At 38.6% G+C, this 288,358-nt stretch overlaps 2 protein-coding genes, 1 long non-coding RNA gene and 1 other non-coding gene across 5 annotated transcripts; 3 read left to right on the top strand and 1 right to left on the bottom strand.

Annotated features, from left to right (window-relative positions):
* Nucleotides 1-50,054: 50,054 nt before the first annotated feature.
* Nucleotides 50,055-52,373, bottom strand: LOC139075763 (uncharacterized). Its single transcript, XR_011526534.1, has 2 exons — nt 52,045-52,373; nt 50,055-51,455 (listed from the first exon to the last, which is right to left on the bottom strand). It is a non-coding gene; the product is annotated as an uncharacterized lncRNA (long non-coding RNA).
* ACYP2 (acylphosphatase 2) lies at nt 52,350-204,674 on the top strand. 2 transcript variants are annotated; one of them, XR_011526533.1, is made up of 5 exons: nt 52,358-52,663; nt 64,636-64,652; nt 67,257-67,366; nt 201,673-201,768; nt 204,302-204,674. XR_011526533.1 is itself a non-coding variant. In XM_070573888.1 (4 exons), the coding sequence occupies exons 1-4, from the start codon at nt 52,522-52,524 to the stop codon at nt 204,414-204,416; spliced, it is 384 nt and encodes a 127-aa protein (XP_070429989.1). In that variant the 5' UTR covers nt 52,350-52,521; the 3' UTR covers nt 204,417-204,674. The 2 variants fall into 2 exon arrangements, 1 of the variants encoding a protein (XP_070429989.1); XM_070573888.1 differs by lacking the exon at nt 201,673-201,768 and having other exon boundaries at nt 52,350-52,663.
* An 18,317-nt stretch (nt 204,675-222,991) lies between these two features.
* On the top strand, nt 222,992-254,506 carry CIMIP6 (ciliary microtubule inner protein 6). Its single transcript, XM_008541504.2, has 5 exons — nt 222,992-223,475; nt 227,244-227,454; nt 234,718-234,871; nt 253,038-253,153; nt 253,976-254,506. Exons 1-5 carry the CDS (start codon nt 223,450-223,452, stop codon nt 254,342-254,344), a joined length of 876 nt encoding a protein of 291 aa, XP_008539726.1. The 5' UTR covers nt 222,992-223,449; the 3' UTR covers nt 254,345-254,506.
* Nucleotides 254,507-257,320: 2,814 nt separating this feature from the next.
* Nucleotides 257,321-257,427, top strand: LOC139075863 (U6 spliceosomal RNA). The gene has a single exon (XR_011526775.1). It is a non-coding gene; the product is annotated as a U6 spliceosomal RNA (small nuclear RNA).
* The last annotated feature ends 30,931 nt before the right edge of the window (nt 257,428-288,358 follow it).

Genomic DNA, 288,358 nt, shown 5'->3' with positions numbered 1-288,358 from the left:
CAAGTCAGGAAAGAGTGGACACAAACTGACATTAAATATGTATTCTATAATGTGTATTCTGATAAACACACCGGCTTATAATGTAGACATAGCACCCTCGGATATAGTACCTCCATATATCTAGCATAGATATTATTACTTCCTTCACTTCATAGACATAGAAACTGAAGTTCAGGGAAGTTGAGTAAATTATCTAAATCTAAATCCCTCTGATCCCAAAGTATGTGCTCTTTCTGGATTAATGTAATTGACTTCAAGAGAGATTCCACTTGGGAAGTTTCTTCAGGAAACAGGGAAAAAGAGCTGGCCCTCTTCTACCAGCTTGACCGTAGATTGGAGGCCCTGCTTTGAAAAGGATTAGAGTGCTATTAGAGAGGGGAACCAGGCAAGGCACTGGTGGAACTAGTCATTTGTTGATCTGATAGGCAGCAAAGAAGACATCACCACTCATGGCCTGGTGACATGAGCAATGTTCTGACTACTTTGCCCATGGTCAAGGATACAATTCAAATAAAATCATATATTCTTTCCACAAATTTGTCAACATCAATAGACTAATTTAAGTTTGATCATATCCATTAGCAAGGGCACTTGTTCATTGGGTTTAACAGAAGCATAATTGCCTACTCTACTTCCATTTCTATTTCTCTCTCTTTTTTTTTTTTTTGAGGAAGATTAGCCCTTAGCTAACTACTGCCAGTCCTCTTCTTTTTGCTGAGGGAGCCTGGCCCTGAGCTAACATCCGTGCCCATCTTCCTCTACTTTATATGTGGGACGCCTACCATAGCATGGCGTGCCAAGTGGTGCCATGTCCACACCCGGGATCCGATCCGGCAAACCCCAGGCCGCGGAGAAGCGAAATGTGCGAACTTAACTGCTTCGCCACCAGGCCGGCCCCTATTTCTCTTAAAAAATGTTTTTTGCTGAGAATATGTAGTTGAATGCTAGCTGGTTAAATAAGCATAAAATGGAACCTCATCTTATTCCTTGACTGAGTACTGTTTCTCCCTGTGTTTATAATGATGTATATTTTCGATGAAGCAGTCTGAATTTTCTGGGACAGGACTGATTTCAAGTTAGTGATTATTTTCCCCAAAAAGCATTTCTGCTTATCTGGGTCTAAATTTTTTTTTTTTGAGGAAGATTAGCCCTGAGCTAACATCTGTGCCCATCTTCCTCTGCTTTCTATGTGGGACGCCTGTCACAACACGGCTTGACAAGCCGTGGGTAGGTCCGCACCCAGGATCCAAACTGGTGAACTCCGGGCCATGGAAGTGGAACATTCGAACTTAACCACTGTGCCACCCGGCTGGCCCCTGGGTCTAAATTTTTTATTCAGAAAATAGTAAGTGTATTTCACGTTGTGTCTAAAGGCGTGTTAGTTACCATCTGTCACCTATACTTTAACAATTTTCTACTATATTACCTGTTGAGTCCTACATTAAGAATACAAGGGAACAGTGTAGGACAAATAATTTAACAAAATCTTCCTTATACTGAAAAATTAATCCCATTTGCAAAATTGAATGGAAATTATAGCTATTATCCAAATTATTCATGTAAAATAGTTTTCTAGTGTGTTTTTCACCCCCAAGTATATGGGTTGGCAGGGGAGGCATATGAATTTTGACTTGAACCATAAACTACACTGTCTCCATTAACTGATTTCATGAGATAACTGTGTAACCTGCCTCTTGCAGTTTCCCAGTGATTTTTTCTTACTGTTGTCACATTTTGTTTTCCAGCCATAAATCTATACAAGTACTGGTTTGTTTTTGACCAAGTCATAATCTTGAGTGAAGAACCATGGATGGGGAACATTTTATTTGCTCTTCAACTGCTTCCTTAAAATGAGCAATTTGTGAAAGTGGGTCTTCAACATAAATACCGAATTGTGATGAATATGTCCCCTTTACAGTTCCTCAGAAGGCTTTGGTATATAAAATTATCCTCAGTATGGCAGAATTTATCAGTTAGAGACATTTTGAAGAGAAAATGCCCATGGAAAGAAATGAACATTAAAAAAAAGAAATGAATATTGAGTCAGTTTGATTAATTCAGTTCTAAGACAGTTGTTTACTGTCACATAGTCACTGACAGACTTTGTTCCGTCTATCAGAAAAGTACATTTTATTATGCTAAAAGTGTATTTACTCTAGATTCTTAATAAATTCTAAATTTATAAACTTCTTCACTATAAAATATATATGTGTTGTTAGCAAAAATATATACAATACTGTTGTTTATAGAATACTGAATATTTGGCAATTTATAAGGTGAAACATGGGGATTACTCACATAAAGAGGAGTTAGAGCAGAGAAGGCCCCGAATGATGTAATGAGTCGTGACCTTATAAGGGACCTTATAAGGGACTGAGGGAGAACCACACCACAGAGCAGAGCAAGGCGAGCTTCTTGTTTGGTTATCAAATGCCAAACAGAGGTGGTGTAGTAAATGTGGAGTGTAAATGAATATTCAGAAAACAAATATTTTAAAATGGTATTTCAAGCTTTGGGATATTCACTAATCACACACAGAAAATAGGAGACAATGTTTTTCCCATTGTGAGCAATTCTTTGAAAATTCAAATATTGGTCGCTGAGGTAGACAGGGTATATGAAGAGGTGAGGATCAAGGCTGCCCCAGGGAGAAAAGCCCCAGGCGTCCTGGCCTACATACTGATCTATATCATCCTCCTCCAAGCACAGGACGTCCTGACCTGATCCGATCTGATTCTAATCTAAAGTTACGGGACCACCCAATAACCAGACCCCACCTACACTGAGACCATTTTAACGACTTTTTTACATAATCTTTCCTTTGTCTTGTAAAGAGATAACTCGCATACCTATGCCTTATAAATTTAGCCCTACACTCAACCCATGTTTGCAGCTCTTCTCTGCCCATGGGTCCTGTCCCCATGCTATTCTCTGAATAAAGGCGCACTCCTACCAGACCTTGAAAGTCCAAGAAATCTTTCTTTCGAGTCCTTGGCTCGCCAAGCCCGCATCATGGAGCAATGAGGTTTTCCTAACTTCAGCAAATGTTGGATCTCTGAAGAGAATTTGAACTAAATAGAGTGTTGGCATTAATACATGATACAAGCTAAAACGTGAGTAATCTCTGGATTTATTCTCATTGGTTTTTTTCTTGGGAGGAACGGTATAAATTTTTTAAATCAAAGTTACACAGGGGTCAGCCCCGTGGCCAAGTGGTTAAGTTTGCGCACTCTGCTTCTGCGGCCCGGGGTTTCACTGGCTCCGATCCAGGGCGCGGACGTGGCACTGCTCATCAGGCCATGCTGAGGCAGCGTCCCACATGCCACAACTGGAAGTATCCACAACTAAAAATATACAGCTATGTACCGGGGGCTTTGGGGAGAAGAAGAAAAATTAAAAAACTTAAAAAAAAAACCATACAAAATATTAAATAATACTACAAAGTGTATATTAAAAAAAAAAAAAGCAGTGTTTTCTCCCTCCCCTCAGCTGAGACTTTTAAATCTTTGGTAGTTTTTCCTGATATATTATGCCTGTAGCTATATGCTATTTCTTGATTTATAAATTTTAGACTTTGTCTATTAACTCCACACACATATACTTCCCTTCCCCATCCTTGTAATATAATTGTAACCAATTTCTAGTTAATTCAATATTTAGCATTTACATTATTATGTAAGTGTTGGTCATTGGTAAGCCAAGTAAGTTTCGTTTGACTACTTTTTCTTCTTTGTACAACTTTTTGTTTTCTTTGGAGTTAAGAATTGCCTAGCTTTTCATCTTATCAGTTTTCTGTCCATCTAACCGAATGTTTCATTAGATTTTCAGATGCTTATCAATACCACATTTAACATTTCAGATAGTCCATTGATTATCTCTGTCCTCCTGCTCCTGTCTGGACTGGTTGCTGCCTGGATTGTCATCCTGAGACTGACTGTCTCTTTATTAGGTCTATGCATGACAGTCCCTGTTTTCCAGCTCCCACGTTTTCTTCTTTTTGGTTAGATCCCTCATTTTGGTGGGACCCGTCCTTCAGTAGCTTCCTGAGAAAGAGCGCCTGCACATCTTTGTATATTTACCCTCATAGTTGATTGTTGCTTAAGGATAGGAATAGAATTCTAGGATGAAAATAGCTTCCCCTCAGAACTGGAAAGGCATTGCTTCCTTGTTTTCTGAATTCCATTGCTGTCGAGAAGTTTGATACCTATTCTGATTCCTGATCATTTTTATGTGATTACCCCCTCCCCTAGTCCCCTAGACATTTTAAGTTTATTCTCAGCATCCTGACATTTCATTCTGCGACTTGGTGTAAGTGTTTTTATCCATCAGGCTGGGCATTTAGTGGGCCGTTTTGATCTGAAATTGCATGTTTAAATTGCATGTTTTTCAGCTCTGGGATATTTTCCTGTTTGATTTATTTCATGATTTCTTCCTATCAGTTTTTTTTTTTTCTTCTTGTTTTCTCCTTCTGGAAATCCTTTCAGTCAGATATTAGACATTCTGGAATGATCCTTTGAGTATCTTATTTTTCCCCTCATTGTCCATCTGTTTTTATCTTTTCATTTTACTTTCTGGAAGATTTCCCTGCTTTTATCTTCTAACCCTTTTATTGAATGTTTTTGTTTGTTTCAAGACCATATTTTTAATTTCCATGAACTTTTTCTTGTTCTGATTATTCCTTTTTTATTTTATTTTATTCTTAAAGATTGGCACCTGAGCTAACAGCTGTTGCCAATCTTTTTTTTTTCCTGCTTTTTCTCCCCGAGTCCCCCCAGTACATAGTTGTATATTTTAGTTGTGGGTCCTTCTAGTTGTGGCATGTGGGACGCTGCCTCAGCATGGCCTGAGAAGCAGTGCCATGTCCGCACCCAGGATCTGAACCAGCAAAATCCTGGGCCACTGAAGTGGAGCACGCGAATTTTACCACTTGGCCATAGGGCCAGCCCCTGATTATTTGTTTTTTTAAAACAACCATCCTCCTCTTGTTTCGTCACTATAATACTTTTATCTCTCTGATATCAATTACAGTTTTTAATAAAGTTTTGTTCTGTTTCTTTCATGATCTTTGTTTCCTCTGGGATTCATTGCTGATGTTGGAGATTTTCCTCAAATATCTTGTAGTCATTGGTTATCTACTTATATTTTTAATAATCTAACAATTTTCTCCAGAGGTAAGTAGGGTATAGTAATTTATTTGTTTAAATATATTTTATATTTACAAGACAGAATTTTATCAAATTCTTTATCCACTCACATTTAATAATGAGACACTAAATGCTTCTTTTTCTCTGCAGGAAGTACTCATGCTTCTAAGTCCTCAAGCTTTCTGAAATGTCTGCAGGGTAGGTCGGCTGCCTGCTTCTTGGTATCCACCTCTTTGGATTACTTAGGTTTCAGCTTCTTTTGCTCAGCATTATCTGTTACCATTCTTCCATCTGTTTCTGAGCTTTCAAAAATGTGTTGTTTTTTGTCTGATGATGTTTGCTTCCTATCTGCCCTTAAGGTTTTTACTAAAAAAGAGGAGACAAACACATCTAGTTTATCTGCCATCTTTAACTGGAAGTCCCTTATTGGTTTTTGATTTTGGCAATCTGGCTCACGGGTATAAAGATGTCTTTTATGTCTCTAAAATATTAAATTAATAAAAATATGTTGGTTTTGGCTGGCCAGCCTTATTTTCCTCCTTCCTCTTGTAAAAGTGCTTGCCTCATTACTTTGAATGAACTGCCCCTTCCTCAATCCATGTGGGGCTGCTGATCACAAGACCTCAGTGTCCTGACCACAGGGGTGGGCAGGTGATCTAATCTGGAAAATTAGTCTTGCTCTCATCGGAATATGACTCCTGAGCAGAGACAAATGGAGACCAAGGGTGCTGATAGTGCTGAGTTTTCTTTCTTTTTTTTTTTTTGAGGAGGATTAGCCCTGAGCTAACTGCTTCCAATCCTCCTCTTTTTGCTGAGGAAGACTGGCCCTCAGCTAACATCCATGCCCATCTTCCTCTACTTTATATGTGGGACACCTACCAGAGCATGGCATGCCAATCAGTGCCATGTCCACACCCGGGATCCAAACTGGCGAATCCCAGGCTGCCGAAGGGAAATGTGCGAACTTAAACACTGTGCCACTGGGCAGGCCCCTGAGTTTTCTTATGGGTAACTTCTAGAGGGATGGTCTATGCTTGTACTAGCCTGGGTCCTTTGTTGGACACAACAGAAACCAGCTCTGGTTAGCTTCAGCAGGAAAGGGATTTCATGGGATCATATTGGGTAGTTCATGAAATTTAGGAGAAGGTTTTAAGGTTTTAGAATCAGGCTCAGAAAATAATCAGTTACCAAGTCCATTAGTTTCCTACTGATGCTGTAACAAATTACCACAAATGTAGTGGTCCAAAACAACACGTTTCTTTTCTCATAGTTCTGGATGTCAGCAGTGTAAAATCAAGGTCTGTTCCTTGGGAAGGCTTCAGGGAAGAATCTGTTTCTTTGACTTTTTTCAGCTTCCAGAGGCTGACCCTTCCTCACATCCCTCCAACGTCCTGCTTTCATCGACGCATCTCTTTTTCTGATCTCGCACCTCTCTTTTGTGGGGGCTCTTGTGATTACATTAGGCCCATCTGGATAATCCTGGGTAATCTTCCCATCTCAAAGGCCTTAATTTGATCTGTCTTCAAATTTCCTTTTACCATGTAAGGTGACATATTCACAGGTTCCAGGGACTAGGACATAGACATCTTTGGGGAGCCATTCTTCAGCCCACCACACCAAGAAACACAGCTGGATTATAGCACAGTGTAGTCATAAACCCCCACTGCTACCAACATTGAATATGCACAAACAATGCGGTCAGTTGACACCCCAGAGCTGCCTTGATTCCTCCTCTCCCCAAGTGGGGCACTCATTATTTGTTTGTCATCCAATTCGTTCTCTTTAGTAATAGAATTTTTGTCTGTCACATGACCACCCAAAATAAACACCTTCCCAGCCTTCCTGCAGCTACGCATGGCCATCTGACTAAGTTTTGGACAATGAGATTTAATTGGAATTGTCTGGTGACAGCTTCTGAGAACCTTCCTTAGAAGATAGCTGGGATTTGCCTGGTTCTTCATCCTTTCTTGAATTCTGCTGCCATCTTAGACTATGAGGACCAGGGCCACACCTTAAGGACGGTGGAGAGTGAGTAGAATGAACCTGGGCCCCAGGGAACTTCAAGGAGCAGAGCTGCTATGCCAACTCTGGACTTTTTGCCTTCTGGCTCAGTTTATGTGAGAGAGAATTAAAATTCTGTCTTGTTTAACCCACTGTTATTTTGGATTTCCTATCATGTTTAGTGGAACTTAATCCTAAATGATACAGTAAGGCTTTCTTTCTTTCTTTCTTTCATTCTTTCTTTCTTTTTTTTTTGTGGAAGATTAGCCCAGAGCTAACATCTGCTGCCAATCCTCCTCTTTTTGCTCGGGAAGATTGGCCCTGAGCTGACGTCTGTGCCCATCTTCCTCTGCTTTATATGCGGAACGCCTGCCGCAGCATGGCTTGCCAAGTGGTGCCGTGTCTGCACCCGGGATCTGAACTGGTGAACTCCGGGCCGCCGAAGCAGAACGTGCGAACTTAACTGCTGTGCCACTGGGCCAGCCCTTCAGTAAGGCTTTCTTGTTCAGCTCTTCCTTCAATTGGATGAGCTGCTCCAGTATCCTCCTCTTAAACTTTTCTCCCCCCTAAGTTAGAAGGATTTTGTTTCTGGGCCTGTTGAAAAGAATTGTACCAGCTAAAGAAAAGTTTAGAATATCACATACTAATAGCATCACAGCAGTTCTCAGCAGAGGAGATACTACATACACTTGGGACATTTTGGAAACCTGTAGACCCATTTTGCCTTGTTAAAATGATTGGAAGATGCACTACCATTCAGTGGGCTGTGGCCACTCATGTTCTGCAATGTACAAGACAAACCCATACATCAAAAAATTGTTCTGCAAGTTGAATGAGACTTTTGAACATGCTATAGGACTTTCATGTAGGTATAAAACTTATTTGCAATGATCTGTGCCTAGAACCCAACTCCATTTTATATCAAGTTCTAAGCAGTTTTTATGTATTTTTAAGATCACTCAACTTTTCAGGGATATAACTACTCTGTAAGCCAAGAGAAGATTATACATTGTTTGCTGGGGAAATTTAGGAAGAGGCATTCACTATTTTGAAAACGCATGTCCCTGACAACAATGCTAGCAGTGGTGTTTGAGTCTCCAGTGAAACATGATATGCCTTGGTGGTGGTTGCATTCACAATGATTCTGCCTGTAGGTGTAAGCTGTGAGTGCCTAAGAGTTTACCTTCTGAGATATATATTACCTTATTATAAGTGTATTTTACTTATCCTTTATTATTTATGTATTTTTGCTGAGGAAGATTCACCGTGAGCTAACATCCCTCGTCAATCTTCCTCTTTTTTTCTTTTTTATGTGAGCCGCTGCCACAGCATGGCTGCTAGCAGACCAGTGGTATAGATCAGTACCTGGGATCCAAACCCAGGCCACTGGAGCAGAGCATGTGAAACTCAGACACTAGGCCACCAGAGATGGCCCTATCCTTTATTTTATAGTTAGATCATTACACTGGTTTAAAAAATGTTTTGTGTAAATTATATTGTCTATGAATTCCATTTTAGGATAGCAGAAGGAGGCATTATAAAATGTTTGTTACAAAAAGTGGGCACTGGGTCTGATAGAGCTCTAGCCAATAAAAATAAGTACAATCCACTAGTGGAAGTGTGTGGGGGATGCTGGGCCTGTTTCCTGCAAGAAGCTATGAGTTCTTTGGGCCTGGGGGAGAGCCGAGCCTTGAAGGACTCTCCTGATAATGCTCAGGGGCTTCTTTAAACATCTCTTATTAGCCCTCAACATTACCTTGACCTTGACCAGCCAGATCATAGATTCTCCTGTCTTTCTCCAGTGGATTATTTTGTAACCGACCTTGCACACCAGCCATCTCTGTTCAGCCTCCGGATCGTTCCCTCCATGACATTGGAAATCAGTATTTTTAGATACTGAATCCAGATAAACCTATATAGAAAAAATAAATCTGGTTCCACTTTTACTTCCTGTACAGGATCTCATTAGCATATTTTCCATATGAATAGGGGCTGTCATGTACCATATGTTATCACCATATGGCATTATGCCCGTTTCAAAGCATATTTTAATATAGCACAAAGGCAAAAAAGTTTAAACCAGAGTGTTTGCTCTGTATTGTGGTTTAAACTTTCTGGTTATCATGAAGTCTGAGTAAGTTAGCTGTCTACACATATGCCGTAGAATGAGCTCTTAATAAATTACCCAGGAAAAATAACTGAGCAGGAGAAACTTTGGGCAAAATAAAAATTAGAATTTTAGCTCAGTCTAGGCAGTACCTCAGAGATTTTGAGATTACATGCCATTTTGCTATGTGGACAAAGAAGAAACTGGGAGAGAGTCTGGCTGACAGGAAGTAGGAAAGCATGATTTCCCTACTCTAGTTATTAAAGGCTCAAGAATTAGACTATTTAAAGTACAATATCCCATATTGAAGATACTTTCATTAACTCAAGAAAGACTCATTGAGGCCCTTCTGTGTGTCGGGTACTATGCTAGTTCCTGGGGCAACAATGGTGAGCAAAGACCAGCACAATCTCTGACCTCAGGAATTTAAAATTATTATTAATGTTTATTCATAATAATTTTTTAAAACTTATGATTATATAGCTACAAATAGAGATAAGTACTGTTAAGGAAAGGAACCTAAAACAAAGGACACTGACTACTCTGGATTTTTTCCATTAGCCCTTCCAGATCCATCCTCCATCTTTCTGACCCTGCTTTGTGCTCCAGGAGGTGACTACTTGGTCGCCTCCATCAACAGGCAACTTGTCCCTCTGGCCTCAGGTTAGGTTTGGTCAATAAGAGGCATCAGCAGGAGGTTAGAGGGTGGAAGCAGGGTGAAATCAGGCTATTTGCTCTCCTTCCCTGCTAGTATAGATTGACTTATTTTCTTTGCTGAAGACCAGAGCTATTTTCCCTGAGTTCCAACCCCCCATCCCTTACCCCTTTAGGTGAGGGGTGATAAGGGCTTCCTGCTGTTGCTAGCTCAGGATGCTTCAGTACAGCTGGTTGGCTTCCTTTAATGGGGCCCATATCTTTATAAATGGCCTCCTCATTGAACTCACCTATGAGCGTGCCATTCTTTTTATAACAGTACCTGGACTTAGACACTAGCATAAACCAGAGCCGAGTGGGGCTGCTGGTGGAGAAGGGAGCATTCTAGGCAGAAGGAAGAGCCCTACAGCAGAAATGTTTGAAGGAAGGACAGTATAGCTGGAACATAAACATAAAAAGATGATGCTGGAGGGGGAGACAAGGGCCAAATTATGGATCATAGATGTAGTGGATGTTTTTCTTTATTTTGGCCACTCAGCATTTGAAACTCCTTCTTGTGCTTGGAGAATTCCCCACTTTAGGAGTGTTGGTGGAAGGTCACCAGCCTCCCATTATAGAAGCTCAGCTCCAAGTGGCTAGGTGTGGTCACGTGAACCAGCCTCAGCCAGTCAAGTCCACCCCCCCAGTATTTGGATCTGGAGCCAAAAGCCGAACAGTGGAGAATTTTCTTCTTGTCTCGGCAGGTGAGGCAGTGGCTCCAGCAGTGGTTTCCAAGGTGTTGGCAGTGCAAGCTGTGGCATCCATTTCCTCAGCTTGGCTTCCAGTCTTCTGGGTGGCTCACATCTTTTAGAAATTTCTTTCTTGTCTGAATGGGCCAGAGTCAATTTCTTCGTAGTGGCAATATCCGTTTAATAAGTTTCTTAGCTATTTAAATCAGCCAGAGTCAGTTTCTGTTGTTGGTAACTAAGAACTCTGATAACTAAATACACTGTGGTAACCAAGAACACTGTGCCTTAATGACCATACCAAGTATTTTGACCTTTATCATAGGAACAAAAGGAAGCCATTTAAGGCTCTTAAGCAGGAGGAGTAGAGGGGTGGCAGTGACAGGATCAAGTTTGCATTTGGAGAAATCTCTCAGACTGCATCAAAAAGGGTCAAGATTAAATGTAGGGAGACCAAGAAATAGGTGATGCTGGCTTAGACTAAGGAGGTTCAGTGGAGACAGAGAGAGGGCATGGGTGTAAGGGTTGTTTAGCAGGTGAACTTGCTATGATTGGATGTGGAGGGTGTTAAAGAAAAGAGAGGCATCAAGGTTAGTGCTCAGTTTTCTGCTTCCTGAGCTGGTGTTGACTACATGAATTTAACTACTTTGTTTAAAGCCTTGATTGCTACTGAGGACTTAATGGCTGATCAAAATGATTTTTCCATCCTTCTATACTTTATATACATGCATAAAATTGTTGGAGTTGGATGACAAATTGCACACAAATTGTCTTCAGATCCAGACTCTGAATTCAGATCATGTTTTAATGCTTGGCTATCACAGATGAGGAGAAACGCAGTTGGTCTGAGTCACTCTGCGAAGTAGTATTCAGTGCTGAGGAATCATCTGCAATTCTTGCATCAACACATCCTTGGGCTCTTTAGAGTGTGAGGAAAACCATTTTAGAAAAACCAGAATTGGGCCACCATCTGTGGTGCATGGCTCAGCTTCTTACACATAACTGGTGAATAAAACATTTAACAGGCGGTGGCTGGAAAGTGATATGCAGCATCTCCATTCAGGAGAAAACTCTCAATGTTGTTTTCTGTTTGAGGACTTTGTTTCAATGTCCTTCTGGGCTTGTTTATGCATCCTCAGTTGAATGAGTTCTTGCCCAAAGTCCACTGTCACCAGCACTTACAGCATGACCTAACATATGGAAATCGTGAAACTAATTGTGAATCAAGCCATGTTTAATACCACTTCCAAACTTGGATTTATTTACAACTTTCTCAACCAAAGACATAAATTTCTATGTATTGGGCACTTATTTTGCACCGATTATTCTGCCAACCACTAATAAATATATATTTATACACCTTCATGCACACCATATGTTTATTTAATTCACACTCTGACCATGTGAAATAGATATTGTTGACCCTACTTTACACATAAGAGAATTGAGCCCCACATTTAGAAATCCTAATCTGAAGCCAGATATGTGTTACTGGGCCCATACCAAACCACCATGCCACAAAATCATCTGACTTATCATTTGTTCCTCTCCTTTATTCTGCGTTCCCTCAACTGGGATCAATCCGGAATATATTATATTGTTTTGAAATTGAAGACATCATGTTGTACATTCTTACAGAGATAAAAGCATAGACAAATTAATGAATAAGTAAGGTAGGAGTTAAAGAAGTAGGTAAAGGAATTGAAAATTTAAGAGGTTAAAAGAGATCATTAGGATCTCTGATCAATCCAGGAAGGGTGGTTGAATGCTTTTCAATGGATTCCTCCACATGACTCCTATAAGTTAGGATGAGAAATAGGATCAGACGCTTTTTTAAACATTAGACAAGTTTTACTACAATAAATGGAAAACACTGGCCCTGGAGTCAAAAGACACAGTTCAAACCCCAGCTTTGAGTCCTAGATTTACTACCAGTTGTGTGAACTTGGGCAAACTGCTCAACATGTCGAAGCCTCTGTCTCATTGGGTGGTAACACCTTTGTTATGCAACATTTGTGAGGCTAAAGTGAGTAACATTTACAGAAATTATTTATAAACTATAGAGCATTATACAAATGCAGACCTTAATGCTAACGTCCTTGAGGACCTAACTGTTGAATATCTGGAAGTCAAGTCTAGAGCAAATGATATCTGTGTTCCTGTAAGCAGGGAAAACTTACTAATAGCAATACCAACCAATCAGTCAATTTTTTTTTTAAAGATTTTATTTTTTCCTTTTTCTTCCCCAAACCCCCCAGTACATAATTGTATATTCTTCGTTGTGGGTCCTTCTAGTTGTGGCATGTGGGATGCTGCCTCAGTGCGTCAGGCAATTTTTATATTTACTCAATTTTCACATTTTATTTTCTTCTTACAACGACACTGTGAGGCACTGCTGTTGTATAAAATTTACAGAAGAAGAAGCTGAAATAAGATGTTCTCCAGGGCTGCAGAGAGCATCAGAAAAAAAATCAGGATTTAATTCTACCTTGTACTGTGCTCCTCCTCTCTTTACAATACCTTTGTTTAATACCATTTATGGGAAAAAAATGTAACAAGCATCTCTGGTTAAATTTAGCAGATAATGTTGAAAGATGAGACTAGGAGAATATATTTAGAGAGAGTGCCTACTTAACGTGAATTGTTATCTGCTAGGAAAAAAATTGGGTTTCAGGTATTCCTAGAGCTCAGGCTAGCAAATCTTTCATCCCTAAGGGGGAAAGTCTGCGATAACTGTACCTAAAATTCGTTTTTAAACATCTCAACTTTGGATTTATATCTGAAAGTGATTTTTTTCCTATGCACTATGTCCCATACTTACTGATATGTCCATACAGTGGGCTAGCAAACCCTCATGGGAAAGTAAAATTTAACAAAACAGTAGATTATTATCAGTTCAGTAACTCTTTAACATTTAAATTGTTGGCCTTTTCCAAATAGAGGCTGTAAGCACAGAGTGTTTTATTATTAGCCTAAATGCTTTGGTTATCTTAAGCATGAAATATTTTTAGCTCTGTTTATATAACTCATAAGATTTAAGTAAAACATTGCGGAGAGTGAACATACATTGTTTAGTGCGACATTTCATTTTACAGGTGTATTTTGGCACGGAGGTTGTCTAGTTGAACGTGTCACTGATAAGCTGGCTTAGTTTGTTCTTACACTGTAGCTGATGTTTCTGTGTGGAGGGACATTAATTTCTTTAACACTCTTGGGCTTTTCTCTGGCCCTTTAGTCAGTTCATTCCAGGAGAGGCAGAATGACTTATTGTTTTGTTGAATTGGAGAGAGGAGCTGGGGTTGCATAGGCCTATCCATTTGCAGTAGACACTATTTGGTATGTCTTCCTAGCTTACAAAGAACCCCTTGAATACTTCCTTGCTCCCAAGGATGAGTTGCAGGCAGCAGGAAGTGACATCCAGTCGCAGGTGGAGATGGGCCATTTTGGGCCAATGAGATTTTCTCTCTAGTGATTTGAGTAGAGTCGGTCTGGCCATGATACATATGTAAACTTGGGAGTTTGGGCATGGCCATTGCTTCCCTCCTACGTGAATCAAGAAGAGAAAGCTATCCTGCAGAAAGAGAAAGCGAAACAAGGTCCAAAGAAGAGAAGTCCCTGGGTTCTGATTGCCTTTTAGTTCTTACTTCCAGTTCTTTTCTGAGATCTGGTTGAATTCCTGACATTGGGTTCTATGGGATACCTATGTCCTTATAGTAAATACTCTTTTTGCCTTTGCTAGAGATATCACTAGTTGTTTTCTGTTACATGTGTCCAGAGTATCTTAACTAACACATTATTTAGTTACGGTTAATAAAATAAATAATCTTACACAGGCTGTTTGAGAAGAAGATTGCTGGTACATGTGTTTATTGGTATTGCCATTTTAAATGGTGTAATGAAATTTTGTTTTAAATATCTTTGTTTGCTTTAATTTACAAAAAATTAAAATATGTAAAGAGAACATAAAATATGGCCATGTGGATGGGGCATCTTTAAGCAACCTTGGCCAGTTTTAGTAAGTAGGAATATATTTCTAACGAGAGAGGTTTTTGTTATTGATTTGTGGAAGGAAATAATTGAATTAGTGAAAACAGTTCACCAACTATTGATAGATGGTACTCTGATCAGGAGTAATCTATTCAACTGTGTCAGAAACATCTATGAGATTCTTAAAATAAGGAAATAAATGTGGTATTTAATAGTCGTTTTTCTTATTAGCTATGGAATTATGCAAAGTGGCAATTCTTATTGAGTCAATAACTTATTTTGCTCTATAAACAAATAGGTGCCCATTGTCTCTTCATTCGTTAACATGAGTTATATTTGTCCAGAGAGTATAGGGATCTCTAGGATGTGGTCTCTGCCTCAGAGTCACGTGGAACTCATGAAATTGGAAATCAGCTAAATTCTGATTTGGGATTCATTCAGCTGTATTTGCCATTGCCAGCCTACAGAATCCATGATGCTAAACGGTCAGCATGAAAATATGCCTGATGACGGAAATCAGAGGGATGAGGTATTTATATAATGAAACCAAGAGATAATGTGAGTCAGTTTTGTTACATACGGGGATAATTTGCCTGACATTCTCTACGTCCTCTTCTTTTCCCAAGAACTTGCATAAACATCTCGCACTGCCCAAACCAAGCAGAATATGGGATGAATGGAAAGACATATGTTTCCATCGTATTTAGAGGCACCATAAGGGTGCCCAGGTGATGAATATGCTAGTGGGCCAGAAAGTTTTTGAATCTAACTATGTGACTGACATAATTGTAGTTAGTAAGTTTTTTGTGTTTAAAAACATCAGTCTCTAAAATATGCAGATTTTAAAAGAGAAGGAGCAGATTGTGCTGGGAATAATTAATTTAGAATACTTCTACAGGGTAAGTTAAAGCTCAAGATATTTTACTTCTTAGGACAAAAACACATTCGGAATCTGCTCTGCAAGTGTTCAGTCTTAATTGACAAAATGTCTTGTAACGAGGATTCTGAAATCCTAATTAGAGTTAAATCATTGCAGTGATTTAAATTGGAGTTGAACATGAGTTGAGTGGTTTCATGAGAATGAATCTTAGACTGAATCAGAGCACTAGCTGCCTCTCCTCTGCATTACATATTGTGCTTCTAGAAGTCAGGATCTTTCTCCACTTACTTAGCTCTTTTATGTAAGATCTCAGCATGGCGGCCTGCCGGTGGCACAGTGGTTAAGTGCACACGTTCCGCTTCAGCGGCCAGGGGATTTGCTGGTTCGGATCCCGGGTTTGGACATGGCACCCCTTGGCAAACCATGCTGTGGCAGGCCCCCCACATAGAAAGTGGAGCAAGATGGACATGGATGTTAACACAGGGTCAATCTTCCTCAAAAAAAAAAAAAAGATCTCAGCATGATTTAGCATATACTGTTCCAGCATTGGTGAAGATTACACTGGTTAAGCCCTCTGAGTCCCAGAGAAACCCTTCTTTATAACTCTAGTTTACTTTACAAACTATACCTTAATTTTAAGCGATATCTAAGTGAAAATAAAATATAATTCAAGTTACCTTCAAAAATTATCCTTTACTTGACAATCCAACACCCTTTCATGATAAAAACACTCAACAAACTAGAACTGGAAGAGAATTTCCTCAACCTAATAAAAGACATCTACAAAAAACCCACAGCTAATGTCATACTTAATGGTGAAAGCGTGAAAGCTTTACCTTAAGATTCGGAACAAAACAAGGATGTCTGCTCTCAATACTTTTATTCAATGTTGTATGGGAGGTTCTAACCAGGATGATTAGGCAAGAGAAAGAAACAAGAGACATCCAGACTGGAAAGAAAAAAGTAAAACTACCTCCGATTACAGATGACATAATCTTGTATGTAGAAAATTCAAAAGAATCTACATGGGGCTGGCCCCTTGGCCAAGTGGTTAAGTTCGTGTGCCCTGCTGCAGGCGGCCCAGTGTTTCGTTGGTTCAAATCCTGGGCGCGGACATGGCACTGCTCATCAAACCACGCTGAGACAGCGTCCCACATGCCACAACTAGAAGGACCCACAGCAAAGAGTATACAACTATGTACCAGGGGGCTTTGGGAAGAAAAAGGAAAAAAAAAAAGAATCTACAAAAAAACTCTTAGAGCTAATAAACAAGTTCAGCAAGTTTGTAGGATACAAGATCAATATGTGAAAATCACTTGTATTTCTATACACTAGCAATAAACAATCGAAAAATGTTATTAAGAAAATAATTCCATTTACAATAGAATTAAAAAGAATAAAATACTTAGGAATAAATTTAACAAAAAAATTGCAAAATGTACACTTTGAAAACTACAAAACATTGTTGAAAGAAATTAAAGAAGATTTAAATAGAGGGAAAGACATCCCATGTTCATGGATCAGAAGACTTAATATTGTTAAGATGGCAATAATTTCCTAATTGATTTACAGATTCAATGCAATCTGTAAATTAAAATATCAAAATCTCAGCTGTCTTGTTTTAAAATGAAAATTGAAGGGCCGACCTGGTTGCTGAATGGTTAAGTTTGCACGTTCCACTTCGGCAGCCCAGGGTTTCACCAGTTCGGATCCTGGGTGTGGACACGGCACCACTCATCAGGCCACGCTGAGGTGGCATCCCACATACAACAACTAGAAGGACCCACAAGTAAAAATACACAAACCATGTACCGGGGGGCTTTGGGGAGAAAAAGGAAAAATTAAAAAATCTTTAAATAAAAAAAGAAAATTGAAGCTGATCCTAAAATTCATAATGAAATAAAAGATACCCAAACAATCTTGAAAAAGAATATAGTTGAAGGATTCACAGTTCTTGATTTCAAGGCTTACTACAAAGCTACCGTAATCAAGACAGTGTGGTACTGGCAAAAGCCTAGATATATAGATCAATGAAGTAGAATTGAGATTTCATAAATAAACTCTTACATATATAGTCAATTGATTACTGACAAGGGTCCCAAGACAATTCAATGTGGAAAGAATAGTCCTTTCAACAAACGGTGCTGGGACAACTGAATATTCTCATGCAAAAGGATGAGGTTGGATGCTTATCTCACACCATATACAAAAATTAATTCAGGGGCCAGCTCCGTGGCTGAGTGATTAAGTTTGCATGCTCTGCTGCGGCAGCCCAGGGTTCGGATCCTGGGCGCGGACATGGCACCACTCGTCAGGCCACGTTGAGGTGGCGTCCCACATCCCACAACTAGAAGGACCTGCAACTAAGATATACAACTATGTACTGGGGGGTTTGGGAAATAAAGCAGAAAAAAAAATTAATTCAAAATGAATCAAAGACATAACTATCACAGCTAAAAATATAAAACTCTTAGACAAAAACATAGGTGTAACTCTTCATGACCTTGGAATAAGCAGTGGTTTCTTAGATATGAGACCAGAAGCACAAGCAAAAAAAGAAAAAAATAAATACATTGGATTTCATGAAAATTAAAAATGTTTGGGGCTGGTGTGGTGACACAGCAGTTAAGTTCGCACATTCCACTTCAGTGGCCCGGGGTTGACCAGTTTGGATCCCTGGTGTGGACCTAAGCACTGCTCATCAAGCCATGCTGTGGTAGGCATCCCACACTTAAAGTAGAGGAAGATGGGCACGGATGTTAGCTCAGGGCCAGTCTCAGCAAGAGAGAGGAGGATTGGTGGCAGATGTTAGCTCAGGGCTAAGCTTCCTCAAAAAGATAAAAATAAAAAAATTTAAAATAAAAATAAAAATATTTGTGCTTCAAAGGACACCACCAAAAAAGTGAAAAGAATTTATGGAATGGGAGAAAAGTTTTGCAAATCTTATATCTAGTAAGGAATTTGTATCTAGAATATGTAAAGAACTACAACTCAATAGTAAAAAGACAACCCCATTAAAAAGTGGGCAAAAGATCTGAATAGACATTTCTTCAAAGAAGATATACAGATAGCCAATAAACGCATGGAAATATGCTCCATGTCATTAGTCATCAGGAAAATGAAAATCAAAACTATAGGGATACCACTTCACACTCGCTAGGAGGGCTATAATCAAAGTGATGGACAATAACAAGTGTTGGTGTGGATGTGGAGAAATCAGAACCGTCATATATTGTTGGTGCTGATGTAAATGGTTTATATATCTGTATTAGTCAAGGTTCTCCAAAGAAGTGGCTCATGTGATTATGGAGGCTGGCAAGTCCAAAGTCTGCAGGGTGGGCCAGCAGGCTGGAGACCCAGGGATGAGGAGACATTGCAGTTAAAGTCCGAAGGCATTCTACTGCATAATTCCCTCTTTCTTACTCAGAGAGGTCGGTCTTTTGTTCTATGCAGGCCTTCAACTGATTGGATGAGGCCCACCACATTATGGAGGGTAATCTACTTTATTCAAAGTCTACCAATTTAAATCTTAATCTCATCCAAAAACACCCTCACAGAAATATCCAGAATAAAGTTTGACTGCATATCTGGGCACTATGACCCAGTTAAGTTGATGCATAAAGGCCTCGCAAAGGCTTATTCTTCCCAATTTCTCATTGGTCTCAGAGATTGCATAATGCTAGGAAACGGCATTGTTAATTTGCCTAAAAAGCAATTCTAGATATAGCATGCTGTGCACAATAAAAGTTCAATGGACAGTGTGTGCCTGACAGACTAATTAGGCTATTAATAGAGTTAATAATGGGAGCGATAAAAATAATTCCTAAGAATAAAATGACATAGTATCCACCTCCAGAAGTTTCCTTTTGCGTAAACTTTTTCCACAACTAAAGGTTTTAAAATATGTCATTCATGTTGACATTTCTCCTTTTTATTAACAGCTATATTCTGTGAGTTTCTTGTAGCAGATATTGTGGGCTTTGCATTTTAACAAGTGTTTTCGTTTTAGATTTAACATTGCTGCTTAAACATTCACTATGAAAATGTTCCCATCTGGAAAATCATACATTTGAACACAAGTTAAACTCTTATTTCTTTGCACAAAGGCTGCTTACTCTTTTATATGCAAAATATTAAATCTGGTAGGGAGCTTATGTAAATGCAAGGAAAGAGTTCTGAAGGAAGATACACCAAAGTGATAATAATGGGGAGCTGAAAAGCCAACTGGGATTGAGAGGATGGTAGGAGAAGTCTGAAGTGGACTTCAAACTTAGCCATATTATATTAAAAATTGATATGGAGAATAAATGCATAATATCACTTGTATAATTAACAATGAAAAAAATAACATATCTGCTATGATTCTCTTATTTTGCAAATTGCAGAATTGTGGTTTAGAGAGGTTGAGAGGCTCAAGGAAGGTCACACTGCTAGTTAGTAGTAGAGACAGGACTAGAAGCCAAGTCTCCTGTTACCCTGTCTGATGCTCGATCAAAATAATGTACCCAGCCAGTAATGTACCAAAAAGATTAAAAAATGGCTTTTTTGCATATATCGAATAAGAAGATATTAACTAGTCTAGAAGTTTAGTAGGTTTTTTTTTTTTGAGGAAGATTAGCCCTGAGCTAACATCTGCTGGCGATCCTCCTCTTTTTGCTGAGGAAGGTTGTCTGTGAGCTAACATCCATGCCCATCTTCCTCTACTTTATATGTGGGATGCCGACCACAGCAGAGCGTGCCAAGCGGTGCCATGTCCGCACCCGGGATCCCAACTGGGGAACCCCAGGCCGCCAAAGCAGAACGTGTGAACTTAACTGCTGCGCCACCGGGCCAGCCCCCGAGTTACTTTTCAATACACTTACATTCTGTATCTTCGTTTTCTTTCCTGTCAAAATTTAAGGTACGTTTTCACAAAGTAGAACAGTCAAAGCAGAATTAGAGATTTTTAGAGTTAGAGGAGGCCCTAGATTTACTTAAGCTAACTTAGCTCACCTAAAGAATTTAAAGCACAAAAGACCTGAGTTTATGACTCCTCTCTACCTCTATAAGCTCCTTGATATATCCATCCACTGTTTGCTCCATGAGGGCAAACATCTTTTTTGTTCAACATCTTATTCCCTACTCCATGCCTGGCACATAACAGGTGCTCAATAAATATTTGGGCAGTGAATAAATCTGAACGCTAAAGGCAAAGCTTCTAATGCAGGGGCTGGCCCCGTGGCTGAGTGGTTAAGTTCACGCGCTCTGCTGCGGCGGGGGCAGCCCAGGGTTTCGCCGGTTTGAATCCTGGGCACAGACATGGCACCGCTCATCAGACCATGCTGAAGTGGCGTCCCATATACCACAACTAGAAGGACCCAGAACTACGAATATACAACTGTGTACCGGGGGGCTTTGGGGAGAAAAAGGAAAAAAATAAAATCTTAAAAAAAATGCTAATAATGGAGGTTAAAACATTCTCAGTGCATGAGATGTTGCAGCATGGCTACTGGAGGTGGGCAAATAGCTCTGGACAAGGGCACAACCAGCCGGTACAAGGAAGAGAGGCTCTGAGCAGAGGAAGTGGTAACGACACAGAGAAATGGCTTGTGAAGCTAGAAGGACTGTCAGAGTGTCCGGCAAAATGGCCCTGCAACGTAAGCAACACTTCAAGGAGCCTAGCAGGTATAGAACAGGGGAGTGATCTGAATAGAGGATTGGTCTATGCCCTGAGAAAATTAAGGCTCGGAAAGGTTGTGACTTTCCCAAAGTGCCAGGTAAATTAGCAGGGTTGGGAGTAGAAACCAAGTCTTCTGGCCCCCAGACAAACATTCTTTCCATGTACCCCTTTGCCTTCTTTAGAGACTAAGAGACAAAGTCATGAGATGCTAAAAGTAGGACAGTTCTACTCAAACCCCCTCAGCTTACTGAGGTAGTAACTACTGTGCTTTCTGTCTCATCTCTGACGCAGGGAAGTCTGTCATTCAACAGAACTGAGTACTGAGAGTAATACTGCAGGTCAAAGTGCGTACTGGTATCTGCTTCCTATTCATCACCCAGATTGGAAGTAATCAGTGATAACAAACCCTGGTTGAAAGTGAAAGTTCACTTATATACTTTAGGCCAATGCCAGTCATCTACTTTCTCAGTAAGAAGTAATACATGTATATATGATTTTTTATAAAATTCTTATAGCTTTACTATCTGTACAACTCATCAGAAGCTATTCTTGTACTATCTGGACTCATCTCTTCTCTTGCCATATTGAACAGATGTTTATTTATTTTAGCTATTTACACATTTTGGCATTTTAAAATTTTCACTTGTTTAATTCATTTCAACAAGCTTTTTAACTCAAAATGTCATAAACTGCATTTTGCATCCCACTCTGTGATGAGCATGCAGTAGGCATGTGTTACTTGTTTGTTTATTGAATAAATGGAGACTTACAAGTGGAATTTATTGTAATTTCTAAATTCATTTTGTAGTAGTATTAGAATCAAATATCCCAGACCCCAAATGGTCTTTTAAAATGAAGAGCCTGCCCCAACTAGGAAGAGGTGGGAAGCATCTAGATCTGATTCATCTCAGAATAAGAACTCCCTGACACGACATAGAATTGAGTCCACGGGGGTTGTAGGGAGATAGTTATTGAACACGACATTGTGGTCGTCTCCCATCATCCTTTTCACCTTCACCAAGTACCAGCCGGAGGTTTGGGGAGGAGATTGACTCCCCTCCAGTAATTCCATCCACTTTGATCCAATGAGTTGTTCAGGTAATCCAGAAATCCAATTCAGGCTAATAAGTAGGGTCTTCTGTTTAAGAAGTTTTCTCATTCTTCTGAGAGAACAATGCAAAGCCAGCTGTCACTCTCCTTCTGGGTGGAGTAGAATACCAGATAAAAGGTTGGAACTACTGCAGTCATTTTGTCACCATGAAGGAAGCCAGCATTAGGATGATGCTGACACCGTAGATGTCAAAGCAGAGAGATGAAAAGAAAAGAAATCTTTGATGACATTTCTGAGTCTATGTCAAGTGATTCCCATTGAACTGACCTTGAAATCTGACCAGCGGCAGATCCAAGTCTGGAGTGGTTTGAAGCTTATACATTTTTGAGAGTTCTCTTTAAGAAAAAGACTACAAGATTACATATGCAAAATTAAGTATAAATGTTAATATTTAATTAGAATGAGAAAAGAAATCGCACTAAACCATGAATCTTGAAAAGCTGGCAAATGTCATGAATACCTCCAAATCAACATTATTTTTGTTTTATTACCTGCCTGACACATTTTTATGGTACTTTTCCTCCTACTTTCCGGGATGCATTTTCTTTGATGTTCTTTACATAAGATAATGTGCTCTTTATAAGACAATAGCATTAGAGAAATTTTGTAATCTTGGAGAAAATTTGATGCTGCTTCTTCCATTTGATCAAAATTTATGTTTTGTTTCAATAACTTAAAAAAATTTATTTCAGTTTTACAGCATTTTCGTATTGCTGTGCAACTTGTCTAGGTTTGTCAAATTTGCAAAACTCTCTATCACATTTTATCAGTGATTTATAAGATTTTGGGACATTTCAAATTTTCTTGAGCAATGATACTATGAAATCTTAAATCTCAAAGTGTAAAACTTAACACAGTTTGAGTTGATAACATGTACAGTCATGTGTTGCCTAACAATGTTCCCGTTGATGACGGCCCACACATGCAACAGTGGTCCCAAAAGATTATAACGGGGCTGAAAAATTCCTGTCGCCAAGTGCATCTGGAATAAGACACTCAAGAGGTTCATCCATGACTGCAAAGCGTTGTCCAAGGATGAGGAGGTTGCAAAATCAACAAGGCTGTGGCTGAGACGTCAAACACCCTTAACCTGAGTGTGGATGGTGGTGACGTCGAGGAACGCCTAGCGGTGGTTCCTGAGGAATTGACTGGGAAGGAGCTGTTGGCACTGGAACAGGACTGCATAGCTGAAGAACAGAAAAGAGAAAAGGAAACTGCAGAAGAAGAAAAAGAAGAACCTCCAAGAAAATTCACAGTGAAGGGGTTAGCAGAAGCTTTTGCAGACCTCAACAAGCTCCTTAAAAAGTTTGGAAACATAGACCCCAACGCTGAAAGCTTTCATTAATAGACAGAAATGTTCATGGTGCATTATCTGTTTACGAGCAAATCTATGATGAAAAAAAGAATCAAACTAAGCAAACTACCATGAAAATATTTCTGAAAAGAGTAACACCTCTTTAAGAGCCTCAGGCAGGTCCTGCAGGAGGTGTTCCAGAAGAATGCATTGTTGTCATAGGAGATGGTGGGTCCATGCGTGTTACTGTCCCCAAAGACCTTCCAGTGGGACAAGACGTGGAGGTGCAAGACAGTGATATTGATGATCCTGACCCTGATATTGATGATCCTGACCCTGTGTAGGCCTAGGCTAATGTATGTGTGTGTCTTGGTTTTTAACAAAAAACTTGAAAAAAATTAAAAATTTTAAAAACAGAGAAACGCTTATGGAATAAGGATATAAAGAAAAAATATTTTGTACAGCTGTACAATGTGCTTGTGTTTTAAGCTAAGTTATTACAAAAGGGTCAAAACGTTTAAAAAAATTAAAAAGTTTATAAAGTAAAAAAGTTACAGTAAGCTCAGGTTAATTCATTACTGAAGAAAGGAAAACATGTTTTATAAATTTAGTGTAGCCTAAGTGTACGGTGCCCATAAAGTCTACAGTAGCATACAGGGATGTCCTAGGCCTGCGCGTTCACTCACCACTCACTCACTGACTCACCCAGAGCAACCCAGTCGTGCAAGCTCCATTTACGGTAAGTGCTCCATAGAGGTGTGCCATTTTTAATCTATTATATTATATTTTTACTGCAGGTATTTTACTGTATGTATTTTTCTATGTTTATATTTGTTTAGAAACACAAATACCATTGTGTTACCACTGCCTATGGTATTCAGTGCAGTAATATGCTGCACAGGTTTGTAGCTTCAGAGCGATAGGCTATGCCATATAGCCTCAGTGTGTGGTAGGCTATTCCGTCTAGGTTTGGGTAAGTACGCTCTATGGTGTTTGCACAACAATGAAATCACCTATTGATACGTTTCTCAGAACGTATCCTCATCATTAAGTGATGCATGACTGTAGTTATAAATGTCCACTTTGTAGTGGCAGATTATGAATTTTATGTTATCCTCATTGATATCAGTATCTTGGGGGGACTGCATACATGTGGCTTCCCTCACTTCCATTCCTTGTACTGCTATAGTTTGTGCCTGTAAGCACAGGAATTCTGATAAATTTTATCTCAAATGATTTCTATCAAAAAAGAAAAAAAAGCCTGGTGCATTTTGAGTTCTATATGCTGCATCACTGAGTATATACCTGACAGGAGAGAATTTCTGTTTTGACCAGGTATCTGCTTACACTTTCACACATCTGGTGATCTGATGAGGGACGTGGTTCCTCTGTCGTGAGTCAGCTCAGCTGATTTCGCTCACTCATGTGCAGTCAACTGGCAGGTTGACCGGACACTGGATGATCTGGGATGGCCTTATTGGGACGACTGGTGCTTGCCTGGCCATCAGCTGAGGCAATAGGGAAGATTAGGCCACATGTCCCTCGTCTTCCAGGAAGCTCGCTTGGGCTTCTTCATGGGGAATCACAGTTCCAACAACCGTAAGAGAGAGCAAGCCCTAATGCACAAACACCTTTCAAGTTTCTGCTCACTTCACAGATGGGACCACGAGAGCCTCACTAACCCTTCACAGCACTCAAACCCGGCCCTGCCCCGGCCCGAAGCTGTTCTCCCTGAGTCCTGACCTGATCCAATGGGTGCATCACAGTAGCGAGGTGCAGGCATCTCACCTTAAAAGATCTCTGACGATGAAGTTGAATTTAAAAACATAGATCAGTTTTCATTATTCTTGTTTTACATCAGAATACATAATTTGTACACATTTACAATTCTTTTATAGTGGAAGTACTTTCTTACTAAAATAGGATGCTTTTCCCCCAATAATGAAGTTTTAAACCTAACGTTCTACATGATCATTGCCTTTCATATCTTTAAGCTTGTTTTATACTGTTTGCAACCTGAATCTAGACAAGATTTTCTGGTACTGACAAACTTTCAGTAATTGAGTTATGGGTTAAAATTCTCATATTGTAGACAAAACCCAAGTTCTTAGGTAGGACTGATAAGTAATCACCATCTTTTCAGGGAAACGACGAGGGAACTAGAGACTTGCATGCTGTGTTGTCAAGGCAACAGCTGCCCGTGTCTTCCCAGCAACAGGATCTGTTAATACGTTTATTGAAGCTACCACAAACGTTAGTCTACCACCACAAGCCAGGGGTCAGTTTGTGAAGATGTCTCGCTTTAGGATGAATCAATAAGTACATTAGCTTCCCAGACAGAGACCACAGCAATGGCAAGGCGTGTGAAGCTGATGCAGTGTCATAATTTCCCATTATATTTGAATCTCTGATGGCAGCACATGTGCTTTTTTTTGTTCAGTTACATTTATTTGTCAGCCATAAAGATTTTAAATCCCACAGCTGATCCAGAACGTTCAACTGGGACAAGTTTCAGTGGGTTCAAGAGAAATCAAAGTGCTAAGTTTACAGAGAACAGCCATTGGTGGAGTGGTCAGCAGTAAACACAGTGGTAGGAAAGAATCATGAATCTGGGAGGATGAAAAGAACCAAAGACCATCCTGGAGAATGACTTTCTACACAAGCATGGTAGGAAAGTCTGGCCTGCTGTGAAGAAGCTGACACAAAGCTCCAGGGTTCTGCTGATAATTGTAGGCTCCCGCACTCCCAGCCACACACACACCCACAACAGGGCACAATCTGGATAGAACATGCTCGCACACCCTCCTAGATCCTGGGAGAAAACATCTTTAAAAAAACAAAAACAAAAGCCAAATTCTACATTCTAGGTCAAAGGTGGACCTGATGAATAAGGCTCCTCTACTGCAGAAATATAAGAATGATTTCTGTGCCAGCATCCTTAAGAGCCTGGAGAGCATATCCATTTAAGGACGGACTGTCCAAGGATTAGATCCAAATCTTAATATTTGGTTTATATCTTAATTTATAAATAATGCAGATTTGATTTTCTTTGCATGGGTTTGCTGAAAGTACAAGTAGCACTCAAACTCATTTGAGCAAGAAGGTTGATTACTCTTAACCATTTCACAGTCTTACTTATTAGGGAAAGAATAGTGTAAGAGTCAACAAAGATGGGCTCCAGCTTCCAGGGGCTTCATCACAGTCAGTTGCTTGCCTGGCACTGCCCTCTTCCTGCCATCCGTGTCCAGCCTGAACAAGAAAGAACACTGGAGGCTAGCGCTCAGAGAATCTCTCATTGGGAAAATTGAAATATGGACTGTATATTAGATGACACTATTAAATTTATTAAATTTATGTCAGCTTTCTTAGATGTGATAATGGTATTGTGACTATGTAGGTGAATGTTCTTTTTTTTTTTTTTTTTAAGGACGATTAGCCCTGAGCTAACTGCTGCCAATCCTCCTCTTTTTTGCTGAGGAAGACTGGCCCTGAGCTAACATCCATGCCCATCTTCCTCTACTTTATATGCGGGACACCTACCACAGCACGGTGTGCCAAGCGGTGCCATGTCCGCATCCGGGACCCGAATCTGTGAACTTGGGGCCACCGAAGTGGAGCGTGCGCACTTAACAGCTGTGCCACCGGTCCGGCCCGAGGTGAATGTTCTTATTCTTAGGTGAGATATGTGGAATATTTAGGGGTGGAATTTTCTGAAATCTGCAACTTACTTTAAAAAAAACGTATATGGAGGAAAAAAAGAGAGAGGTGGGTGGTGGTGGGAGACAAGCAACTGTAGCAAAAGTTAATTATTTGATCTCAGTGAAGAAAGTATGGGCGTTAACTGTACCATTCTTTCCCCTTTTGAGGAGGTTTGAAAATTTTCAAAAGAAAATGTTGGTAAAAAGTATGCAAGAGAGATATGTAGTATCTGACGTCTAGCGACTCTAGTAGTTTCTTTGAATCACTTTTATATTTTCTGCAGAACTGGAAGGCTGACTATCATCAAGCCCTCCACACCAGGCATCTGATGGTCCAGGCACTCATTAGTTAGACATAGTTCCTCTAAAAACTAGACAGTAAGGAGGCAGGAGAGTCAGCTATGGGCAGGACTTCAGGCAGCAGAGGGAGAGCCTGGGGTGGCTGTCTCACTGGCTCACTGGTCTCGCAAGTGGATGTGGGAGCAGGGTGGTTAGGCACAAAGTGCTATCCAAAGAGCATAAGGTGTTTAGGAGATTGACATAGTTCTCTTTTCCAGATTTTTATTTTTTATTTTATTTTTTTTAAAGTTCGGCACCTGAGCTAACAACTGTTGCCAATCTTTTTTTTTTTTTCTCCTTTTTTTCTCCCCCTAATCCCCCCAGTACATAGTCGTATATTTTAGTTGTGGGTCCTTCTAGTTGTGGCATGTGGGACGCCGCCTCACCGTGGCTTGATGAGTGGTGCCATGTCCGCACCCTGGATCTGAACCAGCAAAACCCTGGGCCGCCGAAGCAGAGCGCGAGAACTTAACCACTGGGCCATGGGGCCTGCCCCTCTTTTCTGTATCTTGCTACAACATTTGTTATCACTTTAATCTATGAACCAGATCTGTTTCCTTGGTTTCAATGAGGAACCTGTTACCTCAAAGAACAGGAAGTGCCATCACAGGAGTTTCTGATGGGAGAGACAAGTTGTACGTGTGTGTGTATGTGTGTGTGCACACAGGCACGTTTGCATAGACATCTGAAGCAAGTGCAGACTACCACAGGGGAATGGATAAAATCAGTGTTTCCTAAACTGTGTTCCCATTTTTTAAAAAAAACTATTTTGCAGTCATGTAAGTTTGGAAACACTGCATATTATATTATCTTCTTCACATTCAAAGCACATTAGTTTATTAAAACTTCTGAGAAGTCCCTCAAAAAAGAAGCACATCTAAACAATTTAGCACAGGATTTTCCAAACTTACTAGGATACCTATAGAAATTATGCCATAGGACACCAGGTCCAAATGCAACCAAAAGCGCTATTTAAAACAATCAGACAGTAATGTTTTCTACCAAATTCTATTGCTATTAAATGACAATCTAGAAATAATTATTTTCTCAAAAGCAGGCTCTGTACACACTATGATATGTAAGGTACAAGCAGGAATGGCCAATTAGAGTTCTGGGAGGCAACGTGGCATGAATATAAATCTTCAATGAAAAGGAGGCATTTAAAAATTATAGTATTAATTCATGGGAAAGTCCAACTGAAGAAAACACATTGGTACTTGTTTTAAGATACACATATTTTAGAAATCAAAGTATACTTCTGTTATTTTCTGATGTGAAATATTCCTAATTTTATTGGTGTTCACATGCTAATTTCATTCTTTAATACTTTCTTTCTACTATTTTCTCCCACTTCCTTATTGCCCCCAACTCTTCCTTAAAAGTGTTGCCTAACACAAATGGATGAGTGAATAGGTGGATAAATGGGTGGACAGATGGATGGAGAGGTAGCAGGACACTGAAACTGAAGTTTCAACTAGGACACCAGGATAAAAGATGTGAAATGCCAGAGAGGTTCCCATATGTCGAATTTACAAAGGAAATTTTTTCAAGACTCCTAGACAAATCAAGGATAAAACAAGTGGTGGGAAAAAAAGTGGTCAGAATGTGGAAATATAGGGGCCAGCCCGGTGGTGCCGTGGTTAACTGAACACGTTCAGCTTTGGTGGCCCGGGATTCGCCGGTTCAGATCCTGGGTGCCGACATGGCACTGCTTGGCAAGCCATGCTGTGGCAGGCATCCCACATATAAAGTAAAGGAAGATGGGCATGGATGTTAGCTCAGGGCCAGTCTTCCTCAGCAAAAAGAGGAGGATTGGCAGTAGTTAGCTCAGGGCTAATCTTCCTCAAAAAAAAAAAAAACCAAAAAAGAATGTGGAAATGTGGGAGAACTTTTTGGAGCAGGCGGTCTTTGGAGAAGGCTGTATTGTGGGACAGATCCACAGTAAGGAGTGCTTCCACTAAATTCCTTGGAGAGCTTAATATGTGGCTCCTACAGTTGGGAGTCATTGTGGACTGGGGTCTAACTTCTCTCTGGGAATGCAAGAAGAGACTAGCCAACTGTTTTGGTGGAACCAGAAGAGTACTGCTAGCTTAGAACCAGACTCTACTTCAGAAATTGTCAGGGCAGAGGGTGCATGTATTTCACCATGGATCAGAGGAGCTCAAAAAGGAGAAAAAGCCAACATGGGGTCATCTTGGGTCATGTCCAATAGGATTATATAGAGGAGTGGAGGGCCCTCACCTTCAAGAAGCAGGAGGCAAAGTGGATTACTGTGGAATGAGTCAGAAGCCACTGTCTGCCCCTGCCATGATGGGAGGGAACCTTCAGGGGCTCTCTGAGGAGCCCAAGAAAGTGGCCCACTAGGGAGTCAACTTAGATGTCTGCCAGGGCCTGAGAGCACGTGGCCTCCCCTCTTCCTCTACCTTCCCTACTCCTTTGGAGAGGTCAGAGACTGGCCAGCAAACTGAGGTTGGGGTGAAGGGGGAGGGAGAGAGGTCAACCACAGCCCCTTTTCTCACCGCCGGCTTCCAGTCTGTAACAGGGCCAAGCTGGGCAGAGAGAAGTGTCAGCCTACAAAAACAGAAACTTGATTAACAGGTGAAGTGTCTATCTGGGATCAAAGAATTGCAATTTGGGGAGTACAGACTCAGGTAGAAACCTAAAGAGTGTCCTGATTACAGGAGAGGAGCTCAGGGTTTTTACAGGATAAAGGGAGGGAAATGAGGAAAGTTGTGTTAAAGAAGAGTTCATTGGTGCTACATGAGGTAAGGCTAGGTTTGTACTTCATAGGTTGGCTTGAGATTCAGTCATCAGGCAAAAGGCTAGACTTGTACTTCACTGATTGGTTAGCCATTCGGTCATCAGCAAAGTCCAATTTCATCAGTCCTTATGAACAGGATATTCATGTCCTTACTGACTTCTTGGAAAGTTGGCAGTTTGGTTCAGTTTGGAAGATAAAGAAAGCAAGACGTGCAAGGCAATTCCTTTGAAATAGCTGTTCTGGCTCTATTTTACTATGGCTCCACTCATGTCGTCTTTCACAGAAGAATTGCCTTTAAATCAAGGCCAGAATTCTGTTTAACATCTTCAACTGGACATTCTAATTATTGAGTTGAGACTGTGACCTAAAGTGAGCAAGAATGGTCTGTTAATTAAGATTGAGCTGAAAAATTATGGAGTCTGCCAGTGTTTTCATTTCGGATCAGGGGAAAGGTTGTCCCCACTTAATACATCATAAATAGTACATGGAGGGCAAAAATATAGTTATGTTTGATCACACACATCCCTATTGCTCAGCTTCAATGGTCTCAATTCAACATTCCATTCTGCCTGGAGTGGCTTTATTCTGAGGCCCTGCATCCCACAAGTTGTACATGCAAGTAACTTAGAGTGTTAGATAAGATTGATAGATAAGAAAGTAAGAAAGATAAGATGGTAAGAAAGATTGATCGATAAAGGGAATTAGAACTTCTACTCTATCTTAGATATCTATTCTAACTTCTACTCAGTTTAGATATTTCTTGAAAAAACTAGAGATACCCTGGAATGATGCAAAATGGAGTTGAAAATGTTTGTAATATCATTAGACTATGAACTCCTTGCAGCAAAGGACTAGTTCTTATTCATCTGTACTTCCCAGTATTTAGTTCAGTGGCCAAAATACAGAAAGGCTAATAAACTACTCTAAATCATTAATGTACCTTGAATAACAGTTACTAGTCAAATCAGTATTGTTGGTTTATTAATTATATATTTAGGTTGTTGATGCAAATAATCCATAATGACCCTATAAATCAAAATTGGGGTGAGTTTATTATGAGCCAGAGTGAGGATTATAACCTGGAAAGGACTTAGAAGGCGTTCTGGAGAGGCATGGTTTTCAGTACAGCTTTATATCTTTTTAGAACAAAGAACATACATTAAACACACCCAGGATACATTTTCATCAAAATTTCAAAGAAGTATTCAGATGCAAATTAGCAGCTCAACATGACCCTGACATCAGGAAAGGGACTAATCCTGGCATTATCAATAGGGTGCTACCAATAGGGTGTTACCAATAGTGTAGGAGGTGAAGTATGCATTTTTATCTTGAGAGTGCATCCTGGGGCTGGCTTGGTGGTGTGGCGCAGCGGTTAAGTGCGCACATTCAGCTTCAACGGCCCAGGGTTCGCAGGTTCAGATCCTGGGTGAGGACACGGCACCGCTTAGCAAGCCATGCTGTGGTAGGCGTCCTGCATATAAAATAGAGGAAGATGGGCACGGACGTTAGCGCAGGGCCAGTCTTCCTCAGCAAAAAGAGGAGGATTGGCAGCAGATGTTAGCTCAGGGCCAAATCTTCCTCAAAAAAAAAAAAAAAAAAAGGGAGCACATTCTTTACTTTGATGGTTAAGCAGATGTACAAGGTATGTTTGATAGGCCATAAGTCAGGCTTTTTAGTTCAAGCCAGAGAATCAGTTTTGAACTTGAATAGTTACCTTATATACCTCAATATGTAAAAATGTCTTGTCAAGGTAATACTAACACTATTGAGTTTATTACTGTTTTTCAAAGTAAGAATTTAATTTTACTCATAGTATCACTTTAATATGTTCATCAAATCACCTAATAATTCAGGGTTTTTTCCCCACTGAATTGTAACTATAAAAAGTTTGTACATTCCTGCATCATTGCTTGATAACCTTGAATAGAACCACATGATGGGAAAATGTCAGGAATTCTCTTCTTGGCATTCAAGTCTGTTTATACTCTGCTCTCACCCTGCCTTGCCCCTGATCTCCTGCTGTTCTTCTCAAGGAACCTCTTTTGCAGTCAACCTGGGTTACTCGGCATTCCTACAAACAGTGCTTCCTCCTTTCATGCCTTTGCTAATGCGATTTCCTCCTGCCTGGAGCAGCCTTCCTCTTCTTTGCCTTTTGCCCCACCTACCATTGCATCTTAATGGATCCCTCACAACCCTGTCTCACCTCCTCTACAATGATGTCCTGGGCCAGCCCTATATACAGGTACTTTTTCCTCTGACTCTTGTGGAATCTACCAGGCTACACCACTCAGGAGGCATTATGTTGTTAACTCTTTGTGTGTATTTGCATGATTTCATCGTCGAGATTTTGGTGTTTTGAGGGTAAACATTCTGTTCTAGACACCTTGATTTTCCTTACCTTGCCTTGGATGTAATGAGCACTGACATAATTTGTTGATTGATTTAAAATTGACATTTGGATTTTAAAATAAACAGAGAAATTGCGCTAATGTTTCTCAAAAGATGATACTCAGAAGAGGCAGCCTGGAATGATTGAAAGTATGTGTTATTATATACCCTGACTGAAATATTCAAAGAAATTCAAAGGAGTATTTATTGGGTGAATAAACGAATAAAGCAAACACTGAATATTGATTTAGTACATTTTTAATAAAACTATATTGGAGAATGGGGGAAAGAATGTGTATATTATCATGGGGGTGATGAGGATTTTTAGGCTGCTTAATTTTAAAATGGTTTATGATGAGGATTTTTAGGCTGGTTAGTTTTAAAACTACAGATGAGATTCAGGCTCCAAGGAGTGGAATTTGTTTGCCCCTTTGCTGGGAAACATTTACATTTCTAAGGGAAACCTCTATCTGTAAAGATGCCTCCCTCTCTGTGCCAGGAAGAAGGGGGAATGGTCTTATCTCTAGAAGCTCTTAATGGGGAAGGCAAGAACTTAAGTTGGTTGCTGTCTGGCAATCTCATGTAACTGGTTTAGGGTGGTGGCGTCTAACCTTTCTAACCTTTACTTAATCCGATTTGATTCTTGTCTAAAAGTCATGGGATCACCCAATGACCAGACCCCACCTGCACTGATACCACTTTAACTTTTTTTCATGTTCTTTCCTTTGTCTTGTAAAGAGATGAATCATATACCTATGCCTTAAATTTAGCTCTAACCCTCAACTGGGGGCAGCAGAAGCTCTGACTGCCCATGGGTCCTGTCCCCATGCTATTCCACACTATTCTCTAAATAAAAGAGCACTACTGCCAGATCTTGAGAGTCTAAGAAATCTTTCTTTCGACTCCTCGGCTCACCGACCCCGCATCAGGGGGAACAGAAAGAAAGCTAAATCTTCATCTTCCATAGTAGAAGGAAGTGAATATACAATTTCTTTTTTTTTTCAAAGATTTTATTTTTCCTTTTTCTTCCCAAAGCCCGCTGGTACATAGCTGCATTTTTTTTTTTTTAGTTGTAAGTCCTTCTAGTTGTGGCATGTGGGATGCTGCCTCAGCATGGCCTGATGAGCGGCGCTATGTCCTGCCCAGGATTCCAATTGGAGAAACCCTGGGATGCAGAAGTGGAGCATGCGAACTTAACCACTTGGCCATGGGGCCGGTCCCTGAATATATAATTTCTAAAATTGAAAGAAGTCAACAGTGTTACTGCACAAAATTGGGGTTCTCTGCTTGATGTGCAATTAATTATGGCATTAGCCTTTGGGGGCAGAAATCAGCTTTTATTCTGTGAGATCCATCTGCAGGAAGACAGGAGGTGTGTGCCCTCAGTGCCCCCCACGTTACATCTAATGACTGGTTGATTGTGGGGGGTCAAAGGCCCAGCCCCCTTGTCTCAATTCAGGACAGGTGTGAAGCACTATCTCAGCCCAGAGCTCCCGGGATGGGCTGTGGCTTCTGTCGCAACTGCACTGCAGGTCAACTCCTCCCGCTGCTCAGTCCTGCTGCCTTCACTCCTCCAGGGTTGTTCCCAAAGCCTCCTGCAGGCAAATCTCTGCCTCAGAGGCAGTGTCCTGGGAGACCTGACCTAAGACAGTAGGGCAATTCAAGTGAGCTAAATCCTCCCCTTTTATGGGAGGAAGTCCGCAGATAATATCTAAAAGTGAATAAGATCGATATATAAAGGTGTAAGCATGTCATCTGGAGTTACACAGACAGCCATGCGAAGAACTAAAAATAGAAATGGTGAAAAAACGTCGTCTTTGTTGAGTGACTGGGGATTGGTTAGGTGAGACTTGCGTTTCCTCTCAAGATTTTCTCAACCACCTGATATACGCAAATAGTACTTTAATTCAAATCCAATTTGAACATAAAAAAAGACCCTTCAAAACAATTAATTATGCAGAAGTAGTGGAGGGAGGTAGCGAAATAATAATGTTCGTGTTCAGAGGATATGATCTAGCATTCAGACTCGGTCTCTGTGTCTGGTTAATCCAACGTGGGTCAGGCCCTTAGTTTTCTCATCTGACAGGAGGGAATAATAATGATGTTAAAATAAAAACCACTCAAAATTATTGTGAGATATAAATAAAATAATGATAGTGAAAACGCTGATTGAAGCTATAAAGAGCCGCATTATGTGGGGGAATGAAGTACCTGTTAGAGATACCAGCGGTGTACAAGAGAACACAAAAGAGCAGTTAGTTCTGGCTGTGGATGAAAAGACCTCGTGAAAGCTGATCTCTTGAAGTTTGCCTGAACAAAGGAAGATTTCGGTGAGCAGAGAAAGAGGAGTGAGGAGGAGGGAGACTTCATTTTATTTTTTAAAGTAATCTTTTTCAGTTCTTTTTATTCAAAGTAAATGGTGGACATAGTTTGTTTTTTGAGGAAGATTAGCCCTGTGCTAACATCTGCTGCCAATCGTCCTCTTTTTGCTGAGGAAGACTGGCCCTGAGCTGTCATCTGTGCCCATCTGCCTCTGCTTTATACGTGGTACGCCTGCCACAGCATGGCTTTTTGCCAAGCGGTGCCATGTCCGCACCCGGGATCGGAACCAGCGAACCCCGGGCCCCCGGAACGGAAGGTGCGCACTTAACTGCTGCGCCACGGGCCAGCCCCAGTGGACACAGTTAAAAAGCAACAATTCATCTCCTTCAAGTCTTTGTTCAAATGTCAAATTTTTCAATGAGCCCTTCCCTGACCGCGTTATTTAGAACTGCAACCTTGGCCCCGCTCCTGATCCCTGCTTTGTTCTTTCCTCATACCACTTATCCACTTCTAACGTATTAAAACTTATTTATTAATATCTGTGGATTATTGTCTCTTTCCCCTGACTGGAATACGAATTCCACTAGAACAGGATTTTAGATCTGTTCTGTTCCTATCCCAAATGTGCCTAAACAGTGCCTCACACATTGTAGGGACTCAATAAATATTCACCAAGTAAATGAAAAATATAAAGCAGTCTTGCCAGCACTATTGCTCCCCAAACCCCATCCCACTCATCAGAGGCGCCTGCTTTTTAAAAAATAAATAAAACCAAAACAAAACAGTACATTATTCTGGAAATTTCCAAACATACATAAAAGCAGAGAGAATGATACAGTGAACCCCATGAACCCAGCTTCCACAATGATCGACATCTGGCCAGTCTTGTTTCTCTCTCCCCCTATATTTTTGGTGTAGGAAGGGTTGGCACTGGAGTATTTTAAAAGTAAATCCCAAACATCATATTATTCTACCTAGAAATATTTCAATATGCCTCTACAAAAAATATTTAAAAATCTAACTTCCACGCCATTATTATACCTAACAAAATTAACAATTTCTTATATCGTCACCTTATAGCCAGTTCAGAATCAAATTTTCCTGATTGTTTCAAAATTGTTCTAATAAGGATCCCAAATGAGCTCTCCATATTGCATTTGATTGTTTTGTCTCCTAAGTGTCGTTTATTCTGTAACTCAATTTTTCCCCCATGCCATTGATTTGTTGGAGAAACTAGGTCAGTTGTCTGGTGGATTGCCCCATATTCTGGGTTTGACTGATTGCTTCCTCATGGTGTCCTTTTAACGTGTTCTCCAGAGGTAACTACTTTCACCAGTTTCTGTCTTTAGTTCTTTTTGTGATTACCTTGATATCTCTAAATGCATTTTCTTGATTGGATATCATGATGGGTAAGAGTTTAGCTCACTATCCCTGCCTCCCTCCTCCCATCACAATTTTGTCACTAATCTCTGCTTCCTCCTTCAGTCACCTCTGATTTCAGACAATATGCTTGAACCTCTGTCTGCCGTGCCATCAACCAAGAGAGCGTGTCTTGTCGAGGACACGATTGCTCCGATGGCCCCCTTCACCTGCTCTTCTTCCCTTTGACTCCCCAACCTCTGTCAGCTGAAAACTTAGTTCTAAGTTTTCCACACGGATAATGTATTCTTTTCTGTAAGCAGAATTTAGTCTTCCGTGGTTTATCTAGGAGTTTATTCTAAAATTGTAAGAAATAAAAATGAACATTTATATTATTATGGCTTTTCAGATTTAGTTCACTAGAGAGCCAAAAAATACCCTTTGGTCTCCTCTTTATGGGGTCAATGTTAGAACCCCTGTGCTAGTCAGAGAAGAATGTCTCTAGTGTTACCTTAAAATGGATTCTCTCAGGGCTGGCCCAGTGGCGCAGCGGTTAAGTTCACATGTTCTGCTTCTGCGGCCTGGGACTTGCTGCTTTGGATCCCGGGTGTGGACGTGGCACCACTTGGCACACTGTGCTGTGGTAGGAGTCCTACATATGAAATAGAGGAAGATGGGCATGGATGTTAGCTTGGGGCCAGTCTTCCTCAAAAAAGAAAGTAGATTCTCATTTTTTATACTCCACCAATTGTACAAAATCATGCCACATTTTAACCTGATTTGTATTTGGTCTATGCCAGGAACAATATTTGAAACTATGGTTTAAATTGACCATTCTATCATCAGCCTATTCATAAGGGACTATTTTTTGAACAACAATAGAGGAAAGTACCTAGTATTTAAAAATAATAAAAAATAGCCCCCTATGAATGGGAAATAAGGCTGAAACAGTCAGCTCAAAGCACATAATGGAAAACCTTGAATACCAGGCCAAAAAGTCTGGAATCTGGGTCCTAGGAGGCTCTTTAGGGTTTTTAAAAAGCGCAAGGTACTTGGGTTAAGCCTTCTTGGAGTAAATCTTCCAAAGAGGGTGACATACCTGGGCAAGAAACTCCACAATTTAGTGCTTGTGGGGAGTACCACTGGTTGCCCCAACACTGCTTACCACGTCAGAGAGCTATGCAGTCAGACGGCCCCACAGGGGCCCGAAGGAACCCACAAATGGCTCCAAGAGAGAGCCAGCATTTGAACCCCTGGAGCTCATCCCTGGACCTTGGTAAGAAGCCCTGATCAACATCACCGTTCTCTAAGAATGCGCACGAATCATCATTTATTTAACTTTATTTATTTATTTATTTATTTTTGAGGAAGATTAGCCCTGAGCTAACATCTGCCAATCCTCCTATTTTTGCTGAGGAAGCCTGACCCTGAGCTAACATCTGTGCTCATCTTCCTCTATTTTATATGTGGGACGCCTACCACAGCATGGCTTGCCAAGCGGTGCCATGTCTGCACCTGGGATTGGAACCATAGAACCTTGGGCCACAGAAGCGGAATGTGTGCACTTAACCGGTGTGCCACCAGGCCGGCCCCTATTTAACTTTTTTTAAACTGATGGATGTGTGAGTAGATTCCAATTCCAATTTTTACTATGACAAACAACTTCACAGTGACTATTGTTTTATTTTTATCTCTGTATCCTTGTCCAATTTTTTTTGTTTGGGAGAAATTTATAACAGCAGAACTCCTATGTAAAGCATGCGTAAACTTTTTTCTTTCTTTCTTTTTGTATTAATAGACTTTCTTCTCTTCTTTCTTAAAGATTGGCACCTGAACTAACAACTGTTGCCAAATTTCTTATTTTATTTTTTCTGCTTTTTCTCCCCAAATCCGCCCAGTACATAGTTGTATATTTCAGTTATGGGTCCTTCTAGTCGTGGCATGTGGGATGCCGCTTCAGTATGGCCTGCTGAGTGGTGCCAGGTCCGTGCCCAGGATCTGAACCAGCAAAACCCTGGGCCACTGAAGCGGAGTGCACGAACTTAACCACTTGGCCACGGGGCCAGCCCCAATACACTTTCTTTCTTTCTTTTTTTTTTTTTTTTAAAGATTTTACTTTTTTCCTTTTTCTCCAAAGCCCCCGGGTACACAGTTGTATATTCTTCGTTGTGGGTCCTTCTAGTTGTGGCATGTGAGACGCTGCCTCAGCTGGTTTGATGAGCAGTGCCATGTCCGCGCCCAGGATTCGAACCAACGAAACACTGGGCCGCCTGCAGCGGAGCGCGCGAACTTAACCACTCGGCCACGGGGCCAGCCCCCACTTTATTTCTTAGAGCAGTTTTAGGTCAACAAAAAAACTGAGCAAAAAGTATAAAGAGCTCCCATATAAACCCCCACTCCCACACAGTTGCCCCTATTATTAACATCTTACATTAGTGTGGTACATTTGTGCTTAGAATAGATGAATGAATATTGATACATTACTATTAACTAAAGTCCATAGTTTACATCAGGTTTCACTCTTTGTATTGTACAGATCTATGGGTTTTGACAAACTTACGTCATGTATTCACCGTACAGTATCATACAGAATAGTTCCACTGACCTGAAAATCCCTTGTGTTCTATCTATTCATCCCTTTCTCCCTCCTTCAAGTATGTGTAATTTTTAAGGCTTTTGTGGTCTATAGTCAAATCACTCTAAAAATGTTTGTGCCCATTGAGCAGTATGTGAGTCCCTATTTTGGCACATCATCAATAATACTGGGTATCATTATTTTTGATTTTAGAGAAATTAATATCTCATTTATATTAGAACAAATACAAATAAGATATCACTGTGTTAGGACTCTTTGTTACAATGACAGAGATTTACACAAGCCAACTTAAGCAAAATATGGGATTTATTGCCTCGTTCATCTGGATCCTGGCCTCAGGGTTTACTTGATTCAGGAACCCAACTGATGTTAGAGAGTGTGCTGTCCTCATTCCTCTTCTATTGCAGACAGGCTTTTGCAAAGGAGGGAGATATAGTTACAGGTGGCTGTAAGCTTATATCATTTCAGCCCAGGAGGTCTAGGGGAAAGAGAAATCTTTGCTCTCTTTGATTTAATCCTACATTACTCAGGGCTCATTTGCTTGCCTTGAAGGAAACCCAATTTAAGTTGATTTAAGCAAAACATTCGAATATATTGGCTCATATAATTGAAAAGTCTAGGAAAGAGTGGTGCTTTTAGGAACAGCTAGATCCAGGAGCTCAAACATTGTCATCAGGACTTCTTATCCTCTTTGTTTCTCTTTTTCTTTCTTTTTTTTTTTTTGAGGAAGATTAGCCCTGAGCTAACTACTGCCAATCTTCCTCTTTTTGCTGAGGAAGATTGGCCCTGAGCTAACATCCATGCCCATCTTCCTTTACTTTATATGTAGGATGCCTACCACAGCATGGCTTTTGCCAAGTGGTGCCATGTCTGTACCCAGATCCGAACCGGTGAACCCCGGGCCGCTGAGAAGCAGAATGTGGGAACTTAACTGCTGCGCCACTGGGCGGGTCTCTATCTTCTTTGTTGTCTTCATCCTTAGGCAAGCTTTCTCTGCCTGTTGGCAAATTGGTTCCTGGCAACTCCAGACTAAAATGACTCAGAAGTCTCATGAGTCTCAAAGGGAGTACCTAATTTCTGATGATGGTTCCAGTAAAGATTCGAAGGAAGACTTTGGTTGGCCTAGTTTGGATATTGAGGCAGGGGGATTAGATAATCTGATTAGTTAGGATTAGGTCATGTGCCACCCAGCACAAGGGTTGGGGAAGGTATTAGATCCACCAAACCACAAGGTGTGACAGGGGAGGAGGAGGGTTTGTGAAAGAGAAAAAGGGAGAGTGCATACTGTGCCAAAAAAACCCAAAACACATCTATTACAAGTATCATCAGCCCTCCCAGAACCATATAGTTGGAATTTGGGAGAAAGATGTTTCATATCAAAAGAAGGGGAAAGGAATAGTGCATGGATAAAAGCAGCAAATGTCCACCAAATCATTGTTTTAATCTACCTTCACTAATAAACATTAATTCATATATTTCTTGACCATTTGTTTTTTTATGAGTTACCTGTCCATTTTGCTATTAGGGCAATACTTTCATCTTATTGATTTGCAAGATATTGATGTTAACCCTTTTCAATTATATATGCTGTGAATATTTTTTTCCAGTTCATCATTAGTTTCTTAATTCTGTTATGTACCTACTTACACAAGAATACAAATTTAAATTGCATATAGATTTATGCAGTGGTTATTTTGCTTTTATTCATCCTAATTCTGGCACTAAAGAGTTCTATGACCTACTCTGATTTAGCTTCTGTGGCCTAGTTTCCTTATCCGCAATGGGCAATAACTCTTCTTTCTATACCTATAACATTGTTATGACTATCAAATAACGTTAATATATTTCAAAGAGTAGACCTCAAGATAGTAGATACGAAATGTTGGAGAGTAATACTCTGAGTCAATGCTGCCAGAGGATATTTAACGGTATTCCATAGGAAGTACCACAGTGATCCATTTACAGCTTGAAGTTACTCTTCTTGCCAAATAGAGCAGAATAAACCCCTCCTCCCTTGCCCTAACCATGCAGGGCATGCAGCAGGCAGAGGAAATGCTTGCAGCTACAGAGAACACAGATGCCAGAGCTTGCAGGTTAAAGAGAGCGCTTCAAGGCTCCAGGGCTAAATGGACCAAAGCCAGCCCGGGTTGACCGAGAAAGCAGGCAGCCAGTATTTTCCTGGGTGTAACTGCAGGCACATTGGTAATAAAGACTTGGTACTTAAAATGAACTTTAAGCAGTTCCAAACGTATAGATTGAGAACTCTCTGCAAGTAGAATTAGGATTCTGATACGAGATGTATCCTCATGCAGTCTGCTGTGGGACAAGATCAGAAGAGTCTCGGAGAACAGAATCAAGATGCGATGAGGAAAGACACTATTTCTTTGATTACAATGACCAAGAGTTTTCATAAATTCCTTCACGAGAAAGAACTGGAAATTATTATCAGAGCTCCCCACTATGTACCTTTGATAGTTTATCACATACATTTATTTTTAAATTAATGTGTAGTAAAATGTATATACCACAAAAGGGTGAGCTTAGTCATGCTCCACAAGTCCTTTTGTCATCTTTGTAAAGAACTTTTCCATATATTGTCTGAAGTGGTTAGGTTCTGCCAGATTATTAGATGCAAGATTCTGGGACCTGAATGGCAAATCAGATAAATAGTTCAGTTCTCCTTGCAGACCACTGTTTAGGCTTATTTTAGTTTGGGTATGCTGCACTTTATAAAAACCGTTTTGAAAAGGAGAAAGCATTACATAAAATTCATCACAATCCCTTATATCAGTGGCTCACAGCCCTGGCTAAACATTAGAACCACCTGAGGGGTTTTTAAGAAAATGCTGATGTCTGGCCCAACTCCATATTAATTAAATTAAAATCTCTGGAGGTAGGAAAAATGTTCCCCAAGTGATTATAAGGTGCAGCTAGATAAAAAGGGCTGCCAGGGCATTATATAAAAAGGGAGATCTAAAGTCAGGTCTTAGAGAATATTGGCAAACACGACGTAATGTGCCAAGCTCAGGCATGGTGCATCATTCAAGGATTCCCTTCCAAATCCACACAATTTGGGGCATATTAACTAGTTGTTTCTGGAATAATTTTGTTATTATTCAGATTTTTAAAATGTTATTTAAAAAAACTATTCAGATATTTTGCAAGTGTTGAAGTGATCTAAACTGGTAATGAGGGTGAAGAGAGGGCATTTTGTAAACGGGGGGAATTCATATGGAATTGGATATCTCCAATGAAGATTTTAAACGTTTTTTTTTTTCTTTCCCCCCAAAGTTTGGCTGTGTTAAATTTATAACAACGCTCCTTTGCCGCTCCCTCTCTCTTGTACTTAATTGGCAAAACCCCAACTCTGGACATATTTCTCCATGCCTGCAGCTGTATGCCTAAGTGTCTAAGTTTTGATTTCCCCTAGAAGCAGACATTGAAACAAGGATTTGTGTAAGGAGTCTACATGGGAAGTATAAATACACTGTAGAGAAACGGAGAGGTAATAAAGGACGGGACACGTCCAGTAGAGAATGTACTGTTAAGCCACTCCACAAGTAGTTTCTATGAGGAGACTCTGGGAAACAGCACAAAACACATACCTCAGAATTATCCTACGTTGGCTTTTATACATCATTTCCTGGGAACCATTATTTGAAGTGCTTTGGGCCTGTTGTGAGTCCAAGCAGTCTGGTTTTTGACAATTCTGGAATAAAGAATTCTTAAGCACAGGGCTGGAGGTTCTGACTTAGAAGTGGGTTAAAGCACATTGAAAGTCCAGGGGAGAGGACAGCGTTGCTGGGGGAAAAAAAATCACACAACTTTGCAGATTGGTGTCCATATAGACTCATGATTTTCAACCTCAACACTGAATGTAGCTGGTGTGTTTTCCCACAATGTTTTTCTTGTAAACTCATGCTCCCAATGTTTAAAAAATCCATGTCTGATACCTACAATACCTGCATTACTTGTGGGTCTGTTTCTATTGCGTTTTTCTTCTGCTCTTCTGCCTTTCAGTCCTATTTCCTGGCATGCCTGATGTTATTTTTAACTCCAGAAAAATGAAATGGCTGATGTTATTTTCCTCTAAAAATTGAACTTTCTTTTTGTCAGCAGTTAGAGTGGGGCCAGATCACATAGATGCTACCAGGGATTGAGATCATCTTAGGCTGTTACGGGCTGTGTGAAAGTTGATCTATTTCCATTTGCCCTTATTCCTAGAGTGTCTTGAGGAGAGCCAATAGAAGGCTGGGGAGTTTATCAGTGCCCTTCGTCCTTGGTGGGCCCTGAACTAGAACTTTGCTCTACCCAGTAGCATGAAATTGCCCAAAGCTCTGCTTATCATTTTACCAGATGATTTCTGCCTGGTTTCTTGCCTTCTCACCATTGCACAGCTTAAGATCTGGTAAATATCAGGGCAAAAGCCACATCAAATGTGGGGCTCACTTCTCAAGTCCTGGCTGCGTATGTTTTCCTGAGCTTCAATTTTTGTTCGCCTGAATCCAGGGACTGCTGAGAGCTCTGCTCTGCCACGTCTCCTACAAGTTAGCAGTAGGTTTTGTGGATTTTATTTTCTCCTTGAGGGGTTAGGCAAGGTCATCAGTTGAGAGAATAAACGACAAAAAAGGAGGTGAGTTGAGGTGATTGAAGAGTAATGAAGTAATCTTCAGAGAGGTGAAAGAAGACTTCCGCTTCAGATTAGCTTGTATCGGATCAATCACCAGCTGAGGACAACTTTCAAAACTGATTAAAAAAATGAAACAGAATAAAACTCCAGATATTTGAAGGCATTGGAAAGGAACTAAACCATCCAGGACAGTTTATGCTGTTTTTCTGCACCTCAGAGAGTCTTCTGACTTGTGACATGGGGCTTAGAGCCTGAGCACCCCTCACTGGCTTCCCACTAGTCTTGGAATAGAGACCAGACTCCTTACGATGGCCTACTTAAGCTGGCATGTGTAGTTTCTCCTTGCCTAGACTGACAGCCATATTTAATTCCACCTTCTCCCTTTTAATAGTGCTTCAGCCACACTGGCCTTCTGTCAATGCCTCCTACTTAGGAAGCTCAGGTTTTCTCCATGCTGTCTCCTCTGCCTGGATTAAGTTCTCCCACCCTTCTTCCTGGCTCATTCCTATACTTCCTTCAGGAGCTTCAGACACCTTCCATGACAATCTATGCCCTACCCCAGCCCTGTCTCTAAATTAGACACTACTTCTCTCCAGCACCTACACATAGCACACAGTAAGCACTCAGTACATATTCACGGAACAAGCGAATGGAAGACTGCTTAAAGCTGGCGTGGCATAGTTGAAAGAACCCTGAGTTTTACCTCAGAAGGCCAGATTCTAGGTGGAGTTCTATTCCTGGGTGATCTTAGGCAATCCGTTAGATGTTCTGAGGCTATTTCCTTGTCTCTACAATAAAGATAGTACCTGCCCTACTTAGTTCACAGGGTTGGTGTAAATATCAAACAGGAGCTGGAATGTATATAAAAGTATCTTAATAATTGTAAAATGCTACTGGAAATGTAAGTTGGTGCACCATTCACTAACTCAAAAGGAAATCACGTATATTCAATCAGCAAAATATGTTTTAAGTGCTGAATTATTATTTTACTGCATCCATTATCAACTTTTTAAAGCAAGAGTTTATAAATGGTAGTGAAAAGTATATAATTCTAGAGGAAATGTTTCCATTTTGCAAAAAGATAATCACCTTTTTGCCCAGATAATCACCATCTTATTTACATAACAAGATATCTCTGAAACACCTGATCTTTACAGAAGGCTAATTTTTTTTTTTTTTTAGCAGAGAAAGATTCGCCCTGAGCTAACATCTGTTGCGAATCTTCCTCTTTTTTTCTTTTCATCTCCCCAAAGCCCCGGTGCATGGTTGTGTATCCTAGTTGTAAGTCCTTCTAGTTCTTCTATGTGAGCTGCTGGCACAGCATGGCAACTGACAGACGGGTGGTTTAGTTCCGAGACCAGGAAGTGGAACTGGGCTGCCAAAACAGTGAATGTTGAACTTCAACCACTAGGCCATCAGGACTGGCTCTACAGAAGGCTAATTTTAAAGGATGCAGTAGATGAGTATACTAGAAACCATAACACCTAGTATATTGTAGAAGTTCAACCAACATGTGCTGAAGGAATTTTCTTGTACGTTTTGCTTTTCCTATGACATCCATATCTCATAGTAATTCATGGTCAAGATACTTTCACATTTGAGTGAACTGTTGAGTGAAGAGCCTTAACAACGCTTAAACTGCTTATCATTTAAGGGTTAGCATGCACCTAACCTAAAAGTGTTTTAGAATGTGACACTGAAATGAGAGAGAACTCGGGTGGTACTGACATTCCTGAAAGACTGGACTAGCAATCATATCTACCCGACGTGCTTCGCCTTGGATGGTTGGTAGGTGGCAGCAACAGACCAGAAATGATAGTTTGTTTAAACAATCAGGGCATTAGAAGGGTTCTTTTTAATGTTATAATGTCTTTATTTTTATTTTTTCAAAATAGTACAGTTGCAAAGCAAGTAGACAATAAAAATAAATAAGCAGGATGTAATTAATTTGCAGAGTATAAATTACCTAATCCTTTATGCTATAATCTAATCTCTCAACAGTAATTTATTTTTCAAAACTCTAGGCTTAGTTTTGTTACCGTTCTTGGCTTATTTTTTCTTACAATCTTTATTTCTTCTCTTTGTGAGCTCTGGCAATTCTAATGCTTCTTTATTGAGAGGAGGGGGATGGCATATTTGAACTTTCATTCTGCTTAAACTTTGATCTATTCCTATGGTGAAGATTCTGCCTCCAGGCATTGCATTGGTCAAGGTTCAGTTACAGAAAAAATAATCCATTCTAGACGATTTAAACAGAAACGGATTTAACCTTGGGTATTAAATGGCTTATGGAGTTGTTGGGAGGGCTAATGAAAGAGTCTCTAGGTCAGTGGTTCTCAACCTTAGCTTTGTATCCCAAGCATCTGGGTTGCTTTTAAGAACATGGATTCTGGAATCCATTGGAGACTATTGAATCAAAACCTTTGGGCATGCATATGTGGATAACGAATAGTCTCATGTGCAGCCAGGCTTGAGAGCCACTTCGAGGCTGAGGTTTCAGGATCGACTCTCATTGCAGAACTGGGCCACCAAGGGAGCTACTGATTCTTTTAAAATCAGGAAACTATGTGCTGAACTGGGAAGCTGGGGCTTTATAACCTTGTCTCCTCTGCCACCATCAGGAAGTTGCCATGTTCTGGGAACTGCCACATCCAGGAAGCTGCCATTCCAGAACCCGCCATACTTGCTAGGATCTTAACTAGTAATATTGATGTCCTGCACTCTGCCTCTTGATGCTCCAGAAGCTACAGTCACGGAGACCTCAGTTAACAATGCTACAGAAAAACGAGCTCCTCCATGATTGTGCTTATCTCAGAACCAGCAGCAGATGGCTTCCACCTCACTCGTGCCCTCGCTCCACATCTAGCCTGGTACGTCTGATGGTGGATCCTCTCTTACATAAGGAACCCTAAAGGCAAGAATGGCTGCGGTATGTAGCTTTAAATTTCCAGCTCTACAGAACAGGAAAGTAAGTGAGAAAGAGATTGGAATGGATGTTGTACACCAATCCAGTGATCCACCCAAGCCATCACGAACAGATTTGTTTTAGAGACAGAACCTTTGATGTCACACTAGCTCAGATCTGAGGGTTAAATGTGATTCATACCTTTCAGGGAATAAGCATGAGCGTGTGTGTGTGTGCCGGTTGTACACTAAGGAGGAATCAGAAGACTTTTCCTCAGATAGGCTCTGTGCTTCCATAGGAAAAGCAGACCTGAGACTAGCTGAAGTCTGTGCTTCGAGGTATTAGGAAGGGAAGGGTCTGTGTTGCCTACTTTGTTCTGAGTGTCTGTCCCTTCCTCCCCCTCCCTATCTTGGTGCTATAGCTCAGAGCCTGGCGTGCTCTGTTCAAAGCCTGGCTTTGCCATTTGTTGCCTCTGTGATATGTCCAAGCAGGATTATCTGTGATTAGTCCCCTCTTCATCTAATCTTAACTTGATCCGTCCCTTTCTCAAGACCTACAGATGCATATTTCATGTTTTATAAAGCACTCAGTGCTAAGCATAATGATATTTTTCCATCCTGTTTCCTCACTTCTAGACATATTCTTATGCATTTTATGTACTTTCTTCTAGAAATGAACTGTTTCTGTAACACATTCTTTTCACTAATTGAGGTATTATTACATTTTATCTCTTTGTGCTTCTTTAAACCAGTTGAGATCTGCTTTAGTGCTCTGAAAGTCAACCGTTCAGTCCTATCTTAGCCTGAGCTAAAGTTTACTAAAAATTTAAATCATGTGCCCATATACTGAAAGAGTTTAACAAGATTTTTTAAACTAATAATGGTGTTCATGCACTACAGTGAGAAATTATTTTGAAATGTTATTATGAAAATATATAATAGTATATTAAAATGCTTTTGAAAAATAAACTTATTTTAGAACAGTTTTAGATTTATAAAATTATAATGAAGACAGTACAAAGAGTTCTCCTATACCCTACACCCAGTTTCCCTTATTGTTAACGTCCTACATTAGTGTGGTACATGTGTCACAGTTAATGAACTAACATTGATACCTTACTATCAACTGAAGTCCGTACTTTACTCAGATTTCCTCAGTTTTCACCTAAAGTCCTTTTTCTGTTTCAGAATCCCATGCAGAATACACATTACATTTAGTCATTGTGTCTCCTTCAGCTCCTCTTGGTTGTTTCTCAGGCTTTCTTTGTTTTTCATGACCTTGATGGTTTTGAGGATTATTGGTCACATATTTGTAGAATGAAAATGGATTCTTTTAACTTTTAAATTTTATTTTAAACCTTTACATAAAAATTTTAAACATACACAAAATTAGAGAATAGTATAATGAATCCCCATGTACCCAGGACACAGCTTCAATAACTATCACTAATTTACTAAGTTTATTCTATCTAAACTGTCTGACTCCCAACCCCCAAAGATTTTAAAGCAAATCCCAAATATTTCATCTATATATGCTTCAGTTTATACCTCTAACAGGTAAGTCATTTAAAAAAAACACACTCACAATGTCATGATCACGCGTAACACAGTTAAAGATAATTCTGTAATATTTAATAGTTGACCTGTGTTCAAATTTCCCCAAGGGTCCCAGAAATGTCTTGTTGAATTTATATATTCAAATCAGGATCCAAACGAGGTTTATATATTGAAATTTTGTTTATTTGAAAAATGGGACTTTTGTCTCAGTATTAGCTGGGACCAGAGACTGAAAAGAAAACAACAGTTACACCTACACTTCAAGGTGAGGCGCTAGACTACCTATGTGGTGCAAAAGGGCTGTTAAAACCGGTTTTAAGATCCTTAGCCCCACACTCATCTCAGGCTTGAGAGGATTTCTTTGAGGAAAGATTTGGGAGAGCAGTGGCTTCTCCCTCTTCTCCCCTCTCCCGCCATGGGAGAGAGAAATGGGGGTGGGGAGGTTGGGGGTGGTTTGCCCTTCACCACATGCCCAGAGAGGGTCTTTAAAAGAGCCACTTTGAGAGCTTGGCATTTAGTCCCTGGAGCTAGAAGGGACTGGTATTTGACCCATACCTGAGGAAAGTAAAGGGGAAAGGCTGAATAAAACACCTGCCAAGCAGAGCAAAAGCAGGTGGTTGAATTCAGAGCAAACTGCACTTCTATCAGTGGGAGGGCACAGATATGAGTCCCCACAATCAGATCTGCTCCAGTGGTCATTTTAAAAGGGATCCCACCCACGCAGTCTTCTTGCTGGGGGCTAGTCTCTCTCAGCAGAAAGAGGTTGGAGGTGTAGCATTCAGTATGGAAGCTGTGATGGGGGTGTGAGTGCACAGCCAAAGTACAGGCATTGGCTATAAAGGGAGCAAAAGCCGGGAATTCCTGGTGGGGAAAAGCTCTGAGTCCCCCCAGAAAGGATCCTGAAAAACAGCTAATCAGCTGTGAATGTCTACCAATCCTAACAGCCCAACCTGGACTCCAAAAGTACCTATTCCTTCCAATTCTCACCTGCGAAGGGGGAAACTAAGGCAAGGGGAGGGATCAACCATGCCCCCTCCCCGCCAGCCTACGTAGTACCAAGCTGGGACAGGAAGCAGCTGTAATTTAAGTGCACTTCTGAATTTTGAATATCAAATTGAACTGAGATAAAGAAAAATGATTTCAAACCTGGCACAGAATTTCCTTCTGGGGAGAAATATGCTTTCCTGATAAAATGCTTAAGCAATTTTCAGATAAATTGTAATGAGATGAAAGCCTCTTCTGGGAAGCCAGCTACTTCCTCAGCTAACAGACTGGTGTCTAACGATTGTGAATCAAGTTTAGCAACAATTATCTAACCATTGCTTTACCTATAAAGTATTCCTTCCATGAAGGAATCATTAAATTGGTTTGTTTAGGCCTCTTCAATTGTGGCAGTTGACAATCTGTATTCTGTTGAGTCCTGCTCTTTCAACACAATGATTACAAAAATATTTCAGGGGTAGAGATATGTTGACAGATAAGGTAATTTTGGTTGTCCCTGAAATCAATTATACCTGATATCAAATTTCTGAGAAATCACTCTCAATTGATCTTTTGTGGTGATAAATTAGAGATTTATAGGTGGTACTTTGTCAATTCCAATGTCATTTGGACACAGAGACTGTACTGTCTGCCCCTCTTTCACAGGTTCTGGGGCCTGGTCATTTTTTATGCCCGTATCATATAGGCAGGGTTTTCCTTTTCCATGTATTACCTTAAACATGATCCTACGCCACACACAAATTGTTTTAAAGGGTTCAAGGCATGATTTGACTAGGTTTTAATTTCAAGCAGCAGTAACAGAAAGCCTAGTCATTCCAAAGCTATTGCTTAGGTTACAAAATGAAAAACGTTCATCTAATCTAATCATGTATTGTATGTGAAGAGCCTGCTTGCATTTGTTTGCATCAGAAGCCAAATAATCATACACTCATACAGTGGTGGCAGTGCTATATTTAAACTGGTACAGCCCTTTGAAAAACGATTTGGCAGCATGTATCAATGACAATGCACAGTTACACCCTTTGATTTGGTATTCTAACTTCTATCCTAAGTAATTTAAAAATATGGGATGGAAGCCACACATATGAATATTTCCTTCACAATATTTTTTATGATAGAGAAAAATTAGAAACCGAGTTTGTAATAACAGGGAATTAGGAGGTAAATTTACAGTTATATCCACTTCAAAGAACATCATGACATTACTAAACTATTCATTGGAAAGACTATCACGTGGAAAAAGAGAATAAAAGTTGAATTTATACCATGATTTTTACTTACAAAATGTATATATATAAGTGAATACACAAAAATGATAAAGTTTATGTTAAGGTTACAGATGATTTTTTTCATTCTACTTTCAAAAATTTCTCTATGCATAGATCTTTCTGTTATTTAAGATTAGTTTAATATTAGCAACATCTGCTTAAAATTTCTAAAGTCTTAGAATCACATATTATTGGCAATCCATGCTGAAACGGTACATAAAAATTTCCGTTTGCTAATGTTCTTCTGCAGACAGTAAAGTTTTTAGCTAAGCAACTGTCAATTGTTGCTGTAGCACCTCTAAAATTACAATAAAGCTACATAATAATTGGCAAAGGCACTCTTGGGTAAATGTAGAGAAAAGTCAAAGATTGATTAAGAATAGGACAGGGCTGGCCTGGTGGCGCAGTGGTTAAGAGCACACGTTCTGCTTCGGTGGCCCGGGGTCCACTGGTTCGGATCCCAGGTGTGGACATGGCACCACTTGGCAAGCCATGCTATGGTAGGCATCCAACATATAAAGTGGAGGAAGATAGGCATGGATGTTAGCTCAGGGCCAGTCTTCCTCAGCAAAAAGAGGAGGATTGGTGGCAGATGTCAGCTCAGGGCTAATCTTCCTCAAAAATAAATAAATTAATTAATTAATTTAAAAATTAAAAAAAAGAAAAGGAAAATAGCTTTCCCAGTCAGCAACAGGCCCTCAACCCAGTTCGAGACTTTACTTTTTGGAAGGCACAGTACTAGTCAGGAAGACACTAAATAATTAGGATGAAATTATTTACTTGCACAGGCAGCTGAACAGGATAAGGGAAGATTTGGGAATAGGAAGAGGTAGTCCAGATAAAGTAGATCCAAGAGCAAAGATTTTTTTTAAAAAAACGTCAGGGTATGTTCAGAGAGCAGAATGATCCAAAGTGTCCTAAGGTACCTATAAACTATAGTATGGGAATAGCAGTGGAGGCTGAAGACCTTCAGTTTTACTCCGAATGCAGTGTAGAGACTCTGAAGATATGCCGTGAAAAGAATGACATAAGATCTATGTTGTTTCCAGAGTCTTCATGGAATGAACTGGAAGGGAAATGAAGATAGAAGTTGTGAGGTCTCTGCTATCAACCAAGATCTTCATTACATAAAATCATCTGGATTAGCATTTCCAGAATACAGTTTACTTTAAATGACTTAACCACATTCTAACCAAGTTTTAGATGATTTTTGGTGTTCCCTAATAGAATTGGCACACAATATTGAATCAGATTGGAGAGGATTATTTTAACTCTGTGGCCAGATGCACAGAAAGATGTAAAGGTACTGAAGCCAACAAACATGTTGAGAAATGCAAATTCTCACAAGTAAAAAGATTTGGAATTCTAGAAGGCAGCAGATTATCAATAGCTGTATCCAGATTCTTGTGGGTTGCTTTAAATTAAGATTTCATAAGAGCTCCCCAGGAAGTAAAATCCTCTAAGTATAACCTTTCGGCAACTGGGATGTTGCTGGACAATGATCAAGACTCTAAGAAAGCTGTATGAGTGACCAGCAGCCAAGATGACTACGGTTTGTTTCCACTAGCATAAGAGGTTAGACTTTTAAAGTTTCTTGCCCCCCAAAATATCACAATCCATTTAGAATATGGATTTAGACCCAAAGCCTTTCTTACTCAATAGAAGAGATGAAGAGGATGCGGGCATCACCTTCAGAATTGGCTCAAAATCCCCAGATAGGTTGGCAGTCGCCTAAACATTTAATAGAAACTAACTCACCAACCAAATACCCTCAACCAGCAAGCTGGCAGGTCTTTCATTTCAAAGACAATCATTTTGGGGTACCAAACTACTGACATCTGGGCACAGCATCCGGCTTTTATTTATAGACACTGAGAAACGACCACCAGGGTTCATCAATCGCAAGAAGCGCTGGCGGCGCCTCCCTCGCAAGGAAGCCGGTCTGGTTCGTCCAGAAGGAGGCGGAGGGGACGGAGGCCTCGGGCACCGGGCCGCGCGGCCTCTTCCCGCCAGGCGTCCCCAGCTGCCCTCGCTCCGGGGCCCCGCCATCTCATTTGCCGCCTTCTGACGCGTGACTCCGGCGCGCTCGCGTCCCGGGCCGGTGACAGGCGCGGGGTGCGCCCAGCGGCTCCATGTGCCCCCTCCCTCTCGCGGCCGCCGCAGTCGCCGGGCCCCGAAGCCAGCTCCGGCTCCTCGGCAGAGGGCTCGCCGCCGCCATGTCTACCGCCAGGCCCCTCAAATCCGTGGACTACGAGGTGTTCGGGAGAGTGCAGGGTAGGGGACGCCCCCCTACAGTGGGTGCTCAAAGAGCTCTTAGGGGAGGAAGGGAGAGGCTGCGAGAAGCGCTCCCCATCTTGGGAAGCCACTTCCCCGTGTTGGCCGGGACTTCCGCTGGGCCATGACTCAGCAGCCGCGGGGGAAGGGGGCGCAGCGCGCCTGCGCCGGAGAGCTGGGGTGGGCGGGGGAGGAGAGCGGAGGACGCGGGGGACAGGGGCAGAGGGGAGGGAGGCGGGAGGAGAGGCCGAGGAGAGGGAGACAGGAGGGACGGAGATGGAGAGAACGAAGCTGGCTAGGAAAGAAGAGAGGCCCTTGAGCTAGTGGTCCACGTCACATGCCACTCAAACTGCTGGGCTTGACTCGAGTTCCAGGAAGGACGCCTAGATGATATCTGAGGCTGCACTTTGTCGGAGATTATACTTTTTTTTTTTTTCTGTGTAGCACTTAAGAGAATTACTAAATTGTTATGTAATTTTTATTTCACCGTAAGTTTAAATAGTTCTAAAGGATGTAATGTCTGGCTTATTGTAACTATCCTTATTTCTAAATTAAAATGTTGAGTCACTCTGAAATTTATCCAGTGGACTATAAATAGGGTAGTGATTTAATATTGACCGTCATTCACTTAAAATGAAGCCTTTTAACAGTGGGAAATTTTACCTCGTACATTTTCCTTTTTTGAATTTGATTTCTATTCCCCTTCTCAGAATTCTGTGTGTGTGAGAGGAAGATTGGCCCTGAGCTAACATCTGTGCCAATCTTTCTCTGTTTTATGTGGGACGCTGCCACAGAGTGGCTTGACAGAGAGATGCTAGGTCTGCACCCAGGATGCGAACCTGCAAACCACGGGCTGCGGAAGTGAGCAAACTTAACCGCTAGCCAGCAGGCTGCCCCTCTCCTCAGAATTTTATCCCATACTTGAGAGTTTTATTGATCACCCTCTCAAACTTTTCTGCAATATGTATTTATAATATGTTATGTGTATATACATACACATATAAATATATTTTCTTAATTTCCTTTGGCTAAAAGCTCTATTAATTTTTTTTTCTTCTGGCTTGAGTTACTATTGTGATTATTAGAGCACAGTTGATGAAAATAATACAAATACATTTAAAAGTATGATAAATATTATTAAATATAAAAAGTGAATTTGTATTGGAAGTTTATTTCTTAAGGAGAAAGCTGGGGGTATTTATGGAACCTTGATTAAAGGAAAGGTTGAATTATCCTGTTGTTTTGGTACTCTAGAGGTTTTTACACTTTGGGGTGATGTACCAGGGTAAGGTTAAGGGTGAGTGAGAGTATGCCTTTTGTAAAGAGATGGACCTTTCTTTCGAAGGGTGATTGTGAAAAGGGGTGTAGGAAGGAGAACCTCAGCAGACCACAGGTGCCTTCTCAGACAGGTCAGTTTTAGGGAAGAATACATATGGAAGTTGAAGGTCTGGAAACTGATTCCCTTAAAGTTATCCGAGGCTTTGTACCCTTTAGAAAGTCTTTGGGTATACCCAGGGCATGGTACTCTGGATTGAAAACTGCCACAATAAGTCATTGAAACACATTACCTAAAGTATGAAAATGATGGCAAAGATCACCTAGCAAAATATTTGGTCTATTGGACAGAGATGGCAGTAGTTAAGGAATGTGTGTGTGTGTATGCACATGTGTGACGTTTACTGAGGGTGTCCTGTATGCTGAGCATCTTACTATTATTTGCCTAATTCTCATCACAATTTTGTGAGATATATGTCTTATTCTTATTTTAATAGTGAGAAAACAAGGTAGAGAGAGGTTCAGTGACTTGGACAAGCCCTTATCGACATATAGGATTTGACCCTGCATCTCTCTAACTCTGAAACCTGCACTTTTCTATTATACAATGTTTTTTGTTAATTCATAATGTATTTCTATTGATTTTAACTACATAATTGCACTTTTGTGCATATGATGGTCAAATGGTATATGAAGATTGATTTTGGACAACAGTGCAATTATAGAAAAGAGAAATATACTATACATAAACAGTGGGGTTTAAAAAAATCAGCTTTAGGGCAATAACTCATATAGTTTGCATTTTGTTAAATGGCAAAGAGTACATGCATACTATTGACTTATTAAGATAGAGTATGTGGGACAAATTCACAGTCACATATTTGCACATATATACACTGACATTTGCTGAGAACTGAGGATGTGCCAAGCTCGGTACTCAATATTTTACATGCATTGTCTTATTTAATCCTCAACCCTGTGACCTCAGCCATTTTCCTCCCTTAACAGATGGAGAAACAGGCATAGAGAAGTAACTTTCCCAGGTTACACAGAGAGTTAAGTGGTGGCACTGGGATTTGAACCTTGACAGTCTGATACGAGAGCCCATGCTCTTAATCACAATAACCTATTGATTCTCCTCTCAGTACTCTTTCCACCTTTATTTTTCTTTCCTCCTAACCTGTGCACTGAACACATATACAGTGATGCAGAACATTTGGACCCAGCCGTTTTGACCATTCCAGATGACCCTGAGGATGTTTTTGTGATCCTTTTCACTCCGAGGAAGTTTGATCTGGTCAATAAGCAGTTGGCACACTCACAAACTACAGCCTCTGACTCTCTGTCTGTTGCTTGATGTGCCATATTTCTGTATATATAGTGTATATGCCATATACAGTGCCATATTTCTGTATATCAGTATGTGCCTCACAAAACTGCTCACAATTTTCTTGTGGATTACCTAAGGCTAATAAACCATTAGCCTTTTATTGGAGTCATAATGATTATGGAGAAATTGACAATAATAAAAAATAAAAATTCTAATTTTAGGGGCCGGCCCCGTGGCCAAGTGGTTAAGCTCGCGCACTCCACTTCAGCAGTCCAGGGTTTCGCCAGTTCTGATCCTGGGTACAGACATGGTGCCATTCATCAGGCCATGCTGAGGTGGCATCCCACATGCCACAACCAGAAGGACCCACAACTAAAAATATACAACTATGTACTGGGGTGCTTTGGGGAGAAAAAGGAAAAATAAAATCTTAAGAAAAAGAACATTTTTAATTTTAATATAAAATGAGCAATAATGTTTCTATAAATGTTTAATTACAGTTACATCTGGAATAATATAATCTGAAAATTTGAAAGGGAAATGGACTGAGCCGTGTAGAGGTTCTCTACCAGTTCTCAGGTGAATACTAACGACACTCTTAGAAATGGATTGTGGCAGTCTGTTGGTTTACCTATGCTTTAGAAATTTAACAGTTTGTTTTGACAGTATTAGCTCAGATTTGGAATAGGAATAGCTTATTGGACTACAGCAATAAATAGCAATTGTCTTTAAGATTGCTTAAAATGAAAATTGGGATGAATTATCAAATAGCTTTGTCAGACACCACGTGATTTAGGTGGACACATTTTTCCTTATGTAGACAGGTAATGGAAAAGCTGTATTTTAGAGGGTGAAAATTTTAGTGTGTTGAAGGCAAGAAACGTAAATACGGTTAACTCTGATTCCCTCTCTCATCTTTGTTCCTGTAGCATTTCATTTACAGTTGTGTTCTACTTGTTTTTGCTTCTCTTTAGTCCATTCTGCTGTCAACTACAGTTATTTATGTACACTTATGTGTGTCTCTCACTAAACAATAAGGATAGCATTTTGAAGGTCAAGCTGGTGGCTTGTTTCTATATCCTCTACAGACTATGCTTCTGGTGGGGACTTCAAAAGTGTCTTGAATTAAATTGAAGTGCTTAGGGATAGTTGGCTTGGAGAAGAAACAGTAGTGTGATGGCTGTTTTGACTCTTTGAAAGATGCCATGGTGTGTGGCTCCAGGGGACAGACCCTGGACTAATGGTGAAAGGTTAAAGTGAGGCAGAATTTTATTGCGTATAAAGAAAGCCTTTCTAACAATTAAAGATGTTGAAAATCATTAAGGCTTGTAAGGTAGTGACTGGGTGACTTCTTGCATTCAAAATTGACACATGCAGTCAGATCCCAGGATGAATAGGTACATTATGATATGAAAATGTGGTTCTGCATGAAAGGATGCTGACATTTAAAATTCATCATATGGTTTCTTTAAATATCAATGTTTCTTTGTAGATCTTAAAGTACAACTTGCTTTGCAAATATTCACCGCAGAGTTTCTCACTGACACGTCTTTCCACAAAATGAGGTGCAGTGGCTGCTGATGGAGCCTTGACTGAGAAGCATATTGTGCTTGAGTCTTTCGTAACTGAAGGCGCTGCTGTCTGTCCCAGTTTCCAGAGCAGTGTGTCTCTAAAAAACCTGCATGTGTCATATCAGCTTCCCTTCTCTTTAGCAAGTGAGGTGGAAGCAGTGTGGGGAGGCCATGAAAGCCCGTAGAAGCACTTCTCCAATACAAGCCCTGTCCTGGGAGTGCTCTGTTTCAGCCAGTGCTGATAAACTGCAGGAGATGTCTCCACATTCACTTTTTCTTTCTCTATGGCCCTCCCTCTGTTGCACAGTATGCTTCAAACTAGGGATCAGGACTCAGAAAGAGTCTGATAAAATTCTAAGTGGATTATGGGGCTTTCAGTGGTTAATTCCTGCATGGTTTACTGCTTCCCAAAATTAATGGGCTGGAGGTCCTGACACCTCTTGATGCACCTTCCTTCTAAGGCTTTAAAATAAGGATTTTGGTTGAGGGGCCCAATAAACAGCACCCTTCTTCATTATGTGAGTTATTGACAAGTAAGACAAAATAAAGCAGCGTTTTGGGGATGTGGTGTATATCTTCAAGCAAGTGGACTTTATAATAATCTGTACTGCAGAATTAAACACACCCACCCGGGCACAGGCAGGGCTGTACTAGGGCAGGCTCCCTGATGGGCAGAGCAGAAGGTATGATCCCTGTGGGTAACTCGCTCCCAGGAGAAGGATGGAGAGGAAGCACCTGGGCTATGCGCTTTCTCCTTCCCAACTTACCTGTTAGATAAGTCAGCATGTCCCTGAGGGGGAGTCAGGGACAGGGTAGAGAGTGGCCAGGAGTGTCACCCTAATGAATATTCCTCCTCACTGAAGGGAACTAGCATGAGGGTGAAGAAGCCTTCTTCTCCGGAAATAAGTTGTACTATCTAGAGGGAGCTCAGCTATCTAGCTCTGGTGGCAGTATTTCAAGATGCTCTTCCCTGCCGAGTTTTCTGGTATGGAGTGATAGGAAAAGTCAGGGAGGTTGTATGGTGAGCAAAATTGAAGAATGACTGCCCTTCTTCTACAGAGAAGGAAGTAGGAAGAACTACATCACGGTCCTGTTTTATGCTCTCCTTTTTTTGGGTGACATTTAAAAAAATTGAGATATAATTAACATGACATTAAATCTACCCTTTTAAAGCATTCAAAGCATACGAAATATACAGTGGTTTTTAGTATGTTCACAATATTTTGCAACCATCACTGCTGTCTACAGGCATACCTCAGACATGTGGCAGGGTTGGTTCCAGACCACTGCAATAAAGTAACTCATGTGAATTTTTTGGTTGTCCAGTGCATATTAAAGTTATGTTTACACTGTACTGTAGTCTGCTAAGTGTGCAGTAGCATTATGTCTAAAAGGATAGTGTACATACCTTAATTAAAAATACTTTATTGCTAAAAAATGCTAGCTATCATCTGAGCCTTCAGTGAGTCATAATCAAAGGAGGGTCTTGCCTTGATGTTGAGGCTGCTGGCTGATCAGGGTTCCTGAAGGTCAGAGTGGCTGTGGCAATTTCTTAAAATAAGGCAACAATGAAGTTTGCTGCATTGATTGATTTAGTTTCATGAACAATTTCTCTGTAGCATGTGATGCTATTTGATGATATTTTACCCACAGTAGAAATTCTTTCCAAATTGGAGTCAGTCCTCTCAAGCCCTGCTTCTGCTTTATCAACTAAGTTTATGTAATGTTCTAAATCCTTTGTTGTAATTTCAACAATCTTTACAGCATCTTCTCTGGGAGTTGATTCCATCTCAACAAACCACTTTCTTTGCTCGTCTATGAGAAGCAACTCCTCATTCGTTAAAGTTGTATTATGCGATTGCATCAATTCAGTCACATCTTCAGGCTCCACTTCTAATTCTAGTTCTCTTGCTGTTTCTACCACATCTGTAGCCACTTCCTCCACTGAAGCCTTGAACCCCTTAAAGTCATCCATGAGGGTTGGAATCAGCTTCTTCCAAACGCCTGTTAAGGTTGATATTTTGACCTCTTCCCATGAATCACAAGTGTTTTTAATGGTGTATAGAATGGTGAATCCTTTCCAGAAGGTTTTCAATTGGCATTGCCCAGATCCATCAGAGGAATCATGATCTATGGCAGCTATAGCCTTATGACATGTATTTCTTTCTGTCTTTTTTTTTTTTTTTTAAAGATTGGCACCTGAGCTAACAACTGTTGCCAGTTCTTTTTTTTTCTTCTGCTTTTTCTCCCCAGATTCCCTCAGTACATAGTTGTATATCTTAGTTGTGGGTCCCTCTAGTTGTGGCATGTGGGATGCCACCTCAGCTTGGCCTGATGAGCGGTGCCATGTTCATGCCCAGGATCAGAACTGGCGAAACCCTGGGCCGCCGAAGTGGAGCGCGTGCATGTAACCACTCAGCCATGGGGCCAGCCCATGACATGTATTTCTTAAATAATAAGATTTGAAAGTTGAGGGGCTGGCCCCGTGGCCGAGTGGTTATGTTCATGCGCTCTGCTTCGGGGGCCCAGGGTTTCACTGGTTCAGATCCTGGGTGTGGACTGGCACCACTCATCAGGCCATGCTGAGGTGGCGTTCCATATGCCGCAACTAGAGGGACCCACAACTAAGATATACAACTATGTGGGGGGATGGGGGCGGGGCTTTGGGGAAAAAAGGAAAAATAAAATCTTTAAAAAAAAAAGATGTGAAAGTTGAAATTACTCATTGATTCATGGGCTGCAGAATGGATGTTGTGTTAGCAGGCATGAAAACAACAACATTCATCTCATTGTACATCTTCATCAGAGCTCTTGGGTGACCAGGTGCATTGTCAATATCAATGAACATTAATATTTTGAAAGGAATCTTTTTCTAAGCAGTAGGTCACAACAGTGGGATTAAAATATTCAATAAACCATGTTGCAGACAGATGTGCTGTCTTCCAGGTTGTGTTGTTCCATTTATGGAGCACAGGCAGAGTAGATTTAGCATCGTTCTTAAGGGCCCTAGGATTTTCAGAATATTACATAAGCATTGGTGTCAGCTTAAAGTTACCAGCTGCATTAGGCCCTAACTAGCATCAGCCTGTCCCTTGAAGCTTTGAAGCCAGGCGCTGACTTTACCTCTCTACCTATGAAAGTCCTAGATGGCATCTTCTTCCAATATAAGGCTGTTTTGCCTACATTGTAAATCTGTTGTTTAGTGTAGCCACTTTCATTAATTATCTTAGCTATATCTTCTGGATAACTTGCTGTAGCTTCTATATTAGCACTTGCTTCTTCACCTTGCACCTTTATATTGTGGAGATGGCATCTTTCCTTAAACTTCATGAACCAACCTCTGCTAGATTGAAATTTTTCTTCTGCTGCTTCTTTACTTTTCTCAGCCTTCATAGAATTGAGAAAAGTTAGGGCGTTGTTCTAGATTAGGCTTTGGCTTAAGGGAATTTTGTGGCTGGCTTGATCTTCTATCCAGACCACTACATCTTTTTCCATATCAGCAATAAGGCTGTTTTACTTTCTTATCATTTGTGTGTTCACTGGAGTAGCACTTTTAATTTCTGTGAAGAACTTTTCTTTTGCATTCACAACTTGGCTACCTGTATGGCACAAGAGGCCTAGCTTTTGGCCTATCTCAGCTTTTGACGTGCCTTCCTCACTAAGTTTAATCATTTCTAGCTTTTTTTTTTTAAAGATTGGCACCTGAGCTAACATCTTTTGCCAATCTTTTTTTTTCCCTTCTTCTCCCAAAGCCCCCAGTTCATAGTTGTATATTCTAGTTGTAGGTCCTTCTGGTTGTGCCATGCGGGAGGCTGCCTCAGCATGGCTTGATGAGTGGTGCCCTGTCCATGCCTAGAACCCGAACCGGTGAAATCCTGGGCTGCTGAAGCAGAGGGTGTGAACACAACCACTTGGCCACAGGGCTGGCCCCTAATCATTTCTAGTTTTTGATTTAAAGTGAGAGACATGCAACTCTTCCTTTCACTTGAACATTTAGAGGCCATTGTAGGATTTATTGGTCTAGTTTCACTATTGTTATGTCTCAGGGAATAGAGAGGCCTGAGGAGAGGGAGAGAGATGGGGTAACGGCCAGTTGGTGGAGTAGTCAGAACACACACAACATTTGTCAGTTAAGTTTCTTGTCTTATTTGGGCGCGGTTTGCGGCGACCCAAAACAATAACAGTAGTAACATCAAAGATCACTGATCACAGATCACCATAACAAATATAATAACAATGAAAAAGTTTTAAATATTGTGAGAATTACCAAAATGTGACACAGAGACATGAAAGGAACAAATGTGGGAAAAATGGCACTTGCTTGACGCAGGATTGCCACAAACCTTCATTTGTATAAAAAATGCAATATCTGCGAAGTACAATAAAATGAGGTATGCCTGTAATTCCAGAACATTTCCATCACCCCTAAAAGAATCTCCTCCACCACAGTTCCCTTTAGCAGTCATTCCCCATTCCCCACTTCTCCAGTCCCTCAGAGAAGTCACAGCCAAGGCCTCCCTGACTTCCTAGGCCTTTCAGTCATGGTTTCAAGATGGCTGCGGTCATTGTATTCACTCTGCAATCAGGAAGAGGGAGAGGCAAGGGCAGAACCCCTGGCTGAGTCAGCCCTGTCAAAGAGCTCTCTTGAAAGCCTCAACCAAAGGCTTGGCTTACATCTCTTGGGTCACTCCTCTGGGAAATATCGAAGGGCATGTTGCTGCCTCAAGTAAAGTCAGAGTTCTATTGGAAAGGAAGAAGGGAAAACTGGATTTTGTGTAGGCAGCTAGCAGTGTCTGCTACAGACATTCATATATTAAATAAATTTAACAACATAATTTTTATATTCAGTATTCTTTCCCAAGTAGTGACATAAATGGACACATTACAGAAAGACTTTGATCTCCATGGTCTCAACCTCAAAACATTAGGTCTACGACCAAGACAACCTAAATTTCTGTTAAGTACATATTGAATCTTTCATGTATGATTTGTCTCAGTCTTATTTTTTTTTCCATCTATCACTGTCTGAAGTAATGGGTACTGCTCGTGTTATCTACCCAACTTGTCAAGCAGTATGAACTTGGAGTAAAATTGTCTCTTAAACTTAAATGACAATCCTTTAGTTCTATTGTTTTAAGATTTGTTTAAGGTGATGGGCTTTGAGGAGTTTTTAAAAGAGGTATCCCACACAGATATTCCATATGTTTCAGAGTTAAGAAAATTATCTACTCCAGTCTACTGATGAAATATTCTTTTCACACAGGCATAACCTAAGAATTAGGTAACTCAGATATATTTAATAAGCACACAATTCAACATTCTGATCAGTCACTTAACAAATATTTATGAGTTGTCTAAATTAGATAACTCATAAATATTTGTAAAGTCCATCACCTTAAGCAAGTGGCCTTTTTGTCATCAGTAAATAGAAGGTGGGAGGACTGCTTGGGATTCATAAATGTTTAAAGGACCTTGCTCTTCACTAGCACACATGTTGTCAACCTCCCTCTCTGGGCAGCTCCATTATTTCTGGCCATCAGTAGTAAGGGTGGAGAGAGCAATCTAAGGGTCAGGCTACCTGGGCTGCTCCAGCTGCAGGTCCAATTAGGGCGCAGGAGAAGGGGCTTTTGCCTTTTCTTTGTCCATAGGTTCTTTCATGTAATGCTGCTGACTTGTAAAATAGATGAGGCAGCATTGATATGCAAGTACCTGATTTATTACCAACTCGAACTTGAACAGCATCAGTGGGAAATGCATCAGATCTGCAGTACCCTGCAAGATTTGGGTTTTCCCCTTTGTGATTCTTGACTTGAAATAGAAATTCTTTTCAAATCTTTCCCAGACTTTTCTTTAAGGTGAACCCATCCATTGGTTCTAAACTTTGGTGGGCATAAGAATTGCCTGGAGAGCATGATAAAAACAGATTCCTCAACTCCACCTGCAGAGTTTACATTTTTGTAGGTCTGGGGAAGGGGCCGAGGATTTGATTTTCTACAAAACTCTCAGGTGCTGCTGGTGCTGCTGGTTCTTGGACCACTCTTTGACTAGGGAAGACCTGGGCCATATGTTTCCAATTTCTGTTTACTTCAGTTGCATGTGCTTTCTTTTCATAATGCTAACATCAGAGGGGCTGTTCACGGTTGACGAACTCAGAGGAGAATAAGCACAATACAGGCTTGACCGAAACCTTCAACTCTGCTTGTTCAGCATCTTCTGGGACTCCCTCACTCTCAGGATAAAACGGCTGCACACTTTTCAATAGTTCTACCTATTTTCTCTCCTGTTTTGTCTCTTCTGCAAGGTCTGGTTGACCTGAAGTTTCTCTTGAATATTTTGCTAATACCTTTTGTATCTACCAGCTAATATCTTTCCCTCCATCTGTATAACAGATTGCCTTTCTGATTCCCTTTCAGGTCAATACTTCCCACTCAGCATTCCTCCACATTTTATATGTATCTCTTAAGATATTTTTATAGCCCTACTAAAATTTCATTTGTGATATTATCCTGTCTTTATTGCTGTACTACTCTTTTTCTTCATTTTCCTTTGGTACTACAGTACACTATCAACAGGAAATAAATGATACCCCTTAGTATTATAAATCCACTTAGAAAATTACATAAAATTTCCTAAGCCACTGATCCCTTCTGTATCTTCTTAACCAGCTCGAATGCCGTATGTAGAAGCAGTATCTTTTGACTTCTCTGGAGATTGGTTTAATCTATCCCCTGTGATTTCCCAGTGCATTTTTTCCTAAATTTTTTTTCAGTTGAGGTATAATTTAAATTCGGTAACATTCACCCTCTTTAGTGTAGAGTTCAATGAGTTTTGGCAACTGCATACAGTCTCGTAACTACCACCATGAAGGAAACAGAACTGTCCCATCACCCCGGAAGTTCCCTCGTGCCCCTTTGCAACAGTCCTCTCCCCCGACTCTCAGCCTTTGGCAACCACTGAGCAGTTTCCTGTTCCTGTAGTTTTGGCTTTTCCAGAATGTGGAGTTAAAATAAAAGTGGAAATGTTTTATTACGTTTAAACTTGAACTTAGTCCTTGTATTTAAAGAAGTAATGGTGTAGGGGTAAGATTTGGCACTCTTGCCGTGGTGGCCCGGCTTCATTTTCTGGTCAGGGAAGCATACCACCCATCTGGCAGTTGTCATACTCTAGTGGCTGCATGTTGCTGTGATGCTGAAAGCTATGCCACCAGTATTTCACATACCAGCTGGGTCACACAAAGTGGACAAGTTTCAGTGGAACTTCCAGCCTCGACAGCCTAGGAAAAAGGACTTGGTTACCCACTTCGGAAAAAATTGGCTATGAAAACCCTATAAATAGCAGTGGAGCATTGTCTAATATAGCAGTGGAAGGCGAGAGGATGATGCAAAAAGACCAGGCAGGGTTCCACTCTGCTGTACACGGGGTGCTAGGAGTTAGAATCAACTCCATGGCACTAACAAATACAAAGAAGAAATTCTAAAAGCTGAGAATAGGTAAATTTTATGCCAAATATACTCAACTGTCCTTGTAATAAGTATTTTGTTTTATTTAGCATTTTAAAATAGAATGAATGCACAGTTCAGAGTTTCATTATACTTTAGTTTTAGAATATTACTATTTTTCTCCAAAAATAATCTTCCCTTTCTCTTAAAAACACTTTTGAATACATTCAGATGTTAAAAGTTTGTTCATTTTGCTTACTTGCTAAGTAATAAAATATATGAAAGTTAAGTTAGGACATATACAATTTTTTTAAAGGTAGACAAGCTGACATTTCTTTTTGTCTTTCTTTTATACAGGTGTCTGCTTCAGAATGGTAAGTCAATACAATCTGTTTATTTATTTATTTTTGTCATTTTTTTCACTGTTATTTCTAATCACAGAGAGTGAGCAGTTTTCTACTTAGTGCTAGTGTATTGCTTATTCCGTCCTTGACAGCAAATGAAGAAGAAATATTTGCATTTCTTCAAAATTACTGATTAAGATTTTTATTAAAGCCATCTTTAGAAAGTAGTTAATATTCAAAATATATAAAGAACTCATGCAACTTAATATAAAAAAAAAACAACCTTATTAAAAAATGGGCAGAGGACTTGAATAGACCTTTTCCCAAAGAAGACACACAGACGACCAACAGACACATGAAAAGATGCTCAACATCACTAATCATCAGGGAAATGCAAATCAAAACCACAATGAGTGCCACCTCACACCTGTCAGCATAGCTATTATCAAAAAGACTGAAAATAACAACTGTTGGAGAGGACGTGGAGAAAAGGGAACCCTCATACACTATTGATGGGAATGTAAATTGGTGCAGCTACTATGGAAAACAGTATGGAACCTCCTCAAAAAATTAAAAATAGAACTACCATACGATCCAGCGATTCCAATTCTGAGTATCTGAAGAAAATGAAAGTGCTAGTTCAAAGAGATAAATGCACCCCATGTTCATTGCATTATTTGTAATAGCCAAGGTATGGAAGCAATCTAAGTATTCGGCAATAGATGAATGGGTAAAGAAGAAGTGGTATATATATACATATACCACATACACATATATATATGTATATGCACACACACACTCTGGAATATTACTCAGCCATAAAAAAGAATGAAATCTTGCCATTTGTGACAACATGGATGGACCTAGAGGGTAATATGCTAAGTGAAATAAATCAGACAGAGAAAGACAAATACCATGTAATTTCACTTATATGTGGAATCTAAAAAACAAAACAAATGAACAAACAAAACAAAACAGAAACAGACTCATAGGTACAGGAAACAAACTGTTGGTTACCAGAGGGGAGGGGTTGAGGGTGGGTGGAATAGGTGAAAGGGATTAAGAGGTACAGACTTCCAGTTATAAAATAAAGTCACAGGTATGTAATGTACAGCAGAGGGAATATAGTCAATAATATAGTAATAACTTTGTATGGTGAAAAAAAGGTAGTCTATTAAAAACTTTACAGCCTCCCAGTTTTTAGTTAATATTTTCTATGAATTTCAAAAGTACTTCTCTTGGGATGATTGAATTAAACATTTAATTAGGCATATTGAATATAAAGTATGAGATCTTCCACTTGTTATGAATGAAACAATCCTTCCAGGCAAGGGAATACAGAAATTGCAAGATGAAAAATGCTCATGTTGCATAGGGAAGCGATTCCCAGATTTTTAGAAGTTTAAACTCCTTGTTGCCTTTTAAATTTTTATTTAAAAAAATTTTTTTTGTGAGGAAACTTAGCCCTGGGCTAACATCTGTGCCAGTCTTCCTCCATTTGATGTGGGGTGCCGCCACAGCGTGGCTTGACCAGTAGTGCTAGGTCTGTGCCCGGATCTGAACCTGCAAACCCCAGGCTGCTGAAGTGGAGTGCCTGAACTTAACCACTATGCCACCAGGCCAGCCCCTAAACTTTTAGTTTTTGGTATATATACCTTTCCTAAAAGTTAAATGTGGCATTTATTTTCACCTGTTATCTGAGTTGGCAGTCACTAGGTCTCTGTTCTTAACCTCTGAGAGTTTTAACATATTCCCACCAGTAAAGTCTCCGCATTTTGAGGTAGTTCCATCCCCTACAGTTCAAATTATCTTCCTTTTCATTATTACCTGTGAGAGCTTGACTTATTTTCAGAACCAGCTTCTACATCACTCCTAGCTGTAACCAACTCGGTTTGTGTTGCTTCATTTTTGTTGAGCATGTGCAGGATAGAGATCTTGGTCACCCTGGACTCCAAACAGGGAAGAGCATGTTTTTAAAAAGTTCTAGTAGATTGAATCCACAAGAACTTTAGTATGATATAGTTGAAATAATTCAAAATTAAAATGTTGCTAGTTTTTCATTTGTCAGTAGCATAACTGAATTTGGAACCAGGAAAAGGAATTAAAAAAAATTAAGAATAATAGGAGACATAAATTTACCCAAAGACAATTATATAACATGCGGCAAGTCCAGAGCCAACAGAAAACATCAGAATCTTTTAATCGAATACTTTATATTGACCATAACTGGTTATCTTTCCTCAGTGATTGCGATTCTTGGAGTGACGATCATTTGGAATGCAGATTAACAATGTAATTTAGTGTTAGCAGACAGGGGAGCAATGCAGCTGAATCTTATGGATCCCAAAACACATCATGGAAACTGTTTCTGAAGTAATTCCCACTATCAGTTTATTGTGTCATAATGTGCTGTCTTTACTGAAAGTGGAATTTAACAAAAAATAGCATTGAAGCGAAGGTTCTTGTAAAGAAAGGTATTAACCATAGGTCAGCTGCACAATTTTTGGTGTAGACTATATTTTGGAAAAAAAAGTTATTGTCAGCTTTGCGTTTTTTGAGTGTTAGGATAAAGTATGTTGTGAATTCAGACTTTTGATGCTGGACTTCGTCTCTCTTGTTTTCCCCTGAAACCAGTACGCAGAAGATGAGGCTAGGAAAATAGGAGTGGTTGGCTGGGTGAAGAATACCAGCAAAGGCACTGTGACAGGCCAAGTGCAAGGCCCTGAAGAGAAAGTCAATTCCATGTAAGTAATAAGACTAAGAGCACACTCATGCAATTTATGAAATTACCTTAATGTTTCACTGGACAATAAGAATCGTATTGATGAGCCAAATTTAGTTTATAGATTACAACTAAACTAACAGGCTTTAGGCAGACCAGCAAAGAAATAGAGTTGAGAGTAGGATTTCTACATTTAAGAATGGATTTCCCACTTGGGCAGGCCCCTAAAGAGAGCAACAGCATCTCTCTCCAGTCTACGTGAAATGTGCTCTGTAAAGTCTCCACTAATATGGGGGCAACATCCAGGGCCCAAGTGTTTCTCATCTGAAGTGGTTGTGAAGAAGCACAGTGCCTTAGGATGGTTCTGAGTCCTTGCAGTCCAAAGGAGAGCAGATTCAGTAATATAGACAAAAGTGCCCTGTGTGCACAGTGTGATTTCCAAAGGCTTTTCAGCTTCACAATTTCCACTGTTCTCTCTTTTTTTTATTATTATTATTATTGAGTTCATAATAGTTTACATCATTGTGAAATTTCAGTTGTACATTATTTCTTGTCTCTCGCCACGTAAGTGCTCCCCTTCACCCCCCACCCCCGTCCCTATGGTAACCACTGAACTGTTTTCTTTGTCCATGTGTTTGTTTATATTCCACATATGAGTGAAATCATATGGTGTTTGTCTTTCTCACTCTGGCTTATTTTGCTTAGCATAATACCCTCCAGGTCCATACGTGTTGTTGCAAATGGGATGATTTTTTCTTTTTTTATGCCAGAGTAGTATTCCATTGTATATATGTACACCACATCTTCTTTATCCAATCATCAGTCAGTGGGCACTTGGATTATTTCCATGTCTTAGCTATTGTGAATAGTGCTGTGATGAACATAGGGGTACATATGTTACTTTGGATTGTTGATTTCAAATTGTTTGGGTCGATACCCAGTAGTGGGATAGCTGGGTCATGTGGTATTTCTATTTTTAGTTTTTTGAGGAATCTCTCTACTGTTTTCCAAGGTGGCTGCACCAGTTTGCATTCCCACCAGCAGGGTATGAGGGTTCCCTTTTCTCCGCACCTTCTCCAACATTTGTTAGTTTTAGTCTTAGTGATTATAGCCATTTTAAGAGGTGTAAAGTGGTATCTTAGTGTAGTTTTGGTTTGCATTTACCTGATGATTAGCGATGTTGAACATCTTTTCATGTGTTTATTGGCCATCTGTATATCTTCTCTGGAAAAATGTCTGTTCATATCCTCTGCCCATTTTTTGATTGGACTGTTTGTTTTTTTGTTGTTCAGTTGTGTGAGTTCCTTATATACTACAGAGATTAACCCCTTGTTGGATATATGATTTGCAAATATTTTCTCCCAATTTGTGGGTTGTCTTTTTGTTTTGATCCTAGCTTCTTTTGCCTTGCAGAAGCTCTTTAGTCTGATGAAGTCCCACTTGTTTATTTTTCATTTGTTTCCCTTGTCTGAGAAGACGTGGTATTTGAAAAGATCCTTTTAAGTTCGATGTCAAAGACTGTACACCTATATTATCTTCCAGGAGTTTTATGATTTCAGGACTTATCTTCAAGTCTTTGATCCATTTTGAGTTTATTTTTGTGGTGGTGCGAGACAATGGTCTGCTTTCATTCTTTTTGCGGTCCGTTTTTCCCAGCACCATTTATTGAAGAGACTATTTTTTCTTCATTCTATGTTCTTGGCACCTTTGTCAAAGATAAGCTGTCCGTAGATGTGCGGTTTTATTTCTCGGCTTTCAGTTCTGCTCCATTGATCAGTGTGCCCGTTTTTGTACCAGTACCATGCTGTTTTGATAATGGCTTTGTAGTACATTTTGAAGTCAGGGATTGTGATGCCTCCCACTTTGTTCTTTTTTCTCGGGATTGCTTTAGCAATTCAGGGTCTTTGGTTGCCCCATATGAATTTTAGGATTCTTTGTTCTATTTCCGTGAAGAATGTCAATGGGATTCTGATTGGGATTGCACTGAATCTGGAGATAGCTTTCAGTAGTATGGACATTTTAACTATGTTTATTCTTCTAATCCATGTGCATGGAATCTCTTTCCATCTCTTTATGTCGTCATCTATTTCCTTCAATAATGTCTTATAGTTTTCATTGTATAAGTCCTTCACCTCCTTGGTCAAATTTATTCGTAGATATTTTATTCTTTTTGTTGGGATTGTACATGGAATTGTATTCTTTAGTTCTCTTTCTGTAAGTTCGTTATTAGAGTATAGAAATGCATGTGATTTTTGTTAGTTGATTTTGTACCCTGCAACTCTAGTGTAGTTGTTGATTATTTCTAATAGTTTTCTGATGGACTCTTCAGGGTTTTCTATATATAAGATCATGTTGTCTGCAAATGGTGAGAGTTTCACTTCTTCACTCCCTATTTGGATTCCTTTTATTCCTTTCTCTTGCCTAATTGCTCCGGCCAAAACCTCCAGTACTCACCTACAACATGACTAATAATAATGTACAACTGAAATTTCGCAAGATTGTAAACTATCATAATCTTAATAAAAAGTTAAAAAAAACAACCTCCAGTACTATGTTGAATAAGAGTGGTGATAGTGGGCATGCTTGTCTTGTTCCTGTTCTCAGAGGGATGGCATTCAGTTTTTTCCCCATTGAGTATGATGTTGGCTATGGGTTTGTCATATATGACCTTTATTATGTTGAGGTAATTACCTTCTATCCCAATTTTATTAAGAGTTTTTATCATAAATGGATGTTGGGTCCTGTCAAATGCTTTTTCTGCATCTATTGAGATGATCATGCAGTTTTTATTCTTCATTTTGTTAATGTGCAGTATCACATTGATTGATTTGTGGATGTTGAACCATCCCTGTGTCCCTGGTATAAATCCCATTTGATCATGATGTATGATCTTTTTGATGTATTGCTGTATTCAGGTTGCCAATATATTGTTGAGGATTTTTGCATCTATGTTCATCAGCGATACTGGCCTGTAGTTTTCCTTTTTTGTGTTGTCCTTGTCAGGCTTTGGTATCAGAGTGATGTTGGTCTCGTAGAATTTGTTAGGAAGCCTTCCATCTTCCCTAATTTTTTGGAATAGCTTGAGAAGGATAGGTATTAAATCCTCTTTGAAAGTTTGGTGGAATTCTCTGGGGAAGGCGTCTGGTCCTGGGCTTTTATTTTTTGGGATGTTTTTGATTACTGTTTCAATCTTCTTACTTGGATTGGCCTACTCAGATTATCTATTTCTTCTTGATTCAGCTTTAGGAGGTTGTGAGAGTCTAAGAATTTATCCATTTCTTCTACATTGTCCATTTTGTTGGCATACAGCTTTTTGTAGTATTCTCTTATAATCTTTTGTATTTCTGTGGTATCCATTGTTATTTTTTTTCTTTCATTTCTAATTTTATTTATCTGAGCTTTCTCTCTCTTTTTCTTTGTAGGTCTGACTAGGGGTTTGTCAATTTTATTTATCTTCCCAAAGAACAGCTCTTTGTTTCATTGATCCTTTCTGCTGCATTTTTTGTTTCAGTTGCATTTATTTCTGCACTGATTTTTATTATTTCTCTCCTTCTGCTGACTTTGGGCTTTGTTTATTCTTCTTTTTCAAATTCAGTTAGGTTAGCTTATTTGGCATTTTTCTTGTTTGCTAAGGTGAGCCTGTATTGCGATGAGTTTCCCTCTTAGTACCGCTTTTGCTGCATCTTGTATGAGTTGATATGGTATGTTTTCATTTTCATTTGTCTCTAGATTTTTTTTATTTTTCCTTTAATTTCTTCAATGATCCATTGGTTGTTCAATAACCTGTTGCTTAGTCTCCGCATCTTTGTCCCTTTCTCAGCTTTTTTCTTTTAATTAATTTTTAGCTTCATAGCATTGTGATTGGAAAAGATGCTTGTTATTATTTCAATCTTCTTAAATTTGTTGAGGCTTGCCTTGTTTCCCAACATACGGTCTATCCTTGAGAACGTTCCATGCACACTTGAGAAGAATGTGCATTCTGCTGTTTTTGGATGGAGTGTTCTATATATGTCTATTAAGTCCAACTGATCTAGTTTTTCCTTAATTCCACTGTTTCCTTGTTGATTTTCTTTCTAGAGGATCTATCCATTGATATGAGTGGAGTGTTGAGGTCCCCTACTATTATTGTTTTGTTATTAATATCTCCTTTTAGGTTTGTTAATAGTTGCTAGTATTTTGGTGCTCCTGTGTTGGGTGCATAGATATTTATGTGTTATGTCATCTTGGTGGAGTGTCCCTTTGATCATTATATACTGCCCCTCTTTGTCTCTCTTTACCTGTCTTGTCTTAAAGTCTACTTTGCCTGAGATAAGTATCGCGACATCTGCTTTCTTTTGTTTGCCATTAGCTTGGAGTATCGTCTTCCATCCCTTCACTCTGAGCCTGTGTTTGTCATTGGAGCTGAGGTGTGTTTCCTGGAGGCAGCATATTGTTGGGTCTTGTTCTTTAATCCATCTCGCCACTCTATGTTTTTTTATTGGAGAATTCAATCCATTTACATTTAGGGTGATTATTGATATATGAGGGCTTAATGCAGCCATTTTATCACTCATTTTCCAGTTCTCCTGCATTTCCTTTGTTTCTCATCCCATGTGTTTCAGTCTACCAATTGAGTTATGTAGTTTTTTATGTTGTGTTTCTTTGTTTTCTCCTTATGTATTATTTGTGTCTCTGTTCTGCTTTTTTGTTTAGTGGTTACCATGAGGTTTGTATTCAAAATCTTGTAGATAAGGTAGTCCATTTTCTGATGGCCTCTTACTTCCTTAGATTAAACCGATTCAGTCCCTTTCCTCTTCCTCTCCTAAGTTGTTTTTCTCAAGTCTTATTCCATCTTGTGTTGTGAGTTTGTGGTTAAAATGACAAGATTACCTTTCTTTTTGGTGTTTTCCTTCCCTGTATCTTTAATGTTATACTTGAGTATTTGCTAATCTGTTCTGATGTATAGCTACAATTTTCTGCTTTTGTCTACCTATTTGTCTCCTTATTCCATGGTTTGTAACCCCTTTCTCCCCCCCTTTTATTTTTCAGGTAGGAGGGTCTTCTTGAGAATTTCTTGTAAGTGTGTGTGGGGGGGTCTTGTGGCTATGAACTCCCTTAGCTTTTGTTTGTCTGGGAAAGTTTTTATTTCTCCATCATATCTGAAGGATATTTTCACTGGATAGAGTATTTTCGCTGGAAGTTTTTGTCCTTCAAAGATTTAAATATGTCATTTCAGTTCTCTCCTAGCCTGTAAGGTTTCTGCAGAGAAATCCACTGAAAACCTGATAGTAGTTCCTTTGTAGGTTATTTTCTTCTGCCTTGCTGCCCTTAGTATTTTTCATTTCTCATTTACTTTTGCCAGTTTCACTACTATATGCCTTGCTGTATGTCTTTTTACAATTGACACATTTAGGAGATCTGATAGCCTTTCCACATGGATTTCCATCTCCTTCCCCAGGTTTAGGACGTTCTCTGCCATTATTTCTTTGAACAAGCTTTCTGCTTCATTCTCCTTCTCTCCTCCCTCTTGAATACCTGTAATTCTTATGTTGCATTTCCTAATTGAGTCAGATATTTCTTGGAGACTTTCTTCATTTGTTTTTAGTCTTAGTTTTCTCTCCTCCTCTATCTGGAATTTTTCAATATGTCTATCCTCCATTATGCTGGTTTGCTCCTCTATGGTGTCCGATCGAGCATTCAGGGAATCCATATTGTGTTTTGTCCCATTGATTGTGTCTTTCATCTCCATTATTTCTGATTGACTCTTCTTTATAGTTTCAATCTCTTTTGTGAAGTAGCTTCTGAACTTGTTGAGTTGTTTCTCTACATTCTCTTTTAACTCATTGAGTTTTTTGATAATAGCTATTTTGAATTCTCTGTCATTTCGATTATATATTTCTGTGTCTTCAGGACTGATTTCTGGATACTTGTCATTTTCTCTCTGGTCTGGGGATTTAACACAATTTTTCTTTTAAGTTTTTTTTTTAAAGATTTTATTTTTTCCTCTTTCTCCCCAAAGCCCCCCGGTACATAGTTGTATATTCTTCATTGTGGGTCCTTCTAGTTGTGGCATGTGGGACGCTGCCTCAGTGTGGTTTGATGAGCAGTGCCATGTCCGTGCCCAGGATTCAAACCAACGAAACACTGCGCCACCTGCAGCGGAGCACGTGAACTTAACCACTCGGCCACGGGGCCAGCCCCAACACAATTTTTGATACTGCTAGAAGGTGTGCCTTGGTTCTTTTGCATGCCTAGTATTATTTGGTCGCAGTTACCACCTATTGCCACTGGATGGGGGTCAAGAGCCACATATTCTGAGCCATCTGCCATCAGCTGGGATCTTAGACACTGGAGCTGGTTCTGGGCAGGTGGGAGGGAGGGGCGCTTTCTTCTGTGTGCTCTCAGGGGTTTTATCACTCTGCCGTTGCTATCTGCTCTCCTGGGGTTTGGCTTGATGAGGTCACCCCTGCATTAGCTTTCATCTCAGTAGGGGCTTTCCACTAGGCTGGGAGGGACGTCTGGGATCTTTGATGGTCCTGCGAATGAGCATCCTCTCCTCCCTTCCTTCCCTCTCTGAAGCCATGCGCAGTCCTGGATGGCAGTCTTTTGGGGAGGGAGTGAAGTTTTTTATTAACCTCATTCCACTTCCTCTGAGGGGGGCTCCAGCTTCTCCACTCTCCGACGTATGGCTGCATGGGTCTCTCAGATGTCTTTTGTGTTGTGTGGATGTCCTCTGTTGGAGTATCAATGTCTTTTTCATTGTATGGTGGACGGAATAGATCACCAGAGATCTCACTCGGCCATGATGCTGACGTCACTCTACCATCTTTTTTTTTTTAATAAAGTATCGCTAACATTTATTGAGCATTTGCAACATGTTAGGCAGTGTGCTAAACACTTTACACAGATTATTTCATTTAATCTTCATAACAGATCCTATGAGATAGGTAGTATTAATTATACCCAATTTATTTTATTTTATGGTTTGTAGTTTATCTTTGTTTTCATTCCTTAATGTTTTCAGATTTAAAAGGCAATACTTTTTTGCTTATTGTACTAAGTGAAGGAACAAAATGCAGGGAGGCATAAGAACAAGGCTAGTAATCTGCACCTTCCCCTCAGCTTCCCTCCCCTTTACGTAACCTGTGCCAATGGCCTCATGACTACTTTCCAGAGCTTTGTCTTTCACTTAAAAATATTCAAGCATACATTAATAATTAGAATTTTGCTTGTTTTTACTGAAATAGTATACTTTATGCATATTTTTCTGTAACTAGCTTTTTCATTTCATGGGCATTCAACATCCGTAAATATATAACTACCAACTTCTTATTTTTTCTAATTTCTTTATGTATAGGTACATACTTTTATTTGTGTGTAAAACCACATCTCACTTGAAAAGTAAGGTCTAAAAATGTAATTTCATAAAATGTGGGGTAACAGTTATTGGAAAACAGTATTTTTCAGTAGGATTGTCACAGAATGCACAAAAGAAAAGGTTGTGAGGCTTATGCGGTACACAACTAATAGTTCAATGGATGAGAGAATGCTGAATGTCTATGAGGTAGTTTGAGAATGGGGACTATGTGGAGGATGGATGCTCATGCCAATCATGCTATATTGTAATCTATTTTGTAGCAGGTTTTTGATTAATTTCCTCAACATCACTGTAATCATATTATATGTTCTGCCCATTTTTTCTTTCCAGCTGCTGCACACCTCTCCTCCCCCGCACACCACCAGTAATCTATGTCAGCAACCTGTGTGTTTCCTTCTGTGTTTGTCTCCATGTCCAACTTCTCATATACACACACTGGGGTGCACATATATTTTTGGATGGTGATCAGTGTTTGCTTTTCAAATATGGGATCATGGTGTATGCACTTCTCTGCATCTCACTGTTGCCATTCAATTCAAAATCCCTCCAAGTCAGATGTTATAGCTCTAATCCATTCTTTTGAATAGCTGCTTCATATTCTACAGTATAAATGTCCCATTATTTATTACCTTATTGCTGGGAACTCATTTTGTTTCTCATTTACTTTTTCAATGAGAGCAATGCTATAATAAACATTTCATGGGGATTTTATTTTTATGGGGGAGAGTCCCAAGAGTGTGATTTGTTGGTTGGAATGTCTGTGTATTGTTAATTTAAAAATATTTGTCAGACCGCTTTTCAAAACAGCTGTTAACTATTTACATTTTTTTCTCTTCATCCTGTCTGCAATTGGTTTTATTGCTCTCTAATTTTTCTTTTATCTGATTGGGTGTAGAGTGACATTATTTTTTACTATAATTTGCATTTCTCTAATTACTAGTTAATTTGAGCTTTTTCATGCTCAGGACCATGTAGTGTTTTCTTGTGAACTCCCTTTTCACATCCTTTACCCATTTTGCATTGAATTCCTGTCTCTAGCCAGTTTTTAAGAGCTCTTTGTATATTGGTGATGATTACTAACTCATTATCTGTTATCTCTTTTGCAAGTATTTTCCCAAATCTCTCATTTGCTTGTTAGTTTTGTTTATGATAGCTTTTTAAACAAAAATTGTTTTTAATTTTTATAAACTCAACTATGGTTATCTTTTCTTTCTGGTTAAGAAACAGATTGTGTTGTTTCCTTGGTTTCCTTCTAATGTTTGATGCTTTATTTATTACATTAAGCATTTACTCCATCTGGAATTTGTTTTTTATTTATAATATGAGATTGGGGACTTTTCTACCAGATGGATAGCCAGTTGTACCAGAACCATTTATTAAATAATCACTCTTTTCCCTTGAATTGAAATACATTTTTTGTCATGTATTAAAATCTCATATAAACTGGATTTTATTTCTGGATTCCTATACAATACTCCATATTGATTTAATTACAGTGGCTTTATAGTATATTTCCTTTCACCATTCTTCTTCATTCATTCATTTGCTTTCTTGAGCTTTTATTTTCTCTCTAAACTTTGAGATACTTTTATCCATTTAATTGGAATTATATTTGTTTTCTAAAAAAAATTTCTCTGATTATCTTACAGATATGCCATCTAAAATAAACTTTATTTTTTAGAACAGTTTTAGATTTACAGAAAAGTTCTGAAGATAGTACATACGTTATAATTAATGAATCAATATTAATACGTTAAAGTCTATATTTTATTCAGGTTTTCTCAGTTTTTGCCTAATGTCCTTTTTCTCTTCTAGGAACCCATTGTTTTACTTGCTTTTTAATGGTACATTTTTATATTTTCAAGAGAATTGATATTAAGTCTTGTCTTCTAAGAATATGGATATCTTTTCATTTGCTCAGATTTTAAAATTTATCCTTCAATATGATTTTATGATTATCATCATATAGGTTATATGCTTTTCTTGCTGAGTTTATTCCTAAGTATTTGTCTTCATCAGTTTGAGCTGCTCTAACAAAGTGCTACAGACTGGGTGGCTTATAAACAGCAGAAATTTATTTCTTAAAGTCCTGGAGGCTGGAAGTCCCAGATCAGAGTGCCAGCCAGGCCGGGTTCTGGTGAGAGCCCTCTTCTGGGTTGCAGACTACTGACTTCTCACTGCATCCTCACGTGGTGGGAAGAGCTAGCTAGAATTCTGGCCTCTGCTTCTAAGGACACTAATCCCATTCATGAGAGTTTCACCTTCATGACCTAATTACCTCCCAGAGGCCCCAACGCCGAATACCAAGACATTGGGGGTTAGATATCAACATGTGAATTTTGACGGGGGCATATTCAGTCCATAACAATATTTTATTGCCTTTTTCACTGTTGTGTATGGAATATTTTTCTTATTTCCGTTTCTGGGTACTAATGCTAGAATAGGGAAAACCTAATAACTTTTATATATTTATTTTATATCATAGAGTTATCTTATCAAATATTCTCATTAGACCTACTAGGGTTTTTTTTTTTTTTTTGTAAATAGTCATTGGAGTTTCTAAATATACAATTATGTAATCAGCAAAAATAGTGTATCATTTTTTCAGTGTTTATGTCATTTGCTAGATGCATCAAACCAATGTTGAATGATAGTAGCAATAGTGGACATCCCTGTCTCGTTTCTGGTTTTATTTGAAATAGTTTTATTGTTTCACCAAGTAGAATGATGTTTGCTGTTGATTTTTGGTAAATATACCTCGTCACATTGAATTTCACTCTTGCATTCCTTGATTTAAGCTCTGATTAGTCATAGTGTATTATTGTTTTGAATCATTGCTTAATATTGCTGCCAATATTTTATATAGAATTTTTGCATCTATATACATAAGTAAGATTATGGTTTCCCTTTTTTTGGTACTATATCAGGTTTTGATGTTAAGGTGTTGCTGGCTTCATAAAATGTATTAGGAAGTTTTCCATCCTTTCCTTCATTCTGGAATAATTTAAATAATATTGGAATTACTGTTCTTAGGTTTGCCTGAAACAAGTTATGAAATCACTTGGTCCTGGTCCCTTCTCAATGGTTGGCCTTTAACCACCTTTGCCATCTGGTCTATTGTAATTGGTGTATTTGAGTTTGCTACTTGTTCCCAGATTCATTTATATTTTGCTAGGAAATTATCCAATTGTTCTAGGGTTTCAAATTTGTTGATGTAGATTTTATAATTTAAAAAATCTCTTTGTATCTGTGTTTATATCTCCTTTGAAAATTCCTAATCTTGTATAATTTTATTCTCTCCTCCTTTTTCCGTAATCAGGTTCAGAAGGAATTTATTTATTTTATTGATATATTTTAAAAAACAGCTTTTGGATTTATCGATCATTTCTACTATTTTTTGCTTTTTCATTTCATTAATTTCAGCTTTCATCTTTATTAATTCCCTCTTTATTTTTTTGTTGCTCTTTCTTTAAGTGTTCAACATGTAGTTGTCTTTAGTTTTAAGTCTTTTTAAGTTAATGATTAGACATTTCCCCTGAATATAGCTTTTGCTTTGTTCCAAAGGTTTGGTAAAAGTGTTCTTTTCATTGCTTTTCTGGATAGTTTGTAATTTCATTTTTTATTTCCTCTTTGAGCTAATAACCAGTGGTATTCTGGGTATGTATTTTTTAAATTTCCAGCGCTTATGATATTTTTAGTCACCTTTCATTATTTATTTCTATTTTTATTTGATTATGATCTGAGAATGGGGCCTAGAAGATCTCTACTTTTAAAAATTTGTTAGGTCCTTCTGGTGACATGATTTATTTGGATAGATTAATTAGGATGCCGTAGGCTGTGAGTAACAGAATATCCGATTAAAAGTGGCTTAATGAAAGGACTGATTTTTCTCACTTTCCAAAAAGATTGAGGCAGGTGGTTCCAGGTTGGTTCGGTGGCTCCTTATGTTAGGGTTCTGGGGTCAGTTTCTCTGGAACCATCTTGGCTTTTTTCCCTTCTGCTCACCTGCAAGTCCTGCATAGCCTCACAGAATTGGTTCAAAGGCAGGAAGAAGGCGAGGCTTTTTCATCACGCAACTCTTTCTTCTCAGAGAGGAAATTCTTAAAAGACCCCAGCAGATTTTCTACAGGTTCTGCTGGGCAGAACTCAGTCTCAGGCCTGTGCCCTGGCTTCAAGTGATATTTGGGGGTGGGTTCTGGCATTTTTAGATTTCCTCTTAGCAGATGGCATTTGGCATCAAGAAAGAAGAGAGGGGAGAATGGCTGTTGGGGGATACCCAACAATGTTGACTGTAAAAGAGAGCTGAAAAGAAGGTATATTCTCTTTCTGAAGCATACGAGATTTCATGTATACATGTTTGAATGTGTTGATTATATTATTCAATTCCACTATTTTTTGACAACTGAATCCACTTAATTGTGAAAGAGGTGCATTAAAGCCTTTCTGTATATTTTTATCAAGTTATCCTTGCAATTTAATTTTTCTTTACATTTCTTGCTGTTGTGTTGTTTGATGCATACAGGTTTATGATGTGTCGTCTTCATAAACAGTGCCTTTTTTTATTACATAGTCTGTCTTCATACATTTTAATTTAATGCTTTTAAATTCACTTTCTATGCTGCTACTCCTTTCTCCTCCATAAGGCCTGGCATCTGGTAGACAAGTTGTTCCAACTTACTCTTCATCAAGATTGTGTTGGTTATACCTTTGCATTACCATTTAAGTTTTAGATCAAGTTGTCAAGTTTCACAAAACAACCTGTTGAATTTTGACTGGAATTGCATTGAGTGTATAGATAAATTTAGGGAGAATTTATGCCTCAAATGTGATAAATCTCTCATGTATTTTGTTCTTCTCTAATTCTCTCAATAATATATTATAATTTTCTGCATAAAGGTCTTGGATATTTTTCCCCAGGTATTTGAAGTTTTGATGCTGTTATAAGTGCTATCTTTTTAAGCATTTTTTTCTGTTTATTGCTAATATGTAGAAATCCAATTCAATTCAGTTTTGTAAATTGCCCTTATATCCAGTGACTTTGCTAAACTTATTTGTTGACTCTAATAATTTGCATATAGATTCTTTTGAATTTTCTGTGTACATGATTCTATATATCATCCAAGAATAATGAAAGTTTTAGTTTTTTCTTTCTTATTCTTTACCTTCTTATTTCTTTTTCTTGCCTCACTATATACTGGTTAGGACTTCAAGTACAATACTGAATAAAAGTAGCAGTGATAATAGGCATCCATGTCTTGTTACTGATCTCAAACTTTCAACATTTTACTATTAAATAGTATACTTGATTATAAGTTTTTTTGTAGATACTATTTATCAGATTAAAATTCCCTTCTATTTTTAAAATCATTAATTGATGCTGAATCCTATCAAATACTTTTTCTGTGTCTATTGAGATGATATGATTTTCCTCCTTTATTCTGTTATTGAGACAAATTATATTGATCATATTGTAATGATAATCAACATTACGATAAACTCGTTAGTTATAGTTGATTTTTCTTTTTATATATTGCTAGATATTGTTGCTCCTAGTTTGTTTAATATTTTTGCACTTATATTCATGTGAGAGAGTGGTCTGTAATCTTCCTTTCTTATAATGTCAAAGTTATGCAGGTCTCTTTAAATGGTAGACTTCATCAGCTATTCCTTCTGGGCTGAGAGTTTTCTTTGTGAAAATGTTTTTAATTACAGATTCAATGCCTTTTTATAGTTTTAGGACTATTCAAATTTTCTTCTCCTTTTGTCAATTTTTGTAAGTTGTATTTGAAAAAATTCGTTCATATTTTTAAAAATTTTCAATTTATTGGCATAAAACATTATTATCTTTTTAATATTGTAGTATATATAGCATTTTTCCCCTTTAATTCCATCAGTTGTCTGTACTGTTTTTTACTCTTTTTCTCTCTAAGCTTTTATTGATATTATTAGTCGTCTCAAAGAACTAACTTCTGCCTTTGTTGATTCTTTCTATATATGATTATTTCTTATTTCATTAATTTTGCTGTTACAATTTTGCTGCAATTATTTTCTTCTATTTTCTTTGCATTTAGTTTGCTGCTCTTTTTATAACTTCTTGAGAGGGATTCTTAGTACATTGATTTTTCTGCTTTTCTTTTTTCTAATATATATTTGAAAAGTCTATAATTTTATCTCTATGCACTGTTTTAGCTGTTTTTATATACAATTAGTGTAATTTTAGGGTAATTTTCTCTTTGATCCATGAATTATTTAGCAATATATTTATTAGTTTCTAAATATATCCAGATTCTCTAGGTATTCTTTTGTTATTGATTTTACCCTATAGTCAGAGAATATTCTATATATGATTTCAGTCCTTTGAAGTTTGTCAAGACTGTTTTTGTGGCCCAGTATATAATCATTTTTATAAAAGTTGTCTATGCCTTGCAAAGAATGTATATCCTGTAATCATTGGATATAGTGTTTTGTATGTCCATTAGATCAAATTTGCTGAACCATATTGTTCAAAACCTTTATTGATTTATTTTGACTGCTTGTCCAATTATCATTGTGGACTTGCTTCTTTCTTCTGGCAGATTTGTCAATTTTTACTTTATATATTTTGAGTCCATGTTATCTGGTGCATGCAAATTTAGACCTATTGTAGTCTCCTGGTGACTTAAGCCTTTTATCTTATCATTATGAAGTGTCCCTCTCTATCTTTAATAATGCTTTTTGCCTTAAACTTACTTTGTCTGATATTAATAGGTCATACAAGCTTTATTTCTGTATGTGTTTTCATAGAATATCTTTTATTTTCAATGTTTCTTTCTCATCGTGTTTTATATGTGTCCCTTGTAAACAGCATATAGTTGAGTTTTGTTTCTTTATGCAACCATATAAGCTTTGTTTTTAAATTAGATTATTTAGTCCATTTGAGCTTAATGGAATTACTGATATATTTGGAATGAATTTTACATTTTGCTATGTTCTTTCCACTTATTAGTTCCCCATGTTACTTTTATTCTCCTTTCTAACCTTCATTTGGATTGACTATTTTTTATTATTACACTTTCCCCTCTATTAGTTTAGAAGTTGTATCTTCTTTTATTTCTTTTACTAGTGTTTTCCCTAGAGATGCAACATACAATCATAACTGTAAGTTTCTTATTAATTTATGGCTTTACTCTCTTTTCTAACAATGCAAGATCTATAGCACCCTTTATGTCTCTTCATCTCCCTATTTATTTAGATGCTATTGTGTATTTTATTTATCTATTTTAAACCTCACAAGACATATTATTTTTTTAAGTCAAATTTTGGGGTTTTTTTCCCATATATTTACCATTTTTGTTGCTTCCCCCCCTTCCCAATTCTCTGGGCTTCTGTATAGGAATATTTCTATCCTGCCAGACGAATGTTCTTTAGTGTCTTCTTTAATTTGGGCCTGCTGGTGATTTACTTCAGTTTTTGTTTATCTCTATGTATTTTTATTTTACCTTTATTCTGGAAAAATATCTTTGCTGTGTGTAGAATTCTAACATGGCAGTTATGTTCTTCCAGCAGCCTGTGGATGCCATTGCAATGTTCTGGCTCCTGTTGTTGTGTTATGAAGTCAGCTGTCAGTTTTACACATTGCTTCTTTAAAGTAATTTAGCTGCATATAAGATGACAATAAGAGTAAAATTGCCAGTTTACAATCTGCAATGATAAATTTAACATTTAGCCAGTCAGTTGGTTTAGGTGCTTTTCTCCAGTAATATTTAGTTCTCTGGATACAGATGCAGAGAAGAGTTGAAGGAGGGTTCATCCAGGGCTGCTTGTTGCCAGCTACACGGAGAAGTGAGAGAGCAGGGACTAGAGGGTATTCACAAGGGTGTGAATAGAATGATGGATCCTGGAATCTAGTTTGGACAAGAAAAGAAATGAGCTGGGAGGAGTTGATGGGCAGTGAGAAACGGTTGTTTTATTGGATTTTGGATCTAAAGAATCGTAACAGCTTCCAAGAGGACTGTTTTGTTGCACAACGCAGTCCTAGGATCAGTGGAGTCAAAGCAGAAAGGAAGGGATGGGATGGGGGCTGTGGGACAGCCTCGTGTTTCTGCCCCTTTGTGAGTGTAGGTCTAGTATAGGTGGGCTCTTTCACTGACTTTTTTTTTTTTTTTCCTGTTTCTGGTGGCTCTATAACTGGACTTCATCTGAGCGTTGCTAAGGGGAAATTCTTCCTGGTGTCTGAAAGATTATTGAAATTTTCTACATTTTGGTGTTGTCATGATTTTCTCTTTTTACATTTTTTTATTGTGGGATTTTCAAACATACACATGAATAGAGAGAACGCGACAATGACCCCCATGTGTCTATTATCCAGTTTCAGTAACAATTTCTGGCATTCTTGTTTCACATATTCCTCCAGCTTTTCTTTTGTTTTTGTTATTGTTTGAGTATTTAAAGTGAATTTCTCGCATCATATTATTCACCTGTAAGCTAGCTTGAACAATATGAAACTGCCAATATTCGACAAAATTTTGACATTCAAAACAGCAATTTCATATTGTTTAATCTAATACTACTATTTTTCTCTAACAGAAACTCTATAGACCTAACAATATATTTTTCAAAACCCCACAGCAGATCTACCTCTAAATGTCGAGTGCATCCCATAACCTGTCAGTTGCGCTCTCCCTGGAAGCTTGTCTTCCTCCCAGTCTGGCTCTAGGCTTGCTGCACAGCTGTCATTCCAGTGCTTCTGTTTGCTCCTTTTCCTGGAGCAGTTCCTCTTTCCTCAATCACATGTTTTCATTTCCTTGATTTATTCCCTTGCTTTGTTGAAACAAAATTTTCCATAAGCTTCCCAAGGAAAGGTACGAGAGAGACAGTTTGTATCCTTGCCTGCCTTCATTTGCCCTCAGACTTGATTGATTGTTTGAGTTATAAAATTCGACACCAAAAATCATCTCCCACTCAGGATTTTTTTTTTTTTTGAGGAAGATTAGCCCTGAGCTAACATCTGCTGCCAATCCTCCTCTTTTTGCTGAGGAAGGTTGGCTGTGAGCTAACATCCATGCCCATCTTCCTCTACTTTATATGTGGGACGTCTGCCACAGCATGGCTTGATGAGTGGTGTGTAGGTCTACACCCAGGATCCGAACTGGCGAACCTCAGGCCCCTGAAGTGGAGCCTGCGAACTTAACCACTAGCCACCAGGCTGGCCCCTCCCACTCAGAATTTTAAAGGCATAGTTCCATGACTTCTTGTGTTGCCCTTGAGAGACTTGATGTCATTCTCATACAAAGGATTGTTTATTCCTCTCAGAAAGCTTTTTAGATGTTCAATTTATCCCTGTTTGTCTGCATTTTCAGAATTATCTGCCTTCGTGCATGTTTTAATTTCTTTTTAAATGCTGGTCTCTTGGAGGAGGAGAATTCTTTCTTTGACAATTTCTTTCCCTCTCTCCTCTTGGTTCTCCTCTTTCGAAACCTCTATGTGGACCTGATCCTCTAATTTCCAACTTTTCTTGCCTAGTTTCTAAACTTTATCTGGGAAATTGTCTCAAATTTGTCTTCCAGCCTTCCTTTTATTTTTTAAATTTTTTTCTGCCACTACCTTTTAATTGTTTCTACTTTGTAGCACCTTGTTCTTGTTTTTTTCATGTCTTTCTGAGGATATTGTTTTTCTTTTTGTTTTCTTCTGCTTTTTGCGTTGTTTCTGTTTCTTCTAAGCCGCTTTTCTTTCACACCTCCTTGCCCTTCTTTTTTTGTTTCTGTTTGTTTTGCTTTGCTCTTTCATACCACAGGCTTTCCTTACAATCATATTTTCAGTAGCTTACTCATAAATATGAACAGACAGCCAAGAATAAACAGACTTTTAAGGGAATTTTCCAACATGTAATTATAGACTTGTTGGCTTGAGGAATGGTGGTGACTGGTGGAAAGCTGGCCTTTTTGTTGGGGAACCTCCAAATGTGAAATCTGTAGGTCTTGTCTTCTGCAGTCCCGGGTGCCTCCAAACCCTGAGTCTTCTGTGGGTTCCGCAAGGTGAGCTGACCTGTTTCTCATTGTTTTTGCTTCTGCAGGCACTTGGGCTGTAGCATCGTTTGTTTTCTGTGTGGTTGCTCCTCCATCTGCGTCTCTTCTAATTTGTTGAAATCTCTTGTTCAGGTTTATAGTTTTGTTTCAGCTAGGAATAATATCAGCTGCAAGCTAATAGGAAACCAGACTTAAAGTTGATAAAATAAATAGGGGTTCATTTTTCTCAGTAACAAGAAGTCTGGAGAGAGATAGTTATTGGCCTTGGTTCAGTAGCTCAGTGATATCAGGGCCAATGTCTCTGTGATTCTCTCAGCCTTTCCCTCATGATCAGAAAAGGAAAAGTGTAGCTGCGTATAATATCCATCATTAAGACAGGAAGAAGGTAGGAAAGGATAAGGATTGTGTTGCTTTTTCTGAACTTCCCAAAACAGACATCTACATGTGTTTCATTGGCTTGTATAGGGTCATATGGTTTTTCTTTGCTACAAAGAAGACTGGGAAACTGCTTTGGCATATTCATGCCCTGAACAAAATTGATGTTCTCTTGGCCAGGAAGAAAGGGAGGGGAATGGGTACTAGGTGGGCAATGAACAATGTCTGTTACATCTTTCATATTTTGATGCTATCATTTTAATAAGAGGCTAGGTAAAAGTAGATAAACATTCCATGTTTAATTGCATTGCAAAGATTAAGTGAGAAAATCCACATAAAGCACTTAGCACAATGCTGGGCACATAATAAATAATCAGTAAATATTTGCTCTCATTATGTGACCCATGGTGCTTCGTCTTTGCGCATGTTGTTTCAGTGGCAGCTGGATGGCCCAGGCAGAAATGCCACTAGGCTCTGAGATATATGGGTTTTCGCTGCGGAGAAACTGCTCTAGAGAAATGAATTTGGTTGTCATCAGTGTGTAGATAGTGTTTGAAGCCACGTACATGGATGGGATTATTCAGAGAGAATTTGTGTGATGACAAGCAAGCAGGAAGCAGACCCAGAGAATGTAAATTAAGCTTAACAAACATTATAAATTGTGATGTCATTACAAATAAAAATATTTAGATTTTAAAGAATGAATTTATTCCTCTAGCATTTACTCTCTAGCAAAATATTGTTTAAGGTACTGAATTATCAAAAAATTAAACAGTTACAGAAGTAAGTTGTAAATTTGGGCTAAATGTGGTGCATTTGTAGCTGTATGAATATTGCCTTATTTTCTTCTAGTTATTGGAAAAAACCTTTTTTTTAAAGAGTGTTATGACAGTAAGCCATGGAAACCAGAGTTATACTGTCTTTAAAAACATGGGTGTGGTTTCTTCGCAAGTTATTGAAATGTGGAATGCACCAGGGACCATCATTTAGAGGTGGCCTGGCGGTGATTGTGGCAGCCCTGCTCTGTTCTTGCTAAGGAGCCAGCAGGATCCAGGGACATGCTGCAGATGTGTGTGTGTGTTTTCTTCCCCTTCTGTCTTTCATTTTCTCAAAAAGAATGACTGATGGCTTTCTTTTGCAAATTGCACTATATGATTCCAATTGTAGAGGTAAGTTCTGCCAACATTTTTTGATGTATAGAAACCAGTTGGAATCTATTGTTTTATTAAACCTACTTTTTTTTTTCAAAATTAAAAAGTGTTTTCTATTTTCTTGGTAATCATTTTAAATTAATGTATAGAGTTATGACACGGGGCATAAACCTTTGACCAAATCTACACAAAATAGATTTTTCTTAAAGACTAAATGGTAATTTTGTTTTAAAAAAAACCCCCAAAACTAAAAACATTTGTATTTGAAGACAGTGAGCCAATTTCTAAAATTAAAATTGCATCTTGATTGCTACATATTTTTAAAACCATATGTCATGTATCTGTACTCTGCACTTCAAAGGATTGTTAATGGACTTGCATGTGTATACAAGAGGATGATCAAATGGTTACGTGGTCTGGAAAACTATGTCATAATACAAGGGATGCTTGAAGGCATTGGGGATATTTAGACTAGAGAAAAGAATTCTTGAGGGAATCACGATAGTTTATTTCAAGAGTTTGAAGGGCTATTACACGGGAAAGGATAGATGTCCTCCATTGTTCCAGAAGCAATAATATTGGTTATAGCAATGGGTGAATTTGCTTTTTTCAGTTCGCTCTGACAAAGAATTTTCCTATAAAGACATCTAATGTATATAATGGGATTTTATTAATAACTAAGAGTAATCTATATCAAGGGTTGGCACCCTAAGGCCTTCAGGCCAGATCTGGCCTACTGCCTGTTTTGTAAATAAAGGTTTATTGGAGCACAGCCATGCCCATTCATTCGTGTTTTGTCTGTTGTTGCTTTTGTACTACAATGGCAGAGTTGAGTAGTTGCAACAGAGACTAGATGGCCACAAAGCCTAAAATATGTACTATCTGGCCCCATACAGAAAAAGTTTTCTGACTCCTGGGGTACATATCAGACAGTTGAGGGTCGTAGAAGATCTAACTTATTGGACGGTAAGAGGTGACCTCTAAGGTCCTGTCCAACTAAGACCCTGTGGTCTATACAGAGTTGACAATAGGTACTTAAAATGTGCTCACAGTTTAAGAGTTAGAAGTAGAATAGACATATTCACCAATATAGTTGTATTTATTTCTTCCACAGATATTTAGCATTTGTATGAAATGTGACATTTTAATAGCATTCTGCTTTATGAAATGCCTTTATTTTGAATTTCTAGCTGTTACAGTAGTGGATTGGAATGAAGCAATGGATTTTGTGAACAATTAGTAGTGCCAGATTCCAAGTTATTTAATATTTTCAAAAGTAACTTTTCTCTGGCAGACCGTTAGTGGCATGAATTTCTATGTAACCAGAGTTGCTAGTTTTTCCTAACTTTTTGGTCTGAGAATCTCAAAGCACTTTGCTAATGTTTTTATACCTTATTCATCAAGGTCCTTCTTACTTGAATAGATGGGGTTATTAAGAAGGTTTCATTGGATGTTCTATTTGTGTGTATATATGTGTTTTCTGTTGGATGTTCTACTGAAATATACAAGACTTAGACATTTTTCAGGAGAATGAAAATTCATTGAGAAGTTGTAATTTTGAAGAAAAAGTTTAGTATAACCTAATTGATATAAGTTATTCTAATGGGAAACTAGCAATATGAAAAATATCTACAGTAGAGTTGGAGTTCTAACATCAAGTTTTAGACCTCCAACACTAAGTGCTAACAGTCATTTATTTTCCTTGGGAACATAACATCTTTATTAAAATTACTTAAGTGCATGGTTATTGCTTTAAAGTTTATATTTTAAATATGTGAATTTAGTAAGATAATCATATTTAATAAAAGAAATGCATAAAGCAGCACTAGTTAATTTTTAAAAATTTAATAGACTTTATTTTTTAGAGCAGTTTTAGGTTTATAGAAAAATTCAGTCCAGAGTACAAAGAGTTCCCATATATCCCCTGCTTCCCACCCATTTTCTCTATTATTAAAATCTTGCATTAGTGTGGTACATTTGTTACAATTGATGAACCAATAATGATGCACTATTATTAACTAAAGCCCATAGTTCACATTAGGGTTCATTCTTTGTGTTGTATATTCTGTGGGTTTTGACAAATGTATAATGACGTGTATCCACCAGCAGTATCACGCAGAGTAGTTCCATTGCCCTAAAAATCTCCTGTGCTCCACCTGTTCATCCCTGCCTCCTTCTCTGCGAACTCCCGGCAACCACTGATGTTTTTACTGTCTCCATAGTCTTGCCTTTTCCACAATGTCATATAGTTGGAATCACACAGTATGTAGCCTTTCGTATGGGCTTCTTTCACTTAGAAATATGCCTTTAAGATTTCTCTATGCCTTTTGATGACTTGATATTTGGTTTCTTTTTGTATGTGTGTGTGGTGGGTTGGGAATTTATTTTAGAAAACAGATTTCAGTTAAATGATAATTGTATAGCCGAGTTTTAAAAAGTTACAGGAACATTTTTTTAAACATATTTTTAAGACTTTGCTTTGTTAGAGCAGTTTTAGGTTTACAGTAAAATTCAGAAGAAGGTTTAGATTTCCCATATACCTCCTGCCCCTACCTATGCAGAACCTCCCCTGTTACCAACATCACTCATCAGAATGGTACAGTTTTTACCAAGGATGAACCTGTATTGACACATTATAATCACCCAAAGGCTGTAATTTACCTTAGGGTTCACTCTTGGTGTCGTACATTCTATAGATTTGTCTTATTTCTTTTTATTGCTGAATAATATTCTACTGTATCAATGTACTGCAGTTAGTCAGTTCACCTATTGAAAGACATTTGGCTGTTTTCAAGTTTTGGCAGTTATGAGACTAATTACTTTTGAAAAAATTGATACTGTAAACAAAATATACTTTTTAGTATTTACTTTTATAAATTTTAAAGTTAACCTACATATAAAAATGTGAGCATAAAATATTTTTTAAAGAGATATCTCAATTTTCCAAAAGCTTGAAATCTGTTTCAGTCTACCCACTAAAGTGGTAACTTTTTTTAATTTGCAAAAGTTTTACATGATTGTTCTAAAAATTCAAATCATATAGAAGTATATAGAGTAAAAGATAGAAGCCCTGCCTGTCCTCCTAATACCATAGTCCTACATATTTTTTCCTATCTGTGTAAAAACATGTATATATGTTAAAAATGCTTAAAGTATAACTTGTTATTTTTTAAAAAAAACTATAAATACCCATATAGTTACATTTCTCTCTTTATTATTTACAAAGATAAGATCATGCTACACATATTGTTCTGCAACTTTAAAAAATTTCACAGTCCTGTATACTGTGGATATCTTTTTTTTCTTTTTTAAATCAAACAGAGATAAATCCCACTCTTTTTTTTTTTAGGTATGCTTTTTTTGGTGAGGAAGATGGAAGATTGGCCCTGAGCTAACGTCTGTTCCCAATCTTCCTCTTTTTCTTTCTTCTCCCCAAAGCCTCAGTATATAGTTGTAAGCCCTTCTAGTTCTTGTATGTGGGATGCCGCCACAGCGTGGCTTGATGAGCAGTGTGTAGGCCCACGCCCAGGATCTGAACTGCCGAACCATGGGCCACTGAAGGAGAGCACGTGAACTGAACCACTCTGCTACCGGGCCGGCCCCATGTTGTAGATATCTTTTCGTGGTACTAAATGTTATTTTAAATCACTGCTGAGTATTCCATTGTATGGATAAACCATAGTTTATTTAATCATTCATTCTATTACTGGATATTCAGGTTGTTACAGTTCTTTGCTATTATGAATCTTGTTTCAATGAGCATCCTTTGTGTGTGTGTGTGTGTGTATCTTTTTCATTTATTCCACAATTATTTATTTGATACCTATTATGCGTGCCAGGCATAGTTCCAGGTGCTGGTATTCAGCAAAGAGCCGAGATAAGCTTCAGTTTCTCGTGTGGGGAGACCCACAACAAACAATAAATAAACTGGATATTTCAGATAGGTAAGTTCTGTAAAGGGAGTGGTGGTTTTCCTGCTTTAGACAGGATGGTCAGGGAAGGGCTTTCCAGGGAGGTGACATCTGAGCTGATAGCTGCGTGGTGAAGAGGAGTCTGCCAGTGCTTTGAGTCTGGGTGGTGGGAGCATCTGCCCAGTGCAGGCAATAAGGGTGCATGTGTGCAGGAACCTGCAAACAACAAGAAAACCAGCTAAAATTGGTCTACTCTTTATTACTGCTGTGTGCCAGCAATTCTAACCCATAAAATACTGCTCCCTGCTGCCCTCCCCTGTCACAACGTTCACAGTAATTGTGTGCTTTTCCTAATATTTTTGAAGTGTTGATTCTTGCACATGAGTCAAAGGCTGTGTGCATTTTAAATTTAAACTTGGTGATTCACTTTTAATTATAAAAATTATGAAGTATTTTTCAAATAAATACCGAATAAGCTGAGGACTCCTGGATGAGGAAGTTTTGTTCTCCTATGTACTGTTTTTTTTTTTTTTGAGGAAGATTAGCCCTCAGCTAACTATTGCCAATCCTCCTCTTTTTGCTGAGGAAGACTGGCCCTGATCTAACATCCATGCCCATCTTCCTCTACTTCATATGTGGGACGTCTACCACAGCATGGCTTGCCAAGTGGTGCCAGGTCCGCACCCAGGATCAGAACTGGTGAACCCCAGGCTGCCACTGAAGCGGAGCGTGCACACTTAACTGCTGCGCCACTGGGCCAACCCCTCTCCTATGTACTTTTGTAAGTAAACAATTGTAGGGATTTAGGAAATTTAAGTGAATCAAGCCAATTATAAAAAATTAAGAAATGAAAATTAAGTAAAATCACCCCAGATCTGCTGTTTAAAAACTAATACATATGATAGTTGTTTTTTTTTTTACAATTACATAATATTTTGATGCATAATAGAACTTTCTATTTCTCTTTCTCTCTCTCTCTCTCTCTTTTGCTTGGGTGCTAAAGTCAAGCTCCTTGTGATTTTAAAAAGTATTCAAATCAGGAAATTGTAGAGCTGACAGGCTCATCAAAGGTTAGCTAGTATTTTAACCCTAATAAGGTTTTATTGGAATGGGAACCTCATTCAATCAGGTAAAGATGGCATACCTGGGTGGGTGGCAGGAACCAGTTGCAGAACTGGAGGTCAAAAGTAGTCATAAATCAGCCCTCTTACTGGATTATGACTTTGGGGATAATTTTTACTGGTTAAAGTATTCTATCTTGATAATTTTTTCATTCAGCAAGTATTTAGTATGTATCTTTCCATGTCCCTCTGCTAGGCGCAGGGGTAAAAAGATGATTAAAGGTATTGTGAAAAGTCCACACAGTCTAACTGGAGGAAAGAAGTAAACAGGTGAATTCAGCGCTGGATGGAAAGTACAGGATGGAAGCTGGGATGGAGCGCTGGGGGTGCATGGTGGAAGGGTGCTCCCTCCTGCCCTGGGGAGCAGGGCCTCTTTCGGGCCTCTTCTGCCGCTTTCCCTCTCTTTCAGGGCCTTTCAGTCCCTCTGCTACAACATGCTCTTCCTCCCTTAGCTCCTCCCTCTGCCTGGAAGGGGTGCCTGTCATCTCCAAGCCTCGCTGATTATCCCCCACTCTTTCAGTTCCCCACTCACCCTGCTACACCCTCTCACCACGTGCTCTGCTTCTTCACATCACTTAGCACAGCTGTAATGAAGAATTATTTGCTTAATACCCCTAACTCCATCCCAAGAGATGCTATAAGTAATAGTATAAAGCAAGTGGCTCAATCAAACCGGGCTTTAGTCTTCTCAGACATAAAGGGGCCGGAGATCAGTGGACATTGTGCTTGGTCAGCTGATCATCAACCTCAGGATGTTAGTCTGTAGGATTCTCTTGTCCTTTCCCTCATGTTGTAAAATGACTACCCTGGCTTCCAGCATCATGCCTGTACTCAAGGCCGGAGGAAGGAATGGCTGCAGGTCTTTTTCCTCTTATCTGGAAAGCAAACTTTCCCAGAAACCTCCAGCACACCTCCATGTATGTGCCATGGGCCGTCTCTAGCTGTAATCAGCTTTTCCAGCCACTGGTAAGGAAGGTGAGTGTTTTGTGTTCATTTATGAGATGGTCAGTCAGGTGCAGTCACAAGAAGAGATAGAGAGGCTCAGGAAAAACGAGTTTAGGGCACAGTGATGCCACGCAGAGTCACAGGGGAAAACATCAGGGTGGTTAGGAGGGAGGGAGGGCAGGGTTTAGGCCAGAGCCTTTGTTGGAGTGCTCATGGGAAAGGCGAGGCAGGGCAGAGTGAACAGTTTAGGACTGGCTAGTTTGAATAATTCTGGAGGGCTTTGGGCTTAAGGGGTGCTCCCTTGTTGCCTGCTATCTGACCCAGGGATGTTTAAGGGAGTGGTATATTGCCTCCTGGGATGCACCGTCTGGCCCCATCGAGGAAGTAGGGCTCTGGATTGGTTAGTTTGCATATTAAAGGCAGGCTCAGGGCTGAGCTCTTTGCTGTCTTTAAGAATTGGCTAGCCCCCAGGAGGGGCAGTCTCTCCCCACCCAGAAAGATTCTTTAAGATATCAAAACATCATAATATGGGTCCGGCCCGTGGCCATGGCTGAGTGGTTAAGTTCCTGCTCTCCGCTTCAGGCCCAGGGTTTCTCTGGTTCGCATCCTGGATGCAGACATGGCACTGCTCATTAGGCCATGCTGAGGCAGCGTTCCACATGCCACAACTAGAAGGACCTATGACTAGAATATACAACCATGTTTTGGGGGGCTTTGGGGAGAAAGAGGAAAAAAAAAAGACTGGCAACAGATGTTAGCTCAGGTGCCATTCTTTAAAAAAAAACCCATGATAATAATAATACAATCATATATCACTTAACAAGGGGGATATGTTCTGAGAAATGCATTGTAGGCGATTTCATTCTTGTGCAATCATCATAGAGTATACTTAGGCAAACCTAGTTGGCATAGCCTACTACACACCTAGGTTATATGGTACTAATCTCATGGGATCACTGTCACATATGTGATCCATTGTTGATCAAGACATCATTATGCAGTACATGACTATATACAGAAAATGAAAAATATATACAATAAAGTGAAGGAGAAGGGGATAATTAAGACTGACGTTGAGTGCATTGCTCAACAATGTCTACCACACCTCTGAAGACACCTTAAGGGAGGGGATTGTCTGTCCTGTTCTTCCTTGAAGTCCCAAAGCCTAGCACTGAACCTGACAAACAGAATGAATGGTGAATGTATGTCAGAAAGAGAAGGCAGGATAAGGACGTTCCAGGAGAAGACAATATCAGGTACAAAGGCACTGAGCTGAAAGAGCCTCTGTTATGTGTTTGGGGACAAGTGACTGGAGCATAGGCAAATGACAGGGGCTATTGGAAATTGAGGCTGGAAAGGTAGTTTGGGGTCAAATTTGAAAGCCTTGCACGTTATGTTAGTTTGTCCTTTATTCTGTCAGCACTGGGGAGTCGTTGAAAAGTTTCAGGCCAGGGAGTGACACAGGATTTGTGGGTTAGGATATTAACTGTGTTGGTAGTATGGGCTAAGAACTGGAGGAAGAGAGATTAGAATCAGGGAGGCTAATTAACAATATCATACTGTGGCCTGATAAAGTAGAGTACGAATAATTTGGGGAATTTGGAAACTGTCATTTTGAGGTCATCATCTAGAACAGTGATTCTCAAAGTCTGACCCTGGACCAGTAACATCAGCATTATCTGGTGACTTGTTGGAAATGCAAATTCTTGAGCCCCAACTGAATCTGAAGCCCTGGCGATGGGTCCTGCAATCTGTTTTAACAAGCCTTCCAGGTGACTCTGAAGTACTTAAAGCTTGAGAACCGCTAACTAGAGCAATGGACATGAGGGTGGAAGCGAGCTTGGAGATCATCTGATCCGAGGCAGCCAATCTGCATATTAGACTCACTAGGGGAGCTTTTTCATGGCAACTAGGTTGGGGCCCACAGCGGAACAAGTAAATCAGAACCTCTGGGGGATGGCATCCAGGCATCCCTTTATTTCTGTCACTCCTTGTGGTCCCACTGTGCAGCCAGGGCTGAGAACCACTGATCTTGTCCAGCCCCTATTGATGAGAAAACTCAGGGCTGGAAGATGAGTTGCTCAAGGTCTTACAGCAAGTTCAGGAAAGAATCAGTTTTTAACCTCTTTTCTCCAAGATGCTTTAAACATTATCCCAACTTTTTAATAATTTTAGTAATTAAAATAATGGTTTCTAAATCCTTCAGTGACAAATATAATTGCCAAATTTTTAGAAGCAAAATAGGTTACAAACAGCATTATGAAAACAGCTCTCCTTTAATTTACGGTATTTCGCACTTTAGAAAGTTATCCTTTTTATGAAGATTTTGTAAAAATATGTATTTTCAACATCAACAGGAGTATAGGTAAGGTATGGGTAAATAGTGCTTTGTTATTTGTATTTATGTGTGTGTGTAGAACCCTTTTTTCAAACTCTAGGTGGAGCTCTTTGGTTTATATATATATTTTATTTATAATTTTGAGAGTCTTTATTTTAAAAAAGGAGCTTTTCGGGATTTTTTAAAAATTTAAAAATTTATAATAAGTATTCTCAACATTTCTCATCTCTCCTTTTCTTCTTGTTATAGAGCCATATAGATAAAAACTCTTATTTTTGTTGCAATGCTTGACCAAATAATCCAGATCTAGGCTTCAGAGAGTCTTTTCAAATCCATCTTAAATCTGTGTTGTTATCTCGTAGTGTCTAATGAATGGGATGTGTTTCCCATGGTTTTTGTTTCTGCTGAGTCTCAATGTGGAAATAGAATTTCTGTAAGATGGGTTTCCTTTTGTGAAGAATGTAAGTAGAGAAAGACCTTGAGGATAACATAGCTGTTGCTATAGTAATTTCTTCAGCTATTTTTATCCCATCGTGTACAAAAGAGTGTTAACAGCTATCTTCCTGTAACACAAATGAAACATTTTCATGCCAGTTCTTTTTGTCTTCCCTCTTTACTAGCTCAGTGTTCTCCTTTCTGCTGGGTGTGCGCTTGAACAAAATTCCCAGAATATGCAGCATGTGTAATGGTATAAGCCAGTGGTTGTGGTTCCTGGACCAGCAGCATCACCATTGGCATCACCTGGAAGTTTGTCAGAAATGCACATTCTCAGGTCCCACCCCAGACCTATTGAATCAGAAACCCTGGGAATGGGGGCCAGCAAGTGTTGAACTATTTTTAAGTGTAGGCTATTTTGAAAGGGTAAAAATCCTATACTCACTGGCACCTACATTAAAAAAACTCCTGTGCAATCAGCTATGCCCATTTTGAGGTTGTCCAGTGCGTTTTAGGTCACTTAGGGATTTTGTTAAAGGGCAGAATCCTCATTCAGTAAGTTTGAGGTGGAGCCCAATACTTTACTTTTTTTTTTTTTTTTGAAGAAAATTAGCCCTGAGCTACCATCTGCCGCCAATCCCCCTCTTTTTGCTGAGGAAGACTGGCCCTGAGCTAACATCTGTGCCCATCTTCCTCTACTTTATATGTGGGACGCCTGCCACAGCATGGCTTGCCAAGAAGTGCTGTGTCCGCACCAGGGATCCGAACCATCGAACCCCAGGCCGCCAAATCAGAACGTGCACACTTAACCACTGCGCCACCAGGCCGACCCCTAGATTTCTAACAAGCTAACAAGCAATGTGGATTTGCTTGTCCATGGATCACATTTTGAGTAGGGATGATATTGACCAGCCAAATAACATGTTGAGACTAGTCATGCCCATATATGAGAATTACCTCTGATTTATGAGTATGTGCTTTTGGTTTACTATGTCTAAAGTCAATGAGTGTTTCCTTTTCAGTCACAGTGGGAGGAGACAATTTTTGAGATGTAATGCTTTCTTGTCTAGTTTAAAGTGACTCACCCTTATTAAATGCTACAGGAGGGTATTGTTTACCAGGTTCTGTCTCTGAGACCCTCTATTGATCAGCAGCGGGCACACTTGAGGATTGCATTATTTTTTTTAATTGAGAAACTAACATTCATGGCATGATGAAGCTAGAGGGAAAATCCTGAAGTTTGATGGTGTTTTCAGACAAAATAATTACAGACAAAAAGCAGTGGTTCACATATGTTTGGAATCATTCATTGAGTGTTCCATATTTGTTGAGCATCTGCCACGTGATACGCTGTTCTAGAGACTTTGGGAAATTAAAAAAAAAAAAAATAGAATAAAGCCCTTGACCTTGAGGAGACTGCAATCTACCTGAGGCGGTAAAACCTATGCCTGTGAAAGTTAATTACCAGTATAGGGAGTATTCTGTCAAATGGTAAAGAAGTGTGGTGGAACCTCAAAAGACCACAGGATAGCTATTGGCTGAAGAAGTTAAAACCATGGAGCCTGGCTTGGGTTTTAGGGGTGGAGAGAATTTGGATATTCAGAGGAGAGTGAAGGAGGGGGCTCCATAAAAGACATGGTGGCGTAGGCCAAGGTGCAGCTGCCAGAAGTGGACCACAGAGCACGTGGGAACAGGGGAATAGTTCGGACTGTGTAGCGTTGAGACTTCTCGTGTAGGAGGGATTATGAAAATGAGCCACAGCGAGATTGGTAAGGATTTAACTGCCAGGCTTTTGTTTTGACTTAATTCCTTGTGTACCAAGGAATTCAAGGAGCTGTTGAAGAAGGCTTTGAGCTGGGGGGCTAAGGACCCAATCATAATGATGATTTAGGGAGAGTCATTAATAGAATGTTCAGGGTTAATTGAAATGACAAAGACCGGAGGCAGAAACACTTGTTGGAAGGCCTTTGCAATGGGTGGCATTGGCAGTAGGCACTCGTGAAGACTGCAGAAAATATAATAAAAAAGAGATTTGGCAAAGGGATAATATAAACTGAAAATATAAATGGATTAAAGAGAAGTTAAGATAAATTAATCAATATAAATGGAAACTAGGGGCATTTGGGACCCTATGTCTGTCCTTTTGAGATTCCCCTCCTGGCAAACAGCTTTACTTTCCAACTAGCTGTCTTGGAGACACTTTATAGACTAGGCAGGTTAAATAATATTGCCTTTAGTGGTTTGAAATTTATATATTTATTTCACTCACATTTATCTTTTTGGTTTTGCATCTCCCTTTACAGTCCTCTGCCTTATTTTCTGCAATTGCGAATATGTTTGGAATACTGCTAGTCACAAATTCCAAAGCTGGAAATCCATTGTTAGTTAGTACTTTCAAAACAATCGTCTTAAAATTTTAGATCTAGGAAGGACTTGAGAAGTCATCACACACACACACTCTTAAACTTTAGAGACAACAAAAGTCCTCTAGGACTTGAGGCAGAAGGAAACTATGCTTGAAGGCAATGCCAGGTATCACCATGCCCCGTCCATGATAAGATGGTTCACAGAGCTGTGTCAGATCTGATCACTGGTGCCTCAGGCTGGAAAGGAGGCTTAAGACCAGGAGAGCTCTCTGAACCAGTCTTCTTCCCTCCCCGACCGCAAGGGAAAGCTAATGCACCTTGACCCCTGGATGAAGGAATCTTCTGGCCGGAAACCCAAGTTGCTCTTTATTGACAATTACTGGCCATTTTGCGGATTATCTCTCCAAAAATCCTTGGAACCCACATAAGGATATTGAGTTAGAACCACCCAGCCTAAGTTGTAGCAGAAAACACAATGCCTTACTACACCAAAAGAGGCTCATATGACCCTCTGTTCTGAGAAGTTTTCAGCTTTATATTCCAGTTTAGACAGTTGTCCAGAAAAATTAGAACTTGATCCGTTGGTCCAGTGGTGCCTCATTGTTATTGTTCTTATCTGGATGTAGCTTTAGTTATTGACATCATGCTGTCTGATTGGCCAGCCAAGGAGATCAAGATGTGTATACTCCATGTGGCCACGTTATTGCCTTAGAGCATCCAAAGGGCTATGTAAAGTCTTTGATACATGAGCTGATGCATTGATTATTGCCTGTATCCTGTAGGCAAACATTCATTCATTCCATTGTGAAATATCTACTGTATGTCTGGCAGAGTATTGGGAACTGTGGATACAAAGATGAGTAATATCGTCTCTGTGTTCCATAGCATTGGAAACTTAAATCAAGATTTTACAGCAATTTGCCTTTTGTACCACTACCTTCTATACCACCCCCTCTCCTTTCCTAGTTTCACATTTACCATCCCAGTGCCCATGATAATGCACATCTGCCAAAGCTGACAGGTGCAGCTCACAGGCAGGGAAGGCAGCAACCCCTCTTTTTAAGGGACCCTATTTTTTTTTTAATGCTTCTGACAATTCCATTCGTTCTAGTCATCGCAAAAGCTGGATAGTAATTCCTTAGGTCCCTTCTTCGTTACTACGTATATTGACCTGTGACCTTCTGCTTCCAGCTCTTGTTGAACACAAAAATACATCCAATGTACCACTACTCATTTCTTTACCAGGTCTTATTCTATTTGGTTTGTCAAAACATTTTTGGATCTTGATTCACTTATCTAACATATTCATTATTCCTCCCAGCTCATCAATTGAGAAATGTGATAAACATCTTTTATATATTATTGTCCAAATAATTGATGACAACATTGAACAGGACAGAGCTCAGTAGCTTGATTTAGGAACTTCCCTCTTCTTTCGCATACATAGACATATTTACAAAGATAGAATGATGTAATTCTTTTGGACATTGTATTATACCAATTTTCAAGTGTATAGAAAAGTGAGGGAATAGCATAATGAACACCTACATCTAGATTTCACAGTTGTAATATTTTTTATAGTTCTGTCATAAATATAGACCCTGACTGATTTTTTTTACCTGATTTGGACAAACCAGATGTAAAAGACATTTGGGAGACTGTTGGCCTGGGTATTAAAGAACATTAAGGAATTAGTGCTAAATTTGTTAGGTGTGATAGTAGCATCATGGTTATGTAAGAAAATGTATTTATTTTCTGCAGTATTTGGGTAAAATATCGTGATGTCCATAATTTTATTTACAATACTTCAGATTGTCATGAAGAATACAGTGGGAAGAGAGTTGGACAGGAGATACCTAAAGAAAGTCAGAGTAATGGCTAACTGGCCTTTTATCAGTTTTTTCTGATGTAATTGTTTTGAGTCTGGAATATTTTGATAAGATCTACATAGCAAGCCAACTTTAAAAAATTATTATAAAATGTGCAAAAAAGAAATCTTCATCCTGTTCCTGGGCCCCATGCCATCCCAGAGCCTCACTCTATTGCATTTCTTCACCCATAGTATTACTGTAATTTGTAATAAAAATTGTTTCTATTTGATATAGAATTCTCAAAACTCTTCTGTCAAAATGTCCACTTTGCCATTGGCTCCATTAAAAAATGCCCCAGACAAAACCACTGTCAAATCTGCTACATCAGAATAAAGGAATAAATAAAGGAAAAATAAAGCAATATCCAATAAAGGAAATAAAATTGTCCAATAAAGGAAGAAAGCAACATGAATGTTGAATTAGGGACCATAAAAAGTAATTGGATATTACCAAGGGAAGCATTATTAATATAATTTTAGACATTACTAGGGTAATATTTAGACAAGTGTAGTAGAGTCAATTATATTTATATATGTGCTGAGTTATTTTAAAATACATATATGGTAATCATTGAATTAAACTAAGAAACTCAGTGAGTTTAATAAAGAGGAGGATCTGTGAAAATGAATATAAAGTATCTCTTGGGAAAATGTAAAATGGATAAGACACTAGTAATGTGGAGGATGATTATTATAGATATTACATTAATTGTAGTCTGGCTGTGTCTATAACTATTAGAAATAAAATTTTAAGTATTGCCATTTTCTCGATAGCTCAGGATGACAAAGGCAAAATTTGTGTTGCATGCACTCATTTAAACGGCATATAAAATGGGCAACCAAGGTGAAACACTGGTCAGAAGAGCCAAAGCCTTGTTTTGGGCACCAATTTCTTTTCCTTTAAAATTATTGGGATTTGTAAAACTTGATTTTCCTGCCTCAAGAACCAACTAGGAATGTTACAGAAGAATATTTTTTACCTAAATCATTTTATTTTTTATTTATTATTTTTTTTTGTTGAAGAAGATTAGCTCTGAGCTAACATATGTGCCAATCTCCCTCCACTTTATATGTGGGTCGCCACCACAGCATGGCTGACGAACCTGCGAACCCAGGCCACTGAAGTGCAGCATGCCAAACTTAACCACCACACCATGGGATTGGTCCCTAAAAATCATTTTAGATGGTATTCTTTCTAAAGTATATTACACTCATCCCTTACTTTTTTCCCCACATTGGAAGCTATTTAGCAGAGGTTACCCTTTTCTTGACAACTCTAGTCTATAATTTCAGCAATGAATCTTTCAGGGCCAATTAACATGTGTAGCACCATTTGTGCCAACAACACATGGCCACTGTGTTCTTGAGTTCTTGTGTCCCTGTATGTTATTCTTCTCTACTTTGTTGGATCTGCCTGGTTTTTATTTGTTTTGGTAACTTTTGGGGCATGCCCATGAGAGCCTTCCCCTCCCCCCACCCACTTCAATTTCCAATCTATGGACATTTCTGACCTACGTACGCATATACTCACCTTTATTTGGTTTCCATATCAGAATCCTCAAGAAACAATCTTCAACATGTAGGAATTTGGTTTTAGACTAGCTATGATCTACTAGCTATGTTCATGTTACTGTAGACACTTTTGACAAACAGCACACAGGAAAGGTCCACAAAAATTATTAGTTTTTTTTTCCTAAAGAAAAACATCGCCTTCTATTTTTATAAGTTGATTTTGTTTTCTAAGAAAATAATACCTGTATGTGTTCAAATGCTGCTAAAAAGTCAAACAGCAGCCTCCCCTCTCCAGCCCATCCCATCCCACTCTTCAACAATTGTTTTAGCGATTTCTTTGTGCATTCCTCCCAATTTCAAAATAATATACTTAAACAAGTATTTTATATATCATTATTTTTAGATATTCTCTATTGACTTTCTATTATGATAGATGAATTTATTGACTTTACGTGTGACAGATAAAGATGGAACTCTCTTATACTACTTGTACCACACTCTCCTTCCCTCTTTTCCCCAGTATAGTTATATCTGACTTCTGAATCAGCAATCGGTTTTTATATTCTTAGAAGTGTTTGTTCATTGCTAAGCAAGGTAGTCTATATTCCCCAAGAACACGGCACTTATGAGGCTGCCCTTGCAGGGGCCTATGACTTGCCTCCCCTTCTCATATTCTTTTAAAGCTGGGGTGGGGTGGGGTGGGGGTGCCGCTGCTCATCCTCCTCCTAAGAAGCCCCAAGGAGGAATCTGGCTCCAATTGTTCATTCCTCCTTTTAGAATTTGATGATACTTAATGATATTTGGTTGTCAATTCTAGGTAATAGGACAACTTTTACACCCAAATCCTGTTATGCTTTATTGAAACTTTTTTTTTTAATCACAGAGAAGACATAATCTTTTAGATGGTTGGAAGCATGTTCACATCTCTGGCTAGACTGTGAAAAGTCTTGAGGGCAGGGATTATGAATATGGCTTCATAAAGAATACAGAACTTGAGAAAGACAGGCTATGATTTGGTTAGGCAAAAGGAAGGAGGATACGCTTTATACTCTTGGTCTCTTGACCTTTTTCTCTGAAGCCCTGGGTCTCCTGGAATGGAACGTATTTACGCAGTCAAAGATGGGAGGAGGGTTCTCTCTCATGGCTAACCTTTTACTGCACTTCCTATAACCTATCAGTGGGGGGAATGGTGGGAGTATGCGAGGCTGCACATGCTGGCTTTTGAGTTGATTGCATATTCCCAAAGTTTCCTGCTGGACTTCCTTCACTTCTGCTCAGTTCAGTTCCAAATATGGACCCTTTCAACCTCATAAAACTACTTAGAAGGGCTTTAAAAATAAATGCATGAGCTCAGTTTTCAGTCTCAGATTTCCTCACATACTGAAGATATCGAGTGGAATAAGGGAAGGTTATAGAGGAATGAGTTAACTGTTGTTTTTCTACTAAGAGTTTTAATTCCTGATGACTGAATGACTACATATTTTTTGTTAAATAAATTCAGTTGCCAGAAAGTTATGATTTGCACAAATTTAGCAGACTATCTTGTTCTCATTTGTGGTTATATAAGAATTACAATGTGGTGTTTGTTGCTGAACACATTATTAACCTGGCTGAGAGCAACCTTGGCAGTTTCTTTGTTCACGAAGGCTGGTTTTCACTAGTAGAAGAATTACAAACAAAATTAATTGGGGAACTTCATTTTATTTCTTGTAAGAGCTTTTTTCACCCCTTAAATTAGTGATTCTAAAAATTTTGAACTGGAAAATTTAATAATAGAGTAAGTAGATCTAAGCTTCTTTGGAAGTTGTACTTGTCAGTTCTATTTTTGGTTTCTTAGGAAACAAGTTAAAAACAGCTTTTTAGACCTTAATACATTTCTAATTACATGTCTTTCTCCTCTTCTAAGAGGCTTGTTTTTCTTTCAAAAGGTGCTGAGTTCTTTGCCTGCACTAATTGAAATATTGGTTTTAAAAATTCATGTTCCCTCTAACCGTAGTCATTAAAAATATATATAAATGCTTGCAATGGGTAACACAAAGTCAGGTGCTTTGGGCAAAGCTTTTGAAATTGAAGTTGTTTAACAGTGTGATCACGTGCCTTTATGTGAACACATTTGTAGCAACTGGTGTGATGGCCTGGGTTGAATTTCCTTCGTCTCCCTAAATCATCAACCACACAACGGGATGTAGAACGCATGACAGTGAATGGACGTGGAGACAAAGTTAGCTTCCACACTTGGAGTAGGAGCAGTATGAGGATGAGTGGAGAGGGGAGGGGAGGTGGGGGAAATTGAACTGAGGTCATCTCTCAAGGTCCTATGTCTACAGTTTGTAGCTTGTGGACCTTGCATATTGCGAGGTTTACATGTTACCTTGACTGATTTCTATTCAGTTACTCAGATCTTTTCTCAGATACTTTAGAGATGAAAAGTAGGAGGAGAGAGGGAATTTTGTAGATTAGTTGCTGCCTCTTCTGGGGATGTGAACCAAGGGAAATGGTGCAGTCTCTCAGCCTGTCTGTCCTTTGACGCTGTTTCTTTTACATTAACCAAGTGGTTATTAATGACTCTTCAGCTGCTGTCACGAAGTTCCAGGGAGAGTCTTGTTGTCCCTGACAATCTGTAGGGGCATGAGGAGTATATATATTTTTCTATCATTCTTCTCCTATTGGCCATGCACCTGCTCTATCTTTTTACTCCCCTAATACTCCAAGCTTGGGGAGTCCCCATCTTCACACAGCTGTCTCCTTGTCATTCAGTTCTCCACTCAAATCTCACTTCCTCAGTGAAGACTTTGTGGAGCCTCCATCTAAGTAGGCCTGATGTGACTCCCTATCACATCCCCCTTGCTTTCACCCCAGCACTTATTGCCATTGGATATTTTTGTGTTTATTTGTTTATTCTCAATCTTTCTCCAGAGTCTAAGCTCCATGAGAATCGAACCTATATCCTGACTTGTTCAGTGATATCCCCGTCATCAAGAGAAGGGGTTCAGCGAATTTCTTTTCTGTAAAGGACCATATAGCAAATGCTTTAGAGTTCATAGGCCAAATAGTCTCTGTCACAACTACTCAACTCTGCTGTCATGGCACAAATGCAACCATAGACAGTGTGTAAGCAAATGAACAAAGCTGTGTTCCAATAAAACTTATTTACAGACACTGAAATCTAAATTTCCTATAATTTTCATGTATCATGAACATTATTCTTTTCATTTTTCCTAACCATTTTAATACGTAGAAACCATTCTTAGCTCGTGGGCTGTACAAAAACAGATGGCAGGCCAGATTTTTGCCTGTGGGCTATAGTTTGCTGACACTTGATGAAGAACATTGATTGGCTGACACTACAAGTTTATTATAATGAATGAATTAATAAAGTAGAGTGAAAGGGAGGAATTTTTCCATGAAAAAATTGATATATTTACTCCTAGAAATAGAATGAGAAAATATTCCTGTAAATCAATTCTGAATAAACTGATTGTCCTGGAAGGATAAGAATAATATCCTCTCTTTTGATGCAGGTTGCAAATTGAACCTACGCCAATTTAGATGTGCATGATTCATAGGTTCTTTTTGGTGAGTAATAATAGCTATCAAAGAGGAGGTATCGTTAGCTGCTCTCTCACAAAACTGCTACCAGGTAATAATAAAAGAAGATTTCAGGCAAAATTTAGGCACACATATAGGCATTTATTAATCAAGCACTCATTTGCAAGTGGCCCAAAGCAGTTGGCTCAAACTTTCTGTAAGCCCAGTGGAATCCCACTGCTGTGTTCTTTTAAGTGCTTCGACTTCATCTTGTATGCAAAATTCATTGCAGACACTCATGACATTTTTGGGGCAAGAAAAATCACACAGTCAGAACACTTCTGAAACCTCTATCTAGATGTGGAACCAACTAGAAAATCAAACCCCTAATGTCATCCCTGAGATTACATGTTACAATTTGCTGGATCCTTATACTATGTGTGCACAAGGATTGAGGAATGTTTCTAAATTATTTGAGCCAATCCACATATTTTGAATACTGTTAATTTCAACAGTGGTAATCTAATTTGAATATTTACCATGCCAATTAATAAGTCACTAATTTGCCACTGAAAACCTATTTTTGATAAAGTAGCATACTAGTTAGCAAAGTGTCATTTATTGATCCGAATGTCAGAAGGATTTGTAGAAGCTGCCTCCGGAATGTTGCCTTTTTTAGGTAATGCCAACTGACTGCTCTGGACTGTGATTCTTTTTTTTTTTTTAAAGATTGGTACCTGAGCTAACAACTGTTGCCAGTCTTCTCTCTCTCTTTTTTTTCCTTTCTGCTTTTTCTCCCTAAATCCCCCCAGTACATAGTTGTATATTTTAGTTGTGGGTCCTTCTAGTTGTGGCATGTGGGACACCGCCTCAACATGGCCTGGTGAGTGATGCCATGTCTGCACCCAGGATCCAAACCAGCGAAACCCTGGGCTGCTGAAGCGGAGTGCATGAACTTAACTATTTGGCGACGGGGCTGGCCCCTGGACTGTGATTCTTGACAGCAAGTTACCTGACCACTTCCAGCATTAAAAGTTAAACTAACTGGCACCTTTAATATCACACTGACTGTACTGAAGTATTAACAGATGTTGTAACAGTAACCTATGAATTCAGTCCTTATACCATCCTATGGAATGTATAGCCAGGGGCGCCGATCTTCTCTCACATGTATCTGCATCCCAGTGGGAATTACAAGGGAAGAAAAATATTTGTTCTAAGTCTTCTAGGAGTATGCAAATTACCAAACAACAACTATTATTTTTTTTACTGTAAATTTACTGTCTATCAAACAAATACATATTGTGATAGAGACTCCCAGTTGTCTCCTAATATCTAGCTGTTTCCTTCTTTCTTTAGTAATAGAAGTCCTAAATTTAAACTGTACACATGGCCCCCTAGCATAAAGACCATATTTCTCAGCCTGTTTGAAGTTAATGTGGCCGTAGAAATAAATCTGGCCAAAGGGATGTGAATGAAAGTGCACAATGTCTGGGTTGTACTCCTAAAGGGAAGGAGCGTGCCCTCCACTGCCTTCTTTCCCTCTCCCTGCTGGAATGTGAATGTGAAGATAGGAGCTGGAGCAGCCATCTTGGACCATGAGATGGAAGCCATATATTGAGGGTAGCAGAGCAACCAGTTAGAAGGACCAAGTGTCTCTGATGGTTGTTGAGTGGTCATACCAGCTGAGCATTGCTTGTCTAGACTTTGCAGGACAGACAAATAAACTGTAACTCTTTCAAGCCACTATTTAAGTCTCTCTGTCACAGCATCTGAATTGCTCTGTATCCTAATTAATATAATACTCATTTTAGACATTTGGAACAACAGAAAAGTCTATAAAAAAAACAAAGCAGGAAAAAATCATAATTCTATTGCCTAGAGTCAGACATTGTTAACTGACATCTTGGTGGACAGTGTGGTGTGCCCCCCGTCCTGAAACCTCTTCATGATAATTCACTCAGTCACTCAGTGCCAGGAGTATTAGCTAATGCTCTATCTAGTCATTGCCCTTGGCCTCATGGGGCAGCCTACATCCAATAATTGGTTGTTGAGGGGATACCAAAGCCTGGCCTTCTTGCCCCAATTGAGACAGCCCTGAAGGGCCATCCCAACTCCAGAGCTCCATGTAGGAATGGCCAAGTCTTCTGTTGTAACTGTATCATAGTTCAGCCTCTCCTACTTCCCTCCCTATTCACAGGCCTGGTTCCCAAGAGCACCCCACAACAAACTTCCTGCATGCAAATCTCAGTCTGTTTGCCAGGGAACCTGACCTGTGACATATATGTATATAGTTAACTTTGGAATTATATTGTAATACTGTGTTGCAAGCTGATTCTTCACTAAATATTGTGCTAGATATTCTCCATTCATCCCTCCAGATCCACACTCCACCCTCCTCCACCCAGCTCTGTTCTGCGAGGCTCACCTCTGTGGACTCCATCAATGGGCGCCCTTGCCCTCTGTCTTCCAGTTGGGTTCTGCCAATGGAAGCCACTGATAGGAGATGAGACAGTGGGAGCATAGAAAGCCTTGGGTATTTATTCCCCAGATCCCTCCTTGCCAGGCTGTGGGTTGGAAGAGGCATCATTCTTCTCCCTGAGACCATGGCTCCTGTCCTGAGGCCTTCCTCTACAGCTACAGGTGTTACTGTGATTTGCTCAGGTAATTGCTCTCTCCCTGCTAGCCCTGGGGTGCTTCACCATCTCTCTTGGTTTCCGTTATCCCCGCCCAATCCTTTGTAAATAGTCACTCTTCTCAATTACCCCATTTGAATGTGCCATCTATTTCCTGGCAGGATGACTGATACAAAGATAAACTGAAAACATTTCCCACTTCTTAAGTATTCTTCTAAAACAGGATTTTTATTGGTCATGTAAAACTCCATTATGTTTTTTTTTTTAAAAACTAATTTCCTATTGTTGGAATGGATATACAGTTATTATATGTCTTTTTATCATGACAAACCAAAGCATTTATTCTGCCATTGAAAACTCCCAATAAACACTTTTTTAAATGATTGCTATATTATGGGTAGAGCATGTACCTTGAGTTGTTTATTCAATAGTAACGAGGTTTTTTTCTAATCCGTCTGATTTATTTCCTGTAGTGTTTATAATGACAAAGGAAATGTATTTTCAAGATGGTTGGCTGGCTGTACTCTGTTGCTCCTACAGAATGAAACAAGGCTGTGGCCCAAACCCGCAACTTCAAGGTCCTTAGCTCCGGGCACTTAAAACAGTTGAACTAACTGTTGGAAACAACACTTTTACATGCATCTGAGATGTTTTGTGTTTTCTGGGCCGGGCTTTGCTTGGATGCTGATAATGGACAGGGTGATGGACCCTCTTGTATTCCTTGTGTGCTTGTAATTCTGGAAAAAATAAAAAGCATTTAATGGAAAGGATTTGAAAGAGAATGTAGTTTGATCATGACGTAACTTGCATAAGAATAGCCCCATAATTGAAAACAGTAAGAGTAGGATTTTAATCAAGGAGTATGAGATTGGAACAAAGTAAGCATGAGCTCTTAAATTCTGGGCTGCTAGTTCTCTTCATTACTTGGTGACCCTGTATAAGTTCTCTTTACTTAGGTTAACCTTCCTCTAGCATTACAGAAAGTACTTGAGTCAGTTCATTCATTCACTGCATTGAATAAATATTTATTGAGCACCTTTTATGTTCTAGGCACCCGGATATGTCTGTGAACAAGCTGGATAAATTACCTACTCTCATAGCACTAACGTCTCTCAAGGGAGTAAGATAATTAACAAGTAAACAAATAAACAAGATAATCATGAATACTGACAAGGAAATAGGATGATGAAAGAGAGGAAGTGAGGCAGGGCGCTTTAGATTGGATGGTCAGGGAGAAATACAAGCCTCGTTTTATGTGTTAGGGAAGGTAGCATGTAGCACGCTAGAGTGGAGTGAGGGAGTAGATTTGAAGTGCGGCTTTGTGACCTTGTGCAAGTTCCTTAACCTCTCTGAACACCTGGATAGGCTGAACATAGATGATAATACCTACTACTTACAGCAGTCGCAGATTTAAATCAGAAAATTCCTAGCACTGTAAGCATTACTTTCTGTCAGGCCACAGATAAATATTAATTTTCTGTTAACTTCTTAAAATTATATATAATCTGAATTCTGCAATACCTGTTTTCCAAAAACCTAACTTCAGGAAACTGTTCTATACATCTTTGAATCAATTTAATTTATCGGATGTTTACTGAACTTACTAAGTACCAGTCCGTGGTGATGTTACAATGGTGAATGAAATAGACACCGTCCCTGCCTGGTCAGAATTCATTTAATGACCTTATTTGGCTGTGACTCACAAAGCCATTTCTGGCCACCCGTTCTCCTGACTAGTAGTAACAGCTTTTCACCTCGTTGGTAAGCACCATTTTATGTTAAATTTCTTTTGTTGTTATGAAATAAAGTGCACAAAAAGTGCATAAAACATAGGCCATAAATCTTAAAATCTAATGAGCCCTCTCTCACAAAAGCCTAAATCCTTATTTATGTACCTGCTATAAGTTTCTACTATTCCCCACTAAAAATAACAAAGGAACAGACAAATAGAAGATGAAATTTATGACCAGCATTTGGTGTCTGGACACCCTCGCTCCTGGATTGTCTCGGGCTTGCAGGAGTATAGCAGGGATTCAGTCATGCAAAGTCACACGATTAGCAGTGACTCTGAAGTTCGAGCAATTTGTTTATCCAGTTGGGAGTTATTTTCTTTTCTTGGCTTATTTGTGTACAGTGGCATTGGCCGCGATGGTGCAGACCCATGTTCCCCAAAACTTGCCAGGGAGAACTGGCCATATCGTTCTGGAAAGACCTCACGTGGAAAGGGCAAAGAATATCTATATTAAGCCAACATCAAAAAGACATTTAATGATGAAATGCTAAAGGCAAATCCGGGTCAAGGTAGGAACAAGATAAGGATATCTGCCGTCACCACCACTGAACTCTGCTTTGAGAGTTTGAGTCAATACAATAAGAAAAGCAAAAGGAATAATAATAAATAAATTTGTAAAGCAGGAGACAGGATTATCATTATTTGCATTTTATAGCATTGTCTACTTAGAAAACCCACAAAAAACAGCTAGAATTAATAAGAGAGTTCAATAAGAGGGAAGATATAAAATGAATTTGCAAAATTAAGTACCTATTATAGGTTCCAATGTAATGGACTTAATTTTGTTAACTGCCAGCATCTTTTCTTTAGGGAACCACCCCTTCTCCACTCCATGTGCCCCTACCAGCTCCCAGATACAGGGGAGGGCATGAGATACTGCTGGTCTGGTCATGGCCCCACACTCCCTGGGTACCATGATTCGTCTGGGAGATGAGCATGTGATCCAAGCAGGACTAGTAGGAAACACTGAGAGATAGAAGCCCGCTTTCTACTAGGGTTGCTGGGCTGGGATATGACTGGACTGTCAGCAGCCTCCTACCATAACAGCATCCTTTGATCCCTGGATCTGGCCGTGAATAGGCCACGTAAGACTCAAGACCAGGTAATTCCCCTAATCGTTGCAGGGTTGGGAAAGAGTAAGAATGGAGGCCCACAAACCATATGTTTTCATGTCGAGTTTTAAATTAACCTATTAAATAAAGTCTGTTCTATCCCCCACATTGATAAATAAACCTTCCAGTACAACAAAATTAAAAATGTAAATCAAAATTGTAAGGCTATGGTGTCTATGTTACTATAAGTTGGCAAAACATAAAAATGATTTCATTAAATAATTATCATGCAAACCTGGATGTTCTGATGATGGGCCAGAATTTTAGGATGGGCGGTAATATAAAATAATACATGAGTTATAATTTATTCTATAAAACTTATTTTCCTTGCTTTAGTTTCACCAAAATCACTATTATTATTATAAAGATATTCACTTAATTTTTGTTCTATTCACAGTAATGATCTAAAATATTTAAAAATATATCTAATTTGAATATACTTAATCAGAAATGTAAATTCGCACAATTGCAAAAATTGAGAGATTAAATGTTCTAATATATTTTCTAAAAATGTTATTTACCCTTTAAAATATTGAAAATTGGGGCCGGCCCCGTGGCACAGCGGTTAAGTTCTCATGCTCTGCTTTGGTGGCCCAGTGGGGTTCGTTAGTTCAGATCCCGGGTGTGGATCTATGCACCCCTTGTCAAGCCATGCTGTGGCAGGTGTCCCCACATATAAAGTAGAGGAAGATGGGCATGCAGGTCAGCTCAGGGCCAGTCTTCCTTAGCAAAAAGAGGAGGATTGGCAGCAGATGTCAGGTCAGGGCTAATCTTCCTCAAAAATAAAATCAAAATTATATATTAATGTTCAAAGATGAACTAAAAATTATAATTAATGAATATCAAAAGTTTTAATAAAATTATTTAAATAAAATCAAAGACTTAAAATTTTCTGAAAATTTAATCTTATAATTGAAAATAAAGTTATTCTTAATTTTAACCCTAAATGATCTAGTTGTCAATGTAAAGAACTTTGAGTATGTGACATTTATACCTACATATTGACAAATTTAAGAGTAATATGAGTTATTTCTCTAGAACCACAAAGTGGAAATCAAAGAGAGGCAAGATGATAGATGCTCAACACCTTCAGAAAGATGCTTAATTATGCAAGAATTTATTGCATCATTCTACCTAGGAGGAAGGATTTGACAAGGTAATTAATTTGTCATTTCTTCTACCTAAGCGTTTCCACCACTTAGACCCTCCCAGCAGCTGGAAGCAGAGTATGTCTCCAAGGTCACAGTAGTACAACATTTATAAGCAGTAGTTTTTTGGATGTTTTTTGGTGAGGAAGATTGTCCCTGAGCTAACATCTGTGCCAATCTTCCTCTTTTTTGTATGTGGGATGCTGCCACGGCATGGCTAGATGAGTGGTATGTATGTCTGTGCCCAGAATCCGAACCTGTGAACTTCAGGCCACCAAAGCATAGCACACGAACTTACCTGCTGTGCCACCGGGCTGGCCCTAGTAGTTTTTATTTTGATGACACAGGGCAAGAAATGTGGAGAAACATTTTCCAGAGGCCTGAACAGCTTTAGTCGGGAGAGTGGATGTTCAGCATTACAGGTTACATTTGTCAGTTCTAAGTACCACATCCTGAGTAACAGAGGTGCTCATGCATTCTTTAATAAATTTATTTATTTGTGTCTTTTTATATGGAGACCCTATAGAGTGTGGGCCCAGGGCAGGGGGCCTCCTGCTAGGTCTGAGGGAGGTACTGCCTCCGACTTCCAGTTATGTAAATCAATAAACTTTCTTGCTTGCTTAAGCTAGTTTAAACTTAAAAAAAGAAAATCCTGAATCATACAACTGGGTAGAGAATACAAAAGAAAATAAGATCCCATTTATTATAGAACCCTAAATAAAAATTAGCTAGAATTAAACAGACTTATGGAATAAATAGATGCATGTGCAGAATATATGTGAAGAAAACTATAAGTCCTTACTAAAATACGTGTTAGAAAAGCAGAAAACTTGAATAAATGGGGAGAGGTGCTATGCCTTTGGATAAAAAGACTCAATATTATAAAGATAATCAATTCGTTTCAAATTAATGCATTTAAAGCAATTCTAATTGTAGTGAAAATTGTGATTGTCTCCCAGCATCCATTCCATGCCAGGTCTGTGGGTACCCCTGGTTAATCCAAGCAAATAATTTTGATCCTATCCTTTTTAGTTGTGATTGATAAAAGAATGGGTAGGTGATAGGATTCAGGCTAATGACACACAAAAAACAATTTGCTCGTGGCTTCTAGTCTTCTGCTAGATGTGAGTGAGGATATAATGGTCCAGGTTGCTTCTGGCAGCCATCCTACACCCGTGAGGAGACCTGCCTTTAGGGTGAACTTGACATAATGGATAGCAGAGCTGGAAGATGGGAGATGGAAATACATGGGTTATTAATGACATCGATGGGCCATTGTTTCAAGCAACCCTGAAATTTTATCTACCTTTGGACTCAGTTATGAGAACCAATCAGTTCCTTTATTGTTTAAGCCTCTTTGAATTGGGCTTTCCATTTTTTGCAACCTGGAGCATCTTAACTAATACGGTAATTGTTATCTCCCAGGGATTTTTTTTAAAAGAAAGAACAAAATGATTTAAAAACTTCTCTAGAAGAATGGAAATTTAAACTGCTACAGTAATTTTAGCAGTGTAATACTAATACAAATATAGGCCAGTTAGGTCAATGAAACAGAATAGAAATTTCAGAAGAAGACCCGAATACTTGCCCTTACTATTTGATAGGGACCATTTAATAAACAATGCTGAGACCGTTGGTAACTATTTGGAAAAACAATGAGGTAGTTTCCTCTCTCCTACCGAATAAATCTATCTAGGTTGAGAGTTAAATGTAAAAGATTAAACCATTAGAGAACTGGAAAAATATATAGATATCAAATCTTGGAGTTAGTGGGTGTCTTATAAGCTGAAAGTTAAATAAAATGTGAAGGAAATGTAGGAGAGTCTTGAAGTATTTAAAACTTTATACATCAGGGGATACCATAAACAGAATTTATGGTCAAAAGGTAAATTGTCAGAATACATAGTTGAATTATATGTGTTGTCAGTATAAAATAATATTAAATATTTGAATAAAACACTGCCAAAAGAATCCAAATAGAAAAACATGGCCAAGTAGTTCGCAAAAGAAAAACCTTTGATCAGCAAGTATATGAAAAATGTTTACTATCCCCAGTAGTTAAGGAAATTCAATTTTAATGAGAGAAATTTTTTCAACCATCAAATGGCAGAGATTAAAAAAAAACCAGCACGACATTGTGAATGTACTAAACAACACAGAATTGTTCACTTTAAAGTGGTTGATTTTACGTTATGTGAAATTCATCTCAATTTTTTAAAAAGAGGGGAAAAAAAGAATAATACCCGGTGTGGGAAGTGTATGGAGAAATAGCCACTCTCAGTCACTCAGTTTGTATTGAAAACTGGTATGAAATTTTCTGGGAGACAAACTAGCAGCATGTAGCCCAAACCTTGAAAATGTCTATGCCCTTTCCTTTCGCTCTGTAATTCCACTTACAGGAATATAGACCTAGGAAGTAATTAGATGTGCATAGATTTATGTACAAGTACAGTTATTTATAATGGAGAAAATTGCAATTACAGTGTTCAATCATAGAGAATTGTTTAAATAAATTGTAATATATCCACATAATGAAATATTGTTCATTCACTAAAAATCACATAGCCAAGTAATATTTTTGAGATACTGCACCATGGGAGGAGGACAAAGGGACATTGTCCTGCTTTAAATTTCAAATTAGATTTTTTCTTTTTAATCCATGGGGAAACAATAGTCTTAAAAGCCAGGCTTTGTTTCTAAATTCCAAAAGCTCCTCTTTCCATGTTAGGAGGAAAATTTGGCAGTCTGAGTGTATGCTTTCGCTGTAAGCCAGAAGGTGGGGGACATGTGCTCTGATGGAGGACCCCTCCCCTTCCAAAGGAAGGAAGGAAGGCTTGTAGCTTTCTCTGGGTACAGAGAGCATCAGAAGTTCAGATTGGACTGCGTCCCTATTGCCCCCTGGGGTTAAAAACCTCAAAGTCCTGGGGAATTGGAGAACATAGGACTAGTACTCTACTTTCCTGGCACAGTCCTCAGGGCTTGGGAGTGGCAGGGCAGATGTCTAGGTGTTCAGCCTGAGACAGTGCCTCCAGGGGCCCACAGCCTGGCGACATGCCACCAAGGGCTGCGTATAAAGAGCTGAGAGAACAAGCAACAGAAAGAGACCTGGGGAAGGATGGGGAGATGAGAAGCAAATAGCAAAGTCCAAGGACATATATCAGGGCTGGCATGTGCCCACCGAGACCTGGAATCAGCTGCTTCACAGCAGGCAGCACTGCATGGTGCCTGGTGAGCAGGAGGGACACCGCCTCTCAATGGAGGCCAGCGAGGACCCAGAGGCTGGACTGGGAGAAGAGGCCTTCCACTCCTGTCACCAGGCCAAGCTCTCCCTTGCACCCAGATGCCATCTTGGGGGCAAAAGGCGTGGGAAGGGAGATTTTTGGAAGGAAAAAAATACAGTCCTGATAGAGGGTAGCATGTAAGTCATTTTAAAAAGAAACATCTTCCCCTGCCATCACTGGGGATGGGAGCTGTAGAGCAAGATGTGGTTTGGTAGAGAAACTCAATAAAGTTATATATTTTTTTCCATATTGGTTTGTGTATTATGATCTCATTGAAATTATCTTTAAAATGTTTAAGGAAATTCAAAGATGCTCATTATATTGTTAAAAAAGCGAGCAGTAGATGCAATGGGATTCTAATTTTCTAAAATAATAGTAATTATTATTAAACACATAAAATGTAAACACATTAAAAAGTCTGTAAAGATATACATCTAAATATTAACAGTGAATGTTTCTGGAGAATTTTGTTGTGTGGTCTTTTTCATATTAATAAAATGAACATATATTTCTTTTTATAATCAGAAAAAAATTGAAAAACGAAGTCTAGGGCCTTGCCACTCCCAGGTGTGGTCTGGGGACCAGCAGCGTCATCATTACCTGGGAACATGTTAGAAATGCAGATTCTCAGGCCCCTCACAGACTCCTGAATCAGCATCTTCATTTTAACAAGATCCCCAGGTGCTATGTGCACACCAGCAGCACCAGTGTAGACTTCATACTCCCGCTGCGAGCCCACCGGTGTCCATACCTCAACACTCTTCGTTCTCCTGTTCTGGTGGACAGCCTGTGCTCATCTCAAGAGCAGCCCCACTACCTGTGCTCTGGATCCTAATCCATCTGCCTCCTCAAGGACTGTCCTCCTGCAGTTATCTCCTCTCTCTCCTCCTGGATCAGTCTCATCAGCAAACACGCATGCTGTGATAGCTCTCATGTTTTAAAAAAACAAACAAAAAAAACCCCAAACACTTTGAAGACCTGGTATCTCCGTATAGATGTTGCCTCATTTTTTCTGCTTTTTTTATACCATCTGCAGGAAAATCAGAAGGACTTGTCTATTGCTCACCATCTCCACGTTCTCTCTTCCCTCTCTCTCCACTCACCCACTGAAACTGCTCTTGCTGAGGTCACTGATGACCTCCAGGTGTTAGGTCCAATGGCCAGTTCTCTGTCCTCACCCCTCACTCTACCACTCAGCAACATTTGCACCATTGATGCCTGACTTCTTGAAACACTCTTCGTTCCTTGGCTTCTAGGACACCTACTCTCGTGGTTTTCCTCTTGCCTGACCGACGGCCTTCTCAGTCTCCTTTCTTGCTTCGTTTCTCCTCATTTCTTCTATCTTGACAGGCTGGAGCACCCCAGGATGCAGTCCTCTTCTCCATCTGCAGTCCCATGGCTTTAGTCTCATCTATAAACGATACATTCCAAGTGTGTGGATCTAGACCTGAACTCCAGACACACGTGCCCAGCTGCTTCACCTGGGTGTCTAACAGGCATATTAAACTTAGTGTGTCCAAAACTGAACTCCTAATTTCCTCCCCTAACCTGTTCCTTACCCAGTTTTCCCTATGCGAGCCATGCCAGCTCCTTTCTTACAGTTGCCCAGATTCCAACCTTGAGGTCATCCATGACTCCTTTGTTTCTCTCACTTCCCATCTCCCATTCATCACAAAATTCTCCTCTACTTTAAAGATATACCCAGAATCTGAGCACTTCTCATCCCCCCACCTCAGTGATCACCTCAGTGCAAACCATCGTCATCTCTCTTCTGGGGCTATTGCATTATATGTTAGACTCGGCTCCTGCTTTCATCCATGCCCCAAGTAGTCTATTCTCTGCATAGCAGCCAGAGTGATTCTATTAAGACATAAATTGGATCTTGACTCTCTTCTGCTCAAAATAGTTCAGTGGCTGCCCATCTCACTCAGAATAAAACCTAAAGTCCTTACCATGTTGTTCCAGGCCCCGTGGTAAACTGCCCTCTGCTCTCCACTGCATCATCATCTCTCTGAGCTAATCTTCTGTCCCATCCCCCTCACTCCTTCCTCTCCAGCCACGCTGGCTCCTCCTTGCTATTTCTTGAGCAAGCCAAGCAAGCACATGACCATCTTAGGGTCTTTGTACTTGCTGTTCCCCCGATAGGCAATGGAGCCTAGTGATAGTGGTTAAGAGCAAGACTCTTTGGAGCCAAATTCTCTGGGTTCTCAATTCAGCTCTGCTATTTACTAGCTGTGTGTCTTGCACAAGTTACTTAACCTCTCTGAGCCTCAGTTTCTTCATCTGTAAAATGGGGCTAATAATAGTACCTACATACAGTTGTTAAGAAAATTAGACAAATTTACCTGTGTGAAGCAGTTGGAATAGTGACTGGCGCAGGAGTAAATGCTTTGTAACTATTAACCATTGTTATTCCCAATGGTATCCAAATGACTCCCTCCCTCATTTTATTCAGATCTCTGGCAAATGTCCCCTGGTTGAAGACTCTGAGCACCCTCCCTCCCACTCCATCACTCTCTGTCTTCTTAACCTGCTTTATTTTTCTTAGCACTGATGAATACCTGAACACGTTTGTTAATTTGTTTACCAGTCTTTAACCACTGGAATATGGGTTCCGATGAGACAGGGTCTTGTTCGTGTTGCTAGTGTCTGGCATATATAATTAATGATATAAAATCTGAAATCTGTCGTATCTTGTTTGTACTTGAAGATTCCCCAATTTAAATCCAAGAACTAATTCATGGAGAAATGAGAAAAATTAGGATACACACACAGAGCATATATACATCAGTATAGGGAGGCCAGCTATTCTTCCTTGGGAAGGAACTTTTTTTCCTTAATCTGAAAATATGTCCTTCCTCTTTTACTGTCAAAATATCCTTTCTTTAATTAAATGCTTTTAAAATGTGTAGGTATAGATATACATACATTCATACAATGGAATATTATTCAGCCATAAAAAAGAATTTTTTCCATTTGTGACAACATAGATGGACCCTGAGAGCATTATGCTAAGTGAAATAAATCAGACATAGAAAGAAAAATACTGTATGATCTCACTTATATGTGGAATCTTAAAAAAAAAAAATCCAAGTTCATAGGTATAGAGAACAAATTGGTGGTTGCCAGAGGTAGGGGGAGGGGGGTGGGCAAAATTTGTGAAGGGAGTCAAGAACAACAAACTTCCAGTTATAAAATAAATAAGTCGTGGATATATACGGTACAGTGTGGTGACAATAGTTAATAATACTGGATTGTATATTTGAAAGTTGCTAAGAGAGTAGATCTTAAAAGTTCTCATCACAAGAAAAAAAGTTTGTAACTATGTGTTGTGATGGTTGTTAACCAGACTTATTGTGGTACTCATTTTGCAATATATACAAACATTGAATCAGTGTGTTGTACACCTGAAACTAATACAATGTTATATGTCAATTATATCTCAATAAAAAAATAATTATATGCCTTAGATAGTAGATGATAGTTTAAAACATTTTCCTAGTATCTCTATTTTTATTACTCTATTTAAAAATATCCTTATAATCTATATTTTTGATTGTTTAAAAGATTGAAATATAAAAAGTTGTCAAGCTTATGATGTTTTTCAAAATAATAAAAAAAAATTACTGGTCTGTGAAATCCAAAAGTTTGAACTCTGCTCAAACTACAAATGTAGGTAAGATATCCAGTTTTATTGATGTAAGTTTCTGACTCTGGCAAAAACCTGGGAAGTTGGGTTATAAGTCAAGAAACCTTGGTGCCACTTTATTCGCTGTATTTTGCCTCTTATAAAAATAATGGAGGATTGGAATATTTTTAAAATAGAAGAAGAAATCTGGGTTTCAATTAGTAATCCTTACTTTGAAAAATATTACGAATGTGACTTAAATGTGAAAACAGAACTGATCAAAGCCTTTCCCAAAATCTACACTTGGTTTCAAGTCGGACTTGGTTTAGATTGTTTTAAGACCTATTGAGGTCTTAGCTGTCCTTTAAAAAGGAAAAGAGGTTTATAGTCCCTGTTTATCAAATGATGTACTCTTAAGCTTTATTGTAACAGCGTAGAGGATAATGGCAATGTAGAAATAACAATAGGTAGCATTTGCTGAATGCTTATATATCTGTCATCAGATTAATACATTTATTATCTCATTTAATTTTAAGAGTAGCTCTACAGAATGGTAATTAATTTTAAACTTTTTTAACAGTTGATGAAAGGGGAGTTTAGGGAGGGTAAAGGAACTCATTCAACCAGACACCATTTACAGATGACAGGGCTGGGATGAGCCCCCAGGACTGACTCCATCATGGGTCTGAATCATGTACATAATTCCTGAACTGCCATACACTTAATCATGATAAAAGCTCAAAGATAAAATGTATCAAAAACCTGAAACTTTGTTTTCTTTCAAGTGTGTTCTTGTTTTGTTCAAAAGGCCAAATTTTCATTTAATAAGAATGATGTGAATTTACACTAATGATAAAAATCAGCCTCATATTTTTTAGCCTATAATATAGGCTGAAATGTAGCCTAGAATGGTTGACAACTATTATTATACAAATAGCACACTCCAGTGGAATAATGGTAGCAATTTGTGTGTTTTGTAATTAGGATATTATTGTTGTCTTTATATCTGCAAGTGATAAGTAGTAATATATTAGAAAGTAGTTGACATGATGAATTGGGAGAAAACAGAAACATTCCCATTTATGATTCATTTAAATTTTGCTTTAAAATTATATTATAGAGTAAAATATTCCATTTATTTGATTTTATTTGTACTATGTTCAAAAAGATTAGAAACCAGAGTTTTCAATAGGCATGATATATGAAACCTCAAGACTGATCATCTTTCACCTCATCAGCATTTTCTTTTGGGAACACTGTGTAATGAGTTTTAGTCAATTCAACAGGAAGACATCAATAATTGACATGAAAAATTAACTACACACTTTTATTGAGTTACAGCTTTTGTTCAGCCCAGCTTTTTCATCTGTGAGGCATGTTATTAAAATCTTAAATGTACTTATTGACTGATTTTTTTCTTTTGTGAGGAATTCCATATTATTATAATATAATATTATATGAACATATAGTACAAATCATATCTATAGAGTGGTAAGTACCATCAACTTCAAACTCTTACTTTCTCAACGTTAATTTTGTTATTTCTTTTCTTTCTGTATTTAATCTATTTACAATTTCTGCTAACAGTTTTTCTTCTTTTCCTGTTGCTTTGTAATGTTATAATCAATTTCTTTGTAAGCATAATGTGTAGTATCTCACCTAGATACGAAAACTGTTTAGATTAGGAATGAATTATCTTCTTTCATTAACATTTACCCCTTATTAAAATGCTCTCTACATGGTGGATGGCCTCTTGACTGTGGTATTACTTCAAGTGTACATATTCAGAGTTAGCATGACTGGTGAAAACTCTAAGAGCTATTTTAAGATGTTTGGTTTTCTGATGATGAATATTCAAGTGGAAGTAGGAAAAGAGAACCATATGCATTTGCTTGTTTTGAGACCTCCCCAAACTAAGTCAGAATGGAGACCTAAAAACTCAGTAGCTCAACTGCATCACTCTCTTTTTTTGGTTAAATTTTCAGTGGCAGATTTTGATCTTCACAGAACATTGTGGGCATCTGCCTACAGGTTGGTGTTTCTCTTCGATTAGCCTTATTAGCTCCTTCGGGGACATTGCTGTTGTCAGAGGTGGAGTGTTAGATTTCTGTAGTGCTTCCATCATGGAGGGCAGTGCCAGCCACAGGCCAATTCAGTCAGCCTCATGTACCTCAGCAGACCTCAGATTCTTAGACTTCTTTGTCTGACATAATTAACTGAGAGATGATATTTTAGATATGTCTTTGACATTCAGCCATCTTTTGTGACTTTGATTTATGAATTTAATCTCTTGAGTAGGTGTTAGGAATAGGTTTAGCTGCATGTCGGAGGAAACCCAAGTAATATTGGCTGAGACAAAATGGAGTTTGTTTTTCAACTGGAGATATGCAGTTCAAGGCTTGCATGGTAGTTCCCTGGTCACGAGGATCCCAGACTCCATCCTCAATTTCTCCTCACAGTTGCAAGATGGCCTCCACAGCTCCAGCTATAACATCCACAGCCCAGGCAGCAAGAAGGGAAAAGGGGCAAAGGCAAAAGGGCATGCTTCCTGGCTGGGTCAACTGCCTTTAAAGCATTTTCTTAGGAGCCCCATTCTGTGACTTGTGCTTCATTAGTCACAATAAATAATGGTAAATAAATTCTGTTAGCAGGGCACATTGCCATGTCAGTTAAAATTCGGGGTCTATTACTAAGGAAATTGCGCTAAATGTGTTTTATATGGGCATCTAGAAAATTCTACCACATCTTGATATTTAACCCACTTTATTTTTGGGATTTGTCCTTTTTTTCCAAGTGAGCCATGGAGATATGTTTTATATAGTTCTATTTCTACGGTCAACATAAAGACATTTTGTCAAGACTTAATTTTCTTCTTCTGATGTGCTTATTTCAAAAGTTTTTTTTTTTTTAAGATTTGACAAATTACATTAAACATTTATTAAGCTCCTATTGTAATCAGGATGTTGTGCTAGAGAGGGTTTCTCAGCCAGGTGCTATTGGCATTTGGGGCTGGTCATTCTTCATTGTGGGGGGCTGTCCTGTGCACTGTAGGATGTGTAGCAGGATCCTGGCCTCTATCCACTAGATGCCAGTAGCAACTCCCAGTTGTGACAGCCAGAATTGTTTCCACACATTGCCACATGTCATCTGGGGAGCAAAATCACCCCCATCGGGAACCACTATGCAGGAAGATAACCCCACATTTATTTGAATTGCCTGTTTGGTTTCCTGTAAAAGTATATCACTGAAGATTGTGTTACTTTAAGTGTCACTCAGTGTTGGTGTTATGAACAAAGCAGTATTTGCTGAATTTCTTACTGTGTGCCAGGCACCATGAGGAGACCTTTATGTATATTACGTGATTTAATCCTCATGGCAGCACTGTGTTAGTAGAAGGCACTAATGGTGTTAGGTGGTGTTATTACCCCCATGTTGCAGATGAGGAAAATGAGACTTAGAGGTTATTTTAGCTTGGATTCTCCTGAGAGCAGAGCCTGAGACTCAGGCTTGGGTGTGGGTGGTTTATTTGGGAGGTGATCCCAGGAGGCAGGGTGATGGAGAACAGAGAGTGAAACAGGGAAGGAAGAAGAGCCAATGAAGGGGTTGATGTTAAGTTGGGATCCGGCTACCACAGGGCCACCCAGGCAGTGTACCTCTGAGGGCCCTCTGAAGAGCCATGAAAAATGCATCTCAGAATTATTTCCCTCTCCCCACTCCCTAGGTTGGGAAGAAGCTGGGAAACTTCTCCACTTAGAGCCCTTAATCTGCACAGATTTACCAAAGTGTCTCTCATAATTGGATCAAGAATACTAGTCTGCAGCTCATTTTGCACTTTTCGTGTGATACAGGCTTTGCTTTAGGGTTAAATATATATCAATAATTATGAGTAATATATTTATCCCACAAACTTTTTAGAGTATATATATTTTCTAGATATTTATGGCTATATTCTCTTTTACCAATTCATATATTCACTGTTCTAATTTACTTCTGTGGTCTAGTTCAAAAATCACAAACTGGCAGTTGTTTGTCGAATTCTGCCTGGGGCTGATGCATTCTGCTGGGATGGAATCAAGTTGCTGTTGTGTCGTTTTCATGGGAGCTTACCTTTGATGGGGCATGCACGACCTGCCTCGCCGCCCCTCTCTTGTACCCGACACTTCCCAATTTTTATTAACTTTTCTATACTTGAAGGCATTGGATTTTAAGTTTGGGATCTTGAGCTCAAGATGTCATTGTCATTTATTTGCTTGAAAATAGTTTTCTTAAATAATTATAATGAGTGATATTGTGAATTAGAGGCACATGCCATGAATTGCAATTTAGAGCTGTTATTTACTGTCATTGCTGGCTGTGTGTAAGAGAACAACTTTGAATTGTTTTCCTATCCAATTAAAAAGTTTTTTTCAAGCCCTGTGATGTTTCTAAAATGTTTCTATCCAAAACATGTTATTATATGTTTTCATTTAATTAGATTGCCTCTCACTTTCCACAGGTATAATTAGTAGGTGGGATCTCTATTGTGTTTGATTCAAAACGAATGTACTAAAAGGAACTTTGAAAATGAGATAATCTGTCCTCTATGCTTTGACAGACCTAAGACTCTTATAGTTTTCACAAACGACATCCTTTATTTATACCAGGTGCTTATTAGCATTATATAAATTCTCTGTGATATTGGTGTCTCTTCTTTGTTTCCCTGAAACAGGTGTACCAACCACTTCACTTTAGTTCAATCAAATCCTCTGTGGAATCTTTTCCATAATTGTAGAGTAAATGAAATTCACTTACTTGCTCCAAAATATAATTTAGAAATGCAAACTCAATGTTCCCCTTTAGGGGGTGCAATCTGTTTTAAACTCTTAATATGCGTAATAAGACCTATAAGCCATAGACTGAACATTTGTAGTCTGTCTCTGTATTAACACAGGTTCTTTCAGTGATTTGAAAACCTTGTAAACTTGATAGCCAATATTTTCCTCAAGTTAAAAAATTTGAATAATGTAAGAATAAATGCATTGTTTATTTATTTATTTTTGAGGAAGATTAGCCCTGAGCTAACATCTGCTGCTAATCCTCCTCTTTTTTGCTGAGGAAGACTGGCCCTGAGCTAACATCTGTGACCATCTTCCTTTACTTTATATGTGGGATGCCTGCCAGAGCATGCTTGGCAAGTGGTGTGTTGGTCCACACCCAGGATCCAAACCGGTGAACCCCAGGCCACCGAAGTGGAACATGTGAGCTTAACCACTGTGCCACTGGGCCGGCCCCCAATAAATTTATTTTTTGTTATAGTTTTGGGCATTGTATTAATCCGGGTTCTCCAGAGAAGCAGAACCAACGGTATGTAAATATAGTATACAGATATATATACATATACACACAATATATGTATATACACAAACTATCTTTATATAGATACTGTATATACACAGAGGGAGAAAGAGATTTGTTGTTGTGGGAGCTGGCAAGTCTGAAATCCTGGGCAGCCTAGGCCGGGCTGGCAGGCTGGAAATTCAGGTAAGAGTTGATGTCGCAGTCTTGAGTCAGAAGGCTGAAAACTCAGACAGAATTTCTAAGTTGCAGTCTAGAAAGAGAATTCGTTCTTTTCTTGGAAACCTCAGTCTTTGCTCTTAAGGTCTTCAACTGATTGGATGAGCCCCTCGCATATTATGGAGGGTAATCTGCTTTACTTAAGGTTAAGTAAATGTTAATCTTAAAAATACCGTTACAGCAACATCTAGACTAGTGTTTAACTGAACAACTGAGCACCATAGTCTAGCCAAGTTGACACATAAAATTAATCATCACTGGCATCTTGCGTACGTTTTTGTCAACGTAGGCATGAACCAAAATTAAAGATAGCGGTAGCTAGATTTTTTGGTAACTTGGATTCAATATTTAGTACAACTCTTCAGTAATAAAGATACCAATTTATGCCTTAGTACTCTAAAATCAAGTGGGTGGGACATGAAACACAAGCCATAAACCATACTTCTTATCAGTTTGCTTTATCCGTAATATTTCTTTGGTCAACCTTCTATAATAGTATTATTCCAGTTTGTTCTTTGGAACTTAGCTTTCAAATTCTTTGTGTGCTTTCAATATTGGGCAATCTTGAACAGATAATTAGAATAGAGGCCAAAATGTGGATTAGGGAGAGAAGCTAATCAACTTGCTATCCTGTGGAATTTCTGAAATCCTAAAATTGTTACAACACAGAATTTTCCAGGACCTCACACAGATCCATAAAATGCATCTTCTGGGGTATGTTCCTCATGTGGTTTGTGTATCCCTCCAGCTCAAGGAGATGTCAAACTTGCTTTTCCTTGACCTCACATGATGCAGTTGGAGGTCTTCTAGCTACACTCACTCTCAATTTTTTTTTTTGTCTCTGAGCTTTTATTTGCCTTCTGCAGTTCAATTTACTTTAAAAAAAACTTTGTTATCTTTCTGCCTACAGTCCTAAAGAGGTTCTCCCTCTCTCTTTCTTTCCTCTCTTCTCTGTTTCTCTAGTTTAGTTCTGATCCTGGCGTTAATAATATACTGTCCTTAACCTTGGATTTCTTATATTCAACTTACATGAAAGTCTTCGTCTATATTTTTACCTAATAAAGAATATAGAGAGCTTACTTGTTAAATCCTAGAATGGTGAATGGAAGTTTAGAGTGTGTACGTGTGTGTGTGTGGTGTGTGTGTCTTTTTAATTATTGGAGCTTGATCTCTGCGTGACTTTCCATTAGCTTTGCATCATGTGACCCCAGGGTTAGGCAGGAAATTAGTTTTTTTCCAGACTAGCAGGATATAACAGAAATGATTTTCTTAGCTTCAAAACCTCTTTGCTGCAGAAGGACAAATTCAAATAGCGGCTCGGTGATTGACCTAACTCGTTAGACAGCCTGGTGATAAGAAATTATGTTTAGATTCATAAGGAAAAGGAGTTTTTTTTCAGGGCTTGGTATAGGTCCCAGTCATAGAGAAAAATGAGAAGAAAAACTGTTCCTTGCTTATAGTATTGAGCAATAGTCTGTATCATAAATCAAATTTTTTAGGCTTAGTCATTTGTCAGATTGTGTCCTCACATCCTGTTATATGATTGTGTGTGTGTGTGGCAGGGGCATATATGTGCACTGAGGCGATCCCTAATAGAAACTTTATTAGCTTTTACTTTGATTTCTTTCTCATTAAAGAAAAGTATTAGGGAAATGACAAAAACAAGTTTTGCTTTTATTATTTGTTTTGGCAAGCTCAGCTTTTCAAGCTGTTTATTTTTCCAGATGTATTTCATCAGTTCTTAAGAATGAAGCTAGGAATGTTTGCTGGCTTCTAGGTTAGCACCACCCAGAAATTTTTTTAAAATCTGTTTTCTTAAAATATGATATCTAGGGGGAGGTAAGAACTCTTTTCATTTTTGTGAACTAGTAGATTTAAAAAATATACTTAATGCATTTTAATACTGCTTTTTAATATAGTGCTTATTTTAATTCCATATTAGCTTTTTGACTTTTGTTTTGGGTTGATGTATTCATTATCTCATAGTTAACGATTTTTAAGGAAAGGAAGTAAACGTTGCTCATGTTTTATTTTTTCTGGAAAATTCTAATATACTGTTCATGTCATCTTAGAATTGTTTATCAACCAGAGAATCTCCTGCTGAGGTTAGTCTATCAAGGATATTGATACTGACTAATCTATGTGGTCAGCATTTGATCAGTCAACAGCAAGTACACTTCTTGTAGAGTCTTTCTTACATGGTTAAAATAACTGTATTAAGACATAGTTCTGACACATTTCTTTGGGCCAGACTGGAGTAAGATGAGTTGAGAAAATGACCTGGAACGGTTCCTTCCTTCATCTGGTAAACATTTATTAACCCTTCCAGTTGTGACAGGCAAGGACGCAGTCCTGTCTCTTCAGAAACTGAGACTTCAGTGCGAGACAAAAATGGAAGCAATTGCAACTCGGTGTAGTGTCCGTTACAAAAGGAGTTCCTTTTCCTGATTGTGTCCTGCCATTTCTGGCTGTGTCCAGATGGCCTGCTACTTTAAGCTTTGAAGTCAGGGAGTAAAGCAGAAGCAAGGATGTAGAGAAACTTACTTTGAAATCAAGAAGTAAAATTTAAGCTGCCAGTGGAGAACCACGGTACTGTTCTCCTTTTCTCTTGAATCCTAGATAAAACTAATATATGCCTTGTAGCGGAGTTCCTCAGGCTGAGGGATGTATCCCAGCCTCTTGAAGAAAAATAAGATCCTTGTGGACTTCCACTGTTGACTGAAATTGTTATTATATTACTTGAATTACTTATTTTTCGTATATTGCTTTTTATGTTACTTAATATGCACAAACATAAAACTACATATACTATTTTATGCTTATAACTCTTGCACTAAGTAAAACCAAAACAAATTTACAAATTAAATATAAATAGGACTGCAAAACCATTACAGTTCAATTTAAATCAACATGGATTTAATAGGGTGAGTGACACTGCTTTGCTGCAATAGCTGTTGATTTGGGGAATTATAGTAGAAAGATGTCACCACAAGTCTAGTTCTGTGGCTCATCTGTTTCTGTATTTGGATTTTGATAATACTTACTGAAGAAATGCCTATTTACATAAGTATGTTATTCAAAACATTATTAATACCTTCAAGCCTCTAACTGGAAGCTAGGCTAATCAAGCCTCGTCTTTAATAAAACTCTGCCAGCGAGTAGTCTTGGAACAGTGCATCAGAGATGTATCACTTGACAACTCTGTTAAGCTTCATCACTCGAAGATAAAGTTAGCCCAGCTGACATCTTCATTAAGTAGGTATCTGATGCAATTATTGCTAAGATCAGGAATGGAAAAATTCTTTTTTGCATACTTATTTCCAATAAATTGATACAAGTTGGCACAATGATACTAGGCTCTCCCACCACTCTGCTTATTTGGACCACAAGGCCTTCCAAACATGCAGCCTTTCCTGATGTCAATTGACATAAGCTCAGTTGTACATACTGCATAAAAGTCTTGTGGTGGTACCCGGTTGCGTGGGGTCATCCAAAAGATGCAGACCATCTTTAAATTCCTTTTTAAAGGGTTATCATAAAAATTAAAACAAAAATATTTTTTAAAACATCACCAAGAATTTGAAGACCTTTAATAATATATCTGTAGATCTTAGTTTGAGAAATGCTACGATAAAGTACTCAACCGGTTCCTGATGGTGAAAAAAAAGACTTTGGGCTCCCAATCCAAATTTCTATTTAAATAAATTTGTAAATAGTTTCTCAATTCTAGATCCACTGTTAAAGTATAACATTACAATGATATTTAAATCTGATGTCCAGGACCTGACTTGAAATTTGTATTATAAAGAATTTAGTAACGTCATAAGTTTTCAGAATGAACCTGGTTGCTGTTGGCCCTGGCTCTGCAGGCTATGAGCATCCTCATCTGCTTAGCTGGGCTGAATGACTGACCATGAAGTCCAGCTTTGGTGTCTCCTATATCCAGTCCCAGCTATGGGCAGTGTTGTTAGTTCTATTTTTTTTTTTTTTTTTTGAGGAAGATTAGCCCTGAGCTTACATCTGCCGCCAATCCTTCTCTTTTTGCTGAGGAAGACTGGCCCTGAGCTAACATCTGTGCCCATCTTCATCTACCTTATATGTGGGACACCTGCCACAGCATGGCTTGGCAAGTGGTGCCATGTCCACACCCGGGATCCGAACCGGCGAACCCCGGGCCGCTGAAGCAGAACGTGTGAACTTAACCACTAAGCCACCAGCCTGGCCCCTGCTTCTATGTTTGAGTATATATTTTTTATTTTACTTTAAGAATTATGATGTCCAAATTTTCATGTATTACTGGTTACATTTAATTTCTAAGTATTAGAAGTGATTTGTTTACCAAAGAATAAATTTAACTCTAGTCTTAGCAATTTTTCCCCTCCCCTTTCTGTGTTTCAGATATCTAAATGAATGTACCATTTCTCTATGTATTGCATTACAGTGCCTTCTTTCTTCTACACTTTTAAGACTCATTATTTCTATCTCTTAATTGACCAGAAGGCTAGGACATAATCAGTGCTTGGAAATTCAAACACAACAAACCTTTATCCTTCGTGAGGCCAGGAACTCTGCTTTATTCCTTTTTTTTTCCTAATTTATTTTTAGCTGTTTTATGTCTGGCAGGATTTCAATCAGGGGCATAACATGTTTACGTTTGATAAGGGGCTGATTGTAAGCTCCACCCACCACCTGCCATAGTGGTTCGCACATAGTAGGTATTCATTGTAGGTGAATGAAGGAATAAATGAGCGAATGAATTTGGTGCAGTGGCCATGTTAGTTTTCTAGCAGAAGCACATTTTACATTGTTTTCTACTTGAGGCTGGAGACTGTCTTACTGATCTTCGTACTGCCTGAGCTTTTATTTTTTTTTGGAGATGCAGGAGACTTTTGGAAAATTTGTTAATTCCTCTGGCTGATACACTTAGGACGAGCATGGTCTTTGGATAGCCAAGCGGGTAGCTTGCCTTTCACACTGCAGGAAACAGTTGTCACAGATCATACATCAAATTGCACACAGAATTTCTACTTTGCTTTGCTTTTTACTTTTAGTTTGAGCTCACCTTTCACCTGTCATCGTGGAACCTCATGTGTAGTCAGCTTTCCCTGCACTGCTGGGCGGGAATGCGTTTCCCTGTGCTTTACTGGGGCTGGAATAACAACCCAGTTAGGATCATAGCAGTAGTGGTCTGTCCTACTGTAGGCCTTTATCATCTGCTTCCATGCTCCCAGCATCAAAATAGGAGTGAAAACACTAAAAGAATACAAAGAAAATGGCTTTATTTCTGACATTGCACGTGTAGCTTGTTACATGTGACTCAGACAATAAGAGCGTGAAACAGAGGAGCCCATGAGCGTTCCTCAGCAGTCAGTTCACCCTTTTGTAAAGTAGTTGTGTACTTTGTAGCTGCACAGTAGCCAGATGCTCTTGATAAATCAAGTTTATTGCCTTTTGACTAAAAGAGTAAATATATTCCTATATAAAAATATTCAAAAAGTTTATGTAAAGAAGAAAATTTAAATCTCCTGTAAACCTACCACTTGGAAATAACCACATTTTAATAGAAGCTAGCTTTCACTTTTTTATTTTAAAGTCAACTGTTTTTACCACAAGAACTTAGATATACTTCTTGTTTATTAACCAGGTAATATATTTACTTCTAGAAAAATTAGAAGATAGACATTAAATAAAAAGAAAAATACCCATTACAATACCTTCTAGAGATAGCTGATATTAAGATTTTGGTATACATTTTTCCAGGCCTTTAATTGCACAATAAATTATGTAAAGTTATGACTAGGTATGTAATTTTTTATAAGACTTGAAGCGCTTTATATATACTTAGGTATAATACATAGGTATACATACTTAGGTATAATCTTTTTTATGAGTATCTTTCCATGTCAGTAACTATGTATCCCCATGGTGGTTACTAATAACTATGTGACATTCCATTGTATTGATGTATAAAGTAAATAAATTTATTTAAGAAAGCTTGTGATGATGAAAATTAGATTATTTAAAAAATTCTTTTATAATTGTTTATTATGGGGTTTGTACCATACATAAGTTTTACATTATTATGAGTCCAATCTGTCAGTCTTGTTATGGTTTCTGCCTTTGGGATCATGTTTAGGAATTCCTCCCCAACACTAATATTTTAAAATTATTCAGCTCTGTTTTCTTCTAGTACTTTGGTGGTTTCTATTTTAACACTGAAAACTTTAACCAATACAGAATTTATCTTACATATTATGAGACAGGAATCTAACTTTATTTTTTCCTAAAACCCTTTGTTAAATAATTCATCTGTCCACTAATTTGAAATGCCAGTTTTGTCATAAACAGTAATCCATATAAATAATTGGATCCATTCCTAGACTTTTGCATTTTGTTTCATTGATTTATTCTTGTGCAAGATTCATACTGTTTTAATTATTGAGTGTTTATAATATGCTTCAATTTATGTCTGGTTGAGCAAAACCTCTTAAAGTTTTTTGGCTAGTCTTAACAGCTGGTCATTTTCCAAATAAATTTGAGAATAATGTGTCAAGTTGCAAAAATTTTTTACAGCTTGAATTTTTTATTGGAATTATGTTAAATGTAAAGATTAGTTTGGGGAGATTAACATGTTTATAAAATATTTCCATCAAATAATATAAAATATAGTGACTATAGTTAACAATACTGTATTGTATACTTGAAAGTTGCTAAGAGAGTAGATCTTGAATGTTCTCATGACACACAAGGTAACTATGTGAGGTAATGGATGTGTTAACCTAATTGTGGTAATCATTTCACAATGTATACATATATCAAATCATTGCTTTGTACACCTTAAACTTACACAATATTATATGTTATTTGTTTCTCAATAAATACGGGCAAAAGCATAATATAAAATATATCTCTCAGGGCTGGTCCAGTGGCAAAGTGGTTGAGTGCGTGTGCTCTGCCTTGGCAGCCCAGGGTTCGCAGGTTCAGATCCCAGGTGTGAACCTACACACCACTCATCAAGCCATGCTGTCGTAGCGTCCCACGTAGAAAATAGAAGAAGATGGGCACGGATGTTAGCTCAGGGCCAATCTTCCTCACCAAAAAAATTACGCATGTATATATCTTCAAAGCTTTATATATATCTTTGTCTTTTTTTTACCTCTTACTGACATTTTTTAGTTTTATTCATATGGCTATTGCACATTCTTAAGTTGATTTCAAAATATTTGATCCTTTGTTGCTAATGTGAATTGGGGCTTTTTCTCATATTTTCTCATTATTGCTAGTGTAAATATATATGAATTTGATTATATTTGTTTTGTATCTTAATTTTTAATCATGTTTTTGTTCTAATAGATTTTTTTTTTTTGAGTTTTCTGTAGAGACAATCCTTTCTTTACTTTATTTAGATCTCATTTCTCTTTCTTGACCCATTGTATAGGTTCAAACCTAGTCTAGGAAAGTGTTGAAAATTGTGATGATAACAGGGCTTCTTTGCCTCATCCCTGACCTTCAAAGAGAAAGACTCTAGGTCATCACTGTCCAATAGAACTTTCTTCAGTTATGGGAGTATTCTCTCATTGTCCAATGCATATAGCCACTGAGCTCTTAAAATGTGGCTAATGAGATTGAAAAATTGAATTGAATTTTATTTGATTTTAACTAATTTAAATTCAAACAGCCTTCAGGTTAGAGGCTGCTCTATTAGACTGCACAACTCTAGGTTTTTATTGTTTGTTATGTTGAGTATTTACTTCAGATCGATCTTTAACATGTTACAGCCAGCTTAGAGTAAAGATGATGGGGGAAAAGTGAGATTATCATGTAGATAATTGTCAAGTACAGGATGTGAAAGGAAATATAGAATAGAATAACTGGAGTGAGATGAGGGTTGAAAGATAGCTTATTTTCATGTGTTTGTTTTGTTGTTAAGACTAAATATGGTCCCAAATCCAACCTTTTATTTAGCCTCCCAGATATATGCTTTCTTCTATCTTCCTTATTTCTGTTAATATAGCTACCATTATCCTAGCCCAAAACTATCACTTATTTTAGTTTTCTCTTTTCCATGTCCCCTAATACCCAAACATTTCTTCACTCACCCCCATTTCCACAACCCTATATTTTACCCATTCTTCAAGGTCCTTTACAAGTGTAACTTCTGTATGAAAGAACCCTTTTTCCCCAAGTTTTTTTTTTTTAAGATTGGCACCTGAGCTAACATCTGTTGCCAATCTTCTTTTTTTTTTCCTCCTTCTTCTTCTCCCCAAAACCCCACAGTACATAGTTGTATATTCTAGTTGTAGGTCCTTCTGGTTGTGCTGTGTGGGATGCTGCCTCAGCATGGCCTGATGAGTGGTGCCATGTCCGTGACCAGGATCTGAACCAGCGAAACCCTGGGCCGTGGAAGTGGAGTGTGCGAACTTAACCACTCTGCCACGGGCTGGCCCCGAAAGAACTCTTTTTTGATCTCATCAATTAAAATTAATTTTGTCTTTGTTGAAACTAGTTTTTAATTTATGCTTTCCTTTTATAACACTTAGTCCTGTACATTGTCCTAGAGCTATTTATAAACATCTCTATCAGATACATATCTATATCTATTGTGTAGATAGGTTTTACAATAGATTTGTAAATATTACAACAGATATACATATCTTTTGTAAGCTCTTTGAGGAAATAATCCTTGACTGATTTACCTTTCTATCCTGCAGGGTCTCTCTGCTGGTGTGCTGCATATATATACATGTGCTCAGTAAATATTTATTAAATATATTAAATTCATTAAATATAAATATTTATTAAATATATTAAATTTATATATTTATTAAATATTAAATATATAAATTAAGTATTAAATATATTATTAAATATATAAATGTTAAATTTATTAAATATATCACAATCCAACTTGTATTAATAGTTTATATTTTGTATATCTTTTATTCAATTGACAAATTTGGAAATCAGGGATCACATGTATTTATTTTTGTATTTTTTGCATACTAGCACAATGCTAAGCATTCAACAATTGGTAATTATTTTTAAAATTTTATTCATAAAAATAGTGTTAAGACATATCAGTTACGATTGCCATTTTGCTGTATGTAATGGAAATCCAATTAAAATAGCTTAACCAACAGGAGTTATTTTTATCAAATGACAAAAAGTCTGGAGGAAGATAGTCCAGGGCTGGTACAGTGGTGTCATAATGTCATTAATGTCTCAGGTTTTTTCTGTCCTTAACGTATAGCTTTTGTCCTTGTAATCGTATGAGGCTTTTCTGCCTCCAAGCATCATATTCATGTTTCTGTCCCTTTCCATCAGGAAAACAGTAGGTTTTCTGGAGATATCTGCAAATAGACTTCTGGTCTTATCTCTTTAGTCAGAACTAGGGTCACATGGGCATTTCTGTCAGCCAGGGAATTTTTGAAGGTGAATATTTTTAACTGCGCACATTGCCCTCCAAGCAAAATTTGAATTCTCTTCATAAGGAAGAAAAGGAGAATGAATCTTGGGTGGGCAACCTGGGGTATGTATCTTGGATATGGATTTTTTTTTTTTTTTGGCTTTTCTCCCCCAATTCCCCCCTATACATAGTTGTATATCTTAGTTGCAGATCCTTCTAGTTGTGGCATGTGGGACGCTGCCTCAACGTGGCCTGACGAGCAGTGCCATGTCCGCGCCCAAGATCCGAACTGGCGAAACGCTGGGCTGCAGCAGCGGAGCACGCAAACTTAACCGCTCTGCCACGGGGCCGGCCCCTGGATGTGGAATTTACACTTAAAGCTGTTAGAATCTACAAGGGGATGATAAGGTACAAGTGAAAAGTTCAACAACCCAAGACAATTATGTAATAAATTCCATATACACAGATAATAAATGCTGTGAAAGATTAGAGGTAGAAGAGCTCTCTGGAAGATGGAATAGATTCCGACATGTTCAATATGAGAGGTGGGACTTGAGCAGAGCCGTAAAAGATGGATCAAATATTATACAGAGGCACTAGATACCTGTTTTGCAAGTGAGGAACAACACACTTAAGACATGTTTTTGAATCTCTGGAGCAGCTTCGCAAGAGTAATGCACTCATATTATGGGGCAATAGAAGGTAAGTTGGGACAACACAACGGAGGGTTTTGAATGCTACCACAAGGAGTTTGGATCTGAGACTTATTCAGAGGAGCAGATCTATTGGAGGTTTCTGAAAAGAGGAATACTATGAGGAAGTAGAATAGAAATGATAACATGTTAGAGTTTAAAAGAATATTTCACAGATTAGTTCATTAGAATTAATTAATATCTAATCCTGTACACCCTACCCAGTAGTTAAGATAGTTCATAACACTTTTGACCAAAGCAGTTGGTCCTAAGGGGTCTCCAATACCTAATAAATATTTGATATTGTTGTATTTGAAGCCCTGAGTAATAGAACAATGGAGCTCCAGAAATCAAATTTTCTGTTAAACTTATTTTTTTATATTGCCAAGGAATTCTTTGTTTCTGTTATCATCACCACATAGATTTTAAATATTATGTCAGCATATTTTATCATATTAATACCCAAGTGTAATCTTTCTTAATTAAAATCATGTCTCAAAGCTTGCACTGAATAATTTATAAAATGGTGATTGAAAACAGATTGGTGTTCTTTTGACTAAATGTACTTTTGTCGTCTGTTATTTTCTCAACCTAGAATTTAAATGTTGTTGAAAATGCTTAAACTTCAAAGCACTTACCTTGACCTAATGTTTTATTTTATTTTCCTTTTTAAATCAATCTTAATACATTTTGCAAAGTTTCTTTTAAATAAGTAAGGTGTGTTAGAGCTTTATCCAGATATTCTTATGAATTCTTTTAAATGACAGATATTTATTTAACTGTAAATCTCACAAAATAGTAAGATATGTTATTTTCTATTTTAATAATCGTATCAATTACTTTTGATGGGTTGACGTAGCAATTTGAGTAAAGAGACAGTCTTACTCAACTGAAACACATAAAACATGCTTGAAATCGTTTCCTTTGTAATTATAAGTGAACATCTGAAGGCTGAGTTACCTCATTTATTTAGTAATTGGAATATCAGAAATCTTCATCTCCAATAGTGCCTCACCTCTCCAGAATCTCCTCTTTAATTACCATAAGATTTTTTCTTTCAGAGTCTCATCAATATGAATTTAACTCCATGTAGAAATAACTAACATATAATGCAATTACGCCCAACTAGTTAAAATTTTAGTATTCACTGTTGGATACTTTTTGGGTATTGTTTAACTCCCATCCCACTGATGTTGGGTTTGGCCATGAGATTGCTGTGGGCAGTGGAATGTTAGTGGATGTGACATTAAGCCTTAAATATACTTGCGTGGTTTGCCTTTAGTTTTGCATACGGGTGATTTGCCATGAGAAGAGCTTTCCCTGGGCAGCTGCTGCCCCTTCAGCTCGGGACCTAGCATGAACACAGGTGGAGTGAACCTGAGCCCAAACCACAGTGTGAAGCAGAGCCACTCAATCAAGCCCTATCTAGACCAGCCAGGTTTCCGTTAACATACAGACCCATGAACATGAGAACAAATGCTTGTTATAAATCAATAAGTTGGGATGCTTCGTTCTGTAGGATTATTGTGGCAATAGCTGACTAATGCAGTCTAAAAAACAGGTGTCTATGTTTTCATTAAGAAAAACCATAATTATACGTGGCTAAACTATCAGCTCCCTGCCTTATTAGATGAAAAGTAATAGCATGTAACACTAATTGAGAGTTTCTTTTGGCTAGTGGCCATTGCAAGTTTTATTGAGTAAAATGCCTGATGTGGAACTTGAGGAATAAGTTGTTGAAGTGCTTTTCAAAAATAAATCTGGCTGGTTCTTTAAGTAATCACAAAATGGAATGACATAGGAGCCATGGGTAATATTTGTTGAGGACCTGGCCACACATGTGCTTGGCATTCATATCACATTTTCTTCTCATGGCAAACCTGTCAGTCAGTCAACACATATTTATTGAACATTTACTGTATGCCAGGTATTGCAAGGTGTGTATTATCCCATTTTTGTTGAATGAAGAAACTGAGGCTCAGAAAAGTTAAGTGACTAGTTCGAGTCTCACAACTTGGAAAGGGCAGAGCTAGGATTTGACTTGAGGTCTGTCTGGCTCCGAAGATCATACTGTTATCGTTATATGGTGTTTTCATGTTTGGAAGGGTGGAAGTAGGAGAAAAGATAGAATTTACAAACTGATTTACCTAATATTTGTTGGTGTGCTATCCCTAATAATCATTTGCTATATAATCCAGATTTTACCTGGAATTGCCTCAGCATTCAGAAATCTACATATAATTAGCTTGGACCCCAGTGGTTTTATAGCTTGTTGAAAGTTTGAAGCTCTCCCCACAATTTCTGATTCCAAGGTCTTCCACTCTTGTGGCCTTCCTCCTGTGTCTCTGGAGGCCATCTGGATTTGCCACATCAATCTGGGTGTAAAGCTCCACCCTTTCCGGTTTCTACAGCGCACACCTTCACCAAGGATTTTATGAATTTTTGTGAGGATCCCCTGGTAAAATACAAGGTCTTCACCATTCTTTCTCTCTCAGCCTTGACTATTGCAATGCCCTGCCCCTCCCCAATTTCTCCTCCTGTTTTTCAGAATAGCTTTTGAAGCCTTGATAGCCCAGACACCACAACTTTGGGAGTTACATCTCATTCCCAAGCTGGAGTATCAGTGTGCGGCCTCCTGTTTCTATCTCATTAAAAGCAGAAATAATAAGATTCTCTTGGGAAAACAGCAAAAATTGGACTTAGTCCCATCAGTCTGATAGCCCCCACTTAGCTCAGTTTTAATTTTTTAAATTGAATTTCATTGAACGTCAACAATTTTGTTCAGCTAACCTTAAATGGTGAGAACTGAAAACATCTAATAAAAGAAAGAGCTACTCTTTTCTTCTTAGAGTAGAAATAACATACTTAACTTTACATAACTAAGAAAAATCCTATCTTTAGAATTTTACTTACTTCCTACCTCTTTCTAAAAATGCAATTTACAAAAATTGCAGAATAAATCTGGGTGTAAGTTTTTTTGTCCTTTTTTCCAGACCACTTTCCTATTAGCTATTCAGAGAAAATTTCGGGAGTTTGAGAGCTTGGTTGGTTTATGAGCCCAGAATTTAGAAACTGGTGTAAATTTAAAGAGTCTGAAGCAGTTGCTTCTACAACTCTGTGTTAGAACTGGTTGAAAAACTGCTTTCGGCTTCTGGATAAGCCCAGACTACTGTATTCTTTTGCAGAATTTGCCACTAAAATTTTAATTCCTGTCAGAAATATTTTTAATGGCAGAAAACTGAAAACCAGTTGACCAAAAGAACTTTAGTTCTCATTCAATTCTAATATAATTTTAATTGGTTCATCTTTAATTTAGGAAGCAATTTTCTAGTAATTTGTCAGACATGAGTTCCTTTCAATAAAACCTTACCAAAGATATTGCCTTAATAGTTTTTGAGGAATTCATGTTTTCTTATATTCCATGATTATAGTGGTACTATTTTTTTTTGGGGGGGGGGTGCAGTTAGTGAGGAGGATTGGCTCTGAGTTAACATCTGTTGCCAGACTTCCTCTTTCTGCTTGAGGAAGATTGTCGCTGAGCTAACATCTATGCCAATCTTCCTCTATTTTGTGTGTGGGACACCACCACAGCATGACTTGATGAGTGGTATGTAGGTCTGTGCCTGGGATCTGAAACCCCGAACCCCAGGCCACTGAAGCAGAGCACACAAATTTAACCACCATATCACCGGGCTGGCCCCATAGTGATGTTGTTTTTTATTTAAGAAACTTTGTTTTCTTTATTAAACAAACCATTGCATTGGAGCGTATTTCAAACATGTAAGCAATAACAAAAGAGAGTGAGGGAAAGACGGGGCAGACCCTGAATGTGAGATGCTTTTGGAAGTGGGATATCTCAAGATTCCATGTTGCAACATTCTTGTTAAGATTCTGTTACTGTCAGTCTTGTCTTAATGCTAAGCTTGCAAAAAGAGCATCTTGTCTTTGAGTGACCTTGACCAAATTCTTTAACCTTCCTAAACCTCTCACTCCGCATGTGTTAAATGGGGATTATGTCTGCCTTACCTTCCTCAAAATGTTGTTATAAGGGTCAGAGAAAAACAATAAATGTGAAAGTACTTTGTATTGTACAGTACTGACAGACATTAGTGATTATGTTTGTGGGGTGAAAAACAGGAAGGATGGAGGAGGAGAAGAAAGATTACTCTTAAATTGATTCCTGCAGTGTGATTGAAAATGGTTAGTCCTCAAATCCTAAACAGTTGAAAGATGGCGAGGGAAGGGACTACCAGCCTGGGGGTACAGCAATGGCAGGGCCCTTTAACTGGCCCTAGTCAATGTCGATTCTGGTCATTTCAGGTAATTTTGAATGTCTACAGTGTGCTGGGGATACACACGATGACAAGGTACAGTCCTTGCCCTCCAGCAGCTCCCAGTCCAGCTGTGGACAATACAGCTGCGCATCTCTAGCACAAAAGAGTCAGGAGGAGTGCTGAGCAGAGTGTGATTGGAGCAGAAAAGAAGCTGGTTATTGTGACCAGGTCCTGCATGTTTTTTCCGTCATTAAATAGAGTGATTTAAAAATAATCCACCATGTTTTTCACTATTTAAATCACACAGAAAAGAAAACTATTAAGGGTATTTTAGAAGGTTGCTGAAAACAAAATTCTGTAATAACACTTTTTTTTCTTTGAATGGATGAGGAATGACAGGACTAGCATCTTCTTTACAGTTTTGTCATGTTTCAGTTTTTCTATATGCTCTTTTTAGGTTTCAGGGACATTACTATCACAATGAGGTTCTACTTTTGCTTGTTTGCGTTCTTGTTATGGGACACTAACTCTTCTGGCATCACTTTTGGCTTCATCTTTTGCATTCAAAGTTAAATTACTAATGATCTTTATCTTTGAGAGTTTTTAAAAGAATAAGTGAATAATACATTATTCATACTAATGGGAGGACTCAATGACAAAGATTACCCCTAATTAGTGGTAATCATTTTTGGCTCTGGAATGCCTTAAGGATTTCTTTCCTCCTTATTTCTTTCTCAGACCAATAATAAAGTAAGCATTCACTTTCTGAGTATACAACAGGGAGGGGAGACATTCCAGAAGATGGCAAGTTATATAAGGAAGCTAACCTAAGATTAAAAACTCACTGCAGAAAATCCACGGGGTGAGGGTCTATCTGGTGTTGAATTAAATTCTCTACTGTATCCAACTAATGTTTTATTCCAGGAGAATTGCTAGTTTGGTGCCTACTTTAACTTAAATATTTAGAGGAAATATGGAAGAGTTTGTGAGAAAATGAAGTCTTGTATAAACATGTTGGTCTTAGTGGTTTGTATTTACTGCAGAAATGGCCCCAGTGCAGCCTTAGCATGCTCCTTACCATAAATCCACATGATGTCCTGGGTGCTTGGGGAGCTGGTAGCCAACCCCACATTCAAAATTCAAGGCAAAAAATATTTAAATACCCAAGTCAGTAAAAACTGATTCTCCTGGATAAGCTGGACTCATCTTTTAAAGATGTTGAGCTTCTGGAATTTTTATGTGCATTCGTGAGGCCACAGTTTCCTCTGACAGACAATCCGTTGTTATTACTGGCTGTAGGCAGTCATAAAGGGCAGGGTCAAGAAGGACAAAGAATTTACAGAACTTTCAATAATGTGTTGATGTCAGGAAAAGAGTTGAGCCATTTCTGATAAGAAAGAAATGTTAATTTTAAACAGCTGTGAATGTACTATCCGTGATCTACTCCTGGAAAGTCACAGCAGGGTAATTCATCGGCCGTGGGTCACAAGATGAGTTTGAATAATCAATCCCTGAGTGAAACCAATGAGAGAAGTAAATACTGCAAGAGGTGACAGAGTTCAGCCTCAGAGTGGAACACAGAGTCTTTCACCATTTGAGGTTCTTGCCCTGGGTTTAGGTTTGGCAGCTGCCGCTTTAAGCCTCACCACTCCCTTCCAGTGAATCAACACTTAACAGTAACTGTGAAAGCACAGTATAAAAATTACTGCTCAATTAGAGTTTCAGAAATGACATTGAAAACTATACAGCATTCCTACTGCCCAGGCTAACTGTTAGTAGCACACTCATTTTGATGCTTAAAGAACCATAATTTTTCTAAACTAATTTAGAATTTTTATCAATGCATTTGACTGGAATAATGAAAAGTTGCCCAAGTCTGCGAAATTGGGTAAGTGCTTCTTACTTTGGTGAAGGTACGTGTGTTCTGAAGTTGTCTGGTGCAAATACTGAATGTGAGTTGAATTAGGAAATTGACTTTAGGGTTCCAAATTGGACCATAGTGTTAGGATATGTTCAGTTTTAAATCCAGCCTTAATAACTGTGTGTGTTTAGAGTATCTTTTTTCAAAGAATGAGTAACAAATTTTTCTTTTCCTAAAGGCAGTTTAGCTAAGTATTAGAGGTTTAGGGACTGGTGTTCTTGTTCAACTCTTCTTTTTTTTTTTAATGTTGATTAATTAATTAATTAATTAAGTTTAGGAAGATTAGCCCTGAGCTAGCTTCTGCCAATCCTCCCCTTTTGGCTGAGAAAGACTGGCCCTGAGCTAACATCCATGTCCATCTTCCTCTACTTTATATGTGGGACGCCTACCACAGCATGGCTTTTGCCAAGTAGTGCCGTGTCCACACCCGGGATCCGAACCAGCGAACCCGGGCCGCCAAGAAGCGGAACGTGCGAACTTAACTGCTGCGCCACCGGGCCGGCCCCTCAACTCTTCTTTATAAGTGTTTGGAGCAAATCACTTACTTTTCTTCTCTCTCATCTCTTTTACTTGACTTATAAAATATGCACACTAATCCTGGCTCCCCTATTTCTGAAGGTCATGCATGTAATACTCTTTGTGATAAAAACCTTAAAATATCAGAAGTAAGTGGTGATATTTTAAGACTTTATCAACCCAAGGTATTATTACTTGTATGTATAGTAGTACTAACATTGCATAGAATGAGAACAAACTCATGTAAATGAATGCTACATCATTTTATCTTTGTTCTTATTCATATTTAATAAATATTTTATTCATATTTTATAAAAATTCCACAAGTATTTGGATCTATGAAATGAGATGCAAAGGTCCATAAATGTCTATTTTCGGATTTCACTTCTCAGGTCACAGATTAAAAATTCCGGGGTTGAGAATCTAAATGGCCTTGTAGGAATGGACCAGGCCAGTACTCAAAGCCACCATCATTTTGGCTTGATTTTGCAAAACTTCCAAATCATCTGCTCAGAAAGCTAAACCCCAGCTGCAGTTCCAGATAAGCCATGATGGCTGAGTGGCTATAAAAGTAGCATCTCATAGATGTAGAGAAGTATGGACAGGTTCAGGCTGGTTGAACAATAGCCCCTTCCTCTTTGAAAGGAAAGGAAGATAGATGTAAGTAATGAATTTTAATCCCTTATTACTTTCTTTTGGGAAATTGATCACATTTACTATAAATCTAAAAGGAGGAATTTACATACAAGTATGGAAGGAGATCAGAAATGAGTAGACATACGGTATCAGGCAGATCTTTAGCAGTCAGCAAGGTCTAAAGATAGTAATGCAGCCTATAATTCTATAGATGGGTAGATAGGAACCATAATAGTAACAGCAACAGCTAACATTTATGGAGTTCTCATTATTTATTAGACACGATAGTATATATTATCTATAGATTATTCGTGTGTGAAGCAGTTGCTATCTTTATCTCATTTTGGAGATGAAGAAATATAGATATGTAAAGATTAAGAATCTTACTCAAAGTCATACACAGCTGTGCTAGCTTTTGGACCCAGGGAACCTGAGTGCGGAAACTGCACTCTAAATGAGTGTGCTATACTACTTTCCATGAATTTGAAGAGTAGATTCATAGTCCACCAATTCATGTTAATGGGGGAGGGCATAGTGTGAACTGGTGGAATATAATTCTAACAGAGGTCATGTTCTGAATTATTTAGAAAATGGCGCAAATACCAAGTTAATCCTGAAAAAAAAGAAAGGTCCATTCAACAGGCATTGGGTATTGGGTATTGTGGGAGTATCCCATTAAGTATTAGGGACTCACAACAAAGAAATTGAGACTTCATAATAAGAAACCCAGCTGTGGGAAACTGGGGTACAAGGCAAGGAACCCAGTCACAGTGGACTGGAGTAAAATCAGAGCAAAATCAGATTAACAATAATTCAGGGCAGAGGCAGGAAGATCTTGACAGATGATTTCATATGTTATCTCCCCTGCTGAGGGCTGGAGTTGGCTCCAGAGTCAGATGCATAGCTTAAGTCAGGCTAATTTAATAGATTCAGCTCAGAGGGAAAGAGAAGCAAGGGCACATAGCCAGGTAGGCCATTACAAATTAACCCAGCTAGGTTAGAGTTCCAGGCAAAAGGCTCATCTTACTAACATTATTTCTCCACCATGGCCGCCCCTGCTTCTACGGGAGGTGGTGAGAGATCGTGTAGCAGTGACATTAAATATCCAAAGACTGTGGAGCAGAGAGATGAATCTTCATACCATAATTATAAAATTTAATAACTTCCTTTCACATATAATTTACGGCTCAATCGAAGTTGTTATTCTCATTATTTTTCTAAAAGAACATAGTATGTTATGTAATACATTGATTGTAGAGTTCACTAAGCCATTTGGGAGGTGATTAGGAAGAATAATTAGACATGAAATTGTTATTTAATTATTCATATCACTTGTTTATTCTGTCTTATAATAACTTTTGCAGAATATATATGATTTGGGGAGCTCTTGTTTTGTGTCCTTAAAAGGTAGAGTAAACATTCAAGATAGCAGTACTTAGGAGAGTCATTTAAATACTTTTCCTTTGCTAGTCCTGTCCTTGATTTTGTGCAAGAAAAAAAAGTTTATTTTTTCTTTTATGTAGTGTTTATCCAATTGCTTCTATAGTTTATCTTACAACAGCTCTAAAGACTACACAATTATCTGTTCTTTCTAAAGCTCATGGTTTCCTAAAGCTAGTTGTAAGTACTATTAAAAATCTCCCAAAAATGTGCTCAAAAACCCAGTTTAGTTTCATTTGTGCTAGGAAGATGTTTTCCAGATGACTGACGTAATATACAATTGTTTCTATCCAAAAATATTTCTCTTGCTTATTCTGTGCATTTGTTATATTTTGTCCAGTAAATAGCTTTGTTATTATGAAATGGGTCTGAGATGTACAAAAGAAAAAATACTAAGATATAGAATGCATCCAGGAAATGCAATTACTTTCTGTTACATAAATTCTCTAAACGAATGTAATTCATGTGCGTCTTCAGTCTTATCTCACATTAGGGAGTTGGCCTGAGAAGGAGAATGAGCATGATCTTGAGGTGGGACCTGCGGTAAGAGCAGGAATTACCACCGAACAAACTGCTAAGTCTGTTCACCTCTCTGAGTTTGCTTCCTGATGTGTCAGTTGGGAATAATACCTATCTTGCAGGGTCCTTATGAAAAAACAAATCTATATAAAATTTTGTAGATTTTCAGTAAAAGCTAACTGTTATCACTTGCTGGTACCTAAACTTTAAGACTATCCACTCAAGAGAGTTGTATCATTTCAAATGATGAGAAACTGCTTTTGATATTAAAAAAAGCCTGTTTCCTCCCTCCCTGGGCATGCCACACAGCCTGCCGCACCGTTAGCTGTTGCTATCTGCAGTTGATGACGGCTTGGTGAGCATCTAGCACTGTGCTAAGTGATGTACATATATTATTTTGTTTGATCGTAACAGCAGTCCTGTCGAGATTTTCTCTCTGACTTTCTACCGTAACTTTGAACTGTGTGTACTGTCTGTTAGAATATGTATTCTTTGGGCTTTTGTCTGCTTTTATTCTGTCTACTGCTTTGAACTAATTATGGTACTTTATGCACCAAACTATATTAGTTAGAAGGCTTTGGGATGCAAATAACAGAGAACCAGAACTGATCTGGCTCAAAAAATAAAGAGAATTTTTTTCACACATACAATTGAATAATTCTTCACTGGGATTTATTTCTCAGTGATTCTTGTCACTCTGTCTTCCCCCATGGCTCCCCTCATTGATTAGAAATGGCTGTAGCAGTTCCTGAGATGACATCTTTACATTACACTCTCCATAGGAATAGAGAGCTTCTATTCTTCCAGACGAAACCCTTGGCTTGTTTTGACTAGTCTAACTTAGATCTTTTGTGTTGCCTTTGACACAATCACTGGGAACAGGGGCCCGGAGTGCATTGACTGGCTTATCCCTGCCCTTCCCTTAACCAATCACTGGACAAGAGGAATGGTGTTAAACTGCTTAGTTCAAACCAAGACCTGAGGTTTGGTCAATGTCACCCAAATCATAGAGAGGCATAGTGGAGCAGGAGGTGAAGTGGTACTGGGAAGACATCTTTGTCTTGTTCCCAGTCTCACATGGAAAGCTTTCAACGTTTTACCTTGAATTATGATTTTTTGCTATAGGTTTTTTTTTTTTTAAACATATTCTTTATCAGTTTAAGGAAATTACCTTCATAGTTGGCTAAGATATTTAAAATCGTGAGTGGAAGTTGACTTTTATCAAAAGTCTTTTCTAAATCTGTTGAGATGATCATGTGGATTCTTTATTAATGTGATAAATTCTACTAATCAATTTTTAAAACAACTTTAATGAGGTATAATAGCATACAATAAACTGCACATATTTGTAGTATATAGTTTGATCATTTTTCATGTATTTATATACCTGTGAAACCATTACTGAAATCAAAATAATGAACATATTTACCACTGTCCTTCAAAAGTTTCCGCCTGCTCCTCTCTGTCCCTTCCCTCACACCCACCCCTCCACACAGGCCCCCAGGCAATCACTGATCTGTTTTCTGTCACTATAGATTAGTTGTATTACTGATTGAATTTTTGAATGTTAAAATAACTGTCCATTTCTGAAATAAACCCAACTTAGTCATAACGTATTAGCTCTCTTTCTTACATATTTCTGTATTCATTTAATCTAAGATTCTGCTTAGGATTTTTGCATCTATATTTGTAAATGCAGTTGGGCTATAATTTTTCTTTCTACTAATGCCCTTGTCATACTTTGGTATCAAGGTTATGCTGGCCTCATCAATGATCTGCAGGGTGTTTTCTATTCTCTTCTTTTCTATCCTCTGGGAGAATTTGTGTAAGATAGATGTTATATTTTCCTTAAGTATTCGGTTTGAATCAACCAGTGAAACCAAATGGACCTAGAGTTTTCTTTGTGGGAAAATTTTTAATTATTGATTTGATTTTAAAATAGATACAGAATTGTTCACATTTTGTTTCTTCTTGTGCTGTCAGTTTTTGTAAGATGTATGTTTTCTTGACTTTTTTTAATTGACTATAACAGCCACACAGTAATGTGCATAATAGGCATGAAGGTTGATGATTTTTTTTATAAATGCACAATTTATCGATGTAAAGTTGTTCATAATATTCTCTTAGTTTTAAATATCTGTGGGATCTGTAATGATATCTCCTCTTTTATTTCTGATATTGGTTATTTAAGTTTACTCTCTGTATTTCTTCATTATTCTCCACTGGGGGAGGAGGAGTTAAAACTTATTTGTCTTTTTAAAGAATCAACTTTTATCTTTGCTGATCTTCTGTTGTATGTTTTCCTATTTTGCTTGTTGCGGTTCTTACTTTTTATTTCCATCTTTTTATTTTTAGATTTAAGTTGTTTTTTATATGACTTGTTTGTTATGGATGTTTAGCTCATTGCCTTTCAGCTTTTCTTCTTCTCTTATACATGTGTTTGGGGACATAAATTTTCCTCTTAAAATAGATTTAATGCATCATAAATTTTCATGAACATTCACTTCAAAAGACGTTTTACTTTCTATTGCAATTTCTTCTTTGACCCATGGCTTATTGGGAATTATATTTCTTAGTTTACAAGCTGTATGGATTTTCTAAGCTTATTTTTGTTATTGATTTTTTTTATTTTTGAAGATTGGCAACTGAGCTAACATCTGTTGCCAATCTTTGTTTTTCTTTCCTTCCTCTTCTCCCCAAAGCCCCTTAGCACTTAGTTGTATGTCCTAGCTGTGTGTGGCTCTGCTTGTCCTATGTGGGACACCGCCTCAGTGTGGCCTGATGTGCGGTGCCATGTCAGTGCCCAGGACCCAAACCGGCAAAACCCTGGGCTGCTGCAGCAGAGTACGTGAACTTAACCACTCGGCCACTGGGCTGGCCCCTGTCATTGATTTCTAGTCTAACTCCTTTGTGGTCAAAAAATTTACTTTGTACGAATTCAATTTGTTGGAATTTGCTTTCACATGTGGTTGATTTTTATAATGATCCATGCAAATTTGAAAGCAATGTGTATTCTGCAGTTTGGGGGTACAGTGTGGTATGTGTAACTATTAGGTCAAATATGTAAATTGTGTTGTTTAAATGTTGTATATCCTTATAAATTAATTTGTCTGCTGTACCTGAGAGAGGTATGTTAAAATCTATGATTTTTTGATTTCTCTATTTTGTCAATATTTCTTATAATATATAATCTCGGGCTAAGTTATTAGGTGCATAACATGTAGAATTGTTATCTTTTACTAAAGAACTTAAACTTTTATCATTTTGAAGTATGCCTATTTGTAGTAATGGTTGTTGCCTTAAAGTCTCCTTTGTCTGAAACAAATATAGTTGATATGCTATTGTTGCCATGTATTTTCATTTTATATATACTTAAAATCCCCTAATATATTATTATGTCTGTTGCTATATTCAGTTAAAATTCATTTGGATTTATCCACGTTTCTCCTTTTCATCGTTCTTTATTTTTCCTGCCTCTTTGAGCTTGCATTTGGGAGCTGAATACACCCTTTATTATTTTCTTTAAACTGTTAGTGAAAAATTCTCTACATTTACCCCCTGAAAAATGTATGTTTTTCTCTTCATTACTGAGGGCTAATTTCACTGGTACGGAATTCTAGGTTTACCATTATATTGTCAGCATTTTGAAGGTACCATTCCATTTTCTTCTGTTTTTTCTTGATTGTTTTGAGAAGTCAGCTGGCTTCTGTCTTCTAACAAATATTTGTTCCTTTAAAGTTCATCTTTTTTTCAGTTTTCTTTTCATATCGTCTCTTTAACTGTGATTTTCAACATTTCTACTATGACGTGCCAGGGTGTGCTTTCCTTTATCTTCTTTTAGGTGGCTTTTGTTGATTTGTGGGGAAAGTCTCAGCTGTTATCTTCTCCAATATTGCTCCTTTGTCATTCTCTCTTGCCTCCCTTCTGGGTACCTTCTCACTGTTTCTGGGTATACGTGAATTGACCTCTGGCAAGTTATTTGACCCCATCCCCTGCCACACTCTGTCTTGTTCACTTACTTGTGTCTAACTACCTTGCTGGTTTTCTAACAAGCCAAGCATGCTCCTGCCTCAGGGCTTTTGAAAATATCGTTTCATTAACCTGGAACACAGTTTTCCACATATGTCCAAGATTCGTTCCCTTGCACGATTCAGGTCTCTGCTCAAATGTGGTTTAATCATAGAGGCTTCCCATGATCAAAATGATTACCCAGGCCCCTCCTCCCCACAGTGTACTTTGACTCCTTACCTGGTTTATGTTTCTTCATAACACTTATTACAATATGACACATTATATATTTAATATTTATTTACTTATTCTCTGTCTCCCTCCATTAGAGTATAAACTCCATGAGAGAAGAGACTTTTTTTTGCTGACAACTATATCCCAACCCCTGGAATAATGCCCGAAGCAGAGTAGGTGCTCAATAAATATTTATGGGGAGAATGATTAATAGATAATGCATCTAAGAAGATAGAGTTCTCTATAGAAAGTGAAGAAAGCAGACAGAGAGAAATAAGCTAAGCAAGGCTTTTAATTTTTATTTATATTTTGTCTTTTGTATGTAAAGATAGCATCATTGATCATAGTTCTATCCATCATTGTTACTGAAATAGCTAAATGAAATGTTAATATGTTCAAAAATACTGCTTTTATTAAATTAACTGGCATTTCATCATTTAGTTTAGACATGAGCTCCACAAATTTTTTAAGACATTTAATTTTAATTTTTAAAATATTAAACCTAGAAATAAGCCAGACAGAGAAAGATGAACTCTGTATGACTCCACTCATAGGTGGTAGTTATCATATGGACAAAGAGAACTGATCGGTGGTTGCCAGGGGAAAGGGGGGTGGGGGGAGGGCACTAGGGGTGAAGTGGTGTACCTACAACATGACTAATAATGATGTACAACTGCAATTTCACAAGGATGTTAACTTTCATAACCTTAATAAAAAAAAAAGATAAAAAATTAAACCTACTGTGTTAGTCAGCTTGGACTGCCATAACAAAATACCATTGACTGGGTGGCTTAAACAACAAAGATTTCTTTTCTTTTCTTTTCTTCTTTTTTGCTGAGGAAGATTAGCCCTGAGCTAACATCTGTTGTCAATCTTCCTCTTTTTTTTTTTTGTGCTTGAGGAAGATTATTGCTGAGCTAACATCTGTACCAATCTTCCTCTGATTTGTATGTTGGTCACTGTCACAGCATGGCTGACAAGTGGTGTAGGTCTGCACCTGGGATCCGAACCTAGGAACTTGGGCCGTTGAAGAGGAGCATGCTGAGCTTAACCACCCTGCCATGGAGCCAGCCTGAGATTTATTTTCTTACAGGTCTGGAGGCTAGAAATCTGAGATCTGGATGCCAGCATGGTGAGGTTCCAGTGAGGGCCCTCCTCCTGGCTTGCAGATGGCTGCCTTCTTGCTGCGTCTGCTCTTGACAGAGAGAGAGCTCTGGTGTCTCTTTCCTCTTCTGATAAGGGCACTAATCCCATCATGAGGGCTCCATGCTCATGACCTCAACTAAACTCAGTTATCTCCTAAAGGCCCCATCTCCAAATACCATCACACTGGAGTTAGGGCTTTACCATATGAATTTTGGGGGTACACAATTCAGCTCTACCAAATAAGCACCTATGAAATAAGGTGCATTATTTTCCAGTAAATTAATGAATATGTACATTCACGATGCAAGTGTTTTTCATAGTGTGAAAATATTGTGATTGCACATAAAAATTTATTAAATTACTTTTTAAAAAAATTGTGAATCCTTATAAGTACAAAGGCTAAATTGGCCCATGCCTGGGTACCACTTGCCCTATTTCTTTCACAGTTTGTAGGGATATCTATTTATTGTGTAGTTATTTGGGGACTCAGATGAATACATCATTTTTTGTGGGCAAGAAAACCTAATTCTGACCTTCTAAATGTCTTTTGTAAATTTCTTTCCCTAAATAAATCATAAATCCACCTATAATGCCTAGACCTACGTACAATGTGCTGTCATTATAGCTACTCAGAAAGAATCTATGGTGTAGGTCAAAGCTACTTGGCTGGAGAGACTTGGCCTCCCTAATAGTAAGGTTTTTACCTCACTGGTGCCCACAGTATTTTGCTAGTTTGCCTGAGGTCAGCATGCTTTCCTGATCTTCATGGACTGGGTTGCTTTTCTAGGAATGTCTCGAAGGAATCCTGAAAGAAAGATGCCATGCTGTGACATTCACTGCTTATAAGGAGAGCAAGAATGGCCTCTGTCTTGCCCTTTTAGTCAGCTTAAAACAAACTGAGCTAGCTTCAAAACAAAATTGGAAGTCACAAAGTCAGCAACTCAAAGCCTCCCTTCATTGCCCATATACATTCTTAGACTGGAATGAAGCTAACAGTGTTGAGAAATGCTTCCTGGAAAGGTGAAGGAGAAAAGCATCCAGTGCCCCATTCCTCACCCCTGAGATGGGGTTGTTCGCATCTGATATGAATTAGGGGAGTATTTGAGGCTGTGCCATATGTCCCTGTTAGAAATACTGAGCTCATAATGACTAAGAAACTCCAGGGGTTGTTTAAGCCACCAAGGTTATAAAGGACACAGCATTATTGCAGCTGAACTAAAATTTAATCTAAATCTACTTTACCACGCATGGTGACCTAGGAAGGCAGTATGGCAGACAAACTCTAAATAGAGAGGCTCAGTCATGGTTCACCAAAAAGCCAAGCTTGCTATTTTCATGGTGGAAAAGGGAAGAAGAAATCGATAAATATTTCTAAATGTCATATATTTACATATGAATTTCTTTATTTATAGAATTATAGAATTCTTCTCTTGCGAAACCTAAGTTCTTTAAAAATAATCCTTAAATTTAAAGTATTTATGAAAAAAATCATACATATAGTCACCAATTAAAAATTAAGAGTGTTCCCTAGAAGGAGGTGTAACTCCCGTGGTCCAGAGGCTGAGAGTTCCGTAATTTGAGGTGGGAATTTCTTCTCAGAATGAAATGAAAGGCATGTTCCTCCCACTGGACCAAGTATGTGATTGAGAGGGATCTGGGTTACTGTAATGAAGGTGGGTAGAACTGACAGTGCCCCCAGGGTGCTGGGGATAGAGGAGGGAACGTCACCACGATCTCAGTGTTGCATTTTAGGAACTAGATTTTAGGTGAGGAATGAAGTCAGAATCCCTTAACTCAGAAGAGAATGATGAATAAACTAGATGTCAGCTTATTAATTTATAGCGGAAAACACACCTCATTCAGGAATCAGTCTGCATGTGTACTGAAACCTTCTTGGCAAGCAGAGAATCAAATAAGAAAATTGCCTTTTTCCAAATGAAACACTCCAAACTTATGTGACTAGAGAACTCATTCTTCTTCTCCACTCTAGAGATGTTTCTTTTTCTGACTAATAACTTGAAAAGGTTATTTCTAATCAGCACTCCTGAATCATACGTAAAGACGTGAATGATGCTCTCATTCTCCAACTTTTAGTTTTCCCACTTTTATTGGTCCTCAGAACTGTGTCATTGCAGCATCCCTTGCCGATTATCATACCTGTGACAAGTTAAAATTTCCAAGACTGAGGCTTATGTCACAAAGGGTCCAAGTGAGACCAGCAACTCTCTGATGAGATGAGCAGCTCTTCACCAGATGGGGTGAGGAACACAGTGATGTGGGAGTCAGAAGACCTGGGGCTGGACCTAGGGCTTCTGTTATCTAACAGCCTGACCTGGAGTATGTTTTTCTGGCTTCAGTGGCTTAAGCTGCAAAACGAGGTCCATTTCACCTTTGACATGTAACTCAGATCTTTATTTTATTTTAGTAATTCTAGCAAGAAAGTGTTTAGGCTAAAGGGATGAATCTCTGTTCTCATTGAGGTAAAGAGGTTTTGTACCATTTTTTTCTTGGGAAAGTCTTCATTTTTAATCTGGCAGCCTTTATTTGTGTTCTTTTCTATTCCTCTGGCTAGCTGGAGAGAAATGTCATTGACATGGTCCAAAGAGTATATTATTTTCACCTTTACAGCAAGGAGTACCAGGGTGGAGCACCCCATCTCCTCCCCAAATGCCTGTGAATGACAAGTAATGAAAAACATTTTTTAATTAAGTCAATTCAATTATTATAAACTGAATTAATCTCTAATTTAGGCATGTCTTGGGAAACTATAATATATGCCAGCTGACCGTTATCCAAATTTCCATGGAAATAGCAATCTTATTACACAGTATGTTCTTGGACTGTTCTAAAATTTCCAGCTGCTTTGTGTGATATTGAACCTAAAAAAGAAAGCTTCTACTAACAACATGTATTTTGAAGTATGTACTCAGGAGCTCAGGAGGTGGGCTTAACTTGAAAAAATTCACTGAAAAGACTCAAGGTGAAATAACCCTGGGCCTTCCCTCAAACTTCTTTTAATTGAAACCTCTGATATTGTTGTGTTGTTTCTATCTGAAGTCAAAGAGTGGAAGAGATTGTAAAGATGTTTTATGGTTTTATTTTCTTTTCCTCTATGAGATAGAGATTTATGTATGTCAGGAGAAGCAGAGGTAATCATATTCTTCTCTTGAATGATCAAATGAAGTTTTTGTTTAAGAGAAAAACCATATTCTAATAGTAACAGATTTATCCATCAAATGTCTTGCTGTTAAGAATATGAAAATATTTCAGATGAAATAATAGTATATGGGAGAAGTTAGCTATGTATTTATAACAGGCCTAAGATAAGTGCAGACACCATGACTACATTTCATGCTTCGTAAAAGTAACAGCAAGTTTGCCATATGCTTAACAGTTGAGTTAATCTGTGCAAACCCACGCACACCACTATAGAAATGACTTTCATAGTGTAGTCACTACCGTTTGCAGCAATTACAACACAGCATCAAGCAAGGTAGAAATGATATGGTAAATAGAATATCCTCCCAGAATTTAGTAATCCTGAGGTGACCTTGCCCGTCACTGATGTCCTGTGAGACAATTGCAGGCTTGTCTTACTCATTTTGCCCTAGTGGTGTTGTGGTTATTGATTTCCTCCATTAAAATGGAAAATAGGATTATATTTGACAGAATAAACATATACTTGGCACTTTAGGTAAAGTGAATATATAATCTGAAGTTAGCGTCCTTCTTTGGCAAATCCCTGGATCAATGATTGCAACTCTTTTGGTATACCTCTTTTCTTACCATTCTGAGGATTTGCTTGATATGAATTTATATTTTCCGAGTTTGGCATTTTTCTTTTGATTTTCTTATGGAATTTTTTTTACCATGTCGATTTTTAAAAAATTTCATGTAGTTGTATTTATCCATCTTTTCCTTTATGCCCCCAGATTTTAAATAACAGAAAGGCCTTCTCACTCCAAGTTAATATTCTCCCTTGTATTCTTGTAGTATTTTTATGATTTCATTTTTTTAATTTAAATCTTTGCTCCTTTGGAATTTTTCTGGGGTACGGCATGAGGCATGAATCCAACTTAATTTTATTAAGAATATCTCTCCAGTTGTGTAAAGACAGTTTTTTGAGTTGTCCATCTTTTCCTCGCTTATTTCAGATGCCGTGTTTATCATACATCAAGTTCTGCATGCATTGGGGGTCTAGATGTAGAATTCCTGTTCCATTCCATTGATTCACCTGTCTATTCTTGTGTCAGGACTACACTTTTAATTATTATAGGTTTAGACTATTCTATAATAAGTGTTAGGAGTGGTCCCCCTCATTTCTTTCTTTCTTTCTTTTTTTTTTTTTTTGGAGGTTTCCTTGTAATTCTTGTTCTGTTTATTCTTTAATATGTAATAGAATTTGCTTGTCTAATTCTCTCCTCCACTCCTCAATTTTTGGACTTGTTATTATAACTACAATAAATTTCTAAATTAGCTTAGGAAGAACTGACAACCTGGAGGTTGAGACTTCTTATCTAAGAACTTGGTATGCCATCCCCTTTCTACAAGTCTTTATTTGTGTCCTTCAGGAATGCTTTAAAATTGTATTCATAAATCTCATACATTTCTAATATTTTTTTTCTGTCTTAGATATTTCATCTTTAACTGCTGTAAATGGAGTCTTCTCCCATTTCATCTTCTAACTTGCTATGTTTTTTCATCTGAAATTTATTGATATCTATATAGTAATTCTTACTAGATTTTCTTTTTGCTTACAGTACTTTTTCAGTTGAATATCTCAGGTTTTCCATAACAAATTGTGATAGTTTTATTTCCTTCTCTAAATTTTGGTACCTCTAGTTTCTTTCTCTTATTAATTGTATTGTCTAACATCCAGGACTGTTAAGTACCATTGGTGACAAGTAAGCATCCTCCTTTGTTCCTGACTTTACTGGGAATGCTTCTACTGTTGCCTCAGTAAGCACAATGGTCACTTTGGGACCAAGGTATATTTTATCAAGTTAAGAAGGTATCTATATATTTCTACTTTATTGAGTTTAACCATATTTCTAAATGACAGTAAAGCCCCAAGGGTATATATCTGCAGCCTCCCTAGCATGATATGATCAAAGCTCTAAAAGGAAACTTAAGACTTTCTAGTCCACTTCTCTCCCATATGAATAATAAATTCCAACCACGGGGAGATTGCAATCCCCTCCAGAAGTCCCAAAATTAGATTAGAAAACAAGCTGGAACTAAAAATCACTATCTCTTAGGTCTCACACCAATGTTCTTTTGGGTATATAAAACTCTCATTGAAAATTTCTCTTATGTCTATTTTTCTCTTCCACTGTGCTTTCTCCTTGAGATTTTTCCATTTTATGCTTCTCCTTCCATCACATTTCTGGTACCTCACGTGTGCTGCTTGGCTGTGCATTCTTCCCCCAGCCTGCCACTGCTGAGGAGCCAAGTTTATCAAAGATTTCTAGACAGTTACATAATCTTTTTCCCACCCCAAAAGACCTCTGCTATTTGGTCTTTCTGGATAAAGTGCATTGTCTTCCAAATGCTGCTGGTTACCTCTGGAATTAAAGCAGAAAGCTTGTTGGAACCAGTGAGCACCTGAAAACATGCTTCAGCTGTGATGGTACCTTTAGCAAAGTGACTTGAACCAATAGTAGATGTGTCATAAATACCACTGTATCTTATATTCATTTGTGAGTGGTATTCAGATCTCAAAAGAAATTAGGTTATAATATGTTTACAATCTTTAAAGGAAAAAATAATTGCATATTATTATTACTGATGATTTTACACTTATCTTTTGGGTCATAATGTTCATTAATAAACATCAAAATTAGTAAATGTTTTATATGCCAAGAGAATCTGTATACAAATGGGAAAAATCTAAACCATTTGGCAAATTATTTTAATTAATAATTTTCTACTGCAAAGCAAAAGATAGTGTTTCTGTCCATATATAGTTGTCAGACTCTGGGGTCAGCCTTGGGTTTGAATCTTGGCTTTACCGCTGCCTGACTGAGTGACTGGACATAAGCAACATAATTTCAACTGAGTTTCACTTTCATCTGAAAAATGGGGACAGGAATCCCTTGTAGAGTTGTGTGAGAATTAAAAGAGTAATACACATAAAGTGCTTAGCACCAAGTACCATGATGTAGTGCCTTAGTTAATGAGAGCTATTATTAGTACAGCCTATGGTTAAGGGCTATAATAAAGCCTGTTGTTTTTGACTTATATGAATTTAGAGATTAAGAAGCAAATATCACAGTTTTGATTCAATTTGGATCTATAATTGCAAACAGCTCATTTATCCACCTATCCTCCTTCCTGAGAACTAGAACTGAGATACTTATAGGGACTTGACTGAGGTCTCTGCCCTGGTTCTTCTTTCTTAGGAATTATTTGGGCAGCCATGCCAATGAACATTTATCTAAAACCTCAAGCCTAAAAATAAATTAACTTTTTAATTAGGTTTTCATTAGCCAATTATTATTTATTGATCATGTGATAAGTAGAATAAAAAAGTACTACAAAATACTAATATGATTCATACAGTACACAGAGCTATAAAGGACTTGGGCATCTTTTATTTACAAATTCATTAAGTAATTTTGGAGCGTCTGTTTTTGTACTAGACACAATACTATGCCCTTGGGATACAAAGATGAAAAGCTAGATCCCTACTCTGAAGAAACTTACAATCTAGTATGGTGTCTAGAAAGGAGCTTAAAAGCCTCCTCTTATAATAATATAAGCCCTCCCTGATACCCCCAACCCTCAGCTGGGGGAAATGTTCCTCTTATGTGGTCCCGTAGTGCACTGTCCTTGCACTTAATTCAGCATTTCTCACACTGCCCAGTGTTTCTTACGTTAGACTCTAGGCTACTTGAGGACAGGACCTGTTTCCTATTCATCACAGAACGAAAAGATAACTAAAACTTGATCTCAGCCCTTGAATTACTTAAAATTTAGTGACAAAGGCATATATAAACTACTAATATACATAAAGAACTAACTTCAACGTAAATTTGTATGGAATAAATGCTACAAAGTGTATGCTATAGGAGGTAGGGGGTTTTGGAGGTAACTTAGAGGAGTTGGCATTTGAATTGAATTTAGAAGGAAGGATAGGATTTCCATAGGTAAGGAGATGGAGAAGAGAATCCAAGATGAGGGAACCTCAAGAGCAAAGAAAGGCAGAGATGCAGGACAATGAACAGGTTGCTTAAGGAAAGCAAGGAGTCCCATGTGAGTGCACTCCAGCAAGAATGTTAGGCAGGGGCTTGGTTGTAGCTGACCCCAAATGCTCTAGTAGGGTGTTTGGACTTGCTTCTGCAGACAGTGGTGTGTTGACAAGGATAAATATGGCATTTGCAAAAGGGATTTGATCTCTTTGTCAACAATGTGAATTATGGGAAGAGAAAGAGCAGATTCAGGAAGGGCAGTCTGGAGATTTCCCGTAAACAAGAGATGTTGACGTGAAAATAGATATGGAAAGGAAGAGAACAATTCTGGAAATATTGTGCAAATGGACATGTCAGACCCTGATCTGGAGTAAGGGTTGGAGACTCCAGTTTAAGAGACCTTATCTCAAAGATGATGGCAGACGCTCTGGCGGTGGCTAAGTTCTCCTGGGAAGAGTATAGAGAAAGGAAGCCAGGGGGAGGCCACAGAACCTTGTGGAAAGCTTATATTTAAGGGGTAGTGAAATTTCAGATTTAGAAGAAATGTTTCAAATCTATTATTAAAGTTATAAGGCAAACTTTGTCTCTGGAATTAAGTGGTTTGCCCACAGTTTACGGCAGAGTCCCCTGGAACCCAGGGGCCCCAACGTGTGACTCAGTGCACTGTTAGTTTAGTGCTCTAGACTCTAGTTTAATGGTGAATTCGAAAATCCCACCTACCACCTTTCCCATCCTCATCTATCCTGGTAAGCCAGACTAAACTTGAATTTTGGATCCCCTTACATAGAGCCAAGTATGCTACATCTCTTATGCTTCTAGCTACCAACAGCAAAGAAAAAATTTTGCCATTGGAAAATACAGGGCAAGCCATCAGCATGGATGTCTTTTAAAATTATAATGTGCAATATGAATTGATAGTAGGAATTGTAAAAGCCTAATTAAATCTACCTTATATTTCAGAGGCGATAAATTAATCTTATACGTTGTTAACTGTTTTTATATCCTTTATGTAAAAAAACAAACCTGCTGCATTTTCAACACTGGATTATCCTTATTATCCCCAAAGACCTTGTTATATACAGAAGTGGAAAGATTTTGCTCAAATAAGCCAAACCAAATTATTTCATTACAGTTTAACAGAAGGTTTTGTTCCTATTAATACTGCAGTCTTCTGTGTGCCAAAGGTGTGGTTTAAAATTCAGTTTTTATCTCTTAATTATCAAGTGAAATATTTACACTTCAAAGAGGGAGGCCTGGAAAAAAAGCATATGAAACTTTGATATAGATCATCATAAAAAGCAAGGATATGATGGAGCCAATCTTCAGAATAGCATCATCCTTGCTGAACAACAGCACTAAGTAATATGTGGATCTTAACATTTATTTGGCTGAAAGAACTGAGCTTTGAAAATGAACCATCACAAGCCATGATTAATGAAATGTTTACGGCTGAAAAACTCTGATAAAGGTCAGTTGATAAAATGAGCAGGAGCACTATAAATACTAAAAGTTGATGGCCCGTACCAAGATAATTGAACATTTTTATTCTTAGAGAATGGATTTTATCATTTGAATGCGGCATAGTAAATGATCCTATTAGAATTCTCATGTATGGACTCACAGCCTATTCAAAAAGATCTGAAACATACTTTTAAATTGGCTAATCATTTTCCAGCCTAGAGGTTCAGAAACATAGCAAGGTTTTGTTTACTTTTGTTGCTTTATTTTTCTTTGCTTACTTTGGGTTTCTTTTTAATTTTTTTTCTTAAGCAAGCATATTTTATTAAAGTATAATATACGTATAGAAAAGTGTGTTTTACAAGTGTACGACTCAATGAAGTTTCACAAATACACTCATGTATCCAGCACCCACATCAAGACACAGAACATCACCAGCCCTCCAAAATCCACCCTCAGACTCCCTTCCAGTCAATAGCTCCCCACCCCGCTCCCCACCCTCAACCGTTGGGAGACAATTCTCATGGGTCTCTGATGTTTCTGCACATCTTGTGAGCAGAGACACTGTCTTTGTTCAGATTATGTTTTCAAGGATATCTGTGAAAAGGCTTGGAAGACAGAGATAGTACTTCCCTCCAGAGCAAAGGTCAGGTTTGCTTATAGCCTTGAAAAAGTAGAGACTGTGTCTCTTAGGGAGCAAAGAACAGGTTTACTTACTGTTGAGTATAATAATGTCGCCCTTCAAAGCAAAGGGCGGGCATGCTTATTACTTCCCATTATAAAAGACTGAAGTTCCCTAACCTTAGAATTCCTCTCTTGTAATGCAACCCACTATGTGTGCAGCTGTCATCTGGCTTTCTTCATATTGTGGAATTAGAAATTAGGTCTCAAGAAGCTGGTGCAAATACTGACACTGGCTATTGAGTTGTCCTTTGTAAGATCCTTTGTTTCCGACTCAGTACCCATTAACTAGGTAGGCTAACTTGTTAGTTTGTAAGTAGGGTAACATCTCAGACCCTTCACTCTCCTTGGTAGTAATCACCATTCTGACTTCTACCACCATAGATTAGTTTTATCTATTCTTAAACTTCATATATAAATGGAACTATATAGCATATACTCATGTTTGGCTTCTTTTTATCCAACATCAAGTTTGTGCGATTCATTCATATTATTGCTTATAGGCATAGTTCTTTATTTTTCATAGTATTCCATTGTGTGTATATTTAAAAACTTTTTTTTCTACTTGTGATGGATATTGGGACAGTTCCCAGTGTTAACTATTAGAATTGTGCTGTTATAAAAACTTTTATGCATGTCTTTGTGAATATATGTATGCATTTCTGTTGGGTATATTCCCAGAGATGGATCAGAGGGTATGCATAGATACTGCCAAACAATTTCTAAAGCATTTGTACCAAGCTATTCTCCACCAGTAGTATATGAGCATTCTGGTTTTTCTGTGTACTTTTCTACCCTTGTTATTTTCCATCTTTTTAATTTTGTTTTTTCAGAGTGACATGCTTTTATTTTACCACCATGCATATAAAGAAATATAAATATTACAGTGGTACATTTCCAATTTTACAGAGCAATCTCACAAGTATTTTTGCTGTTTAGGGAAAGAGATATGTCAATTACTAAGTTGTTACCCGGGTAAATTGTCAAGACAATCAGAGCCACAAATTTTTTGTACGTTATTTTTCCATGGAGACAACAATTTCAAAAGCCTTCAGAGTCTAACAAGAACAAGTTAGTCAAATTATATTTCTAAAGATATAGTTTTAACAGAAACAAGTTGAAAACTGTTATGAATATGTGCATAAGTCTCTATATTGTACAGGAATGAGATTGATATTCTTCCAAATGTTCCCAGTTGAAAGCAAAAGAAAATCTATACAGCTGAATCTTCCCAGTCAGCAGAAAGAAATTAGATTTTACTAAATACTAGTAAAACTAAGGGCACAGTGTTAATATTCCACATAAATAAGGTCACATGAAAACAAGAGGGAAAACACCCAAAGTTGTGTTCCTTGTGTTTGTTTAAAGAACTTTCTCATAGTTAACACTTCAACCCCCTTCAATTCTCCCACCCCAGTCCTGAGAAAAGTACTTCTCCTCCCTTAACCGCTGGCAGAGTGAGTATCCCTTCCTCGTAAGCTCTTGGTCAACCCACTCTTAGTTCTAGGCCCAGTTTTTCCCTGGCTCATTTCCACCTCTGGCCTTTTGTTCAGTTTTCCCTACTCAGGGCACCCACCACAATCTCTTCAGTTCTTCCATCCGTTCTGACCTAAAAAACACCTTTTATTTCGTCTATATCTGTCTTCCTTTAAACCCTCTAGGTGTTGCTAAAGCAGGGTGAGGGGCTGGGAAGAGAGCAGAGGGGGCAATAAGAACTCTGGTAGTCTTCCTTACAGGACAACCTCTCTGCCTCTGGAAGTGATAAAGAAAGCCATGTTAAACTAAAAAGTCTGCTTTTGCAGATGTGTCTGAGCTACCACTTTTTTTAAAAAAAGAAATTTGAGAGAGAGGAGAAATGAGAGATATGAGACAGACAGAGAAGAAGAGAGATAGATACAGAAGAGAAGAAAAAGTATACCCCACCCTGGCACTCGTGGCCTCATCATGTTCGGGATGAAGAAGGGAGGCAAACAAAAGTACCTAAATTGCATTTGAATCCACTGGTTGAGGCTGAGAAAGCCTGGTACTTGGTAAGGACACCACTATTATCCTTGCCATGCAGACAGGGTCTAATTTGTCACCTCAACCATTTGCCTGACAGTCAGTAGGGTTCCTGAGCGATGGTGGTAGTAACGAATTGAAGTCTTTTAAGGGAGGAAGAGAAAGGTCTTTTATGTGGTGACAGGAAACCTGGGTCCATTTCCAGTTCCGGAGATCCTTTTTTACCAAAATCCAGAGACTGGAGCTGACAGTGGTCTGGAAAATGTTCACCCAGGAGGCAACAGCCGAAGCAGATGGGCATAGCCAGTAGCAGGCAGCAACAGGTGACTAGAGGAGCAGGAAGAACAATGGAGTTGCATAAATCACATCGATCAAGTGACCCACTGCTGCTGCCCCTTGACTTCATTAATGCCCAGCAATTGTCCACAGGCCATGTGCAGAGCAGAGTGAGTAAAACAGGCTCCCAAACATAGCTAGAAATCCAGGTGGTAGTTCCCAGACCAGAGGCCCTGGAAACCAATAGGGTCCAAACAGTGCAGATAAAGGCAGTGCAATCTACAGCATCATCTGTTTGGTTTAGAAGAGTGTGAACCATGGCCATGCAGCAGGTGATGTTAATGGCAGAGCAGCATGATGACCATGTGGAAGTGGAGTAACATGGCCATGAAGGTCTCAATCTTGAAGTTGAGAGAACTGAATGTCCAGAGGAGGGAGGGTGCAGAAATCTCAGCAGAAAAAAAGTGAAAGGCATACCCAATGCTGTTGCCAAAGCAACAGGTCCAGCAGAGGTGGCTGGGGACCTTGTGTGGGAGTATTCCCAAGGGCAAAGGTTAACCAGATTGGAACCCAAAGGGCCTGGGGATCTCCACTGGCTCCCTTATCTGGTGAAGTCTAGCTCTATGGGCCCCTTCACGCAATAGATAGTATTGCAGTGGATTTGACGAGAGGTCCTCTTTGATAATCTCAGCAATCCTGTCAGATTCTGGAAGGCTGTGGTCTGAAAACCAGGTGAAGAAGCTGCAGATGTCATCTTGGTTCCTATGAATAAAGGACCGGGGTTCTTGGCCCGGGTGCCGTATGATTGGAGTGGAAAGAGACACCACCTGGCCGGAGGATCTGACCTCATATTCCTTGACAATCAGCTTGTTTCGGAAGCATGGATTTCTTCGAAAGAAGAAGAACTTGCAGTCCGTGCTAGGGTGTCTGAGCTCCTTCACCTCCAAACTGGTTATGTACTTTAACACCTCCGCACCTCCTTCCTCTAGAAGCTGCGGCGGTAGGAGTGCAGGGATCTCCAAGCTGCCCTCACCTGTCTCTGCCATCACCTATGTCGCCTGGGTTTCCTCTCAGAGCTGCTGGCACTGGTCTAGGTCCTGGTCTCCCCGCGTATGGGTGGGAGTAGGGAGGTTGTGGTTTTGGGGGAGACGGATCCACTAGACCCCACCCAAGATGCTCATGTTGGTAGCAGCCGGACTAGTGGGCCGTTCAAGTCTGCTTTCCTCATAGAAGATGCACTCATGCAAACCAGCCGCTAGTGCCGCCTCAGTCTCGCAACACCCACCCTTCAGTCTCGCGATACTCACCCTTCAGTATTGACACCCACCCATCAGTTTCACGAGAATCTATTTCTGTGGCCTGTGCTTTTCTATTTTTGCGGTTCTGGCGGGTGTGTGGTGTTATCACATGGTGGTTTTAATTTGCATTTTCCTAATGTCTCACGAATTGAGAACCTTTTCACATGTTTTCGGCCATCTGGATATCGTCTTTTTGTGAAGTGTCCGAGTCTTCCCTTTTTTCTATTCGGTATTCTATCTTGTTCATGTTGACTTTTAGGAATCCCTTATACATGCTAGATACAAGTCCTTTTTCATATATGTGCACTGCAAATATCTTCTCCTTCTGTGAGTGCTTTTTCCCTATCCTAATGATGCCTTTTGATGAACACAAGTTTTTAATCTTAATATATTCCAATTTATCATCTTCCCCTTTAAATTGGTACTTTTGTGCCCCGTTTAAGAAATCTTGCCTCTCTGATATCTTTTACGTTTATATCTGCAGTCCATCTGGAATTGGTTTTTGTGAATGGTGTGGTGGAGTCAAGATTGTTTTTTCTATATGAATATCTAATTGATCAAGCACTGTTTATCGAAAAGACCATCCTCTTCCCATAGATGGGTTTTTGTTTCCATCAAAAGTTACATATGTCATTGGCCAGAGCTAGTCAGATGGCCTTGTCTAGCTTCAAGGGGTCAAGGAACTGTCATCCTCTCCTGATCCTGGAAGGAGAAGGAAACTGGAAATAGTGATGAGCGCTGTATCACTGATCACAGAGTATAACTTGAGTAATGTGTAAAAGCCCAGCAGAGTTAGGCCAAGGAAAGTAGAGAAAAAGTAATGATAAATATAAGAGGAGAAATGAATGAAAACAATAGAGAGTATTAACCAAAGACTAATAATAAAAGGAGAGAGAGAATAAGTAAACAATATCTGGAATGAAAAATACCATCACAGTAGTGATTTAAAGAAATATAAGAGAACATGTTGGACAGCTTTATGCCAAAACGTTTTCAAACTTAGATGAAGTGTATGACTTCATGGAAATCTGTAACTTATCAACACTGACTGAAATGCAGTAGAAAACCTAACTAGACATAGAAACAATAAATGAATCAAGAGTGTGAAATAAAAGTCTTTCCACAAAAATAGTATGAGTTTCAATTGGTTTTGAGACAAATACTACCATACCTTCAAGGAACACATAATTTATTCCTTATATTTATTAAACATTCAACAATTATTTATTGTTTACCTGTATTGTGCTTGACACTGTTGTAGGCCCTAGGATATATTGGTGAACAGAACAAAGATTTATCCCCTCTTGGACTTTCTAGCAGAGGAGAAAGACAACAAATAATAACAGTAACAAGTAAACAATAAAATGTATTAGAAAGTGATAAGTGCTATGAAAAAAATGATAGGTGGAGTAGAGTATAAGGGGATTGAGAGTTCTAGGGGTAGGGAGTGGAGAGCAGGTTGTATTTTTAAATAGGGTAGTCAGAGGAAGCCTCATTGAAAAGGTAAAATTTTGGCGAAGATTCAAAGAAGATGAGGGAATTAGCTAAGTGAATATTTTGGAGAAGTGCGTTCCAGGAATGAAGAGCTAAGCAGAGGCCCTAACACAGGAGCATGTCTAGGGTGTTCAAGGAATGACAAGGAGATCAGTATGACTGGAGAAGAATGAATGAGGGAAGCCAGATCAAGTAGGGTCTTATATGGTACTGTAAGAAATTTGGCTTTTATTCTTTATATTCTTTATGCTTTGTAAGTTTTATTTATTCCCATTTATAAGTGAAATGGGAAACCACTACAGAATTTTGAGCAGAGGACTCAAAATATGACTTGTATTTTGCATAGATCTCTCTGGCTCCTGTGTGAAGAATAGACTGTGTGGGGGCAATGGTAGATATAAGAGAGAGATATAAGGTAGATGTAGGAGGCTGTCAAAGTAATCCAGGTGAAAGATTTTTCTCAGACCAGGTGGTAGGAATGAAGGTGGATGGTTGATATGGTATGATGGTAGAGCCAGCATGATGAACTGGATAGGGGGTATAAGAGAAAGTGAGAAGTCAAGGATGACTCCATGGATTTTGACCTGAGCAACTAGTAGGGTGGAGTTGCCAGAAGCAGAGATGGGGAAGGTTGTGATGGAGCAGAGCTTTGCAGGAAAATCAGAGGTTTGCTTTTGGATATGTTAAGTTTGAGATGACTGTTGGACAACAGAGTTGTGATACCAATTAGGCATTATGAGTTGGAGCTCAGGAGAGGTTTGAGATGGGGATACATGTTTGAGACTAATTGGCATACATGGTATTTAAAGCCAGAGGTCTGGATGAAATCACCATGGGTGTGAGTATGGATAGACTGAGCCCTGGGGCCTCCAAAATTGCGAGGTCAGGGAGAAGAGGAAGAACCTGCAAAGGAAACTAAGGACAGACCAGTGAGGTAGAAAGGAATCTGAGAGAGTACAATGTGCTGGAAGCCAAGTGTTAAAGGAAAGTGTTCCACTGTGTGACACAGTGCTGATAGGTCAAGAAAGATGTGGTCTGAGAATTGACCATTGGATTTTACAACAGAAAAGTGACTAGTGACTCAATAAGGGCACTCTCAGTGGAGTGGCGGGGGTTGGAATTGATTTTAAAGGGAATTGGAGACAGTGAATATTGACAGTTCTTTTGAGGAATTTGCTCTAAAGAGATATAAGGGAATGGGGCTATCACTTGACAAGAACAGTTTTGGCGGAGTGGTAGGGTGACCCCCTTGGCTGTAATGGGTTTAAGAGAAAACGGGAAGGGAGAAAGTGAGAAGAGTAAGTATACATGACTCTTGAGGAGTTTTGCTCCAAAGAAATGGGATGATTGCTGGTGGAAAAATTAGGTCAAAGAAAATGTTTTTAAAATGGGAGAAAGGGGGCAGCCGAGTAGTTGTTCGTGTTCTCCACTTCAGTGGCCCGGGGTTTCGCTGGTTCGGATCCTGGGCACGGACCTAGCACCACTCATCAAGCCAAGCTGAGGCGGTGTCCCACATAGCAGAACTAGAAGGACCTGCAACTAGAGTATACAACTCTGTACTGGGGGCTTTGTGGAGAAGAAAGTAGTTAAATAAATAAATAAATAAAATGGGAGAAAAAGAAGTATGTCTGCTTGCTGATGTGAATGATTCAGTAGGGAACAAAAATTGATGTAGGAGAGAGAAAGGAGAATGATTAGAGGGATGTCCTCGAATAGGTGAGAGAAGATGGCATCTAGTGCCTAAGCGGAGGAGGAGGAGTTGGGTTTAGGTAGGAGCATGACAAGTTCACCTATGGGAACCAGCAAGAAGACAAACTATTAGCGTGTATATGCTGGTCAGTGGTAGAAGTGATGGTGGGCTCTCAGAAATTCTCTTCTGATTGCTTCAGTGTTCTCAGTAAAGTAGAAAGCAAGATTATTAAGTGAGAGTGAGGATGAGGCAAGAAGCAGTGGGATTCTGAGGAGAGAGAAGAAGGTATGAAATAGTTGTCTAGAGAGTAGAAGAGTGACTGGACTATGACATATGGTCTGATTGTCAAACAGCATGAAGATCATGAATTTGAAGTGAGGCACATCAGCATGGTTGTGAATTTTTCTTCAGCTACATTCAGTTAACAGGTGCAGCATGAGTAAGCAGAGTAGGATTTAGGCAGAGCTGAAACAAGAAGGGCAAGAGTGATGACAATAATTGATCTTAGAATTTAAGCTGGAGGAATAGAGGATGCATAGGGATGAGGGGCAGTGAATGGGTGGTCTGATCAGTGGGTTGGAAGACCCAGGGAATTGAAGGATCACTGAGGTCAAGTACGAGAGTGAGTGAGAAGGATGAGAGACAGTGGTCTAAGGGTTACCTGCAGGGGTTTAGATAGAATCCTACTTATCCATCCAAGTTGGGCTCTAACGAGGCAGATTGAGAACGAGGTTATCGCAGGGGAAGAGGTCAATGAACCAACAGACCAGGATGGGAAGGATCACCTATGTGTATATTGACATCACTGAAAGATAAGACCAGAGACAAGTGAAAATGAGCTAGGAGCTAAAATCTAGAGCTAAAATCCTTGAGAAACGAGGGGGAATGACATGAGTGTAGCAAGAATGCAGGGCGATAGGTGATCTAAACTCATGACAGAAGTTTCATAATTATGAGTCTGTATTCTAGGGCCAAGCTTAACTATATGGCAACACCACCCCCAGCTAAAATCAGTGGGAAGGCAGACTTCTTAGTAATTTCATATTACTTAATGTCACAGACCCTCCAGTGTACTATTTTCTCTTTCTCTAAGTGCCTAGAAGAAAGTTACGCATATATTAGCCTGATCAAAAATAGGGAATGTATATGTTTTTTAAAATTGGAAAGTGAGTCGTGATAATATTCTTTGGGTTCAGTGTGAAATGTTATTTTCCTTTGAGGTCTTCCATTCTGCTTGTGTCTTAAAGACTGGACTAGAAACTATTGAAAAGAACAAAATACAGTTTCAGCTTGCGGCTTGAAACATTCTGGCCATAATTTTTTTTTTTAAAAGGGAGAATAAAGAGAGCTAATACAAAGTCTGAAATTTCTAGTCAACCAGAGGCAGAAACAGAGAAAAGAAAGGAGAGAAAGAGGGAAGGGGGAGGGAGAGAAAGAGAGAGGAAAAAAAAGGAAAGAGAAAAAAAAGAAAAATGAGTAAAGAAAAAAGGATGGCTTCTTGGGGAGGCTAGAATTTAGCCGCAAATCTGCACATCATAGGATTGTGAAGTGTTTAAATACTCTGGGAAACAGAAAAGCCATAATGTTTTAAAACATAAATTTAATATAAGATGGATGAAGAGAGCCTGTGAATTATATTCTCTTATTTTCCTTTGACTCTTCAAATATTGTTGTTAAATTCTTACTTGTTTTGAAAGAGATCCCTCTTAAATTCTTTTTAAAAAATGTTTAACTTTATTTATTTTTGAATAGGAAATATTTACATGGTTCAAAATTTTAAATTTCAAAAATCTCCCTTCCATTCCTGTCCCCCAGTTACCCACTTCCCCTTTCCAGAGGCAACTAATGTTGCCAGTTTTTTTTCTTTCGTTGTCACTTTTCACCTTTATTTTTATACGTATGCTTATATAAAATCCACTCTGTTCTGAAACTTGCTCTATTCTTTTGTCGATAGATTTTGGTGATTGTTCCACTTTAACACCCAGAATGCTCCTTATTCTCTTTTAAGGCTGCATAGTATTCTAGTGTATGGAAATCAGATTTAATCTAGTTTTCTGTTGGTAAAATCTAGATTGTTTGTAATCTTTTGTTAACGACAAGCAACATTGTAATGTTTAACTTGTAATTATGCTGTTTCCCATGTGTGGGAGGATATTTGTATAATAAATTCCCAGAAGTGTTATCAATGACTCAAAAGGTAGATAGATTTGTAATTGTTATAGATATTGTCAAACTGCCCTCCACCTAGGCCAGCCCCGCCTGTCCCCAACATTGTATGAGACTATTTTCATGAAGCGTTGCCAACAGTGTTGTTACAGTTTTTGATTTTTGTCAATCTGATAGGTGAAAAATGGTATCTCTGTGTATTTTAAATTTGCATCTCTCTCTTATGAGTGAAACTGAGCATCTCTTCATATGTTCAAGTCATTTGTATTTCCTTTGCCCATGTTTGTACTGAGTTGTTAATCTTTCTCTTATTGATTTTATATATTTAGAAAATTAGCTCTTTTTCACTGATGTGATTTGAAAATATCTTTTTCCTCAGTTTTTTGTTCATGTTTTGACTTTACTTATGGTGATTTTTTTCATGAAATAAGGTTGATTTTTACATGATTGAAATGACCAGTCCTTTTACTCATGGCTCTGACTTCTATGTTATACTTAGAAAGGCCAGCTTCACTTTGAAATTACAAGAAAACTAAACCAAATTAAACCATGGTTTCCTCTAGTATTTTGTGGTTTCATTTTTTCCATTTAAATATCTAATATGCCTAGAATTTATTTAGTAAACAGTGTTAGGTATGGATGCACTTTCTACCCCCCAGGTAGCCAGCCAGTTCTCTGAAAATCATTTATTAAACAATCTATTTTTTAATTTCACTGGTTTGAAATGTCATCTTTATCATACAATAAATTGTCATTTTTACTTGGGTCTATCTCTGGACTCTCCGTTCTCTTTCATGCTTTGTCTAGCCATACTCCAATATGATAATATTTGGACTTTTTTTGGCTTTATAAAACACTTTGACAGCTGGTACATCTAGTCCCCCTTTATTATTCTTTTTAAGAGTTTTCCTATATAATCCAACTTATGTAGTTATCTCCATGAATTTTACAATTACAAAAACCCTTTTAATATGGAAACCTTAAAAAGTTTTAAAGAGGCTTATCGAGTAGCATTATTTTAATGCTTTCTTGCATTATTGATGAGAGTGTAATTGGCACTTCTTTCTAGAGGGCAATTTTCCATTTCAGAATTTATAGTGATATGTTTACCCTTTGTCTCAGCAATTTCATTTCTGCAACTTATCCTATAGAATTGTTGGCAAGACTGTGCAATATGTTCAAAGATAAGTTCACTATAGTGTTGTTTATAACTATGAAAATGGAGAAAATACAAATATCTATGATGGGGTATTTAAGAGATGGCTCTATATGTAGTGTAGAAGGATGTCTAATTTTAGAACAGCATATGAAGTGGATTTCATATTTTTTTTGTTAAAAATATCATATACATATAATTATATAGACATGAACACACAAACTCTTATATTTATTGTGCATGAAAAGAACATATACCAAACTGTCAATGATGGTAGGCCTTGAGGGTGATGATGAATAACTTTTACTTTTTACCTTATATATTTCTGTAATTTTGAAATTAAACAACACAAAAAGTTGCTTTTGCGCCTCTTTCCCTCACTCCTCCGTTTGTCTCCCCATCTAACATCCCTCTGCATCACTTTTTTCAGCCTTCCCTAAACTAGCAAACAAGCTCTCCCTGTACTTGGGTGGACTATGGGACCCACAACTTCAGATCAGAATGCCCCATCCTCTTGGCCCCGGGGGTTAATTCAGGCATGCGCAAATGACCCAAGCCCTACCAATCTTGACTTAAATTCTTGAGACAACTGTGTTTGTATAGTGATTTAACATATAGAACTATTTTTCTTTGGACTAGACCACCCAGTGTAGAAAGTTGAGGGCCTTAATACAATACGTTACTTTCTTAAGACTCAAAGGAATGTTGGTAGACAAGAGAAAGAGATGTATACTTTGTTAATTTCCTCTGTTTCCCATAGAAAGTCCATTAAGCTGTGTTTGCAAAAGGAATAGTAAAAAAGAGGCTTTGAGTGATTAACCAAGTAGCTTTACAGCTGCTCTGTAAAATCGTCTCTACTGCCTCTTAGAAATAGCATATAAATGTACAGAAGTGGGGAGAAAATATTTGCGTTACCAGGGCGTGGGTAATGATTTACCCTAGGAAAGTTAATAGTTATGATTTAATCATTTTCTACTCATATGATGCTCATAAAAAGCAAATATACATTATGGTGCCTGATGAAACTACAAGAGGCCAAAGGCTGTGTATGGTACTGACCTGGCAGACTGATCCCAGGGTGGTAGAGCCAGGTGGCAGGGGTGACCCAAATCAGCCAGGGGTGCACAAAACCATCCCAGAAACTTAAAAATATAGTATAAAACATGTAAAATATGTTCATAATATCTAAATGTTAAACATAATAAGCATTCTAGCCTGAGATTAAATTACTGAAAATAATGAAATTGATACTATATCAAATGAATAAAATTTAGTTAATCATGAAAAATTGAAATATTATTGGATCTTTTAAAATACAGTGCGATCTTAAACAAAGTGTGTTGATGGTGCCATCATTGCAATAAGAGCATATTTTTTGAGCAAATTTCTTCAGCTGCTTTAAAAGCTCTTTCTGACTCGACACTAGTGGCAAAATAGTGAAGAGTTTTGCTCTAATTCCTCGTATTTTCTTCTCAGCTATCATTTTAAAATCATCTCTCTTCTTGTTTTTTTCTTTAGAAACAGCAATATTTTTTATGTTTTGGTGCATTACATCCTCACTACACCCTATGAACTAGGTACTCTCATTAACCCCATTTTACAGATATGAAAACTGAGGTATAGAAATAATAAGTAATTTGCTCATGGACACATAGTAAATGGCAAAGTCAAGAAGTGAATTCAGGCAATCAGGCCCCAAAGGTCTTCCTCTTAAACACTGTAGGGTACACTCTGAGCTTTTCTCAGCCTCAATTTTCTCATCTATAAAATAGGGTTGATAATTCTTATCTTTTGTGGTGGTTGTGATAATTAAGATATGGAGCTTGGGCAAGGGAGGCATTGATGCTGTCTTTGTCTGTTTCTGTATTGTTTGATTTGTTATAATGAACGTGAAATATTCATTTATTATTTAATCAAGAAAAAAAATTTTTTAAGGCCTATAAGAGTGCCTGGCACAGAGAGGCACCCAATAAAGTTGTTGTTCTTGGGTCTGAAAGCAAAGTCAGAGTTTCTATTTGACTTAATAGGGATTTGTCAGCTTCGGAAGCTTGGGTGTGAAGGGAAGAAATAAGATAGGGCAATAGCTAGAGGAGAATTCAGGTTAGAGGTTTTCACTTTCCAATGAGAGGGGCTTGTACATCCTAAAGTGGGGGATGAGAACCAGTGGGAGGCAGAGCGAATTGGTTTAGGCCAGTGAGAATTAGCCGATGGAGCAAAGTCCCAAGGAATTGGGAGAGGGGCGGTCCTAGAACCTTGGATGAATTAACTCATTTTGGAGAAGGTTAATAGTGACTTAATTGTTAGTAGATATGCCCATTTTATAAGCTTGCTGAGGTAACAAAAATATTAAGATCATTCTGGAAGATGAGAATGGAATTAAAAGCACTCTCTGGTTTTCTTTATTTATCTACCTATTTCTGGGGATGTGAGAACAGGTTTTCTGAAGAGGAGGTAACAGTTTATTTTTCCATTTGTGCATTACAATGGTAAATGATTGTTGGCAAAAGAACATCTTTTCAAGCAGCTTCCCTTGGTGTAGGTCAGAGGAGCAACAAAAGGAGTTATTTCTGCAGCTGGGAAAAAGGTTCAGAGCCGTCTTCCTGGAATCGGCTCTCATTTCAGAGTCTAAAATAGAGTTGAAATACTGTGCTATTTGGGAATTGGGGCCTTTTCATTCTAAGAACATCTGTTGGTAGCTGTTGAAATTCAAATAAATTCAAATAAATTCCAAGTAATGCTCATATTACACTTAACCGATTTCAAGGAGTGTTTAAAAAACACACATACAGAAAGCCTACATGCCAGTCACTGACACTGCCTGAGACACGATAGGGAAAGCCTTGACGATCTGCCAAGCAGAGCTACTTTGAGCCTAAGCAACAACATCTAATTCCTTCAAAATACCCCTTCCTTCCTACCTGAACTTTTCAACTGAGATTCAGTTTCATTTTCAAAGTTTAAATATGAACTATATCAAATAGTTGTGTATTTTGATTTTTGATCATTCTGCAGCCTTCAGTAGTTGAAATGAGGTTGTTGGACTATTCAAGTCATAAAGCCAGGATTAAGTAAATGCGTCTTTCTCTCTGTCTTTTCTCCAATTTTAGTAAATGAAAATATTCATTTAGGTTCTGTGATTAAGGAAACTTAGTATATATATTTATTTATACACAATTCCATTCTATAAAGGAGTCAAGGCATCTTTAAAAAGGCAAACACAGCACAGAAGAATAAGGGAACTTCTCTTTTTCAGTTAAGCAATGACTCTCTTATAAAGAAATTTGATCTATCAAATGTGTTGAAAGAAAGAGAAGAACCATTTTAACATTGTGAGTTTTTCTTTTTTTCTTACTAGTTAAAATTTTGAATAGAGTTTCAAGTACCATATTTGTACGTCATTACCTGGGAGTTTACAACGTTACGAGTAGGCACCACACCAAATGCATTGCGTGAATTATCCCCTCTGGTTTAAACCTCATAATTACCCTATGCTATGAAGCATTATTATTTCCGCCTTATAGATAAAGGTATCTGAGGCTTACAAATAAGTAATTTGTCCGAAGTCGCACAACTGAGTCAGGATTTGAACCCATGTCTGTTATTCTGAGTTATTAACTCCTAATCTACACCATACCTTTTGTATGGGAAGTAGTGAAGGAAAAAATAAAGGTCCTTGAAAAGAAATCAAAATATATTAGGAATTACAAGAAAAAATTCACATGTAAAAGATGAAGACATTTGTCTAAATCTAGGCAAACTTTTTTTTTTTGAGGAAGATTAGCCCTGAGCTAACATCCATGCCATTTTCCTCTACTTTATATGTGGCACGCCTGCAAGAGCATGGCTTGTTCAGGGGTATATAGGTCCGTGCCTGGGATCCAAACCGGCGAACCCCGGCCGCTGAAGCGGAGCATGTGAACTTAACTGCTATGCTACCGGAAAAATCTAGGCAAACTTTTAAAACAAGTATTGTGGTAAAAATAAAGCATCAGGAAGGAGGAAGGTAAACTGATGATACCGACAGCCCAGGACAAGGCCCTATAGATAAATATGTGGCAAAATTGTCATACACTTGATGATTCTGTGTTCCTTGCATTCTCCAGCTCCTTTGAGAAACATGAGTGCTCTCTGTACGGTTCTGGCACAGTGAAAGATCTTTACTCTAGCAGACCTAATAACTTACCATTTGACACTAACATTCCTGGTTTCTTCTAAGTCTTTTCTTTCATCTATAGGTTGAAAAATACAATAGTTGTTAGAATCTGTAATGTTCAACAATTACTACAGCTGTTTCCTTCTTCTGTCCCGATTTTATTTACAGAAAAAAATGTTATCCATGATTCCACTATTCTATATCAGTAGTGATTTTCATTTTTGTCTTTTCTGATGTGCACAATAAGCGGAATTATTATTTGGCTCCCCTCTACCATTAAATAATATTTTTTTCCAGTTTTCATAATTATAATTTTACTTGCTATATAATAGTCTATTGAGTTGATACAGTGTAATTTATATTGGACATTTTGTTTGTTTCCAGTTTTTTGCTATTATAAATATCTTTCCAAGAACTTATTAATGTGTATAATTTACTTGCACTTTTTCAAATGTGAATTGTATGTTTATGTCCTTTGACCATTTGCCTCTTGAGGTTTTAATATTTTTGAAGATTTGAATACATTCTTTCTATATTACATATACTAACTTTTTTTTTTATCATAGTCAATACAAATGTTTCCCAGTCGCGTTTCTCTTCTTTGAATTTTGTTAGTTTTTATGTTACAATCATTTTTTTCTTGATGTTTTTGAGCTATTTAATTTTTCCTTTGTGATTTCCATTATTGCCGTAAGATTTTCAAAGGCACTATCCCTCTAAAGATTTCATAAATATTTGATTCTTTTTTCTCCTAGCTTTGCAAAGAATTACAGCAAATATTTAACTCTTTAATCCACTAGGGGCTTACTCTGGTATGTGGTATAAGAGCTGATCTAAGGCACTTTTTGTTTGGTTTTGTGTTTAATTGTTAGCCAGTTATCCTGGCAATTATTAAATAATTATTATTCGCCCTAACTTTATGATACTTATACATTAAGTTTATTTCCGTATGTCCCACACTTCTAATTATTTATTTTAATAATTAATAGACTTTATGTTTTAAGATTTCCTTGGAACTAGATCAGCATCATAACTCATGTTTTCTTTGTTAGTGTGGACTTTTAATATTTACCAAATAGTAAATAACTTTACTTGGTGAAATTTGTTTTCCTTTATAATAACATGGTATAGATCTTAATTTGTTCATTTTGTTTTATATATTCCAATACAGTTTTGTAGTTTTCTTTACATATGGCTCATAAATTCTTTATAATTTTCTTTATAAATGTTACAGACAACTCTGTTAAGTGTATTCCTCCCCCACTTTTTTGTTTTACTTGCTATTTTGAAAGGAATTTCTTCCCTTTTTATTACATTATTAAACTAGTGGTTAACATGATAAAGAAAGCCCATAATTATGGTAAATTCCTTATAAACCTGGTCAATTTGATAAACTCATATAGGCTAATACATTTAAACAGATTTCTTAGGATTTCTAGACATGCAATGTTTTCTGCAAGTAATCGCAGTTTTATCTCACCATTTACTATATCATTCCCTTGGCAGAAAGTGAATACCCACTAAATGGCAGTTGCCGTTATTTGTGTATTGATAAGAACATTAGGCTAGGGAGTCAGGAAGCTTGAATCCTTCTTTCAGTTCCTCAAAACTAAGAAAGCCGCCTATGAAACACCTCTGGCACCATGTTAAGCACTTTACGTAGGCCCTCCTGTCTAAGATTTAGAATAAGCCTACAGAGTATATGTATTATTAAATATCACAGGTGAGGAAACTGAAGTGTAGTAGCTATAGTAGTAGGCCAAGGCAGGCCCATGCTAGGCCCAAAGAAGCAATAAGAAATGGAACACCGAAGTGCCTAACTGTGGCAATCTGTGTTTCAAAGGCCGTGGGCCTGTGGCTCTGGAGTCCTTGACCTGGCAGGTTTATCACTCCCTGGGGGCTGCATTGACCACTGACTTTGGCCAAGGGTCTGTGAGGAACTAGGGAGGCATTGAGAAGCTGCATCAGCTCTCTTTCATCCTTGTCTTTTACCTATGCTTTGCGCTTCCTGCTTCTGGGTCACGGTAAATCTAAGTGAAAGCAGTGCTGGAGACAGTCTGTTCTCATTCTCACCAGCCTTTCAACCCAGATTAGCCCTGTGAGGTCTGGCTTAGCTCAGTAGGTGAAGTAATTTGTCCAAGATCACATAACTAGTGAGTGATGAAGTGGCTTGCTTGATAGCCAGTGGTCTTTCCATTCTCCCAGTAACGTTTACACCAGCGATGTGATTCGGGTAGGTCATCTCACCTCTCTGTGCTGTAATTCCCTCATCTGTACAATGAAAGAGTCAGATAAATAATCCAGCTTTGACAGGCTGACTCTGTTGTTGAATACACATTTCACACTTCTCTTCTTCAAGATTGCAAATTCCTCAGAGACTATACCTTCCACATCCTTGAATCACTCATATTACTTTGCACATAACAAGTGCTCAATGAATATTTGTTCATGCAGAATGAATGAATTAATGAATGAAACAACATAGTCTTAATGCTTTTCTCACAAGAGATTTTCAATTCTAGAAGACAAGGTCCTGTGGGGGCGCCTAACATCTCATTGGTTCAGATTTCAAATGTGAAATCTTTTAAAAAGACTGCATTTGTCATGAGGCTTTTCACAAGAAGATGCTTAACAAGGGTCAGCTTGTTTTCATCTGAAAAGAACAAAGAATTGAGTTTAGAAAAGCAGGAAGCCCAGAAAGGATCAAGGTGTGGGAGCTGTGGCAGGTAGACATTTCTCTAACAAAGCTGTTTGGGCTATTTTTATCTTTGTGCTGCTGTTATAGCAACAAAATGACAAGACTGTGACTATTCAAGTTTAATAAAACTAGAGCCTGTCCAAACCCAATTTTGAATAAATGACAAACTGTGGGGAGCATGCCTTAACATCTCTGTTTGGGCATGCAATAGAGAATTACTGAATCTTACGTTCCTGTCTCTACTTTAAACACATGATGTTTTAAATGCACCCTTAGAAAATATAATACAATTGCTTGTACATTATTTAATAGAATCTTCTCTTTTTGTTCCAAAAAAAAAAAATCCAAAGGAAGGCACACAGCCCTTGAGAGGCAGAGAATCTGTGGATTTTGTAATTACTGATTTTAAACTTAAAATCTCATTGAAGTCATTAGTTAACATTTCTAAACCTTTACGTGTGAAAGCTTCTGAGCAGATATCCCAACAACCTCCCTGCCCGCCCCACCATCCCCAGCAAAAGTGGGGAGGGAGGGAAGACCTGCGCTGCCAATAGTTACAAAGGTTATTTTTGGAATAAAAACAGGAATTTGCAGCAGGCACAAGTGTCTGGTTTTGTCTCTTGAGCTTCACAAAGACTAGCATCATATTTAGACTTTAAAATGATTGTTCTTTGAAACTAAAGGAAAAATCTGGGGAACTGAAATCTTTTCTGTTGAAAGTTACTTAGAATGTCAATTTTTTTTTTTTTTACTAAGTTTTTATATAAGAGGAAGCATGGGGGGAAAGTCATAAGGTCAAACTTTTTGTAACAGCCACAGTATTTGCAGGAAAAGAAAACATTACATAAACCAAGAACAGTTTCTCTAACATGGATACAAAGGAAAATGATGTAACGGCAGCAGGTTTTGCTGCCACAGTAAAGATCATCAGTGGTGTTTTTCATATCCTTTAACTAAACCGAAATAGCTGCACTCAGTTGCAACCTGAAAAACAGGCAATAAAGTCACAAATGTCATTACTTTCAAAAATTTTTTTAACACTTTGTAATAGTGTTTAGCATTATTGTCCTGGAACAGGAAAAGGAAAACATCATGTTAATTAAATTTTGGCAATAACTTATTCATAGTGTGGATAATTTTTACATTCACAATGTTATTTTAGTTTGCAAGAGAAGGGACAGAGCTCAGTTATAGAAAATGCCATGGCAACCTGAACTGAGATGGTCCTGAATTCTCTAGACTGCGTTTCAGGCTTCCTAATATTATTGTAAAGTTCTGTGCAAAGTAAGATATGAAAGAAGAAGAAGAAAATAACCTCACCTAAAAAACCTTGATCTTAATAAATGCTCCAATAGTTTATTTTGACCTTGAGTTAAAATGATCCAGCTGTACTGGATGGCTATAATGGGGCTGTTCTTCTATATTTCTTCTGTATTTATTCAAGTTAAATTTCATATAAGCCCTTAAATTGTATGAGTTCAACTATATTCTCTAAAAGACAGGCAGACCAATGTGATCCCAGAACAGTTTTCCGGTAACATCTGACTACTTGGATCTCAGTATCTGCTGTGTATCTCACTGTGTCCCTCCCAAGCGCGGGAAACTGAGGAATAGCTCTGTGGCACTATTTGACAGGTGAAAATCTCATAAATACATTTTCAACAGTTTTTAATTTTGAAAGGGAACTAGTACTGCTTGACTATTTCTCCCTTCTGGTATTAGATCAGGAAAGAAAATCATGTTTTGACCTTTTCCCCAAAATCTTGGCAAAAGATAGGAATGGGGAAACCTTCTACTACTTTCTTTCAGCAAGCCCTGGGGTGTGCTTCCTGCTTCCCGAGAAAAACTGATGGTTCTCAGTGTGTGGATTGGCTTTATATTTAACAGTCCCCTTTCTAAAGAATACCAAGCTCCAAGAAATGATTAAGCAGATTTATAGAATCTAATATGTTAAGTGAATTCTATTTAGGTGAATTTGGAATGTCAGCCTGTATTGTTTTATAATGAACATCCAAGCTCTGCTTGATTTGCCTAATAAAGTATTTGATAAGGACAAAATAAGTCCCAATTTAATATAATTTCATATGTTAATATTTAGTCAAACAATAAAATGCGATATTAAGCACATCCCTAACTATATATAATATAGTAGTTTACATAGCAATTGCTATTGGCTTTGTATTTATATATCATACATCTTTTTCTGGAAAAAACATTTAAGCTGAAACTTAAATAGCTTACATGTTTGCCCTTTCTAGCCTTGTTAGGAGAAATTCCTTTAAAGAAATTGCAATTATAAATGCCCCTGGTGTATGCTCTGCATTTAGTTTTTACCCCCTCTAATCTATCCTCTATGGACACCTGGAGTTTTCATTCTGAAATACAACTCTGTTCACGTCTTTACAGAAAAAGTCCAAATCCTTAGCAAGCTGTTGAAGACCCTTCACCATCCAGCCAGGTCCTCAATAACCTATTTTAATCCATAAGAGTCTCCCACTCAAAACATCTGGTGTCTCCATGTTGTTAGTTCAGGTATTTCAGCTACCATTCTCCGTTGTTAATTACACATCATGAATATTTAGTCTAACAGTTTTCAATATTATAGAACTTATTTACACATGGGGGAAACAATCACTCCATGATGGAGTTACTAAACCCATTGAAAAGATTTGATACCATTGGTGAAATATTAGATAGTATTTAACTCCAGATGTCACTAGCTCCCAGCAAGAGACATTGTCTATAAAATTTCAGTGTTCATTGTAATAATTTTGACTTTGATCATGAAAACCAAATTTTGTATTACTTTATGTTCAGATTATTCTTGCACACAGGAAAAAAAGAAGAAAATGCTTTTATTCTCTTAGGCATTTTCTCAAACACTTTCACTAATTTAAAATTGATACATATTTATTGGAGAAATTTGAAAATAAGCAAAGAAAAAAGGAAAGAAAGCAACTACTCATATTTCAGGAGATAAGTAGTATTGTCACTTTGACGCACATCTTTCAAATACTTTTCTGTCCATATATATTTTCTTACAAAAGTGGCGTTCATACTATACATTTTGCTTTATAACTTGCCTTAAAAAACTTAATACCATATTACAAACATCTTCACATATTAGTATAAATTCATCTTCATGATTTAAAAGCTACTATTCCTTTATATGCAAATACTATAACTTATTTAATCAATTCCTAATTATTGGACATTTAAATTGCTTGAAACGTTTTCCTGCTACATCAATGAACATCCTTGAGGCAAAATCTTCACCTACATCCTCAACTATTACCTTAGGATAAATTATTAGGAGCAGAATCACTGAATCACGTTATATTTATTTATCTATTTAATTAGGCGATACATGCAAGAGGTACAAAAATCCAAAAGGAACAGTAGGGTATTCAGTGAAAAGTAAGTCTCCCTCCTGTCCTTTCCTCCAAATATCCATTCTCCCTCCTGGGAGGCAGCTACTTTTAGTAGTTTACATTTATTTTTTCAGAAATATTTCATGCTTTCATAAGCGTATACATATAAATCTTTTAGTATGCATATTAAGAAATTAGTAAAATGGTTTCATGAAATTTGCTTTATAGTTTCATATGCTAGATAATCACAGTCACAGAACCTTTTCCAATAAGGGAACATTGAATTTTTTCATTCTATATTTTTACTTAATTTAGATTTTACTTTTATGTAATAGTACATCACTAATTAACTACCATGATATTTTGACTTCATTGGACACTTTAAAAACTTTCAATTAGAGAAAAGTTTGAAACACACCCAAAAGTAGCGAGAATACTGTAGTCCCCCGTTATCCACAGTTTTGCTTTCTGTAGTTTCAGTTACCACCATTCATCTGTGGTCCGAAAATATTAAATGGAAAATTCCAGAAAGAATTCATAAGTTTTAAATTGGGCACCAGTTCTGAGTAGCAGGGCAAAATCTCATGCCTCCTACTCTTCCCACTCGGGTCATGAATCAGCCTTTTGTCTAGCATATCCATGCTGTATACACTACCGCCTGTTAGTCACTTAGTAGCCTTTTCGGTTATCAGATTGACTGCTGCAGTATCACAGTGTCTGTGTTCAATAACCCTCATTTTACTTAGTAATGGCCCCAAAGCGCAAGCATAGTGATGCTGGCAATTCGGATATGCCAAAGAGAAGCCGTAAAGTGCTCCCTTTAAGCGAAAAGGTGAAAGCTGTTGACTTAATAAAGAAAAAATTCATATACTAAGGTTGCTTAGATCTATGGTAAGAATGAATTTTCTATCTGTGAAATTGTGAAGAAAGAAAAAGAAATTTGTACTAGTTTTGCTATCCTACCTCAAATAAGTATGTATAGAAAAAAAAGCATAGTATATATAGAGTTTGGTACTATCCGTGGTTTCAGACAGCCACTGGGAGTCTTGGAATGTATGCCCCATGGATAAGGGGGGACTATTATAGTATAATGAAGCCCTAAGTACCCAACTGATATGCACATTTTAAGGCTTTTTATAAACAATGCCAAATTTTTCTCTATAAAAAGTTTTATTGAGCCAGCCCCGGTGGCCTAGTAGTTAAGTTCAGCACGCTCTGCTTTGGTGGCCCAGGTTTGGTTCCTGGGCACAGAACCACACCACTCATCTGTCAGTAGCCATGCTGTGGCAGCAGCTCACATAGAAACTAGAAGAACTTACAACTAAAAACTACAGCTATGTACCGGGGCTTTGGGGAGAAAAAAAAAGAGAGAGAGAGAGAGAGGAAGATTTACAACAGATGCTTTCCTAGAAAAAAAAAAAAGAGTCATTTAAGAAAAGAAAATGTTTTTAATGAGGGGCCAGCTCCATGGCCGAGTGGTTAAGTACACACCCTCTGCTTTGGTGGCCCAGGGTTTCACTGGTTTGGATCCTGGCCACAGACATGGCACCACTCATCAAGCCATGCTGAGGCAGCATCCCACACAGCACAACCAGAAGGACCTACAACTAGAATACACAGCTATGTCCTGGGGAGCTTTGGGAAGAACAAGAAGAAGAAGGAAAAAAAGATTGGCAACAGCTGTTAGCTGAGGTGCCAATCTTTTAAAAAAAAGAAAATTTTTATTGATTTATACTCCTACCTGCTATGTATGAGTTTTACACTATCTTCATTTTTATATTGTTAAATTTTATAGCTTCTGCATCCCATATTATACATATATTGGTGATAGGAAGGGAAAATGATAGAAAAAATAAGGCACAGTAACTTTTGTTGCAACATGACAGTAGCTTTAATCTAGCACGGTAATGCCTACCAACTTGGTGTAGCTTCCTGGTTCAGTGTGTTAGGAAAACTATGAAAACACATGCGGACGCTGGGGAAAACTGCTAGGATTGATTAGCAATGTCTACCATAGGAAAAGGAGGGAGGATTGTTGGCATCCATGCCATTTAGTTTGCTGATTCTGCTTTAGCTTATATATATAACAGTATGCTTTTGTACCATTCTTTTGCTTAGTAGCCTTAAAAACCAATTTGGTTTGTTAAAAGGTGATAAGACATTTCTATTTACCTATAGATTCCCAATACCTGCTATTATACTGAACTTTTCTAGAAAATAATTTGCTCTTTTGAAATGAACTAAAAAATGTCAGTACATATGTAAAGAGAATGCTGCCACACCATCATTAGGGGAGCATGCGTGTCAGTTGTGTTCTTAGAAGCAGGAACGGATGTCATTTGCCCAGTCACAGAGCCCTACCTCACTCCATGCAGGACCATGAATTTGCTGAAGTCAGTAATGTGGTTTGTGATCACGGAACAGAGAGAAGCTAGCTGACTCACAATAAATCAAACCATACATCTTATCATTTTTAATGTCACATTTAAACTTACTGAGGTAACCTGCCATAAGAAAAGGATGTTTAAAAACCGTCAGAAAGTACATAAGGTATTTAAGAACTGCTGTTTCATGAACCAATGCAATAGTAAATCCAGAAGGCATCTTGGAGGGCATTTAGACCAGGGGTCGGCAAACTATGATGCGTGAGCCGAATCCAACCACTGCCTGTGTTTGTTAGTAAAGTTGTGCTGGAATACAGCCAGGTCCATCTGTTTACGTATTGTCTTATGGCTGCTTTTGCACATCAGCAGAGTTGAGAACTTGTGACAGACTGTATGGACCACAAAGCCTAAAACATTTACTGTCTGGCCCTTTATAGAAATAGGTTGCCAAACCCTGATTTAAACTTTTTTATTTTAGAGATGTGGAGATTGGGAATCACATAAGTCGTGTAACTTGAGAAAACAGCTGGTAGAATTCCCCAAATCTCCAATATCAGGACCCAGAGCTACAGTCCCATAAGTTTTCTACAAGATAGAGAGGATTTTCACATCTTCTAGAAGTCCTGTGCTACCTTCTCAGGCAGGGCGTCATTCTCCCCTCCACCACTTTATGTGCTGACTGCAATGAGGACGGAATCAAAACTCTCTCCTGTGCTCACACAATGCTTCATGCATTCCTTCTTCACTGCATTTATCATGCTGAATTGTGATCATTTGCTTTTCCCACTAGACTGTGAGTTCGTTGGGGACAGGGACCATGCCATATTTGTCTTTGTAGCCCAGATGTCTAGCACAGATTATAGAATAGATCTCTAATAACTATTTGTTCAATGGTTTGCATTTGCCACCTCATCTTCTGTGGCTATTTTAAGATAAACTTCAACTATTGTAAAGATAAAATGCAAATGTTGTAGTTTATAATTTTCCACTCCTGACCAAGATCCCCCACTGAGACGCAGCAATAGGAGATGTCCAGAGCCAAACACTGTGATAGAAAGGCAACAAATCTCAAATCTTTTCACTGAATCTGCTAAGTAATGGCCCCAAACCTCAGAGCCAATCTTGACCTGTATTCCTGGCAAACAAACAAGAGCCTAATGTAAGTCAAGAGTAATAAGGATGGAGAAGAGATGAAAGATTGTTAGAATCAACAGGATATCATGGCTAATTAACTGTGCAGGGATGTTGAGAGTCTGTGACTCCCCAGATTCTGTCAAATTTCAGAATGCAGGAGGAAGAGCACATTGGATGAGGGCGGTATGGGTGGACAGAAGGCAGAAGGGGTGGGTGGAGGTGGATATGGTACAATCAAATGGGGAGCCTCAGTAGGCGTTGGAGTATATGAATCTGGAGCTTTCGTGCCAAATCTGGGTTTAGATGAAGTCATTCAAAGATTGATAGAGATTAAGAAAGCAAAGGATTAAGAGAAGAAGCCTAGAGATCACCAAAAGTACAGACTGAACAAAATAAGAGGAACTCCCACTGAGAAGGATCATCTGGAGATGTGGGAGGAAGACGAAAGTGTGGTGTCCCAGAAACCTAGGGAAGAAAGGAGAAATGTCAAGTAAGAGGAGGGCAAAAAATGTATGATGCTTTGGATCTAGTGATTTGGAGATCTCTGAAACATGCCTGAGAGCAGTTTTAGTGCAGGAGTGGGATTGGAAGCCTGATACAATGAGTCAAAGAGTTAAGGAGAGGTAGAGAAGAGGCATTGAGAACATTTTACTCTTAAGAAGCTTAAATTGAGAGAAAGAAAGAGAAATGAGATGGTAACTGGAAAGTAGGTTTATATTCCATTGAATGGTTAGCGTCATTGATTATTAATTATCTGAAGGGAATCTACCAGGTGTCAGGATTATAGAGGGAAAGTGTATAAAAGTCAACTGGAAAAGGAGGCAGCAACAAGAGGGAGAGGAATTTCTCTCTACGAGCCTAGGTCTCTTCATTTGTAGATGGAAATAATAATACCTTCCTCAGGGAGATGTTGGAGGTTTAAATGAAATAACATAATTAAAAATGTTTGGAGGGGCTGGCCCCATGGCTGAGTGGTTAAGTTCGCGCGCTCTGCTGCAAGTGGCCCAGTGTTTTGTTGGTTCAAATCCTGGGCGTGGACATGGCACCACTCATCAAACCACGCTGAGGCAGCGTCCCACATGCCACAACTAGAAGGACCCACAACCAAGAATATACAACTATGTACCGGGGGGTTTTGGGGAGAAAAAGGAAAAAAATAAAATCTTAAAAAATAAAATGTTTTGAAAGTAGCAAAACACTATTTGAAAGCAGATTACTCTCTGTATTATCACCTCCAGTTTATTACCTTGACTCAATACCTGATTAGTCTGTCTTGGTGACTTAGTATTAGAATCTAGTTAGAATTAACCTTGCCATTGCAGCTCAGAAATCAGGACCCAAGTCCCTTTTCCTGACAGTTGGATATATTTTAATGCTTTGGATGCCAGATAACTTTTTTCTTTATTGTTGTAAGAACACTTAACCTGAGATCTACCCTCTTAAATTTGTAAGTGTACAATACAGTATTGTTGACTCTAGGGATAATGTTGTTCAGCAGATCTTTAGAACGTATTCATCTTGCTTAACTGAAACTTTATGCCAGTTGATTGGTAACTCTCCATTTCCTCCTCCCTCCAGCTTCTGACAACTACCATTTCACTCTTTGAGTCTATGAGTTTGACAATATTTTAGATACCTCAGATAAGTGGAATCATGCAGCATTAGTCTCTCTATGACTGGCATATTTACTTAGCATAATGTCCTCAAGTTTCCTCCATGTTGCTACATATGGCAGAATTTCCTTCTTTGTAAGACCAAATAATATTCCATTGTGTGTATACATCACATTTTCTTTATCCATTTATCCATCAACAGACATTTAGGTTGTTTCCCTATCTTGTCTACCATCAATAGTGCTGTAAGGAACGTAGGAATGCTAATATCTCTGAAATCTTAATTTCAGCTGTTTTGGAGAAATACCCAGAAATAGGAGTGCTGGATCATATCCAGATTACTTATTTGATTCAGTTTATCAAATTAACTACCATGTGCAAAGTAAATCAAGAGTGCTACCACAGTACACATGTACAAGGGCACTGTCAACAGATGTTATGTGGATACCAATGTCTCAATCAATAGGCTGAGAGGTGCAAGTTATTAGCCTAATGATGCCCAGGACAGGTAAGGATTGGCTGATATTGGAGGCCAGACCAAACATCTGTTGGTTAAGATTCTCCATCTTCTTGAATCTAGAGTAGCAAAGATATCCTGTGACAGAAATCACCAGAGCTGGAGTTTGGTGAAGGTCTTGTGCTCAATTTTTTGTGAGGTGGAAGTTAATTCTTAGCTCTGGTGTTATGAAGTAAAATTAAAAAGCCCAAATCAAAACAATATTCTTAAAATGAGAGTGCTGTAACTCCTGGTGAGAGAGCCAGGAAGGAAATCTTGATTGTGGGACCATTTTCTAAGGACTTAAATATAGACTGAAGCAACATAGAACCTAGATGATTACAGAAAATGCTTTACCAAGTTCAATTTTTTTCCCATTACACAAATTCAATTAAATCTGTTTGAACAAGAAAGAGTTATAAAAATAGTAATTATGCCCTACCATAATTATTTTCTTCTTTAGAATGAATAAGTTATAACAGAAGCAAGCAACACAATTAGCAGGCTTCATTACTGTTAATTTTCATTTTTTCATTTATACATTTACTTACTTATATCCTATCTCCTACCACAAAGGAGCTGAAGTGACTGTTGCTATTCATTTTGTGTGGTTTTATTCATAATTCATTACCCAGGAGACCTCAGTTCCTTGGAAATCAAATTTATGTTGAGTATTTTTGCCTCAAAAATTTGACTTAAATAGTAGATCAAAATCTCTTATGAAAGAACAACAGGGGAATATCCAAGTTCTACAAATCCTTCATAGAATACAACTCTAAATCCCAGGATGAGTCACACTCTCATGTCTGTTGGGGGTGGGGATCTGGGGCTTTAAATAAAACAACTAAAACAATAAATGACCAGCAAATCCCACCGTCAGGAACAATGAGAAACTAAAAATCAAAGTGTTTTCAGACAATTCCCACCTCCTCTCTCAATCCTTCTTTGTGTCCTCTGTCTGCTCCAGCCTGTATTTTGCTCTGCTGTAAGCAGATCACCCTGTTTGCGGTCAGCTTTCAAGCTCCTGGAAATTAACTCTGAGCTGGAACACAATTCTGCCTGATCTGATCTTAGTTCAGGTCACGTTTTTCCCCCCATATACACCTACGAATGTTTAAGAAAAAGCACAAAATAAATACTTACTTCCTTATTAACAATAAAAACATTTGGCGGCCGGCCCGGTGGCGCAGCGGTTAAGTTCGCACATTCTGCTTCTCCGCGGCCTGGGGTTCGCCGGTTCGGATCCCGGGTGCAGACATCGCACCACTTGGCAAGCCATGCTGTGGCAGGTGTCCCACATATAAAGTAGAGGAAGATGGGCATGGATGTTAGCTCAGGGCCAGGCTTCCTCAGCAAAAAAGAGGAAGACTGGCAGTAGCTAGCTCAGGGCTAATCTGCCTCAAAAAAAAAAAGGAAACATTTGATTTGCTTTCAAGTGATTAACCAACTACATAGAGCCAGTCACTCCCAGTGATAGAACTGGAAATGAGCATTTGATGGGTGAGAACACCAGACCGGTGACGATCTTTTCTGATGGAAATCGCTTTAAAGTTGGTTTTGTTTTTAATATGAAAGTAGAGCAGCATTTTGTGACATAATTGGCGGATGATGATCTCTGTGTGGGTATACGCACGCAGTTATCTGTATACTCCCGTTTGTAGTGTGCACAGGAAAGGGGTGGAAGAACACACCTCCAAGGGCGGCACCATCTAAGAGTGGGCTGGAGGGGGTGAAGGGGAGCTTTCACTCTCTGCTTCCTATACTGACATCCTGTAAAAATGCGAATTTCTACAATGGGCAGGTATTACTGTTTTAGTTAATAATTTAAGGAATAAAAATATGATTATTTCTAATAAGCAATAGCACCCCCACTGATTTGAATTCTTTTTTTATATTTTTCACAGTGTTGTTTTCAATGGAATGATTTACGATACGTTTTGGGTTTTGTCCTTCTACTGAATGAGCGATTGAAAATAAACAAAAAGAAAACATTTATCCAAATGATTCTTGTATACAAATCCTCTAAGTTTGTTTATCTTAGCTCAAGATTCTGATTAAACACTTACAATTTAGTCCAGTTTCTGTGACTAGGATGATAACCCTTTAATATTGTTACTGAAGATCTTATACCAATCACTCTCGCAACAAGCCTACTGAGCTCCTTCTCCTTGTCAGCCTCGGGCTAGGCGCTAAGGTTAGAGGTGCGCAGACATGAGCCTCCTTCAGGTGCACAAGCTAGTCTTTATTGCCTGCTTTCCATGCCCTAGGCCCTGTGTTTGGTGCTTTATATGTATTATAACTTCTTTCATCTTTGTAACATCCCTATATAGTAGATATATCATTAACCCCATTTTACAGATGAAGACACTGAGACACACAGAGATTAAGTAACTTGCCCAAGGCTGCACAGCTAGGGACTAAGGTAGCAGTCATTTGAATACCAGAGGGCTGGCTCAGGCTCTGATTCAACAGTCCATGCTTTGAAACCATGACTTCATAGTGCCTTCCAGATCATAAGGTCAGTGTAATCTAGTAGGAGGAATTTTACATGTAAATATTTAACTATATTTTCAATATTGGCACAACCTGAATTTCCAACAATAGGATGTTGATTAAGTACGATAGATTCTACCCATACAATGCCAGACTTGAGGGACATTTTAAATGATGATGTAGATACAGATCTATTGACATAAAAGCAAATTCTCTTCATATTATTGAGCAGAAAAGATTATAACAGTACTGATAGTGTGATTAAACTTTGTTTAAAACTATATAATTAAAATCCAAAGCTGGACTCATAAAAAGCATGCAGGTCTAAAGTAGGCTACTAAGCGGTTCGGGTCAGAATACTGGGGAGCAATCACTGATCACTGTGCTCTCCCCCGCTGAGCTGGGTAAGGCCCCCCTGTCTGCTCCACACAGAGCCCCAGGCAGCCACTACCGGTCAATCCCAGGTGGCCCTCGAGTGAATCCTCTTTGTCCTTTGACTATTTGCTATCGTTGATTCCACTGCCTGAATCTATTCATCAAGTATTTTTCCTTGATCTTCCCATCCTTCTCTCTCATCTCTTTCTCTTGTCCAAACTCTGTGTCTGTCTATCCTTTTTGTACATTCTTCCTGTCCTCCACTTGTACACTGGATCCTGGTTTTCTACTGCAATTATCACTTTTTTTCTATAAAATCACCTTTTTCTTTTCTGTGAGCTCACTTCCCTAAGCATACAAATCTGTTCTAATATCTACGATCGTTTTTTAAAAGGTTTTCTCTAGACCCCACATTTCTCTCCAGCTCCTGCCCTTTATACACATCTCCTGGATAAAGCTGTCGATACTGAGCCCTCCTATTTCCTCTTCGCCCCCTCCCGGCAGGCTCTGCTCTCCACCCTTCCCTATAACCTGGCTCCACCAGGCCTCCTTGCTCTCCCTCTTACCAATCCAGGGATCAGTTCTCAGGCCTCATGTTACTCAAACCCTCAGCAGCCTGTGAGACTGTTGAGACTCCTGTTTTCTTGAAACGCTTTCTTCACTGGGTTTCTACGACACCATCATCTCCTGGTTTTCTTCCTGCCCCTCTGCTGTCTTCTCTATTCTGCTGGCCGCTTCTCTTTCTGTCCACTTCTCTTCTCTGTCTCCATTCATTCCCCATGTGTTGCTGTCTAGCCCCATAGTATTAACATCATCTATGGGCCAGTGAGTTCCCAATTTATAACCCCAAGTTCAATCTCTTCCTAAATTCCAGACTCATATATCCTGTTGTTCACTTGGGTATCTAAAAGATGCCTCATGCTTAACATGTCCAAAACAGAACACTTATTTCCACCCTGTGGCTGGGACTGCTAACTGCCCTCAGTAACCATTCTCCCCTTCTACTGTAATACGAGGGATTTTTACTGGATGCGTAGCCACTCAGAATAGAGCCGATATTGCCTATATTTCTCAACCTTTTTTGTAGCTGACTTCTGGCCAGTGAGATGTAATCAGAAGTATTGTGTGGCAGCTTCTGGAAAACCTTCTTAAAATACTAGACACACATTCTTTTTCCTTCCTTTGCCTTTCCTCCATCCTGCAGCCTAGACTACAGGTGTGATGGGGGGAGCTCTGGTGTCCATTTTGGGTGATGAGGAATAAGATAACATCCCAGATGTAGCGGTGAGCTGGAAAGGTCTCTGAGAGTCATGGAGTAGTCGCACCAGTCCTAGACTCCCCTCCTGCAGGCTTCCTTTACATGATAGACAAGTAAACCTCTGCTTTGTTCTGGCCGCTATCACTATGTCCTGCAGCTGAATACAACCCTAACCAATGCGTTTATCTATGTCTTTCATAATTTGTCTTTTATCTATTAGAAAACAATCCTCCTTTCACATGCTCTGCAGTTTGAAATATTTTGGAAGTAAAGGAAAACTTTTCTTGTACATCATTCACTAAATGTATAAAGCTGGTAGAAAACGTGATCCGCTTTTACACAAATTTGTTCAACAAATAAATTTTCTAGAATATATTTGTATTGAATGAAGATTTATGGTTACTTCCATTTTCTCAGGTTTTTAATGAGTTCTAATAAAAACCCATTTATGCTACCAAGATTATACTCCTCTCCAAATGGATGATTTGTCATCATCTGATATTTTGTGCTGGTTTGAGCACTTTCATATATGACAGGCCTGAAATAAAATACAACCCTCTCAATGCATAAAATCATGTCCAAATGTGAGTTGTCTCAGGCTAGAATATGTGGAATCTAAAATAAAATAAAAAGGTCAAAAAGCAATGTCTACTTAGTTTATGGCAAAAGCTCAATAAGCATTTGCTGAATGAATGAATGAGTAAACAAAGAAATGGCGTATTCCCCTATAATTCTTCAACTATATAAAGTTACTGTGGTGATTTTTAAATGAGTTCACTTGACACTCCTCTCACTAAAAGTGGGCTCTAATTCCCCTCCCCTGAATATGGGCCAGACTTTGTGACTGGCTTCTAAGGATAGAATGCAGTGGAGGTGACACTGAGTGTCTTCCAAGACTAGGTTAGAATAGACAATGCAGCTTCTGCCTGGCTCTCTCCCTCTCCTTCACGTACCTTTGGATCCCTGAGCCGACACATATGTGAGAAATCCAGCTACTCTGCAGGCTGCCATGCTGGACAGGCCAAGATGGCATGGAGAGAGATGCCTGTGAAGCCCCAGCTGTTCCAGACCCCAGCTGACTGAGTTTTCTCAGGATCACCTGCCACACCTGTGACAGAGCCGTCCAGTTGTTCCAGTCCGCAGCCTTGGAGCTACCCTCTATGTGGAGTGTGGCAGAGATGAGATCTCCCTGCCAAGCTCTGCCCAAATTTAGACTTGTAAGCAGGATAAATATTGTTTTAAGCCTCTAGGTTTGAGGGTAGTTTGAACAGTAACCATAGTAATGGGAACATTTTCTATTAGCATGTTGACTCCATATGTTGCCGTGAGAATATTATCGCTTGATTGCTGTGGAGAACATTATGACCCTTCAGCGCATCCCCTTTCTGGCTAACTCTCTCTGTGGCAAGCGGGCATTCTCGCAGTCACCTACTATGCTCTGGCCATTGGTTAGAAAGGGCTTCACTTCCTTCACCTTTCCTGAATCTGAGGGATATATCAGAAATGTTGCCTTCCAAAATCAAAGCAAATAAAATCACCTCTTTCAAAACAAACTGCCTTAAGATATGGTTTGCAAATATGTTACAATAAGTAATAGGTTTTTCCTTGTCTCTGATCTAGAAACAAGAAGAGACTGGAATGTGTTTCAGTATAATCCAGGTTATCCTCAGGACAGGAAGAAACTAACTGTAAAGAAAACCATAGCCTCATTAACCTGTCCTAGGCAATGACGTATAAGTGAAAATCAGTGGGTGGTGTAGAGTTTGTAAAAAGGCCATCCATATTACCACTTCAATGTTTCTAGGGAAGAAGGTACTATCGTTGTATAGTCTCTAGGCTGAAATATGCCTAGACTGAAGAAAGAGCAATCTAATTCCATCTCATGAGCACTCTTCCTCAATTGGAAAATTCTTGCTTAAATGGATGATATATTTGACAAATACGGTGCCCAATATAAGTGAATACATGGTGTTCTATTGTATAAATTGATCATTTCAGAGAAAGCTTTTAAGATCAATTTCCTAGACCACTGAAGACCACTGGCGTCTCCACAGATGTAATGATGCCTCATAGGATTCTACAGGAAGCTGCTAGTTTCTTTCTTTGATGCAAGTTTAGCTATAGCAGGAAACAGTGTGTAATTAGAAGAGGCTTCCAAACACTAGTCCTCATCTGGATGATTGACAGGACCAAACAGTGCTTTCTAGACCCGATGTCAGGGAGTCTAGTTTCTTCCACAGTAGGACCCATCTTCTGGCTTTAGCTTCATGGCTGTAACTTCTGAGGCCTCAGACTTTTAATTCTGTTTAAATGCAAACATATCACTCTTGGTGAGTTTCGGTTTATGTGCCTCGTTTGAGCAGTCTCATCTAAAAGTCATTTGGAAAACTAAATATGACAGCCATCTACTATGTAAGTAGCTTTCAATTCAAAAGAGGGATGTGTAATATCATTAATTGCATTTTTATTCTGGTGACTAGACATTCTTTGATCATTTCATTAATAGTGTCAGAGAAGTTGAACATATCTTAGAATGCAATATTAAAATTATGTAGAATTTTACCTTAAAAGGGGGATCATTAAGCATCTCTCAACCTCTTCCATTAAGTCTTTTTCTCTCTTCTCCCTTCATGCTCTAATCCTTCTTTCACTTTGTCACCTCCCACTAGATAGGCAACTTGAATATATTGATGATGTCCTTTTATTTGTCTAAGATTCATTAAGCTGTTAATAAATTAGACTTCTTTAGGAAAAATACAACAGCTTTAAGTCATTCAACAAGAGCACACTACTTAAATTTTTTGTTATTAGGATGATAACACTGCACTTGATTTTAGTTTTCAAAGCTTAGGCAGAAAAACATTTATTGGGATTTAGAGATGAGGTGTTTTTTTGTTTTTTTTGCTGAGGAAAATTTGCCCTGAGCTGACATCTGTGCCGATCTTCTTCCTCCATTTTGTATGTGGGTCACCGCCACAGCATGGCCACTGATGAGTGGTGTAGGTCTGCACCCAGGAACTGAAACTGGCCACTGCAGCAGAGCATGCCAAACTTAACCACTAGGCCATGGGGCTGGCCTCCAGCAATGACTTTTTTTTTACCACCTGCAAAAAATTATTAATGTTACGAAGATACATATTTTTTTCTCTACCTTCTACTTTGTTCTTTATTTTTGTAAAAGAAGGAAGTAAGCTAGCATATATTTTCGTGATTATAGAAAGGAGAATATTTTGATAGGAAATGGCTGTTTTCTGAATCACTATATCACAGACTAAAATTTATGATCGTTTAACACATGAGTGCTGGAAAAATATTCAGAGTATAATATTCAAGTACCATTTGCAGGTGGCCACTTATGAATGGAAACATTATAATGGCATTCTCATCTCCTATCATGAGCCTCCCTATGAACTGAGTCACATACTTGAATTTAAAGATAAAGCATTCTCCTAAGGGAAAGTGAGAATCCAAAAAGAATAACAATTTTTTTAAACCCTGGGAAGTTCAAAAGATAAGCCATTTCCCTAACTATGTGATATACTCATAAGGAAGAGTTTCACTATTTTGATTTCTCATCAGATATTTAAAGGCATTCTGAAAGCCCCTGTCTGCAGGGTTAACGAAGTAGTGCAATATACTCTGTCACAGACAATCCCTTTAAAACACAGCCCAACAGTCGTCTTTCCACTAAAATTTAATTTTTGTTTCTGGTTTCTCACCTATTGAATCTCTTGCCTTTCCAGTGGTTCTTGTGTCATTAGCTGCCTCTGCATTCTGCCTTCAAACTATTATTTTGATTCAATTCCACACCAATTATTTTAAAGTGATTGTCAGGGAAACACATCATGAATTTGTCTTTCTAGCCTGTGCTTGCACCTCTCTCCCAGGCTTTCCCTAGACTGGCCTGGCCTGGGAGAGCCCATGCTCCTCCTCCACCAGCAGCTGTAGGAGAGCACTGAGCAGGTCGGAGCCTGCCGCCCACCGCTCAAACAAGGATCCAACCCTCCAACCTGGAGCTGCCCTTGCCCAGGTGCACATGAGAGCTCTCAGTCCCAAAGTTCAAGAGTTCAAGGTCACTGACAGGATGGTGACAAAGGAGACCGCTGCCCTAAAGATACGTTTCTATGACCTCAGAATGTTGCATGCCTCCCTTTAGCACAAAAGATATCTAGCAAAGTCAGTTGTAAAGCAAAACTCCATAAATAAATCTCTAACTACCCCCAATAATTTCCATTTTAAAATCAAAGAATCTGTATCAGCAAGAAGAAAAAAACCTCACAGCTTTATGTGTTTATATATCACTTTGTTGTCAACATGATTTAAAGTGATTTGTAAGGATATGTAAAACTATAACAAGAAAGCGTATGTTTAAAAGTAAAAAAGGATAAAAAACAAGGGTGGGGACATAAAATAGAGCCAGGAACAAGGCTTAAAAAAATGTCTGAAATAATGGCCTCTGCTCTTGGGTGGGTCACAGTTTGGCTCTTGTAGCCTTCTATCAGCTAAGGGCATCACCCCAAAAACTCAATTTGCTTATGAGCATTTTGGAGGGAGGTGGAGAGGTCAGGGTGGGGGGTGAAAATACAGGGTGAATATACTGGCCAACTCACTTTTCATTTGGCTTTGTGTAGGAGTAGATTTTAACGTATCTGGAATAGCAAATGTCCTAGATTGTGAGTCCTTAAAGCAGCCTTCCTCAAATATTGTTCTTCTGAGACAAGGCGCTCGTAAATATTGGAAGGCATTGACTTCAGAATTGAGGCAGGCTTGGCTTGCCAAGAACAGAACCTTAAAGATGTATAAAACTGCTGTCTCTCTCCTCCCTTTTAGAGTCAGACAGTGCAAAGATTGATCTATTCTTGCTGTCTCCCTTTCCTCACTTCCCCCTCACTCCTAAAACCATTCCAATCTGGCTTCCACCCCCACCTCTTCACTGAAGCTGATCCTGCTAAGGTCCCCACAGCACTTTTCAGTTCATATTTTATTTGGGTCTCAGCAGCATTTGGCATTTGACTTTCTCTCCTTGAAACATGCCGTGGCTGTCATTTTCGTAACACCACACTTCATGGTTATTTCCCTCTTCTCTGGTCATTCCTTCTACCTGTCCTCTGTCTGCTTCTCCCTTTCCAGCTGACCCTTCAATGCTGGTGTTCCTTGGGATTCTGTTCTAGTGCTGAGAAGAACTCTAGATCTGAGAGAGTCCACAAAACTATTGCTATCATACAGACTAGCAAAAAGTATTTATAATCTGAATCCCATATAATCTGTATCCCATCCCATACAAGAATGTCATGAAGTTCTTGTTAACTGAATACCAGCAGTAGTCGGCATGGCGTTATTGCCTTGCTCCACCTCTGTTCCAAGCTCCTTCTTGTGCCTTTCCTTTACTGCAGACTCTGGAGAGCTAGGAGCTATGTTTCCCTGACTCCCTTGCCACTAGAGTTTCAAGTGTGATTTAGGTTTCATCGATTGGAAGTCCTCATGTGCACTTTGAGGTTGGAACTGAGTTAGGTAGGGAGAGAAGCAGCAGTGCCTCAGTCATCCATTTAGCTGCTGTGAGGATCTAGCAGACGTCGCGTGGCTCTGGAGCCAACAGTTCTGGCGGGGGCTTCCTGGTGCCCAGACTGCAGTTGGGATAGTGTGTTCATAAGTGCAGTGATTTTGGTGGCAGCTTCCTGATTGCCAGCAGTTCCCCTAATGGGCTTATCAGAAAAAAATTTGTCCAGGGCTCAGAAATGGGGATTAGAGGGTATCTTTCAGGGAAGCTCTGGGTATTGTCTCATGGAACTTCCAGGAATGTTTTGATTCCATGCGGATGTGCGCCTTTGATCAATTGTCTATTGACTAGGCTGTTTTACAACTCGGTAAGATAGAAATTTACTTATAGCACACTATAGAAATGCAAATACTTCTTGTCCATAGGAAAGCAAATTAATTGTTTTCTGGTAGATATAAAATTGACTTTTGCCCTTAAGAAAAGCTAACCCCCAACATTACTTTTTTATTGCCCTAAAGCTACATTAATATGGGACCACTAGCCACATGTGGTTATTGAGCACATGTAATGTGGCAATTTTGAATTGAGATATGTTGTAAGTATAAAATACACACCAGATTCCAAAGATTCAATATAAAAATGTACATAAAGTATCTCATTAATTTTATTTATTGTTTATGTAGATTATATCTTGAAGTAATGTTTTGGATATATTGGACTAAATAAAATATATTATTAAAATTAATTTCACCTATTTAGTTTTACTTTTTTAAATGTGGCTCCTAGAAAACTTTAAGTTACACATAGATTCACATTGCAGTACTGTTGGACACTGCTGCTGTATAGAATTTTAACCAGGTTTGCATCTATTGGCAAGGTGAGTTCAGCATTCCTGATTGTATGTGTGTATTCACACACACACACACACACACGTCTAAATTCCCCTTTGAACCAGACATAACATCTTCCAAGTTCCCTCATTAATTAATGCATTAAGTAGAAATCTTTGACACGTCATTTTACATTTGCATGGGAGTCACACTTTTAACATTTTATACTTTAGCAGCCAATTCTACAGAGTTGCTCAACAGGCCCAATCTAAATCTGTTCTTCCAGGCCTTCCAGCGATTTTGTCAAGACCTAATTCCCCACATGAAATTCCATTCTAAAATAGCTAAGGTGGTTTTCATGCCCTGCTCCTGCACCCTGACTGATACAATAGCTAAAAATTATTGAGTGTTTACTATTTTCTAGATACTGTGTTAAACACTTTACAAAGATTATCCCATTTAATCTTCATAACAGCTCTATGAGGTAGGCAACATACTCTCCATTTTACAGATGAGGCACTGAGAGTTTAAGAAACTTGCCCAAGATGACCGGTTAGGAAGTGGTGGCTGGATTCACATCCAAGCAGAATGATCCCAAAGTCCACTTCTGTGACCACTGTGCCAGCATCTATTTTCTGTCCACTAAATGAAACAGAAAGAAGAGGTATCTGTGACTTTGTTGAGCTGGAAACTGGTGTGGCAGAGCAGCTAGAGGTTTCAGTCCTGCCTTCACCTCTTCTGCCTTCTCTGGCCCCAGGCCCTTTGATTCAGTTGGCTGGTTCTCAGGATCCTGGGCATAGCTCACGCCTGGGTAGCTCTTCCAGATTCTCTCCCACCTGAGGAGGTTGAATGGCGTGCCATTTCCCACTGCAGCCTGAGAAGCAGTACTCCCAAGACCAAGGGGTTTTACGGGTGGAATTGCACTGGAAGTGTGTGAGCTTGAGGCTCACAGAGCTTGCTAAACAGGCTGTCTACCATCTTTGGCAAAGGCAGAGAAGAATTACGCTGTAATACTGCCATTCAGGGCCTACTGTGTGTCCGATGTTGCATTAGGAAATTTACCTGCATTCACTTTGATCCTTTCAATAACTCCGTGAGGTGAGCATTATTATCCCCATTTTAAAGATGAGGAATCTGGTCTCAGGTTAATTATGGATGTCTGGGGATTCCCTTGATTATCACTGAACTCTTCACTGATCATGGGCTACATATCTGACAGAAATTTTAGGCATTATATCAAAATACCATTTAAATACTTGTATTGATAATAAAGTATATCATATTATTTGTCCACATGTAACTGAATAACGAAACTTGCTCAAGAAAGGAGAATAGCAAAAATATTATGTAGTATCCTTCCATTATTAATGCTACTTTGAAAGCTTGAAATGGGCAGGCAACTCAATATTTTCCAGTGTGCACAACGTTAGCTTTTAATTCATTAGCTGTCTTTCCCTCCTGTCTGCTTTCTCGCTATGGTCTACATTTTATACTGGTGCTGCAAAGATATCCGAAAGGATTATGCCGCCCCACTTTAGTCCCAGGAAATAGAACTGATATGAATTATTAATAGTATTGGCTTTCTAGTGCTTTAATTTCATCTCTTTGTTTCAGAGACGGATATTAGTTAAATGGAATTTTTTTATCAGCCCAGGCTCGTACTACATTTTGTGGGAAACACTAACTGACTTAAGTTATAGAAAAGACCATCCTGTGTTGATTTCTACTCCTGCATATGATGGATTCTCCATACATTCCACTCCCCTATGTCCTTGCTCACTGATAGGTTAATAGGGGAGTTTTCAAACTGAGTTCTACAGAGCCCTTGAGAGTCCCCAGAGATGCTCAAGGTGCAGCTGTAGGGGAGAAAGGCCTGAGGGGTGGTTCTGCACCCCACCCCCCAACCATTCCCTTGCTTCAGAGAAGCACTTCACTTCTGTCATAAGCATTAAACTTTCGTGCAAGATTAATGTTGGAAGAAAGGATTCTTCTCTTTAAAAAGCTTAAAAATCCTGAAATAATTCAACAAATATCGTTGTAGTTGTTTCTACATCTTTGGGATGCTACGAAAAATGTCTAAAGGTTTTTATTCGATAATCACAATATCTCTGAGCATGTACAATCAACCGTGCACTGAACTTCACTGAGACACGGCCTGTCTGGTGACTGGTTTCGCAGGAGGAACTTGGCCCTCCTGTGGTGTAGTAATCGTTACCCTGAACTCTGGATGAAGCGGTTACCATGCTTATTGATATAACGAGTAAACTCACAATCACAAGAAATGCGGTAAAATTTGGGGGCTAGCAAAAATAATTCAATTCCATGAATAAACTTGGTTCACATGCTTATATTCAGGTTATTAGGTCAGATCCATAGGTCTCCAAGTTCCTTTAAAAAGATTACTTGTGTTATTTCATAAGAGACTGCCATGAGTAAAATATTTTATCATTTTCCGTAATAAGAGCAACTATTTCTTTACCTTTCAAAGAGTGTAAAAAAATAAAAGGGTTTTTTTCCCTGTGAGATAAACGCAGAGTTAATAGGTCATGCTCAGAGTTCCTTTCTATGTGTGGACCATGTAGGACCCTAGAAACGCCTGCTCCTGTCATGCGTGGAAGCTGTAGACCTGCAGAAGGCAGGCAGGTAGCAAAGACTATTCATTCAGTGTATATTTATTGAGTGCCTGCTATCTCCGGGCATCATGCTAGATGTTGGGGATACAATAATGCGAAAGGTTCTGACCCTGCCTTCTTAGAATTTGCATTCTAATCTGGAGGAGGCATGTAGTGAATACACAAACAATTACATAAACAGAGCAATTATAGAATGTGATAATTCCCATGATGCACCCATAGGGTGGGGGCGGGGCCCTATTTAGACAGAGGCAGTCGAAGAAGGGTCTCTGGCAGGGCAAAACTCAAGTGCATTTTAGAAGGCCACAGCTGGCCTCTTTGCTGGCTGCCACGGCCATAAATGTGTGGCACTTATTGTATTTGATAGCTAAATGTGTGCCATCTGCACCCAAGAATTAGAGAGAATCCTGTGGGAACCCTGAGGGGACCTACAGTTGGTGACTGCCTGAATAGGACTGAAAAACAGCACAGATGATTTATTAAATGAATGTATTTTTCCTTGGTCATTTAACATTTATTGGCACTAGGTTTTATTCATTTTTTAATGCATAGATGACCTGAAGAATACTTAAAAATAAAACATGCAAGATCACTGTCCTTGGCCATTCTCTAAAAAATTATTTTCACAACTGTATATAATCCTCATCAAACACGTAAGAAATGCATCTATAATGTAATTCCTTCTTATATTATTACTTTATAATTGTTAAAGGCAACATGATTTTGGTAAAAGAATTAAATTTTACAAAAATCAGTTTCATTTTCAAAATCTCTACAATAAGGCATTTAAAATATACTAGAGTGAAGGGAGAACACAGTTATCAAGTAACATGACCTCTATAGATAGAATTTTCCAATTTACATTCTTACTCTTTCCTTTTTACTAGTTGAACCTTCTTATTTATTTATTTATTTTTGGTGAGGAAGATTGGTCCCAAGCTAACGTCTGTGCCCATCTTCCTCATTTTGTATGTGGGATGCTCCCACAGCATGGCTTGATGAGCGGTGCATAAGTCTGCACCCAGGAACCAAACCTGTGAACCCTGGGCCACCAAAGTGGAGCACATGAACCCAACCAGTATGCCACTGGGCTGGCCCCTTATTTTTTGTTTTTTAAAACCGATCAGCGGATCACGTTTCTTAAATAAAAATATGAGAAAGGTATACACACACAAAGCAGATTCAGATTTACAGCAGGAATATTAGACTTCAGTCTCTTTCAAGAAAATGTAATTTACCCATCCATCCAACCATCCCTTCAATATTTACTGAGTCTACTCAACTAATAAGTAAAACATGCTAGAGCTAGAGCCGTGTATTATGATAGTGCTGGCGCCCTGGCTGGGCGAACACTGTTCATGATTCTTTCTCTGCATAGTGACTGTAGCAATTCTCTGCAAGGCATGTAAGTAGCCAAAATGTGGCTAGATAGCCTAAAGTAAGGAGCAATTTGAAACTATCCAGCCAACGTGATAAAAATTGACCAACAGAATAAATTCTGGAAAAATACATGGGGTGGTTTACTTAGGAACCCAAAAGAAAAGAAAAATAATTATACTGCTGAGGAAGTTCAGTAAGGCATCCGATTACAACATAAGAGATCACTAGGTTCCCTATATGTCAGTTTAGAAACATGAGAATTAAAAGGCTCCTTGTTCAAAATAGCGAGAAAAATAGAACATATCTAAGTATAAGCTTATCAAGAAATATGCAGGACCTGAATTAAGCAAACTATAAAATTTTAATGAGGAACATAAAGACTCGAACAAAAGTAGGGAAGATTGTTACTCTTGATGACAGGATTAAATGTTGTCAGAATGTCCATTCTCTTTTAATTATTTTAAGATTTAAAACAGGATTCGAAGGGATTGGACGAAATTTTGCTAAAATCTAGTAGACTATTTGAGACAAACAAGCACATTTAGAAATAAAAATAATGAGGTTGGGGGGGTAGTAGAGGGACTACTGGACATTAAAATATATTCTAAGGCCATAATAATTAAAATAGTTTGGTACGTGTTAGGGATTAACCAAAGATATCAGTGGAGCCAAAGAGAATGTCTAGAAAAAGATTCAGGCATGTACAGTCATGCGTTACTTAACAACAGGGACATGTTCTGAGAAATGCATCGTAGGGCGATTTTGTCTTTGTGTGAACATCACAGAGTGTACTCACACACACCTAGATGGGATAGCCTACTACCCACCTAGGCCATATAGTACCAATCTTATGGGACCACTGTCATATATGCAGGCCGTTGTTGACTGAAATGTCATTATGTGGTGCATGACTATGCACTGATTTAGTATACGATAATAGTTGTGCTGGGGAAAATGTCTAAGCATTCAAAATTGAGACATATTTTTCATATAATGCAACCACATAATTCCAGATGAATTAAACATTTAAATATAAAGGATAAAGCCATACTTTCAGTTAAAGATGTTACATTTTTAATATATGCATTTAGCTCTGTTCCCTTCTAGACCCCACTTAAGCAGGAATAAAATGGATTTCTTAAAAGGTTTAAACGCCCACAAGAAGAAAGAATGGGAGAGTAAGTCACAGCAACATAACTTGGGAGATTATAAAGCAGATGAGCTGGTGGTAATGCAGACCTGATCTCTAAGTCTGCAGTGGGGCAGGCAGAGAAATGGCCCATTTAACACAGTGGAAACCCCCCAAGGCTCAGGCCCAATGGAAGTGGGTAGAAAGGGGGGGATAAAAAATAGGAGGACTGATTCACACTCTGTTTAATGAACAGTTATCCCCCACCCCACCCTGGGAAGCAGCTGCCCTGCCCACCCAGCAGAAGCCAGAATCTCATGCTCTGGAGAGGGTCTTATAGGCACAGTTGAAAAAAAGATACAGTGCTGAAATCGGAGGGATTCAGTGTAAGTTACACACTGGACGTCAAGGGCTTAATCTTCTTCCCAGAGTTTCAGAACACACACAGCCAGATTTATACACTCTAGGCAGGATGCTAGACGTGTCTTCCCTGGAGGATCTGACAAGTCCCAGAGAAGCGATATAAAGATCCCCAAATCAGAGGCTCCCCAATGAAATAGTTCATTCAGTTCGCTCTAGTAAACCTAAGACCAGCTCTGCAGCTGGCCAAAGAAAAGTCCATTCCAGACGGGGGGATGGGGAATCCCACGTTCTATCACTCACCCCAGGAAACACCTGGTTGAATTGTTCCGCCTGCCCCTTGGATGGATTGGTCCCTCTTGAGAAGCCTTTGGCCCAGGCATTGATCCCTGGCCCCACTGGTTCTGACCATGCTTGCAAGACAGATGGCTAAGGAAGCACATTGCAATGCAAGCAGACATGTTTGCAGCCCCTGGCCATCTAGTCTAACCTCAAGGGCCCTCATTGCTCTTCAGCAGTTCTTTCATTTCAGTCAACATTTGTTAACTCCAATAGCAATAATTAACACATTTTTCACTTTAATCCCTCAACTCTACCTTACCTCTTATTTTATTGAGAAAATGAAGGCTTTCTCATGTGAATGCCTCTTCATATCCAAATTGCTCTCCAATTTTTTTGACCCATTATCTTCTCCTCTGTACAGAGAAGATGTGTCCTCTTTGTTTTCTGAACCTAATGAGTCTACCTATCTCATGATCTTGTTTCTTCCAACCTGCCCTGGGGCCTTGTCCCACCAATTATCATTCCTTTGTCTTGCATCTTCAATTCATTCCCTTTGCCCACTTGTGTGAATCTGTCTAGTGGACACTGTGATGTGCCACTCAGAAGCCCTTTCAGGACTGAAGGACTTATTCCCCGGATGCTGGGAGTGCTCCTGGAAGGCTGCCCTCAGCCATCAGCCCTCTTCAGGAATCGCCTCAGCAGAAGAAAGTGACCTCACTAAAGGTCACACCTCCTTCTCGGGGCAGCTCTTCTCGAATGACTTCATGTGGGGGATACAAGGGCCCAGCCCTCTCACCTCAACTGGGGACAACTCTGAAGGGCCTTCCCAGCGTCAGAGCTCCTTGTGTGTTGGCTGAGGTCTTCACTGAGACTACATCTCTATCCAACTTCTCCCTCGGTTCAATCTTCTCTCCTTTCCTTGCTTCACGTAGTTGTTAAACCTAAGAGAACTCCCTAGGTACTAATCTCCATCTCAGAGTCTGTATCCCAGGGTACCCTCTCTATGACAGTATGTCTGTAAGTTATGGACGTTTAACAATTTGATAGGTAGTACCAAGCTGCCCTTCAAAAAAGCTGTACAAATTTGCATTCCCAACAATAATGTAGAAAAGTACCTTTTTTCCCCACACCCTAACTGCCAATACTAGATATTATCAAACTTTCAAATCTTTGCCATTTCATAAGTAACAGCTGGTGTCTCATTCTTGCTTTATTTGTATTTTTAAAATTATGAGTAAGAGTGAGAATATTTTCACATATTTATTGGCCATTTTTATTTCTTTCCCTTTCATCTGCTTATGTTCTTTGTCTATTTTCCTATTGGATGGCCATCTTTTATATATTGATTTTTAAGTGCTCTTTGTATAGTAAGAAAATTGCAAATAAGTTTTCCAGTTTGCTGTTTGTTTTGGCTTTGCTTAAGACATTTATTTGACCATTCAAAAGTTTTACGTTTTTTTTTTTTAGTTGATGTTATCAGTATTTTCCTATGCTTCTTGATTTCCAGTCATACTTAAACTAGCATTCCCCATTCTAAGATTTGAAAAATTCAGTAGTATTTTCTGTAAAACTTAGCTCAAATGCCATTGCTCTCACAAAGATGTCGCTGAGTACCTTGACCAGGAGTTATCCCCCTAATTCCTCTCTCCCTTTATATAAATCACATTGCACATCACATTCTGCCTTATATTATAGTTATTTTTATTATTCTCTAAACTCTTCTATTAGATTTTAAGTTACTCAAGGAAGGAACCCTATTTTAAGTATCTATGTATGCACTCCAGTATCTTAACTGGTACTGTTGGATTTTGTGGTTCTCTTCCACACTAAGGGTGAGTGATAATATATATTTATATCTATCTATCTATCTACTATCTATCTATCCATATCCCATCCCAATCGTATCCTCACTAATAAGATATAAATTTGTGATCATTATTTTGTGGCTAAGAGAACTCTTGGTTCTACCATCTCCAGACCTGAGCCACACCTATCAAGGGCTGACTGCAAGAGCAGCACATGAAGAGTGAGGTCTTAGGGCTTGCCAAGTGACAGGTGACCAGAGCATCCTAGGTAAGTAGACAGGTCAGGCGATATGGTTCCTAGCAAACAGAGTGGCGTGTGTGGAGCCATAGCACAAAGTCGCCCTCCCTCTCAGACACACACACAGACACTCTGTAAACAGAGCTGAATCATCTAACAGCATGACCATTCTACCCCTACCAATGGCATAGAGTCCTCCTTTGCTACGGCTGGTGAAGAAGTTCTTGATAATGTTGAAACCAGCTACAGGTAAGTAGTCAGGCTCTCAACTAGTTAAATATACTGAGTTATCAGCTCAGTTGGATTAGTCATTGCAGCTCCTATGCCCACTAGTCCTAGTTCTGGATTCACTGGTTCCAATTCCTCTCTTCTCGTTCTCTCTTGAGCCCATTCAAATATGGCTTTCATTCCACCAAAACTCCTCTTGTCAAGGTCATTGTGACCTCTGTGTTGCTAAACACAATGGTCATTTCTCAGTCCTCACCTTACTTGACCTGCCAGCAGTAGTGACCAGGCTGATCCCTTCCCGCTCCCAGAGCGCTTCATTTGACTCCCAGGACATAATGTTCTTCCAGTTTTTCTCCTGCCTCACTGGATGCTTTCTTCTCCTCCTTTGCTGGTTCTTCCTCTGCTTCCTGAGCTCTTAATATTGTGGTGCCATAAGGCACCGTCCTTGGACCTCTTCCCTTTTCTATCTATATTCATTTTCTTGGTGATCCCATCTAATCTCATGGCTTTCAATACTGTCTATCTGCAAGCAAATTTCAAATTTTATCTCTTCCAGCCAGATTCATAGATCCAACTGCCTACTCAACACCTCATTTAGATGTTTAATAGACATCTCAAACATAACATTCCAAAAGTGAACTTCTGATCTTTCCCCCAAATCTGCTCTTCTCACAGTCTCTCCATTTCAGTAAATGAAAACCCTGTCCAAGTAGTTTTTCAAATGAAAAACCCTGGAGTCATCCTTCAGTCTTCTCTTTTTCTCACACCCACATCCAATCTGTCAGCAAATCTAGTGACTATACCTTCAAAATATATCCAGAATCTGATCACTTGTCACCACCACCACTGCTTCTATGCTGGGCAAGTTACCTAACTCTTCTGTTCTCTCTTTCCTCATCAATGACTTAGGAGTAATAACTGACTATAACTTACAGGGTTAATGTGTGGATTAAAGAAAACAGTCTATGTAAAGAACTAAGCACAGTGCTGAGCAAATAGTTGGGGCTCAATAAATGTTAGTTTTTATTATTTCTGGCCTTTGTTTTCTAGAAGGTTTCAAGGAGATTTGACTAGTAAAATTGAAGCCATCAGCTCCTTTTCATAATTGAATTTTGTTCTTCAACACATGCAATTTCCATTTTTAAGATTTCAACTAAATGGGTTGAAAAAAATAAAACATGTTACTGTACTCATGGCTTAGCTTCTGAAAAAGCAGAAAAGTGAAAATTCACCTTACCCAGTAAAACTGTCACAAATATGACAAAGAAAGCTTTGATTAACACAATGGAATCATTGGAATTCTTCTCTAGCTTGATTAAGAGTAATTTTCAGCTATTTAGAAGACTTTAGCCTAGAAAACATTTTTAATTCAAGGTTATATGGGATTATTACATGTGATATTGCACAGCTGTCTACAGCACTAGCTTCACAACCTGAAAGAACTTTGAGGATATGCGGAAACTCTTAGGGTGTTTCTACAGCGACAGCGTGCAGAACAGCCATCACTTGTATAAAACGGCCTCATATTATTAACCTGTAGTTCCACTTAATCTGTCATCTCGACTAATTATTAATAGGTAGAAAGATGCTGGAAAATCCTTAACAGTATTACATGAGGTGTCAGCAATATTACAATAAACCTGAATTAGACAGGAAACATCTCAGGTAAGTGCCCAAATGCATAGATTAGCTACATGGATGTTGCTAATAGATTAAGAAAAACCATTGCACCATGTAACCAGAAAAGTGGTTTCAGAACATTTAACTTGTCCCTTTAATGCAGTCACATTGCTAATATATGTGTTAAGAAATGTTTTTTGAATAGATAAGAAAAACTGTTCACTTAATTTCATTTTAATGTTTACGGAAAATCACATTTATTCTTTATTTACTCTCATTCTTTCTCTCTCTCATTCTGCATATATATATATGTAAAACATCTACCATGTGCTGGGTAATGAGAAAAAGCAATGGTGAAGTGCTTTTATTACTTAGCTCTTTGTAAAAGTACTTTTAACCTTTTGCATACAAGAGCTAGGTAATAATGACCTTGAATGTTTTAAGGGGGGTGGGGAATAACCCCAATGTGAAATTATTAAGTGTTGACTGTGCTTAATTTGATATTATCTTTTATTTGTCCATATTTAATTATATATTAAATTCTGTGGTATTCTGATATATATGTAATACATACAATGTAAAAATTTATATTTCACATTATATGCAAAAGTTACTTAGTAAAAATAAACTTGCATTGTTACCTATTGTGGGATCATTTTAGCTAGTCCATATATACTTTATATGCTAATTTTTATTTATTTCTTTATTTTTGTAGGAAGTCCTGGCTGAGCAAGGTTGGAAGTCCTAGCTCTCGCATTGACCGCACGAACTTTTCTAATGAAAAAACCATTTCTAAACTTGAATACTCTAATTTTAGTGTTCGATACTAATAGAAGAGAAATAAAAATTGTACTGCTTATAATGCATAATAGACATTATATACTATTAACTCTAGATACTAGAATAATAGTAGCAGAGTAGGGTGAAAAAAGGAAATTTCTGTTCTGAAAGCTACAACATTGTATATGTTACTAAAAATGTCTTACACTGAAATACTTTTGCTCAACTATGTTTCTAACAAGCAAAAATTTAGTATCCTAAAATAAAAAATGTCATTACAAAATATTTAATACAAATATTTAAACTTGTCTCATGGAATCTTTAATTGTAATGAATATTATAGCATACATGTTATTTGGCTAGACATAAAATAATAAAGTTAACCGTTTAAACATTATTTTTAGGTACTGTTGTCTGAATTGAATTCTAAAACCTTCTGGGGGCCGGCCCAGTGGCACAGCAGTTAAGTTCTCACATTCTGCTTCGGTGGCCCAGGGTTCACCAGTTTGGATCCCAGGTGCAGACCTACTCACTGCTTGTCAAGCCATGCTATAAAGTAGAGGAAGATGGGCATGGATGTTAGCTCAGGCCCAGTCTTCCTCAGCAAAAAAGAGGAGGATTGGTGGCAGATGTTAGCTCAGGGCTAATCTTCCTCAATAAATAAATAAATAAATAAATAAAACTTTCTGAATGATAATTTATTAAAGTTGAGTAATTTGTTTAATAACAACAACAAAAAGAACCAGTAGTTAGATATAAATGTATATGATATCAGTATAATCATAAAATAATATCAATAAAGAGTTAATTTTTAAAATTCTGGTTAAATGAGAACATGATTCCATACTTAGATTGGAGCTACTTCATGCTTTCTATGAACTACATTATTCTGCATAGTGAACAGATGAGTGATGGCAACTGATAAGAACCCACAATTTCAGGACAGCAAGCAGCAAGTGTTTGATCAACAACCATGCATGATGGATGTCCTATTAACCAGAAAAGGAATTCAGAGTCTAAATAAATCATCTACCCCCAAACTTCACCTATCATTTGGGAATTTTCACATGTAAATGATAATTAATCAACAGAGTATTTAAGGGGAAGGTTCATTTTTATATCATAGAATTCTACTTTGAAAAGAGAAGACCTTTAACTCAAAATACTGGAGAATTTCAAATGTTGTAGGTATATACTTGCATATATCTTTCAATGATTTTCAAATTTTTATAAGGGAATCCTTCATTAAAACAAAATTTTACATAGAATTAATACATAAAGCAAGTGAAAAAGCACAACTGGTATGACTGACATAGGGATGGGGGTCCCTGGAGTCCTGCACACTTGGTGTCAATTTCCCTCCTGCATCTTGTCCTCCTTGGACAATTTCAAATCCCTTGGGAATAGAGGTTAGAAACCACCGTTCTGTCTATGGAACAAATCTCCATCGCTACCCTCCATGGCATGGAGAAGGAATTCAGGCCCCGCTCCTCTACCTGCTGCAGGATTAGAACTGAGAGAAGGAGATTAGGGTGGACTGACTTTGTTCACTTGAAAGGTTAATTGTATAGATGATGATAATATTGATATCAAATACATATAAGATAATACATTAGGGAATGACAAAGACTTTTTTTTAACTTTCCAAATATACTTAGAATAAAGAACTTCACTATTAATCCCATCATCATGTTAAGTGTTATATGTGTCAGATATTATACAGGAGAATCTATTGTGATATTCCTTTGAGTTTTGCTCTGCTTGTACTTCCCCACTCCTGGTTCAGGAAAAGTAGACAAGTCTTTGTGTTCCCTTACCTCAGGGAGGGTTTTGATGCCACATCCCCTGAAGACAACTTTTCTTCCAAGGTTTCATTTTAAAGAAGGCATTATGCTGTGAGTCAAGGAGAAAGACAAACACTAGGCCTTCTAACGAGTAAAAGAAGCAGAAATGGCAAGAGCCAAGAAGACAAGGAGATTATCCAAGACTTTCGAAAGAGACCAAAGGCTGTGGATTTCCCAGGAGATGGAGACCTGCACCTTTCTCCCCAGCAGCACCTCTAGGGGATGGCTAAACCTGAGAGGGGAGCAGCTGTGGTGCACCCAGGGAGGTTGGATCCCAGGCCTAGGGCTCCCAGCCTTAGCAAGATTCCTGTCCCCAGAAGTGCTGCAAAGCATCCTGACCATAAGGGGCCGTGCTGGCTTGGACAGTAGTCATGGTAACCCATCTGCACTGGAGACCAGAGAAATTCTCTCTGCATATGACCCTTTACATGGTCCTTCTGAGAGAGAGTGCAAAGCACCAGGGATGACTAAAATTTAACTTCCATCTCCCAGACCCGATGGGGTGTGAAGCAGGCTCAATTTGATTTAGAGAAAATAAAATAGACATTTCTTGCACACTCAATTTGGAAACAAAATCTGTATCTCTTTACACATAGAAAGGCTAAATGATTTTGAAAAAATATGATCTCATAAGTGACACCAATATGTCACTTTTTATTACCCTGATAGCCTCTGGTAGCTCCCTTCCCAGCTCTCTTGATAAGAAAATCACACTTTTGCTGGCACAGCCTTCTCACAGCACAAAGTGAATCACGTTAGTCAAGGTTGCTTAACGATTAATCCATGACTAAATTCTACTGCTGGATGAAAAATGTAGATAATGATTAAATATAGATGTTCATGAATGGGTAGAAAGCAAGAAAAGAAAAAGGTAAAGCAATTTAAAAAATGTGTTATTGAGCCCAGGTAACACATCTTAACAGTAAACTTAATATGTCAAATTTCATTTGGAACTGACAGAGTGAATTTTTAATTTACATTTCATATTTTAGCTAATAACAAATCTTGATAGGTTTTGTTTTGTCAGAATGAGACATTTTGAAAACCAAGAAAAAAAATTAAAACATGAGTATCTACTTCAGTGACCATCAGTGAAGAGTCCACATGCCCACACTCTCCTCAGGAAGCAACAAATCAGAATTAGGGGATATGATTTGTAAAAACATATGAACTATTATTTTTCATATTTATATAAAGTATGCATATCTTTTTAAAAACCTAACCCAAGAAGTAAAGCTCAATAGAATCTTCTTGGCAGGAGGGAATATGCAAAAGACAGACTCTTTACCAGGTAGGGCACATAGAAACAACAGGGGTGTGGGAGAGACGTGAGATTTTTCTGTTAGGTAGGGTATGGGCTTCTAAGCTTGAGCAGAAGCAATCCAAGTTTCATGTGAGACTGGGAATCTCTCAGTACAGGAGAACACCTTGCAGCCTGAAGAATGCTGGTGCTTCAAGAGTAGGTGTTCCCATTAACAAAGGGCAGAGAAGCACTGAGGGAGGGAGCTCACCAGTGGGGGGTTGTGGGGGGCAGGGTTCTGGCAACAACACCCACTAGTTTGACTTTGCTGGAAGCTGGTCACCATTTTTACAACTAAATATTTTCAACCTTGTCTACTGAAGGAATTTTTCAGAACCACATATCTCTAAACTCATAATTAGAGACAACAGGAAAACATAATAATCCACTTCCAAAAATTAGTTTGTATTTGGAACTATGTAGTCCACAGATGTATTTCATACAGTAGCTCTCGTTAATATAGATGTCAAAGAATGTCCACTACTTGGTTAAAAGGAAAAGATTTTCATGTCTGGAACTAATTTCAGGAACTAAAAACAGGCAGCATGATATGGTAGACAATAATCTGGTCTAGGAATTGGAAGACCTGCAATCTGGTCCCAGCCCATCCATTAATTAGCTGTGTGCCTAGGTGTCCACAACTGCAAAGTCAAAAAGCTGGGCTAAATCAGGACTTTTCACAGGATTCCAGTAAAGCAGAGGCCTCCCAGGAGCTGGCAGCAGGAGAGCTACAGAAGAACAGTGAGAAGGATGAGCAGCTTGAGCTCAGCCCGGGCCTCCGATCAGAGCAGCCGTGCTCTCACCTCTTTCGTGTAGTAGGATTCTCCATAAGACATCTTCGAGAAGAATTCTGCCTCAAATGAAGAAAAACAAAAAGCAACAACAACCAAGACGATGAGTTTAGTATCTGGGTTCTTCTTTTCTAAATTTCTCTAAATGCTAAACTCAAATGCATTTCCTAGTCTCTTGACGACTTCTGTCAAGCCAGTGTGGTATGTATACTTTACCTTTAATCATTTTCATTGAAATATGCATAATTTGTGAAAAGTACTCTTGGAAATAAATTCTTATTTTTCATAGTGGTTTCCATAAAGGTCCCTGGTAGCTAAAATATTTCAGAAATTGATTTTCTGTTTTCTTTTGTTTCTATTTTTACGTTACCAAAAAATATATACGCAAGAGGATACAAATATATATAATTACTGGCTTAATTAAAATGCGTTTTATAAGCATGTCTTGGAGATTTTAACCTGACATTTAGAATTAAGCGTAAAAGCTAATTTTCCTTTTCTTAACTGGTTCAAATGGTTTTGAATAAAGCCAAAGTCTGATAAAAATTTTAAATATTAGAATTTAAAAGTCTAGTTACTGCATGATCTCATTAGCAGTCTTTTCTATAAAAAGTGGGGGTTTCCCCCTCTAAAGAGCATGGTTTTTATTTCTCCTCTGCTGGAAGGTCAGTATACATTCTTGGTTGGATGTCCAAGATACTTTCATCTTCAAACTACATTTTTCTTTTATTAGTTTTATTTTTCATGTTGGCACAGTGGACTCTGCAAGTAGCAGTGGACGCAAACCTCTAATGTGGCTTCCTTTTTTTTCTTCTAACTTTTTACAAATACTAGAAGACACATAGAGAAAGAGAAGATGCGGGAAATTCATTGTATTGGAAATGGAGTTTCCATTTCAAAACAATTCTACAAAGCAAGGATTACAGTCAGTCATTTGCAAGCATCAAGGCAGAATTTCTACCAAATTCAGCGTAGGTTAATCTGGATTGAGAACACTCTTGCAATGCTTACCCAGGAAATTGGCGTAAAGTTGGTGGACACTATGTACCATTATTTTTGAGACTCACTATCTACAGCAACCAGAAAAATGGAGCAGAAATCCTTCTACTCCTCAGGTACTATCTTCTGAGGTAGCAAAGAAGAATCAACCTTCCTCTCTCTGATTCCAGCTACCATTCTTTCTCCACTGATTGGGATAACATAACTCCTCAATCACAGCAGGCGGGGAATAGAAGGACACAGGGAGTGGCATATTGGGCAGTCCCTTTACTTAAAGCTTGGAAGTCGAGGCAAGGAAGTCCTAAGTGTTCATTTTATAATTATTCTTTATGAATTATTTTATACATCTTTTCATAGGTAAGATGTATTTCATAATTTTAAAAAATTTTAAGGCTCCTAGAAATCTCATAGCAAAACAATAATAAAATACTGGATTAGGGCACATCAACCATTCCAAGGCTTTAGATATGATAACGATCCCCTCTGTCGGTTGGCAAATACCAGTATAGAACCAAATTCTCCTCAATAAAAGACGAATACATAGGAAACAAAAATCAGCCTTAAAATTCAAAAAAGCACTACAGCCAAGGTAAGTGGAACATTATCCTTTAGAATCAGGGGAAGTACCTATCTCTAAAAGTTATATATTATAGGAAAAAACAAAATTCCAGGAAACATCTGTTTATGTCCTCAACAGCATGTAATGGAAGTTGATCTTTGAAAAAAAAGCAGGGAGCTTTTGGGGAGAATATGTGCAGGTTAAAATAAAATATATGGATTAAGGAAAATTAGCTGAGATATAAAAATCATATTCTGAAGAGCAGGCAACACACCCCTATACCTACACACTTAAGCTATGGACGGACTATAGGAGTCTTCAAAGGGAACAGGAGAATTGCAATCCATTCTGGAATTAGTAACTGGCAAATTTCACTAGTGATGTAGAGCTCTGGTTGCCAAACCCAGCTGATCATCAGAATTACCCAGGGAGTGTCTAAAATAGACTTATTACTGGGCCCCACCCCAGACCTAATGAATCAGGATCTTCCATGGGTTTTGTCCCTGAATTTACATGTTTAAAAATATTCGCAGGTGATTTTGACAATTTGGCGGGTTTAGGAAACACCAGTGTAGAGAATAAATCTGAAAAGTTCATCAGGAAAGTAGAAGAAAGAACAAAGAAAGGAAAATGTGAGAGACAGAGAATGATTAATTTAGAAGAAAGACAGCACATATCTAACCCATCAAGAAATCAATGATAGAAGTTTGTGGGGGAACAAGCCAGAATACTGAAACAGAAGGAAAAATCGGTTAGGATAGAAGAAAACTTTCTTGAGTAACAGTATATAGCTATAAACAAATATAGCTCTAAGTATGTACACTATAAAGTTATACAGCTAGGAAGGACTTACATTTTAAGCAAAGACTACTGAAAGGAGGCCCATACATAAAGCCGGGCTTGGGGCCGGCCCAGTGGTGCAGCAGTTAAGTGTGCATGTTCCGCTTCTGCGGCCCAGGGTTCACCGGTTCGGATCCGGGGCGAGGACATGGCACTGCTTGGCAGGCCATGCTGTGGTAGGCATCCCACATATAAAGTAGAGGAAGATGGGCACGGATGTTAGCTCAGGGCCAGTCCTCCTCAGCAAAAAGAGGAGGATTGGCAGCAGTTAGCTCAGGGCTAATCTTCCTCAAAAAAAAAAAAAAAAAAAAAAGGCCTGGCTAAAAAATTAATTGTTAAGATAAACAAAATCCTCTAGCATTCACCTCAAGAAGAACCTAACTGCTGCCCAGTAACCGCTCTGTTTCTCTAATCCATTTACTGTCCCACCCTCCTAGACAACTATTTCATACTAACTCCTCATTCAGTCATGGCTCTGCTTCCTATTTCCAGCAGAAGAGAACTTCCACGAGCTCCTACCCACCCACCCACATGTGTGCCCAAGTACTTCCTCTCCTGTCCTGCTTGTTACCAGAGATGAACCATACATGCTCCCAAATGAAGCCATGCCTGGATCCCATACCCTCAAGGATACTGCTTCTGCAGTTCTCACTTCTGCATTATCCATTTTTGTTTCCTATTGAATGAATCTCTCCCATCAGTCTGCAAACATGCTATTATTTCTTCCTCTCTTGACCCCTCCAGCTACTGCCACATATCTCTTCCTTTTACAGATAAACTTCTCCAAAAAAGTTGTCTACACTTGCTGTAGACCAATCCCTCCATTCTTCATGAACCTGTTTCCATCATGCTTTTGGTCTCCCACCCGTCTGCCAACACTCCTCATATTATCTCCAATGATTCCATTCCATTGTTGCTAACTCCACTGGTCAATTGGTCAATTCTCTGTCTTTCTCTTACTTAAAGCGATAGCACTTTTTCCTCTTGGCTTCCTGCATATCACACTCTTGATTTTCCTCTTAGCTCATTATTCACACCTTTTCAGTCTTCTTTGGTGATTCTTTCTCCCCTCTTCATCTCTCTAACTGTGGAACATTGGAGGGTCCCCGAGCTCAGGCCCTGAACATCTTCTTTTCTTAATCTATACTCATCCTTTTGTCAATATTATTCAGTCTCATAACTTTAAATATCACATACAAGTTCACAACTCCAAAATTTACACTTCCCACCCAGGCTTATTCCCTCAAACTCCAGATTCATATAACCAACAGCCTAGTCAACATTTCCAATTGTACTTTTATTAAACCTCTCAAATTTTCATGTCCCAAACTAAGTTTCTGTGCTGCCTGGGTCCAAACTTACCCCTCCCTCAGGCTTCCCGCACCTCAGCTGATGGCTCCTCCTACAGATTTCTCCACCTCCACTGACGGCAACATCACATTTTGAGATGCTCAGAACAACAACAAAAAAGTCATCTTTGACTTTTCTCTCACGTTCATGCCCCTGTTGTCTCTATCTTCAAATGTCCAGGGTTTGCTTAAAAATAATCCAGTGGGAGGAAGGGAGGGGCACAAAGTGGATGGAGGTATAGATAAAACAAGATTAAGCATGAGTTGACAACTACTAAAGTGGGTACACAGGGGTTCATTAGGCCATTCCCTACCCTTTGGTTATATTTTCCATAATAAAACTTTTAAAAATATATGCTTGAATCCCACTGCTTCTCACTAACTCTAAGGAGAACCCCTGATCCCAGTCACCACCACGTTACTATAATAGCCCCCTGACTAAACTCCCTGCTTCCGCCTTTGTCGTTCTTCAGTCAGTCCTCAACACAGCACCGAGCGATACTGTTAAAACAAATCGTATCACGTCACTCCTCAGCTCAAAAGCTTCCTACTGTGATCTATTTTACTCTAAGTAAAAGCCAGAATGACAGTGGCCTCATGGGCCCTATACAATCTGGCCTCCCCTATGTCTTTGACCTCATCTCCTATTACTGCCCCCTTGGTCACCCTGCTCCAGCCACGTGGAATTCCTTGCTGTTCCTTGAATGTCTCAGGCATCCTCTGCGCGCAGGCCTTTCCACTTACATCTTCTCTGACTTATGTGCTCTTCTCCCAGATGTCCACGCCTCACTCCCTCACTTCCTTCTGGTCTTTGGGCAAATACCACTTTATCAATGAGTCCTTCCCTGATCACCTTATTTATTTATTTGAGGAAGATTAGCCCTGAGCTAACATCTGCTGCCAATCCTCCTATTTTTTGCTGAGGAAGACTGGCCCTGAGCTAACATCTGTGCCCATCTTCCTCTGCTTTCTGTGTGGGACGCCTGCCACAGCATGGCTTGCCAAGCGGTGCATAGATCTGCACCCAGGATCTGACCTGGCGAACCCCAGGCTGCCAAAGCAGACAGTGCAAACTTAACCACTGTGCTATTGGCCGGCCCCCTAATCACCCTATTTAAACCGTCAAACACGCACTTCCCAAACTTCCTATCTACTTCTTTACTTTCCCCATGGTGCTTATCACCATCCAACTACTATTCTATGGGTTACTTTTTTATAGGAAAAAAACTTATACATTAAATTCCTAATACCTAATTTGGAATGATTAAGTGGTGATTTCACCAGAAAATTTTTAGAATTAAACACTAATAGTATAGAAACTGAATTAGCACTTTGTCCTTAAAAGCAGTGTTTATCTCTGAATAGAAATTTCTCTTCCAACAGAGAGTTTAGCAGTGGAAACCTCCTTTTAATTTAAGGAAATTAGTTTTAAGTTTTCACATTAAAGTGAAATCAGTAATTACTTTAAAACAATAATATTTTGTCTGCACTGTGATGGAGCTAAACAGGATTATTTGTAAGGAATACAAATACATTCTCCCTAGCACGTCCTTTAGTACTAAAAGTTTTGCCACATTTAAAAAATTAAATCCATTCTGTCTCAGAGACATAACTGATTACTCTGAAAATATAAAAATCTGTTAAATGTTTAAACTTTCATTTATCTAATTGTATACCATAATTTGAAAAGGGAAAGAGCTTTGCACTTATAGTTGCATACAATTTAACAAACATTTTAATAAAGTAGAAGACAAAATTAGTTTAATGGACCTAAATTGAAATGAATAGAAGATTTAATATTAGATTTTCAGAAAATTGAGATGTACCGTAAATTCTTTTAATCTGTCTATGACCTCCTTACCATCTCTCTTTCATACCAATTTGCTTGAATTTAGCAACAAAATCTCTTAATGGGGCCCATTAGTGCCTACAATATGCAATCTGAATAATACATTTGAGACATCAGCATTCTGGTATTTAGGCTGTAGCTTAACTGATTTTAAAAAGAATGCCAATGTCCTATTCATTTTATTGTCTCACCCACTGTTTGAAAACAGAGTAGGAAAAAAACACATTAGCTATTGTCAAATGTCAGCAAGTGTGGATAACCCTGAATGGTCAGAGCTGTCAATCCGCAGCCCATCACAGGGCTTTAATTCAGCAGTGTGTGTACACACGGGCATCGCTGCCAGCCATGAGCTCAGACTCTTTGCTAACATAAGTTTAAACTCTCCCTAGCACATCCTTTAGTACTAAAAGCTTTGCTACATTTAAAAAACTCAACCATGTCCAAAGACAAAACTTGGGTGTATTAAATGGTATCCGTATGATTAAATTTGAAAATATCACTTTGAGACATGACAGAACAGATCATTAAAATGCAAATCATGTTTTTCCAAATCATAATGTGCATCGTTTTTTAAGTGCTGGCTATCCATGAGTAGCCCACAATTTGACTAGGAAACGAGACATTCACAAACACATCTTTAGAGAAAAATTCCAAGGTAATAGCCAAATGATGTTATGGTACTATACTCATGTGGTATGTCTTAAAATTAAGGCCCGATATTATGTGCTGCCTTGACATCTGTTGAAATAGAGAGGACCTCAAATGTCCTAACTGGAGTTTCTCTTATCTACTCTGCTCCCATGGAAAGGTCCCAGCCAAATGACCCTCCTTACAAGGGACCAGATGCACTTCCTGCTTATCCCTGAGTAGCAAGTTTCAGTTCCCTGCCAGCCTGCAAAATTATTCAAACAGGCCAATCACATCCTCCAGTAGAAACTAGGGGTGACTTCATCTTCTTGACACTCCACAGCCTGCCTCCCACAACCTCTGGGTGTTCAGTCTGTTCTCGAGTGCAAACCCCGTGTGCCTCTGCTTGGCATGGTGTCCTCCTCCCCCGGGCTGTGAGTGGGACTAATATGGGACTAATAAACTGCCACCAATCCCATCTGTCCAGTGTTGGATGTCGTGTGTTCCACCATCTCCATAACCCCAGGGCAGGAATCCCTTCCTCATTGATGGGGTGAATAGGAAGTGATTAGAATGGGCGATTAGAATCTCTTAATACTGTAAAAGGTCCAGTTTTTGAAAAAAGATCCTTCTTGTGGCTGTCTAACAAGGTTTTATGAAGTAGGTTGGTCTGGATGGAGAACGGTGTTAAGGCCTCAGTTTTGCATGTGGCTTTGGTCTTACTTCTGGAATTCTCTGCTTAAGGAATATATATATAGAGAGAGAGAGAGACAAGAAATGATAGCCAAAGGGCAAAGTTCTGATTTCATTGCCTGCACAAGGACCTAATTCTACAATGGAGAATTCAAGTGAAAGCTAGATTACAGAAACTGATTTAGGGTGGAGGCCAATGTGAACTCTCTTATTTCTTATACCCTCTCCCTTGAACCCTGTACCCTCCCCAAATAGCTGCATGATGATGGATGACTGGTCCATCAGTTCCATCCAGCTTCAGGTAGAATAGAGAGCTTTGAGATGGCCAGACCACCGGAGACAGACCCTGTCTGGTTTGTCCAATTCCTGGCGATAGGAAGTACAAGAGAGGGCAAGAGTGTGCACCATCTCTGAGCACTGACCTTTAATACAATGCCCCCCCCCCCCCATCTAGTGAAATGGCCCCAATCGATGTCCAATTCTGACAGTCTGCTGAGCAAGTTTGTTCTCCAGTGCAATGGAAGCAGGTGGAGAGAAGGATGTCAGAAATGGAGCAACGGTTTTCTTCTAATCCACGAACTAAGGCAAAAATAAGTTCCTTCCCCCAAATAGGAGGGAAAGCAGTCCAGACAAGAATAATTATCTCTGCAAAGAGAATAAAGCAGAAACGAGAATGGTTTGTGGTAAAAGAAGAGACTGTTTAAGCCAGAGGATCCAAATTGTGTTGCTGTGAGACCGAAGGGACCAGTGTTAAGACAGAGATGCAAGCCTTTTGAGAGTGTGGAGTCCAAAATCAAAAAAAGGGCTTTAAAAAAATACCCAAGAAAATCTACACAGTCTGATTAAAAAGATAAAATCCTTCTTGCCTAAACAGCAAGGTCTCAGGACACTCCAGGAGCCCAGTCTCTCGTACCCATAACTCTCACTGGAAAATTCAAGAGACAGGGAGAAACTAGAGGCTGGCAGAGAAAGAGCAGGGACTACATAAAACTTACTGGATGTTTTTGCCATTTATTCAGGGAACATCTACTGAGAATCTGCCAGATGCCAAGCCCTGTGCCTTGGTCTGGGCACACAGACAGGAGTGCGAGACAATTTCAACTTTTAAGACGTTTAGATTCTGATGGTAATACTGACAGATAACAAGTGACTGAGCACCTACCATATGCCAGACAGTACACTACGGACCATCTTATTTTAGTCTCACAAAAACACTACGAGGAAGGCAGGTATGATAATTATCACCACTTTACGATGAGGAAATTAAGGTTCAGAAAGATAAAACTTGCTCAAAGTCATGTTGCTAAGAAGTGGTTTCAACTCCAGGGCACAGTTTGTAATCATTATGTGATATTCTTCAAATACTGAATGAGAAGTAAAGAGAATATTAAAAATAGGTAGTAGAATTTCAGTTCTATCTATATTCAGTTCAGAGAAAAAGGCTGCAATGGATCTAAGTAAAAAAAAGTGTAAAAATTTTTCTTAAAGAAGGTAAAAATAAAAAGTTTAAATCATAAGAAAATCTCAGAAGTCTCACATTACCATATATGAATGGAAAATGATAGAAAATAATAAGTTTAGGCTACAACCCCAAGAAGTATGCCCAAGATGAAATTATATAGTTTCTATATATTTTATTTTATGTAAACTCAAGCATTCATAAGGGAAATAACATACTTAAAATCATTACATTTTCCTATTATTGGGGCTTTCTGTTCTCATCCAATCTAATCAAACCATATTCCAATGAAAGCAAAAGTCTAAAGTCAATTATTTGGTCTTATCTTCTGCACCATTCAGGCCCATCTTTAGCAAGAGAAACATGACTTTGGAGCAGCTTATATTGTGGATGAGCTTCTGAGCCTAATATTCTTACATAAATGAAATATGACTTAAAATGAAGACTAATTGCAGGCCCAACAAACATATAAACAAAAGTTAAATAAAAAGCAAAAGCAAATACAGGTTTTGCAGGACAGGCTGTTACGCAAGTGCATGCTGACACAAACTGTACTTAACATACAGGGAGTTGCCTTTCCTGTGAAACTAGCCCCAGGAGGGTGAGGTTAGGACACCAGCATAGCCCAGCCGATGCATTCAAGAAAGTTGATGCCTCCTGCTTGTCAAGCAAGGGCTGTTTAACAAAGTTCTTTTGTGTGTAATGCTCCTTTAACCTTGCTGAGGCAGGGAGGGTAGATGTCAGTATCCCAGGTTGCAGACAAAGACACGGAGGCTCAGAGAGGTCAGACTTGCCCGATCTGGGTTTGCAACAGGAGAGCCCAGGCCCTAGTTCATGGTGGTAGTACTTTACCTTCAACAGTAGTGGCTCCCAGGCTCCCCTGCAGCCCCCACGAGGGTGATGAGCCAGATCCAGATAAAGTAAGGGCTGTGACATTTCCCATATCTATTCTCTACATGGCAAAAAACTGCACAAAAGCCAGATTCTTTCTAATGCTGCCTACCTTTTCTTAAAATATAGGAAAATCCTATAATATTTCTTTTTCTGAATCTTACAACCTACTGCTAACAACTTAGAGATGGGCAGAGAAAGAAAAAAAAAAAGGAAAGTTAAATCAGGTAAATACTTTGCTCCCAGGCTTACTCTAAGAGGATAAAAAAACATGGCTAAGTTTCCAAACTTTTCAAAAGCTTATAAGTACAGAAATAATGAACTATAACTTGAAGCACATAATGCCCTTATAATTACATAATGGAAAAAGGATAGGTTAGAATAATAGTTTAAAAGTGATGACTTGTGAAATGTTCATTTGCCATACCATTTGGAAAAGAACGGCATACGTCCAGGAGTTATTTGAGGTAAACTAAACTAGCCCTTATTAATTAAAAGTGTTGCACTTTTCTGTTTAAAACCTCAACTGTGATTTTTTTTTATGTATATTAACTTTTAGGTCAAAACCCTCATTTTTCTTTAAATGGAATCTTAAGTTGTGTCCTAACTCTTCACTTTTGCTACAGAGGGAAGCATTTTTAAATTTATCGTAGATCTGCCCATCCATATCACAATAATTACCGTTGTTTACCAGTTCATTGGCATAGTCTCAGATTGTGGCACCACATAGTCACGAGTTGGAGTTGTGTTTGTGTACTTAATTCTTGGATTGTTATCGTTTCTGTTGTACCTACCATGGAACCCAAACGTCAGCTCTAACTGCTGCATGTTTGTCAGAACGCATTGTGCATGGTGACATTTTACAAGAAGATGGTGCAGACTTTCACTTTTCATCACCCTCCCCCATCACTGAATGGTTATCATGTTCTCCTGCTCTCTCACAGCCTTCCTGTCTCGAAGGCTTCCACTCACATGGACTCCAGGCACACTTTCTAGTTATTTTTACCCACTCTCCTACCATAGAGACATTAGGAAGACCCTATTTAGAATTTTATGTTCAATTTTTATTGCTATGGTTTAAAGCAAGAGGTAGAGAAATTAGACATAGAGGCAATGAGGTACAAAAAAAGAGAGACTGATCTAAAAATAAATGCTGACTATCACTTTCTGGCTATGTGACCTTTGACAAAGGGTAAGGCTAGGAGAGGGGGTGGAAAAGAATAATAATGGAGTCCCATTTTGTGCCAGGTGCCTTACACATACCTTGTTTAATACAACAAACCTGCAAGATAAGTTCTTTTATCCCTACTCTTTTAGGATCTTTTCTTATTAATTTATTTTTCAAAGATTAATAAGAGACATATTCAAAATCTAAAGCTCAAAGAATTTAAATAAATTGCCCGGAGTCACAGAGCTTTAATAACAGAGCTAGGATTTAAATTCAGGTCTAACTGTAAAGTTCAGTAAGTATTAGTTCTCTGCCTCTAGGGAAAGTACAGAGAATAGCAATTTGTATTGCCAAAAGGGATCAGAAGTAGATTTTATGGGCAGAAGTTTGAGAACTTAAGTTGCTTAGCTTAAAAGGAAGTTTTAATCACCATTTTTAAAATGTGGAGAGTCTCTAAGGAATTTGCTGAACAATTATTATTTGTGTCCATAAACAGTACTTAAAAATTCAAAGTAACATATATATATTGTAGGATATAAGGAAGAATTTTTCTGGGCCAGTCTCATTCACAGGACCTATTGTTTGCAAGGTACTTTTCCAGGGCTGAGAATCTCAAATGAATAAACTAAAATCTGATGGTCCAGTAAGAATAGGCCAGAACACACAGGTGCTCGATATATGATGGAGATTGCTCAATAATTAGACAATAAGATGTGGTAATGACCTGCAAGGAAGATAATCACATCTCTGGGATTCTTCAAATAGAACAAGAAAAATAGCCTAAAAAAGAAGCTAGAAGACATACAAAACCATCCATACTAGACAGTTTAGACTAGTGATTCCTAACTTTTTGAGAATGGTAACACTCCAACCATGTTTAATTTTGCATTGTTCCTTCCTCAAGAAATTATATGTCCATAGCTATTCATTCAACAAATCTTTACCACATGATCACTCTATTTAAGAGACCACTATAGGACTAAAATCACCCTTTACTGTTTTCACCACCTAAGGCCAACTTTCCATTCTTCCTTTGGTTATCCAGCTTCTATATGGGTGACCATAGTTGGATTTTTTCATGAAATTACAGAGGTGGCTAGAATCCTTCAAATTCATAACATGCAGGCTTCTTCCTTCAATCAGGTGAATTTCCAAACTAGTGATTTCTAACAATGATTTTGGAGACATCCAGGCTGTCTGTAATTGTTTTGGTTATTTCAAGAGATTTCATTAAATTTTTAAGGTTTTTACTTGTAATATCTATATGAATAAAGGTAAACATACCTATGCATACATCCAGGATCACTTAGAGTGATCTATACGATTTAAACTAGAGATTTTTACTTTTCAGGAGATGTAATACCGCCTACTTGTTTTGTAATCTCTCTCTCTTAAAAGTTCAATATATGGGGCCAGCCCTGTGGCCAGGTGGTTAAGTTCATGCACTCTGCTTCAGCAGCCCAGGGTTTCACCTGTTCGGATCCCGGCTGCGGCCATGGCACTGCTAAGCAAGCCATGCTGAGGCGGCATCCCACGTAGCACAACAAGAAGGGCCTACAACTAGAATACACAACTATGTACTGGGGGGCTTTGGGGAGGAGAAGCAGAAAAAAAGATTGGCAACAGATGTTAACTCAGGTTCCAATCTTTAAAAAAAAAGTGTGATATAAATCAATTAGCTTTGAACTTAGAAAAAGGGAAAACTCAGGGTCCCTTTCATATCTGTAATTCATTTGAACCTATCAATCTTCAAAGACAGGCAAATCTAACACTGACATTTCTTATTCCCATTGCCCCCAAATCAATGTAAATTTTGGTTTGACAAAATTCTGATAGTCTAAGGTAATGAAATAAAGACAATGCAATGCATGGACTTGAACTTTCCACCATGCTAATTATAATAGGAAGAATACTAACAGACAACTTTTAATGAGTGCTTACTATGTGTCAGGATGAATTTTCCTCAAGTATTTTCTCATTTAACCCTACAACACATGTATATAAGGCAAACTATCTTAAAAAAAAAAAAAGAATTAAAGATAGCTTTGGTTTATGCCATATTCTTGAGATCCTCACCTGTTTCACAAGTACATCACTGAAGAAAGAACTGAGAGGAAGCTGGATCTTCCTGAGCCGCAGTTTTCTTATCAGGTTATACAACTGTGCTGTTCATTATTTTTGGCATTTTCCTATGGCTAGAAAAAAAGTGTTGACAATTTTCTGCATCTATAACATTTTGGATGAGCAATTTCCATCCTATTGTGTTTCCTCACATATGGTGTTCTAGCTTAAATAGCACTGGTATTTTTAACCTGCACAAGGTTAGCACGCTACTTTGAATTATTCTTCACCAACAAGTATCCAAACCACCTAACACCAATGAGAAAATTACATGTGTATTATTTAGGCTGGTGTTTTAATTGATTTTCAGACATAAATTTTCCAACAGAATCATTATTTTATGGCTAGAAGTCATCATAAAGATTATCTAATTGGGCTACTGCTTTTAACAAGTGAGAAGCCACAGCAGAGAGGTTTAAATGTCTCTCTTAGGTCGGATTAGCTAGTTAGTAGTAAAAAACACTAATAGCTGTCCAATTCTTTTTCTATATAAAAAAGTCAATAATTATGATAAAATTCACATTATTTTGCAGTGTCCTGCAGAAGATGTGTCAATAATAAATAATTGGCACATTTTTATAGTACGGTGTTATCTCAGGACTAAAATTTAACATTTGTTTCTTGTGTCCCTTAATAAATCTACATATATACAAATTGCTTAACAGTTGGAGATTGATTGACATAAATGTGTTTATATTTTAGACTAATACTACATGACTCAAAATAGAACCAAACAACTGTCATCCCATATGGATGCAGGTGAATTTGTTGTTTTGAGAGGGAGAAAGTTGAGCAAATTCCTCATTTCTTCTTATCAAGCCATCGGGATTGTCCCTGAGGGTAAGTGGTTCTAGGAGCTTAGAGATCGGTGAAGGTTGGGATAGAAATGAGAGGGAATGACAAGAGAGTTGACTAAGCCTTAAGACATGTGGTAGCACATGCAGATAAAATTGCTCAATAAAAATAATGGCTGACATGACCAAGGACTTGCTAGTGTCTGACACTCCTCTTAGTATTCTGCTTGTATTAAATAAATCTACAGCTCACAACAACCCTAGGTATTTTTCTCATTTTGTAGACAAAGAAATTGAGGCTCAAAGAGGTTAGATCATTTGCCCAAGTGAACCAGCTCCTAAGTGGTGCAGCCAGGATTCAAACACTGACAGTCCTCAAGGCCTATGCTCCTAAACACAGTTTAATGGTTAGGATAAAACCAGGAAAGTATGTGCTGTTTAACGCAGTGCCTAACGTGCCTGGCTCCCAAGCAGGAGCTCCATCAATGTTAGTTCCCCCGTTTTCAGGTTTCCAATCCACTCTCTCCACATTTATTTATCCATCCACTCCTTACTCCCTAAACACACATACACATAACCACACATTCACACACACTCCAGTTTTTTTTTTTTGTTTTTTGTTTTTTGTTTTTACCAACAAAGTCCACACTCAGGTGTCTAGGTAATTAGGTATCCAACTTCTATTCATATACTCTCCTTCCTCATAGGACTTAAGCTCATGTATGTACAATGAGTCTCAGGACCAGCATCCACTCTCCCACATTTCTCCAGGTAAATGTAAACACGTACTAATACTGACTGGGTTACAAAACACATGGACATGCAGAGCCCATACATAGCAGAATTCAACTCAATAAGGATTTCTCTTTTCCCGTTATCCAGGGAAATGCATGAGTTACCATGACAAGATGCCAGACATCTGGCTCTGGGAGTGGAATTTGGGAGGCAGTGGTGAAATGAGGTAAGATATTCCAGGGCCAGAAGGTGGATGCAAGTCATGAACTGCTTTTCCCAAGAGTTTGCTCTTTTCGGATAAGTGCTACACGTACAAGCCCCAACCCGCTGCCATAGCCTACAGTCCCCTCCGCCCGTTGCTGAACCCCGCTCAGGCTGAAGCAGATGAACACACAGCGGGGAAGCTCATTTGCAGGAGACGAGTGTTCCCTTGCTCTATTTTAATGCTTGCCGCCAGGCCGGGGAAAGAGGATTTGTCAGAAATCAGGGAGAAGAGAGACAGCCAAGCTTTCTCTTGCAAAGATTAGGCAGCCCCGGAGCAGCTATCATGACTTGCACAGTATTTAATGGTTCACAAGAAAACAAGTTTCTCTCCAGCCTGCGCGCACTTTTGGAACCAGCTCAGGCAGCTGCGGGCAGCGCCGGGGCGGCGTCCTGCGCGGGTCGGCGGGGACGAGGGCCGAGGGCCGCGCGGGAGGCTCCGGGAACCGCCCCTCGCTGATCCCAAGGATCCGGCAGGCCTGAAAAATACCCCGCCCGGCCGGAGAGCGGGAAGGCCAAGTTCAAACGCACCGGGTCCAGCCTGAGGCGGGTCTGGGAAGGACGCCGAGACACCCGGCCAGCCCGCCGCGCCCAGCTGCTGAGCCGACCCGAGTTACTGCGCCTGCGCGCTCTGGGTCCCGCCCCCCCAGGCCGCTTTCCGAGGCTGCGCGCCCGGCGGCCGCCGTTGCTTAGCAACGCGCGAGTCACAGTCGCAGCTCTGCGCGGGCCCTTTTCCGGGCCGGGCTCAGTCCCTGATCCTCCCGTGAGGCTCCTTGCTGCCGCGTGTCAGGCCATAGGAGCCCATGGAGGGAGAGGAGGATAAGCAGCAGTAAGTGCTGGGGTTTGGTTTCCTAATTCCACTTCCGAAAAATATTTTCCTCTTTCAGGGCATGAGCTAAGTGAGACCGAGGGGCGGGTCCTCAGGCCTTCTGGGCATTTTCTCTTCCAGTCTTCTTCCTACCTCTCATTTCTAGTGGTTGAAAGCTTAAAATAATGCTTTTTAAAACACGCCGTTTACTGGGCACATGCCGTGTGTCAAGCAATTTACATGCATTGCTTGGCTTAAAATTCTTGAACTCACGTTGAATCATCCATTCCTTCTCACCGTCTCCCCCAACATCTAATTTATTAGCAAATTCTGTAGGCTGTACCTTTAAAATATATCCAGCATCGCCCACTATTTATCACTTTCACTATCATCCCCACTCTGGCCCAAGTACCGGCGTCTCTTACTTGGATACTGCAATAGTCTTTGCTGCTCCCTCTGCCCCTCTGCAGCCTCCTCAACACAGCAGTCAGAGGGATGTTTTACAACGTAAGTTAGATCACTGTTCTCCATTGGCCGTTGCAAAGCAAAAGCTAAGGCTCCTATAATGCCCTGTGGGGCCTACACAACATGCCCCTTTTCGCTTACTTGGCCTTATCTGCTGCTTGCCCTCTGATGCGACTCTGCTCCAGCACACAGGCCTCCTTGCAATCCTCCGCAGTGACCCTCAGACTGTGGTCCCCAGACCAGTGTCAGCATCACCTGGGAACTTACTGGAAATGCAGATTCTTCTGGGTTCCCACCACAGACATGCTGGATCAGAAGCTCTGGGAGTAGGGCACAATAATTGGGTTTTAACAAGGCGATTCTGATGTCCTCTAAATTTTGAGTACTATTGAATCGAGGTATTACAGCTCATTATGAGGTGGAGCCAGGGGATATCTGCTTCCAAAGCCTGTATTTTTGTCACAACAGTGGTTCTCAGACTTTAGCATATATCAGAATCACTTAGAGAACTGGTTAAAACAATTTCTGGAAACCTGCCCCAGAGATTATGATTCAGTATGTTGGGATGAGGCCTGTGAATTTGAATTGCTAACAAGCTGGCGATTGATGCTGATGCTGCTCCTCCAGGGACCACACTTTGAGAAGCACCATGCTAAGGACAGGTACACTTGTGCTGCCGAGCTTTGGCAGTTACAGTTCACTCTGCTGGAATGTTTCTCCCTCAGATGTCCACTTTGCTCTCTCCCCTGGTTCCTGCCTTTTTCCATTGTCATCTTCATAATGCAGCCTCCACTCTATCTAAAAATGCAACCTACCTCCCATATACGTGCACGCCTTTTCCTCATTCCTGCTTTGTTGTTGTCCTTAGCACTTAACACAATCTAACAGACTGTATATTTTACTTATTATTTTATTTCTCATCTGCCTTCCCCACTAGAATGTGAGCTCTATGAGGGCAGGAATTTTTGTTTTTTCACTCCTGTATATATATCCTCAGTGCCTCCAACAGCACCAGGCACATAACTCAATATTTGTTGAAAGAATGAATTATTCAATGTTATTCTCACATCTCTCACAATAGGTGTTACTGTTCTCATCATGCAACTGAGGAAACCAAGGCTCAGGTAGAAAATGGCAGAGCTGGGATTCCAACCCAGGCCTGACTTCCTTTAGAGCCCATTAGTGTTTTTAACTGTGTTTTCCTTCTAGTAAGAGATTACTGTAGAATCACATATTTCACATTTATGTATCAGTCTATAGCCACTCACACCACAAGTACTTAATCGAATGAATGCATCAGTATGTAAGCAAATAGCTGCAGTCTGTTCCTCCATGGACCTGATTCCAGTACAAGTATGTTGCTGGGTTACAACGCTGAAAAGCAGATGGAAACAGCAGATGTCAGAAGTCTACAGTGATAAATCCAATCACGACCTTTAAATAAATACTCAAATCTCTGGAAAGGTAGTAGAAAAAGCCTTTGAAGTTATTTACACTTTGCCAGTAATCAGTTTTTCCCAATCCCTTACAGAGGGTAATTTGTGTTAGAATGCAGGGAATGAGCATCCAAAGGTACTGAATGTTGTTTGTATGTGTATTGGAGTGAGGGTTGGGCATGTACAGCTGAAACAGAGCCAGAGAGAAAAACAATTCCAGCAGATTCACCAGAAACATGTAAACGTTATAACGGCAATCCATTTATCCACAACAAATGGGGCGCTTGTCTGGACAGTGGGTACATAATGAGGAATGAAACACAATCTTCACTTTCATGGAACTTATTGACTAATAAAGAGTATTTGTAGTGCATACCAAAAACAAGTAAAAAGCTAGGTACATAAATTTTAAATTGTGGTAAGTGTTATGAAAGAAATTAACAAAGTATGAAAATAGAGGTGGAGTGAGGAAGGGGAAATCTTGGAAAAGCTTCTGAAGAGATGACTGAGACCTAAATGATAATGAGCCAGCTGTGCATGGAGTTGGGGAAGAGCCAGTCCAGGCAGGGGGAAGGCACGTGCAAATGCAAATGCCCTGAGGGGAAAAAAGACGAGTGTGTTCCAGGAACTGCGGGCTGGAGCCCATGAGGGGAGAGAGGCTTGAGTGCAGTTGAAGAGATTAGCTGGAGCCGGGTCACACAGGGCCTTCGAGCTACATACAATAAGGAGGCAGTGTTTACTGTAAATGCCGTGGAAAGCCATTTGAGGATTCTAATTGAAAAATGACATGATGGAGGAGATGGACCTGGCTTTGGTTTGAAGTAAGGTAGGGCTTATATTTTAAAGGCCATGTATAAGGCCAGACAGAGCTGCTCACTTCCTCTGTAAATCTGGAGTCATATTCACTCACCTTCCATGGGCCAGGGCTTTGATTTTAAAACCTTCTATGTAAAAAAGTATTCAAATTTTTTTATATTTCGTTCTTACCTTCGTTTTTCAAGTATGTGAAATTTTGAAATACTACCTTTTATAATGACTATTACTCCTTATTTATTTATTTATTTATTTATGCTGAGGAAGATTAGCCCCGAGCTAACATCTGTGCCAGTCTTCCTCCACTTTTGTATTTGGGTTGCCTGCCGAGTGGTATAGGTCCGTGCCTGGGATCTGAACTCGCAAACCTGGGCGGCCGAAGTGGAGCATACTGAACTTAACCACTATGCAACGGGGCTGGCCCCTATTACTCCTTGTTTAAAAGGAGAAAAATTCTGTAAATTATTTCTTTCTAAACATTTCTTTAACATTTAAAAAAATTCAATAATTTTCATTTTTCTACCAGCATAGTTATTAGAAGTAAAAAGTGATAAGAAATTGAGTTAATTGTTCTGATGCCTGCACAGGTCTTTTCTTGAAAAGATAAATAGCAGTAATCATTTAGTAGCTTTTACAAGTTTACCAGGTGAGCTTTTAAAATTAAATAGTTATCCTTGTCCAGATGGCTGAATTTACTTGGTAACTAACTTTTTAAAAAAATGGGTTAAGTTTAGCATGTAACTTAGCCACATGAATAAATACTACAAACCTGATTTGTAGGCATGATCAAATCACTACTCTTTCTTGACTTCAAGCAGATGAGAGTCTGTACACTGTACTGGTATATTGTCACGAATAATTGTTATTAACACAAATCTCTTTATCTCTTACATGATTTAGAATGAGAAGATATCCTCTCAAAATTTTAATAGCACAAGCCCCTTATAATTTAATAAAGCCTAAATTGTCTTGACTGATACTTGAAATATTTTTAAGTCTTATTTTATGTAATTATGACTCTCAGTACTATAATGTTCATTGGGATAATGATTTGCTATTTAATTCTATTTTTCAGACAGCATAAAATAGAAGATGCTGGTATAGTGTATATAACTGAAAAAAAAGAAGAAATCAAACGTGGAAAAAAACCTGGAAAAAGTATACAGCATTCAAATCCATGTGTCAGGAGAGGACGTGTATATTATGCGAAATTCATTAACACAAATGCAAGAACGTGCAATGAACCAGTTCCCTACATAGATCCCAAAAAAGGGCCAGAAGAGCAGGTTGGACAGATGTTTGTTATGTACAAATACAGATTTAGATTCAGAAGCTGTTTTACAGGATACTTTGGTCGCAGACTACTTAGATGATATGACATATCTCAGACTAACACTTTTTTTTATAATCCAGTAGTTAAAAGCATAACCTGGAACTATTCTTGCAGATAACTTTTGCATACTATATATATATATGGAAGCAATCTATATATAGAAGGAATCCAAATAATTGTTTTTCTAGTTGGGTCAGCATATAACCACTCAGTAGTGCTTGGGGGTTACTGAAGAAATCTCTTCTATAATACTGTATTTGTGACACGTAGTCTAATATAAAAATTTCCCATGATACTCAGTAATTCAGATACTTTCTATAAAATAATAGCTACTGCTTATTGAAAGTGTATGAAGTGCTAGGAATGAGTTGATCCTTTATATAAGTTATATCCATTAATCTGTGCAACAGTTTCTAGGAGATATTATTGGAAATATTTTGCAGATGATAACATACTCAAAAGAAGTAAATTAACGTATCTGGGAATTACATAGCAAGCAAATGTCACAGTCAGGTTTCTGACCCAGGACTATTTGTTTAGCCAAACCACAATTTCATTCACTATCATACTAAATATATTCCATTATTTTTTTGTCTTTCAAGTCAGGTTTGTTAAGGTATAATTTATTGTATTAATTTCCTATTGCTGCCATTACAAATTACCACAAACAAACTGTGGTTTAAAGCAACACAAGTTTATTCTCTTACGGTTCTGGAGTTCACCAGTCCAAAATCAGTCTTAATGGGGCCAGCCCAGTGGCACAGCAGTTAAGTTCACACGTTCTGCTTCAGTGGCCTGGGGTTTGCCGGTTTGGATCCCGGGTGCTGACCTAGCACTGCTTGTCAAGTCATGCTGTGGCAGGCGCCCCACATATAAAATAGAGGAAGATGGGCACAAATATTAGCTCAGGGCCAGTCTTCCTAAGCAAAAAAGAGGAGAATTGGTGGCAGATGTTAGCTCAGGGCTAATCTTCCTCAAAACAAAACAAAACAAAACAAAACAAAACAGTCTGATTGGCTGTTGGCAGGGCTGGTTCCTTCTGGAGGCTCTAGGGGAGAATCTGTTTCCTTGCCATTCCAGCTCTAGAGGCTGCCTGCATTCCTTGGCTCTTGGCCCCTTTCTCTTCAAAGCCAGCAGCATAGCATCTTCAAATGTCTCTCTGACTGATTTTCCTGCCTCTCTCTTCTGATTACATTGTGATTACACTGGGCCCACCCAGATAATCTGGGATAACCTCCCCTTCTCAGGATCCTTAGTCTAATCACAGCTGCTAAACCCGTTTTGCCATGTAAGGTTAGGTGTAGTGGTGAGTTATGTGTAGTTGTGATTTAACTTAACATTTAAGTGAGTGAGCTCTCTATACTGATAACATCAACTGTTCTTGTCGTAAAACAGATAGCACACCATGGTACTGTGTATGAATGTGAGATCTTCTTGGGGCAGGGATTCTTGTAGTCAAATATGCTTTAATATCATGTAGCAAACCCTTACAAGGGCAGTTTTAAGGTTGTTTTATTTTTAAACAAACAATTATTTGGGATTTAAAATAAATTGATAGACCAGGCCTACACTGGAGAATAAATCTGGTACAGAAACCCAGGTTAGTGAAGTTCTCGTATTTCTTACAAAAGTTAATGAACAACTCTCCTGAGCTCTAGTTTGGGAATGAATTTAAATCGGACCGTTAACTGAACCCATCCTTCCCTCGGCGACACGAAGGAAAAGAAGCTCGTTCGAGAATACAAATAAGAAATGTGAAAATTGCGAAATTTAATCCAACTGATTTTCTCTTACTCCTGGTTTGTAGGTGTCTTGAAAAAATAAATGAACAAAGTGTCAAGAGATGTTATCAGCAAGACTGGGTGACAGAGGAGCGGTAGAATCTTTGTTTATTAGTGCTAAAAGCTAAATGAGTCAGGGACCTTTAAGAGATGGTGAAAGTGAGTTTGAGATGAAGTCAGAGGGTAGGTAAGAGAGGGTGACAGTGGATGTGAATGAGGAGTTACAAAGACGAAGAGGCATCAGAAGTTAAAAGCATGCTTGATTTGGGTGTGGACTGAGGGGGGTGTTCATATTTAAAAAACAAAAACAAACAACAAAAAACCTTAAATGTACTCATTTCCAAGTACCCAAGGAGTAATAAAGAATGCTCATTTCACATATTTGTAAACTTTGTTCTTTTGTTTAGGATGACCAGTTTCTTTTTAAAGTTTAGCTTGGTTAAAAAAATTAAGCTGTTTATAGTAATGCTGGCTTTAAAATAAGAGTAAAGAAAATAAATTTGCCTAAATATTTAAATGGACATATCTATTGTCTTATGTATTTTTTTTTTAAAGATTTTATTTTTTTCCTTTTTCTCCCCAAAGCCCCCCGGTACATAGTTGTATATTCTTAGTTGTGGGTCCTTCTAGTTGTGGCATGTGGGACACTGCCTCAGCGTGGTTCCATGAGCAGTGCCTTGTCCGCGCCCAGGATTCAAACCAACGAAACACTGGGCTGCCTGCAGCGGAGTGCACGAACTTAACCACTCAGCCACGGGGCCAGCCCCATGTCTTATGTATTTTGTCAAGATAATCTCTTTAGACCTAATACCAGATTGGTTAATTTTGGTTATTTACAAGATATTTAAATGAAATAATCACTTACACAGTTCTTCCTAGGGACATAAAATTGGGAGTGCTAAAAAAAGTGAAAAAGGAGCTTTAAGCTCAGTCGTTTCCAATGAAAACTAGTTTGGTTGCCTTATATTTTTAAATATTTGTATTTTAAAAGAAATTATACTAGGTCAATATTTTCCAAAATATATTTGTTATATATTTCCAAAATATATATGTTCCAAAATATATTCCAAAATATATTTCCAAAATATATTTGCTAGCAAAATATATTTGCTAGCCCTTGCCTGTGTGCTCAATGAAGTAAAGTTCCAGAGTCAAATATATTTTGGAAAAGCTGTATTTTTATCTAGTACCCTTCTCAGAGCTTTACAATTCATGTTCGTATATAAAGGTTCTGAGAAATCCTGTAATAACCTTGTTTAACTTGCTTATCTCAATATTTCCCAAATTTACCTAACTATGGAAACCTCTTTTATGTAACACCTATTAATATGCTGCATAACTAGTGTTCCACAGAACACAGTTTAGGAATAATTGTTATTGGGGACATTATGAATTGCTTAAAAAGAGGTATATTTTCAGTACTCCTGGTATTCACAGCAAAAGAGAGAATTGAAAGACAATGTAACTGTAGTTAGCACTTCAGTTTTTTAAAGTCTCCAACCTCTGCTAATAAAATGTGATTGTCCGTGTGTAAGGTGATGCTCAAAGTCCATATTGCCCTAGGAGTCCCTAAAGTATGATTTTATGTGGCACAGATCACCACCACCACCAGCCATCATGGCCAGGCTGCTGCTGTGGAGCTCGGCTCACCACCGCTTGCATTCTCCTAACTGGTTTCTCCAGGATGCCCTGATTGCTTTTACTACGTCCCCAGAGGATTCTCCCTTGATTTCCCAAAGAATGAAAGATAAGTAATGTTTGCTAACACATTTCTGAAGGCTTAGGATAACAGAGTGTAACATAAACTGCCTCACAGAGGTTTCCACATGTGGCTGAGGGGCTCCTAGTGCAAGTCCGTCAGGCCTTCCAGGGGCCGGGGGTTTGTGGGAGCCCCGTCAGCAGGAATTTCCAAGCATCTCCTACCACGGAGCCCCAGGGAATGTTATCCTGGGGCAGGAGAGGAGACAGGACTTGGGCTGGAAGGGAAGACTTCCTCTACTTTATGGGTCCAAACTTTTGTACTGGGAACAACTATCTCCTTTGTCAAAATCCCCTCCATAATCTGCAAGATGCAGTCTGACCCCCAAAGCCTAGACAAAGCAATCACACTAGAGGACTTTTCCCAGTGTGACGTGTTTCATCATAAATAACTCCATGTCAGCCCCTCACAATCCAATGTAAGTGATGACACACAGAGCAGTAGGTTTTTATTCTCAGTCTTTCTCTTCAGCGTGAGATAAAGGAAAGAACGAGTCTCCATCTATATCTTTAATCTTATAATCTCTGATGAGTAAATGCTTGGACCAAAAAGTCATGCACGTGTGCATGGGCCTGCGCACACTCTCTCTTCCAGGAATAAACAAGACTTTCCAGGCATAGGGCAAATTATCTAGAAATGGAAAAGATAAAAACATTTTTTGAACTGTAGGATTTTATTCTACGGAAGTGAAGAATCATGCAATTTACAACACTAATCAGAACACTTTGACCAACTCTGGGGTCTTAAAGTCATCAATCACACTTTAGGAAAAAATGTTCATTATTTCCTTTATACTTGTGAACCAAACAGACCATTTTGGTAAAATTCTAAATTCAAAAGAAGTCTTCTTGGGGCTGGCCCCGTGGCCAAGTGTTTAAGTTTGTGCACTCTGCTGCAGCGGCCCAGGGTTTCGCTGATTCAGATCCTGGGCAGGGATGTGGCACTCCTCGTCAGGCCACGTTGAGGCGGCGTCTCACATGCCACAACTAGAAGGACCTGCAACTAAGATATACAACTATGTACCAGGGGGGATTTGGGGAGATATAGCAGGGGGAAAAAAAAAGAAGTCTTCTTGAAAGGTGAATTGATAACTCTGCTTTAAGGATAGCTTTTGCATTAAACTCTCGTTTAAGAAAAAATCAAAGCCTGCCAGGCTTTTCCTAGTAGTTCGCTTATTCCAGAGGCACTTTTCCAGTAATTTAGGTGTTAGCAAGGTAAGTTTCTGATCAACAAAAGGAGATAAAATGAAGTGCAATCCTTAAAACTTTATCAGAGAAGATCTTTCTCAGGATATTTTCTCAGAGCCTCTTTATTTTTACTTTTGAAATAATTCAAATAAGTTTGTGCTTATCTGGCTTTGCATTCCACAGCAGATTTGATGTTGCAATGCAGCCTAGAAATCAGAGGCGTGCACAGATAGGTGGGGATTTGAATTGTGGCAGCTCTGCTGCCTCTGGTGATATCCCTTGGGGAAGTCACTTAATCTCCCAGCAGTTTTCTCATCTGTAAAGCGGATCTACCTACCTCGTAGAATTGTGGTGAGAATGTCAGAGAAGGTCTACAAATCCTAGACTTTGGGCCATAATACACACTATCATAATTGTGGAGTAGAGGAGAGCTGCAAGAAGCAGGCACTGTGACAACAGTAAGACGTGACTATTTTGAGCCAAATAGTGAGAAGACACCATCTGTTTAGTAATCTGTTCCAGAATTCCTAGGATCTACATCAAGTAGTCTTAATTTTTGTGGTTCACCTTTTATTCCATTCTGAAAAATGAGGCATTAATGGATCTCTCCTATTCTCCAGAATTCCCTACTTTCTTTGATCTCTGCAAACATTCATTACCCATGGTTATAATTTGTCATTGGCCTAAAAGCTCACACTCATTTAAAGTTGCAAAGTGAAGTCTCTTTTTTCAACTGTTCAGTTTAGTTCCCTTTCCTTTTTCATCCTATCTTTTTCAGTTTGAAGATAATTTCCTTTAAGAAATAACCTAAAGTTGAGTAGTTCTGACTTTCAGCTCTGAACAGTGGACTCTCCTCCAAATTCTTAGCCTTTACTTGATTTCTTGCTGCAAAAAAAATTTTCCCCCAGAAAACCTTATTTTTGCTGCCTTTGGCAATATTTCATGAATTTCTCCTATCTAAGATTCTTGACAATCTCCTGACAAGTTGATTCTATTAAGTTTTCTTTTGAATTTGATATTGTGCACCTCTCTTTTATATGTACCTGCCTGTCTTTTTAGAAACTTTTTTTTTTTTGAGGAAGATTAACCCTGAGCTAATATCTGCTGCCAATTCTCCTCTTTTTGCTGAGGAAGACTGGCCCTGAGCTAACACATCCATGCCCATCTTCCTCTACTTTGTATGTGGGATGCCTACCACAGCATAGCTTGCCAAGCAGTGCCATGTCTGCACCCGGGATCCAAACTGGCGAACTCCGGGCCACTGAAGCGGAACACGCGAACTTAACCACTGTGCCACCAGGCTGGCCCCAGAAACTGATTTTGTTTGAGAGCTGACTCCCTATGCAGCCACATAGGGTTCTTTAGATGCCTCTAACTTTTTATATCAATGTAGGTTTAATTGCATTGTCAGAATTTTACTTATTAGAATCTCATACTCATCCCCCATGAATCATATTTTTAAAGTCTCTGACTATGGAATCATAGTTGATTTTTTAAAAGACTAATCTTTTTCTTTAAAGCCCAAGGTAGGTAACTTTCATTCTCTAATAATGTCCAAGAGCTCCTAGGTGGCACAGTTGTCTTCTCCCAAGATTCTCTTACTTCTACCTATAAACCAGATTTTAAAAAAATTTTGGTTAAAATTACATCAAGTAATAATTCTCCGCACTGTTTTCTCAATTTCTAAGACATCAAATTGTCATATATTCTAATGAAGAATTTATCAGTTCTCCCTTTTATGCATACCTAGGTGAGGTTTTACAATCAAAAATTCAATAACTTTGGAGATATTTCCTCTTAGAACAAAAAAGTTTTGCAAACTCAGTCATTAGTGAGTTATAAATCAATGTGGGTTGCAGCCAGCATTGTGAAATGAAATTGAAGAGAAAAGCCAAAAAAAAAAAAAAAGAAAAAAAGAAAAAGAAAAATAGCTGAGTGCACTGCTTGTAGTAAGAATAGGTATTGTTTTGTGAAATTTTTAGTTTCATGTATGTGCATGCATTCTGTGCTCTTGCATGACATAAAATGTCTTTTATGGTGTGGTTCATGGACTAAAAACTTTCAAAAACCGCCATCTCATATGATAACACATTATTTGTAGTACCGCAATGAAAAGTGTAGAAGATTTTTAAAAATTAAATCATATTTAATATATACATATACATGTGTACATATATAAAATTATAGTACAAAACATAGAAATATAACTATTTTGTTTATTTTTACCACTCCATCTGTTGATAGAAGGTAGTTTAAGAACTTAGCAGCAATATTTTAGCTAAAAATACATGATAATTCATTTTTAGGTGCCTTTTAAGAAATTCAATCTTTGTGAAAGTATATTTATTCCTAGATCTCAGAACTCTGTTTTAGTACTAGAATATCCAATAATTTGTTGAATAAAATTACCGAACATTCATAAATATCAAGCAGCACATGAAAATGTCCTACAGCATCCAATTTCAAGTTTCCAATTTTTTTCCATAAAGGGTGATTGGTGGTCACATGGTAAAGGACTGGAACATCCATTGCAACCACCTTATGACACTAAGAGCACCCAGAGGAGTGACTTTCAAAAACCATCGTGTCTGCCGGTTTTGCCAGTGAAACACAGCAAGTTGCAAAAGCCTTCTTGTGGAATAGGTAAGGTTAGCAGTGGTAAAACCTCTGCTCCATTTTCTCAGGTTACTGCTGTCAAGTTAAGATGTATTAGACGTGCTGGCACTACTCTACAAGAGTTGAAAATAGATATACAGCAAGTGCAGCCCTTGACAAGTTTGTTCTTTATCCCTTCCTGGTGGACAGCTTATCTCCAAATACATTTAATGTAACATAATAAAAATTGTACTGATCATTGATAACACCAGCCTCCAAGTCAGAAACTTAGTAGTGTTCTCCTCGTTATTGTTGCCACCAAATTTTAAAAATTAGAACTATTAAAATAGTAGGCAACACTTGGGGCCAGCCCAGTGGCGTAGTGATTAATTTTGCATGCTCTGCTTCAGTGGCCTGGGGTTTGCATGTTCAGATCCCAGGCACAGACCTAGCACTGCTCCTCAAGCCATGCTGTGGCAGCATCCCACATAAAATAGAGGAAGATGGGCACAGATGTTAGCTCAGCAACAATCTTCCTCAAGCAAAAAGAGAAAGATTGGCAACAGATGTTAGCTCAGGGCCAATCTTCCACACACACACACACACACAAATAGTGGGCAACACTACATGGCACTATTACTCAAAGTGCCCTCTGAGGGACACTAGTTTTTTTGTTGTTTTTTTTTTGAGGAAGGTTAGCCCTGAGCTAACATCTGCTGCCAATCCTCCTCTTTTTGCTGAGGAAGATTGGTCCTGCACTACCATCTATGCCCATCTTCCCGTACTGTATATGTGGGATGCCTGCCACAGCATGGCTTGATAAATGGTGCACAGGTGCACGCCCAGGACCCAAACTGGTGAACCCTGGGCCACCAAAGTGGAATGTGCGAACTCAACTGCTACACCACCAGGCCAGCCCCAACACTAGTTTTTTATGATGTTTATAGATACTGCTCAAAAAAATAGGGGAAGTGGTCAAATAAGTTTTGCAAAAACTGAATTTATAAAGTTAAACAGATTTTTTTTTTCCTACAGAACTCTTAAAACCCTTATTCTAAGCATAAGCAAAATGAATTTCCAAGAAGGGGAATAAAGAATGCTGTTTCCCCCACTTACCGACCACCTTACCCTTTTTCAGGAGATCATCTCACATTAGTGGTATCCCACAAAACATAATTTAGGAAATACTGTTACGAAGACTATTAAAATATTTTCAGATCTAAAATTTATTTTACCTGACAATGTCTTTTTAATAAACTAAGACTTTCATGTTTATTCAAGTTGTATCTGTTTCTTCACCGATGTCCTAGTCATCTCTACTTCTGGAGTAGGATTTAGCAAGTCTTAAAGAAGTTCAGGATCAAGTCAAAACAAAAATGTTTTTCTGGAGTACCCACTCTTGTCCTCACTCCTTAGCTTTAGCTTACGATGCAAAAGATCATAAGCTAAACTTCAAATAATTTTCTGAACACGGCAGCAGACAACAAAGATTACTTTTAGAGTTCAACAGTCCTTCACTTCATTTTAACCTTGAAGCCTGACCTTTAGATTGAAGGCCAGCACGTTACAAAATGGTCATATTCAGCATGATTTCCACCTCAAGGGTGGTAGTTAATGGAGAGGGCTAGCTGTTAGGTAATCTGTAGCAATGGCCCATTTAGAAAGTTTATAAAGTTTCCACTTCTGATTGAGAATGGTAGACTGAGCAGAAACATCTAAATCCCCTGTCTCCCAAGACCCTATTAAATGAGAGACCCTTTATGGGTCGATTGTTTTGCTGTCATTTAAAGGGGAAGAGAATGGAAGGAAGAACTTTTTGGAATGTGGGAAGAAATGGAAGACTCTTACTGGATAAAAAAGAGCAAAGAGGCAAATAGCCTAGAATACCTAGAAGGAGAGGTAGCAAAGAAGAGCCAATCTTCTTGACAAAACCCCAAACTAGCTGCAGGCTCCATCAGCAGGCACACAAAAGGCAAGAATGGAAAGGGGGGAGCACAGAATCAGCAGGGTACTTGAAAGTCTGTCTCTTAACTGCTCCGGTCATGAGCACTCCACCACATCCCCGCATTAAGACTACTAGAGCCCAGTGTCTTAGCCAGAATTCAGCTACCACACCACGTACTGTAGTAATTCAAGCTGGTCTCCTATCTTAGTCTTAATTTATGAATGAACACCCAAAGATAAGAGTTATGCCAAAATTTTTTTTTAAGGTTTGGAAGATAAAAGTCAAGGAAATATCGCAGAGCATAAAATAACAGAACAAAAACCTAGAGGGGCCAGCCTGTGGCCAAGTGGTTAAGTTCGCGTCCTCTGCTTCAGCGGCCTGGGGTTTCGCTGGTTCGGATCCTGGGCACGGACATGGCACCACTCGTCAGGCCATGCTGAGGTGGGGTCCCACATAGCGCAACCAGAGGCACTCACAGCTAGGATATACAGCTATGTACTGGCGGCCCTTGGGGAGAAGAAGATTGGCAAAAATTGTTAGCTCAGGTGCCACTCTTCAAAAAAAAAAAACAAAAAAAACCACTCTGAAAGTAGTATCCAGAATAATGTCTAAAAGAAAACCTAGAAAATATGAGAGAATAAAAGCAGAATGGAGAATCAGTCTGGGAAGTCCAACTTTTCTGGAGCTCCAGAAAAGAGAAGAGTAAAAAAGAAGGCAAGATAATTATCAAAACATAACATTTATTGAGCACATACTATCTGCCAGGCTCTTTATGGAACTTTCTAAATATATACTCATTTAATTCTCGCACCAACCCTATGCAATATAATAGTAAAGTAATACTATTAATACTCTCGTGTTTCAGATAAGAAGGCAAGCACAGTTTAAATAGCTTGCTCAAGGCTACACAGCAAATAATTGGTATTTAAACTCAGATAATCTGACTCCAGTACCTCTAATAATAACCAGTACTCTACATAGCCTCTAGAACAATAATGAGAAGAAAGTTTCCCAATATAAAAGAGAGAGATTGAAAGGGTCTACTGAGTGCTTCCAAGTATGAAGGGAAAATAGATGTCTATACATCATTGTGAAATTGCAAAACAACAATTACAAAGAGAAGATTCTAAAAGTTTCCATAAAGAGAAAGAAAAATAAGTTACTGTCTAAGGAATAAGAATCAATATGGAATCAAGCAGCACTGATGCAAGAGCACAGTGGTGTTACTGTCTTCAAAGTTGTCAGGGGAAATAATTTTTTTTTTTTTTTGTGGAAGATTAGCCCTGAGTTAACATCTGCTGCCAATCCTCTTTTTGCTAAGGAAGACTGGCCCTGAGCTAACATCTATGCCCTTTTTCCTCTACTTTATGTGTGGGACACCTGCCATAGCATGGCTTGACAAGCGGTGCCTGTCAAGGTCCTTGTCAAGGACCTACAACGTGCTTGTAGGTACACACCTGGGATCCCAACCAGTGAACCCTGGGCCACTGAAGCAGAATGTGTGAACTTAACCCCTGCACCACTGGGCCTGCCCCTCAGGGGAAATAATTTTTAACCCAGAAAACAGGATTTATTTGACATGGACACTAGAATATTTTTTTTCCAACTCGCACTTGGCATTGGACTCACTGAGAAGGAAATGTAGTCCTAGCATAATATTTGGCCCTTAAGTGAACAAAATTCATTAATTATATTATAAATGCTATTATAATAGTTTTCAACTTTCACTATCAATCTATAGACATAATATGGAAAATTTTAGTATCGTTACAGAACAGAATTATGTTGTCAGCCTTAACAAGAAAATTAAATATACAACTGAGAGAAGATGGAAGCAGAAGAGAAGGGTGCTAATATCATTATTTAACATAGAGTACTCAAGAGATACCGCCCAGAGTAGATGAGACAAGGAGTAGAAATTTAAGGCTGAAGTCAAAGGAGCTAACATAAGAACCAATTTCTCTCTCCAGCCCTGGCCCTTTCACTGAACTTCAAGCTCATGTATTCAACCACCTACTTAACATCTCTTCTTTTCTTTTTCAAACTTAACATGACTAGAATAGAACATTTCATTTCCCCCATCCAAATCTATCCCACATCAGTCTTCCCCATCTCAATAAATGCCACTTCTTTTCTTCCAGGTGCTCAGGTTTTGATAACCTAGAAGTCATTCCAAAACTCCCTACCCTCTACATCCAATCCATCAGAAAGTCTTGACATCTCTATCTCCAGAACATATCACAAATCTTCATACCAATGTATAGCAGCCACTATTATCCTGCTTCCTTTCTTTCTCCTCCAGAATATGTTTCCACACCATCGTCAGAAGGATCTTTTACAAACACAAATGACATCATCACTTGCCTCCTTTAGATCCTCCAGTTACTTCTCACTGTTCATAGAATAAATTTCAAGTTCCTCACCATAGCCTGCAAAGCCCTATTTGGTCTACTGAATCTACCTACTTTATCTCCCATTGCTCATGCTATCATGATATAAGGATGTAGAGAAGGAGCATCAAACTCAGACCAAGGAGACAGAGAATGCTCTCTGAAAGTCATGCTTCTTTTCAAACTGATTTATGCCTGTGTGTTTGTTATTGTATTTCTATAACTTAATTATGTATTCCTGTTGATGCAAATAATCCATAATCAATCTATAAATCAAAATTGGCGTTTGTTATAGGCCAATTTGAAGACTATAGCCCAGGAGAACTTTGCCACCAAGGAAGGAAGCTCTCTCAAGAAGTGGGGTGTACAGAGTGGTTATACACTGTCTTGGAACAAAGAGCAAAACATCACATATGACAGGAGTATCTCTTTTACTACTGTCATGAGATACTTGGCTAGCACAGCAGGTCAGTGGTCACAAGATGAGTTAAAGCGGGTCAGTAATTAATCCTTCGTTTCTGGGAAGACATGCCTATCTTTAAAGAAATGCTGACATGGGGGAGGCAACATCTCCATCTTTAAGGGCATCATTCTTGGCTTTGGGACATTGTAATTGTTTAAAGCAGACATACAATGCATACTCAGTAGGCCACATCAGGTCTTTCTGGAAAAACAAGGTCAGGCTGATTAGTTTTAAACCAAATGGCTTCCTCATATACTCCAATATATCCTACTGTTTTTCATTTATTCATCATTCTGATCAATTAAAATGAATATGAAAAGAAGACACTTGTTTCCATAAAATATTGAAAGTTGAATGCTTTGGAAAGACTTGCTAAAAGGTCAATCACTAACTTTAAAAAATGCTAATTGGGGTGTGGGCAAAATAACTATAAAAGAGCTGGAGCAAATTTTTTAAATCTTGAAGGATTCTGCACTCATTTTGCTTCAAATGTGTCTTTAAGTTTTCATTGTGTGTCAAAGAAACAAACTAGAGAGGATGCATTAGAGGTGTGGTTTGTGCAGGAAACAAAGTGGAATTCCAATCACTGGGTACTTCTTCAGAGAAAATGCCTTGGTACTCCAATAAAAATCTGGTGAATGAACTGGTTAAAATAAAATATCTAAGTAAGATAGATATCATTTTCTATGATTCTTTGCTTTAACTGACTTTTTTTGATTAACTAACCAGTCAGGTCCCAGTCCTTTCTCCTAAGGAGCAGCGTTTCTACTCTAGTTCCTTAAGGGATGCGGTAGAAGATGAAACCAGAGTGATAGGCTTAGTTCTAGGACGATCAGGTGGGGGCCAGCCATTTCATAAGGGACCCCCCACCCAAATCAGTGTTTGTCAGTCTGTGCTGTTGAGCTAATCAATTTTCCCAGCAAGGAATCCTCCAAACTTCTGCCTGGAGTGGCAGACAGCAAAATCCGAGAATTTCCCAAACAATCCTCTGTTTGCAACTTCACCTTGTACCATGTCCCAAGCTCCCTGCCTCAGAGGCGGCTGACGCCTCCAATTTCTGAGCCTTACTAGAACACCATGCCATGGATTGGCTTGATTTTCGCCCCACCCCATCCCCACAAGCACTTAGCTTGGTCTACTCAAGTCAGTTGGCACTTATCCATCTGCTTCCAGCTTCCAAATTCATTAATATCTTTGCTCCCATCTAGTTCTCTTTTTTCTTAAGGATTTAAGCCCTTTAATTTCTTTACTGTCATTGTACTGGGTTTTGGGGAGGGAAGAGGGGGAAATGCATGTGTTGAGTTTGCCATCTTTAACTGGAAATCACGGTAACCTTGTCACTAACAACACTTACGCACTTTGGGATTTAATATTGATGCAGCACTTACAGTTGTTTGATCCCAAGCCCATCACTTAAATTTCACCATTTTGTTTTACTCAATTTATGAATTGGGAATAATAATCCCTACTTTGCAGGATTGTTATAAGAAATAAATGAAATAAAATGTAAAGTGCCTATCACAGCACTTGGTACATAGTAGACAACAAATGGTATCTATTTCTATTATTAATTATTGCATTGTACAAAGTTGGGTGGTAAGCTGGGATCTAGCTTTGGAAACCTGGCATGGAGGTCTCTCTTTCTTCCTCCTCCTCCCCTTCTTCCTCCCTCTCTCCGTCCTTTTATTGGTATTTCTCATTGCCAAATTTGTTATTGTATCCCAGGTCCTAGTACAATGCCCAGACACAACCAATATTTATTAATTAGTTTAATGATAATTATGTATTAACAGATTATTTAAGTTAAAGTCATAATATAATTTAAACCAACATACACACCACAATATAGGCCTGCACTTTATATTTTAGATGGTGTTTGGATATTAGATAAAAATGATTTTAAAAAGAAAATATTTCAGTGTAACATTTTAGAATATGTATGTAAATGAGTCTGTATATGCCAGATTTTATATATATATAGACATAGAAAATGTGTATACAAACATGCATTAATACCAATTAAAAGTCAGCTCATAGTTGTTCTGTTCCATCAGCCCACTTAATTACGCCTGGTCTTTGGCATTTCAGCAATGTCATCTTGTGCTGACAATGAAAGTGCCCTTTATGTCTTGTACTACCACACAATTTCCTGGCTGCCATCCATGGTCAGTTTAACAAATGCCCATGCTCCATCATATCCGAGTTCCCATAAGAATAAGTGTTCACTTTTGGTTTTATATAACAAAACTCTATAAATTGGAAAGGCTGATCTAATTTCTGAGGGAGGTATTTCATACTTAAATGAAACTTTGGCTGTTGATCAACTACTTGGTATTTTAACATTCTTTTGAACTGAAAATTCAGATACTGTGGTAAAAATAATTTTCTAAAATAGGTTTTAGTTTGTGCGGCTTGTTTTGCACCAAGGTGTAACATAATTTCTTGCTATAGTTATGTGGAAGTTTCCTTTTTTCATTGTATTTTGAAAATCTGTACAATCGTCTTTTCATTAATAATCTTTTTATATAAGATCAAAATACTATTTAGAAGAATGGGGTTTCTAACAGGAAAATTTACTGACAAATGTTTTTTAAGTAGACACAAACAAAAAATTAAGAAAATTTGTCAAAGTAAAAGCTAAGTTTCTACCAATATGAGGATCAAGTTGTTTGAATAGATCCTGGCTTTGTTGATAAAATATAGATGGCTAGACCCCAACTTGCTTGGCGTATGCTTGTTTAGAAAATTCTCATTTTAATTAGATAAAGTTTCCAAAAAACAGAGAATGGAGTTCAAACACTCTTCATGAACTTTGCCTTATTTTTTGTAAGCCTCATCTAACAAGGCTTCTTTTAAGTAATTACTTTGATTCTAATTTGAATTCTTGAGTAACCACTAAGAACTCTAATATCTTCTTTGATGTTTTCCCACTTAGATGTTCTTCACTATTGTGGGCTTCTTTAAAAGTCTCATATATTTGCATAAATAAACATAGTATTTATATCCAATTTTAATAGGTATAATATCTGGGTAAGAAATTTCTACAATAGTTTAGATTACCTTTCCTCTCCCTTTATTAGTCTCCATGAAGAAATTTTTTTAAGTTATTGTTTTTGAGATTCTGGGAGTTTCTAGATCTCTATATAAAAGATGATTCATTTTAATTGACTTTTTTCTGAAGTATTTTTGTTGATCTGTGTAACAAGCCACTCCAAAATTTAGTTGCTTAAAACAACAATCATTTTATCTGCTTATGATTCTGCAGTCGGGTTGGGCTCAGCCGGGCAGTTCTTTGGCTGGTCTTGCTGGTGATCACTTGCGGGGCTGCATTCAGTTGGCAGATCAGCTGAGGACTGGACTCAGCTAGGATGCTGGAATGACCAGGCTTCTCCTTCTTCATGTGGTCTCTCCATGTGGTTTCTCCAGCAGAGTAGCTGGACCTGTTACATGCCAGCTCAGGGCTCCCACGAATGCAAAAGCAGAAGCAGCAAGGTTTTCTTAAGGCTTATGCCCAGAACTGGCACAAAGTTACTCCTGCCACATCCTATTGGTTAACGTTAATCACAAGGCCAGCCCACATTCACAAGGAGGTGATTGTACAAGGATGTGAATACTGGAAACCTGATTCATTGGGGCCACCAACATAACAGACTACTACAATGTCCCTAAATAGTTTTTTCCGTGCACGTTTAGGAATAGCCAACTCTTTGCCTTTCTTTGAAAATGTCTTTGAATTGCCCTCACACTTTAATGAGTGAAAGTATACCTGGGTATAGAATTCTGAGTTCAGGGACCAGCCCCATGGCCGAGTAGTTAACTTCACGCACTCTGCTTATGCAGCCCAGGGTTTTGCCATTTCGGATCCTGGGCACAGACATGGCACCACTCATCAAGCCATGCTGAGGTAGCATCCCATATAGCGGAGCCAGAAGGACCTACAACTAGAATATATAACTATGTACTGGGGAGCTTTGGGGAGAAGAAGAAGAAGAAAAAAGAAGATTGGCAACAGATGTTAGCCCACGTGCCAATTTAAAAAAAAACTTCTGAGTTCTTAGCTACTTACCTTTTATACTTGGAAGATACTATTCCATTGTCTTCTAGATGCCATTGTTATGTCAAGTCTGCAGGAAGTCCAATTCTTAGTTCTTTGAGGGTAATAAGTTTCAGTATAAAAATTTTAGTGTTCAAAGGGAGCCTTTTTATATAGAAAGTTATTTATAGTTACTGATGATTTAAATTAATATTCCAATTTAACATTACAAATTTTAAAATATTTCTTTCTTTAAGCCTTTGATTTTTAAATATTATATAAGAATAGTAACTTTCACTTATTCTTTGATGTTTAACTCAATTTGAACAAATGAAATATCCCTTAACAATGACTCATTTACAAACATAATCAAATTCCATTAACATTTTAAACTGCAAATTTGTTGATTTAATTATATTCTATTTTCCTCTTAAACACTTTAAATACCCAAGAAGGAAAATTTAAATCCATAACTATCAAAACCTTCCCAAACACTTTTAAAAATCTTGTAAATCTAGCAAATTAAACCTCTAAATATAGTAAATCCAGATATGTCAAACATTTTAACACTGTTTATATACTTAATTATATTTCCCTAAAACTGTCAGCACAACACTAGCAAACTATTAGATCAAGTTTTCTTCTGATATATTAAATAACAATTTATAGATTTAATTTCGTTTGCTTTTTCATCTCTATATTTAATCCCAAATCTTCCCAGAATTGAAAAGACTTACCAAACATTTATTTTGGAAATAGTGTGTTGGTTAGTAGACTGTTAGTTTTGAATTTTAGTAAAGTATTAAAATATTTATTTTTAAAAAAGCTATCCTGTGACCAATCTTTATTTGTTACCCTTCAAGAAAAATTATGCAATATGCTATTTGTATTAAATCTGGTTCATGGCAAAGTATCATTGTGAACATTCGGAAAGCTTTTAATGATGATAGACATTTTGTTCTATGCATTTCTCTTACTAAAATATCAGTATGGTAACTTAAATTCATCATTCTTAAAGTTTTCCTTATAGTAGGTGGATGCAAACTGTGTTATCTGAGTATTTTTCATGTGGAAAATTGCTGGAATTGGATTTTAAGCCAGCTAGGAAGCATCTAAATTTCCAGTTTGGGACAGCTGCTTGTTTGCCCCGACTGTTATCACCATCTTAGCCAGCTGAGATGTTAAACAATTGACTTTGATTGTTTTTGACAAATGCCTCTGGGGAAAAGGCTATTGACACTGAGAGAGGTTTGAGTCATGTTGATAAAGACGAACCCTGTGAATGAAGTTTCTAGAGAACTCCCTGCCACTTTAAATAATGACAGTTCTCTTGAGTTGGTATTTGTGGGAAGCTCTAAACCCAGTGGCTCCTTCCAGTGGCTGCTAGGCTGCTGGTTTTCACCATAATTTGGGGGCTTTTGGTTTTCAAGGCTTCTGCAGAGCTGGGGAGAGGGGCATGAAAACTGGGCAAGTTAAAAAAGCTTGCTTTAATTACAGGGATTAAGCCATTTTTCTTGAATAAATGATCCTTGGATTGTTGCAAGCCTTTGGCTAATTTCCATAGTTCTGAAAAAGTTGATTTTGATTATTTTCGCCAGTGTTCTCATTGCTTTTACGGAGGAGCAGTTTTTCAGAGGTTCTTACTCTGCCATTCCCACTGAAGTCCTATCCCTTTTAGTTTTCGTGTTACAAATATTTCTTCCCAATCTACCATCTCTCTATTGGCTTTGCCCATGGTGGTGTTCGCTGGACAGCAATCCTAAATTTTGATGTAATCAAGTTTACCAAGTTTTTGTCTATAGCTTGTGCATTGGGTGTTTGAGTTTTCCTACCCTTAGGTCACAAAAATATTCCCCTAGATTTTCTTCTCTTGATTCATAATTTTACCTTCCATAATTATGTCTGTAATTCTAGAGTCCACCTTTATGTGCAGTGTTAAGTGGGGAACCTACTCCATTATTCTCCATGGAGTGAAGTTTTCCGGATTCCATCTGCCAGACAATCCACACTTTTCTTGTTGACTTGTGAGACCTCCTTAATTGTATGTTAGGGTTCCTAAATAAATGGGTCTGTCTCGGAGCTCTCTGTTATGTTCCTTAGGTTAATTTTCAGTTCTTGGATCAGTACTAAAATGTTTTAATTATATGATTTTTTAGCTTGTCTTAATATCTGACAGAGAAAGTCCCCATTCTTTGTTCTTCTTTTTCAGAGTTGATGTCTCTATTTATGGACTTTTATTTTTCCATTTAAATTTCGGAATTTATGACATTCCTCAAAATATCCAGCTAGAATTTTGATTGAGTTGTGTTGTCATTATAGATTAAATTAGGAAAATTTGTCACCTTTATAGTAACATGCCATTCCATCCTATCTAAGAGTATGGAAAATCTATTCAGCTCTACTTTTGTCTTTAAGAAAATATAAAAGTCTTGTAAATTTTTTGTTAATTTATAGAAACTTTTTACTATATAGGTTTTGTTCCCACAGAGAATGTATCTTATTTTTCTTTTTTTCTAATAGATTATCATTATTATAGCAAAGTGCTTTTGATTTTTATACACTTAACTTCTTACCTTGCTACACCTTTATTCTCATAATTTATTAATTCTAGCAGTTTTTCTATTCAGCTAATTATATTACCTACAAATAATGACAGTTTTTTCTTTGCCTTTGCAATTATTATACTACTTTTTTCTTTCTTTATAATATTCACCAGTGTGGGGGACTGGAATTGGCCACCCCAAGATATGCCTCTTTGGCATGAGGATTATTTGGGGCTGATTATTTTTAAAAACTGCAGACAGGAAAGAAACTCTGAAAAGTAGAATTTACTTACCCTTTGTTAAGAGACATTTACATTTGTAAAGGAAACCTCCATCTATAAAGGTGTCTCCCTCTCTGTACCAGAAAGAAGGGGGGATGACTTTATTTCTAGAAACTCTTATCAATGCGGAAGGCAAGGACTTAAATCTGTATAATAACCTTACCCTTGTTTACTGTACTTTTTGGTAACCTCCCATGATTGATACACCTATCCCCAACATCCTCCTTTATCTTTACCTGAGGGTGGTATTTAAGGGGAAAATGTCCACCATTTTGGCGAGTTGCTCAGTTTGCCTGAGCCTCTCCCATGTATACATGTTATAAAGCTTTGTTTAATTTTCTCCTATTATTCTGTCTCATGTGAATTTAATTTGTTCTCCAGCCAGAAGGACCCAGGGTGGGTAGAGGAAATGTCTTCCTCCCCTACATCAGAATCTTCATTAATATGTTAAATAGTAGAATTTTAGTTCTGAGTTGTTATGGGTATAATACTTATTTTTCTGTTCTTTAGTCTCTGTCTTTTTAAGGAAACAAAAAATTTTATTTTCTTCTATATACCTTAGGCACCCTCTTTGAATTTATTCCTATTCTTATTTAAGTTCTTCCTCCAGGAATTTTTCAAAGTAGGCCTGTTTTATGGGGAAATATTTTGAGGCCTTCTTTGCCTTCCAGTATTTTTTACTTTGACTTCATAGTTAAATGACAGTTTGGTTAGATATAAAAATTCTAGGCTTAAAGTTCTTTCCCCTTCAATATTTTAAAAATATTAATCAGTTATCGTTGTGTCCAATGATGTGAAATTTGATATAAATCTGCATCTTACTCCTTTTTAGGTAATCTACCTCTCCTCTTTGAAAGTATTTAGAATTTTTTCTTTGTCTCAGATAACCTTAAATTTCTTTATAAAGTGTCTTAGATGTGAGTTTTTCTTTATCTACCCTGCAGGATGGGAGGAGAGTGAGGCAAGTGAGAGGCCTAGGGTGCAAAATTTAAGGGGGCATTTATTCCCAGGACCATGCAAGTGCCTTCTTAAATTTTGCACCCCATGGGACTCACTTGGCTCATCTTACTCCTGCACCTATTACCCATTTGGTAATCTGTGAGCTCTTTCAACCTGAGGTCTTTGATGTTTCTTTAATTCTTGGATTTTTGTCATCATTATTTCTTCAAATATTTCCTTCTATTTCTTCTTCTATGTCTCCTAAATTCTGGTGTTGGTACTGCTACTGTCCATGTCTCTTAGCTTTTCTTTTTTTTTTTTTCCTTAAAGATTGGCAACTGAGCTAACATCTGTTGCTAATCTCCTCCTCCTCCCCTCTTCCTCCTCCTCCTTCTTCTTCTTCTCCCCAAAGCCCCCCAGGACATAGTTGTGTATTCTAGTTGTAGGTCCTTCTGGTTGTGCTATGTGGGGTGCCACCTCAGCATGGCCTGATGAGTGGTGCCATGTCCACGTCCAGGATCCGAACCAGCGAAACTCCAGGCTGCAGAAGCAGAGCGCATGAACTTAACCACTCTGCCACGGGGCCAGCCCGTCTTAGCTTTTCTTTTATATTTTTATTTATTTCTCTTTCCTGCTGCCTTCTGGAGAGCTTCTCAGTCTGATTTTCTAGTTCATGAATATTGTTATTTATCTCATTGTTTCTTTTTTGTTTCAACTATTATATTTTTTCATTTCTAAAATTTTACATGACTCTTTTTTATGACCTCTTATTCTTGCTTCATGTTAATAATATATTATATGTATTTGAGGATATTTGTTATGCTTATTTTAAATTCTTGGTGCATAGATTCTAATAATTCTGCTTCACATAGTATATGTTTTAAATTTTGCTGTCTTTTTCTTACAGTGTCTGACTAGTTTATCTTAGGTCATGTTCCCTGAGGGGAATCAGCAGCCCTGTGTGGGCAAAGGCTAAAGAGTAGGTTCTGGCTTATGTGCCTCCCGGGGAATTTAAGAAAAGAAAATGAGAGTCAGGCTGGAGAGCGTCAGGCCCTACAAAACCAATTTTAACCATCTCTATTTGTTGTCACTGTTCTAGACCAGTCCTCTATTCAGAACTCCATCCCTTCTCCCCTTTAAGCTTTTAAAAAGAGACATTACTGAGAGAAGCCATCTCTTGAAGTTTTTAATCCTCCATCACTGATGGTTGCTGGGGAAATGGTGGAGAAGGAAATGCCCAAGGGGGCAGCATGCAACCATTTGCATCAGCTCCTTACCCTGGAGGGACTTCTGTGCTGTTCTGATGTTACTAAGTTGACAACAGATGGTCAGGCAGTTGCTGCCAGTTTCTGTGACCCTAAGACAAGCATTGATCTTCCTAAGGCAATCTAGGGGCAAGTCAAGAGCAGATCTTAAAAGCTCTCCCCAACCTATTCTCTCTTGGCTGCATCTGACATCCCTACCCTTCAGCCCAATCTGCCACCAACCCTTCATACCAGTTTACTAAAGCCTTTGGTTTTCTCACAGTTTTTTGATAGTTCATCAGATTCAAGCTTCTTCTCCTTTCCATGGGTTCTCATTTTGTCATGATACAAAAGAGCTAGTCTCTTGCCTAACTTTCAAGACCCTCTCTAATTTGACCCCAGCATCCTAGAGACTTTATAAACGTTGTCTTTAATCCTCATAACTCTAAAAGCAAATTATTATCATGCCCATTTTAGAGAGAGGATTCTCCATTGAATCTCAGTGATGTCAAGTGATTTGTCCAAAGTCACACAGCTCGGAAATGTGGCAGAACTGGAATTTGAAAACAAGCCCACACTTTGGATACTCCATTAACTCAACCTGATTAATGCCCAAATTTAGAGCTGCTTCATTTTATTCAAGAAGTTAATAAATTATGTTTCTGAAAACACTAATGTTCTGTGAGCTGGACTATGGCATTCTTCCCCAAATTAATAGTCTTTTCCCACTTGGTGGGAAAAAATGTAAGTTATAGTTAGAATTTTCTCAATGTGATAGTTGTTGTCCACAAATTTTTATTAAATCTTTGGCATTACTGTTCTTTTGTATGCTATCAAATCCTAAAAGAGAGGTAATAATTAAGTAGAAAATGAGTTTTGAGTATCTGATCTCAATTAGAAATCAAGAAAATGTTGTCAGTATTTTTTTCCTGCTAACTCAGAAAAGATTGCTATTTCATATCATGTAATATAGAAATATTTGAATACTCATCATTCCTGCTAGTAAAATTAGTTTATATCAATTTCTGAATATTGAATTCATGAATGCTTAATAAATATGAATTTACTAACATATTTCTCCTTATATATCCTCTCTAATTTTAAAGGCATGATATTTAAAAATTAAATTTTATTTTTTAATAGTTAATACATGCATACAGTACAAAATTCAAATGGTACAAAAGAGTGTACAGTGGAAATGAATCCACCTCTCTCCACCTCCATCCTCCAGTCACCTAATTCTCTCCCCTGCAGCAAGCACTGTTCTCAGTGTCTTGTGTATCATCCCATAGATATCGTAGGTGTACATAACCTCTAATATATGTATGTTTTATTATAAAAGGGAGACATTTTTTATTTTTTCCTTGACAGAATTTTATATCACTAAACTGGGAGTTACTCTGACTCCTTACATAAACTGATGTGCTGCAAGCAAAAATAAAGTGTTTTAAAAATATTAAACATAGAGAGACCAATATAATGAACCCTTATTTACCCATCACTCAGATTGAAAGATTATTTAACAGTGACTTTTAGAGGGTTTAATACTCTTGCAAATTTTCAGAACCTCTGCCAATGGGAAATGAAAAGAATTACGTATTCAATGACAACTGCAGCAGCCCCAGAATTTTCTAGTTCATTCTGCTAGAGCTAGTTGGGAGCAACTAATGCATAAATTGCTCATAGACTTTCTAGTAGTAAAAAATAGGTTGAAAAATAAATTGTACTTATGCTTTTCCTAAAACTTTGGTTGGTATCTGTGCAAGAAGCGTGTCTAACAATAGATTGTTTTTCGTTTCTTTTAAATTTTTTTATTGAGGTATAATTGACATAGAACATGTTAGTTTCAAGTGTACAACATAATGATTCAATATTTTTCATATATTTTGCATATAGATTTTGTATGTATTGCAAAATAATCACCACGATAAGTCTAGTTAAGCTTCACCATCATACGTAGTTACAAAATTTTTGTGTGTGTTGAGAACTTTTAAGATCTACTCTCTCAGCAACTTTCAAATATGCAATACACTATTATTAACTATAATTGCCATGCTGTACATTACATCCCTATGACTTACTTGTTTTATAATTGGAAGTATTTACCTTTTGACTCCTTCATCCATTTTGCCCACCTCCCACTCCTGCCTCTGGCAACTACCAGTCAGTTTTCTGTATCTATGACCCTAGCGGGTTTTTTAGTTTCCACATGTAAAAGTGAGATCATATGGTATTAGTCTTTCTCTGTCTGACTTATTTTAGCATAATGCCCTCGGGGTCTATCCATGTTGTTACAAATTCAAGATTTCATTCTTTTTTATGGCTGAATATATTCTGTTGTATATATAAATACAACATTTTCTTTATCCATTCATCTGTCAATAGACACAGGCTGTTTACACATCTTGGCTATTGTAAATAATGCTGCAATGAACATGAGGCACGTATATCTTTTTTAATTAATATTTTCATTTTCTTCGGATAAATGCCAAGAAGTGGAATAGCCGGATCATATGGTAGTTCTATTTTTAATTTTTTTAGGAACCTCCATACTGTTTTTCATGGTGCCTGCACTGATTTACATTCCTACCAACAGTACACAAGGGTTCCCTTTTCTCCACATCCTTGCCAACACTTGTTATTTCTTGTCTTTTTGATAATGGCCGTTCTAACAGATGTGAGATGATATCTCATTGTAGTTTCAATTTACATTTCCCTGACAATTAGTGATGAGCATCTTTTCATGTACCTGTTGGCCTTCTGTATGTTTTCTTTGGAAAAATGTCTGTTCAGATTCTCTACTCATTTTTTAATTGAATTGTTTGGGGGTTTTGTTTTTGTTTTCTTTGCAATTGAGTTATATGAGTTCTTTATGTATTTTGGATATTAACCTCTTATATGATATATGAGTTGCAAATATTTTCTGCCATGCAGTAGATTGCCTCTTCATTTTGTTGATGTTTTCTTTGCTGTGCAGAAGCTCTTTAGTTTGATGTTGTCTCACTTGTTGATTTTTGCTTTTGTTGCCTCTGCTTTTGGTATCAAACACAAAAAATCATCACCAGGACTGATGTCAGGGAGCTTACTGCCTATGTTTTCTTCTAGGGGTTTTATGGTTTCAGGTCTTACATTCAAGTCTTTAATCCATTTTGAGTTAATATTTGTATGTAGTATAAGAAAGTGGTCCAGTTTCATTCTTTTGCATGTGGCTGTCCAGTTTTCCCAACACCGTTTGTTGAAGAGACTGTCCCTTCCCCATTCTATATTCTTGGCTCCTTTGTATTGTATATTTCTGGGCTCTATTCTGTTCCTTTGATCTATGTGTCTATTTTTATGCCAATATCATACTGTTTTGACAAGGATAGTTTGGTAATATAGTTTGAAATCAAGGACTGTGGTGCTTCCAGCTTTGTTCTTCTTTCTCAAGATTGCTTTGGCTATTTGGAGTCTTCCGTGGTTCCATATAAATTTTAGGATTATTTGCTCTATCTCTATGAAAAATGTCATTGGAATTTTGTCAGGGATTGCATTGAATCTATAGATTGCTTTGGGTAGCATGGACATTTTAGCAATATTAATTCTTCCAATCCATGAACATGGAATATCTTTTCATTAATTTGTGTATTCTTCAATTTCTTTCATCAATGTCTTATAGTTTTCAGTGTACAGGCCTTTCACCTCCTTGGTTAAGTTTACTCCTAGGTATTTTATTCTTTTTGATGCAATCATAATTGGGATTGTTTTCTTAATATCTCTTTCTGATAGTTCATTATTAGTGTATGGAAATGCAACAGATATCTGTATATTGATTTTGTATCCTGCAACTTTACTGAATTCATTTATTCTAACAGTTTTTTGGTGGAGTCTTTAGGGTTCTTTATAGTTAATATCATGTTGTCTGCAAATAGAGACAGTTTTATTTCTTCCTTTCCAATTTAGATGCTTTTTATTTCTTTTATTTTCTAATTGCTCTGGCTAGGACTTCCAATACTATGTCGAATAAAAGTGGTGAGAGTGGAAATCTTTGTCTTATTCCTGATCTTAGAGGGAAAGCTTTCAGCTTTTCACGATTGAATATGTGGTAACAGTAGATTTTTAAAGCCATTATTACATTAATATTAGTTTTAAAAATTACTAGTAATTCCTCATGTGGGGCTAATTTGATTGTTTTTATTTGGTTCTTTTCATAGACAAAGAATGATGAATCCATTATATTTATTGTTGAGATGTGTGTAAGTAACCTTGAATACTTAAAAGAACTTAGTTTCATTAGCATTTTTGATAAAGTATGAATATTATGAATACTGATTATGCAAATCTTCCATATACAAATCTAATTTTTGTCCTGACTTCACAATGTCTCTTTTTCTCCTTAGTTCCACTTGCCTCTCCTGATGCATCAGCAGAACTTCAAAAGAATTTTATAGAACGCATCTCTTTTATCCATCAATTTGATGCCAGGAAAATTCCCGGTGAGCCCATTCGGGGAAAGGTGAGACTGTGTTTAGAATCAATTGTTTAATACTTTAGGATGGGATCGATTTATGGTAGAACTTTAAGACTTTCCAAGTCATAATCATCTTTCTCAAAATCTATTTAAACAAACTAACATGGCTATTAGGAGGATAAAAGCTCAACTACATGTTATAGTCAAAATAAGGAATGATGACAATTCTGGATCACAGTCTTTGGAATTTGGTTTAAATTATCAAAATCATTCACTTAAGGTAATATCAAAGCAGTTTGATAAACTTTTTGATATGTTTACATGTGGGTGTGGTGGGGGATGCATATAAGTTTTATAAAGCAAAACAGAAATGTGATAGTCAATTGCTGGGTTTTTTTCCAACTACAGATGTTTGTTTTCATATTTCAGTATAACTAAGTCTTTTGTTGGAACTAATAGACATTTGGGATACAATCATAAATCCTTTTGTCTATGAACATAGTTTCTGTTGTATCCATAGCAACCAATAAAGCAACAAAGGAAATTTGATGTGAATAGTCTTACGCAATCCAAATGATAGAAAAGTTTAAAACAGGAGATACTGAGATGGATGCTGCTTCTTTGGCTTTTTGCTTTTCCCTTCCTGTTCATTTTCTGGTGCACCCTATTTATAATCTGTTTAAAAGTTTCACCAGTAATTATTACGCTGATGTCTTTAGTTTTGGACTAAGGTGACAACCAACAAAGAGGCAGACAAATAAGTGCCTGCCTCACCAGGACTCCATCTAACACACGATCTCAGTTTACAGCTGCATCTTCTGGCAACTTGTGTTCCCTGGTTAACGTCAACTTTGTTTTCCTTTCCAGCGACATGGAGTTTTTGTACAGACAGAGATAAAACCAGGGAGTAGGCCAATAGTTCCTAAGGGAACAGAGGTATTACTGAATGCTCCATGGCCATGCTCATCAGAACAGTCCAAAAAAACAGAGAAAGGAAACTCAGCGGAAAGCAAAATGATCTCACCCGGTCTCTGCCGACAAAATTCCCAAGAGCTGTTAGAGACTAAAACTCACTTATCAGAAACAGACGTCAGAGAGGCAGCCAAGGCCTGCCCCAGCAATCCTGAGAGAAGGGAGAAGACTGCAGACACCCTTCAAACGGCTGCAGCAAATGCTCTGCTCACCAGGCGCAATCCTTTAAATCCACCAGTAAAAAGTCAGGATAAATCAGGATAAATTACCTTCTTGAGATTCAAACAGAATCCTTGGAATGTAGAGAAATTTCAGAATCATACAGGCCCTTGCATTTGCTTTTTCTGTTGTCAAGAACCTCAGAACATACAATTTACACAAATGGAAAAATGAAAAGAAGACAATTAAACTATAGCAAAATTTTAAGAGTGGGCTCCAATGAGTGATGGATTGTGAGACATATTTCTATGTCATATTATTTATTAACAAAACAACTTAGTTTTGCACAGAAGTAAATGTAATTAATGAATGTTGTAAAACTTTTAGAGGAGAGGCCTAATAGATAGTCATTAGTTACGGCTCTGGAATCAAACCAACTGGGACTGGAATTTTGGCTCCACAATATGTGTGAGCTGTGCAACCTTGGGTAAATTACTTAACATCTCTAGACTTCAGTTTCATCTGTAAAATTAGAATAATAGTGACTTCATAAGGTTATTGAGCATGAGATTATGCACATTGATCAATCAGTGATCAATATAATCGTATCAACACTATCACTATAATTAAAATTTCAATTTAAGGATAACGTTCTCCTATAAACTTAAATTTTCCTCCTTATTCTAAAACTTTGAACCCCTCTATATACAATTAAGAGTGTGAAAATCTAAAAATGTTTCTCCTGGTACAAGATACATACACACACACACACTTAATTCAAAGACATACAGATACATAGAATATCAAAATATTTTCTAAATTGTTTTTTATTTTACTTAGATCATTTCTAGCACTAACTCAACCTTTGCTTTTTGGATGGGTGTAGTATGGTTAATTCCACCAGCTATTCCATTTGTACATTCAGTGTGCCAGAATGTGTCCACTAGAAGCTATGTTGTGTTGCATCCTAGCAGAAGTAGGTACGGTATCCCTCTGCTGCCAAAAGAGTAGTTACTTGCCAAAAAAATTTCCATGGGTATGTATCAATTGCAAACTGTTATCTGCAGTACTGATAAGACTAGAGGCGCATCTTTACCGCTTTCTCCTCCACTAAAGAAATTTTAATAGACTGCAAACGAATGAATGCCATTACTACATATATGTGTACTGGGGTCTTCCAGTTCTTACAACATGGTGGATTAAAGCTGATAGTGAACTCCTTGCACTCCAAACACCTTGAAATGCTGAACAAAATGGAACAGCAAACCAACAAATACATAGTCAAGCTCACGGAACAGAGAAACTTTCATTTTCCAAAATAGAGAACTCGTTTATTTGTGTATCAATATATATCTTGAAGATCTTTCCTTGTCAACACATGTAGACTACCTCATTATTTTAATAGCCGCATAATCTTCCATAGTATAGATACACTATATAGTTGGAGCAATAAGGATGCAAGCTTTGGTGTGTGTGGGGGAGAAGATGTTGGGGGTTGTTAGCTGACTTGGAGAGAGTACTTAAAGGCTAGGGACTTGAATTTTAATCCACATCGGAACAGAGATGGAACGTTATGGCCTCTAAAGTAGAGAGTTGGAATTGAACCCTGCATAAAGCTAGAACCCTCAAATACTTGGCCTATTGGTACAAGATGGACTAGAAGAACTCCACTCATGTAACCAGGCAGACAGCAAGAAAGTTTGCCTCTGCCCAGAGCTATAGATAATGAATAAAATCTTTGTGAGAAACTGAAACCTCAAGCTTCTGCCACATTCCGGTTTGGAATATGAATTTAAATGCAGGACATCTCATAGGACACAAAATTAACATAAAAATTAATGCTGCTCGTTACTACTGAGTTACCTGACAAAAGCAAATGCCAAACTCCCCTGGAGAGACATTTTCATAATCCACAGAAAAAAACAGTTCCTAATAAAGATAGGGTCACAAACAAAAATTACAAATCACACAAAGAAGAAAAGCAAACTGAGCAAGAGTCTGCAGTACAACAGAGAATAACTAAAACTTCAGAACTGAGATAATAGAATTAAAACACTTTCAATGTCAAGATTCTTGTCTTTTTCGACTCTGGAAAATTCTATTCTGAAGTCTTTTCTGTTATTTCTGTGCCCCTCCACTCTCCCTCTTCTCTCCTTCTAGAACAGCTACTAGCTGAGTGATGGAACACTTGAATTTGTCTTCTGTCTCTTAACTGTTCTCTAATTATTCTTCTCATGATACTTTTATCGCTAAGTAATGCAAGAATCTCTTAACATTAGCTTTCTACTAACTAATTTAGTTTTCAGCCATGTCCATTGTTATGCCAGCCATCTATTGAAATTAAATTTTTTTTAGTATTTTTAATTCCCAAGATCTATTCATGCTTCCTTAATACATGAGACTCTTCCTACATTATGGACATGATAGCCTCTCTTATCCATCTTAGGATATTGTAATTATACTTAATGTCTTTTGTTTGCTCTTGTTAATTTTTGTATGTTTAATTCTGTTACTTTTTGTGTGTTTAATTCTGAAAGTGAGTGTGATGCCTCATTTTCTTGGTATCGTACTTTTTTCTCAAATGTTCGGTGATTCTTGGTCGTATACTCTTCTTCAATTATGAGTTTCCAGATCCCTATCAATATAAGCTGTTTCTGTCTACTAGAAACCGACTTCAGGACAAGATTGGGCTATGTAGTCAGATGGGATCTGAAGATGAGTTGTCTGATGGGCTCTTTGATCCTCCTGGGGGTCACTAGCTACTCAGGCGCTGCCCTGCGTTTCCAGCCCTGGTGTATGATTCATTCATACCACAGCTGCCCATTGCTTGGCACAAGCAGAGCAGGTAGGAGATGACTGATTTGCTGCTCCACACACAGTTCCCTAGTCTTTCAAACTGACAAATGCCCCAGGGCTCCTTCCACCTCTTAATATCCATTGCCTCTATGCTTGTAGTTCTACCAGACTCACCTCCACAGCAGTCATCTCTATATATGTGCAGCTTTTGTTTCATTTAGTTTTGCTCCTCCAAACATTTGTTTTCTGGATTATCTTTCAGAATTTTTTAAAAATGTATTTCTTGTGCTCACTTCGGCAGCACATATACTAAAATTGGAACAATACAGAGAAGATTATCATGGCCCCTGCGCAAGGATGACACACAAATTCGTGAAGCATTCCATATTTTTCAATGAGTTCAGGAGCTATGTCACAAAAGAGCTTGACACTATAAAGAAGAACCAATTAGAAATACTGGAGATGAAGAACACAATGGAGGAGATTAAGAAAAATCTGGACTGTCTGAACAGTAGGGTCAATAATACGGAGGACAGAATTAGCAATTTGGAGGATAGGAATATAGAAATGCTGCAGACAGAGGAGGAGAGAGAACTAAGACTAAAAAGAAATGAAGAAACTCTCCGAGAATTATCCGACTCAATTAGGAGATGCAACATAAGGATTATAGGTATACCAGAGGGAGAAGAGAAGGAGAAGGGGGCAGAAGGCCTGTTCAAAGAAATAATAGCTGAGAACTTTCCAAACTTGGGAAGAGAGACGGAACTTCATGTGACAGAAGCCAATAGATCTCCAGACTTTATTAACACAAGAAGACCAACCCCAAGGCATATAGTAGTGAAACTAGCAAAAGTCAATGACAAAGAGAAAATACTAAGGGCAGCCAGGCAAAAGAAAATAACTTACAAAGGAAACCCCATGAGGCTATCAGCAAATTTCTCAGGAGAGACCTTACAGGCTAGAAGAGATTGGAATGAAATATTCAAAACTCTGAAGGATAAAAACCTGCAGCCAAGAATACTCTACCCAGTGAAAATATCCTTCAAATATGATGGAGAAATAAAAACTTTCCCAGATAAACAAAAGTTAAGGGAGTTCATCTCCACAAAACCTCCTCTTCAAGAAATGCTCAGGAAGAACCTCATTCCTGAAAAATCAAAAAAAGGAAAGGGGTTAAAAAATCCAGAACAAAGGAGATAAGCAGAAGGACAATAACACAAAGTAACAGCTCTCCATCAGGACAAAATGCAAAAGAACTGGAAAACAAGTGATAAAATGGCAACAGTAGGCCCCCATGTTTCAATAATCACTCTAAATGTGAATGGATTGAACTCTCCAATCAAAAGGCACAGAGTGGCAGGATGGATCAAAGAACAAGATCCAACAATATGCTGCCTCCAGGAAACACACCTCAGCCCCAAAGACAAACACAGACTCAAAGTGAAGGGATGGAAGACAATACTCCAAGCTAATAATGAACAAAAGAAAGCAGGTGTTGCCATACTTATATCAGACAAAGTAGACTTCAAAGCAAAACAGCTAAAGAAAGACAAAGAGGGGCAGTATATAATGATAAAAGGGATGCTCCACCAAGATGACATAATGCTTATAAATATATACGCACCTAACACAGGAGCACCAAAATTCGTAAAGAAACTATTAACAAAACTAAAAGGAGACATCAACAGCAATACAATAATAGTAGGGGACCTCAACACCCCATTAACACCAATGGACAGATCATCCAGACAGAGAATCAACAAGGAAATTATAGAATTAAATGAAAAATTAGATCAGATGGACCTAATAGATATATATAGGACACTTCATCCAAAAACAGCAGGTTACACATTCTTCTCAAGCGTGCATGGAACATTCTCAAGGATAGACCATATCTTGGGCAACAAAGCAAGCATCAATAAGTTCAAGAGGGTTGAAATAATATCAAGCATCTTTTCTGATCATAATGCTATGAAACTAGAAATCAACTACAAGAATAAAGCTGGGAAAGGGCCAAAAATGTGGAGACTAAACAACATGCTACTGAACAAACAATGGATTATTGAAGAAATCAAATATTATCTGGAGACAAATGAAAATGAAAACACACCTTATGAAACAATTTGGGACGCAGCAAAGGCAGTCCTAAGAGGGAAATTCATTGCAATACAGGCTCACCTCAATAAGCAAGAAAAATCTTACATAAACAACCTCAAACGACACCTAACGGAATTAGAAAAAGAAGAACAAACAAAGCCAAAAGTCAGTAGAAGGAGGGAAATAATAAAAATTAGAGCAGAAATAAATGATATTGAAACAAAAAAGACAGTAGAAAGGACCAATGAAACAAAAAGTTGGTTCTTTGAAAAAATTAACAAAATCGACAAACCCTTAGCCAGACTCACTAAAAAAAAAAAAGAGAGAAGTCTCAAATAAATAAAATTAGAAACGAGAGAGGAGAAATCACAACAGATACCAAAGAAATACAAAGGATCATAAGAGAATACTATGTAAAACTATATGCCAACAAATTGAACAACCTAGAAGAAATGGATAAATTCCTAGACTCATACAACCTACCCAAACTGAATCAGGAAGAAATAGAGAGTCTGAATAGACCAATCACAAGTAAAGAAATAGAAACAGTAATCAAAAACCTCCCCCAAAATAGGAGTCCAGGACCAGATGGCTTCTCTGGAGAATTCTACCAAACATTCAAAGAAGATTTAATACCTATCCTTCTCAAACTATTCCAGAAAATAGAGGAAGATGGAGCACTCCCTAATACATTCTATGAAGCCAACATCACCCTGATCCCCAAACCTGACAAGGACAACACAAAGAAGGAAAACTACAGGGCAATATCACTGATGAACATAGATGCAAAAATCCTCAACAAAATTTTGGCAAACCGAATACAGCAATATATCAAAAGGATTATACACCATGATCAAGTGGGATTTATACCAGGGACACAAGGATGGTTCAACATCTGCAAGTCAATCAACGTGATTCACTACATTAACAAAATGAGAAACAAAAACCACATGATTGATCATCTCAATAGATGCAGAGAAAGCATTCGACAAGATCCAACAGCCATTTATGATAAAAACCCTCAATAAAATAGCTATAGAAGGAAAGTACCTCAACATAATAAAGGCCATATATGACAAACCCACAGCCAACATCATACTCAACGGACAAAAACTGAAACCCATCCCTCTCAGAACAGGAACAAGACAAGGGTGCCCACTTTCACCACTCTTATTCAACATAGTACTGGAGGTTTTGGCCAGAGCAATTTGGCAGGAAAAAGAAATAAAAGGAATCCAAATAGGCAATGAAGAAGTAAAACTCTCGCTGTTTGCAGATGACATGATCTTCTATATAGAAACCCCCAAAGAATCCATAGAAAAACTATTAGAAACAATCAACAACTACAGCAAAGTTGCAGGATATAAAATCAACATACATAAATCAGTAGCATTTCTATATGCTAACAATGAACTAACAGAAAAAGATCTCAAGAACTCAATCCCATTCACGATTGCAACAAAAAGAATAAAATACCTTGGGATAGATTTAACCAAGGAAGTGAAAGATCTATACAACGAAAACTACAAGACCTTCTTGAAAGAAATCAATGACGACATAAAGAGGTGGAAAGACATTCCATGCACATGGATTGGAAGAATAAACATAGTTAAAATGTCCGTTCTACCTAAAGCAATTTACAGATTCAACGCTATCCCAATCAGAATTCCAATGTCATTCTTTACAGAAATTGAACAAAGAATCCTAAAATTCATATGGGGCAACAAAAGACCCTGAATTGCTAAAGCAATCCTGAGAAAAAAGAACAAAGCTGGAGGCATCACAATCCCTGACTTCAAAACACACTACAAAGCTACAGTAATCAAAACAGCATGGTACTGGTACAAAAACAGATGCACAGATCAATGGAACAGAATTGAAAGCCCAGAAATAAAACCACACATCTATGGACAGCTAATCTTTGACAAAGGAGCTGAGGGCCTACAGTGGAGGAAAGAAAGTCACTTCAACAAATGGTGCTGGGAAAAGTGGAAAGCCACATGTAAAAGAATGAAAATCAACCATTCTTTTTCACCATTTACTAAAATAAACTCAAAATGAATCAAAGACCTAAAGATTAGGCCTGAAACAATAAGTCTTCCAGAAGAGAATATCGGCAGTACACTCTTTGACATCAGCTTCAAAAGAATCTTTTCGGACACCATAACCCCTCACATGAGGGAAACATTGGAAAGAATAAACAAATGGGACTTCATCAGACTAAAGAGCTTCTTCAAGGCAAATGAAAACAGGATTGAAACAAAAAAAACAGCCCACCAATTGGGAAAAAATATTCACAAGTTATTTATCCGACAAAGGGTTAATCTCCATAATATACAAAGAAATCACACAACTCAACAATAAAAAATCAAACAACCCAATTACAAAATGGGCAGGGGACATGAACAGACATTTCTCCAAAGAAGATATACGGATGGCCAATAGACACACGAAAAGATGCTCATCATCACTAATCACCAGGGAAATGCAAATCAAAACTACACTAAGATATCACCTTACACCTGTTAGAATGGTAAAAATATCCAAACCAATAGTGACAAATGTTGGAGAGGCTGTGGAGAAAAGGGAACCCTCATACACTGTTGGTGGGAATGCAAACTGGTGCAGCCACTGTGGAAAACAGTATGGAGATTCCTCAAAAAGTTAAGAATAGAAATACCTTATGACCCAGCCATCCCACTACTGGGTATCTATCCTAAGAACCTGAAATCAGCAATTCCAAAAGTTCCATGCACCCCTATGTTCATTGCAGCATTATTCACAATAGCCAAATAATGGAACCAACCTAAGTGCCCAGCAACAGATGATTGGATAAAGAAGATGTGGTATATATATACAATGGAATACTACTCAGCCATAAAAAAGGACAAAGTCGTCCCATTCACAACAACATGGATAGACCTTGAGGGTATTATGTTGAGTGAAATAAGCCAGACAGAGAAAGACAAACTCTGTATGACTCCACTCATAGGTGGTAGTTAACATATGGACAAAGAGAACTGATTGGTGGTTGCCAGGGGAAAGAGGGGTGGGGGGAGGGCACTAGGGGTGAACAACATGACTAATAATGATGTACAACTGTAATTTCACAAGGATGTTAACTTTCATAACCTTAATAAAAAAATTAAAAAATTAAAATTAAAAAATTAAAAAAAAGAATGTTGAGAAAATAAAAAAAAATGTATTTCTTCTGATAGTAAGTTTTCCTTTTTCCAATGCTAATAAACTGTGTTTTATTATCTATTTCTATTTACACATATTTTTATGAAATTTAGTGATCAATAAGCAGTAGATGTGTATGATCAGTCTGCCATCTTGAGTCAGGCTCTAATTTTCTTTAAAGTAAATCATTTGCAAACTTAATACTTTATTAGTAAATCACAAATTCTCTTCTATAGACTTCACAGTTGACTGACAAACATCATTAAGGATCGACACAGTCCTTCTGTCTTAGAGAATACGTTTTAGTGAGAGATGGAGGGTTTGGAGCCAAATAGCCCAGTTAATGGATTACTGCCACAGGCTGGGTTCGTGCTTCTCAACGTTTTCAACTATGAGGACATCTTTTCTGCACTAATAGAAGTTTATGGTTCCTCAAAAAACAGTAACTGAACTTTCAGAATCCCTTGCTTGAGAAAATGCATAATAACAAAATGCAGTGGTGATTTCCAGGTTTAGTTCTCCGTTTTTTAACTGCTAAGGGTGTGTCTCTCCACAACGAATTCCATAGTCTATTGAAGTTATGACTGCCTGTCAGTAAAAATAGTGCTCTTAAATTTCACAAGAATATTTGAATGTTTCCAAGTGGCGGAGTGTTTATCCCCAAATTCCCTTGTTAGGTATTTTTATAGAATGAGAGCTCTTACCAGGATACAAGATTCTTTTTCAGGTTACCAAACCAAACCAAACTAAAAAAACATGATCCTTCATATAATTTAATATTTTAAAAATATCTTAATGAATGTGCTAACAGTTCTCAACCCTTAACATTGCTGTTAATAATACCATAAATTTGTATGATGTGTTTTAAGCTTTAAAACACTTTCAAATCCGTTATCTCATTTGATCCTTGCAATAATCCTATGAAGCAGGGCAAATAATAATATGCCAATTTTACAGCTAATAATAGGCTCAGAGAACTTATGTAATTTCCCCAAGTTTGCAATTAGCCAGCACAAAGCCAGGAACAGAACCTAAGTTTCTCAATGCTCTGCCCATTAATTCCCAAATGTCAACCCACAAGGCAATGCTCACCCATTACAAATTAAAAACAAGGATCGTGTAAGTAGTATCAAAGCAAATAATTTCAACACTTGTTTTTTCTTATCCCCAAATCCCCCCAGTACATAGTTGCATATTGTATTTGTGAGTGCCGCTGGTTGTGCCATGTGGGACGCCACCTCAGCATGGCCTGATGAACAGTGCCACGTCCACACCCAGGATCTGAACCAGTGAAAGCCTGGGCTGCCAAAGAGGAGCGCGCAAACTTAACCACTCCGCCACGGGGCTGGCCCCGTAATTTCAACACCTTTATTGAGATTGTAATTTTACTGCTTTTTGGGATTTAAAATGCTCTTTGTTAGACTTCTTATCACTGTGATGGACTAAGTTGATATGGGAAGCACCCATCATTCCTAACACAGATAAATGTTCCATAAAATACAACAAAAACATTTGAAATATACAACTAAGCACTAAAGAAATTGAAATCCTCAGGTGCCAGAAATGAAGAGAACACTAAAACGTGGTGAGCAAGAGGTGAGGCTAAATAGGCAACTGGAGAAGTAGAATCAGAAATTGGACTTAGGCATGGGAGCTGGAATGGGAGCTGAGACCCCATGTGCCTCAGTCGAGTTGGAACTGAGCATAGAGCCGGGATCCTAGAAGACCTTTGCTGCTGTGAAAATCTAGATTCTAGAATATCTCCTCCCATTAGCCTGAGAATTAGGGGAGAAAGCAGACTGATTACCACCCAGATGACATAGCTCCCAAACTGAGCTGCACATAGGAGCGTGGGCCAAATGGGCATTCATGAATAGTGTGGGAAACCCAAACCAAGGTAGCACAGAAAAACTGGCTTGAACCATGGAAACCTGAAGGACAAATACAAAAGTGTCCCATAGTAACAGTTTACAATCCTGGATACATGAGACACCATGAAAAGAAATACCCAGGATGACATGGGGAAAAAAAAAATCTATCTATCTATCTATCTATCTGTCTATCTGTCTATCTTCCAGGGGAGGAAGTTAGCAGAATTCATAACCCAAGAATTACAGACAATAGAGCAAAGAGACTATAAAGTAAGTATGCTTAAATGTTTCAAGACATAAAAGAATAAAAGCTATACAGAAAAACCAGAACAGCATAAAAAATAATAAACATATTTTGGGAAAAATCTATAGACATTCTAAAGATAAAAAATAAATCTTTTTTGGTGAGGAAGATTGTCGCTGAGCTAATGTCTGTGCCAATTTTCCTCTTTTTTGTATGTGGGATGCCACCACAGCATGGCTTGATGAGCAGTGTGCAAGTTGGCCCTCGGGATCCAAACCTGTGAACTCTGGACCACTGAAGCAGAGCGTGTGAACTTCACCACCACACCACCGTGCTGGCCCCAAAATAAATCTTTAAAAAAAAACTTAGTAGACTAAACATAGCTTAAGAGGAAATCAGTAAATTGGAAGATAGAGTTGAAGAAATTTCACAGAATGCAACACAAAAAAGATAAAAAGAAATATTAAAAAGAAAGAAGCACAGAGAATAGAATATTAATGAGCATTACAGAAGGACATAATTGAGGGAACAGGAGAGAAATTTACAATAAAAAAGGGCTATGATAGAGATTACTGCTTGTTCCCAATAGCTAATCCCCCCCTCTGCCTTATTCACAGAATTGCCCATTTTTAGCTGGAAATTTGGCTGCCCAGAATAAAGACAAAATTTCCCAGATTCCCTTGTATCTGGACTGACCATATGACTATATTCTGGGATGTAACCAAAACAGCATGTACAACTTCTAGAAACATCCTCAAAAGCAGGAGGTAGGCCCTTCTCTGTGCTTTTTCCTTCCTAGTAACTGGAAAGCAGATGTTATGGTTTAAGTCTGAATAGAGAATCCACTTGCTGAAAATGGTAGAATAATACAATAGAAGGGCCCCTGAGCCCATGACATTATCAGACACCACCTGGATGGCCCAATTTATGTAAGAAAGAAGTAAATGTCTACCTTGTACAAACCACTCTGATGTGGAGTTGTTTTTAATCACTTGCAGCAGAACCTAATCCTAAATTACACAATGATTGAGAATTTTCTAAGATTAAAGGTGTGTCTTCAATTTGAAAGAGCAAACTGAACTTTGAGCTAGAAAAATGAAATTAAATCCACACATGAACACATAATAGTGAAACCACACAACATCAAATGTAAAGAGAAAAACCTGAAAAGCAAATCGGAGGGAAAAGAGATTCTTATCTGTAAAGGAAAGGCAATCGTAATGACGACAGACTTCTCATCCGAAACAATAGATGCAAGAAGTAGTGAAGTGATATCTTGAAAATGCTGAACGCAATAATGGTCAACATAGAGTTCCATGCTTTACCTAAACTATAGTTCAAGAAGGAGGGCAAATAGGCATGTTTTCAGACATACACAGATTAATAATAACAGCAAGTGCTATATAATACAATTTTACAAGGTACTGTTCTAAGTGCATTATATATTTTAATTCAGTAATCCCCACAACAACCCTCTGAGATAGATACTATTAATATTACCATATTAGAGATGTTGAAACTAAGATACAGGGAGGTTAAGTAACTTGCCCAAGGTCGCACAGCTAGTAAGTTGCCAAATCAGGATTACAGCACAGGCATTCTGCCCCAGATTCCATGGTTTCAATCACTCACAGTAACAGAGTTTGTTACTCACAGACCTTCACTGAAATTACTACCAAAAGATTGGTACTGAACATGGACAGAAAAAGTAGGACGTAAGCAGAAGAATAAGACACATAAATCAGTAAATTATATTGATTAACTTACATATCAACTACAAAAAGTATTCTTTTTTTTGTGAAATGATCTGATATTAGATTCTAGGGGATGTTTTTTCCCATGTAGTGTCTTTATTTGGCAAAGGAAAATGTTTAACAATTCTATGTCAGTTCCCTCCAAAATTTTGGTAATTTTCCTAGTCTGTGAAATCACAAAGTTTGGAAACTATTGGTTCAATCTATTGTGCAACAAATGTGTTTTTTTTTTTTTGAAAGAGCAGATTTGCAAGGTTAACTACTAATGTGTCATACAAAAAATAAATTTATTGATGGAGCCGGTCCAGTGGTGTAGTGGTTAATTTTGCATGCTTTGCTTCGGCGGCCCAGGGTTCATGGTTTCAGATCCTGGGCATGGACCTACACACCATTCATCAAGCCATGCTGTGGTGGCATCCCACATATAAAATAGAGGAAGTTTGGCACAGATGTCAGCTCAGGGACAATATTCCTCAAGCAAAAAAAGGAAGATTGGCAATGGATGTTAGTTAGCTCAGGGCCAATCTTCCTCACCAAAAAAATTTTTTAAAAAATTTATTGGTAATAGGATATTTTGTTGGGTATTTGAATTCATGATGCAAGGAGGACAGGCTGCATGTAACCATTAGTGCAAATCACTGTTCTCTTAGAAACATGGCTCCAGCAAAGGGCATGTTCTAAATCAAAATGTACAAAAGGAGGAAAAAAGCCCTTTTCACCACAGAAATTCATTGGTAACTTGTTAAGGTTCATGGAGAGAATGCTTTTGGTTGATAAATTATATCAAGATGATCTACAATATTTCAGCCAGGAATGCAGAACCCAGAGCTGTTATATGACCACCAAAGTCAAAGATGCTCACACTTCTGAAAGAGTGAATTTTGTGAGAAACAGCAAAGACATGTTACTTTTAACTCGCTTAGATTAATTTCTTTATTATAAAACTTTCTTCAAAGGACTTTGTAAACTCTCTTTTTTAATTCTGTAGATTGAGAGTGCTTAAGGTTTTACTCTTAAATAACCTCATAAGTCACATAATTTCCTCATTCTCTAGTCAACTTTGCACTAGAAGGAGACATCCCAAAAATGGTCTCAAGAGGTCTTAGCTCTTTATTTCACAATCATGAGCCAATGAGATGAAGAAATGTATGACTAACACAGTTTTCATGGCTAGAATCTTAGTTGTAGCTCTAACAGAAATTGAATTTCCAAATTAAGTTCTTCTGGAAAAACATTTTCATTATTTAGGGTATTTTTGTTTGGTTGGTTTTGTGTTTGTTTCTTTATAGCAATGACTGCTTAAATATTTTGTGGTGGTGGGAGCTGGGGATAGTAAGAAGGTTTCTTGTTTTGTTGTTGTTGTTAGGAAGACTGGCCCTGAGCTAACATCTGTTGCCAATCTTCCTCTTTTTTTTGCTTGAGGAAAATTGTCCCTGAGCTAACACCTGTGTCAATCTTCCTCTGCTTTGTATGTGAGGTGCCACCACAGCGTGGCTTGATGAGTGGTGTGTAGATCCACTCCCAGGATCCAAACATGTGAACCCCGGGCAGCTGAAGTCGTGCATGTGAACTTAAATGCTATACCTCTGGGTCGGCCCCAGTGAGAAGGTATTTTTAAAAGAAAAGTTGTAAAAAGTCCCTTGAAAGTCCCTTGCATAGCCCATGATGTCCAGTATACAAAATTTGTGTACAGTAATTCTTATATACACTGAAATATCACTGAGCTACAAAGACAAAAGGAAAATCCCTATCAGATGTCTGCCTGCCTGCAGAGTTTCCTCGATTCTGTGTTTACATTAGGATTCTAGAACCCTAGTACATGCTTGTGTAGTACAGGATTCACCTTGCCCAAAGAGAGGTCTGGCCTTCGCCTTTGGCTCTTGTAAGGTAACTTCTAAGACCTTGGCATATCCTGCCTGATAACAGTGTTTTGTTTACCTGGGGACCTTGGGCCACACCAGATGGTCTATACTAACAATGTGATTTATTGTGGGGGATCTTGGGTCACACAGTATTAGTCTGACCTCTGGGGAGACTGGAGACTAAGGTCAGCCATGCAGGCAGTCAAACCTGACCATATGACCAAGCTCAATAAAAACTCTGGACGCCAAAACTCAGATAAGCAACCTAGTTGGCAATATTCCATGTGTATCATCACACATTACTGAGAGAAGTCAGCACTGTCCACAGCTCCACTGGGAGAGGACAACTGGAAGCTCAGGCTTGGAACTCTCTGGGCCCTGCCCTATGTGCCTCTTTCTCCACTGATTTTAATGTGTACCTTTCATGGTAATAAACTGTAAATGTGAGTATAAGAGCTTTTAGTGAGTTCTGTGAGTGCTTCTAGCAAATTATCAAACCTGAGGGTGATCTTGGGACCCTTGAACTTGCAGTTGGTGTCAGAAGTGAGGATGGCCTTGGGGACTCTCAGAGTTTGCAAGGCAGATTTATTTGTTGTGAGGACTAAGCAAGATGATGAAGTCTATAGTGAAACTCCTCGGTAATGTGGAATCTCTCGTGATATTAGGTGGAGTTGGAATGTTGGATAGAAGAAGTTGATAAATTATATTTGTTTAGCTCTAAAAATGTTCTCAAGCATGTTCAATCATGAAATTCTGAAATTTTTAAGGACAAAATATTAACTTTAGTATCATTAATCTCAGTTATGGTACTAAAAAATGGCCAAAAGAAGAACTCTATATCAATCACTAAAACTCTCAATTCTTTAGTCAATCCTATTAAAGGTCCTTTAGGCCTCAGAAGAGTCATCTCCATTTCTGGCCTATGGTACAGCAACTTCCGTTACTGACTTCCTTTAACTCTGCCTGCAGCTTCCAAAATAGTCCCTTTATTAAACTCTCCTCAGTTACGCCATTTGAGTGGCCACTATTTCTTTGCTGAACCTGATGCATACAATGATTAGCACTAAGGCCACAGGTGATTGCAGAATCTTCTCAACCCTGAGCTCTAGGTTATAACTATGAATTGATCAGAGTTGACCCTCGAAATGCATTTGTCACTCCTAGAGTTGAGATTTAATGGTATTCCTCTTGGTTTGAGCCTCTACCAAGAATCATAAAATACACACCTTATTATTGGATACTTCACTGCTCTCTCACTTCCAATTCACTGAGGAACAACTCCTAAGACCTCAGTTATACCACTCTCAGTGGCCTCAGTGATGGGAATTTTGGCCCAGTATATGTGTCTGTTAATATAGCCTTGACACCCACCAAGATGCCCTGTGGTTCAACGAACTTCTGTGTCATACCTCTTTGTGTCACCTGCTTCCATATTCCAAATGTCCTCAGAGACCAGGCAGGTAAGCTAAATAAGCCAGTGGATAAATGATAGGCTGGCATGTCAGAGTAGAGACTTCTGAAAATCCACTCCTCCATAAAAGAAATGAGAATACTGGCAAAAATTGTCGAAATCAACTGTTCCAAAACTCTGGAAATTAACCAAGGGCTTAAAACAATTGGAAGAGCATCTATTCAATAAAAATGACTGAATCTCTGTGAGAACAATGACCTTTGTGGTGTTTTAACTTCCCCATTCCCATCCCACTCTCAAAAAGAGTAAAATACTTAGGAATAAGTGTCACAAAAAAGTGCAAGATTTTTACACTAAACACTACAAAATATTGTTGAAAGAAAATAAAGAAGATCTAAATAAAGGAAAGACAGTGCATGTTCGTGGATCGGAACAATTAGTTTTGTTAAATTGGGCAACTCTCCCCAAACTGGTTTACAGAGTCAACACAATACCTTTCAAAATCCCAGGTGCCTTTTTTGCAGAATTGAAGCTGATCCTAAAATTCATATGGAAATGCAAAGGACCCAGAATATCCAAAAAATCTTGAGAAAGAACTATGTTGGAGGGCTCACACTTCCCAGTTTCAAAACTGACTACAAAGCTACAGTAAATCAAGAAAGTGTGGCACTGGCATAAAGATAGACATATAGATCAATGGAATAGAATTGAGGTTCCAGAAATAAACTCATCTATCCACTGTCAACTGATTTTTAACAAGGGTACCAAGACAATTGAATGGGGAAAGAATAGTCTTGCAAAGCAAATGGTGCTAGACAACTGGATAACCACGTGCAAAAAAAATAAAGCTGGACCCCTTCTTTACATCTAACAAAAATTACCTCAAAATAGATCACCAACCAAAATGTAAGAGCAAAACCTATAAAACTCCTAAAAATAAAACATAGGTGTAAATCTTTACCACCTTGGATTAGGCAATAGTTTCTTAGCTATGACAACTAAAATCACAAGAAACAAAAGAAAACATAGATAAGTTGGACTTAATCAAAATTTAAAACTTTTGTGCTTTAGAGAACACCACCAAAAGGTGAAAAGTCAACCCACTGGAGAAAATATTTGCAAATCATATAAGAGATTTGTATTGAAAACATACAAACAACTCATAAGCTCAACAATAAAAAAATTAGAAAATGGACAAAGGATTTGAATAAACATTTCTCCAAGGAAGTTACACAAATGGCCAATAAACATATTAAGATTCTCAACATCATGGGGCATTAGAGAAATGAAAGTTAAAACCACAATGGAAAACCACTTCATATCCCCTAGGATGGCAAAATCAAAAAGAAGTTAAGAAGTATTGTCGAGGATGTAGAGAACTGAAACCCTCATTCATTGCTGGTAAGATTATAAAATGGTGCAGCCACTTTAAAAACAGTGTGGCAGTTCTTCAAAAAGTTAAACACAGAGTTACCACACAACCCAGCAATCCCACTAGTAGGTATATACCCAAGCAAATGGAAAACATATGTCCACACAAAAACTTGTACACAAATGTTCATAGCAGCACTATCTATAAAAGGCAGAAAGAAGAAACAACCCAAATGTCCATCAATTTATAAACAAATAAACAAAATGCAGTATACCCGTACAATGGAAGCTTATTCAGCCATAAAAAGGAATGAAGTACTGATACATGCCACAACATAGACAAATGCTGACAATACCATGCTAAATAAACGAAGCCAGACACAAAAGGCCACAAGCTCTGTGATCCCATTTATAGGAAATGTCCAAAACAGGCAAATTCACAGAGACAAAAATATAGATTAGTGACTGCCAGGGATGGGGGTGGGAGAGGAGGGTATGAGGTTTCTTCTTGAGGTGATGAAAACATTCTGCAATTAGATAATGGTGATCAATGCACAACCTTGTAATAAAAGCCACTGAATTCTACAGTTTAGAATGGTGAGTTTTTATTCCATGTGAATTAGATCTCAGTAAAGTTGTTATTAAAAAAAAAAAGACAGTAGGCAGTGCTTGAACCTACAGCAAACTGTGGAGTCCAGGTTCCTTCTAAAGATCCCGTAATTCCGAAATATTTTAAATACAGGGTTCATCAAATAAAATACAGACTCAGACCTTAGGCCCCAAGAAGGTCTTCATCTCTTCACACCAGCCTTCTTATAGGCATTGGCCTCCCGATTTGGAAGGGGACAAGAGGTAGGGCCCTTCGCTCAGAAGGGTGCTATCACCTCTTGGTTATCACCTGCTTTGTCTCCCATATGTAGGACTTGGTCAGGAGAGCACCAAGAGTGAGCCTGGGGGGTTTCTCCAGCCATGGCACACCCTTCTCCGGGCACGCTGCCTGACCTGGGAATACTGATTCCAACTCTACTCCCACAGACCTGCTCAATCGAGTCTAGCCCAAGCGTCCTTCCGACCTTCTTGGAAATCTTGAATCCTCTCAAAACCAAGTCCCAGCTTCTCCAGGAGCTGCCCAATCCCTCTAATGTTCCTTATTCACCTGTGGAGACGCGCACCTTATGCACATGAAGCACACCTGGCCACGGGAAACTTCAGCCATCACACTGGGTTGCAGAATAATACTCCTCTCATAATAAGCACTTAAATCCTCAGTTTACCAAAAAATAAAATTGGCATAGACAAAACTTTCAAGAATTTGTGTGTGGGGGGGCGGTATGTGTGCATGTGTGTGTGTCTGTCCGTCTGAAGTGAAATGATCCTAGATTATAGACATTTTTGACTAATATCATTTAACAGTCATCCCTTTTCAAGAGGCTAAAAGAAATGCTGAAAATCTCTGGAAAGGCAGCTTGGACCAAACCTGAACCAAATCCTGAAAAATCTGGGTTCTAACCCAGCGTAGGTCTTGGAGCAGGTCATCTCTATATAAACGTCAGTTTTCTAATCCGTGAAGTGAGAACGATTGCATTCAGCTCTGCCGAAGTCACAGGTGATCTTAAGGATCTAATTGGAAACAAAAATTGGTTCAAAAGTGCTTTAAAATTTGTAAAGCAACAGACAGATGTGGGGTTTCATTATCTTTGAAATCATGATCCTATGAAAATTTTAACAGGCAAATAAAAATGGTAATAACTAGAATAATTCCTTGGTTATAGTGAAGCACTGTTTTGAAGGGAGGAAGAAGAATACTACTGAATGCATTATTTATTTTCCTATATATTTTATATATAAATTTCCTTCCTAGGCTACAGGGGAGTTTGTAAAACAGTGGCATACGACACTTCTTATCATACCAATCACACCAAAGTTGCTAGAACTGTTAGAGGCATTCATTGATGCCAATGAAGGGCGTCCCACTACAGGGTGGTCGAGGGGTGGGTTCCTTTCTCCACCTCGCTTCTGACATTATTGCCAGGAAATGCACACAGTACAAAAACACGTAGCAGTTCTATCGTACTTTATTCCTATATTACCTTTCAGTGCTGCCAGCTATTAAAAAAAAAAGAGTCAAAACTACATTTTCAGAGAAGGAAGAGGGAAAGGAGGTAAAATTCCCTACCACCTCTACAAGAATGTTATGGAAATGATGAGATGTTAATTCTAAAAGGTATTTTACATATTCCTGTAAAAGTACATTACAAATATTAGTTGTTATTTTAATGCTTTTTTAAAAAAAAACCCAGGTAAAGAAGAGTAGCAAGTTTGTTAACTCAGACCCATTGCCGCATAGCTGATGGGATGTTTTTTGATTTTGCCGTCCAGGATTCCACGCCTCAGAATCTGAATTGGACAGGAACCCAAATAAGTTGTTGGAAACACACAAATCTGTAAGTGGTTCTGCCTGCGCCTCTTCCTAAGCTGACCCAGGTCAGCTAAAACTGTGGGAAAAGGTGAAGTAGCCCCACTGGGCTTCAGAAGAAGAAAGCTCTGTTTGGAGCTCCTTCCCTTGTGATGTGGGTGGAGAGGAAGCCTGCGTGGGAGGGTGGGCTGGGACCCACCAAGGCGAGACCCGGTTCCTGCTGTTCTGCGAACTTCCTGGAAGCCTTGAGAGGTGACACACAGTATCTGGAGGGACAGTGCGCCAGTCAGCTTTGGCCCTACCCAAGGCCGCCTGCCAAGTGAACTGTTTTTATTGTTAGCAAATGTCACTCCACCCAAAGCAGGATTTCCAAAGATTCCTTGGATGAATGGGAACGTCTGGTTGCTCCTTGTTTTCTGAAGTGTGTTATGACAGGCATTTGATCTGTTCCTCCTTTGTAATTCAGGAAAAATTCCTCAGGGCCTAGAGGGTGACCTTTAACAGAGAGCCCCTACACTGTTATTTCTTGACAGGCAGTTTCAGCGTGTCTGATGGGTGGATAGATTCATTTTCCCAATGTGTCAGTGTTTTAGGCTGTTCAAGGAGGAAGAGAAAACCCATCACTGTTCTGGATATTTCCTTGTTTAATTACGAGCCCCCACAATAGGAAGATGGGGCAGGTTGAGATTGGGGAAAGCACTGAGCTCGGCCAGAAGGCCCAGGGAGTGAGGCAGGGCCAGCAGGTACCATCACTGGGGGCTGACAGCCTTCACCAGGGTGCTGGCTTGTGTTGGATTTTTAGGGGAAAGGCAAGCCTGTCCTTATTCACTCCCCCTACACTCCCTACAGCCATCTGAACCTCCGCCTCTGGCCAGGAAATGGGGCAGGAACATCTGGGCCTGGCATCTGCTCTGGGGCTGTGTCCTAAGGGAGCCAGGGGTGCATTGGTGCATCCAATCCTGAGTTCCAATTGGCTTTGGGGCAAGGGCTATACCCCACCCCACTCCCATTCCAGAGCAAATGTAGCAGTCTGGAGATTTCAAGCAGGGGGGCCAGCAGGCGTCACACCTGCTGTCACAGTTGCCTGCTTTTTGCTTCCAGTAAATTTTAGACATGCCGGTGGTGGGCGAGGGCCGAGGCAGCCGTGGCGGCATCTCCCGGCAGGACCACATCAGCACCAGAAACACAGCGGCTTTGCCAGGAAGCTAATCCCACAGTGTGGGTGGGTGTGGGAGTGGGCCTGAGCTGAGCCTGCTCCTGCTGCGGAGCAGCTGCCTGCCGTGGGAAGAGCTGGGTCTGGGGCAGCAGGAAAGCAGGTTTCTGAGTTCCAGCACTGTCGCTTTCCAGCTGCATGACCTTGAGAATGTTACCTAACCTCTCAGGGTCACGTTCCTTCATCTGTGAAATGATGATAAAGAGAACAGCTACATCAGACAGTTGGTCATAGTGAGGAATAAATGAGATAATACATGTGGAATGCTTTGTAAACAATCGTAGCTGCTAACTTGTAGGGCAGGTGCTGTGTGCCTGGTAACGTTCCATGAACTTCACATCTCTTGAGTGGAATCCTTACCAACTCTTTGAAGTAGGTTACTATTATTACGCCCATTAAAATGGGGTAACACATAAGGAAAATGGGGCACAGAGATATTAAGTAACTTGCCTATGGTCAAACTGTCACTAGACAATGGAACTGGCATTTAAACCCAGGTAGTCTGATTCCAAGGCTGGCCTCTTATCGCAGCATTCACACGATATGGTGGGAAATTTCAATGTGCAAGTTCATCTTTGAGGCTTCCTTCTTCCTTGACCTAACACTCAATCAGTTGCCGAGATCTATAGAGTCTATTAGTGTCTCATATTTGTCCTCTTGTTTTTATTCTCTCAAACTCATTACAGCGGTTTTAAACCATGGCCTGAAACTTTTTGACACTCCTCTTATTTGAGAGGAGTCTGTATCCCCCTTCCCTTGAATCCGGGTGGGCTTAGACCAACAGACCAAGGCAGAAGAGATGACATCCGACTGCCAAGGCCAGGTCATTAAAGGCCATCATTCTCTGGTACCCTAAGCCACCATGTGAGAGGTTTGACTTGCCTGAGGCTGCCATGCAGGGAAGGCCACAGGTAGGCATTCCAACCAGCAGCCTTCCAGAGGCCAGCCTTCCAGTTTTCTACCCCAAGGTGCCAGATACGTGAGTAGAAAAGTCATCTTGGAAGTGACTCGCAACTCCAGCTATTCCAGTCCCAGTCATGTGAGTCAGCTCCAGTCTTTCCAGCAGAGGTGCCCAAGTGGCAGCAGAGATGACCATACCTACTGCATAAAAAAATAGTTACTGTTGTTCGCCACTAAGTTTGAGGTCATTTATTGTACTGCAGTAGATAACTGGAACACTCATTACGTCCCAAACCACACTTGTCCCTGCCTCCTGTGCCCCCTCCTATATTTCTGCCTTTCAGTTAATGGCATCACAAGTCACCCAATGGGTCCCAGAAACTTTCATGTTCCATTTCCAATTAGTCACCAAGTTCTGTTTCTTCCATCTGTTTCCCGTTTCCACGGCCTCTGCCTGACTTAGTTCAGGACCTTACCACTGCGCTCATCTACAGGCAACCGTCTCCTAACTGACCGTCTGCCTTGAGTTCCCTCCCGCTGTCTGTTCTCTGCAGTGCGGCTGGAACTGGACTCTGCAGATTCACTTAGGTCTGATCAGTCTTGGCCTTACTGAAAACTCTCTAAAGGTTCCCCACTGCTGCCAGAGGATTACGAGACCTTCACGGACAGGCAGCCTCTCTCCAGCCAGCCATGCCCGCAGCCCAATGCCCTGTGCTCACACCTGGAGCTACTCACTCTTTCTAGAACATGCCAGGCACCTTCATGCTTCTGTGCCTTTATCCATGCTGTTCCTTCTGCCTGGACTGCCCACACCTTCATACCTCCCCCATGTAACATTTTTTTATTCTTCCAAGGCCTAGCTCAGATATCACCCTCTCTGAAGCTGCCCCTCCACCAACCCCAAGCAGAGCAAACCATTCCTTCTTGTACATTGCATTGTTTCCCAGTCTGTGTGTCACTTTCGTAGCACTTATATCTGGTTTGTTTTTACACTCTGCATCTCCAGGGCCTACTGTGGAGCCCACCTGGCATCTGATATGTATTCTATCAATGCTTCCAGGATTTCCACTGCTACTGCTCTAATTTGGAGAATAATCTTCACCCTAATACAATTGGCCTTCTTAAAATACAGCCTCCAGCAGCTCAGCTCCCCCTCCAAAATTTAGGTGGCTGCCCACTGACTGAAGACAGAACTTCCTAGCGTGACATCCATGACCTATACCTGTGTCTTTGGGTCAAAGGAGACTTGGAGTAATGATCAAACAGTTGAAGTCATCCAATAAGTTGGGTGGGTTAGTGTGGTGCCCACTTCTACGCTGCTTCTGACCCCATCTCCTCTTATCTGTACCCAGATATTCTCCAGCGTGGCACTGTCTTCAGTTTTGGAATTTCTACTCAAATGTTTATCTTCCTAATAGTCTCTTTCTCTGGACAAAGTCTATTCTTCCATTCCTGTGTTCTGTCATCGAGTCTCTGCATCAAGGCTCAGGAATGTCTGTGAGGTCATCTTTATTTCTGATCATTAGAGAGCACGTTCACTTTCTTTATTGCCCATCGCCTAGGCAACAGCGTGTAGACACCTGAGACCAGAAGTACTGTTTCTCGCCTCCTTTCCAATGATCTTAACCTGAATTTTACTGTGCAACATGCCTCCTGCAATGCTCCTTTCTCTCTTATACTCAATACTTTCCATAGTCACTGGTTTTACAGTTTTATCTGAGTATTTCTTGCTCTATGCTATAATTCTTACAGATGGAATCCTGAAATGCTGAAATGGAAGTCTTTTTTTCTTTTCCTTTCTCTTGTTCTGTTATGAGCTATTTCAAGCAATTATACTCCCGTGTACTGGGAGTCCTATTTAAAACAAAGTATTTTGAGTAATTAATTTTGAGCTATCCAGTGAGGAATGATATTTAATAATTGTTTGGACATTCACAGTTCCTTTGTCATCGATGGCATTTTAAGTAAAAAGAAAAGTTATTTCAGGGCAAAAGGAGCATATGGATTTTAATATTTTAAGTAAAGGCAAAATAATGCTTAGAGAACCAATAAATATATCCTAACTTTCTCTGAGAATAACTAATTCTTTCCAAAATAACAGCATAGTTTGTTTCCATTTAAAAGAACTTAAACATCGACCAGCTCACATTTTGGTCCCTTTGGAGGAATGTTACACATATCTAAAATGTGTGTTAGAGAGAGAAAACCGGAATAAGCCTGAGCTTGAAAGTGGTGGTCACTTTTCAAACACAGAGCACTTGACAGATTTCTAATTCTCTTTCTTTTCTTTTTATGTGGCAAATAAAGACAGAATAAGCCAGTGCTAGATTTTGGCTCCAGAGCCAATGATGAAATATACATGTCAAGACCCCCTTTCCGTTTCCTGTTCGGCCCTCACTCCAGCCCCAGCAACGTCTGCACCGCACAGAGGCTCAAACAGCTTTCCATTCTGGAGATTCTTCCCTGATCTGCAAAATGCATTTATTAACCTTATTGGAAAAACATTTTTTTTGTTTTGCTTCAACACATAATAGCATGTCTAGTAAAGTATTAAAAAAATGCTGGCTATCTTTTATGACATTAATAAGTCAAACGTTCAAGGCTTATTTTTCTCCTTAAGGCTTTCCAGTTACCTTATCAGCATTTCAAAATATCCAAAACAAGACCCAAGACCATAAACCCAGACACCATGAAGGAACAGATCAGATTTATCTACAAAAGAACGTAAAAATCTTAATGTGGCTTAAAATACAACTTTAACAAAGTTAAAAGCTAAATGGAGGCGTTGGTCCAGTGACATAGTGGTTAGGTTCACATACTCCACTTTGGTGGCCCGGGGTTTGCAGGTTTGGATCCCGGATGTGGACCTACATACCGCTCATCAAGCCAAGCTGTGGCAGCGTCCCAGTTATAAAATAGGGGAAGGCTGGCACAGATGTTAGCTCAGGGACACTCTTCGTCACACACACACACAAAAGATAAATGGAAAATTGAGGGAAAATATTTGTAGCACATAAAATATTAATATCCATACTATATGTCAAGATTTAAAAAGCTCTATATAAAGAGCTCATACAAATCGTAAAATAAAGTCAATCAAATTAATAGGAAAATAGCAAAGGGCATGAACAGGAAATTCAAAGAAATAAAAAAAATAGGTCAAATGGTTGCAAAATAAGAACAAGATACAAGTTTTCACCTGAGATGGGCCAAAATTTAAGATTGTTCATACAAAATGTTGGTAAGGATCAGGGGAGAGAATAGGGACTTTACCATAATGTGGTGAGAGTACCAACAGGTACAACTCTTTTGCAGGTGAGTTTGACAAAATCAAAATTGTAAATGCACATACATTTTTACCCCCACAGTTTTATTCCTTGATATCTATCCTACAGAAATAACTATATAACTATATAAAATAGAGTATATTTATAAGGATATTTACTCATTGTATTATTTTAGTTGCAAATAATTGAAGAAAATTTCAATATTCTTCAACAGGGGGCTATTTATTTTTTTTTATTGAGTTAATGATAGCTCACAATCTTGTGAAATTTCAATTGTACATTAGTGTTTGTCAGTCGTGTTGTAGGTGCACCACTTCACCCTTTGTGCCCACCCCCCACCCCACCTTTCCCCTGGTATCCACTAAACTGTTCTTAGTCCATAATTTTAAATTCCTCATATGAGTGGAGTCATACACAGATTATCCTTCTCTAGCTGGCTTATTTCACTTAACATAATTCCCTCAAGGTCCATCCATGTTATTGCAAATGGAATGATTTTGTTTTGTTTTGCAGCTGAGTAGTATTCCATTGTATATATGTACCACATCTTCTTTATCCATTTGTCTGTTGATGGGCACTTAGGTTGCTTCCGTGTCTCGGCTATTGTAAATAATGCTGCAATGAACATTGGGGTGCATAGGACTTTTGGGATTGCTGACTTCAAACTCTTTGGATAAGTACCCAGTAGTGGGATGGCTGGATCGTATGGTAGTTCTATTTTTAACTTTTTGAGGAATCTCCATACTGTTTTCCATAGTGGCTGCACCAGTTTGCATCCCCACCAGCAGTGTATGAGGGTTCCTTTTTCTCCACAACCTCTCCAACATTTGTTACTATTAGTTTTAGATATTTTTGTCATTCTAACAGGTGTAAGGTGATATCTTAGTGTAGTTTTGATTTGCATTTCCCTGATGATCAGCGATGATGAGCATCTTTTCATGTGCCTATTGGCCATCAGTATATCTTCTTTGGAGAAATGTCTGTTCACATCTCCAGCCCATTTTTTGATTGGTTTGTTTGATGTTTTGTTGTTGAGTTGTGAGAGATCTTTATATATTATGGATATTAAGCCTTTGTCAGATATATGACTTGCAAATATTTTTTCCCAGTTAGTGGGTTGTTTTTTTGTTTCAATCCTGTTTTCATTTGCCTTGAAGAAGCTCTTTAGTCTGATGAAGTCCCATTTGTTTATTCTTTCTATTGTTTCCCTTCTCTGAGAAGGCATGGTGTCCGAAAAGATCCTTTTAATACTGATATCAAAGAGTGTACTGCCTACGTTTTCTTCCAGAAGCTTTATGGTTTCAAGTCTCACCTTTAGGTCTTTGATCCATTTTGAGTTTATTTTGGTGAATGGTGAAAAAGAATGGTCAATTTTCATTCTTTTACATGTGGCTTTCCACTTTTCCCAGCACCATTTGTTGAAAAGACTTTCTTTTCTCCATTGTAGGCCCTCAGCTCCTTTGTGAAAGATAAGCTGCCCATAGATGTGTGCTTTTATTTCTGGGCTTTCAATTCTGTTCCATTGATCTGTGCACCTGTTTTTGTATCAGTACCATGCTGTTTTGATTACTGTAGCTTTGTAGTATGTTTTGAAGTCAGGGATGGTGATGCCTCTCGTTTTGTTCTTTTTTCTCAGGATTGCTTTAGAAATTCGGGGTCTTTTGTTGCCCCATATGAATTTTAGGATTCTTTGTTCTAATTCTGTAAAGAATGTCGTTGGGATTCTGATTGGGATGGCATTGAATCTGTAGATTGCTTTAGGTAGAACGGACATTTTAACTACATTTATTCTTCCAATCCATGTACATGGAATGTCTTTCCATCTCCTTATGTCGTCATTCAGTTCTCTCAGAAAGGCCTTGTAATTTTCATTATATAGGTCCTTCACTTCCTTAGTTAAATTTACGCCAAGGTATTTTATTCTTTTTGTTGTGATTGTGAATGGTATTGTGTTCTTGAGTTCTTTTTCTGTTAGTTCATTATTGGAGTATAGAAATGCTACTGATTTATGCAAATTGATTTTATACCCTGCAACTTTGCTGTAGTTGTTGATTACTTCTAAGAGTTTTCCAATGGATTCTTTGGGGTTTTCTATATATAAGATCATGTCATCTGCAAACAGCGAGAGTTTCACTTCTTCCCTCCCTATTTGGATTCCTTTTATTCCTTTTTCTTGCCTGATTGCTCTGGAACAGGGGGCTCTTTAAATACATTATGGTACATTGGCACAATGGAATTCTCTATTGTTCATTCAAAGTATGGGCTGGATCTTCCTCAAGAAATGTTGTGAACAGAGCAGGTCACAAAACTATTTACATAGATAATATGATCCAATTTTTTACCTAAAATTTTCAAATCACTTATGTAAGTGTAAGTGTGTATGTATGAAGTTCTTGAAGGATATATACCGTAGTGTCATTATCCTCAGTATGCAGAGATAAAAAGGGAACTCCCCTTTTAGCTTTATACTCTAAAAAATTGTTTAAAATTTTTACAGTGACATGAATTGCTTTCTAAATTTTTAATGAAAACAATAGAAAAAGAGGAACAATATCCAAAGAAAACTTAACTATATTCCTGTCATGAGTACCAACCCACTAAGATTTGAGGATCCCTAAAAGACCATATTTACCTTAAAATGTCAAGTTTGCTTTATGGCCTTTTCTCTTGGCACTGGAATAGACACGTAGGATTTTACATTTGAGGCTATGAGTTTCTTTTCTGACACTCTTCCCAATTATTCTGTGTTACTCATTTCCAGATACTTTATTCCCACGGAGGTAAATCTGACCCTTAGGGAAGGTCACCCAGAATAAACCAGTGTACACTCAGTGGGGCAATGGGCTGTCAGTGCCCAGAATCAGGAGTCATAAAAGGAGTTAAAGAAAGCCAGCCAGATACCATGTCCCACAACCAGCTCTGAACGGGTGTTCACACACCTCACCAGCTAGGGCTGCCACCTCTTGGCCATTAACACTGAGGGCCAGCAAGCAGAGTATTCTGAAAAAGGCATTAGCGACACTCCAGGGCTTCTGTCACTGTAAGCACAAGAAATCAGGCTTGGTTTTCCTTGAGGACAAAGGCACTACCTTCCGGGATCACTATCAAGCTCACACAAGAGTCTGTGTGCCACAATTTTGTGAATGACCGAGTGTTGTTCTGATGTAAGGAATCTTTACTACTCACATTACCAATGTTCCAGCAGACTTTCTATATTCTTGACTTCCCAGTCAAGTCTCTATTGAGTGGAAAGCACTATTGCGTTTATAGAAGATAGTCATTAGTTCTACAGACTGTTTATTTCCTTATAAAGAGAATTCATGACAATATCTCATGCAGACTGACCATTGGTGTGTTGGTCAATGTTTAACAACCAGCTCTCCTGGAGAAACTACGCCCTGGTTTGTTATATTTACCAATTTCCATAGTGTGGCTACAACTCCCATGGCTCATTTCAAACTACCAACAAAATTACACTGAAAATTGCAACTGAATCACACAATTGGGAAGAGATGCACACAACAGTGTACCATTATATAATATTTCTACCTCAGAAGCAGAGATAATAGTAAAATGTAATAAAATAATTAGGAAGTAGTGAGTTGCATGTAGACATTTGTTTTTATATAATTTATTTAATCATAAGTTTATGTAATTTAATTTCTACTGATGAATGGGTTTAACAACTGGCTTACAAAATTCCTGAAAATTTAACAACTGACTCTTGCAGGCTAATATACACAAGTCGGCTCCAACACAGCCAGCTCCCTGAGACTACCACACTGCTAGATATTTTGGATATTCTCTTTATTGGAAAAATTGCAGTCATTATTTCCTTAACATAAACTCAGACCACTCTATGTTTTGGACAATACAAATGCCTCCTTGTTTGTAGGAACATTGGTGCGTATGTCTGTATTCATGCCTCGTTGGCCTTGGTGTCGGGGTTGGATGGCATAGTAGAAAAGAAAAGGCACGGATGTTGGAGTCAAATAGATCAGTACTGTTCTGTGTCAACGTGCAATTTAACTAAACTTCGGCTAGATTTAATGATATGTATTACCTATGAGATTGTTGCAAAAAGAAAGAGATAAAGCGGGTAAAGGATATACTTAGACAGAGAGCAAGCGTGAGGTTTAAGGATTGACACAGGTAAAACACATGGCTCATAACAGGAGCTGAATGCGCCTTAGTACCTTTTCTCTTTAACGAGCATCTTGATCACAATCCCCAGGGAACTGATGGGAGCCACTTAGACAGACCTGCAGAGCCGGGCCATGTCAGGACACAGCAGGCTGAACCCGGCTCTCTTTTCATTTTACCTGATTTGGGAATCAGGCTGGGAGAAACCGACTTTATCACTCTGATGCCTGGCAACGGTCTGTAGTTTAATCCTGCCAATTAGAGTTGCTATTGTGGGGCAGAAGATTCTTGAGATAGACCTGTCCCCGGTTTGTGGTGATAATGTTCCTTTGGGTCACCAAGGTTGGCTAACTAATGCTACTGATTCTTAGGAACAGTCTCGGCCTCACGCAGTTTAGCGGCCTCACGAGCTTATCCAAGGGGCTGGGCCTGCACCTAAGTGGGCCTGAGCCAAGTTGAAAAAGTTTTTAAACAGGAAAATGAAGCAGGGCAGCAATTTGAATTCTTCTCTAATTAATGGATCAAATCATATACTTTATACTTGTTAATGGATTTTTTTCAGAAGATCAGAAATTCATTCTAAAATGTATTTCAGAAAATAGGCAGGTGAAATTACCAAAAAATTGTCTAAGAAAAAAAAATACAGGTTTGCTCAGCTGTCCCAGGAAATAGAGCATATTATAATTAACAATAAGGTGCAGAGGTACTGGTTTGAACAACAACAAAACTTAGCAACACATCTAAAAACAGACGAAAGGATATATCACAATTCACAAAATGATAAATAAAAAAGAAGGATTCAATGAAGGAGGACAGCTGGGACGCCTCCCCTCACTCTACACATTCAAACCAAACTCCCTTTTCAAGTCCCGGCCGGGTTCCCATAGGTTCCAGTAAACCTTTTTGGGTCCACATCTCCTGAATCCCCACAGCTATAGAACTTGGTATCTCTACTGCTCAGTTTGAACTTTTGTCATATTCTGTCCTGTCGTCCTTTGTAGAAACTCAAATTGTCATACTTCAACATCTGCTTTTGAGGGCAGAGAGCACGTGCTGTACTTTTGTTTAAGCTTCACGTAGCAGGAATTCAGTTCATGAGTGGACACGTGAACCATTGAAGCAACAAAGGGATGAACAACTCTGGATTCGGGCCACGCACAAGTTCTGCAGTGCTCAGTGCCTCATCTAGACTTCCACAAGGAGAGTACATTGATTCAGCTGAAAAACGGGGCTTTGGGTGAATTGGATGAAGACAGTCAAATGGTGCAAACTTCCAGTTATAAGATACGTGAGTACTGGGGATGTAACGTACAACACGCTGAATATAGTTAACACTGCTGCATGGTATATTGGAAAGGTGCTAGGAGAGTAGATCCCAAAAGTTCTCATCACAAGGGGTAAAAAATTTTGTAACTAAATGAGGTGGATGGATGTCAACTAAGTTCTTGTGGGAATCATTTCACAATACATGCATGTCAAGTCATTACGCTGTATGCCTTAAACTTATACAGTGCTGTGTGTCAATTATATCTCAATAAAACTGAAGGGAAAAAAAACAAGACTTTTGCTATAGGTGTGTTTTATTGGCCTGGGGCCACTGTGACTGACATCTCTGGAAAGTGATCTGGCTGCTCCTAACAACTCCTCCTTATCCACCTGGATAATAAAATAGCCAAGAAAGGACTCCTGGTACTCATCTGAGATCTTATCCTTTAACTTCTGTTTTTTCTTTAGTTCTTGACTCCTCTAGGACAGTGCTTTTCAATGTGTGGTTGTTGGATCGCCTCATCAGACCGCCTGTGGCCCAAGGTAAATATGCAGATTCCAGGGCCCCATTTGCAAGCTATTGGATCAGATTCTTGGGGATGGGGTGAGGCCTGCATCTCCCAGTTGACTCATATACCTAAAGTTTGAGAATCTCTTATTTAGAAGAGAAGAGAGGGAAGGAAAATAAATGTGTTGCATGCTCCCATATGCCTTGGTACTGTATTTAAGATGCCTCCTTTGATTCTCACAATACCACTAAAGGTAGATTTTATCATTTTCTTTCAGTGCGGAGTCTCAGACACCAATGTATTGATGAGACAAATTGCCACAGGCCCCTCAGTGAGTTAGTACTAAGGCTGGATTCCAAAGCATGTCCATCTGACCCTCCGTCCTCAGTTCTTTCCATGACAACACACTGCCTGCCCCACTCTTACCCAGAGCACCTTCCCATTTGCATGCATTCGAAATCCCAGGTTCTGGCTGATATTTTCTATAATGACCCAAAATGACCTCTGAGATGCTACTCCACAGCTCATTTTCCATAAGAGCTAAATGCTCAAAAAGCTCCTGGGAATTCCTCATCTACCTGTGGAGGCTATAGGAGGCTATGTGCTTATACCCTCCCTCCCAACTACAACACCATGTGAGCTGGGTAGTATTCCTCCACACCTGCCCCTGACACACACACACACACACACACACACACGCACGCACACACATGATTACATTGTGCCTTAAAGGACAGTCACTCCATACAGACGCATGCTGCCATGGGAACATGGGCATAGCATACGTAGCTGGTTCTCCTCTTTCCTTTATAGATATTTTCAAAACAGTGTTTCTTTGGTGATATCTTTTTTAGGCTCCTTGTTTCCCTGACTACAGGCTGAGAAGGATGAAAAGCCTCTGGTGCTTTTCGTAGATTTTTCTCCACTGAGCTTGGTGGCTGAATGACTGTATTCCTAGTCCTGACTTAAAGTCCATTGTATTAATTATATCATTCATCTGTTTGCAACTGAATCTCAGAATACGTTTGCATAAAACACGTCCCTGCTCAAGAATTTAGGACCCAATCCTCCTCTTTACTGTGTCAAGCTCAAGCTCCTCTCCTGCTCTCAAGGGCCGGTGTTGCCCCACCCATCTCTGCACAAACCTTCCTCTGCCACCTCTGTTCCAGACCCAGGTGATATTTCTGACCTCTCTGCCTTTGTTCATACTGGGTCTCATGTGAGGCTCTAATTCACTTCCTAACTAACTCCCTATGTGATTTTGAGTGATTTGTTAAAACTCTCCAGGCCTGTTTCTTCATTCACCATAAAGAGGCCCTGTTGATCATTGGAGCTACCATTTACTGCCCTAAGTATTTTACACATATTCTCAAATCCTCCTAAACATCCTTGAAAAGGGATATTATTGTTCCCATGATACAGGTGACAAAACGGAGACAGAGAGGCTAAGTAAATTGCCCAAAGGTACACAGCTAGTGAGGAGCAAGGAAAGAATTAGAATCTACAAAAGGGGAACTCCTTGTTTTCTTCTACGATTCTCCTCACTTCTGTGACCAGATGTGTGGGTTTTTTTCGCCACAGTGACCAATTCTCCAACGCCAGGTGGGCACCCTGCAATTCAATCCAGTTCTGACACTGTCTACCTGGAGTTTAGCATTCAGATCCCACAAGTGATGGGCTCTGGTCCACAAGACTGCCCCCCAAATTCAGATCCCAATTGCACATCCCAGGTTGTTACCTGCACTTCTGACTGACTGGTTATAAATCGGGGTTTCGAGGGCCCCTCCTCACGTTCGATAATTTACTAGAATGGCTCATAGAATTCAGGGAAACATTTACTTACATTTACCAGTTTATTATATTACAAAGAAGATGATAAAGGATATAGATGAACAGCCAGATGAAGAGATAAAAGGTCGAGGTGTGGAGGGTGCCAAGCATGAGAGCCTCTGTCCCTGTGGATTTGGGGTGTACCGCGGTCCTGGCACGCGGACGCATTCACCAACCAGGAAGCTCTCTGAACCCCATTCTTGAGGGATCTTTATGGAGATGTCATCATGTAGGCATGATTGGTGATTAACTCAACCTCAGTCCCTCTTCCCTCACTGGAGGTTGCAGGGAGTGGGGCTGAGAGTTCCAACCCTTTAATCACATGGTTGGTTCCCCTGGCAACCAGCCTCCCATCCTCAGGGACTTTCCAAAAGTCATCTCATTAAAATAAACTCAGGTGTGGTTGAAAAGGGCTTCTTATAAATAATCAAATCCTTTCACCTTTATCTGCTCTTATCACTTAGGAAATTCCAAGGGTCTCAGGAGCTCTGTGTTCAATATACATTTGGTCCACAAATTCTTTGATACTCCTCCTTTCAAGAATTGGAGCTTAATTCCTCTCCCCTTGAGTGTGGGTTAGACTTAGTCATTCTCTTCTAATGAACAAATACAGTGGGAGTGGCTGCATGTGATTTCTGAGACTACAAATTAAAAGGCATTAGAGCTTCCTCCTTGCTCTCCCTCTCTCTTAGATCACTGGTTCTGGGGGATGCTGGCTGCCATGTTGTAAGGACACTCAAACATCCCAATGGAGAGGTCCACATGGCAAGGAACCAAGGTCTCCTGCCAACAGCCAGCAAAGAACTGAGACCTTCTGCCAATAGCCATGTGGGTGAGCCTTCTTGGAAGAGGATCTTCCAACCTCACTCAAGCCTTCAGATGACTGCAGCCCAGCCAAATCTTGATTGCAGGCTCATGAGAGACCCAAAGCTACAACCACCCAGCTAAGCCACTCTAAGATTCCTGACCCACAGAAACTATGGGCTGTTTTAAGCTGCTAAGTTTGGGGCCATTTGTTACACTACAATAGATAACTAATATACAGGCCTAGCTACAAAACATCCCAAGCAATATTTCACACACACTATCTTTTTTCCCCCTCATGTACGTCGAAGTGAATGATTCTGAAGCTCTAGAAGGCCTCAAGATGGAAGGAGCTAGGATCTCTGAGTTACTTGGAAGAGAGGTACCCAAAAAGCCATACCTGTTGCATTAAACCACAGGCTTGGGGCTTTTTTGTTAGATTAGCTACTGCTACTTCCTCTGTTAATCCACCCTCCTTTTTAATTCTCATGGCGTTTACTGTTCTTTACCACATATGATATAATTATCTGCATAAATGTCTTGTTTCCATTCTAGACTACAAGTTGCTCTCTTTTTTAAGTGAATATCGAATGAGTGATTAGAAGATGCTTGGCCAGCAAATCTCAATAAATTCTCACAATAACCCTATAAAGTAGATTCTGATGTTTCAGATGTGGAATCCGAGAGAGGGAGATTAAGTGATTTGCTCAAGATCACCCAGCCCAGAAGAGGCAAAGCCAACAAGTGTTCTGATTCCCAAACTCGAGCTCTCAGCCACTCTGGTCTGCTCCCTCCCAGGGACCCCTGCGTCCCACACAGTGCCCAGCAAAGTCTCTTGCATATAGTTGTGGTTTAATTAATGTCTGTGACTGCGTGAATAAGTGGATGAACAAATGGTAATATGTTGAGGGAAAATGTCACGAAAGGTCACCAACAGTCAAAAAACTCTGTGTCCTGAAATCTTCGTTTTCTCGTACAAATGCCCCTTTTTACTTGTATGCCTCTGAACTTTAGGGTGTTAGAGGCCAGGACACAGAAAGAGATTCATTCACGGGATGAAAAGCATGCTTAGAGAATGTCTACATTTTTAGACAAAGAACCACAAGTGCTTCAGGACATCAAACAAATTCAGAACTTTTCTGAAGAGCCGACTCATTAAGGA

Source organism: Equus przewalskii, chromosome 14 (assembly GCF_037783145.1).
Source record: "Equus przewalskii isolate Varuska chromosome 14, EquPr2, whole genome shotgun sequence".
In the NCBI taxonomy this organism is placed as follows: Eukaryota; Metazoa; Chordata; class Mammalia; order Perissodactyla; family Equidae; genus Equus; species Equus przewalskii.
The sequence above is the reverse complement of the archived record's forward strand: the minus strand, read 5'-3'. Positions and strand labels throughout refer to the sequence as shown.

Coding starts and splice junctions, on each gene's coding strand:
- ACYP2 (XM_070573888.1), top strand. CDS start 52,522: ATGTGCCCCCTCCCTCTCGCGGCCGCCGCAGTCGCCGGGCCCCGAAGC. Junction 67,367..204,301: donor GAAGAGAAAGTCAATTCCAT/GTAAGTAATAAG, acceptor TTATTTTTGTAG/GAAGTCCTGGCTGAGCAAGG.
- CIMIP6 (XM_008541504.2), top strand. CDS start 223,450: ATGGAGGGAGAGGAGGATAAGCAGCA. Junction 223,476..227,243: donor GGAGAGGAGGATAAGCAGCA/GTAAGTGCTGGG, acceptor TCTATTTTTCAG/ACAGCATAAAATAGAAGATG. Junction 227,455..234,717: donor AAAAAGGGCCAGAAGAGCAG/GTTGGACAGATG, acceptor TTTTCCATAAAG/GGTGATTGGTGGTCACATGG.